Source organism: Diabrotica virgifera, chromosome 4 (assembly GCF_917563875.1).
Source record: "Diabrotica virgifera virgifera chromosome 4, PGI_DIABVI_V3a".
In the NCBI taxonomy this organism is placed as follows: domain Eukaryota; kingdom Metazoa; phylum Arthropoda; class Insecta; order Coleoptera; family Chrysomelidae; genus Diabrotica; species Diabrotica virgifera.
The window spans coordinates 43,619,142-43,874,411 of NC_065446.1; the positions used below are offsets into that span (position 1 = coordinate 43,619,142).

Below are 255,270 nucleotides of genomic sequence, written 5' to 3' on the forward strand. Positions count from 1 at the left end.
TATGTATACAGATCCATTTCTTCTTCCTAATCATTAATTATTACTGATGAAAATAACTATGTATTATTATAAAATGGAGAAACATTCGTTTATTGAAAGCTTTGCATGTTGGAACATGTAACGTAAGAAGTTTATACCAATAAGGCAAACTGGATAACGCTGGGTCGGAAATGTGCAGAATAAATATTAACAAACTAATAGAAAAAATTAAATAAAAATGTATAGCCTACATTCTCTGAAGAGCCTCTAACAAGAGGTGAAATCGTCGATAGGGGTTGCGCTCTCTGAACTAGTAAAAATTAATACAGTTTTGGCTTCGCATTGCAACTGAATAGAAATGGTATACATTTTTATTTTATATTAGTATTACTCCTATAGAGTAACGAGGTCCATTTTCCGTTGGAACTTTACCAAGCTGTAGAAGGGATTGTGAATTGCAACTTTTTAGAATCCCCTCTGGTCTTCACTGCAACATCCACCTGGCTTGCAATTTTTAGAAGCCATGGAGGTGTCACCAGGAAAATGGTGCAATAAGTTTTTCAATTAAATATCGTTTAAAAATATTTTACAAATATTTTTATTAGGTTGAAAACCTTTGATTTTCATTTAACAGATGCCGCTACGCACCTACTACCTTCACGTCAGTTGCAATGTGGGACTAATAAATGTCGAAAATTTTACTTGGAGTAGAAAAAGCAGCCTATGCATTCTCTAAAGAGCCTCTAACAAGAGGTGAAATCGTCGATAAGAGTGCTGGTTGCGCTCTCTGAACTAAGTAAAAATTAAGATAGTTTTGGCTTCGCATTGCAACTGAATAAAAATGGTATACATTTTTATTTTATATTAGTATTACTCCTATAGAGTAACGAGGTCCATTTTCTGTTGGAACTTTACCAAGCTGTAGACTGGGTTGTGAATTGCAACTTTTTAGAATTCCCTCTTGTTTTCACTGCAGCATCCACCTGGCTTGCAATTTTTAGAAGCCCTGGAGGTGTCACCAGGAAAATGGCCCAATAAATTTTTCAATTAAAATATGTTTTAAAAATATTTTACAAACATTTTTATTAGGTTGAAAAACTTACTTTCACTAAGCAGATGACGCTACGCACCTAATACCTTCACGTCAGTTGCAATGTGGGACTAATAAATGTCGAAAAATTTTACTTGGAGTAGAAAAAGCAGCATATGCATTCTTTAAAGAGCCTCTAACAAGAGGTGAAATCGTCGACAAAAGTTCTGGTTGCGCTCTCTGAATTAAGTAAAAATTATAGTCCAGAGAAATAAGATTTTTCTCGTGACACATCCCCCTCCAGGCCGAAACTAAATTTTTTGAGTAGTATGGACATCTATATTAATACCCTTTATGTTTCCTGCAGCCGATTTTGATGATATACATAGTTATAAACAAATGAAGATAAAAACGGTAAATTTTTGCGTTTTTCGTCTATAACCAAAAAGTTAAGTATTTTAAACAAATTTGACAGTAAGAAACTCATAAATCGTCTAAAAAATTTCAGTATGGCGTTAGCTGAATATGTCTATCCTTATTGATTGCTTAGAAAATTGCAAAGTAAATTATAAATTTTGAGTTTTTATAAATATTCATAACTTATGTAAAAATTAACTTATAACCTTCTTATTACACGAATTGCTGAGACTTCTGGTGCTTAAATTATATTTTGAATTTCAAAGCAATTGGTCAAATAGTTTAAAAGTTATTTAATTTGTTTATCCCAAATTCATTTTTTTTTGCAACACTGTAAGTCAGAAAATTATGAGGTTACAGTAAGACTTCTGACAGTTTATGGAGAAGAACATTTATACTATTGACTTAATTTAAAAAAATGACAAAAAGTAATTTTAAACAGTGTAAAATTATTTTGCAAAATCACGTCGATTTTTTGCTTACTTATAAACAATTAGAATAACTTTTTAACCGTTACCCGTAGGAAAATTATTTTTTCATGTTTGGAAAGACTGAATTTTTATACACATTTAGAAAGAAAAATAATTGTTCTACGACAATTAGGGACGAAGTTAGCCCCCTTTTTTAATTCACATGTTTTTGCAAAATAATTTTGCAGTATTTAGAATTATTTTTTGTCATTTTTTTTAATTAAATTGATAGTATAAATCTTCCTCTTGCATAAACTATCTAAAGTATTAGTGTAACTTCATCATTTTCTGACTTATAGCGTTGCAAAAAAAATTAATTTGGAATAAACAAATTAAATACCTTTTTCGTACTTCCGGGCCTAAAGTGACAACTTCACTCCCTTGTGACAGGTACTAAAGTGTCACATTTAATCCCTCCGGGATTAAATATTGACGAAACTCCCGGAACGATTAAATCACAAACAAACGAATTTAAGGGATATTTTATTGAAAAATATAATTAATTAGAATGGTAATTAACGTTAATATTCAAATTAATATTGTGACAGTTCGTCATATTGACCAGTCTTTCCTGGGTTAATGCAGCAGGTAACTGACGAGTAACAGATAGGTCCTTTTCATATTGAACTGGTGTTTGTTTCGAAGATCCTGCGGAAACAGGAAGCGAGAATGAGGACTGTGGCATAACTATAGTGGACGAATCGGCGACTTGACCAAATATTTTATCTGAAATTTTTTGTTTATTTTTAATAGACGATTCAATATATCCCTCGGCCACGTTGGAGGATTTCCATCCTCCATGTCTCTTCAGCACGTCTATTGTTGCTCCCGAATCAGCTAACAAAGACGCAGATGTGCGTCTAAAACAATGTCCCGTATAAGACGTCGCATTTTCTAATTTCAAGAAAGCTGCTATTTGCCGTGGAATTGTACCAAACATGTTTTTTCCTACTACTCGCGTAGTACATTCTTTGTTGATGTATTGAACAAAAAATTTTGAATGAGTTGTCCCTGTCTTTCGCAATGCCACATATTTCCGAAATATCGCCACAAAACTGATGGCACTGTTTTCTGAATTTTTGATCACAAAATTTCGGTCAATTTTATTTTTGGTGTTTCTAATCGCAATTAGGAAGGAATCGCCCAAATCTCTCACATCGTCGATTTCTAAATCAAGCAACTCTTTTCCACGACAAGCTCCCGCAACGCCCAAAATAAGTGCAACCTACAAAAAAATTGATTTCTTAAAATTTCTGAATATAAACAAATTTCCAAATTTACCTTAAGCATTAAATATTTATCATCCGGAGCCTCCCGTAAGAACTGATCTACCTGCTCAGACGTGAGAATTCTTGACTTCTTTGGCTTAAATCCCTCATTTCTTCTCTTCAAAAAAGCTAATAATTTTGGAAATTTACTTATATCAATATCTTCTCTAATGTTAATAACCGATTTCAGCATTGAGTAATGTGCCCAGAGAGTTGAGGCACAAACCGCTTTTGATTTATCATCGAAGTAGACTAACAGCGCATTTTCAGTAGGTTGTCTCACATTTTTTAAGCGGCACCACTTTTTAAAAGCATCGTACTGCTGCTCGTATAGTTTTCTAGATTTCGGTGGTAACAATTCTTCACCTACTTCGGCTGCTCTTTTATCAATATCAGATACACCTTCTTCACTCATGATACCAATAATTATCAATAACAATGTTTCTTTACAATGACACTAGTAATGACAATGTTTCTAAATTATAACTGTCACAACGCAATGTTACTATGGTAACTTATTTTAAAGACAGTTTATTAAATGAGTTGAAGAGAGAAAAAACTGATTGAAATTATTGAAATAATTAATAAAATCATACCGGAAGTACGAAAAGTATCGTATATACCTTGCGACTGAAGTACCTACATTTAATCCTTCAGGTAAATTATGGCCCTCCCTGCGGTCGGGCCATAAACTTTACCTTCAGGATTAAATGTACTACTTCAGTCCCGCGGTATATAATGTACTATTAAACTATTTGACCAATTGCTTTGAAATTTAGGGTATGATTTAAGCACTAGAAGTCTCAGCATTCCGTGTGATAAGAACGTTCTAAGGTAATTTTTACATAAGTTATGAATATTTATAAAAACTCAAAATATATGTTTATAAACTCAAACTTTATGAATCGAATATAAACAAAAACTGCCTTTATCTTTTCAAAATTTATGATTTATTTTGCAATTTTCTAAGCAACCAATAAGGATGACATATTCAGCGAACGCCATATTGAAGTTTTTTATACGATTTATAAGTTTCTCACTCTCAAATTTGTTTAAAATACTTCACTTTTTGGTTATAGACGAAAAAAGCGAAAATTTACCGTTTTTTGATCTTCATTTGTTTATAACTATGTATATCATCAAAATCGGCTGCAGAAAACATATAGGTTATTAACCCTTAAACGCCCAACCTTTTTTAGGTTCCATGTACGCCCAAGGGTGGGTAAAAAATGTCCACCTCGAAAATAGCTAATATATTTATTGAGAGTTGTTGGAAATGGATTAAACTTAAGATTCTTATGCTGAATAAATACAGCATCTTCTAAAATATTAATATAAACAATTTACAAACCTCACAACAAATTACAATGTACATCAAAATTAACATACCAGTAAAAGCCAGAAATTCAGATTTGTCGATTTTCTCCAGATTCTTCATTTCAACCTCCTCATTAGCGGATAATTATGTAGATTATGTAATTATACGTCGATAGTTATATGGATTATCTTCCTACCAACGAGAAATTATACAGAAACCTTTAGTAACAAGTTTTACCAAGGGTGTACTTTTTATGCCCACCCATATTTAACTCAAGATATTACTTCTATTTTCAAAAATATCGGTTGATCCAAATTAACATTCGATAAAGGGCTGTCTTTTTAACAATAAATATTTTTTAAAAAATTTTTAAACACTTAATAAATATGTTACAAGGGAATACGCATTAGGTGGACATTTTTTACCCACCCTTGGGCGTTTAAGGGTTAATATAGATGTCCATACTACTCAAAAAATTTGGTTTCGACCTGGAGGGGGTTGTGTTACCAACAGGGTATTTTTTTCCTTATTTCTCTGAACTATTAAGATAGTTTTGGCTTCGCATTGCAACTGAATAAAAATGGTATACATTTTTATTTTATATTAACGAGGTCCATTTTCCGTTGGAACTTTACCAAGCTGTAGACGGGGTTGTGAATTGCAACTCTTTAGAATTCCCTCTTGTCTTCACTGTAGCAACCATCTGGCTTGCAATTTTTGTAAGACATGGAGGTGTCAACAGGAAAATAGTCCAATAAGTTTTTCAATTAAATATCTTTTAAAAATATTTACCTAACAAAAATTTTACAAATATTTTACAAATATTTTTATTGAATTGAAAAACTTTGACTTTTAAAAAAATAAAAATTTGCATTGGGGATCTAACCCGCGTGTATTAATGTGGTTAGGTTTGAAATCCAAGCACTTCAGCATTTATCCACTTAGACACACCTGTCATGTGGAAAGATAGACCAACTGAAGGTTTTTAAACTTTTTGACAGTTCTGAATTTAATAAAACAATTAGTTTAGTTTTTGTAGAATTAAAATATTAAAATACAACAAAACATAGAGTAAGAAAACAATATATTACATGAAGATTGGTATAAATTTTGTTGGTAATTAAATTCTGTAAATTACCTACTAGTAGGTACCTAGTACCTACATTTCACATTTTACAATTACGAAACATTTAAAATTACGTACCTGTTGCTTTTAAAAACTATTTAAAAAGTCACTACAATTATAAACTTGCTTTTGTCTCTGTCCTCACAACAATAAAAACCAATATACACAATATTTGTTTACCTATATCCGACATATTGAACAATTATTGACAGGTTATTGTAATTACCCAATCAGAGCACGTATAACGTTTCATCTGCGCCCAGGACCACGACTTTTGATCAATTCCCGCACATATACATTTAGGTACTCCCAAACGCACCTAAAGAAGTATAACTTTAATAAATATATGGAAGAATATATTTAGAAATTGAATTAATGATGTCATGCTATTATATGTGTAATGTATAGTAGCATGACATCATTAATTATTCAATTTTCAGTTCAAAGGCTCGAATGCTACGGTATAGGGTACGTATAGTAACAATTCTACCTTCTACTCCAAACCATTGACCAGCGATTTGACGCATATAAGTAAAACGAACTCACAGAGCCAGGAGTCTAAGGCCCGGCGCAAATTGAACCTAAGCGAGACACAACCTGCGCCGGTGGGACAGGTGACCCGTGCAGTTATTTTTCTAGCGCACCGCATATTGAATACAAGCCAACCCGACCGTTGTCTGTCGCCGTAACGAATAGAGACGAGGAAAATCAGTGCAAACGTGTAACGGTTACTTTTGATAACGGTTCTCTGTGGTACTGAGTACAAATACTGATTACAAAATACTGATGTATCTGATCCTTGTACTGAATTGATTAGGCAACTTTAAATCCGTATTTCCGTACTTGTAACGTTTTAAATACCTAACATCTCCCTAGTACTCGTAGCGGCATGACTTTCGAAAACATCGAATTTGGTCATAATAGGGCGCATAAAAAGATATCTTATACTGAATATTTTATTTCTGGACACAATATAAATGTATTTAAAATAATATCAGAATTGTTCAATGATCCCTCCCTTAAATTTTTAATTTTATATCTTCAATGTATTTAAAATATTAGTAATATCTCCAATTATGATTTTAACTGTGTAATAATGTAATTAATTACTACCAACTACTACACCAACAACTCATTATTTGCATGAGTGCATTTTTCTATAGTCAAAACTGCTTACCTATTATATTTATAAATATCTCGTCTATATATTTTGTTTTTAAGCATAAACAAAAATGTAGATACCTAATATTATGATGACAAATTTTATTTGAGGATAATGCAAAAGAAACTTGGTCCATAATAAACGATCTTCGAAATAAAACTCACACAGCTCAAACATTTTCCCTTCCAGACCCAGAAAATCTAAATGAATACTTTGTTAATGTGAGTAAAAATATAACATCAACTATTGTGTCACAACAAGATCCCATTTCCTATCTCCCTAATTCAAGAAAGGTTTCGAATTCATTCTTTATAAGACCGATTGGTAAATCTGAACTGATCCAAACAATCAAGAGTATCAAAAGCAAATCTTCCTGTAGTACCGATGGACTATCCATAAAAATTTTCTCAAATCTCCCAGACAATGTGTTGAGAGTCCTCATCTCTCTAATAGATGATTCTTTTGAGAAAGGTAGATTTCCAGAGTGCCTAAAGACGGCCATCATTATTCCTCTTCATAAGGGTGGTGAAAAATCTATTGCCTGCAATTATAGACCTATTGCATTACTACCGGTACTCTCCAAAATTATTGAAAGACTCATAAAAGCCCGACTTATGTCCTTTCTCGTTGATAACAAGATTTTATCACGAAATCAGTTCGGATTTTTAAATAATAAATGTACCACCGATGCCATGTTTTCTGTACTACATGAGGTTTATCAAGCATTAAACAATAATCTCCACACTGCCACTGTTTTTTGTGATTATGCCAAAGCTTTTGATTGTGTAAATCACGACATTTTGATAAAAAAACTAGATTTCTATGGAATTCGAGGTATTTCTTTGAACTGGTTTCAATCTTACTTGGAAAATAGGAAACAACTGGTTAGAGCAAATGATACAGACTCTAGTCTCAGAAATGTTGTATGTGGGGTACCACAAGGTTCAGTATTGGGCCCTCTAATTTTCCTTATCTTTATTAATGACATCACTAGTTTAAAAATCGATGGAAAAGTTTTTCTTTTTGCTGACGATACCAGTATCACTTGGAGCAACTCAAATATCGCAACTCTTCATGCTACTATAACTTCTGATCTACTCACAATAAAATCCTGGTCAGATTCTAATTTACTCTCTTTTAACGTAAATAAAACAGTCGCATTACCCTATAAAGGAACTCTTCAACCCTTACCTCTTCATAACAGCCAGATCACTATCGTTGATTCTGTAAAGTTTCTTGGTATTTTTTTAGATAGCAACCTTAAATGGTCCCTTCATATCGATGTGTTAAGCAAGAAACTATCCTCAGCTTGCTTTGCAATAAGATCTGTCTCGAAGGAAATGGATTTAGCCTCTTCCAAAATAACATACTTTTCATTGTTCGAGTCCCATCTTCGATATGGTCTGCCTTTTTGGGGTTTTGGTACAGCTGCCCAATCCGATGTTATTTTTAAATTGCAAAAAAGAGCAATCAGATATCTGTTTGGCCTCAGAAGAACAACACATTGCAGAAGCTACTTTAAAGATCACAGAATTCTAACATTACCTTCTTTATATATTTTAGAAACTGTTTGCTTAATTCGTAAACATCTACATGTCTTTCCAGAAAGACCTAGACATGACTATTCCACCAGAAATTCTACTTTTGACATCTATTTACCGATCCCGTCCAGTGAGTTAGTAAAGGAATCTATATTATATTCTGCAAAAAAACTATAAAATCATCTCCCTCTACAACTTAAATCTGCAACATCTTTCCCCAAGTTCCGTAAAATGACAAAAGCCTATTTATCTGAAAGACCATATTATTCAATAGCAAAGTTTCTTAATCAATAACTAAGAAATTACAGTATTCTTATGTATAAGTAGAATCTTAATCTATATTTGAGTGTCATATGCAGCAGCATAACTTATTAAATCACTTATTAAATTTATTTAGGTATATTACGCAATTTGCAATTTTTTTTTAAAATTTTGCAATAGATTGTTAGTGATTTTTATTTGACTTTATTATGTTTTATTTATATTTGACGATTTGTATAATTTTAGTAAATTGTATTTGTTATTGTTTTTATTTATGATTCTTGTAAGCTTTGTCTATAAAATTGTTAAATTTTTCATGACAATAAAGCATATTTCTATTCTATTCTATTCTATTCTATTCTATAATGCGATATTCACAGATATCCTTAACGGTTTTTAAATAATGAATTATTTTTCAATTATAATGTTGTGTAGATTTAAGAAATGAATAATACAAAATTTTTATACCTATATAAAGGGGATTACGCCATCATTTGTGACATTGTATTTTTGGGCCTGGATCCCGCGTACCAAAAAAAGTGATTAATAGCAAGCTGAAAATTTGTTACCTAATAGCTTAACGGTGTCTCGTCAGACAAACTTTGATGTATAGGAACACTGGAACAGATGAAGTTTTAATTGTGGGACAGGTTAAAAATTTGGAACGTCATACTACGAAAACGTCCCATGTATTTTGTCAGACAGAACTTCCAATTGATTTGTTACCCTTTCATTAAACTCTCATTCAAAAATCAGACTGGTATTTATCACCAATTGTGCATTTTAATAATATGTAAGTCTGACACGTAGAACATGTCAAATGATAGAAATTATGACAGGTGATAAATAGCAGTCTAATTTTTGCATGAGAGTTTAATGAAAGGGTAAGAAATCACTACACAAGAAAACTGTACGCCGATGACAAACATTCCCAAGCTAGACCTGCGAACGCATGAATTGATAGTAGGATGCGCAGAACGGTCTACGCAGTCCGCCGGTGCAGGTTGTGTCTCGCTTAGGTTCAATTTGCGCCGGGCCTAAAGCGCCTATCTTGACGCCCTGTGATAGGCCTCGGTTGACCAGTTGGTCTTCTTCGTGTGCCATTACTTTCGTTTTTCCACACACTCGCATAACTGTCATTGCCGTACAATTAACACGACGGCCAATTACGCCGCGATACGACAAACCCATATCTGTATAGGCAATAATTCTACCCCTGTCAAAATCGCTAAAATGGTGGTAATTTTGGTGGCTTCGAACTCAAGGCATATTCTTGTACTGAATACAATTATACTGAGGAATAATAACTAAAAACTTCTGTACCCGGTTTTCATAAATTATTGGTCTTTTCACAAAAAAATTTAAACAAAAAACTTGGTTTTTACAGAAACTATAAAAGATAAAACATTGATATTGTTATCATAGCATGCTTTAAATAATATAGTCATTGTGCTGCCAAAAAATTAAGTTCAAAAAATTATTCCTTGTGGGTGTAATACTTCTAATATCACTGAGTATAATAAAAAGCTCAAGCAAGCCAATTTCGGCAAACGATTTAAAAAATGTAGTATAATGTATTATTTTATCAGGCTAAATCGAATATTCTTACGCAAAATATTGGTTTTAGAAAAACAGCGTTTCTTTACTTTTTTGTGGAAAATTAGTAATTTAGTTTAGAACCGGAATTAGGAAATTCTTTGAAGAGAGTAAATTATAGCCCCTAAACAACCAGTCGCAATAAATTACTCAGAGGAGCTGATTATAAGACAGCCTTATCGTTTCCAAATACCAGCTTTTCCGCAAAGGAAAGAGGAACGGTTTTGAATAAAATGGCGAAAAAACGAAGTGATTTTATATTTAACGATATACAAAGGATACTTTATTTATTAAAAGGTTTTAAGAACGTAGGCAATATTTGAATAATTATCTGAGTAACCAGTAGTTAATTCAATAGGAAACTTGTATATTTTTGTTTAATTTAATAATGTTCAGTTTCGTCTAAAAATAAGATTTCCAAAATTTCACGCCTCAAAAACTCATACTGATTCCAACTTAGCAATACAAATTTAAAATCTTCTGTCTATTTAACCTTCGGATGACCAAGGGGATAAATTTTGACCCCAGTGCATGTTTATATTTAATAAATTCACAAATATTTTCAACTTTAAACTCATTATTTTTTTATTTGATTTTAATATCATTCCAGATACCCTCATATTATGTAATAAAAAAAATTCCCTATATTTTACGAAAAAAAAAATATTTTCTGAATTTGGGGTCAAAGACGAACTCCCTTGGCCTTCCATTTTCCAATTTTATATTAAGTAAATACCGTCTATTATGTGGAATTGTATGCAAGAAACATTTCAATACCTGAAAAAATATTGTTTGTTAAACCTGTGGCGACGTAATAGACGGAGAGCTAGAGCCGAAAAATCATCGTCATAAGTAATATGAGTTTTTCCTGTGAAATGTGTCCATTGTATATTGACAATTTTGTCCCCTTTCAGGCTGACACCTCAGTGGATACAGGAAGTAGCAATAAGGGATGAATGGGGAAAGTTAGTGCAGTCATTAAAGGTTTTCACCTCCTATTTTGTTAAACCTCCATCGATTTGCATGAAAATTGGTGATTAGTTAGAGCATACCTCAAGAAATAAAACTGATTTGGTGCCAACTTGCACTTTTACCCTGGTGGTGAGTACCACCCCTTCCCGCGGGTGAAAACAGTTTTTTTTTTAAATAACCCCACAAATCGATAGAGGGACAAATTTAAGTAAAATTTGTTATATCATGTTATTAAAATAAATCAATATTTTTGAGTTATTAAAGATCAAAGATTTGTCTATTTAAGAGCATATGCGTGAAGTTACGGATGATAAAAAGAATATATTAATTAATTGTATGTTAGTAAAATATTACTTTTATATTATTTCGATATTTAATTGAATTTCTTCTATCAATATAAACTGAATATATCCAGAAACTGGGGGTGTCCAATAATGGGTACATTTGACATATTCGAATACACTTTTGCTAAATTTATAATATCGAAATAATATAAAAATAATATTTTAGTAACCTACATCTAAATAAAGAAGGCCGTTTTACCACCCATGGCAGACAAGTAAAGTTTATGATAGCTTCATAGAAATACGTCAATCAGAATTTCACATATTTTCATTATAAATGTAACTGCCAAGCCGCACACCAAAGAAACATGAAACGAAAAACATGAAACATGAAACGTGAAACATGTTTCATGAAAATAAAACACTGCTAAACAAATCTCAAAGTCCGCCTACCAATGAAACGAGTGTGATTCATGCTCATGGTATATTTTTATTTTCGGAGAGTTTCATAAATGGCCGGACGTATATTTGTTTAGCAGTGTTTTATTTCCATGAAACGTAATTTACGTTTCATGTTTCTTTGATGTGCGGCCTGGCCCTACTATTAGCTATTAGCTCTTACAGTAAATCTCTAGTGTTAGGGCAAAAGGACTTAAGTCCATTTTTGGCCAAAATGAGTTATCTACACATTTGGTTGTAAATTGTGAAGCAGTTTGTTTTGATAAAAAAGAATTAAGTCTATCTTAAAATATAAGGTTTTTATTAAGACTGGTTCAAAGAACATAAGTTACATCAGACTATTTTTGTTTGAGCAAACGAACATATCTAACTTAATTCCTTTGTTTTGTCCGATATAAACGACTTATGAAACTTAAGTCCTCTGTATCAATAGTCCACGCGTAGGTGCCGCTGTAAGTGTTTATGACATAAATCTTACTGATCGTGCTAAAACACTCACTTGTTGATTGATAAACGCTAAAAGTTTTCTTCTTCTTCTTCTGTTTCTTTGTATAAGAGAAAGTACTGGACTTACAATTTAACTGTACATAATTGTGCTTCACGAGCAGCTTCCTGTTATATCTGGCATAAATCAATTGCTCACCATGGTGCAAATGAGATTGTTTCTTGTCTTTTCAAAGAAATAATGAACATGCCACCTGAAGTCACTAAAATAACCTTTTACTCAGATACGTGTGCAGGGCAGAATAAAAATTTCCACGTAGCTACCATGTTCACATGTTCATGTCAGTTATGCAAATGAAAAGCTCAATAAATGAGATCAACCATAAATTTATGATCTCTGAGCATTTACACATGGAATGCGATGTCGACTATTCCCTTATTGAAAAACAGAAAAAAAATCGGGAATGAAAATTGCTCATCCTTATGATTGGGCTACTCTCATTAGATGCACAAACAAAAAACGTCCATTTAAGGTCATTGAATTAACTTTAGATGACTTCTACGATTTTGCTGCTTTATTAAGGACAACGTTTGTAAAGAAGCAAAAACATGTTGATGGAGAGTTGTTCAAATTGCAGAAATGTCGTTGGCTGCAATACAGAAAAAAATATGCTACATACAATATTTTATAAGAGTTCTCTGGAAGAGTCAGAAAATTCTAAGGAAATTCATTTTACTAGAAGAGGTCGACAAAGTGCAATAGAACTCAAGAAAAAGTATGATGGGTTAATACCTATCACTCTTGAAAAACAGCAACATCTTCTAGATCTCTTACCGCTTGTACCAGAAGTATACAATTTTTTTTATCAAGAACTGCCAACTACAAGTATGAACGATAAGGACCCAGATTTAGAGGAGTTTGTTTCTGATGACGAATTACTTCATCATAGTTATATTATAATATAAAAACTAAATATTACTGTTATTAAAATGTAAACTTGTATATTTAATATGATTAAAATATCAGTTCAAAAAATCTTAAGTATTTTATTCTCTGATCCAAAGGACTTAAGTCACATCAAACTTTATTATTTTACAATATTTCATATTAATATACTGTTATTAAAATGTAAACTTGTGTATTTAATATAATTAAAATATCTGGTCAAAAAAACTTAGTATTTTATTCTCTGATCCAAAGGACTTCAGATCAAACTTTATTATTTTACAATATTTCATATTAAACTATATTATGTATTGTAAATAAGCTGTTTTTGACCCATATGTGCTGACAAAATATTTAATTAGGATAAAAATAGATTTAGCATGTTTCATCAAATCTTTAAAAATTATTTCTGCAATATACCATTTACTGACTGTCCTTTTACCCTGACGCTAGAGAAATAAAAGTATTAAAAGTAAAGTCGAGTGATATGACTTAACACAGATTTTTTGCTTCCTTTTTGCTTCGAAGATCTATTTACTTAAAAAATATCACTTATTATCTTATTTAAGCGATTAAATACAACAATGCATTCCTTAGCATATTCCTTTGTAAAGAAAAACTAATTTCTGAATAAATATAATTATTTTATATCTATGTAATAGATATGCTTGCGGTAACTTTCATTTCTGTATAGTTAAAATATACAATAGGTTTAACAAGGTGCTTTTAAAGTGTTCTAAAACGATGGAGTTTTGTATGCATTATGAACCAAAACCGTCTGTTAAAAGCAGTAAGTTGCTTTATTTTGATATTATTATTGATATATTATATTATAATATTGATATTGATATACAGATATTATAATATAATATATATTATATTGTCGGTTATGTAATGTCCTGCGACGTTGTCCGATGCCCCAGCATTATCAGTTCCCTCGGTTGTTCCAGTCCTCATCAGATAATCCTCTTCCGTTCATAGACCTCTGTATACCACCAATCTAAGGTTTTTCGGTCTTTCTCTTTTTCGTTTTTCTTTGGGAATCCATCGCATTGCCTTTTTAGAGAGTCTTTCCTCGCTCATCCTTTGAACGTGCCCGTATCGAAATAATTGTTTCTCCTCTATGCAGTCACTAATTGTTTTTGTTACACCCATTATCTCTCTTATTATTTCATTTCGAATCCTCTCCAACTTTGATATTCTATTTGAGCGTTCATCTCCGTAGTTTTCTCTTTTAATGCTCTTTAATCCTTCGCGTTTTAGAACCCTACATTAATGTGCTTTTTATCAACATATTATGAATTGTTTTTTTCGTTGTTTTCCTATTGGTAGGGGAGCAAAGTATGCTAAATGTGCAGTCACTCGAGCGTTATGGGGACCTATTGGGTTGTGAAGAGTAGGTCCTAAAACCAAAAAAAAGTTAAGTAAAGTTTTCCATTTTAGTGGGCACTTGCCATTTTTTAATTTAATTGTCCATTTCCAACAATCGTTTTTTCCGATTATAATGCCATCTGTGCATAATTCGAAAAAATGTTTCGAATAAAAGTTACTTATTTTTTCGTATGAAATCCAAATCTGCAATAAAAAATGGGGGCTCCTATTTAAGATTTTAAAGTAACCCCACACCCCACCCTCGTGGGGGTCGTGTTTGGTACCATTCGATAGATTTTTTCAAAAATATTAAATAAGTGTATTTGACAGTTTTTCGATCTGATATTCATTTCACTAAATATCGCGAGATTCGTATTTAAAATATTAAATTTACCCCCACCCCTCTCCGTGGGAAGTCGTGTTTGGTATCATTCGATAGATTTTTAAAAAATATTGAGCACATATTTTTTAGTTTTTTGATCAGTCATTCATTTCGCGAAATATTCGCTTATTTCTTGTGAAATTTTGGGACTCACCCATTTCCTTACGCCCGGCTCAAATCGTCAGATTTTTGAAATATACACTCTTTTGCATGTACTTAACTTACCTTATCTTAATCTGACAATTTCGAGTTTTTTTAAGGATAGATTTTTTTTTCGGGCCCCCCTTAACGAACTCCCCTGCATTAAGAGCCAATATATGGTAGAGGTACATCTGCAGGCCACCAGGTTTTCCCCATACGATAATCTGACGCGCTCGAGTAACTGCAAAAATCCCCGCTTGGGCTCCCCTACCATATATTTTAACTCCACAATATTCCATTTAACGATTAAATTATTCTTCTGGCTTCATTTAGTCTATTTGTAATGTCATCATCATCTGTTTCTTCTTTGTTAAACAGTACTTCTAAGTAATTATAATTTCCGGATATTTTAATTATTTCATTATTCGCCATGATCAATTCGGTTCTTTCTTCACCAATAAATAAATATTGTATTTTGTCCATATTCATTTGTATGCCCCATTTTCCATATATTTCTTCTTTAGTTTGCGCGCCATATATTCCAAGTCCTCCTTATCATTTGCGCAAATTACTTGGTCGTCTGCGAACTGAAAGTTATATAAACAAGTAGGTACATATCTTCGTCAATAATTTGTATACCCATTTCGTTGCATTTTCTTCTCCATTGCGTCAGCGATTTTACGTAAATGCAAAAACCCTGGCGTAAACCTTTGTTCACCTTGAACATTTCTGATCCATCTTTAGGGCAGATGTCATATTCTTGTATGTATTTTGAACAGCTGTTATAAGTGTGTGATTAGTGTGATTGATATTGGTGCTTTGAAGTACTTCCCATTGTTCACTTATCGGGATATTGCCGTAGGTCTTTATTACACATTAATCTATATCACATTATTCTTCCTCTTCCTTTTCTTGTTCGATCAAATACCTTAGTATCCTTCCGTATAACCTGCTTATTGAATTTTTTACGGAAATACCTCTATAATTATTACATTGAAACTTATTTCCCTTTTTGAATATCGATGTAATATAAGCGATTCGCCATTTTTTAAATACATTTTCTATTCTCAATGAGATTTGACAAATCTATAAATATTTTTTTGTTTTATTTACACTCTAATAATATATTTATTTAGTTGTGGGTTAGATAGCCAAGGGGGACAGGCGGTCGATCTCACGTCGCTTCACTACGAGGTATGTGAGTTCAAACATTGGCCCTGTGAACGAAAACAAAAAAGGCTAACACAGCAGTTTAAAATCCTAATATTAATCTCAGGCTTAGACTGAATTTCGCTTGTGTCTGATCGGTCCATGGGGAGCAGTACGACAAGGAGTAAGGGCTTGCGGCGCGGTGATACTCCTCCACTGATCCCTACGGGAAGGGCGATACTCCGATATATGGAGTAATATTTTTCTAAATTAGAGTAAATTAGTTTCTACCTAAGTAAAAATCTAAGATAAGCAACAAAATTATTATTATATCAGTTTAGTTCTATACTTTGAACATTTTACAATAAAAACGTCGAATTTTTCTACTTCTTCGGGTGTCATATACAGCATTATAAGTGTTTAAATACCGAATTTAGACCGTGAGATATTATACAGAAGTTCAGCCACGATTTTCTAAGTCCTGCCTTTTGCAATACTGGAAGGGTAGACGAAGTACTTGTAATCTGTGGAAACATTCACAAATTTCCTGTGAAATTTTCCTGTAAAAATTAGATTTTCCCAAAAAATAAAAATAGCGTTTTGCCTAGTCTGCCATATCCGTAGAATGACAGGATACTATCGATTTTATGAAGAAAATTTTTTGGGCAGGAGGGTTGCAAACGGGCTAACGGACTATAGAGGGTGTCCAGAAACTCTACCGACAAACGAAGACAGGAGATTCCTCAGATAATTTTAAGACAATTTAACCCAATTCACCTAGTCCGAAAATGCTTCCTAAGGGAACTAGAGCTCTTTGAAGATGGCGTCATGTAATTAGTTTTTCTTAAATACCTCCAGAACGCTTCTATTTAGAAAAACTAAAATTGGTATGCGTATTTACTTTCCAGAGATGAATCGATTCCATTCATTGCGAATTTCTATTACCAGTCATAGGCGTCCGTTTTGGGTAGGGCAACGGATATTTTATCGCCTAACTTTTTTGTCTTTAATTTTTAAGCATTTTTGACTCTGAATTATTAAATTGTAAGGTATCATAATACTAAAAGTCAGTCTTACTTTAAGTCGATAGGATACACCGTTTTCTAGAAAAATTGATTTGAAAATATTTCGTTCTTTGAATTTAAAAAAAAGATTAAAAAAAACTATTTAGAAAGATGCAAACTGGTACATTTATTTATATTCCAGAGATTAATCGATTTCATTAATGGCAAATTTCTAGTACCGGTCATAGGCGTCCGTGTTGGGTAGGTCAACAGTTATTTTATAGCATAACTTTATTGACTTTAATTTTTAAGTATTTTTGACACTAGATTATTCAATTATAAAATATTCGAGTACTAAAAGTTACTCTTGCTTTAAGTTGGTAAAAATATCGTTTTTTAAAATTTTGTTTAACTTTTTTTTTCAAATTCCCAAAACTAAAAACTTTCAAATCGATTTTTCTAGAAAACGATGTATCCTACCGACTTAAAGTAAGAGTAACTTTTATTTTCCTGTCATGGAAACCAAGATCGTCATCATGCTAACCAATTATGCTGAAAGATTGGTTTTGACAACCTTGTCAAAGAATTAATGTGTGTATGTATTTTCATATTAATTAAATTATTTGATTAAGATTTGGTCATTTTTTAAAAACTCGTAGAAAAAATATTGTTCCTAACGCTTGCAGAAAGTCTCTTTTCCGCACTCGACAGCTTGCCGAACTCCCGATTCGCGTCGTTCGGCAAACTTCAGTCGCGTGCGGAAAAGTGTGACTTTCTGCACTTGTTAGGAATAGCTATTTGTATAACAAGGGAGGAAAGTGCTACTTTTCCTCCCGAGAATGAAGTTTACTGCCCGACGCGTAGCGGAGGGTAGTTATCATTCAAGGGAGGAAAAGGCACTTTACTCCCATGTTATACATATGGTTTTTCCACCTTCCTCAAATAACAAGTCATTTTTTCATTTTTACTTAATTTATTTATGTAACTTACCAACAAAATTTATTAGAACTAAAACTAACAAGTAGGTACAATATAACTGTCAACTGTCAAATATAAGTCAAATTATTAATGTAAACATTGTTAAATCAGAATAACAATTTACTGTTTTTTACCATTGTGAAAAATATTTAAATAAACGTTAAAATGTATAGATATTTACGTAATAGAAAATAGATATTGTACAGGGCGTCAATAAGTTATATTTCCTGAATGAAATACCATGACGTCACTTTCACTTTTTCCTCCCCTAGGGAGGAAAATTACGACTTTGCTCCCTACAATCAGGTCCGAAAAAGTATACTTTCGGTAGAGGTAGGTGGAAAAATAACTATTGCGGTTACTCTGCCACGTTGTAAACGGTTTTAGATTAGTGTTTTTTAAGCATACTCGACATGGCATGACTCATAAAATTGTGGTGATATGAATATGTTTGTATAACAACCTGCAATAATTTTTATTTTATTTTATAATTAAAAATTTTATTTTATATACGAAATAACTATGCAACCATCCTGCCTCTTTGTAAATAAATTTATTTTAACATTCTTGAGATATGTGCAAAATGGCATGACTCAGAAAATCGTGTAAATTTCCACGAATTTTCTTACACATTTTTTAACTATGTATTGTAAAAAAGGTGGAACTAAACATCCTGCCATTTTGAATAATGTCTACTTAAATTATTTATTTTAAAATAAAATTTATTTTATGACTCAAAAAATCATGGAATCAGGGTGAAAATTTTCCACAGGATTTTCCAAGGGACAAGTGCAGTAAAACATTAGGAGACGTCATGCCAACACTTTTTTGGTTGATTTTGAAATAATTATGCTTAATTTATTAAGTTGGCAGGATTATGAAAATTTAATTATTTTCATTACATGTTTATATATCTATATACGCCCTTAGTTATTTTGCAACCCTTCTGCACAAAAAAATTTCTTCATAAAATAGATAGTTTCCTGTCATTCTATGGATATGGCAGGACTCACAAATTCATCGCAACTCCCCATTTTATTCCTCATGGAAAATCTAATTTTCACAAAAAAATGTCACAGGAAACCCGTGGATTTTTCCACAAATTGTAAGTACCTTTTCTAACCTTCCAGTATTGCAAAGGGCAGGACTTAGAAAATCGTGGTTGAACTTCTGTTAATATCTCATCGTTTAATTCTCTTTTATGGTCCTAAAATGATCAGAACACCTTTTTCTTTGCGTGCCTAAGTATAGTAGTGGCATTTATAATTACTTATAGTCGGAGAAATAAAGCACTGAACCTCCGAAAAAAAAAAACGATAAGACGGATCTTAATAATTCTTTTTGCATTCGATTCATGAATGCACCAGGAAACTTTGTGGCCCTAAGCCATGATATAATATTGAAAAACTGCATATTACAAAAAATGCATTCTTAAAGTGCATCTCAAACAGACAATAAAAAAATTCAGAACTTGTCAATTATCGGCGGAAATGAGTTCAATTTTGTTACTCGGGAAGTTTTTGGGGTCGCTGAAAACGAATATGATGTCGTAAGTGATCTCCAGAGTACCTGATGCCCAGGGTATCTACTGTTTACTTCGTCTTGTGGAGTTTTCGGCAAAAAAATTATTAAAAATTAGTCAAAAATCATTACTTGTGGGTTTTTTGGTGTCGCTAACGACGAATATGACATCGGAAGTGATCTCCGAAATACCTGGTGCTCAGAGTACCTACTGTTTACCTCGTCTTCTGGAGTTCTCAGCAAATTCATTAAAAAATTAGTCAAAAATCGTTACTCGGGGAGTTTAGGGGTCGCTAACGACGAATATAGCATAGGAAGTGGTGTCCGGAGTACCTGGTGCCCAGGGTACCTACTGTTTACCTCGTCTTGTAGAGTTTTCGGCAAAAAAAATATTAAAAAATTAGTCAAAAATCATTACTTGGGGTTTTTTTGGGGTCGCTAATAACCAATATGACATCGGAAGTGATCTCCGAAATACCTGGTGCTCAGAGTACCTACTGTTTACCTCGTCTTCTGGAGTTCTCAGCAAATTCATTAAAAAATTAGTCAAAAATCGTTACTCGGGGAGTTTAGGGGTCGCTAACGACGAATATAGCAGAGGAAGTGGTGTCCGGAGTACCTGGTGCCCAGGGTACCTACTGTTTACCTCGTCTTGTAGAGTTTTCGGCAAAAAAATTATTAAAAAATTAGTCAAAAATCATTACTTAGGGTTTTTTGGGGTCGCTAATGACCAATATGACATCGGAAGTGATCTCCGAAATACCTAGTGCTCAGAGTACCTACTGTTTACCTCGTCTTCTGGAGTTCTCAGCAAATTCACTAAAAAATTAGTCAAAAATTATTACTCGGGGGGTTTTGGGGTCGCTAATGACGAATATAGCATCGGAAGTAATGTCCGGAGTACCTGATGCCCAGGGTTCCTACTGTTTACCTCGTCTTGTAGAGTTTTCGGCAAAAAAAAAATATTAAAAAATTAGTCAAAAATTATTACCTGGGGGTTTTTTGGAGTCGCTAACGACGAATATGACATCGGAAGTCATCTCCGAAATACCTAGTGCTCAGGGTACCTGCTGCGTTTACCTCGTCTTCTGGAGTTCTCAGAAAATTCATTAAAAAATTAGTCAAAAATCATTACTTATGGGGTTTTGGCGTCGCTGACGACGAATATGACATCGGAAGTGATCTCCGGAATACCTGGTGCCCAGGATACCTAATGTTTACCTCGCCTTGAGGAGTTTTCGGCAAAAAAAAATATTAAAAAATTAATAAAAAATCATTACTAAGGGGTTTTTTGGGGTCGCTAACGACGAATATGACATCGGAAGTGATTTCCAAAATACGTGGTACCCAGGGTACCTCCGGTTTACCTCGTCTTCTAAAGCTTTCAGCAAATTCATTAAAAAATTAGTCAATCATCATCATTCACGGAGTTTTGGGGTCGCTGACGACGAATATGACATCGGAATTGATCTCCGGAATACCTACTGTTTATCTCGTGACTAATGATTTTTGACATTTTTAATGAATTGGCCGAAACTCCAGAAGACGAGGACGAGGTAAACAGTAGGTACCCTGAGCACCAAATACTCTGGAGATCACTTCCGGTGTCATATTCGTCGTCAGATGCCCCAAAACCCCCAGTAATGAATTTTGATTAATTTTTTAATGAATTTGTCCAAAACTGCAGAAAACGAGGTAAATAGTAGGTACTCTGGGTAGCAGGTTCCCCGTAGATCACTCCTGATGTCATATTCGTCGTTAGCGACTCCAAAAATTCCCCGATTAATGATTTTTAACTAATTTTTTAATAAATTTTTTGTCGAGAACTCCTCAAGAAGAGATAAACAGTAGGTACCCTGAGCACCAGGTACTCTGGAGATGACTTCCGATGTTACATTTTTCGTTAGCGACTCCAAAAACCTTTTGACTAATTTTTCAACAAAAACATTTCGTTTATATTCGCAAAAGTGTGTGTGTTATTGCGTTGCCGCTCCTGCAACACACAGATCAGATTTATCGATGGATTCTTATGTAGTTTTTTCTTCTGAATCCAAATCTGAAAACGGCATTTCGATATTTCTAAAAGTTTTCGAGATAATCGACCTCAAAATCTAAAATGTGACGTCACAATCCTTTTATTTTCTGCCGACACACTACACGTCCAGCTGAAATCGTTGCTATTAAGTAGGCTTGTTTCTTTAATTTCGATTTGTTAAGCAAAGCATACATTATTTACATTTGAGTTTGACACTTCGTGAATGTCAAACTAAATTTTAAATTAAGTAGGTATTAATAAAACATCAATGACATTTTTTGATAGAGAATTTAATTATTATATAAAACAAATAAGATGTTCAAAAATAAAATTTGAGTATATTTTAAAAGCAATAATTTATTAACAGCTTTAAAAAGGTTTATACGAGTATACATACGGCCTCCCCTTTATGATAAATGGACTGTTCCATTTGCTATGAAATTAAAATAAAGTCGTTCGCTAAACTCGACACAACTGGCTAGTGATTTTATTAGGTAATTTTTTTGTTTTTCGTGAATTTTGTCAAAATTCGCAAAATTACTAATCACTTTGTAATTATTAACTAATAAGTAACCATATTTTTTGCCAAATTGGCAAAATTATTGGCTAAAATCACTAGCCAGTAGTGTCTGAGATTAGCGAACCGACAGTATATGAAATAATATTGTTTGATATAAAAAACTATGGTCTGATATGTGCAATTACATCCTTCTAACGGAAAAAAAATTGAAGATTTTTCTCAAATTATGGATGCCAACAACATTTTCATTTATAACTCTTTTATTTTTAATTTGACGAAGAAAAGTTGTTCCTCATAAAAAGCTCTACATGTTCTAAGATTTATGATGCAACCATCATATATAAAATTTTATCAATTTTATACGAGGTATATAAAAAATATGGATTTCGATCAAGAGTAAACTACCTTTATAGTTCATAAAATTTAAATTAGAATGATATAATTGTACATTAAAACATAATTATTAATTCTAAACTACTTTTCATAATAGCAATTTTCAATATTATGAATTAAAATACGTAAAGAAACAAAGTTTTCGTTATGATAATTCTCGCATTTTCACCTGGTTTTTTATTGAATTTGTCAAAAACTTCACAAGACGAGTCAAACAGTATGGCACCAGGTACTCCGAAGATCGCTTACGACATAATATTTGTTTTCAGCGAGCCCAAAAACATCCGAGTAACAAAATTGAACTCATTTTCGCCGATAATTGACGAGTTCTGAATTTTTTTTAATGGCTGTTTGAGATGCCCTATATGAATGCATTTTTCATGCAGTTTTTCAATATTATCTCATGGCTAGGGGTCACAAAGTTTCCTGGCGCATTCACGAATCGAATGCAAAAAGAATTATTAAGATCCGTCTTGTCGTTTTCTTTTTTTTCGGAGGTAAGGCTGATTTTAGTGCTTTGTTGCTTCGCCTAACACCAGATATTTGTATTTCTTTGTTATGCTGGGGCCACAGTAATGTCTAATAACGTTAATTAACGCATATTTGCATTACAGAGATGGCTAATAATGCGATAATTACCTGCATTTGACGCTAGTGTGGCCCCAGCATTAGGAATATGTTCTACCTGGTCCGTGGAAGGAGACAAACTAATCGAGATATAATATATAATGCATGACATGAATAATATGTCGAAATTGGAAAAATGTAGATTGGAAAAACAATTGTCGAAAAATTAACATGGGAATAAAAAATTTCATATAAGTACAGAATACAAGAAGTACAAAAACGTCTACAAATGACCTGACCAAACCACTTGACTCTTGGGGCTGGCAACGTTGGGTCTGACTGTTAAAGCGCGGTAGGCTTGTCGCACGACAAAAAGAGTCATTCTGGCAGATAGGCTGACGGATTGGTCGGGTGGTCTTGCTATTCCAACATCCTGATGCTCAGATTAGGCTATAAAATTAAATGATCTATTTATAAACAAATGACGTGTTAACTATCAGAATTTAGGTCTTGGAACTGTATATTTTAAAATGTTGCACTTTTTGTACTCCCAATTATGAAATTAAAAAATACGGCTGATACACATTATGTTGAGGCAAAATGTAAGTAAAATAATAATTTTTGAAATAATAATAAGTTTTGTCAGATAGTTTGGTCGGGTCGTGTGTAGAGTTGACCCCGACAAGAGTGGTCGGGGAATTCTGTCGTGTCAGGAGGTTAGGTCAGTTCGCATGTACACGTTTTTAAGGAACGCACAACACTAAAAAAAATTAAACGAATAACAATCTCTTTTCTCATTATTATTTTGCTTTTTTCTCTTATCATTCATCACTTGTATTTGTCATAACTTAGGTAGCTAATCGTTTAGTTTGTATTTGTTTTGTAATACTTGGTAAATTAAATATTACATGCTTAAGTAATTTTACTTTTCTCTCTTTTTAGTACATGGTCCAACCACATTCGAAGAGGCAATAGAAAAAACTTCTTTTGGAAAATTTAATATTTTGCTTATAATAGCAACAATATGTGGAATATTTGCTCCAATATTTGAAACTACTACGATGTCTTATATTTTTGCACCCGCACAATGTGATTTAAATCTATCCTTACAAGATAAAGGTTATCTTAATTGCATAGCTTTCGCAGGTGAATTAAAACCAACGAACTGTCAATATTGATGGAATGGGCATGAATATGAATCGAATTTAATGCGGCCAGGATGAGATAGCGTAGTCAGGAAAGGAAGGAAGATAAACGTCATCATTCGTAAACAAAAAAAGTGATAGTGGTAGTCAGGGTTGCTAGATTAGGGTATTTTCCCACAATTTTGAAGTAATTTGAAAGCGTCTAGGGAAATTTTTCTAAGCAGAAATGGTAGGGGATTTTGGGGGGGGGGGGGGGGCAATTCATGATAAATTAAATTTGCGAATATACATAGAAATATATATTGTACTCTCATAGAATCGAAGACAATAAGGCCTATGAATTATTTCCAGTGCCCTCTGTTGATAAGTAGTATAATTTTGGTTTACTGTTCTCTACATTTGACTACTAATTTATTAAAATGCGTCACAAATTTAAATTTGGGGGATTTGAGCTTCAATTTGAGGGAATTTCAGTTTCTAAGTGGAGGATTTATAAAATCACATCTGGCAACTCTGGTGGTAGTTTTAGAAAATTTTCCCTGACATTCTCTGTCTGTCTCTCTTGTATGTTGGCCGCAATCTCGCTTTACTGTTTGAATGGGACCGGGTCATTCCATCAGTATTGACAGTTCGTTGATTAAAACACAATTTTAATATATAAAATTATAATTAGAATACACAATTTACATATACGGAGTTCAACATGGATTATGCCGCATTATCACACCTTATTACCATCTATTCCTATCCTGGAAGTCCTCTTCCTTAAAATCTCGACGTTCCATGGCTTTTCTTACATTTTTGGTCTTCCTCTTTTCCTCTTATCTGCGGGTTTCTATACTTAACTAATTTTTTTGGCCAACGCTGCTCATCCCTCTGAAGCACGTGACCAAATCACTTCAAGCTCTTCCGCTCTATTCTGTCCACTGCAGTGTCTTGGGAGTACATTACTCTTCGGATTTCCTCGTTATGCACTCTTTCCTATATCGAAACTCCATCACTTCGGCGCAAGTAGTCCATTTCTACTGCGTTTATTCTTCTTTTGGACTCTGCTGATAACGACCATACCTCACTCCCATACAACAGAACTGACTTCACGAAGGCATTTCCTATTCAAAGTTATGTTTCTTTCCTATTCAAAATCAAATCAAAACAAAATACCTAATATGCTCAAGAAAAAACCCAGTTAATATGATAAGCTTAAATATTGGTGAATATAAATTTGAAAATGTAGAACATTTTAAATATCTTGGAGTCTCAGTTAATGGAACTAATGATAGAAGTATCAAAATTAATGAAAGAATCCAGGCAGGAAACAGAACCTACTGGAAATACAGTAGTTTTCTCAAAGATAAGAAGCTTACTCAGAATACAAAACTGAAAATTTACAAAGCAGCAATTATACCAGTAATCACATATGGTGCTGAAGTAATGTGTCTGACACAGAAAGAGGAGGAAAGATTGAGGATCCTAGAAAGGAAAATAATCCGGAGAATAGCAGGACCACTAAGCTTAGGTAATAATGAATTTAGAAAACTCGTGAACCACGAAGTAAGAGAACTTCTGAAAGGAGAAGACATCGTCAGATTTATCAAGGCACAGAGACTCAGATGGATGGGACATATAGAAAGGAGGAATTCAGAAGCCGTTATCAAAAAAATTTACAAACGGAGACCTGTATCAGGCAGACCACGAGGAAGACCCAAAACTAGATGGGAGAACCAGATAGTGGAGGACCTTAAGAAGATGAGAGTCGGAGAATGGGTAACCGGAAGCAAAAAGAGGAACGAATGGAGGAAAATTGTAGAAGAAGCCAAGTCACACAACCAATTGTAAAACGAAAATGTTAATGTGAATGATTATCTACTTTTCTGCTTTGCTCCATTCTTATTCGAATTTCTGTTTTTCCCAGACTTTTTCTAATTACTATCGCTAACAGGGATAAACTAACCCACCTGCTTTACAGTAGTATCGTCTTTTATTCATATTTCAAAGTTAGCATCGGAGTTCACGACAAGATCAGATCAGATTCGACTTGGAATTTATGTTAACTCGTCTATATGTATATGCAGCATACAATAAAAGGGATTTAACCGTTAATGTCACAATAGTCCAGAAAGCCACTGCGCATCCGCTAGGAAAAATATTCTGATTCGGATTTTTTGCACAATCTTAGTCAAAAAGGACTCCTTTTAACAAATTTGCATGTTGCCAGGACCAAAAGGTGGTCAAAAATTTTTTAAACGTTTTTTTTTTTTGTTTTTTTCCTAAAATTATTTTTTTGCATGGATAAAAGTTTTTTTAGGTTTTTTGGATCATTTCAAACAGAAAAGATCTTGAGTGACTTTTCTCTAAAAATGATAGGTTTTGACATATAAGCGATTAAAAATTGAAAAATTGCGAAATCGGCCATTTTTAACCCTCAAAAACTATGTGAAAAACTGAAAATTTGAATATTGCCAAAGTAGGTATTCTTTAAACATCGATTAATGAAATCCCGAAGAGTGTTTTGCAATACAATATTCAAAACTCCTTTGTTTTTTAATTGCTAATCAAGCGTGCGCGACACTATTTTTCACCGACAGTATGGTGCAAATGAAAGGAATAAATTCGTTATTTTGTAAACCGGCGACTTTAAAGAAAAATCCCGAAACAGGTCGTTTTTTATTTTTAAGTTATGATATTGTGGCATATATGGGATACTAGTGACGTCATCCATCTGGGCGTGATGACGTAATCGATTATTTTTTTAAATGAGAATAGGGGCCGTGTGCTAGCTCATTTGAAAGGTTCTTCAATTCTCTATTCAGTAATATAAACATTTACATAATTCAACGTAGAATGAAGTAAACACTTCTGTTGTATGTAGGTATATTATAAATTTATTAAAAATTTTTTTTAAAATTCATCCACAAGGGAGTGGTTGTACAAAACGTTTTCGGTCAAACTGACCATCCTCAGTGTAAACCTGGAAATAAGTGAACCACTTAGATAGAAATGCAAAAGGGTGAAATTTTGACAGTTAAAAAAAGAAAATGTGGTTACTTACGTCCAGTGTACAAGTAATTGAAACTAGCCACTTGAATAGGTGTAAAACCTCAAAATAACATTATTGCTACATTATGAGCTGTATAGTAATCGACAATAAGTCGATGTATTAAGATTAAAAATGTATCACATGTGGATGTATGTCATCCTTGCTCGGAATTAGCACAAGGTTGTGATCAGGTGAGAGGTTAACAACCAACTGATTAGACAGATTGGTGCCTGAAAATTCATGACAAGATGTCAAAGAAGATAGGTGGATTTCTCAAATGTCAACCGAAAAATTTTTGACAATGTGCATTAATATTTAACTTAATTATTCAATTGTGAATATGCAACTATTAAATTTGTTTGATATGAATTCTAAATTGTAAATAAAGGTTAATAAGCTATAATAATATATTCATTAGTGCACCGTAAACAAAAGCAAAATTCTACTCATATGCTGTGACGTCATAGACTGTTTGTCTACTGTATAGGACTGATAATAATTATATTAATTTGAGCAAAGTTATAATGAATGAATATTATTGAAAATTATATAGAAAATTTTTAAAATTTTTTATCAAAATATGATATTTTAATAGAGTAGCAGCTGTAGAATTGGAAGAAATGCCAATAGGGAATGGTCGGTTGAATTCCCTATTGGCATTTCTTCCAATTCTACAGCTGCTACTCTATTAAAATATCATATTTTGATAAAAAATTTTAAAAATTTTCTATATAATTTTCAATAATATTCATTCATTATAACTTTGCTCAAATTAATATAATTATTATCAGTCCTATACAGTAGACAAACAGTCTATGACGTCACAGCATATGAGTAGAATTTTGCTTTTGTTTACGGTGCACTAATGAATATATTATTATAGCTTATTAACCTTTATTTACAATTTAGAATTCATATCAAACAAATTTAATAGTTGCATATTCACAATTGAATAATTAAGTTAAATATTAATGCACATTGTCAAAAATTTTTCGGTTGACATTTGAGAAATCCACCTATCTTCTTTGACATCTTGTCATGAATTTTCAGGCACCAATCTGTCTAATCAGTTGGTTGTTAACCTCTCACCTGATCACAACCTTGTGCTAATTCCGAGCAAGGATGACATACATCCACATGTGATACATTTTTAATCTTAATACATCGACTTATTGTCGATTACTATACAGCTCATAATGTAGCAATAATGTTATTTTGAGGTTTTACACCTATTCAAGTGGCTAGTTTCAATTACTTGTACACTGGACGTAAGTAACCACATTTTCTTTTTTTAACTGTCAAAATTTCACCCTTTTGCATTTCTATCTAAGTGGTTCACTTATTTCCAGGTTTACACTGAGGATGGTCAGTTTGACCGAAAACGTTTTGTACAACCACTCCCTTGTGGATGAATTTTAAAAAAATTTTTTAATAAATTTATAATATACCTATATACAACAGAAGTGTTTACTTCATTCTACGTTGTCTTAACAAAGGTATACAGCCAACTACAGGGTTTACCCTTTTAAAGTTTTATTTACATAATTGTTTATACAGGGTGTCCAAAAATGTTTTATTAAATTAAATTATTTGACCAAAAAGAAGTAGAAGGACAGCCTGTATAAATAATTATGTAAATGTTTACATTACTGGATAGAGAATTAGAGAACCCTTCAAATGAGCTACCACACGACCCCTATTCTTATTTAAAAAAATCATTACGTCATCACGCCCAGACGGATGACGTCACTAGTATATCATATATGCCACAATGTCATAACTTAAAAATAAAAATCGACTTGTTTCGGGATTTTTCCTTAAAGTCGCCGGTTTACGAAATAACGAATTTATTCCTTTCATTTGCACCATACTGTCGGTGGAAAATAGTGTCGCGCACGCTTGATTAGCAATTAAAAAACAAAGGAGTTTTGAATATTGTATTGCAAAAAACTCTTCGGAATTTCAGCAATCGATGTTTAAAGAATATCTACCTTCCTTGGCAACATTCAAATTTTCAGTTTTTGACATAGTTTTTGAGGGTTAAAAATGGCCGATTTCGCAATTTTTCAATTTTTAATCGCTTATATGTCAAAAACTATCATTTTTAGAGAAAAGTCACTAAAGACCTTTTCTGTTTGGAATGATCCAAAAAACCTAAAAAAAACTTTTTTCCATGCAAACAATTTAATTTTAGGAAAAAAACAAAAAAAAAACGTTTAAAAAATTTTTGACCACTTTTTGGTCCTGGCAACATGCAAATTTGTTAAAAGGAGTCCTTTTTAAGTAAGATTTTGCAAAAAATCCGAATCAGAATATTTTTCCTAGCGGATGCGCAGTGGCTTTCTGGACTACAAAGACAGAATATCAGAATACCTGGTCGAATATTCAATTTATGTACATACATAAATAACATTACAACATGGTTTTTTGCATCACTTCACATAACTTAAATTATCGTACTTACGAGTATATTTTAGGAGTATATAATATAAGTACATGGAATCAATCCAATCAATCTACATATATAGTAACTTACGATCCATGCAGCCTCTGTCCTGTAGTCATTTTTTTTGTCTGTAACAGCTTTTTGATCTGGTTTTCTACAAAATGTGTTTATACAAAATAGGTTTTACTCCTTGTGAGTACGTTGGTAACAATTTTCCTCTTTCGTTAGTAATTACGAGACCATTAGATTCCTCTATTATGTAGCTATAGCTATGGTGTTGGTGTTCTGCTTTCCTAATTTAGCCTTAGGCTAGCACTAAATAGTACGGTATGCGGCAAATTAAACAGTACCGAAATGCGTATGACTCAAACTTGAATGTGTCATCTTGTGTATAATTACTTTTTATATAAATATACAAAACTAAAACCAAGAACTACAGTGCTAGTCAAAAGTCCGTACCCCCCCCTCGTATCTTTTGAACGGTAATACCTATAATAGTGAAATTTGGAGGAAGGAAATAAACTGACGCAAGCTTCTTAACTAGTCATGACAGGTGACGTAATTATGACAGATGACTTTACAGCGCCACTGTGGCCAATAATTTTAAATGGGACCTTATGGCAAGTGATACCTCGTTTGAAAGGTGTTGAAAATACCTATTCAGTCATACTAATTTTGTTTGAGCTTAAGCTAATTTTGATGAATAAATGAAATAAATATAAAATTGTAGTTTCGCATTTAATTAATAAAAATTCAAAATTCCGCATATGATTACTTGTCAAAAACGTTGACGTTGACGTAAAAGCTACTAGAGAATTGAAAAACGTCAACTTTCTTGACAAAAAAAACCATAGGCGGACATTTGAATTTTTATTAATTAAATGCGAAACTACAATATTATATTTATTTAATGTATCCACGAAAATCAAAATCAACTAAATCCCAAAAAAATTAGTATGACTGAATAGGTATTTTAAATACCTTTCAAACGAGGTATCACTTGCCATAAGGTCCCATTTAAAATAATTGGTCACAGTGGCTCTGTAACGTCATCTGTCACTATTACGTCACCTATCATGACTAGTTAAGAAGGTTACGTCCGTTTATTTCCTCCCTCCAAATTTCACTATTACAGGTATCACCGTTCAAAAGATACGAGGGGGGGTACGGACTTTTGACTAGCACTGTATAATTCTTTAATCAAGCCCAAATTTTTATATGAATTTAACTAATTTTCTCTTTTGATTAGGAATGATTTCAACATCATTTGTATGGGGTTTTCTTTTGGATACATTTGGTAGGAGAAAATTTATGATATATGGATATTTTTTGGATGCAATTGTTGTTTTTCTAAGTTCCTGTTCACAAAGTATTGAAATGTTGATGCTTAGCAAGTTTCTTGGGGGTGTTATGTAAGTTTTTAATTACAAATTCTATGTTGTACTAAAATAAACTGTGAAACGTTTGTCTATCTCTCAAAATTGAAAAAAAAAAATTGAATAATACGTTGTAAAATAAAAAAAAGATAAAACTAGTGGAACTATTCCGATACATCTAAAGGTGGGAAACTATCAATATGATGTAAATTTATAGGTTTTTATTGATTATTTCCCAACTCTACTAGTTTCATTCGTAACGCTTTCATCCGTTTCATCTGTAATGCCGTAATACAGCATGCATTCCAGATGTTAGAATGGAAAAACAGATTTGAATGTAGATGGTGAAAGGCTGAACCACCTACGATTTGCAGATGACATAGTTCGAATAACCGATGACTTAAAGGAAGCGCACGCAATGCTGCAAGAACTACAACGAGTTTTCCAAAATAGGGGAGTGCAATTAGAACGAAAATATGCATTGGTTCGGAATAATTCAAACAAGCTTATATTTTTCTAAAACTTTTTTTGTTAGGTTATATACATGTTAAAGTAAAAAGTTCTATTCACAGATTTGGCCGCTAATTGTTTATTAATTGTTTAAACAATAACAATTTTTTGTATAATTAATTTTAAAAATGTCGTTGAATTCATCATTTTACTTTGATCAAATATATTTGTATTTTGTTTTTGGTTATGCTGAATCCGAATATGGCATTATAATTTGAAAATTCTTATACAGAAGCTCTTATACAGTATGTTTGCGTAGATAGGAACCACATGGAAAACTTTTTTATTATCAATTATTGTAACTATTTTATCATCAATTTTACGAAAAAAGTTATTCTTCTAAAATGCTGTCTTCTTCTTAACGTGCCCTATCAAGTCCCCTTGACGTTGGCGATTAACATGGCGAAACTGTATCTGTCTCGAGCTATTCTAAATAGGTGTTCTGCTTTCTTTATTCCTGTCCACTCCCGGATATTCTTCAACCAAGAGGCCTGCTTTCTACCAATTCCTCTGCGTCCTTCGATTTTACCCATCATAATAAGTTGAAGAATATTATACCGGTCTCCCCTTACTACGTGTCCAAAATAGGCCATCTTTCTATATTTGATGTATCAAGCAGCTCGCGGGTAGCATTTGCTCTCTTAAGGACTGCCACATTTGTCAGCATAGCCGTCCATGGTATTTTTAGAATACGTCTGTGCAGCCACATTTCAAAAATGCTGTACTTGGACTAAAATCTAAGATATAACCATCAGATATCAAAATTTTTCAGTTTTATACGAGGTATGTAAAAAATATGAATTTTTCTTAAGAGTTAAGTGCCTTTATTATTTACAATATTTTAATTAAACGAATGTAATTGAACACTGAAACATATTTTTTTATTCCAAACAACTTTTCTTAATAACAATTTTCGATATTGTGAATTATAAAGGTACTTTACTCTTGAGTGAAATTCATATTTTTTGACATACCACTTATAAGATTAATAAAATTTTATATTTGATGGTTGAATCTTAGATCATATATGATGCAGAGTATTTTATAAAGAATAACTTTTTTTCGTAAGACAGATAATAAAAAAGCTATCAATAGGTTCCAAGTTACGCTGACATACTGTAAAAGAGCTAAAAAAGTTTTTTTGTTGAATATTTATTATTGTTGAAGCTTATTATTAAATGAATTTTAGGTAAGTTTTACAGAAAAAAGTTTTGATCACTTTGTATAAACATTTTTTTAGCTAGTAATTTTCGGCTTTTGTATTACATTATGGTTATCTTTCTTAATTTTCTGAAAAATAGATAGTGTATTTCATTTCTAAAGTAAAATAATTTAGTGAATTTTAAGGACTACATCCAAAGCTTTAAAAAACACCTATAAAATTGTGATAAACCTGTTCAAACTTGAGTAATACCGTCTTAAAGTGGTGTTAATTCTGTAAAACTATGAAATTTTCAAAAATTACATTTTTTGAGACGTCGTATAATTTGAATTAAATTTTTGAGATTTTTTTTAAATAAAACGTCGTTTAGTAAGTTGTTTGAAAGGTAAGTTGTGCAAAATTAAGAGTTACATAAGAACAATTGTATTAGTTACACATTTTTAAATAATTTTTAAACAAAATTCATGTAAGTCTCATTTTCAGCCCACACCGTACTTATGCCCATACATTTTATTTCTTTTTATTATAACCATAAGATAGCTTAGTTATTCTTCTTTTATGTCCAATTTCTAAAATTTCATTTAATCGATCACTTAAAGAATTACATTAAAATAACTCAACCGTGCACTTCGCCATATGCTAATTTACAGTGCGCCAGTGTTTCTGAGAAGGGTGACTTTAGCGTTATAAATAAAAAATGATGGAAGCTACAGATTTAATTTTAGAAAAATCTGTATATAAGGCTGTTTTTTGTAAAATTTTCTGAAGTTTTCAATAGTCAAGTCAGTTTTTTTCTTAAATTTATATTTTCGGAGTTATTTAAAAAAACATCTAATTTCGCAGTTCATTTGTTTATTAAAAAAGGAAGCACCCACTTCTCGAGTAGAACTTTTTGCTATATTGTTTATTAAACATTTTTTAATGAAATTACAAAAAGTTCTATCTTTTTTGATTTTTTCCGAAATGAAAATCTATATGCACTCCCCTAAAAAGTAGGGTTGGAAATAAACTTTGGGAAACTAAAATGATGACCAATTTAGTACTTAGCGGACCATTGAAACTAGAAAACTGGCATATTGAAAGAGTTGACAAATACATATATCTGGGCCACAAAATACAAATAGGTAGAGAAAACCAAACATGCGAATGTTGTAGAAGAATAGCTTAGGATGGGCAGCGTATGGCAAACTGCTCAGAACACGTGTTCAAGGAAAATATCCCAATAAAGCTAATAGAGGAGTGCAATTAGAACGAAAACATGCATTGTTTCGGAAAAATTCAAACAAGCTTATATTTTTCTAAAACTTTTTTTGTTAGTTTATATACTTGTTAAAATAAAAAGTTCTACTCGCGGATTTGGCCGCTAATTGTTTATTAATTGTTTAAACAATAACAATTGTTTTGTATAAATAATTTTAAAAATATCGTTAAATTTATCATTTTACATTGATCAAATATGTTTCTATTTTGTTTTTGATTATGCTGAATCCGAATATGGTATTGCAATTTGAAAATTCTTATACATAAGCTCTTATGTATGTCTGCGTAGCTAGGAACCACATGGAAAACTTTTTTATTTTCAGTTTTAGAAAAAAAAAGTTATTCTTTATAAAATGCTCTGGATAGTCAAAAATCTAAAACTCAACCATCAGATATCAAATTTTATCAACTGTATACGAGTTATGTCAAAAATATGAATTTCGTTTAAAGTAGCTTTACATTCCAGAATATCAAAAAATGATATTATGAAAAGTTGTTTGAAATTAAAAACTATGTCTAATATACAATTACATCATACTAATCAAAAAAATAATTTTCAATTTTTTCTCAAATTACGGATACTCATCATCATTTTATTACAATTATGATAACTATTTTATTATCACGTTTACGAAAAAAAGTTATTCTTCATAAAATGCTCTCCGTGGTCTAAAATCTAAGATACAATCATCAGATATCAAACTTTTTTAAATTTATACGAGCTATGTAAAAAATATTAATTTTTCTTAAGAGTTAAGTGCCTTTATTATTCACAATATTTTAATTAGAAGAATGTAATTGAACACTAAAACAAATTTTTTAATTCCGAACAACTTTTCTTAATAACAATTTTCGATATTGTGAAATATAAAGGTACTTTGCTCTTGAGTGAAATTCATATTTTTTGACATACCTCGTATAAAATTAATTAAATTTTATATTTGATGATTGCATCATAGATTATATACGATGCAGAGTATTTTATAAAGAATAACTTTTTTTCGTAAAACTGATAATAAAAAAGTTATCAATAGGTTCCAAGTTAGGCAGACATATTGTATGAGCTAAAAAAAAATGTTTTTGCTGAACATTTATTATTGTTGAAGCTTATTATTAAATGTATTTTAGGTAAGTTTTACAGAAAAATGTTTTGATCACTTTGTATAAACATTTTTTTAGTTGGTAATTTTCGGTTTTTGTATTACATATTTGTTATCTTTCTTAATTTTCTCAAAAAGAAATAGTTTGTTTCAATTCTAAAGCAAAATAATTCAGTGTATTTTAAAGATTGCATCCCAATCCTTAAAAAAGCACTTATAAAACTGTAATAGATCTGTTAAAATTTTAGTAATACCGTCTTAAAATGGTGGTAGGGTAAGGTGGGGTAATACCGGACAGCGGGGTAATACCGGACTGCGTTGTTTGTGCACGTATCGGCATATTATTGAATTTCGCGCTCATCACAGGCTGACCGTTAGACATCTGAATCTCAGTTCTCAGTTTAGTCGCTGCCACGTGCTTGCAAAGAGAGTTATCACAAAAATTACAAAATTTAGTGTGTGATTATATGAATTAACTGATTTTAAAGGTGAGTATTGACCATTTCTATTATAAGAAATTGATGAGATTACGTGCAAAGTCATAGCTTACGCAGTGTATTTTACGTATCTTTAAGTAGTTTTATTCATTACTTCCTCTAATAATTACTACCGAACATATGCATAAATATGTCATTTAGGGGTAATGCCGGACACTGTGTCCGGCATTACCCCAGCTCCGGTTTGAACTATTTATTGTATTGGGAGATAGGTACATGCAAATACCTGCTGTTGTTTTATTATGATGGAATATTGGAAAGTGGATATAAATATAGTTAATAGGTAATAATTCATAATTACCTACATTTATAATTATTTGTCAACATTTTTTATAAATTTTTGTAGTTTTTGTTTCCCATTACAATTAAAACAAAATCTAATATAGTTTATGACATGTATGTGACATTTACATATTAATTCTTTGTAGACCTGAAGAAGATCCCATTCGTGATCAAAACATTGGCAATAAAAATAACTCAACAAACATACCTACAGTATTTATATCCAGTTTCTGCGATTCCATCATAATATTTATTATTGGATACAAAACAGTAAACACTGTTATTTTAATTTACAGATGCCGCGGAATTATAAAAGAGTCACCGAAAAAGCTTCGTGGAGAGAGGAGGAGTTGCAAGGAGCACTCCGTGCTATACAGAATGGTATGTCGTTAAGAAAAGCTGCAATAAAATTTTCAATTCCAAAATCTACGTTACACGAACGACTTAAAAATGGCACTGCCCCTTCTGGACCTTCCTTGGGCCGAAAGCCAGTTTTTTCAGTTGAAGCCAAAAATGCACTTGCTGTTCAAATTAAGAAGCTGGCAAAAGTTTTTTATGGAATAACTCCCCAGGAAGTACGAAGATGTGCTTTTGGATTTGCACAATCAAACAACATCCGAGTCCCCTTTAATCAAGAAAGAAAAATGGCTGGTAAAGACTGGGAAAGGGGCTTCATATCTCGTCACAATATTACGTTAAGGAAACCAGAAGCAACCAGCATTAACAGAATTACAGCTTTTAGTCGCAATGAAGTTACCATTTTTTTTAACAATTTATCCAGACTTATGGAAAAATATGCATTTTCACCCAATAAAATTTATAATTGCGATGAAACTGGGGTCACTACTGTACAACGCCCACCAAAAATATATGCAGAAAAAGGTCAGAAGCGTGTTGGATTTGTTACAAGCTGGGAAAGGGGGAAAACAACCACAGCGATGTGTGCCGTCAACGCTACAGGAACCTATATACCTCCCATGTTTATATTTGCACGCCAAAGAATGGCGTCCCATCTTCAACGAAACGGTCCCCCAGGTGCCCTTTACACATGCACAAAAAATGGGTGGATTACAGAGGACATATTTCTTACTTGGTTACAACATTTTCAAGCATTTGTAAAAGCATCCAAAGAAGATCCAGTTCTTTTAATCATGGACAATCATAGCACTCACTGCACGTTACAAGCATATAATTTTTGTAGAGATAACGGTATTGCTGTTCTGACAATCCCTCCACATTCATCACATCGCCTTCAGCCACTCGATGTGAGCTTTTACTTTCCTCTAAAGACCGCATTCAACTCTGAATGTTCCAAATATTTGATCAGCCATCCAGGGGAGAAAATCACGCCTAGTGAGATTGCTGAATTATTTAATTTAGCATTTAGTAGAGTGGCAACCCCGGAAAAGGCTATCAAGGGATTTAAAGAGACAGGTATTTTCCCCTACAACCCTGACGTATTCACAGATGAAGATTTTGCTCCTGCAGAAACCCTTCAATCCACTGTTTCTGATGCACTTCAAGAACCTACCCAAGCAGAAAAACTACTCAAAACAAATGAGACTACCCCTGAAAAAAATAGTAGTGTGAATGAGACAGAATTAAAAAATGTTTCCTTTGCCGAGATAATTCCTCTACCATCTTGTTCTCACGAAAATGTTGTAAAGAGACAAAATAAGGCAAACAAGCAACACTCTATTGTATTTACGTCAACACCGCTAAAAGAAGAGCTAGAAAAAAAAGAAGAGAAAAAAAAATAAAAAGACAACAATCAAATCAGATAAGGCTAAAAGAAATGTATTTGTGACACAGGAGGGGTCTACATTAAGACAAAAATCAAAGCGAACAAAAATGGCCTTAAACTATAAAATATGTGAAGAAGGAGAAAGTGAGATAGATGATGATGACGATGTTAGGGACAAGAACATTACCGAAGACATTTGCATTTTGTGTGGAGAATTTGGCAAGAACAGTGAACTTTGGCTAAGATGTGTGTATTGTGGTCATTGGGCACACAAGGCATGTTCTAACTCTCCCAAAGACAAAAAATTTATTTGCGACTTTTGTTTGTAAAAGGTGTCCGTCATTACCCCAACATAGAGGGTAATACCGGACAGTGACAACTTTTTTTATATGTATATTTTTAATTTTGTATTGTAATTTTAAAAAGTTTTTTTAATCAAAATTTGTAGACTAACATGTGTTCTTCATTTTTGCTTAGGTTTAAAATTTTAATGTCGTCTAATAATAAAATAAATTCTAATTATCTTTAAGTGTACGCCATTACCCCACCTTACCCTAATTCTGTAACACTACGAAGATTTCAAAAATTACATTTTTTGAAACGTCATATCGATTGAATTAAATTTTTAGATTTTTTTGAATGAAACTTCATTTAGTAAGATACTTGAAAGGTAAGTTGTGCAAAATTGAGAGTTTTGTAGGAAGAATTGTATTAGTTACACATTTTTAAATCATTTTTAATCAAAATTCATGTAGGGCTCATTTTCCGCCCACATCGTACTTATGCCCATACATTTGATTTCTTTTTATAATAACCATAAGATAACTTAATTATTCTTCTTTCATGTTCAATTTGTAAAATTTTATTTGATTCATTAGTTAAAGAATTACATTAAAATAACTCAACCGTGCACTTCGTCGTACGCTAGTTTACAGTGCGCCAATGTTTGTGAGAAGGGTGACTTTAGCGTTATAAATAAAAAATTATAGAAGATACAGATTTCATTTTAAAAAATTATTTATATAAGGTTTTTGTTGTAAATTTTCTGAATTTTTCAATGATCAAGTCAGTTTTTTTTCTAAAATTTATATTTTCTGAGTTATTTAAAAAACATCTAATTTCGTAGTTCAATTGTTTAATAAAAAATGAAGCACCCACTTCTCGAGTAAAACTTTTTGATATGTTTATTAAACATTTCTTTTTCAAAGGATTTCAAAAACGAGGTGCTGAGAAGAATGGGAACCGAAAGAGAACTCCTAAATATTGTAAAAACAGAAAAACTAGTTATCTAGAATATATTTACAGAGAAGAAAGACACTTTTTACGCCTCATAATGGAAGGGAAAGTGAAAGGAAGAAGAGGTCAAGGAAGAAGAAAATGCTCCTAGCTGAAGAACGTAAGAGACTGGACAGGCATGGATACACATTTGATACTAAAAACTGCTCAAGATAGAGAGAAATTTGCTGTAGTTATAGTCAACTTTCAGTAATAAAGAAGACAGCTTTTTAAGAAGATTATGTTTTCCGTCTTTTGCGATATTTTGCCGGTTTTTAGTGCACTTATCACTGTACATGTTGTTCATTAATTTTGTTTTAGTATTAACGGGCCTTTTGCTGCGATGACTACTTATTTGGGTGAATTCCACTCAGCTCAATACAGGTCTAAAATACAATTGGTCAAAGGAGCACTAGTGTCCGTGGGCCAACTAGTATTACCATTATTAGCATGGGGAATTGTGCCGTTACCGGTTGACTGGTCACTTTTTAATGGACTAATTCGTAAGTTACTAAATTTGAATTTATTTATTATTATCCTTTCGACACTTCAGCCAACGTATTGGCCGACCGAGCAAAAATTCCTTACCTGCTAGACTTTGCCGTTACACATTACAATACATTACAAAATAGAGCCCAGTCTTGATTTTAGTCCAGAGAAATAAGGATTTTCTCAGGGCACTCAAAGATCCAGCTAGCTGACTACTTTTTAGTTATTGTAGACCTATTGGAAGAAAACCTACCTGTTTCCTGCCTAGAGTTCGCGCCCGTTTTTAATTCTTAACAATTTTGTGCAAAAATCGCGATTTTTCGGTTTTTTGCACCCCAATCAAAAGCTAAAGAGTTGACATAAAACTACAAAGTTTAATTTTTTAACGTTGAAAAATCATCAAAATGCCGATTTTTTAAAGTTAAAAAGCTAATTTGTGTCTTCGCAAATTGCAAAATAAATGAAAATCGATATTTGTTAATAACTTTTACTAAATTTAACTTAGAATTTTAGGAACAATATTTTTGTATATTCTAAAAGCTGGTATTTTAAGACGAATTCTCAAATAAACTAATTTAGCCTGCTTTCATTTGGGACAAAGTTAGCCATGTGTATTTTAATTCACAGCTAATTTGTTTATAATAATTAAGGAATTTCATTGATGCCATTTTAAAGAATGGGATTTCTATTTTTTGATAAAAAATATGCACAAACATTGTATCTACACAGCAACCTCTAGGATTTTTCAAAAATGTAGTTCAAACGCTTACTAGGGGGAACCTACGAATCCACCGAGTTAAAACACCGAAAAAGCAATTTCAAACTAATACAATCGTCTGTATCTCCGGATCAACTCAATGGATTTTGATCTTTCTTTTTTTAATTTGTATGTAATTTCTACGTAGATTACAAAATATGCAATTTGTTTATAAATTTACTAACTAATAATCAGTCTAATTTGTTTAAACAATCCTTGAAAAAATATTTTTTACAAAAACTACTTTTTTAATCATAGTATCATTATGATCACAGAAAAAGTTAAAGTACACTTTAATAAATAAATTATTTTTATTAGATAATTATTTATTGAAAATAATTTATTTATTAAAGTATACCTTAACTGTTTCTATGATTAATAATGATAGTATGATTAAAAACACAGATTTTTGGGAAAATATTTTTTTTTTAAAAATTGTTTAAACCAATTAGACTGTTTATTAATTAATAAATGTCAAATTGCAAATAGACAAATTGCATATTTGTAATGTACAGAAAAATTATATACAATTTAAAAAAAAAAAGATCAAAATGTATTCAGTAGATCCCGAGATATAGAAAATGATATTAGTTTTAAGTTGCCTCTTTTAGTTTTTGAACTCATGCATTTGTCGGCTCCCAGCTCCCCCTTCACTTACTACGACTAGTGACCAATCGAACTACATTTTTAAAAATTCGTGTAGAATACCAACTTTTTGAATATGTAAAATTATTTTTTCTACGGACAATATTTTTAAAGTTATTCTAAATGTTTATAAACTACAAAATTTTAAAAATTTGGCATTAGGATTTTTGACTATATTAGATATTTTTTTTATCTTTTTTTAGTACATTTTGATAGAATCACTTTTCTACTTTCATTTGGCATACGAATAATTTCCTATCTTCATTATTTTTTGTCTTATGTTATTGCAAAATAAAGGTCTCTGGGATAAACAAATAGAATAACGTTTAAACTAATTACTGGATCGGCTTAAAATTTTTAGAGTTTATCTAGTACCCCAATATCCATCTTTGGGTGAAACACTAAAGTTCTAAAGTAGTTTTATTAAGATTTATTAACAATCAACGATTTTCACTTATTTTGCAGTTTGCGTAGCAACAAATTAACTTTTTAACTTTCAAAATTCGGCATTTTAAAGATTTTTCAATGTTCTAAAAAATTAAATTTTGTAGTTTTATATCAACTGTTTAGCTTTTGAATAGGGTGCAATAAAACGAAGAAATCGCGATTTTTGCACTAAATTGTTAAACATTGAAAAACGGACGCGAACTCTAGGCAGGAAACAGGTAGGTTTTCTTCCTATAGGTTTACAATAACTAAAAAAGTAGTCAGCTACCTGGATCTTTGAGTGTCCCGAACATGGTCTATTTCTTGCTTATTTCCCTGGAGTATTTAAGTTCAGATCAGATTGCAATAATCATAACACTAAGTACAACTATAATATGGAAGGAACCTGTGGTAAAACTCTGCAGTAAAAGAACTGACTGGGAAAAATTTCAAGCTATTATTAACACTAATATAAACTTAAAACATCGAATTAAAGAACCCCATGAAATAGAAAAAGCAGTGCAACATTTAACAGAAGTAATACAAGTTGCCGCATTGAAATCATCTCCAGATGATAAAAAACTTACCACCCATGAACATAACATTCCTTTACACATTAAAGAAATTTTAAATGAAAAAAGAAGAGCTAGAGCCAAATGGCAGCAGTCAAGGAATCCCCTGGATAAAACACAATTAAATCGGTTGACACATCAACTACGTGCAGCTTTAATCCAGGCCCGTAATGAGACTTTTAAATGTTACATCTCCAACCTATCACCTAATGACCATTCATTATGGCAAGAGACCAAAAAATTCAAGAGCCCAATAGTATCTATTCCACCAATTAGCAAAATCAAACATAGCACAACACCTCGCCCAGGTATTTAGTCTATATACAGAAGTCAGTGCTGAAGACGAAGAAGTATACAAATTTCTCGACGCTCCTTGTCAATCATCGTTACCACTGAAAGCATGTACATCAACAGATATCTGGAAGGCAATAAGTAAAATAAACCCTCATAAGGCTCCAGATTATGACTTATCGGATGTAGTAGGATGGAATTCGGAGCCATATAACCTCATTGACTGCCCTATAATTGCTATGGTAGGGGAGCCCAAGCGGGGATTTTTGCAGTTACTCGAGCGCGTCAGATTATCATATGGGGAGAAACCTGGTATCCTGCAGATGTACCTCTACCATATATTGGCTCTTAACACAGGGGAGTTCGTTAAGGGGGGCCCGAAAAAAAAATCTATTTTTAGAAAAACTCGAAATTGTCAGATTAAGATAAGGTAAGTGAAGTACATGCAAAAAAGTGTATATTTCAAAAATCTGACGATTTGAGCCGGTATGGTGGTACTCCACCCTCAGGAACGTCCTAGGTTAGTGAGGGTGGTTACCTCCTATGATAGGGGTTGATGAAGTAGACAGGATTTGCTCAATACTTATTTATTCACCAACTCTAAATACCACAGTAACTAGTTGGTGTGCTCGAGGTCTAACTATCTAATCAGGTATCTGAATCACGAATGATAATTGATAAAAGAATTATAAAAGAATGATCCGCGATGTTATTTTGTATCTATAAATAAACTAGAAAAGTGTTGATGTTTTTAATGCTGACTCGGCTTGACCGTGAATTAAGAATAATATTGAATAGCCGACAAAGCGTTATTGAAACTAATGCACTTGTTACTTGAGTAATCGGTGTCATCTTATTTATTTAACAAACGTGATGTTTGTTTTGTAAGACATTTAAAAATTAAACGATGAATTAAATTTAAATTAAACGATGAACGGTTCTAAATCTCCGCGAGGATGAATCGGATTTAGTTCTTACCGTAGTGAAAAAAAAAACAAAAAAGGCAATAAAAAACAAAAAAAAACAAAAAAAAACAAAAAAAAACGAAAATTAATATAGTTGTATTTATTAACATAGTAAGTAGGCATAGTAAGTAGGCATTGTCATTTGTAAGCTGTATTTTTTTTATTCTTTATTTTTAAGTGTATACTGGGCAATTTTATACTTATGAACGAATAATAATTTTATATGTAGTTACGTGGCTAAAGGTTCTGAACCAAGGCCAGAATCAAAACAAAAAAACAAAAAAAAAAAATTAAACGAATATGTCTTGCTCTTATTTTGGATGCTGATAATCCTGTACACCGGGCGTAAGAAAATGGATGAGCCCCAAGGTTTCACAAGAAAAAAGCGAATATTTCGCGAAATGAATGACAGATCGAAAAACTAAAAAATATGTGCTCAATATTTTTTAAAAATCTATCGAATGATACCAAACACGACTTCCCACGGAGAGGGGTGGTAGGTAAATTTAATATTTTAAATACGAATCCCGCGTTATTTCGCGAAATGAACATCAGATCGAAAAACTGTAAAATACACTTATTCAATATTTTTGAAAAATCTGTAATCGAATGTCACTAAACACGACCCCCCAGGAGGTGGAGTGGGGGGGGGGGTTACTTTAAAATCTTAAATAGGAGCCACATTTTTTATTGCAGATTTGGATTCCTTACGTAAAAAAAAGTAACTTTTATTCGAAACATTTTTTCGGATTATGGATAAATGGCGTTAAAATCGGAAAAAACGATTGTTGGAAATGGAAAATTAAATTAAAAATGGAAAGTCCCCACTAAAATGGAAAACTTTACTTAACTTTTTTTTGGTTTCAGGACCTACTCTTCACAACCCAGCAGGTCCCCAAAGCGCTCGAGTGACTGCACATTTAGCATACTTTGCTCCCGTACTACTATGCTTATGGGCTAATCCGGCCTGTTATCAGATGTGACTTTTTCATGCATGTCATGTCATGTCATATGATATATTTAACACAATGACAACTAGTAAACTTCAAATACAACTGTGCTATAACCTGTCAACTCTCTTGCTTATTCACGACCCGAAGGGGAGTAATTATGAAAATATTTTTCAAATTTAGAATATTACGTGCAACATTTGTTGTTTGACTTTTCCTATCAGACCAGTAAGGATTTGTGAAAAAACGTCTATTTTTGGATGTGAAAGGTGGCATTCGGATTTTTGCAGATAAAGTTAGGTGACACCTTCAGTAATAATAATTGACTTATGCTCCTTCTCAAATATGCCCGGAACATTAATAAAAAATTAAAATATTTAAAAATTTCGAAAAACGTCGGTTTTTTTCTGCTTTCTTTGCTTATAACTTTAAAACGATTCGTTTTGGAACAAAGTCGTAGAGAAATAAAATAAAGATAATTAAATTTTGTATGATATACGACTAGTCAAAAATGTGTTAACGTATTACCATTTCTGCAATATAGCAATAAATACAAAATAAGTGGGCAAATTACGCCTGTGGTTACCTATTCAATGTTTTTAACCACTTTGGTGGCACTTAGAACCTTAGTAATTCGCTTAGGAAATTCTTTGTAACATACTTAAACCGTGTACTAAATTTCATTAAAATCTACCTAATAGATTTTGCATAATAAATTTGCAATCTAAATGTTTTTAAAAAAGTTCAAAATTTTTTAAAATTTTTCTGAACAAAGAGTAGACCATTACAGAATTAAAATCGGATTATTTAAGGGGCCTCAGCAATGTTTTATTTTGGCTTATAAACAAATAGCTTTGTTTAATAATAAAAAAATTAATTTTTAGCAATGCAAATAATTAAAACCGGTATAATTTGACTTAAACTTTCAAATGCTGTCAGCAGAATTGCTATTTTGTTTTTTAATCAAAATTATTCGCTTTCAAAAATTGCAATTTTTCGAATTTTTGAAAATTCCACTGCGTTTATCTCGAAAACTATGCATCCTACGAAAAAACTTGTAAGAACATTTTTTGCTTAGAATTATCCAGGAAATACAAAAAAATGTTTTATTTTGTGAAAAATCGATGTTATGTAATTCCTCAAGTTCTTTGTTTATAACAATCTTATCGACACCCGGATCAACTGTTACCTAAAAAAATCGTGTTCTACGGGTCAAAAAATACATAAAAATCTTGGGTAAGTCCATCTAAATAAAGGAGCCCATAGCACCCCCTCCTGGCCACAGGACTAATTTGTTTATAAGCCAAAAAATTGTTTATAACTTTAAAACATTGCTGACGCTGCTTAAACAATCCGATTTTAATTCTGTGAAATGCATTATTTAGGTGGAGTGCTTCTTTATATGTAAAAAATTGACACATCTTTGTATGTTTTAGTTTTTTTGTGCAAGATTTTAAAAAATTTTAATTTTTTATAAAAAGTTTAGATTGCAAAATTATTATTCAAAATCTAGTAAGTCAATTTTAATGAAATTTGGTGTACGGTTTTAGCATATTACAAAAATTTTCTAAGCGACTTAGGAAGGTTCCAAGTGTAACCTAAGTGATGGAAAATCATTGAATAAGGACAGGCTTGTTTTGCCCCCTTATTTTATATTTATTGCTATTTTGCAGCAAGGGTGATAAATTAAGACATTTTTAATCAATCGCATCCGATAGAAAATTTAATTATCTTTGTTTTATTTCTATACGACTTTGTTCCAAAATGAATCGTTTTAAAGTTATAAGCAAAGAAAGTAGATAAAAGACGAAATTTTTTGAAATTTTTAAATATTTTATTTTTTTTATTAATGTTCCGGGCATATTTGAGAAGGAGCATATATCAATTATTATTAACGAAGTTATCACCTAACTTTATCCGCAAAAATCTGAATGCCACCTCTCACATCCACCTAAAAACAGATCCTTACTGGTCTATATATGTATATGGTGCTTTAAGATTAATGTGAGGTTACAAATTAAGGGTTTAACTTGTGATTGAACAAAGATGTTGTGATTTTGTTATACTTTTCGATACATCTCATGGCAAGACACCATTTTTTCCATATTGGTTCTTAGATATTTTTTTATCTATATTTTTATTTTAGTTTTCCCGTTTTTAGTTCCTGGATTATTAAAATTTTATTGAAACGCTTATCTTGTAAAGAAGATTTTATAGTTTTTTTGTTAATTTAGACTTAGTAGATTGCCATATTGAGTTAATTTTTTTTTAATCTGTCACAGTATTTTACTAATTTTCTAATATTTGCAAGTTCTAGTTTATTTGATGAAAATAGTTTTATATTTTATAGTTAAATTTTTATATTTCTTTTAGACTTTCATTCTTGGAATTTATACCTGTTTGTTTGCGGACTATTTCCACTTGCCAGTGCTGTGATATTTTGTTTTCTTCCCGAAAGTCCAAAATTTTTAATGACTATTGGAGAAAATGAGAAAGCCATGAAAGTACTTCAAAAAGTTTATAGCATTAATACTGGAAAACGACCAGAAACGTACCCGGTATGTACATTGTATATTTAATACCATCGAAAAAAAGTTAAAAAACTTAATCTATTTAATCACATCTATTATACAGTTTAAATAAACAAATTAACACAAAATAACATACACAAAACAGAATTTGCTATTTCTAGGGTAATAACATCACGCTCAAACAATTTTTTCAACCACATACTTGCTGTGGCCTATAAGATATAGGCCAAGTCGTGACCCGTCAAAATGGCCCGGTCAAAACAGCCCCGTCAAAAAAGCCCCGTCAAAATAACCCTTTTACAAAATAGCCTCGACAAAATAGCCCGTAAACAAAATAGCCCCAACAAAATAGATCGCACACAAAATAGCCCCGGTCAAAACAGCCCCGGCTAAAAGAGCCTCTTAGAAAACACCTCCAATAAAAAGTTTTACCTTTTAACGGAGTACCATTTATTTTACACTATTCTAATTGGGAAATAAGCCTGAATTTAACTTAAAAAAATTATTTTATTAACTTTTCGACTTCGTCTATTTTATTAACACTTCGGACGTCGTTGTCAAAATACAAAATATTAATAAATTAAACAAAAATATTGTTGCTTGGTTTCTTCTAATAATTTCGAAAAATTCTTCTAATAATTTAATTTAATCTGACTCATTAATATCGGCAATTCAGACATACACTATGGTGCAAATAAAAGGAATAAATTTGTTATTTCCTAAACCCGCGACGTTAAGGAAAAATCCTAAAACAGGTCGATTTTTATTTTTAAATTACGATATTTTGTATAATATGTAATACTAGTGACGTGATCCATCTGGGCGTGATGACGTATCGATGATTTTTTAAATGAGAATAGGGGTCGTGTGGTAGCTCATTTGAAAATTTATTTAATTCTCTATTCAGTAATATAAACATGTACATAATTATTTATACAAGGTGTCCAAAAACTTTTTTTAATTCAAATTATTTGACAAAAAAAGAAGAATGTATGTAATTCATTTAATTCAAAATACATTTTACTGCTGTCAGAAATCAGACAAAAACGTTTATATCACAAATAAATACATTTTCGCTTAAATTAAATGTTCAAACTTCCAAGAAGCAGATGGCTTACGGGAGCTGGCTTGAACATTGAATTTAATCGAAATCAGAACACATTCAATCGAAACAGAAGACAGGGTTCGAGTCTCTGAAAAGACCATTTTTATTTAACGTGGTTAAGATAAACATCTGAATGGAGGATAATTACCATAATCAAAAAATGTATTTTTAAGGGATTATTACATGATGAAATCTGAAGGGAACTTTATTGTCGGGACTATTTTGTCGGGGCTATTTTGTGGGAGAGCTATTATTCCGCGGCGATTTTGTCTGCAGGCTATTTTGGCGGAGCTATTTTGTGTGCGGGATATTATGTCGGGACTATTTTGTCGGAGCTATTTCGACGGGGTTATTTTGACGGGGTACCAGGCCAAGTATGTCAATTTTTGAAAACATCTACATAACATAAAAAAAAAATCAGGTGATACAATCCCCCAGAATTTTTAGAATAATCTTTTATGGTAACGATTTCAAGAGTGGATTTTGTAGATGAAATTTTACTGGATACTAAACATAAAATCCAGAAGAGTTATTGCTTGAAAGGCAAATATTGCTAAAACTAAACAGATTAATATCTATCTAATCAGCTCTAAACATCCATCTTTGGATACAGGCCTACTCTTCCTTCTTCCATGTCTCTCTATCTTGGACAATTTGCATTCATTTTCAGGTCGTCTGACTATCGCATTTGTGGCCTTCCCCTTTTCCGTTTGTGGTTCCACGATCTCGACTGTATAATTGTCTGTCCATCTTTCATTATTCTACCATAGGCTGCTTACAAACGAACCACTTTTTGAAGTCGAAGTCGGCAGCAAAAAGTCGACCGTTTGTGGTTGTGGTTTGTGGTCTGTCGCTACTTGAAGTCGTCATTTAACAACAACGCAAAACGCATTTCCTTTTCACACGGGCGACAGAAGTTGTAGTGCAGTCGAGAAATTTCCTATGTGAAAAGAAAATGCGTTTTTCATTATTGTTAAATGACAACTTCAAGTACCGACAGACAACCACAAACGCTCGACTCTTTGCTTCCCGAAGTCGGCCAACTTCCATTTAAGCTTTACTACTTGGGTTGAGATGTCTTTCATTTTTGTTTTGTTACGGATCCATTTGTCTCTTGTCCGCTCTGATAGTTTAATGTTCAGCTTTTGTCTTTCCACGGATCTTTCTGTCTTTGCTATTTTGCCATATTTTCCTTGGTAAACGTCCATGTCTGAGAGCCATATATGAGGACAGGTAGTATAAATATTTGATTTAAGACTCTTGTTTTTAGATACTACGGGTATTTTCTGTTCTTTAGAATACAAGAAAGTTTTCCGAATGATGTCCAGGCCAATCTTAATCTTCTCTTTATTTCTGCGGTGTGATTTTCTTTATTTAATCTAGTAATGTGTCCTAGATATTATATTATTATTTTACTTGCTTTATTCTTGTTTGTGTCTCTGTAATTATTAGTTCTTCTTGTTGATTGGTCATGGTTTTTTCTTTACTGTAATTCATCTTTAGTCCTATCTTTGTCGATTCTCTATCATCTAGTTCTTCCATCATTCTTTGTAATTCTTCACTTTTTTCGGGTATTTACTACAATATCATAAACATACCTACTGTAAATGATTCAAATATTAACCATTTATCCCAGTGCTATAACTCAAGCCATCCCAGTGCAGTTGTTTGTATCAAATGCCTTTTCAAAATGAATAAATGTCATGTATAGGGGAATATTATGATTTCGCGTTTTCGATTAATATCTTTATTGTTAAAAGGTGGTCACTTCCACTAAAGCTCTTTCTAAATCCGGCTTGTTCTCTCGCCTAGTATTCATCTACAGTAAACTCTCTCTTAACGGACACCTCTCTTCGCCGGACACCTCCTCTATAGGGCCATTTTTAAAACAAAAATCAGTCGGCGATATATTGACCTGTATCCTTTAACTCACTTAGACGGACACTCTCAACAACGGACGCTGACAGTAAATGAAGTTAATGCGGACAGTAAATGAAAAAAATTTAAAAATATTTTGAAGTGATTACTTCTTATTTTAAATATTTTGCAATATAAATGTGTATAACACATTTATTATTTCAAATCAATAAAATGTCTACGACGTGATATATTAGATACTGTTCGACACTAAGTAATAAAAATTTAATGTGTGTGTCCGCCGATAAAAAAAATGCGATACCAGGAACTTATTAAATTATTGTTTTGACTTTAACAAGGATTTAAGAATTTTAACCGAAATGTATGTTTAAGCCATTTCAATATATGTACATAGGTGTATTTTAATGGGTGTTTTTCCAATGTAAATAATATGGGGTCCGCCCAAAAACAAGTATTAAGTTTGAAATAAAATGTCGATTAGGGTGCTGCATTAGAACTAGAAATAATTGTTTTCGATTGATTTTGTAAAGTGCGGTCTAAAAATATTCCTGTTTCTGGTAAAATTATTCAAGAAAATGTATTAGAAGTTGCAAGGGAACTAAGCGTTGATGTGAAAGCTTCTGGTGGATGGCTCGAGAAAGTAAGCGACACCATATATTTACTTCAAATCTGTGTGAAGCAGCTGAGGTAGATTTATTAGTGGTTTCTAACTGAAAGGAAACACTGCTCACTTTATAGAGAGTATACTCTCTGCGAGACATTTTTGACGCAGATGAGACGGGATTATTTTTTAGAGTCTACAGCATTAGCCAAGTAAACTTATACTCTGAAAGGAGAAAATGTCCTGGCTCCGAAACATAAGGCAATGGACAGAGATTAACGACATTCAATATCTGATACACATTGCAAGAAATAGAGAGTGAATGGAAAATGTGATCGCTAACATCCATTAGTGGATTTGCTTTTGAAAAAGAAGAAGAAGAAAGGAGAAAGGTGCACTGAAGGTAAGGCTTCTAAAGATAGGATCACAATTATATTTTGCACCAATATGATGGGGAACAAAGAAAGACCATTGGTAACAGGGAACACTAAAAGTCCACGTTGGTTCAAGGTTTCACACGCAGAAAAATTACCTATCGAATGGTACAGCAATAAGAAGTCGTGGATGACAAATGACAAGGGAAATCATGACAGACTGGCCGAATAAATTTGATAGAAGAATGCAGAGAGAAAATCGAGAAGTTCGTGCTATGTCTCATCCACAACCTGTGTTATGTAATGTTCAACTAATATTTCTATTTATATGTATATACAGACATACATGATATGTACATTGTACATGTACATACACTTATTTAAAAAAAATTAAATTAACATATTTTTTTTTCTTCGACGGACACCTTTAAACGGACACTTTATGAGGAACGACCACTGTCCGTTCAAGGGAGGATTCACTGTTATTTAGTTGTTAATTTGTTTATCAACCGCAAGTTCCTCAAACGGTACATCCTCAAAGTTAAAAATTCAAAACATCCTGATGTCTAAATTACTTAACATAATAATAGGATTATAAGTTATAACATAATGTGTATCAAATAACGATAATATTGCAAAGACAGCTCGTAGGTTGCACAGAATAATATGAAGATAATTTTTTTTCTCTGTTATTTATTAACCTTTAACTACACGCGCTGGCGTACTTTGTACGCCAGATATAAGAATTCTACTGCAAATATATTTAAAAATTTAATTTTTGACCTTGTTTATCTCTCTAACCTATCACTGTAATGTGCTTTACAATTTGGTTTTAGTTTCGTTATAATCGGCTTTCTGGGAAGATCGTAATTTACAGTTTTTTATTTGTTGTTTCCGGTGGCGGACAATATACGCCACGATTATATTAATATAAGTAGTAATATAATTACATATTTCAATTGTTTTTTAGTCATTATGGCACAAAATGTATTTTTCTTTATAAACAAAGCTTTTGCTCCTGCAAAAAATCACATTTCAAAAAATTTTTTATTAATAATTTTATTTATCATGGAATCCAGTTATTCCATGATTCCAGTTATAAATCCCAATTGGCTTACTGAGAAGAAACTCCAAGTATTTACTGATGTAGAATAAGGTTTATAACAAACAACTAAGTGTATTTTTTCAAAACAAATAAACAAATCCGCTGTTTTTAAGTGTATTTTCTTGTGGCGTATAAAGTACGCCACGCGTGTAGTTATGTTATAACTTGATGCGCAGGTAGTTAAAGGTTAATAACAAAGTCGGAACGTGGTTTAAGCTATCACGAGTAGTGGCAATCGATATAGCGTATAAAAATGCTAAGAAAAAGACTAAAAGCTGGCTGTAGATAGAGCATTATTCCGACTTTTCAGCGAATAAACAAATAGTTTGTTATTAATAAGATAAAAACATATTTTGAGTAATCGCGACTAGTCGCATTCGATTCAGCGATTAAAAATACACCAGAGAAGACCTTAACACTATCAATTTATTTACAGGGCTTCTAATAATTCCTGAAAAATTCCTAATTTTACCATAATTTGTTAATAGTCAAGACCACTTCCATTGAATTCAGCGACCCAAAAAACCTATAATACCACCATTAGATCAAGGCGAGCTAGAATTTCCCATGGGACCCCCTATGTTGCGACTATACTATATTTACTTTACTCTATTATGGTGACTACATTTTAAAATGATTATTATGTATCTTAGCCTACTTTGATGTACATTTGAAATTTTTTATTTGCAGGTAAAAGAATTATTACAAGAGACTGATGAATCGCACAAAAATAGATCTATAAAATATGCCATGACCGAAGAATTTTCAAATTTATTTCCCCTTTTTAAAGCTCCTTATTTTTCTAAATTTGCACTGCTCTGTACAGTGCAATTTATGGTAGTTCAAAGGTAAGTTTTGAATCTATTCGAGGACACGACTGCATATGCAGACAGTAATTTCCCTTTTAAGTGTCTGCATATGCAGTCGTCTCTGTGGATGGGTTAAGTAGGCGTATTTATATTATATATTGCTTATACAGGGTGTCCCAGACTAATTTAGCCACGCTATATCTCTTAAACGAATAAATATTTTCGAATAAGACAAAATGTGGTTTATTCTACTTGTAATACACTTTAATATGGCGTAGAAAAAAATCATCCCCTAAATATTCATCCCTTAGTTACAACCCCTAAGTCTAATTTTTTTAATAGCACCCTGTATATTTTTTTATAGTTTTGAATGTAATCTTCTATCGTCTATTCAACACATGTTTTGAAAATAAAATCGGTTCGTAAATAACCAAGAAAATATCAGTTTAGTTTTGTTAATTATGTGTCACAGACTAATTTATCCAGGTTATATTTTTTAAACGAATAGAGATTTTCGAATGGGACAAAAACTGATCTATTACATTTGTAATATACTTTAATATGGCGCAGAAAAAAAGTATCCACTAAATATTCATCCCTTAGTTAGAACCCCTAACTTTATTTTTTAAATAGCACCCTGTAAGTTAGGGATGAATATTTAGGGGATGATTTTTTTCTACGCCATATGAAAGTGTATTACAAAAATGGAATAGATCAGTTTTTGTCCCGTTCGAAAATCTCTATTCGTTTAAGAAATATAGCCTTGATAAATTAGTCTGGAACACACAATTAACAAAAATAAACTACTGATAGTTTCTTGGTTATTTACGAACCGATTTTATTTTCAAAAAATGTGTTGAATAGACGATAAAACACCACATCCAAAACTATAAAAAAATATACAGGGTGCTGTTAAAAAAATTAAAGTTAGGGGTTGTAACTAAGGGATGAATATTTAGGGGATGATTTTTTTGTACGCCGTATTAAAGTGTATTACAAGTAGAATATATCACTTTTTGGCCCATTCAAAAATCTCTATTCGTTTAAGAGGTATAGCGTGGCTAAATTAGTCTGGGACACCCTGTATATATGTTTTAGGTTAGTTAGTTTTTCATATACCTAAGAAAGATAAAAGAATATACAAATTTCATGAAATAATCATCTTATCCGATGAAGTAATTGGTACATCTACCGATTGGTGCTTTATCTCTTGCTATTTTGACCACACGTGTCTCCCCCATTCTGCTCATGTGGGGTTATTTTATTCTTTTTTTCCTATTTAGTGTCCATTTTGCTTTTACACTGTACGTTAGATTTTCTTCTAATGTCTTCACTCCTCTTCTGCCTCCTTCTTTCTCCTTCTTCTTCCTCCTTCTGCCGTTTCCAGTAGTCTTTGTGTTGTGGCTGTAGTGATCCACTCAACAAAACTCCGCCTGCAGTGTTAATCGGGGGAGAAACTATTAACAACATCAGATATGCAGACGACACCGCGATCATGGCTGAAAATATCGAAGATCTTCATTTCCTTATTGATCGAGTCACTAGAGAATGCTCCAATAACGGACTTAACATAAATGCAACAAAGACAAAGTTACTTGTGGTTAGTAAACAAGACGTCGGCCCTATGCAACTAATTGTCAGTGATGAATCAATAACAAAAGTTAACCATTTCAACCAAATAACATAAGATTCGCTGATGACACCGTTATAATGGCAGATACCCTGGAATCACTACAAGAATTGCTAAATAGAATTAACGATTATTGCATTCGATACGGACTAAAAATAAACAAGAAAAAAACTAAATTTATGATTGTCTCAAAAACAGAACATGGAAATGAAAGGTTAATGATAGAGCAAACCCAAATAGAAAAAGTTAAGACATACAAATATCTGGGAACCTGGGTTGATGACAAAAATGACCAAAGCAAAGAAATTAAAGTCCGAATTGAAACTGCAAGGCAAGCATTTATAAAAATGAAGACACTGCTTACAAACAAAGACCTTCAGTTGCCTCTCAGATTGAGGGCTCTAAGATGCTACATATTTTCTATATTGCTATACGGAATGGAAGCTTGGACATTGAAGAGACAACACATAAGAAGAATAGAAGCGTTCGAAATGTGGTTTTACAGAAGAATATTGAAAATTCAGTGGGTTCAAAGGATTACCAATGTTGAAGTGCTACGACGTTTAAATAAGGAGTTAGAAATTATGAAAAGTATAAAAACTAGAAAACTGGAATATTTGGGTCACATTACCAGAGGAGAAAAATATGAGTTGCTGAGAATTATTATGCAAGGAAGGATCCAAGGAAGAAGAGGCATAGGAAGAAGACGCATCTCCTGGCTGAGGAACCTTAGAGAATGGTTTAACTGTAGTTCATTACAACTATTCAGAGCAGCAGCCAACAAAGTGACCATAGCCATTATGATATCCAACCTCCGATAGGAGAGGGAACTTTAAGAAGAAGAAACCATTTCAAATACCTAGGATGTTGGATAAACGAGACACTAAATCCGGATGAAGAAATTAAAACTCGTATAGAAATTGCAAGAAGAGCATTTATGAAACTTAGATCTATTCTGAGCAACTCTTAGCTGAACTTACAACTAAGAATCAAGTTCCTAAAATGTTATGTGTATCCTGTATTACTATATGGATGTGAAACCTGGATCATGATAATCATGAAGGTTAACATGATGAACAAATTAGAAGCCTTTGAGATGTGGTCGTATCGTAGAATGCTCAGAATATCTTGGGTTCAACGCATTTCAAACAGAGAAGTCTTAAACAGAGTAGGTCAAGGCGAAGGTGACTTAATGAAGATGATAAAAAAGAGAAAACTTGAATATCTGGGGCATATAATGAGAGGTAGCAGATACAGGATGCTGCAGTTAATACTCAATGGAAAGATCGACGGAAAAAGAGGAATTGGTCGAAAGAAATATTCATGGCTCCGAAACCTTCGTCAATGGACTGGCTTATCAGCAGATCAATTGTTACATGCCGCACAAGATCGAGAACGATATCGGCAAATTGTTATGGAAGCTACCCACGCCTAAAAATTTGGGCACGGTACTTAAAGAAGAAGAAGTGTTGTTGAGTGGATCGAGTAGCTTGACAGAACTATTAACTATTGCCGGTCCCAAGTCAGTAGGTTAACATCCTACTTCGTGCAGTCACTGAAGGTTTTCACCTCCGATTTCGTTGAACCTCCATCGATTTTCATGAAAATTGGTGAGTAATTAGAGGATACCTCAAGGAACAAAGGTGACATGATGCCAACTTGCGCTTCTACCCTGGGGGTGGATGTCCCCCCTTCTCGGGGGTGAAAATTATTTTATTAAAAATAATACCATAAGCCGATAGAGGGACAAATTATAAGCAAAATTTGTTATATAAAGTTATTAAAATAAATCAACACTTTTTGAGTTATTAAAGACCAAAGATTTTATTTTTTCGTAAAAAAATGCATGTTTTAAATCGGTTTTTCACGTATTAATCAAAAACTATCAGCTTTTACAAAAAAGTTGTTATTACTGAAATTGAAGATAATAAAAAAATTAATACATTCCATAGATAAAGAACTAAACTAATGTTGGTTCAAAATGAGTTATTGGCAATTGAATGTGTATTTTTTTCGACGTGTACTCAAATCTAAGTATCCAAGCTTAAATAACGGGAAAACGATGCAATGTATAAAATATTCCTGCTAAACATGTGTCAAAGTACTTCGGAATACCTATCAAATGAGCTTCAGAACAAGGTAATAGCGTCAAAATTAAGTAAGTTGTAATGAAAATTAAAGAACTGTTTTGAAAAAAACAGTATAAAAAAATTAAAATTTATTGTAATCCTTACAAGAACTTCTTTATATTAGCATTAGTAATAATTTAGATTATTTCATTCATAGGAGATTCTTTTTTTTTTTTTTTTATTTAAATTAACGTGCATGTGACATCTATGGTCATTAGCACAAGTTGAAGTTTACATGGTAATATTATGAATTACAAATTATAAATATATAGTTAACATTATAACATAAGTAAAGAAAGATCAGTTAGCAATAATTATATTTTGTTTAACAGTTGATTCTTCTCGAGGAATTTGATAACCTTGTTGATTTGGTCTGTGCTGTTGAGGACATCTTTGAAGTTAGGACTAATACCAAGCTGTTGGCGTTCTTTGGCATAAAAAGGACAGTCACTAAGTATATGTCTGATCCGGAGAGTAGTATTGCAGTGTTGACATTTTGGTAGTGGAGATGATGTCATCAAATAGCCATGTGTTAGACGGGTATGTCCTATACGCAGTCTTCGTATGATTGCCATGTTTTTCCGAGATAAACTAGGGCAGGTAAATAAGTTCACTGAGGGCTTAATTTCATGCAGCGCTGAAGTAATTTTATTCCAGTGAGTTTGCCAGGTGGATAGAGTGTGCTTCTTCAGTCTGGCCTTTAGATCATTGCAGATTTGTACATTAAGTATGGTATCCATCGATGATGCAGCTTTTTTGGCAAGGCAATCGGCTTTTTCGTTACCACTAATGCCAACATGGGATGGTACCCATAATAAAGTGACTTTTGTATTTTGATTTATAAGAAGCTGATAAATGTCATGAATATCTTGGACAAGAGGATGGTTGGTGGTTATAGTATTGATGGAGTGTATAGATGAAAGTGAATCAGTACATATGGCTATGTGTGTGTTTGGGTATTTTTGAGCATGTTTGAAAGCACCCAAGATAGCTAGCAGTTCGCCAGTGTGAATACTACACCAAGGAGAAATTTTACAGTGTTCGATAGGCTGTCGAAGAGTAGTTAGAGAATATCCAGCTCCACTTTCAGATTTTGACGCGTCAGTGTAAAGAACTATGTTATATTTACTTTTGTTTATGAGTTCTAGGAAGAGATTTCTTAATGTGTTAACACTGACATCTTCCTTGTTAAATTTGGTGAGGGACAAATCATGCTGAGGTAGTAGGTTGGTCCAATAGGGATTATTGGAGAATGGTAGAGTTCTGGTCTCAGACAAATTTATATCTTTTAATAACGGCTGTAGAAGATCAGGAAAAGAATGTATAATTAAGTTACAAGGAGCATTGTTATGAGGTTGATGTAATGATGTAATTAAAGGATACACTGGATTGGAGGGATTGGAAGAAATTGCAGCAGCATAGGTGGAAAGCAGGTATTCCCGTCTAAGCCATAGGGGAGGCTCATTAGCTTCACAGTAAATACTTTCTGCCGGACTGGAACGAAATGCTCCGAGACATAAGCGGATAGCCGTTGTGTGCACTGTATTTAGTGAATTTAGGTTTGACTTAGATGCAGACATATAGATGAAACATCCATAGTCAAGCTTGGAGCGGATTAGTGATCTGTAAACTTTTAGTAACGTAGTTTCATCCGCACCCCAATGATAATGTGATAGTGTTTTAATTATATTTAACCTTTTAAGGCACGCTCCTTTAGTTTCCTGAATGTGTTGTTTCCAGGTTAATCTTGAATCAAATATCAGCCCTAATATTTTGCAATTGTCAACGACCGGTAATTTAAAGTTATTGACGGTGATTTCAGGGTTAAAAGAATTTATTCTTCTACTAAATTTAATAACTTTGGACTTAGAATGGGAGAGAGTAAGTCCTAGGGAAGCAACTTTGATTTGTAGATCATTTACTGCTGATTGCAGAATTTTACTAGTGGTAGCGTTGGATTTACCCTGGCAGTACATTATTAGGTCATCGGCATATAATGAGCATTTGATAGGTGGAGGGATATTGTGACATAACTGGCTAATCGCAAGAATGAATAAAGATGTGCTTAAAACTGAACCTTGAGGAACTCCGTCATATTGGATATGTGGAGAAGAAAGGAAGTTATTGGCAGAAATCCTGAATGTTCTAGATGTTAGAAAGTTTTTTATAAAAGCGTATATGTTGCCAGTGAGGTTACATTGAAAAAGTTTGTCAAGAATTGCGTTTCTTGAGATGGTGTCAAATGCGCCTTCTATGTCGAAGATTGTAGCTATCAGATCTTGTTTACTATTAATCGCGTTAGATATATGGGTTTGAAGTAGTGCAAGGTTATCTCTTGTGGAGCGCTGTCTTTGGTAGCCAGATTGTTCCTGTGGAATGATCTTGTATTTTTCAAAATACCATAGCAGTCGTTTGTTGATCATTTTTTCCATTAATTTGCACATAGTGCATGTAAGGGAGATAGGTCTGTATGATTGTGGAAAACTAGTTGGCTGATTTGGCTTCAGTATAGGTATTACAATAGACTTGCTCCATTGGGATGGAAATTTATGTGAGCTCCAGATTAGATTATATAAAGTTAGGAGTTTTTTAAGAGCATAATTAGACAAGTGCTTTAGAAATGCATAAGGAATATCATCGGGCCCAGCTGCAGTGTTTCTGCTATTAGCTAAAGCAGATATAAGCTCATGGATAGTGAAAGGAGAATTAAGGGGTCTGCTATGTTCAGAAGATATCAGGTTATTTCTGTGTGGATTTATTTCACGAAGAGACATATTAATATGATTAGTTTTGTTTCTGAATTTATCTTCGAAATGTTTAGCAAAAATGTTAGGAATAAGTTCATGTGAAGTGATCTCTATACCATTTGAAATTAAACGAGTAATTTTATTATTAGTTTTGTGACCTTGAATTTGTCGTATTTTTTTCCAAATTTGGCTAGGATTGGAATTTTCATTAATGGAAGATACATAATCCTGCCAGGATGATTTTTTGCTTTTTTTACTATGTGTTTGGCTTTGGTTTTAAATTTTTTGTAATTTATTAAATTTTCAAGGCTTCTGTTTTTTTGGTACTTGTTTAGAGCTTTTTTGGATAGACGAATTGCCTCTTCACAAGAAGAGTTCCACCAAGGAACTGCCTTATGATTTGAAGAGAATGTTGTTTTGCCGATGTGAATCTTAGCAGCCGTGAGAATTGTCTCTGATATTGACGTTAATAAGTAGTCAACATCATTGGTTAACGGATGTTCATTTGCGAGCAAAAGAGTATCAACAGATTTTGAATATTCTGACCAGTTAGCTTTGTTTAAGCGCCAATAACTTTTGGAAGATGCAGCTCTACTACAGTTGTTGGAAATTATTATAGGATAATGATTGCTGTCAAAGAGATCATCGGCTGTTTGCCAGGATAGAAAAGGTGCTGATTTAGGGTCACTAATACTAAGGTCAATAGCAGAGAATGATCCAGAGAATGATCCTGTGTTAAGAAGACATGAGTTTGTGCAGTTAAGGATATTTTCAACTATTTTTCCACGACCAAATGTAGATTTAGAACCCCACATACTGTTATGTGCGTTAAAGTCTCCTGTGAGTATAAACGGCTGTGGTAGCTGGAATATAAGGTCTAGGAGCTCTGCCTCTTTTAAATGATGGTTTGGGGGAATATATATGGAGCAGATAGTAAGCTTATTAGGGCAAAATGTAGTTATGGCGATTGCCTCAAGATTCGTTGTTAAAGGAAGCATTGTTGAGTAGATTTCACTGGAAGCAAAAATTGATGCACCTCCACTAGCTCTGATGCAGTTCGTCCTAATGAAGTGGTATCCTTCAAAGGATTTAGGGTGAGGGATATTATTTGTAGTAAAATTAGTCTCTTGTAGACAAATAAAATCTGGATGGTAAATTGATGTAAGATATTGTATGTGTTCAAGGCGCGGATAATATCCGTCGCAATTCCATTGTAAAATAGTGAAAAGATATTTTTTATTTTTAGAAAAGATCGGTATCATTGGTGTTGGAGGTACATGAATTATTGGATGAAAGGCTTGCAACTTCGTCAGCGTCCACGGGATTTAATGTGATCTTTAGCTTTTTTGATAATCTTGTAATTCGATTTTTAAGCGATCTATCAGATACAGTTTGATATATTTGCGTAAGGTCTTCTAAAAGAGACTTAATGTTGGTGGTAAAGTTATGAGCTTCTTTGAGAGGATCACTGCTACCAAAGGAATTTTCCAGGAAGGCAATAAGCTGTAATGCTGTTAAAGAAAATCTCTCTGGATTAGCACTAATTAATTGTTCAATAGTTGATTGAGCAGAGGGAGTAATTTTACCAAGTTCTTTGTCATCAGTTTTTAATTTCTTTTTAGGAGCTGTTTTAGGAGTTGCAAAGGCTGTGGTAGATTGATCATTTATAGGGTTTAAGTCTGGGGGGTTATTAGTAACCGATAAAGTGGGTGATTCGAGACTTGTATCGGTAGAATAAGTTCTTTTGATGCAAGGATTTGAAGGTATGGACACTGACATTAGGGACTGTTCATTTGGAATTATTAAGTCGTTATTAGTTTTATTGATTTCTTCTTTTGAGGAGGAGGAAGGAGGAGACATATTAGAAGGAGGTTCAAATGGGATTAGGCTAGAAGTTGTATTTAGAGAAAGATTGGTAGATATTTCTTGAGGGTTAGGACAGGAGTCTGCAGTGTGTCCAGCTTGTTTACATAAAAAACATTCAAGTTTATCCGAAGTGATAAAGATTCTATTATTGGTATTTTCATGCGATATTAAAATTGAGGTATTTAATTCAAAGTTTTCTTTATCCGGTATAATATAGATAGAGCGTCGAAAACTGAAAATGTGGGCGTATTCGTCCTCAGGTGAGCCGCATCGGATAAAAGAGATAGGAGAAGCAAGTTGTAATTGAAGTTCGTCTTTAAGTGCTTGCTCTATGAATGAATTCGGGATCGAAGGGCTCACGTTGGACAGTAGTAGCCTCTTTGCAGGTGTAATAAGTCTGCGAATAGATACTGTTTGATTTCTAACAGTAATGGTCTGATAATTTTGCAGAAGATTATCCACTATGGATAAGGAAGAAAGATATATGCATATACGCTGGTTAGAAATTCGTGAAGCAAAGGTTATTTCTTTAGGGGTAACAATTTCGCCGATTGCCTTGATGTAATCAAATAGCACGGCGTCAGGAAGAGCGTTCATAACAATGGCGAAACTTCTACTGGGACATGATATTGCTGTTGTAGGTTTTTTTGGTGTGATTTTTGTTACTGCAGCGAAGCTGTGTTGTACTGTTTGTGATGATGTTTGTGATGATGTTTGAGATGATGTTGATGCCATAATTTGATTTTAATATTCTGGATGCCAGAATATTAAATATGTATGGCCAGTAAGAACTGGCCTAATTTTTTGGTTGTCGATATTTGCTGTTAATTAAAAATCGCCTTACCAGTATTTTGTTGGTAAACACAGCACATTAACTAACTAGTTTTTATATGAAACACTATTAGCAGAGACGATAAGCGAGGAGTACTTTACTCGTTGGCCTCTGAAATGGGAATGATAGGAGATTCTGACCAATAGAAAGCTACAGAAATCTGAATTAAATCGATAATTTTTGATAATCTCCCGTCGTTAAGTATATTACGTCAGATGCCCTTCGTTACTACGAAAAAATACATTCAGTGACATTAATGACAATTAATATTTTAAAAATTATAAAAGTGATGACTTTCAATCGTCAAATATATATATAAAAACTGTGTGTTTAATGGTACTTACATAAATAAATTACAATAAAATTTTGGTTTTGAACAGTTTTATTCATGAAATAATCGCAACAAATTGCACTCGACCTCTGAAATTAATATAGAATTTTTGCTCTCGTGACACTTTGACATAATTTCACTCGCCTTCGGCTCGTGAAATTAAAACTGTCAAAGTATCACTCGGGAAAAATTCAATAATTTCAGAGTTCTTGTGCAATTACTACTGATAATTTTGACCGGTTTAGAATGCATATTTTTGAAAAAGAGATATGATTTTTTTAATTTAAATTTTTAAAATTATTTTAATTCTCATATTCTTTTGATAATACTCCAAAAATACTCAATATACGTAAAAAATTATATTTAACCAAATTTTAGTTATTTCTGTGCCAAATATTTTACCAGTTTTACTATTTCTATAGGGTAAAAATAACTGAGATAGAATCGTTTAAATCTTAAATTTTGCTGTGGGAACCATGAAACCGGGGCCATTTAACCTTTTATTTAAAAAAAAATAAGGGGTTTAAAAGATTAGGTTCAACGTGCCTAAATTGCACTTGGAGTTAACTTTCAAACAGTTTTTAGATGAACTTGATATCGTTAACACGAACGGAGTCATTAAAAAAAATAACATTTTTTTGGACAAATTTTTAAAAGATAAATAATGAAACAATTTTGGAGCATAAATTTTAACGCTATCAACATGTTCGGGGGCTCATTTGATAGATATTTTTAAGTACTTTGACAAATGTTTAATAAGTTTATGTTATAAAATGCATCAATGTCCCGTTATTTCAGCTTGAATACTTGAGAGTTTTTTACTCGCCGAAAAAAATATACATTCAATTACCTTTAACTCACTTTTAGTTAATATTAAAAGGTTCTCCTAGTAAGAGGTTTATTTCATTTTTTATTAGCTTCAATTTTGATAATAATAACTTTTTTGTAAAAACTTACACTTTTTGAGTTATTGATGAAAAATTGGTTAAAAACATGCATTTTTCTCAAGAAAAATTAAAATTTTTGATCTTTAATAACTTATAAAGTTTTGATTAATTTTAATAACTTTATATAACAAATTTTGCTTGAAATTTGTCCCTCTATCGAATTAGCGGGTTATTTTTAATAAAATAATTTTCATCCCCGAGAAAGGGTGGCATCCACCCCCAGGGTAAATGCGCAAGTTTGCACCATGTCACCTTTGTTGCTTGAGATATCCTCTAACCACTCACCAATTTTCATGCAAATCGATGGAGGTTCAACGAAATCGGAGGTAATAGCTCATATCCACCTACAGTGACTCCACTAACTGATGGACTTTAAAACCATACACATACAGCTCGTAGAAACAAAATAATGCCTCGGAACAGGAATGAAATAATTCTTCTTAGGTTCCTACGCGTTGCGGATGTTGGTGAACAGCATGGCTATCCTATCTTTACTTGCAGCTATTCGGAATATTCCGGTTGTAGACGTATTGAACGACTTTCTAGGTAGTCCAGGGTAATAAGGTTTTTTCCATGACACTCGAGCAGCCAGGGTACTGAAGCGTTTTTTCGACAGGTAATACCTCTAAGAGCAAATTGTAACTATTTCCTGCGTAGGATCTGGCGGCCATTTTTATTTATAAACAATTAAGTGTCAAAAAATGGCATTTTTCCCTTTTTTTTCAAATCAATGGAAAACAGTGAAACTTGTGGTTTTTTTAGAACAAATATCTTTGAAATTATGGAAAAAGCTTTAAAATGACATATTACAAAGTTTGATATGCTCATTTATTGTTAATATAATTGCGAAAAAAGGTCGGAATTGCAAAAAAAATTAATTTCGCAATATCTATTGTAAAAATTAGTGTACAGCTTTGAAATTTTTGTCATATAAGGGATCTTTGGTGCTTAATATGTGATAAAAATTTCAAAGCGATTCATTCAATTGTTTAAATTTTATTCAAATTGTTTATCCCAGAGAGCATTTTTTTTACAATAACATAAGTCAGAAAAAAATGACGTTAGAACCATTCCAGAGGTGTCAAATGAAAGAGCGTGAGCTATATTTTCAACTTGATTTAAAAAAGGTGAATAAAAAATGCATTTATTAGTAATAAATAATTATGCAAAAGTATCGTAAATCTTTCCTTATAAACTTTTTATTTTGTTATATAAGAAATTATATATATTTATTACAATTTTTTATCAATTATGATATAAATAACATTACTTGGTAGTTGTGCACTTAAAACAGGGTAAAATAGTTAATTTTTTTGTAAAAAGTTATTCAAAAAGTTTATAAGGAAAGATTTACGATACTTTTGCACAATTATTTATTACTAATAAATGCATTTTTTATTCGCTTTTTTTAAACCAAGTTAAAAATATAGTTCATGCTCTTCCATTTGACACCTGTGGAATGGTTCTAACGTCATTTTTTTCTGACTTATGTTAGTTCAAAAAAAATGCTCACTGAGATAAACAATTCGAATAAAATTTAAACAATTAAATGAATCGCTTTTAAATTTTTATCAATTATTAAGCACCAAAGAACCCTCATTTGACAAAAATTTCAAACCTGTACACTAATTTTTACAGCAGTTATTGCGAAAATAATTTTTTTTGCAATTCCGACCTTTTTTCGCAATTATATTAACAATAAATGAGTATATCAAACTTTGTAATATGTCATTTTAAAGCTTTTTCCATAATCTCAAAGATATTTGTACTAAAAAAATCATAAGTTTCACTGTTTTCCACTGATTTGAAAAAAAAGGAAAAAATGCCATTTTTTGACAGTTAATTGTTTATAAATAAAAATGGCCGCCAGATCCTACGCAGGAAATAGTTACAATTTGTTCCTATAGGTATTACTTGTCGAAAAAACGCTTCAGTACCCTGGCTGCTCGAGTGTCACGAACAGGGTATATTTTTGTCTTATTACCCTGGCCTAAGGGTAAAAACATGCCGAAGATACATGGATCAGCGCGGTGTATATACCTGCGCCGGCCCAACCGTTGGCCATCGGCGTGACGAATACAGACGGGCAAAATCAGTGCGGACATGTACAGTTATGACTTTTGATACCGGTTCTAAGTGGTACTGAGTACAAATACTGATCACAAAATACTGATGTATCTGATCCTTGTACTGAATTGAGTAGGCAACTTAAAATCGGTATTTCCGTACTTGTAACTAGTAACGTTTTAAATAGTTATTTTCCTAACTAGTGCGGAAAGTGATACTTTCACGCACGAGACTGCCGTTGACACGAACGACGCGATAGCGGAGTTCGGACAAGCAGTCGAGTGCGGGGAAGACACTTTCCGCATGAGTTAGGAACAATATTTTTTCTAGGGCCGTACGTTTGGAAAAAGCCACAAAAAATAGAGTTATATCAATTTTTATTTGGATGTGAAAATACACAAATTAATTATTTGACAGGTTGTCAAAACCAAACTTTCAATATAATGGGTTACCACGACGACGATATTGGTTTCCATGACGACGATTCAAAACCATTTTAATTGTCTATTGATCTGACTTTTAAATGTTATGTCAAAATAATTTTATTTCATCGAATTATCAGTAGTAATTGCACAAGAGCTCTAAAATTATTGAATTTTTCCCGAGTGTCACTTTGGCAGTTTTAATTTCACGAGCCAAAGGCGAGTGAAATTATGTCAAAGTGTCACGAGGGCAAAAATTCTGTATTAATTTTAGAGTTCGAGTGCAATTATTTGTTGCGATGATTTCATGAATAAAACTGTTCAAAACCAAAATTTTATTGTAATTTATATATGTAAGTACCAATTAGTGAAATTAAACACACAGTTGTTATAAATATGTATTTGACGGTTGAAAGTCATCACTTTTATAATTTCTAAAACATTTGTCATTAATGTCACTGAATGTATTTTTTCGTAGCAACGAAGGGCATCTGACGTAATATGCTTAACGACGGGAGATTATCAAAAATTATCACCTTAATTTGCATGTCTGTAGCTTTCTATTAGTCAGAATCTCCTATGAATGAAATAATCGCGCTAATTTCATTAAGACATGAACACAATAAGATAAATTTGAAATACATTAGTAAATAATATCTAAATATTAGTTTATTGCATGTATTATAATATATTTATTATAATGCCATATTACAAGGTATTTTACATTCCCGCACGCCGTGCGGGAAAATTTACTTTCACGCACGCCGGGCGGGAAAGTGCAAATTTCGAAAACGAAATGCGTGTGTGAAAGTGGAGCTTTTAGCACGACCGTAGAAAAAATATCTTACACGTCCCTAGTAGTCGTAGCGGTATGACTTTCGAAAACATCGAATTTGATCATAATCGAGTGCATAAAAAGATACTTTACACTGAGTATTTTATTTCTGCACATAATACCTACATATTTAAAATAATCTCTTCCCTACTGCTCGGTCGTAACTCATATTCCTCAATTTACTGCTCGGATTACAATCATTTACAATTACTGCAGGTCATAATTCATAATTCCTCCGCTACTGATCGGTCATAAAAAATAACACTATCTGCATATTTATTTTTTAATTTTTAAGCATAAACAAAAATGATGTAATAAACAAAAATGTAGTATGCCGACAAGTTGAATTTGAGGGTAATACGATATTTTTATCGATCACGGTTTTAAGTAACATTAATCATTTTTCACTTTATTTTTCTAATAATGTAATTTTGTAAAGGTATAACTTTGATTATTAATTTCGTATCGCCGCTTATTTAGTCTACCAAAAGTTATCAGAATTTAATGACAAAGACAACGCAGTTTTCACTCGGGGTGTTGACTATGCTAATACTTTTATTTATCATAATAAATTGTACTTAGGTACCATCCGTATTCATTTCAGCTACTTCCATCTCGCAAACAAAACACGTAAAACTAAACATCTGGCGATGAGTCATGCGTCCCACGGCCCAAGAACACTGTATGCCGATGACAAACGTTCCCAAGCGAAACCTTCGAACGCATGAACTGATAGTAGGATGCGCAATACTGTCTACGCGGTTTACCGACGCAGGTTGTGTCTCGCTTAGGTTCAATTTGCGCCAGGCTTAATATTAGTCACACGATCCACCCATGAAATATTTAAGATGCGCCTGTAACACCAGATATCGAAGGCCTCGAGCTTTCAGAAGCTTCAGAAAGAGTCCAAGCCTCTACTCCGTGTAATAATATAGAAAATACATAGCGTCTACTGATAGGCCTAGATCACCCGTACCACAAAAAGTTTAATAATAGCAAGCTGAAAATTTGTTAATAACTTAACGGTGTCTAGTCGGACAACCTTTGATGTATGAGAACACGGAAACAGGGGAAGTTTAAATTGTTGGACGTGATTTTAATTGTGGAAGGTGTCATTTTGACAAGTTTATGATTGTAGAAACTAGCAGGTTGTTTAAGTTTGTTCAATAGCAAACTTTACATAATATGTGACAGAGGTTCGACAACAAATAAAAATGCTAAATCCTCAGAAAGCCCCTGGCTATGATTTGATAACAGGAGAATTACTTCAGAAGCTACCGAGAAAAGCAGTGGTGTTATTAACAGTAATATACAACAGCATATTACGTCTTCGCTACTTTCCCATACAATGGAAATTAGCTCAAATTACTATGATTCCGAAACCTGGTAAACCCACAATACAAGCAAATTCATATCGCCCTATAAACCTACTCCCAATAATGTCGAAAGTATTAGAACGGCTACTGTGAGGTACATAAAATCGAGCAAGTTGTCCCCATAAACGAAATTATACCACAACACCAATTCGGATTTAGACGTGAACACTCAACCATCTAACAATGCCACAGAATAGTAAATATAATTAAAACAACTCTTGAAGAGAAAAAGTTTTACGCTGGAGTGTTTCTCGATATACAACAGGCATTTGATAGGGTATGGCATCAAGGTCTCCTCTATAAACTGAAATTACAACTAACAGCCCAACTATACTTTATTCTAAATTCGTATCTTACTGACCGATACTTCCAAGTCAAAATTGAAGATAACTACTCAAATTACCACATCATCCAATCTGACGTACCACAGGGTAGCGTTCTCGGCCCATTTCTGTATCTGATATTTACAGCCGACGCGCGACGTTCCAACCAGAAATGATACCTTCTTAGCTACTTTTGCCAATGATGCGGGAATCTTAGCAGTGGATATCGACCCTAATGTAGCATCACAAAAAGTACAAAATCATTTATACCAATTACAAAACTGGCTCAAGCGATGGAAAATAAATGTTAATGCCAGCAAATCAGTACAGATTACTTTTACAACCAGGAAATCTGCATGTCCTCAAGTTTGTATAAATAATACTCCGATTCCCATCAAACCAGTTGTCAAATACTTGGGATTGCATCTGGATGAAAAACTCATCTGAAAAACGCACATTAAAACTAAACGTAAACAATTAGATCTTAAAATAAAAAAAAAACAAGAGGTCTCAGTTATCTCTTGAAAATAAGCTGCTTCTGTATAAATATATACTTATACCAGTTTGGTCATACGGAATAGTGAATAGAACTATGGGGCTGCAGTAAACCTTCAAATAGGAAGATACTCCAAACATTCCAGTCCAAAAGTATGATAAGTAAAGCTCCATGGTACGTATCCAACCAGGCACTTCACAATGATCTGGACATCTCACTAATCAAGGACTTAATAAAGAATCATTCAATAAAATATGAAAATATTATTTTTTGTATTGTTATTGTTATGTATATCTTTTTCGTGAATCTATGTTAAGCTTTGTCCATAAAATTGTATAAATTTCAATGACAATAAAGCATATTTCTATTCTATTCTAAAAAAAAATCGCACCACTGACCACACCAACAAATTGATAAATAATTTATTCACCCAACCACTTTCTGAAAGAAGACTGAAGAGGATATGGCCAGACGATCTACCACAATAATGCTTAGAGAACCGTCACTGGACGGTACCTAACTCATGTTAATTGACTTACATGCCATTTACTTATTACTTTGTATAGAGTAGATTGTAAAAATGCAGTGTATCAAAAAAAAACATAATATTATATGAAAAAATGTTTGTCCGACAGAGATGTTGGGCATTTTAATAAGTCCGAGACGTAGGATATGTCAAATGACAGGAATTATGTTGATGGTAGATAGCAGTCTGATTTTTGCATGAGAGTTTAATGAAAGGGTAACAAATCAATTGGAAGTTCTGTCCGACAAAATACATGGGACGTTTTCGTAGTTTGACGTTTGAAACCTGTAATCTCTTCCACAATTAAAACTTACCCTGTTCCAGTATTCCCGTACATTAAAGTTTGTCCAGCTAGACACCGTTAAGCTATTAACAAATTCTCAGCTTGCTACTAATAAACTATTTTTTTGGTACGCGGGATCCAGGCCTATGATAGAGATTTTGATACCAAGTCCCAAACGTATATATATATGGTCGGTTTAGAACGTCTTGCGGCGTTGTCCGATTCCCAAATTCCATTCCTTCCTATTTTGCCACAGGTCATCCCTGAGGTCTCGCGCGCTAATCGCTTTCCGGATGTCGGTGGTCCAATTAACTTTCGGTCTCCCTCGCTTCCGATGTTCAGGAGGTTGCCATTCCAGACATTGTTTTGGAAGTCTCTCGTCATTCATTCTGTTTACGTGTCCATACCAAATCAGTTGTCTTCTCTCTATATCTCTCTATACCCAAACGTGACTTTTGAAAAAAATTGCACCTTTACAAACGGTGATATTTTTAATGCATTGTTTTTTTTTAAGGTCGTAAGGACTTCTTCCATCTGGTCATTAAATCGTGCTCTGGGCCTGTCCCTTTTCCTTCTTCCATCCGATCTTCCATTTAGTGTTTCGATGGCTCCATTTCGTTCATTCTCTCTCAGTGGCCTAGCCACCGCTGCCTGTTTATTTTGATGGACCTACCACTAAAAACAGTAAAGCTCAAAATTACAGCGTCTACACCAAAATCCGTTTTCCTACATGCATTTACAAATATGTACGAGGATTTTACCTTTAAAACAGCCTCCCCCGTATACAGTTATATCAATATATTCTCAACTTACTCTTTTTAGTATGAACGTGTTAAGGTTATGGAGTCCCCAGTTGTTTCAAGCTATAGAAGATTATAAAGTTGATAATAATGGAACCACTGCAGATCTATGTTCCATGATGGATACTCTTAAACCTAAAATCGCTAGTAGTTGTACAACGGTTCGTATATTTCTTTATACAGTTGGGTCCGCGAGTCTTTACCCGTGCGTCATCATTTAAAGCATACGAAATAAGTCGGAAATTTACTAAACGCAACAGCAAGTGACAGAAATTGGGCATTATTCCTATCACGGGTTATAGTATAAAATTTGACGTTATCAAATAAAAATATAATGTCAAATGTAAGTTTTGCTTAAAATGTTGGTGCATAATTACAGCTACATTTGAAGTAGCTTAATAAATTCTTTTATTGTCATTGATTAATAAATAAATAAACAATTTATAAAAAATTCGATAACATATTTTCGTTTTGTTATTTTATTCACTTTGGCGGAACATCAAACACAAGCATTCCTTAAATGTGTCAACTATGAGGTAATTTATACGTTGTCAAAATTTATCGTAAAATAACAAAAACTTATCATAAAATTTCTAACTCCAATACAAAGTTAGTTGTGAAAACGACTGTCTGTATCCTATAAAAAACTTCAAAATGCAAAAATTCGACAAAATAACAGCAAAAAATTCAACAAACTGACAGCCACAAAAGTAAACAAACCAAAACGTCAGAAATTGTAGGTACTTAAATATGTAAAAACATCCCCAATCGTCTTTCTTTGTACCTATCTCTTTTCAATGCACTGATTCTAGATCGTTCATAATAATAACATCGGCAGCTGGTTTGTCATTACTTTCATGCGTGGAAGAGAATGATCTAGATAAAGAGTATGTATGTGTTTTATCTCGCCAGGTATTAATGACGCACGGGTAAAGACTCGCGGACTCAACTGTACAATATATCAATCAGACTCTATATAAATATAACAATTGTTAAAAAATCGAACAATCGGGCAGAGTATTTTATAGTAGGTATTTTATGCCACAAAAAAAATAACTTAACACGTTTACCGCTAGGGCGATCATCTGCACCTAACACATCTGCAATTTTTAATTATTTAATAACTAAGGCAAAATTTGGTTACAAAAACAATATAGTTCGTCCGGTATAACTTTTCCCATGCGTCACGATTCATTTTCAAACAAATTAAGTCAAAACATAAAGTGAAACGAACGTCAATGTGTATATACATTTTGTATACTGTATACTATATTTTATACTACACACATCGGCGTACGTTTCACTTTATGTTTTGACCTAATTTGTTTGAAAATGAATCGTGACGCATGGGAAAAGTTATAGCGGACGAACAATATGTATAATTCCGTCCCAAACACTTTTTTTGTGCGTCATTAATTTTGACGTCATATAGGATCTTAAGAATGTCGCGAATCATTACATGACATTTTAGTTAAATCTGATACTGACAGTTGTCAGAATATTTATATAAACATCAATATTTATACAAATATTTGCCAGAATATTAATATTTCAAATAGTTTAATGTAAGATTAAATAAATATAATATCAAATTTCACTATATACAATGCTGGAATATACCAATGACATAAAATATTTATATTTACGTAGTCGACAAATTTATATTCCAGAAATTATACTCGTAATTGTCATTTTACCATATGATCGATTATTTTTGTGTCAAATTATCTTACTCGCCTCATTGATTGGTTATCTATTTAGAATATTGTAAGCGCCAACCAATTGTACATCTATAAGTATAAATTCGTTTTTAATTTGCAAATACCCGTCAAGGAATACATAATTTTCTAAGTTCAATGTATAATAATCACAGAGGTACGTTTTTCTGTCGCTTCCAACTGTAATGCGTTAGAGAGAATTCGATATAATCTATGACGCACTGAAAAGAGGGTTTGGGACGGAGATACATATACAGGGTGAGTGGGGAGGAACGCGACAAACTTTAAGACTGTATAATATACGTAAAAATAATCAAAAATAACTCATATCTTGTTATTCGATTTTCATTAATTGTTTCAATCGTCAATTTTTATTAAAAACTGACGATTTATTTATTGCTCTAAAACCGGTTGAGGTGTCCAAATAAAATTTGGTGAGTTTTAAGACATAGTTATTGTGCATGCTTCGACATACCAGTAAGAATTTTATATTTACCATTGGCGCGCGTACAGGTAATAGTTTGAAATTTTTTAAAGATAAAAATGGTACGCCACTGAAATATTTCAAAATAAAAATCTTTTCTGAAATCCTCGTTCAATTTGTGATAAAAAAATTATTTTCCCTTTTTTTCCACGCGACGCTTACTTTTCATGCAAAAAATAAAACATCTTAACGCTTACAAAGTTTTCGACGAGGTTTCTATATGAATGTCTAGAAAGTTTGTCAGAAAAAGATGGTTTGTCAGAAAAAATAGATGGTTTGTCAGAAATTGAACAGCGAATTCAAAAATAATTTTTAGTTTGAAATATCTCAGTGGCGTACTATTTTTTTTTCCTTAAAAATTTCAGACCCATATCCGTACGCGCGCCAATGGTAAATTTAAAATTCTTAATTGTGTGTCAAAATATGCGCAATGTTTTAAAACCCACCAAATTTTATTTGCATACCTCAACCGGGTTTAGATCAATTAATAAATCGTCAGTTTGTAAGAAAAATTTTAACAATCCATATCTCGGAAACAAATGAAAATCGAATAACAACATATGAGTTATTTTTGTTTATTTTTACGTATATTATACAGCCTTAAAGTTTGGCGCGTTCCTCCTTAGTCACCCTGTATACAGGCTTTAAATTGGGCCTAAGAAATCAGTCCACCTCGATATTTGGCATTAGTTTTAGATTTAATTCTGAAACAGGTTTTTAATTTTTATTTTTATATTGCTAATTTATATTTTAATATATGCTATATTTTAATATTGCACATCCGAGCGTGATGAAAAAATCTATCGATGATTTGTTTAAATCGGAAATGGGGGTCGTATAATAGCTCATTTGAAAGGGTTTTCAATTCTCTATTCAGTAATATAAACATTATTATCATTCTTTATACAGGGTGACCAAAAAATTATTTTTGAATTAAATTAACTGACGCAAGAAAGATTATCATATGGGAAATGTACCTCTAACATATATTGGCTCTTAATACAGGGGAGTTCGTTGGGGGTCCGAAAAAAAAATCTATCCTTAGATAAACTCGAAATCGTCAGACTAAGATAAGGTATGTTATATAAGTACATGCAAAAGAGTGTATATTTAAAAAATCTGACGATTTGAGCGGGGCGTAAGGAAATAGGTGAGTCACAAAATTTCACAAAAGAAAAGCGAATATTTCGCGAAATAAACGTCAGATCGAAAAACTAAAAAATACGTGTTAAATATTTTTCAAAAATCCTATCGAACGATACCAAACACGACCCCCACGGTGAGGGGTGGGCGTAAATTTAAAATTTTAAATACGAATCTCACGATGTTTCGCGAAATGAACATCAGATAGAAAAACTGCAAAATAAACGTATTCAATATTTTTGTAGGGTTACTTTAAAAATTTTAATATGAACCCCCAATTTTTATTGCAGATTTGGATTGCTTACGTAAAAATAAGGAACTTTATTCGAAACATTTTTTCGAATTTTGGATACATGGCGCTATAATAAGAAAAAACAATTGTTGGAAATGGAAAATTAAATTAAAAATGAAAAGTCCCCACTTAAATGGATAACTTTACTGAAGTATTTTTGGTTTTAGAACCTACTCTTCACAATCCAATAGGTCATCATAAAGCTCGAGTGACTGCAAATTTTGCATACTTTCCTCCCCTACTATGTATAATTTATTTGACTCAAAATACATTCTACTGCTTTTAGAAAATAGAAAAAAAATGTTTATTTCATGTTAATGTAAATTAAACCACAAACAGCCTCCCACCTACATCTTGGCAGTTTGAACATTTATTTTAAGCGAAAAGCAAAGTTTATTTGCCAAATAAACATTTTTTCTGTGTTCTGATAGCAATAGAATGTATTTTGAGTTAAATAAATTACATGTAATTTTTATTCTTACGTCAATTAATTTAATTAAAAAATTTATTTTAGTCCACTCCGCATAAATATTGATAAATGTTTATATTACTGAATATATAATTGAACACCCTTTTAAATGAGCTACCACATGACCCCTATATATACCAAAAAATTGAAATTTAAAAATAAAAAGCATTTCCTTAAAATCTCATAACTAGGTACTGCCAAATATCGAGATGGACTGTTTTCTTTAACCCACCCTGTACATACGTATTTATATAAACTGTTTTTATTTCAGAATGTAGGAAACCCAGGAGTTTATATAAATTCAATTATCGTATCGACCTCAGCCATAGCGGGATATTTTGTCACAATAAGTGTTATTAATCTTTTGGGAAAGAAACCAGTTATAGGTAAAGATAATCAAAATTTATCAAGAACTGTTTGTCCTTTTGTCTATTTATTGTACGCTATTTTTTGTATAATTGGATGTGAATGTTTATGACATTCCTGGATAAGCTGGATAGCCTTCTATTTTTTGACCAAATACCACTGAAGTTGCTTTGAGATCGAAAGTACCTGGGTAAGATTTAATAAAATAACTGTACTCGATATCTGCTTTTTATTTGTATTATTATTATTATATCGGTTATTTATCGCGTTCTTCGCCTTCCGGTTGCCAGTTTCCAGCTTCGTCCGTCATTGCATTCGTCAGGGTGAAGGTTCCTTTCCAACGTTGCCCTCTGAATGCCGCCTAGCCATGATTGTTTCGGCCTTCCTCTCTTCCTTCTTTCCCTTGGCGTCCATTTTAGAATTTATTTTGGCAGTTTGTCGTCGTCCATTCTTTCTACATGGCCATACCAGGTCAGTTGTCTCCTTTGAATTTCGTCTATGATGGTTGACTTGACTCCCATTATATTTCTGATTTGGTCATTTTGTATTCTTTCAAGCCTTGATTTTCTAGCCCATCTTTTCCAGAAGTCCATTTCCAATGCAAGTAGGCGTCGTTCCAGGAATTTAGTAAGTTGCCATGTTTCGCATCCATGGAGCACTATACTTTTAAAGATGGAGTTAAAGATAAGATGTTTTCTTTGATTAGATAGTTCTTTTGACCATAGCATCGGGTTTAGGCATCCAATTACCCTTTTACCCCAGGCTGTGGGTGAAAAAACGTGATATAATTCAGGAATTTTTGAAACCTATCAGGTGTTGTAAAGGACGATGCCAGGAATAACTTATACTAAAATGTAACCAAAAATTTTGTGCGGTTCTTTATTTATGACGATTTTCATTTGTTAAATTTACAATTTTTAAAGATTTTTAATTTTGCAGCCTAGGCTATTTATTTTAGAGAAAAACTTTTAAATAGAAAATTGTTGTAAATTAAAAACCTACAATTTGAGCTATCGCAAGTTTAATTTCGTTAATACGTTATTGCAAAACAGCCTGCCAAAGCTCCAAAATGGCCGTTTTTTGCAATTGCCTTATTTACTGTAAAAATAACTTTTATGTATTTCTTAAGGCTTTAAAATGAACATCTTTCAATACTAAACATAAAAAAAATTTGTAGTGCCCGATTGGTTAACTTGTTGTTAGGATATTATAATTTGTTTATCCCAAGAGGTCAAATGTCCAAGGCTATAACTTTTAAAAAGAAATCGTACAGAGTTAATCCAGGATCCACTCTCCTTTTAAAGACTTATATTTTCATATTCTGACATAAATATATGCGTATAACATTTTTAAACCTACTATTTTGCGTTTGAAAATCAGGGGGCAAATTTCGTTATAAACATTTAGAACTGAAGCCGACCCTGTACATTCTATGAGTTTTTAACTTGCAGGTTATTGTTGCTGAAAACAAAATAAAGATTTAAAACTAAATAAAAATTTTCTACGACCAACTGAAGTCGAGATAATTGTTTTCGTTTTCTTAAATCGTAGTGACTTTATTTATAACAATTAAGAAATTATTTCACAGTCATTGACTAAAGAAAGACTTATATTATCTTGAAATAGAAATTATTTTAACCGAAAATTAAATTTAATTAATAAAAATGATTTTTAAAGTGTAATGGAGATTTATTTTTCGTTACGACTATGATTTATTGTGTCGGTTGCCCTTAGCAACGACTAGCAACTTATAATACATTATATCACGGTTTTTGCTCTAAATTTTAAAGCACCGCTTGGATTGACATGAAATTTGGCAAACACATAGATAACATGTTAAAGAATAAAAACTGATATTGGGCCTGTGTGTGCTTTTGTCCTGGGGGTGAGTTTCCCCCCTTATGAAGGGTGAAAAAATATATGTTCAAAATAAGTTCGGAAATGGATAAAACATCTAATTCTAAGCACTTTTCGTTCTATAGCATTTTTCACCAAGTTAATACCTTTCAAGTTATTTTCGAGTAAATACCTTAATTTTTCAACAACAAAAAAAAACACGTTTTTAGGCGGTTTTTGACAAATAACTCAAAAAATAAGTGTTTTATTGAAAAAATGGGTTTTAACAATAATATAGAAAATTAAAATTTGAAAAAAATTATATATGCATGAAATCTCTAGACCCAGTATAAACAAAGTTCTAGCTAATAAAAAATAGATTCATATCCGTCAAATTTCAAAGTGAATTATTTCAACGTAGAATAATCAAAAAATCGTGCACTTTTTGGAGAAAAATCATTTTTGAAAGTATTTAAAAAAATATGTATATCTGTTTTTAAAAAATGTTTATAGCATCAAAAGTAAGCAAGTTACTCTGAAAATAAAGTTGATCTCTTTTTTTTTGTCAAAAAACTCGAAAGTCAACCCCCAATTAGCATCTTAAATAAAATTAATCATTACCGCTTCACAAATTACTTTGCTCATGTATTATTCATATGATCTGTAAGTATCATCGGTTCAAAGGGCTTATTTAAAAAAATGGTTTTAAAGTTAATCTGTTTTAATTTTTAATTAAAAAAAAAATGTTTTTTTCTAAATAACTTAAAATTTATTAATGTGACCAAAAATCACAAAGAGTACAAAAAATTAGATTTTTTCTGTTACGAATATTTTGGATTTTTTGCTTTTTTTTGGAAGGCAAAAATTTGTTAAGATATGGCTGTTCTAAATTTGCATACACTCGTGATTATTGACTAGTTCAAGTCCTTTAACTACTGCCCCTTCAAAAATAAGCACTTTGAACCGATGAAACTTACAGACATAAACGACACATACACGAGTAACACAACATTGAAGTAAAATTGATTAATTTCATTTTTGATGGTAATTAGGGGGTGACTTTCCCGAGTTTTTTGACAAAAAAGAGAGATCAACTTTATTTTCAGAGTAACTTACTTACTTTTGATGCTATAAACTTTTTTTAAAACAGATATTCCTACATATTTTTAAACACTTTAAAAAGTTGCATGATTCGGTTATTTCACGTTGAAATAATTCACTTTGAAAGACGGATATGAACCTCTTTTTCATTAGCTAGAACTTTGTTTTTACTTGGTCTAGAGATTTCACGCCTACATCGTTTTTTTTCAATTTTTAATTTGCTATATTTTTTTAACACTACTTTTTTCAATAAAATACTTACTTTTTGAGTTATTTGTCAAAAACCGCCTAAAAACGTGTCTTCTTTGTTGTTGAAAAATGAAGGTATTTACTCGAAAATAACTCGAAAGGTATTAACTTGGTGAAAAAATTTTATACAACAAAAGGTGCTTAGAATTAGACGTTTTATCCATTTCCGAACTTATTTTGAACATATATTTTTTCACCCCTTATAAGGGGTGAAACTCACCGCTAGGACAAAAGCACACAGAGGCTCAATATTATTTTTATTCTTTAACATATTATTTATGTGTTTGCCAAATTTCATGTCAATCTAAGCGGTGCCTTTAAAAGTTAAAGCGAAAACCGTGATTCAATGTATTATAAGTTGCTAGCCGACAGAATAAATCACAGTCGAAACGCAAAATAAATCTCCACTACATTTTAAAAATTAATTTTAATAATTAAATGTAACTTTCGGTCAAAATAATTTTTATTTTAAGATAATATCAGTCTTTCTTTAGTCAATGACTGTGAAATAATTTTTAATTGTTATAAATAAAGTCACTACGATTTAAGAAAACAAAAACAATTATCTCGGCTTCAATTGGCCGTAGAATATTTTTATTTGATTTTGAATCTTTATTTTGGCTTCAGCAACAATAATCTGCAAGTTAGAAACTCATAGCATGTACAGGGGCGGCTTCAGTTCTAAATGATTATAACGAAATGTGCCCCCTTATTTTCAAACCCGAAATAAGAGGTTGAAAAATGTTATACGCATTTATTTACATCAGAATATGAAAATATAAGTCTTTAGAAGGAGAGTGGATCTTGGAATAACTCTGTATGATTTTTTTTTTCAAAAAGTTATAGCCTTGGACATTTGACCTCTTGGGATAAACAAATTATAATATCTAAGCAACAAGTTCACAAATCGGGCACTACAAATTTTTTTTATGTTAAGTATTGAAAGATCTTCATTTTAAAGCCTTAAAAAATATATAAAAAATATTTTTACAATAAATAACGCAATTGCAAAAAACGGCCATTTTGGACCTTTCGCAGACTGTTTTGCAATAACGTATTAACGAAATTAAACTTTCAATATCTCAAATTGTAGGTTTTTTAATTTACTACAATTTTCTATTTAAAACTTTTTCTCTAAAATGAATATCCCAAGCTGCAAAATTAAAAATCTTTAAAAATTGCAAATTTAACAAATGAAAATCGTCATAAAAAACCGCACAAAATTTTTGGTTACATTTTAGTATAAGTTATTCCTGGCATCGTCCTTTACAACACCTGATAGGTTTCAAAAATTCCTGAATTATATCCTGAAATCGACCTATTTTTCACCCACAGCTTGGACTATTTTTCCTTTCACGATCCTTTGCTCTATCTCTTTTTCGGTGCGCCCACTCTTGTTGATTATTGTTTCCAAATATACATTTTCTCACAGTTCTTAATTGTTTCTTGTTCGTTAACTATTAGATCTTCTACTTCAGTCCCGATGAATAAGTATTGCGTTTTGTTTCTATTTACAGAAACTTTTTATTTATTTATTATTTTATTTTTACTTTTTATTTATTTATTTATTATTTGTAAAACTCTTAAAAGCCTGGAAGATACTCAAATGTATCCGAGGCTTTGAGTCACTTAAGAGCGTAGGCGCAAAATTTCGGGCCAATGCTTTTTAAATGGATTAATTTTTTCGAATCCTGAGAAAACTAATAAGTATTTTTGAAAAAATTATACGCAGAATGAAAGACTACCTTATTGCCGAGGGACGAAAGTCCCTGAAAACTTCTGTAATGTTTATTTTAATAAGTTACAGGGGTGAAAAAGAAGAGAAAATTGAGTGTGATTTTTAATTCCAAATATCTTATCCAAAATATATATATTATACAGGGTGTAACAAAAATACAGGTCATAAATTAAATCACATATTCTGGGACCAAAAATAGTTCCATTGAACCTAACTTACCTTAGTACAAATGTGCACGTAAAAAAGTTATAGCCCCTTGAAGTTACAAAATAAAAATTTAGTTTTTCCAATACATTGCAAACTATTAGAGATTTTTTATTAAAAATGGACGTGTGGCATTCTTATGGCAGGAACATCTTAAAAATATACAGGGTGTCCCGAAAAGATTGGTCATAAATTATACCACAGATTTTGGGGTCAAAAATAGGTTGATTGAACCTCACCACACAAAAAAAGTTACAGCCCTTTGAAGTTACAAAATGAAAATCATTTTTTTTTTCATATATCAAAAACTCTTAGAGATTTTTCATTGAAAATGGACATGCATTCTTATGGCAGCAGAATCTTAAATAAAAATTAAAGTAAAATTTGCGTACCCCATAAAAATTTTATGGGGGTTTTGTTCCCTTAAACCCCCCCCCCCCCAAACTTTTGTGTACGTTCCAATTTAATTATTATTGTTGCACCATTAGTTAAACACACTGTTTTTACAACATTTTTGCCTCTTGGGACTTTTTCGATAAGCCAGTGTTTATCGAGATATTTTGAATAATTATCGAATCCACCACATATTTGTATATGGTTAAGTACGATTATAGAGACCTGGTAATAATATGAAAATTTATTTATAATTCACATTTTTAGGAATATTTTGAAAAAGAAGCCACATCTCGATAAAAGGTGACTTATCAAAAAAAGACTAAGAGGCAAAAAAGTTTTAAAAACACTATGTTTAACTAATGGTACCACAATAATAGGTTAATTGGAACGTACACAACCATTGGGGGGGTTTAAAGGAACAAAACTCCCATAAAAATTTTATGTAAATATATTAAAAAAGAAGCCGCATCTCGATAAAAACTCGCTTATCGAAAAAATATTAAGAGGCAAAAAAGTTTTAAAAACGTTGTGTTTAACTAATGGTATCACAATAATGAATTCATTGGAACGTACACAAAAGTTTGGGGGGTTGAAGGGATCAAAACCCCCATAAAATTTTTATGGGGTGGACAAATCTCACTATAATATTGTTTTAAGATGATCCTGCCATAAGAATGATACATGTCTATTTTCAATAAAAAATCTTTAGTAGTTTTCGATATATTGAAAAAAATCGATTTTCATTTTGTAATTTCAAAGGGCTATAACTTTTTTTATGAGCACATTTGTACTAAGGTAAGTTAGGTTCAATCGAACTATTTTTGACTCCAGAATGTGTGGTATCATTTACGACCAATCTTTTCGGGACACCCTGTATAAAAGTGAAATTTGTGCACCTCATCAAAAATTTTATGGGGGTTTTGTTCCCTTAAACCTCCCCAAATATTTTTGTACGTTCCAGTTAAATTATGGCTGTGGTATCATTAGTTAAACAAAATATTTTTAAAACTTTTTTGTCTATTTGTAATTTTTCGATAAGTCAATTTTTATCGAAATATTTTGAACATTTGTAAAACCAAACACAAATTTTTACATGGTAAGTGAGGTTATGGAGACCTGGTAATAATATGAAAATTTATTGTGAATTTATATTTTTTAGGTATATTTGGAAATATTTTAATATCTCGATAAAAAATCGTTTATCGAAAAAATAGTGGGAGGCAAGAAAGTTTTAAAAACATTGTGTTTAACTAATGGTACCACAAAAATAATTTAATTAGAACGTACACAAATATTTGGGGCGTTTAAGGGAACAAAACCCCCATAAAATTTGCATGTAAACATACCAAAAAGAAGCCGCATCTCGGTAAAAACTGGCTCATCTAAAAAATAATAAGAGTCAAAATAGTTTTAAAAACATGTGTTTAACTAACGGTACCACAGTAATAATTTAATTAGAACGTACACAAAAGTTTGGGGGGATTTAAGGGAACCAAACCACTATAAAATTTTTATGGGGTGTACAAATTTCACTGTTATTATTTTTTGAGACGTCCCTACCAGAATAATATCACATGTTTATTTTCAATAAAAGATCTCTAATAGTTTTTGATATATTGGAAAAAATCGATTTTCATTTTGTAACTTCAAAGGGCTGTAACTTTTTTTATGTGCACATTTGTACTAAGGTAAGTTAGTTGTAATCGAAATATTATTGGTCCCAGAATATGTGACTAAACTTATGACTTGCATTTTTGTTACACCCAGTATAGGGGGTTTAAAACGGCCTATGCCGCATCTCCACACCTAACCGCCATCTATTCCTGTCCTGGACATCCTTTTCCACCAAATTTCGATGTTTTATGGCTTTTTTTATATTGTCATTTCAGGATAGCCTTGGTCTTCCCATCATAGTCAAACATGGGGGTTTCCCCTTTAATAATTGTTTTGCTCAACGCTGTTCATCCATCCGAAGCACGTGACGAAACCGCTTCAAGCTCTTCCGCTCTATTCTGTCCAGTGCAGTGTCTTGGACGTGCATTCGTCTTCGGATTTCCTTTTTACGCGATCTCTCCTGTCTCTAAATTCCAGCACTTCAGCGCAAGTAGTCCATTTCTACTGCGTGGATCCGTCATCTGTACTCTGCTGTTAACGTCCATACCTCACTCCCATACATCAGAACTGACTCCACGAATGCCTTTCCTATTCGAAATTTTATTTCTTTTGTGATATTTTTATTCCACTAAATGAAACATAAGTACCCCTTTACTTTTCGGCTTTGCTCTATTCTTGTTCGAATTTCTGTTTTTCCCAGACCTTCTCTAGTTACTATAGCCTCCAGGTATTTACACTCATCCATCTGCTTTACGGTAGTATCTTTTTTTATCAAGATTTCAAAATTAGCATCGGCGTACATGACCAGATATTCTGTTTTAGTGACATTAACATTTAAGCCCCATTTACTGTATGCTGCGTATAGACGAGTTAACATAAATTCGAAGAATGAGTCTTGAGAGAGTATAGCCTGATGAATATTAAGGATTCTAAGAGAATCCCGTTAAAGATAAAAGAGAAGAGCATAATTATACAGGGTGTGCCAAACCTCAGGTTTTCTTTGATTACGGCTAAACTATGAGATATACAAAAAAATGTTTGTAACAAAACTAATGTGTGTCAAAGAGATCTATAATTTAAAATTATTTTAAATTATACAGGGTGAGTCAGAACGACGGTATGAACTAAAGTTTTATTTTTTTAAACGGAACACCCTGTATATTAAATCATTTTTGAATATACTATTTAAAAATATGAAAAATTTGTATAAGGTCTTATAGGCCTAAAGTTAACAATTTTCGAAATATTTACATTTTTATTGAGAACAATGCTAATATTTATAGGGTTGTGGATTATGTTTCCAAGGAAATAAAAATTTAAGTAATAGGTCAAAGTTTTTAAAATATAGTGTTATTTTTAAATAATTTAATATTTCTTACTTTTAGCTATAAAATATACAGTGTGATCACTATTTGCAAATACAAAATTTTCTCATTTTTTTTAATGGGACACCCTGTATATTAGTTTTGCGTTTTGTAGTAAATATTACAACCTTTCTTTTGGTATGAGGTTGTATGTACCTAGCATGTTTCGTTTTGTAGATATTTAAAAAAAACTATAGATTTTACGTTTTTGCGGATTTTTTATTTAAAAATTTTTTTGCAAAACAAATAATTATAATCTGGTTTTAGAAACATACACTAAAATATAAAGCATGAAAATAAAAACGTAATTTAAGATTGAAATAAATCGTATGCTAGTACAATTCAATTGAATTTAACAACTTAAATTATTTTACAAAAAATATTTTACTATATTAATTAATGCATAAATTAGTTACTAAATTAAATAAACAACCAAATTGTAAATCAACCGTAGTAATTTTTCTACCGCAGCAACTTTCCTGTACCAAATTAATTGTTAGTTATGTTGTATTTACAAGTAAGATCAGTTAATAACTTTTTAATTTACCCTACATCTTGAGAACGTATAAAGTATGCTTTGAAACAAATGAACGTTATGGAAGTATATTAAGAAGTAAATAGTATCTATGTACCTACTCGTGTCACAAAAGCTGGTAATAATTTCTAATGGTTTCGCCCAAAACAAATGTCATATCCAAAAATTTTTCGGTTAAAAAATTTAAATTTAAAATATAAAAAATTGTTACAAAAATTTCAACTACAAAAGTATTACCAGCTATTGTGACACCAGTAAATACTATTTATATTAATAAATAATTTGGCTGATGCATTTAACATTCATTTGCTTCAAAGCATACTTTATAATAATTTGTATATTCTCAAGATGTATGTAAGTAAATTTAAAAGGTAAATTAAAAGTTTAACTAAATACAATTTAACTAACAATTAATTTGGTACAGGAAAGTTGCTGTGGTAGAAAAATTACTACGGTTGATTTAAAATTTGGTTGTTTATTTAATTTAGTAACTAATTTATGCATTCATTAATATGGTAAAATATTTTTTGTAAAATAATTTAAAGTTATTAAATTCAATTGAATTGTACTAGCATACGATTTATTTTAATAAAAAACCATACAGAAGTAAAAACTTCTTTTGTATATTGGTATAAAAAGTTTTATTAAAAAACATAAAAGTCCTCCAAAAGGATTTGCAAAACGTTTTCAATCTGAATCAGATCATCCTCAGTGCGTTCTGCTTCGTAAAAGAAACTAGCAACTTTTTGACAAAGGTTACATCGATATTAATGGTTTACATAATAATTAAGTGATATTTGTAGCGACTCCAAGTCGATGTTACAAGATGAAATGTGCTAGGAGTGCTCAAAGGGCAACATGGTTCCCTGCTCGTTAATAACTTGTGGTTCTTGCCAGTTCAATGGACACAGACCAACTGGCTTCCATTGAACTGGCAAGAACCACAAGTTCTTAACGAGCAGGAAACCATGTTGCCCTTTGAGCACTCCTAGCACATTTCATCTTGTAACATCGACTTGGAGTCGCTATATCACTTAATTATTATGTAAACCACTAATATCGATGTAACCTTTGTCAAAAAGTTGCTAGTTTCTTTTACGAAGCAGAACGCACTGAGGATGATCTGATTCAGATTGAAAACGTTTTGCAAATCCTTTTGGAGGACTTTTATGTTTTTTAATAAAACTTTTTATACCAATATACAAAAGAAGTTTTTACTTCTGTATGGTTTTTTAACTATGGTATACAGCCAGCTACGGGGACTTTCCCATTGATTTTGTTTTAATTTATTTTAATCTTTAATTACGTTTCTCTTTTCATATTTTATATTTTAGTGTATGTTTCTAAAACCAGATTATAATTATTTTTTTTTGCACAAAAATTTTTAAATAATAAATCCGCAAAAACGTAAAATCTATAGTTTTTTTAAAATATCTACAAAACGAAACATGCTAGGTACATACAACCTTATACCAAAAAAAAAGTTGTAATATTTACTACAAAATGCAGAATTAATATACAGGGTGTCCCATTTAAAAAAAATGAGAAAATTTTGTATTTGCAAATAGTGATCACACTGTATATTTTATGTCTAAAAGTAAAAAATATTAAATTATTTAAAAATAACACTATATTTTAAAAACTTTGACATATCACTTAAATTTTTATTTCCTTGGAAACATAATCCACAGCCCTATAAATATTACCATTTTTCTCAATAAAAATGTAAATATTTCTAAAACTATTAACTTTAGGCCTATAAGACCTTATACAAATTTTTCATATATTTAAATAATATATTCAAAAATGATTTAATATACAGGGTGTTCCATTTAAAAAAATAAAACTTTAGTTCATACCGTCGTTCTGACTCACCCTGTGTAATGAAAAATAATTTTAAATTATAGATATCTTTGATACACATTAGTTTTGTTATAAACATTTTTTGTATATCTCATAGTTTAGCCATAATCAAAGAAAACCAGCGGTTTGGCGCACCCTGTATGTCTACTGATGAGGGACAAAAAAGTCCCGAAACTGGTTTAGACTCTTTCTGCTCTCTCTCTGATTGATGCAGCTAAATTGAAAATGTTTATACATTATTAATTTCTTTACTCTTTTTTCAGTACGTAGGAAATCTTCTCGTTGGAACTTTTACCAAGCTGAGCAAATGTGACGTGAATTACAAATTTTAAAATTCACTCTTCTGATAGCAGGTCCGGATTTAAGGGGGGCAGGCTGGGCAGCTGCCCGGGGCCCTCAGTGGCCCTCACATTTCGCGGGCCCCCACAAGGTCCCAAACTTAAAAACAATAAGCATATTATTTACATAGCATATTTCATGGAAGGTTTTACTCATGTTAAAAGATTTCTCATATGTTTGCCAAATCACGGTCATAAAGCAGAAGATATATTTCATTCTCTAATGATATTGTTGCAAGAGCATGATATAAATTTGAAAAACTGCAGGGGACAGTCCTACGACAACGCGTCAGTTATGAGTGGAAAATACAATGGCGTTAAGGCTAAAATTAGATAACATAATATTTTGGTGTTGTGGATTCCGTGTGCCGCTCACTCTCTAAATTTAGTTGCAAAAGCTGCAGCTGAGTGTTCTCCTGCTGTCATAGCATTCTTTGATTTTTTGGAAGGACTATATATGAACTATATGTATGTATTTTTCACTTCCTCTACATACAACTTGTTTCTTCTTTCTTCTTCAGGTGCCATCTCCGCTACGGAGGTTGGCAATCGTCATAGCTATTTTAATTTTTGAGGCAGTAGCTCTAAATAGTTGTTTCGAGCTGCATCCAAACCACTCTCTCAGGTTCTTCAACCATGAAATTCGTCTTCTTCCGATGCTTCTTCTGCCATCTATTTTTCCCTGCATTATGAGTCATAGGATGCCATACTTCTCGCCCCGCATCACATATCCGAGATACTGTAGCTTCTTTTCTTTAATTGTAAGTTCAACTTCCTTTTCTTTACCTATTCTTCTCAGTACTTCATTGTTTGTGGTCCACATTTCAAAGGCGTTAAGTCGTCTCATTGTCTCTACATTTAACGTCCATGATTCCACTCCATAGTATAGAACACTGTAGACGTAACATTTTGTTAGGCGTACTTTAAGAGCTAATGTTAAATCTTTGCTACATAGGACCTTTTTCATTTTTATAAAATTAGAACGTGCTTTTTCGATTCTGACTTTTATTTCTGCAGTGTAGTCATTATTTTCTGTTATAGGGTAAGGTGGGGTAATGGCGTACACTTAAAGATAATTAGAATTTATTTTATTATTAGACGACATTAAAATTTTAAACCTAAGCAAAAATGAAGAACACATGTTAGTCTACAAATTTTGATTAAAAAAACTTTTTAAAATTACAATACAAAATTAAAAATATACATATAAAAAAAGTTGTCACTGTCCGGTATTACCCTCTATGTTGGGGTAATGACGGACACCTTTTACAAACAAAAGTCGCAAATAAATTTTTTGTCTTTGGGAGAGTTAGAACATGCCTTGTGTGCCCAATGACCACAATACACACATCTTAGCCAAAGTTCACTGTTCTTGCCAAATTCTCCACACAAAATGCAAATGTCTTCGGTAATGTTCTTGTCCCTAACATCGTCATCATCATCTATCTCACTTTCTCCTTCTTCACATATTTTATAGTTTAAGGCCATTTTTGTTCGCTTTGATTTTTGTCTTAATGTAGACCCCTCCTGTGTCACAAATACATTTCTTTTAGCCTTATCTGATTTGATTGTTGTCTTTTTATTTTTTTTTCTCTTCTTTTTTTTCTAGCTCTTCTTTTAGCGGTGTTGACGTAAATACAATAGAGTGTTGCTTGTTTGCCTTATTTTGTCTCTTTACAACATTTTCGTGAGAACAAGATGGTAGAGGAATTATCTCGGCAAAGGAAACATTTTTTAATTCTGTCTCATTCACACTACTATTTTTTTCAGGGGTAGTCTCATTTGTTTTGAGTAGTTTTTCTGCTTGGGTAGGTTCTTGAAGTGCATCAGAAACAGTGGATTGAAGGGTTTCTGCAGGAGCAAAATCTTCATCTGTGAATACGTCAGGGTTGTAGGGGAAAATACCTGTCTCTTTAAATCCCTTGATAGCCTTTTCCGGGGTTGCCACTCTACTAAATGCTAAATTAAATAATTCAGCAATCTCACTAGGCGTGATTTTCTCCCCTGGATGGCTGATCAAATATTTGGAACATTCAGAGTTGAATGCGGTCTTTAGAGGAAAGTAAAAGCTCACATCGAGTGGCTGAAGGCGATGTGATGAATGTGGAGGGATTGTCAGAACAGCAATACCGTTATCTCTACAAAAATTATATGCTTGTAACGTGCAGTGAGTGCTATGATTGTCCATGATTAAAAGAACTGGATCTTCTTTGGATGCTTTTACAAATGCTTGAAAATGTTGTAACCAAGTAAGAAATATGTCCTCTGTAATCCACCCATTTTTTGTGCATGTGTAAAGGGCACCTGGGGGACCGTTTCGTTGAAGATGGGACGCCATTCTTTGGCGTGCAAATATAAACATGGGAGGTATATAGGTTCCTGTAGCGTTGACGGCACACATCGCTGTGGTTGTTTTCCCCCTTTCCCAGCTTGTAACAAATCCAACACGCTTCTGACCTTTTTCTGCATATATTTTTGGTGGGCGTTGTACAGTAGTGACCCCAGTTTCATCGCAATTATAAATTTTATTGGGTGAAAATGCATATTTTTCCATAAGTCTGGATAAATTGTTAAAAAAAATGGTAACTTCATTGCGACTAAAAGCTGTAATTCTGTTAATGCTGGTTGCTTCTGGTTTCCTTAACGTAATATTGTGACGAGATATGAAGCCCCTTTCCCAGTCTTTACCAGCCATTTTTCTTTCTTGATTAAAGGGGACTCGGATGTTGTTTGATTGTGCAAATCCAAAAGCACATCTTCGTACTTCCTGGGGAGTTATTCCATAAAAAACTTTTGCCAGCTTCTTAATTTGAACAGCAAGTGCATTTTTGGCTTCAACTGAAAAAACTGGCTTTCGGCCCAAGGAAGGTCCAGAAGGGGCAGTGCCATTTTTAAGTCGTTCGTGTAACGTAGATTTTGGAATTGAAAATTTTATTGCAGCTTTTCTTAACGACATACCATTCTGTATAGCACGGAGTGCTCCTTGCAACTCCTCCTCTCTCCACGAAGCTTTTTCGGTGACTCTTTTATAATTCCGCGGCATCTGTAAATTAAAATAACAGTGTTTACTGTTTTGTATCCAATAATAAATATTATGATGGAATCGCAGAAACTGGATATAAATACTGTAGGTATGTTTGTTGAGTTATTTTTATTGCCAATGTTTTGATCACGAATGGGATCTTCTTCAGGTCTACAAAGAATTAATATGTAAATGTCACATACATGTCATAAACTATATTAGATTTTGTTTTAATTGTAATGGGAAACAAAAACTACAAAAATTTATAAAAAATGTTGACAAATAATTATAAATGTAGGTAATTATGAATTATTACCTATTAACTATATTTATATCCACTTTCCAATATTCCATCATAATAAAACAACAGCAGGTATTTGCATGTACCTATCTCCCAATACAATAAATAGTTCAAACCGGAGCTGGGGTAATGCCGGACACAGTGTCCGGCATTACCCCTAAATGACATATTTATGCATATGTTCGGTAGTAATTATTAGAGGAAGTAATGAATAAAACTACTTAAAGATACGTAAAATACACTGCGTAAGCTATGACTTTGCACGTAATCTCATCAATTTCTTATAATAGAAATGGTCAATACTCACCTTTAAAATCAGTTAATTCATATAATCACACACTAAATTTTGTAATTTTTGTGATAACTCTCTTTGCAAGCACGTGGCAGCGACTAAACTGAGAACTGAGATTCAGATGTCTAACGGTCAGCCTGTGATGAGCGCGAAATTCAATAATATGCCGATACGTGCACAAACAACGCAGTCCGGTATTACCCCGCTGTCCGGTATTACCCCACCTTACCCTAAGTGTTCCTAGGTAAGTGTACTTTTTTACTCTTTCGATCTGCTGGCCCTCTACTATCAAGATTTCGTTAGTATTATGGTTGTTTTTACTAATTTTTATAAACTTCGTCTTTTTGATATTGAGAAAGAGTCCGTACTCCCTACTACACCTTACTATTTTACTCATGAGCAGTTGCAGGTCTTGTAAAGTTTAACTGCAAGTCTTGTAACTTGTTTACAACTTATTAATCGAATGTTTAAAAGCTAAGTCTTTAAGTGAGAGCAACGCCGACCGTGGCAGAAATATTATTGTTCATAAAAGAGTAAATACTACTAGATGGTGATCTAGAAGGGATGCCGCAGAAGCACTAGTTAATGGTTATAATCAGATTAAAGGAGCGTTATCCAGAATTTCAGAAGACGATGAGCAACAATTTGATACTCATAGCGATGCAAATGGTTTGTATAGTCGGATGTGTTTACTGAAAGCAGGAATCTTTGCAATATTTTGGAATTAAATCTAACAGAGGACAAACAACCATTCTCCAAAATCCAAATACTGACCTTAATTCAGAAGAGCGGCACTTAGATCACTTAAAGAATCTATATTCTTTTAAGGAATATTTCACAGACTGAAATGATAACATTAGAGAAATTTCGGACTCAAAAATTTTATCGCTATTATAGATCACTTCATTTCCTCTGGGATGATTCTTCACTCATTTCCTCTGGGTCAAAAGCTTTCTGAATATGAATCCATTCATTCCAATTTTGGATTTTTACATTATTTGGAAAAATCAACTAATGAAATTGAAGCTCACTCACTGAAGCATACCGACATTTATAGCAATGATTTAGACGAAAACCTAGGTGTCAAACTGTTAGAATTTGTAGAATTTTTCAATTCATTTAAAGAGGAAATTGACTCATCAAATATAAGTAAAGAACTTCAAATGTACCGACTGCTAATAAAAATTTTTGTGAATGATGCTTTACCAAACGTTGTGGTGACACTTTGTTTATATTTAGTTCTGATGCTAACTAACTGCAGTGGAGAGATCATTCTCAAAATTTAAGTTAATTAAAAATCGACTTCGGTCTATGATGGACCAATAGCATTTGAATCATCTCCCTATCTGAACATTAAACACGATGTCTTAAAGCAACTAGACATGTCCGACATATTTATAATAATCAAAGAATTTTCAATTAAAAAATCTCGAAAGCTACCCGGACTTTAACCATATATTCTAGTATGTTTATTTTTAATATTTTACTGTAACAAGATACAGCTCTTGTATTTTTTATTATTTAAAAATATATTTATAAAAGTAGATTAACATTTTTTCTTAGCTTCTAAAAGAGAAAACTCTGTAGTTGGCTGTATACCATAGTTAAAACAACAATTTCTTTAATGGTAGGAGGTAGGGCCCCCACCAATTCTGACCAGGGACCCCCACTGTCTTAATGATAGTCTTGACACCCGCATGGCTTATAATTTTTAAAAGCCTCTGAAGTTGTTACCAGAGAAGGTTCCCACCGTTATTAATCTGGTGATATGTAGAATCATTCTTATTATCGTTTTATATATTTTTAGATTGAACACTTGTTTGTTGTATTAAATATTATCTTTAATATTAATTTAAAAGAAACGTTTTGTTTATTCTAAGGGACTTTTGGCCCTCGGTAATAATGTAATATTTTATTCTGCGTTTAAATTTTTCAAAAATATTTTTTATTTTTTTCAGGATTCAAGAAAAATGAATGTATTTAAAAAGCATTGGCCCAAAATCTTTCCACGCACTTAAATTCATGTTTTTATCCAAATTTATTTTGTTTCTCTAAATGTTTGGATACAGTAAGTGGCGAATAGGAACAAAGAACTCTTTTAAAAGGTGTAGAGCAAAGACAAGAAAACTGTAACCCATCTACATTTTTTCATAGTGACGATTTCTAAAAAGATACGTTAAAACCAAACTTACGATGAACATTTTATAGTTTTGTAGATGTATAATATTTCGCTTAATTTCTTCTACCACAGTTTGCTTTTCGTTAGACTCTTAGTAATTTTGTTTATGTTATTCCAGTTTGTCAATAAAATTTCAGTGTATATTATGTTTGTACAAGTGTTATGGCATAGTAGTTTCACTATTATTTATAACTTATGTATGTTTATATTTTATATAATTTTAGTCTCCTATGCTCTCACATCTGGAATTTGTAGTATGGCACTCTATTTTTCGCAAAGCGTGGAAGTGACAACATTCCTGATTGCGGTTTTTATAGCCCTTGGCAACATAGTATCAAATGTACTACAATCAGTTGTAGTAGATCATTTTCCAACAAATCTAAGGTAAGAATAAACCATAAAGTTCGTGAAAGTATACATAGTGGTATCAGTGCACCGGTAATACAAAATATAGATTTCGAAAAAATGCAAAAACGTGTTAATTTTTATTTGAAAATGTCGATGTTTATTTTAACAATTTGATTTTCATGTAGGAAATTGTTCTTAAAAAAATAAAAATTTTATTTTGAGACTTATTTCCGAAGTGAAAATCTAAACGTCAAAATAAACATACAAAAAATTATTGTGATTAAGTTTCAGTAAAATATTAAATTGTATTAAAATACAACAAGAAAATAGCTTCAGAACTATATTTATAAGAAAATGAGAAAACTGAAACAGGAATTTACAAATAATGGGATGGAAATAAACCCAAAGAAGATATAATACCTTACAACGGAGAATTTATATATAATAATATATAATAATAATAATATATGATACCTTACAACGCTATATTTATAATGAGGCAGATTCAAGAAAAATCGTTAGAATACAACGGAATAATTAAAACGATCGAAAATATCTACCAGAACAACATAATAAAAGTAAAAGTAGATGAAGAACTAACTGATCCAATTGAAGCTGGCAATGAGATAAGACAGGGAGATTCCCTGAGTCCTCTGTTGTTCAACCTGATCATGGACGAAATAATAAAAAAAGTAAGAAAAAAAAGGATACCAAATGGGAGAAAAACAAATTAAAATAATCTGCTATGCAGACAACGCAATACTAATCTCTCAAAGTGAAGATGATTTACAACGTATGCTGCACGAATTTAATATAACCGCTAGAAAATTTAACATGTTAATTTCCCCAAAAAAGAATAAATGCATGGTTATAACAGCAGATCTAATAAGGTGTAAATTAGTGCTGGAGGGTCAAATAATAGAACAAGTCATGGAGTTTAAATATCTAGGAATCACAATATGCAGCTACGAAAAGCTCGAAACAGAAGTGGAAGATCAGGTGAATAAAGCAAACAGAGCCGCAGGTTGCCTGAATGAAACAATGTGGAGCAATAAAAACATCGGAAAAGAAGTGAAAGGCAGAATTTACAAAATAGTCATCAGACCAATAATGACATACGCGGCAGAAACACGACCCGACACAGAGAGGTCAAAAAGATTGCACGAAACAGCAGAGATGAAAACCCTTCGAAAGATCGATGGTGAGACTCTATGCAGCAGAAAACCAAAAACAAAATAAGAGCAACAGCGATGGAACTAATAAGGAGAAGCTGCAGAGTAACAAGAAGAGATAGAATAACTAACATAGAGATTAAGACAAGAATGGGAATAAACTCAGATATAATAGACTACATCGAACAGAAGAGATTAACCTGATACGGACAAGTCAGAAGAGCAGACCAATATCGTTGGATAGATAGAATAACAGAGTGGAGCCCGATAAGAAGAAGGAAGACAGACAGACCCCAAAGATCTTTGAGAGATGAAGTGGACGAACCAATAGAAAAAATAAATCTGCAGGAAGGGGACTGGCAAAAGAGAAAGAACTGGAGAGAACGGTTTCGTGAAGGAATACAGTGAAAACTGTAGAAATCCTTAGTATATACAGGGTGTTTGGCAAAGAATGGGCCATAGGTTAACCGTAAATTCCTGAAGTTAAAATAGGTGGATTTAAGCTAACGTACCTTAGTACGAAAGTTGATAATAATCGAAATACAGGGTGTCAATATTAAACTTTTATTTTACTTATTTTTTGAATATTTCCTGACTACTAAATTATGTTAAACAAACATTTCTATTTACTACCAGAGGCGTACGACGGGGAACGTGAATGGTTGACCCTTCGCAAATTCTACGCCACTGGCGAAATTTCTATTTTAGTACAATTTTTGGATTTTCCAATACTTCCTATGTGAACAATATACTCCTAATTCGTATCGATAAAGCGATTAGTTTTCGAGATATTTGAAGCTAAAAACGAAGGAGCATAATACATTAATCAAAATAACTGTGCGTTTTCATTTTTAACTTTAAATATCTCGAAAACTAATGACTTTATCGTTACTAATGTAGAGTATATTAATTGCATAGAAAGTATTGGAGAATCTAAAAATTGTGCTAACATAGCAGTTACGTCAGTGCCGTAGAATTTGGGAAAAATCAACCCTACACTTTCCCCTGTAGTACGCTTCTGGTATTAACCAGAAACGATTATTTGCATCATTTCGTAGAGTGTACAGTACCTACACTTTCTGCCAAGTATGACACGGATATGTCAAATTGTTTGAAAGTATTATTTTTTTTTAAATAATTTATTCCTTTTTTAACACTTTAAGAACTATTTGTGTCCGGTACTTTATAACTTTTTGACTTTATACCTATGCCTATTACACTCATTTAAACCTCATTCACAGTCTAATTTTCTGTAACAGACCAACTCACCAATATCAACTTACATCCCTTCTTTCATCACTACTTCTTTTCCTTTCTTACACACTAATAACCTTATATCTTTCCTGTCCCATCATTGCTAGTTTTTCATCTCCAGATACTTTGATGTCGGGTCTCTGGATTTCTCAGTCTCCTCATTACTACTTTTCTTATTAAGGTACATTCACATCTAGTAATACATATTTCTGCAGCCAAACTAAATATATATATCATCTTTTATCTATTTTGTTGGATCCTTCCTTAATAAATTAGAAAAGTACAACCCTGTATTTACATATTTATAATTTTCAATTCTATGTAATGATAATTGCCTACCCTAAAGAAAGTATTAATTCTCTTCTGTTTGATTCTATAATTTTTAACTTTTATCCATCATACTTGTTCAGGGTAGATTCATTTTAATTTAAACAAATTTTTTCACTACGTTATTATTTTAAATATTAACATAAAATTTAAATTATTTTGGCTAAAGTAACTATAGTATTTTTACTACAAAAGCGATATTACGTAGGTCAAAATTTTTGACGTAAGAGAACTGTCAAAACATTAGAATGTAACTTGTTTATAATAATAACGGTTTATAATAAACATGGCAATAACGAAAAGTAACATTCTAATGTTTTGACAGTTCTCTTACGTGAAAAATTGTAACCTACGTAATATCGCTTTTGTAGTAAAAATACTATACACATATTATTACATTCTTTCATAGTACGGTGTCAATCTAGTGTTGACATCCTTCAGGGGGCCATTCCGGTCAGTTGTCACCTAAACTCTGCCATGTAAGGTTCTACCTACAATTTCCCAACCAATATGGTTGATGTCATGTGATGCCAGGTGTTAATCTGGAAATATTTTTAACCCGGCACCTGCCACGTGGGGTGCTACCAGCACCCCATAACACATTTTCATCAAATATTTGGTATTTCAAGTTTGATAACCGTGTTGTGCGTCTTAGTAGCTTTATATAATACTAATATACAGTCGGAAAAATGAAAGAATACCCATGAACGATCACATCAATCGCATATTTTGTATTTGCTGTCTTTTCTATAACAAACGTTTGTTATATATAGAAAAAGACAGCAAATACAAAATAAATGATTGATGTGATCGTTCATGGGTATAGGGCTTTTCATTCACAGTCATTTGTTTCGAGCTTCTGTCATGTGTCACATAATATTAATATATCTACGTCATACGTTATTGGTATTTACAATGATACAAACCAGAAACGTATGACGTAGATATAATAATATTATGTGACACATGACAGAAGCTCGAAACAAATGACAATCGATGAAAAGCCCTATTCTTTCATTTTTTGCGTTTGAAGTGGTTACTTAATGTCATTCTGAACCTGTAGCTCTAAAGTCGAATTGGGGTGTCATCATTTGGCAGTTTAAGTTTTAATTTTTTTTTGTGTTTGTGATAAACAGGTCAAATTTACATTTTTTATTGCAATAACTGATTTAATTATTAATATAGACTCTATACTCAATAAATCTTAATTTTTTAGATATTTTAATTCGGTTCATTTATTATGGCTTTGTACTTGCTAATTTGCTTATAACACATTTTTTAATTTTATTTTTCAACTTTTATAATATATTAGTAGCTAATAAGTTAATAAAACATGTTTTTTTATATTATTGTGTTACTCAACACATTATTTTGTTCATGAAACAAGTAGATCACAGACAATTTTTAAGGGGTGCTGTGAGCACCCCACGTGGCAGTTGACGCCTTGCAAAGCCACGTGGCAGGTGCCGGGTTAATATCCCTTAAAATCGGATAATATAATGTAACCCCAACTGTTTAAAATCAATTTAAGGGTTTTTACCCATACATTTTGGTGGCTTAAAGCATATAAACCTGTAAGTACAACTATCTATTCACTTTTTTAACTTTGTCAAAATTTAACCTCACGTTTGTTTTACTTATAGATTTATACTTATTTTAGGTGATATCACTGATGATGGAATATTGATTCCGAAAACGTTTTGTTGTGATACAGCCTTTTTAGGGATTATAAATATACCTTTTACAAGACAAGGTTTTTATTTTTTTGATTTATGGTATACAGCCAATACAGGAATTTTTTCCTTGTGATATTTATAACTTTTTGATATATCCTTATGATACTTGGCAGAAAGTATAAGTACTGTACACCCTAATAAATTATGTTAAATAATCGTTTCTGGTTAATACCAGAAGCGTACGACAGGGGAAAGTGAACGGTTGACCCTTCCAAATTCTACGTCACTGGCGTAACTGCTATTTTAGCATAATTTTTAGATTCCCCAGTACTTTCTATGCAATTAATGTACTCTTCATTCGTAACAATAAAGTCATTAGTTTTCGATATATTTGAAGTTAAAAATGAAAAGGCACAGTTATTTTGATTAATGTATTATGCTCCTTCATTTTTAGCTTCAAATATTTCGAAAATTAATCGTTTTGGGAAGGTTAACCCTTTATGTTCCCCCGTAGTACGCCTCTGGTAGCAGCCAGAAACGTTTGTTTACCATAATTTAGTAGGGTGTACGTGTACACTACCAGCATTACTTACCAAATTTCGTGTTGTTGTTACATGTCTGTCAGGAAATATTCAAAAACAAATAAAATAAAAGTTTAACTTTGACACCCTGTATTTCGGTTATTATTAACTTGCTTACTAAGGTAAGTGAGCTTATATCCACCTATTTTAACTTCAGGAATTTACGGTTAACCTATGGCCCATTCTTTACCAAACACCGTGTATATATAACAATATTTATTTTCTATATTTTTCTTCTTTCATTACAGGGCTTTTACAGTATCTTTAGTAATGGGATTTGCACGAATTGGAGCCCTCACTGGTAACATAGGATTTCCGTTTCTTGTGAGTTTGGGATGTGCACCTCCGTTCTTTGTTGTAGGAGGTATTATGGCAGGTGAGAAATTAACGTTCGTATGGAGCTAATAAAATTATAAATACAATTTTAAATTAAATTATTTTTAATTAATCGGGTGATCCAATCAATTGCCATCCATACCAATGTTTTCAAAATTGAGAATCAACAAACTTTCAAAAGAATTAAAAATTACAATTTTAAAATAATAAAAGTCTTGCTTATACAGTGAGGACGTTTGAGTTGGAATAAATTCATTATCTCGAGAATGTGCAAATTTGAAGAGAAATCCTCAGACAGGTCGATTTTTATTTTTAAATTATGACTTTTTGGCATATATATATATATATATATATATATATATATATATATATATATATATATATATACATCCCGCTATTAAATTGGCATCTTTTCACGTTGCAGTCATTTGGCATCACCTAGAAATGCTATCATTTTCTAGGTATAATCCGTGAATGTTCGCTTAAGCGTCGTTTAAACACAACGACAAGTCACAGCAACTAGTTGTGATGATAAGTTGAAACGCTGTTTAGACGCTGCGATTCAATGCGATACCACCTTCAACCCAACTCCAACTTTGATAAGTTGTGCGATGCACCGTTTACACACAATGATAAGTTGCAACAACTCGATTGACCTTGATAAGTTGTTTGATTTATCGCTGTGTTTAAACGATCCTTTAGTACACTTCTTTAAGCTTGGCACCGTTGTCGGATTTTCAGTAATCCGATTTATTTATATATTTTATTCCTTACACTATAACGACAATTTGACCCCCGTAGGTCAAAAACATTGCTTAAACATCACTTTGGCAACAACAGGATGTTGCCAAGATATACATTTTTACGGAAAAGACAGTACCTAGTTAGATACATAATATCGATCGCTTCACGTTACAAGTCTTCCACTCGCACTCAGGTAAAAACCAGTTGTAGGCTCTTTTGTCTGAACGGGTCCCTGAATGAGTTTAATAATTCACTTTTATTGTGTATTTTGTTTCGTTTAGTTGAAATATCAGATTTTGTTTGTAACGAATTTCATAATAGATATTTAAATTATTTTTTTGTTAACAAAAACAAATTTTAAAGTTTGACATTTGAAAAATTAATTTTATATTGCCATTTTCATGACATGGTCAATGGTTAATTGCATTTATAATAATTTAATGGGTCATTGCGAAACAATATACAGTGCGTCCATAAAGTAACGCATAAATTCATTATTTCACAAACCGGACACTTTCAGGAAAAATACCGAAACAGGTCGATTTTTATTTTTAAATTACAATTTATTGGCATACATATCATACTAGTGACGTCATCCATCTGGGCGTGATGACGTAATCGTTGATTTTTTTAAATAAGAATAAAGGGCATGTAATAGCTCATTTGAAAGGGTATGTAATTCTCTATTCAATAATATAATTGTTAATATAATTATTTATACAGGGTGTCCAAAAAATGTTATTTAAATTAAATTAATTGGTATAAAAAGATGAATGTATGTAATTTGTTTAATTCTAAATATATTTTATTGGTGCCAGCAAACATAAAAATGTTTTATTTAAAACCTAAATATTGATTTTCGCTTAAGCGTAATCTTAAACTTCCAAGAGGCAGGTGGATGGCAGCTCTAACATTTAATTTTCTGACAAAAGTAAAACGAATTTTGAATTAAATAAGTTACATACATTTTTCTTTTTGTCTCAATTAATTTAATTAAAGAATTCTTTTTGGACACCCTGTATATATAATTATGTTATTGTTTGTATTAGTAAATAGAGAATTAAATACCCTTTCAAATGAGCTATCACATGACCCCTATTCTCATTTAAAAAATTCATCGATTACGTTATCAAGCCCAGATGGATGACATCACTAGTATGATATGTAATATGCCAAAAAATTGTAATTTAAAAATAAAAATCGACCTGTTTCGAAAATTTTCCTTAAAGTCGCCGGTTTACGAAATAATGAAATTATGCGTTACTTTATGGAAGCACTGTATGTTACAATGTGTAAATTTTTCAGGAAACGTAAAAATCTTTCCATTAGTAGTTAGAGATTCTGATAGTAATACTATATTTTATATAAGTATTATGGGTTATAAATGCATCTATTAGGTCTGGATCCCGCGTATGAAAAAAAAGTTGATTAATAGCAAGCTGAAAATTTGTTAATAGCTTAAGGGTGTTTAGTCGGATAAACTTTTATATATGGGAACACTGGAACAGGGGCAGTTTTAATTGTGAAACAGGTTGAAAATTTGGAACGGTCACACCACGAAAACGGCACATTTATTTTGTCCGACATAACAGACTTAAACTCTCCGAATAGAGATTAAACTCTCATGCAAAAATTAGACTGCTATTTATCACCTGTCATAATTCCTGTCATTTGACATATTCTACATGCTCTACTCATTAAAAGGCCCATTTGGTGATAAATAGCAGTCTAATTTTTGCATGAGAGTTTAATCTCTGTTCGAAGAGTTTAAGTCTGTTCTGTCGGACAAAATACATGTGCCGTTTTCGTGGTGTGACCGTTTCAAATTTTTAACCTGTTCCAAAATTAAAACTGCCCCTGTTCCAGTGTTCCCATATATCAAAGTTTATCCGACTAGACACCCTTAAGCTATTAACAAATTTTCAGCTTGCTATTAATCAACTTTTTTTTCATACGCGGGATCCAGACCTATATCTGAAAGACCAAAAAAGTTTAAATGTTGCTTATTTTTTTGATATTATGTTTTAAAGTTTGTGGACTTATGTTGTTTTCGAAATGAAACCATAATTGGTAAAGTTTTTTCTTTATTCTCAACAAGAAACAGTCATAATACGGACAACGCACACATCTTATGGAAAATATAATGTCACTCAAATTCAATAAAATTTATACGAATAGATCCGTTTTAATTTACCGATCAAATCTTATCATTGCGCCAACTCTTAATTATGATTAATTACGGCGCAAATTGCAATTAAAGTTTATCGAAATCACATTTTTGGAGTCCATAAAGTGTTAAAAGTGTTAAAGTTACAATCATTATTGCTCCGAGTGCTATTCATAAGAGCTTAAATCCCGCTGGGCCTAAGCGGATTAGTGAAACTAATCCGCTGATTTATGGAGTACCGAAAATCTGGGTAGTTTAAAATATTTTTTCTCTCTCTAACTTATGTACCTACCCATTTGATTTCAGATTTATTTGTATCAATTTCTGCTCTTATTTTTGAAAATAGAGAGTTGGCGCAATGATAAGATTTGATCGGTAAATTAAAACGGATCTATTCGTATAAATTTTATTGAATTTGAGTGACATTATATTTTCCATAAGATGTGTGCGTTGTTTTCGAAATGAAACCATAATTGGTGAAGTTTTTTCTTTATTCTCAACAAGAAACAGTCATAATACGTAGAAATTTATACTAAATTTAAAATCCAGATTCAGTAGAAATAAACAAACCAAGACACGTTAAATGCTACTAGGAGCACTCCCGAATCATAATTATTTACAATGTATTGTTATATTTCTATTTGATATGAAAATTAAATTTTGATGGTTGTAAACAGGATTCAATTTAATATAAAATATTTTCAATTTTCTCAACCACGGGCATATAAATTTAGAACACCCTGTATACAACAAATTGTTATATTTAATTTTAAGAAGTGATTAGACGGAACTCGGGACAGTGCGCTTAAAATAAACAAAGTGAATGACGCGTACCATTATCGTTCTTCTCGGAAGGTCGATCATTAGCCTATGCTAAATAAAACTCAGTGAAATAGATGATAGTTCATTATCGTTTTTCGCGGAAGGTTTCGATCATTAGCCTATGCTAAATAAGACTCATTTGAAAGAGAGAATAGGTCATTAAAATTTGTAAATAGTAGAAAGTGATTTTAGAATGGGAATTAAATATTTTCTTTTGAAATCCATTAAGCATATTTAGAAAGATTAAAAATTGGTTTTTGAGGAATACTGAGAATGAGAGTTGGTGGTGGAAGGTTGATTTGTGAATCTGGAAGGGATATTGAGAAAGTAGGTGAATGAATGACAAAGTGGGATCAGAATGTTTTGAGCTGTCGAGAAGTGAAGTCGAGTAGTAGACGGTAGTGTTCGAGGAGTGAGAAAGCCGGTAGTTCCGTGAGTGTGGAGTATCTATCGTGGAACGAGAAGTAGGCCAGGTCGAGAGTAAAAGAACCTCCTTGAGCCCAGAGTGTCCCGGTAGCTGATAGCAGTTTCGAAAAAGGTAGAACACAGCATCACGACAAAAGCAGGAACGAGAGCTATTCGAGCTAGTTTTTCAAAGGAGAACATCACTGGAAGCCAGGACGAGGTTTGATCGCAGCCAAGGATAGCAGGAAAGGGTTTTGTGTGAGGACATTTTCAGTTCACCAGGAAAAGGTCAGTCTCATTTGTTTGGACATGAATGTATGGGTTTTTCGTATTAAATTCCACATAAAAAATTGAATAACATAATCAATAATATCAGAAAAGCTTCATCAAACTTAAATAGAGTTGTCCCTAATAACTCCTAATAGTTAAATGTTAATAAAAACTTTCAATAGAAAACCAAAAGGAAATAAAATTCCCAGTTGTAAATGTTATGTTTAAGAATAATAAGAAATAGCAAATATTAAGCATTGATTGCCTTTTGAATAAAATAAAAAATATTTTGATTATAATTGTAACCCATATTTGTATTTTTTTTTACTCTTTTCTTTTCTATCCCGATTAGGAACCATTAAGAAATATTCAGAAGCCACGAAAGTAAGTAATTAATTTATAATTCGCCCTGAGATTGAAAACATATTGATATGTGATCTGGTTAATTAATTAGATTAGTATTAATACATTGATTAAATTAAGTGACATATAAGAATATTATCTCATATCAATAATCAAGATCACATCAGTATATACATTGTAAATTCCAAGTCATGATTTCCAAAGTTTACACATTGTAAATTATGATTCGGGAGTGCTCCTAGTATCATTTAACGTGTCTTGGTTTGTTTATTTCTACTGCATCTTTACTGTTTCTGTTAACTAATCTAAACGTAGAGATATTTTTTGAGATTCTTTAACTCTTTCAATGCTGGGGTTTGTCACATCCCACCTGTCTGTTAGTGGCAAAAAAGTTCACCTGTCGGATGCCGGGTTAAAACATGACAAATTAGATGTGGAATGAAAGCTTATAACCCAAAGATGGTACTAAAGGTGAGAAATTTGGCCTCCGACTTCAGGATAAAGAGTTGCAACCCGAAGTATTGTTCTAAATTCGCAGAAATAGTACAAACTATGTATTACTCGACGCGCCTTAGAAAGACGAGAACAAATATTTATGCCTGTCCGGTTTTATGCCTGTCTGTCCGTCCGTCTGTCAGATATAATCACAGAGGTTGAATGAAAGATTATAACCCATAGATGGTACTAGCGATTAGAAATTTGACGCGCATTAGAAAAATGAGAACAAAGAAATACTTTTTTTAGTTTTACACCACTTCCGGTTAAAATGGTGTACCCGGAAGTGACACACATAGTCACAGAAAAATATACTTGATCAATTTACGTGTATTAAGAGGTCGAAACCGAATTTTTTTAATTCTGGTTTTGATGTCATATGCGGTTAAAAAATTGTCTGGAAGTGGAAGAAACCAGTTTAATAGTTGTCCCCTTCGAGTAGCGAAAAATAAACAATACTTTGTAAAAACATTCAACATTGGTTGATATTCCGCTGTTTTCATATTATTTATTGACCTAAGTTTTTGTAAAATGCACTAGTCTTTTTTAAAGATATCATTGGACAATTTACTCACTGTTTTTGGATTTTACAAAATCGCTTGGATTGGCATGAAATTTGACATAAGCATAGCTAACATGTCAAAGAAAAAAGTGATATTGTGCCAGTGTGTGCTTTTTTCTGGGGATGAGTACCACCCCCTTCTCGAGTGTGAAAAAATATAGGTAAAAATATGTCCGTAAGTGGATAAACTAATTAAATTCCTTGTATTTTTTGTTTTTAGATGGTTTTTCGTAAATAAATCAAAAAGTAAGTATTTGATCGAAAAAACTATTCTTAGCAAATATAAAGCTTATAAAACAGTAAAAAAAATTATGTATGTATGAAGTCTGGACACACAATAAAAACAGAGTTGGAGCTGAACAACAGTTGGTTCTTATTCGTCGAATTCCAAATCGACTAGTTCAACGTAAAATATCCAAAAAATAACGCACTTTTCGGGGAAAACTCGCCACAAATTTTTTAAAGTGTTTAAAAAAGTTTTATTTTTGTTATTTAAAAAGTATCTATTCTATCACCATCAGCATCAAAAGTAAGTTACGCTTTAAATAAAATATGTCCCTTTTTTTGCTAAAAGAAATCGTGAAAATCACCACCTAATTAGCATTCCATATGAAATTAATAGTTACCGCCCTAGTTAATTTACTTATATTATACTGTTTATATGATCTATAAGATTTATTGGCAAGAAATACTTATTAAAAAAAATTGGTTTTAAAATAAAAAAATTTTAATTTTGAAAAAAAAATGCCTTGGTTTAAAATAACTTAAACATTAGTGATACTAAATATCTCAAAGAGTAAAAAATGTACATATCACATAAACAATACATAAGTAAATTAGGCGGTGATTTTTACATTTTTTTAACAAAAAAGAGACTTCATTTTGATGCTAACTAACTTTTGATGCTAGAAACGTTTATAAAAATACAAATAAAACTTTTTAGACATTTTATAACAGTTGTAAGTCATGAGTTTTTCCCGAAAAGTGCTTCGTTTTATGGTTATTTCATGTTAAAATATTCGATTTGTATTTTGACGAAGTAGAACCTGCTTTTCATTAAGGTGATACAGTAGCGATCAACAGGTAGCCAAAACGCGTTCCAAGATTGCGGCTGTAATTTTGAATATTTTTTCGAGATATTTGGCACACGTATTCGTAATATAATAAAGAATGGCGGTACAGAGCCGAATTTGAAAAATATATTAATATGTGGAAATTACTCTGTAATTAAATATAATATTAAAAAAACGAGCCTGTACCGCCATTAAGAAGAACAAAAAAATACACTTTCTTCAAATAAACTTTTTATCCGATGCCTAGATTTTGTGTCATTTTGGAACTACTAATGAAATACAAAATTTTAGTAGTTCCAAAATGACACAAAATCTAGGCATCGGATAAAAAAGTTCATTTGAAGAAAGTGTATTTTTTTGTTCTTCTTAATGGCGGTACAGGCTCGTTTTTTAAATATTGTAGTTAATTACAGAGTAATTTCCACATATTCATATATTTTTCAAATTGGGCTCTGTACCGCCATTCTTTATTATATTACGAATACGTGTGCCAAATATCTCGAAAAAATATTCAAAATTACAGCCGCAATCTTGGAACGCGTTTTCGCTATCTGTTGATCGCTACTGTTTCCTCTTAACTACAACTCTACTTTTACAGGGTCTACAGACTTCATACATACACCATTGTTTTCACTTTTTTATACGCTATATTTTTGCTAAGAATATTTTTCGTTAAAATACTTTTTGAGTTTTTTTCTAAAACCGTCTAAAAACGTGACTTTTTTGTTGAAAAACGAACATAATATATTCACTTGCAAATAACTCAAACAGTATGTTAAGAAAAAATCTATAGAACAAAAACTAGCTTAGAATTACTCAGTTTATCCACTTTAGGACTTATTTTGAATGTATGTCTTTTCACATTATAAAAGTGGTTGTACTAACTCCCAAGGCAAAAGCACACGTCGGCACAATATCACTTTTTCTTTGACCTGTCAGCTATGTGCATACCCAATTTCATGTCAATCCAAGCGGTTGTTTAAAATTCGGAGGTTTTGCAATATTTACCGTGAGTGGATGGACTACAGATATATGTATATTAGATAAAAATTATAGTCTCAGCGAATCTTTGAAATATCTCCATTCCTTTGAAATGTTACATTTTTTAAGCCTTGAGGGAGTAGGCGCAAAATTATGACCAATGCTATTTAAATGCATTCAGTTTATTCGAATCCTGAGAAAACTAATAAGAATTTTGGAAAAATTTAAACGCAGAATGAAAGATTACATTATAACCGAGGGCGAAACTCTCTAAAAACTTTTATGTTTATATTGATAAGTGAAAGGGTGAAAAAAAAAGAAAATTTAGTGTGATTTTTTATTTCAAATATTTAATTCAAAAGAAATTTTTGTTTATTCTATTCTTTTTGACATGAGGCTGTATTTGATTTCTCTATGTCATTGTATGCTATTGGTTAGTTCCTATCATTTCAGCCGACGTACGTCACGATTGGATCAATAGGGCCGAACATACATAACTAAGGCCCTTTTGGCATGATGCTGTATTATTTTGAAGTCGATACAGCCTGAATATTTTTTTTTATTTTTTTACGTTCTATGTGATTAAAAAAATTAAGAATCACCGCAATTTTAGCCCACCACCCCCTTCCCCTTTCCCCACATCAAAAAATGTCAATTTTTCGATTTTATTTTTTTTTAAGTTGGTTTGCAATTAAATTATAAATTACAAAATTTTAAGTTGGTTTGCAATTAAATTATAAATTACAAAAAATTCACACGCACAGCTGAGGCTTTTACAAAACATATATTTTTATGGACCCGAAGGTCGAGTGTACATAACCTCAATGTTTTTTGTTTTTTTAATAGGTACGTATAACTTTTTTTGGCGATGGCTGCATGTCTAATTTTTTTGCGTTTTGTGAATTTTATCAAAATCTGTATTTCTGACTTTTTTCAGATTTATTCGTAAGGTGCGCCATCTTCAAAAATCCGGAAAACTGGTTTTTTCGGTAGTTTTTTGGGATTTTCTCCATTTTATATACTTCAAAATAGACTAACTCAAGGTTTTTTATAGGTTACGTATATATAATTTGAAATAACTGAGTTTTTAGGGATATTCAAAAATTGTGTAAAACACCTAAACCCCCCAAAAACTATGTTTTTTCAAATTCTTAAAAGTTTCTTAATTCTTTCGTACCCCATGAAGTTAAATTACAAAGCCATTAAAATATAACTAGAGGTGATTCATACCTACTTACCATCTCAATTGAATGCAATCATCGGCAAAGCCATCTTTTAGTGTCATTGTGTCATCCCCAAAAATCTACCTGGGTCTTAAAATGCAGGTATGCATACTTGTTCCGTTATAACTCTTATCTTTTAAAATTTTGTAGTAAAAGCATTTCTATAGCTATAGTGAGTTTATTGCCCTACCTCTTTATGTGGCTTAATGATTTGGATTGTAAACACAGATAAGAAAGGGTGTGATAGACCAGAGAAATTAGCAAATAAATGGCCTCTTTCGTGACATCCGTTGATACAGGTATCTAAGAACTGCTTATGGCATTAGGGTAAATTTAGTTACAACAGTATCCAATATAAAAATTATGCAAAAAATCAAACGTACTTTTTAACTTATAAACAATATATAAACAATTAAAGATCGCTATTTGATTGTAAATATTAAAGGTGGAGACCGGTATGCTGTATGGAAAGGTGATACAATTTTACTGAAGAGCATAGAAAATTCTTTAAAATGAGTGTTTGGAAAGTTCTTTTTGTTAATTTGTTGCTTAGTTATTGGGAAAATAGCTTCAAAAGTCGATTTTTTGAAAATAATTAATAACTTTTCTAAAAATACACTAAAAGCTTTATTTTCGCGTAAGTAAAGGAACAATATTAGAAGTATTCAGCCGTTAAAATTTCAAGAAGTTTTACCTAATAGTTATTGCAAAATTGAAATTGTTTATCCCAAAAAGCTTCTATCTACAGCGTTATTATGCATAAACTATTAGGTCAACATAAATTCTAAAGACATCAAACCAAAGAGAAAGGTTCAATTTATCAAATTAGATCAAGTCTTGAATAAAAAGTTTATAATAAATATTATAAATAATTATAAAATAATTTTGAAAAAGTAGTGTTATTTTAAGCTTATTCGCGAACTCAAGCGAGGGTACTGCCGCTTATTTTGAACTAGAGGAATTGGGATGAAGATTTAAACAAAACATCCGTTAACCTATATATCAATGTCGATTGAATGCTTGTCTGGTGTGTTCATTTAATGAATGATTTATTTATATTAATTAATTACATCAATAAAAATATTAATTATATCAAAATGCATTATCCCAATTACATCGGCCATTTTCATGCAACTGCACTGCCACCTATAGTCGATTGAGTTCGCGAATAAACAATTAAAATAACAACCGCATTAACATGTGGGAATTAACTAATTTTGATGGGAAATAAGCCACAATTTTACTAAAAAAAATGGTTTTATTTTGACAACGACACCCGATTTGAGCGTCGAAACGTTAATAAAATCAGTTTTTTTAGTAAAATTGTGGCTTATTTCCCATCAAAACTAGTTAATTCCAAAAATGCCACAAGAAAATAGCTTCAGAACAACAACACGTAGGAAGTTAATTTTTTTTATTCGACATGTTGGTATTCTTATAGAAACTGAAACAAAAATTTAATGCCCTACAACCCTTAAAACCCGAGTTAGCCACTTTTTTCAAAAATTCACCGGGGCTTTGTTTATAAATATTAGAAAATTTGAAAAGCAACATTTAAACGAATGAAAGAGCATGTTTATACAAAAAAAAATTAAAACGATTCTTTTAAAAACGAGCCGTCCATGATGCGCCAAAAGTGAAGAGTTTAAAAGTAAAGCGATTCTTACCCTCTTGATTTTATTATCAAAAACTTAATTCACAACTACACATTTATAAAAGGCGCAATACCTCCGGTAAGATTTAGGTACAAAATTAACAAAACCCAAAAAAAAATATATAATACAATATTCCAGTTACCCGTCGTTTGTCACCATTAATCCCTTTATCCTAAAGATAAATAACAGTTTGTCGACGAAAATTCCATTCGATCAAATGTTCGTCGATGAATTGTCCATTCGATGAATTGTGCATTCGACCAACTGTTTGTCGACCAACTGTTGTCGACCAATTTTCCGTCGACGAAGTGTTCTCGACCAGCTTTCCGACACCGGATTTGGGTGTCATTGTATTCTGTTGGTTAATTCCTACCATTTTAGCCACCGTACGTCATGATTGGAAAAATAGCAGCGAATATACGTAACTAAGGCCCTTTCAATATTTTACTGTAATTGATTTTTCTGTGTCATTGTATTCTGTTGACTGATTCCTATCATTTGAGCCGCCGTACGACACGTTTGGACCAATGGGAGTGAAGATACGTAACTAATACCTAACAAGAGGTTTACTCAAACTTCTTTTTTGTACTTATACCACTCGGTAAAAGTACAAAAAAAAGTTTGGGTAAACTTTTGCACAACTGTGTAAATACTAACGAAAAATCTAAAATATTAAAAAAAATTAGTGGAATCCGTTAATCTGTTCTCGAAAAAATTAGCTATGAAAATGAGCATAATTTTCTATATCCCTAACTTTTGACGAGCAGTTTAGCTTAAATGGGGAAAAGCGGTAAGCTTAGACCAAACACCAGTAGGAGGCATTCAATTAATTGAGGAAAAAAATTAAATGGATAACAATATTTATTTCAGTTACACAAAAGGCATTGTCCCGCTAGAATGTTTGAAATCACAATTAATAGTCCTACAAAAAAGACAGGCGTTTAAAAGTGATAAGACCATTGAACAATAAGCCTGTGAGCTACCTTTTAAACACATTCTTAAAAATAATCCATAACACAATTAAAAAAAGGTTTGTTAAGAAATTCTTTTATAGACTTCAGAAATTCAACAACTTCTCCTGATTATGTTTAAAAAACGTACGGAATGCACTAAATGAAAAAAAAAAAGAAAAAGATTTATCATACCGTTATACTATAATATATCCTTACGTTGAATATTTGATGCTTCCCTGTGGAGTATAAAACGGACAGTTGTGTTTTTCCCGTGATCTGCCTTGTTTAGTCTTCTTTGTCGTTTTATTCGTTAAATCCTATCCTCTTAAGTCACAGCGTCAGAAAGCAGTGGGTATATGCAGTGAACGGGAGGCCTATGTCGAACAGTGAACGTTGGGGCCCTTTCGCGTTTATCATATGTAGAGAAGTCGCTTGTCAAAAACTGGACGTATGTAATCGTATTCTATTTGTTAAATACTCTCACATAATATGTCATACCATGTGCGTTAATCCATTTTATTTCTACAATTTTAAAGTGTTATTACATGCCGTCATTTTCATTTGTCTACACCATCGTATTCTGCCAGTTAAATCCCATCGTTTCAGGCGCTGTACGTCACGATTGAACCAATAGGACCGAAGATACATAACTAAGGCCCTTTTGACCTGCTGCTTGTTTGATTTTTCTGTGTCATTGTCTTCTATGATGCCTAAGGCATATTTATGACATGTCTTATTTTTAAAGAAAACAAGTAATTGGACTTCGTAAGTCCAAGGTTTTCACCCAAAGTAATCGAAAGTAGAATTGGAAGTCGATATTTGAATTCTTCGTGTAACTTTGCGTGGATTGATATACAAATTTACTAATTTTGAGTCATTTTTACTAAACTGTTTACACAGAAATAACTCTAAAGATTCAAACCTTTCAATACGCTTCGATTTATGTGTTCGTATACTATTTCTGAGTCTATTGGGACCGTGCAAGTTCGGCAAAACGACACCTGGTTTCTACGCTCTGCAACTTTATTCGCACTTTTAATTATATTGGCCAATTATATTAGTCCTGGTTACTGGATAATTGTCAAGGCCATAATCCAAAAAAATAATAAGAAGAAAAAATAAGATTCAGGTTATGTTATTAAAACGTAAACAATTGTATGTAGTAAATAAAATTAGTTATTAAAATGCAGTACTGCAAGAAAAATACAATTAATTTAATTTGCCTTCATATAATAATTGCATATAATATCAATATTGCAGAGCAACATATAATTTTTCTTCTTCAATGACAGTAGGTATGAAATGTACGTCAATTTGACAATTTCAATGGACAATATGAATTATTTAAGAAAGTTGCAATATTTCTCCGCTATTCGCGCACGATCGTTTCTCGTATCCGTTCCAAGTACTTGCACACCGCGAATAATGGCATTTCCGGTTATAACTTTTTAAGCGGAAATTACGTAAAAACCAAAATTTTACATTTGTTCTCATCTTGCTAAGCCACGTTGAATAATATATCACTTATTCTCTTTCGGCAACTTTAAAATAGTAAATACTTACGGTTGCAACTCTAAAACCGGAACTCCGACGTCAAATTTCTCATCTTTAATAATACCATCCTTAAGTTAAAAGCTTTCATTCGACACCCGATTTGTCATTCTATCTGTATTAATAACGGAGGAGTTGTATTCGCGGATGGACAGACATACGGACAGACAGCCTAGGTAAAATTTTTCATCTTTAATACCATGCTTGAACTATAAGCTATCATTTGGCACCTCATTTGCCATTATACCTGGTATAATGACGGAGGATTTATACTCGCGGTCGGAGGGATCGACGGACAGACAGCCTAGGTCAAATTTTTCACCTTTAGTATCATCCTTGGATTATAAGCTTTCATTTGACACCTCATTTGTCATTCTACCTGGTATATTGACGGAGGAGCTATATTCGCGGTCGGACGGACCGACGGTCAGACAGCGTAAGTCAAATTTCTCACCTTTAGTACCATCCTTGGATTATAAGCTTTCATTTGACACCTCTTTTGTCATTCTACCTGGTATAGTAGAGGAGTTATATTCGCGGTCGGACGGACCGACGGACAGACAGCCCAAGTCAAATTTCTCACCTTTAATACCATCCTTGGATTATAAGCTTTCATTTGACATCTCATTTGTCATTCTACCTGGTATAATGACGGAGGAGCTATATTCGCGATCGGACGGACAAACGGACAGACAGCCTAAGTCAAATTTCTCACTTTTAGTACCATCCTTGGATTATAAGCTTTCTTTTGACACCTCATTTTTCATTCTACCTGGTATAATGACGGAGGAGTTATATTCGCGGTCGGACGGACCGACGTCTCACCTTTAGTACCATACTTCGATTATAAGCTTTCATTTGACATCTCATTTGTCATTCTACCTGGTATAATGACGGAGGAGCTATATTCGGGGTCGGACTGACCGACGCGACGGACAGACAGCCTAAGTCAAATTTCTCACCTTTAGTACCATCTTTGGATTATAAGCTTTCATTTGACACCTCATTTGTCATTCTACCTGGTATATTGACGGAGGAGCTATATTCGCGGTCGGACGGACCGACGGTCAGACAGCGTAAGTCAAATTTCTCACCTTTAGTACCATCCTTGGATTATAAGCTTTCATTTGACACCTCTTTTGTCATTCTACCTGGTATAGTAGAGGAGTTATATTCGCGGTCGGACGGACCGACGGACAGACAGCCCAAGTTAAATTTCTCACCTTTAATACCATCCTTGGATTATAAGCTTTCATTTGACATCTCATTTGTCATTCTACCTGGTATAATGACGGAGGAGCTATATTCGCGGTCGGACGGACAGACGGACAGACAGCCTAAGTCAAATTTCTCACTTTTAGTACCATCCTTGGATTATAAGCTTTCTTTTGACACCTCATTTTTCATTCTACCTGGTATAATGACGGAGAAGTTATATTCGCGGTCGGACGGACCGACGTCTCACCTTTAGTACCATACTTCGATTATAAGCTTTCATTTGACATCTCATTTGTCATTCTACCTGGTATAATGACGGAGGAGCTATATTCGGGGTCGGACTGACCGACGCGACGGACAGACAGCCTAAGTCAAATTTCTCACCTTTAGTACCATCTTTGGTTATAAGCTTTCATTTGACACCTCATTTGTCATTCTACCTGGTATAATGACGGAGGAGTTATATTCGCGGTCGGACGGACCGACAGCCTAAGTCAAATGTCTCACCTTTAGTACCATCCTTGGATTATAAGCTTCTATTTGACACCTCATTTGTCATTCTACCTGGTATAATGACGGAGGAGCTATATTCGCGGTCGGTCGGACCGACGGACAGACAGCCTAAGTCAAATTTCTCACCTTTAGTACCATCCTTGGATTATAAGCTTTCATTTGACACCTCATTTGTCATTCTACCTGGTATAATGACGGAGGAGTTATATTTGCGGTCGGACAGACCGAAGGACAGAAAGTTTAAGTCAAATATCTCACCTTTAGTACCATCCTTGGATTATACGCTTTCATTTGACACCTCATTTGTCATTCTACCTGGTATAATGACGTAAGAGTTATATTCGCGGTCGGACAGACCGACGGACAGATAGTTTAGGTCAAATTTCTCACCTTTAGTACCATCCTTGGATTATAAGCTTTCACATTTTTTCAAAATTGGGTGAAAACAACTTGATGCCAGAATGATTTGTTGATGAAAATAATATATACATTCTCAAATTGCCTATTTTTCGTTGTGGATAATATTGTATTCAACAGTGATGCCAAATTTCTGATGCCAAAATGATTGATAATTAAAGTGGGATATACGTTTTCATGTATATAGCGGCAGCGACAAAACGGTAAAACACTGAACTAAATGTATATAATATTTTCACTGTGCCATCATTTTGAACTCAAACATTTTATGGAATAAACTTATATAAGTCAGTAAGGAATAAACAAAGAAAGCTGATATATTAAAGTAACATCAAGGAATCAAATCTCTAACTACAGAGTTGATTAGACTTCTGCTAACAAGTACAGGAAAAAAGTTATTAAGGTAGTGTAAAGTGGCATCGATATACAGATGCCACTTTGCAAGACGATGCCAAATTGATGGTAAATGCATAATGTATCGATGCCAAATTGATAGTAGGATTTATATATATATATATATATATATATATATATATATATATATATATATATATATATATATATATATTTATATAAATGAAAGGAAATGAAAAGATTTTTTTAAATGAAAGTAGGGGTTGTGTGATAACTTATTTGAAAGGTTATTTAATTCTCTATTCCGTAATATAAACATTAACAAAATTATTTATACAGGGTGTCCAAATAATTTATTTTATTAAATTAATTTACACAAAAAGAAGAATGTAAGCAATTTATTTAATTCAAAATACATTTTTTTACTGCTGTCATAAAAACAGGAAAATTTTAACAAAAAGGGCCGAAACTGAAAGCCACCATTGTAAGAATAAACGCCATATTGATCCTCCGGACGGTTACTCTTTATTTAATCACTATTATAAATATTTAAAAATTTATTTTTAGATGAAGAATGACGCAAGTGTATAAAGGGTTGAAAATGGGGGGATTAAATTAAGATAATGAAATTCGAATCAATAGGGATAAAAATAAAAGCCATCATTGTAGGAATAAACGCCATATCGATGCTCCTGGACGATTACTCCTTATTTTTTAATCCCTATTTTAAATATTTAAAAATCGATTTTTTTGCTCTCCTGAGAAAGTTGGCTTTTTGCAGTTATATCATTCTATATGTGAGCCAAATAAAGGATTTACTTCTTTAAAAAAAGTGACTAATGTTTTGATTCGAGTGCCGGATGTTGATAGAGGTCGATTAACTCCAAGAAATATATTAGCCATTGTTTCTGAAATTAATATTGATGGCTTGTACAAACTCAGTACTGAGAATGGACCACTGGATAGATTATTTTTAAGAAATGAACTCCTTCAAACCGATTCGCAATTCATGTTTAAATCAAATGATATTAGTAGTAAAAGAATACCCTTGTGAACTGCACAAAATAAGTCATCCAAAGGTTCTGGTCAAGGTTTTCTCAGATGCAACTGTACGATAAAAAGTTTGTACGTAAAAAGTTTGTGACGACAATAAATGTTCCTGTAAACAAAGGAACAAACAATGTAATTCAAAGTGTCATGGATCGCTGACATGCAAAAATAAATGAAGAAATTTGGTTCTAAAAATTTTTGTGTTTAAAACTTATTTTTATCTGCATTTTTTAAATAAAATTAGAACTTTCGTTATGTGGTATTTGTATTTTTATTTACATCATTTAGCATCATTTATAGCCATCTTTTTTTATAGCCATCATTTTTAGTAAAGCATTTTTTTTACATTTTTTAAATAAAATTGTAATAAGCTTCGCTTTGTGGTTATTTTTATTGCCCATAACTAGTGTGACCAACTCCACTTCAGTCGAATCCGGGACAAGGCTGAAAAAAATACCTGAAATCCGGGACTTTTCAATGAAAATCGGGCCATTTTTTTCACAAGACGATAATTAAAATACAGAAACGAAAAACAGACCATCGTTTTAGTTTTTGTAGAACTATAATACAACGAGATGAAATGCATGCGTTTTGGATGTGGTAGTAGTATTACACTCTAGAAATTGTCGACTTTTTTCGTCCCACCAATTCAATTTGATGAGAATTCTTAGAAGAGTAACGTATTCAAAATTTCAAAATAGAATTTTACCAAAACTTTGAAAATTCGGATGACCTGGAAGCCTTCTCCGGGACGCCGGGACACGACTTCGTAATTCGGGCCATGTCCCGGATTTTTCGGACTAGTGGTCACACTACCCATAACGCAAAAAATCGTCGTGTTTGTCCGACGGTCTTCGTAGTTGCGCATTGTGGGTCTTCGCATTTTATCCACAACGCGTCTTTGCATGTCTAAAATGCCCGAAACGCAATGTGAGATTTTAAGTAAATTTACAACGCGTTATGGGTATAAATTTCGGTCAATGACCGAATACGGTTATTGAGTACAATTTCTACATACCTAATAGACACTGAAGACGTAGTAAATATATAAAAGCAATATATTTCTACCAACCTTATAACGTTAGTTGCTAATAAATCCCTGTCAAATTATACTCAAATTTTATTTTTAAACATTTTATGTATTTTATATGTATAAGAATTATTAATATAAATTACTAATATACTAATTATATAATATAAAATTATACTCAAATTTTATTTTTAAACATTTTATGTATTTTATATGTATAAGAATTATTAAATTTAATATAAAATAATACTTATATTTCATTAATAATTTAAAATAATACAAAACACTAACTCTATCTGCTAACATATGAATAAAGCATACAGAACCGTTAAAGTAACACTAAATAATTTGTTTAAAATAAAGCTAATAAATAAATAATAAAATTCCTTCTTTCAATTTTAAAAATATTAGTTTAATATAATGGTAGGGGATTCAAGCAGGGATTTTTGCAGTTACTCGAGCGCGTCAGATTATCACATGGGGAGAAACCTTGTACCCTGAAAATGTACCTCTACCATATATTGGCCCTTAATGCAGGGGAGTTGGTTAAGGGGAGGGGGGCCGAAAAGAAAAATCTATCCTTAGAAAAACTCGAAATCGTCAGATTAAGATAAGGTAAGTTAAGTACATGCAAAACCGTGTATATTTCAAAAATCTGACGATTTGAGTCCCAAAGTTTCACAAGAAAAAAGCGAATCTTTCGGGAAACGAATGACAGATCGAAAAACTAAAAAATAAGTACTCAATATTTTTCAAAAATCTATCGAATAATACCAAACACGATTTCCCACGGAGAAGGGTGAGGGGTAAATTTAATATTTTAAATACAATCGCGCGATATTTCGCGAAATGAACATCAGATCGAAAAACTGAAAAATACACTTAGGTATTCAATATTTTTAAAAAATCTATCGAATGGCACCAAACACGACCCCCCATGGAGGTGGGGTGGGGGTTACTTTCGAATCTTAAATGGGAGCCCCCATTTTTTATTACAGATTTGGATTCCTTACTTAAAAATAAGTAACTTTTATTCGAGACATATTTTCGAATTATTGATAGATGGCGCTATAATCTAAAAAAAAATGATTGTTGGAAATGGAAAATTAAATTAAAAATGGACCAGTCCCCACTAAAATGAAAAATTTTACTTAATTTTTTTTTTTGGTTTTAGAACCTTTTCTTCATAACCCAATAGGTCCCCAAAGCGCTCGAGTGACTGCACATTTAGCATACTTTGCTCCCCTACCGTAATTTATTTATGTAACATATAAATAATAAAATTATCAAGATTATACTACCAAACATATTAGGTAATACTTACACATTTTTTGTTTCAGTTGGAAGTCTTTGTTCAATACTATTACCAAAAACAGATAACAAAGCTCTGATATAGGTAAAACAGTTTTCATGAATAACCAACCAATCGTTGAAGAACATAATAAACAGAATTGCTCTCTTAATATATCAAAAGAGAAAAATAGATATTGATATGTACATGGCAAGCTTTACAAGACTTGCAAGTTATATTGGCTTGCAGAAGAAATTGTAGCAGTGTGACGGAAATTTATTATGCATTAAAAAAGGTATTTTAAGATATATTTACCACGTAGTAAACAACTAAACTGTACTGTACAATAAAATATTACCAATTGAATATGTAGCTATATTAATTAGATACCCGTAATTAAAATGTTTATTACGTTCATCATTAATGTGTAATCTGACCATATCGATGGCTAAGAGGACAAAAAATATTGTATGTCCAAAATTGATGTTTTCGCTAAAATCAATTTAAAAGTTTGCGTTATCCGTGACAAACCGTACATACTTTAAAAGTAACTAAATTACAGTTATGTTCGTGTTACACCTTTCTTTTATAACTTATTCAGTTCTATTTCTCTTAGGGTTAAATGTTAATCACATTTAACAAGCTAAAATATCCCCCTGTATGGACATACAATAAATGTGAAGAAAACATGGACACAATATATTATTTCCATACTGCAATTGTGAAAATATCATAAAATCAGCTTTAAAATAGTACTAGTAGTACAAATAAATTTTTTGTTAAGGTCGTAGGCGCCAAATTTCGGAGCAATGCTTTTTAAATGTATTCAGTTTTTTTCGATTCCTGAGAATACCAATAAATATTTTTGAAAAATTTAAACGCACAATGAAAGATTACATTGTCACCGAGGGCCGGAATTCCCTTAGAATAAACAAAAAGTTTCTTTTGAATAAGATATTGGAAATTATAAATCACACTGAAGTTTCTCTGTTTTTTTTTTCACCTCTGTTACCCATTAAATTAAACATTATAGTTGTTTTCGAGGACTTTCGGCCCGGTAATAACGTAGTCCTTCATTGTGCGTTTAAATTTTTTTAAATACTTATTAGTTTTCTCAGGATTCGAAAAAAAATGAATACATTTGAAAAGCATTGGCTCGAAATTTTGCGCCTACGCTCTTAACGGAATAAAGATGCATAGAGTCAAACACAATTAAACCTTAGGCTACCTTTACGCAGACACGTGTAACACATACTATAGGCTGACGAGCCTCCAATAATTTGGACAAATATTGTAACTTTGGACACACAATAAAAGAGTCGTTTGGTTTGAATTTTGTGAACGCACAAGTATTGTATTATTGGACATACAACATTTGTGCTCTAAGTTTATGGTGTTGTTTATGGACAGGTCTTTAATGCTACTTTAGTAACTAGCAAACCGTTCTAAGAGGAGTTACAATATTTGAGCACAATAAAAATTTCATCTCGACTGGCATAGAGCAGGGACTTTCTCGTTTTAAACAAAAATTGACGTACAATATTTGTCCTCTTAGCCATCGATATATCTTAGAGCAAGCACTGAAAGAACTACAGTAAGGCGTATTAGTTAACGGAGCGGCTAAATGTCTAAACAACATTAGTAGTCGAGGAAATGGAAAGGTAGGGAATAGTCCAAGGATCATTTTCTATATCAAGCCGCTGTACGCTAAACCCTTGGGGGTGGTTGCCACCCCATCTCGGGGGCGGGAATTTTTTATTACATTTGAACCATGTAAATCGATGTAAAATGTAATTCTAAGAAAAAATGTTTTTTACATTTTCTTCGTAAAACTAATATTTTTCGAGTTATTCGCGCTTGAATGTAACAGTTTTTCGATGAAAAAATCGACTTTTTTAGAGGGTTTTTTGAGAATACCTCGAAAAATATGCATTTAGTCAAAAAACTGTACATATCAAAATTGTATATTTTAGTAATACAAACCAAATTCTTTTTCTGTAATATCTTTAAGACCAATACAAACCGAGATACGGCATGTTAAAAGTTAGCTTTTTTCGTCAAATGCATAATTTGAAACATTCAAAGTAAAATAACGGAAAAAGTTTGCATTTTTCAAGTATACAGTTAGCCCTTTCAAAAAATAATAATCTTTTTTCAAGTATACAGTTAGCCCTTTCAAAAAATAATAATAAAAAGTTTCTATCCTGAAAATTAAGTGACTTATGATCAAAAAAATGTCGCGACCTGCTTTTCTCTATGAAAAAATCAGAGAAAACAACCCCCTAACTACCCTCCTAATTAAAAATTGGTCTTCACCTTTCTGTAGTTCCTTGTATATTTGTATTATGAATACATCCAAGAAGTTTGACCTATTTAAAAGGCATAATTTTAGAAAAATTGGAGTTTAAAGAAAAATTAATTTTTTGGAATTTCCCATTTTTTACCGTTTACTTCAAAATATCTTCGAAAATACTGGAGATACGAAAAAAATTCTTGACTACTAAATTGTAGCTTTTTTAATAACTAAAATTCTCATGTGCATAGATTTTCATTACAATGAACAGTTAGCGAGACATGGCTGTTTAAAACCTCTATTTACGAGCAAACACTCCCTTATTCGAGCCCTTTAAACCCACCCTAATTAAAAACTAAGGGATCTTACGGAATTTAGTTTTCACAGTCTTATAACTCTTCAAATATCCTATAAAGTCATTTTTGAAAAAACTTTTTATCGTCAAAAATGAAGAAGCTATGTTTATAAAACGAATTTTTTTTTTCGAAAAATTCGGATAGTCCGCTTATGGATAATTTTCAATGTACGAGTATGTATAATACCACAGAACCGGTTCGTATACTAGAAGATGACTAAAGAACTATTTGTATTTTTTATTTGTACATATTTGTAAATTCGTATTTTTGTGTAAATAAATGTTTTTGTAATTCTTTAATTCTTCTTTTTTTTTCTGTATAGATCTATTAAATTATCTACTTATAAAAATTGTGATGGTAATAAGGGTGGTTTTTAAGGGTTGAAATATTATGATATTATATCCTAAAGTATAAAACAATCATTATTTAACCAATCAAAACCAAAGTTTACACATACTAAAATTTACAATGTTTTTATATAATTTTTGATAATAAGGAGTAGTTTACACCCTTAAAAATAATCAACGCCCTTAAGCATGATACAGAATATGAAGTACAGGGTAAGATGATCCTAATCCCAAATTTTTATGTAAATCGATGCAAGCCGAAATTATTCTTTTAGTATAAGTAAAGTTTTTATATATAGCTCCAACAAGGGTGGTTTTAAGGGCTGAAATATTATGATAGTATATCTTAAAGCATAAAACAATCATTATGTAACTAGTAAGAACCAAATGTTGACAATACTAAAGTTTAAAATGTTATTTTATAATTTTTTACAATTAGGGGTAGTTTTCACCCTTAAAAAATCAAAAGCGTACAGCGGCTCAATATAGAAAATGAAGTAGAGGGTGTAATGAGCCTAAACCCAAATTTTTGTACAAATCGATGCTGGACGAAAAAATTGCAAGGTTTTGCCATTTTTTCAGCTTCATTTCCTCGACTATATATATACCGACGACTGGTGACGACGCAGTAATGTTTGCAGATAGCTTAGAGACAGTTTGCAAAGAATAATGTCGCGCATATCAAATTTACGCTGTGTCTAGGTACACGCTAACGTGTACGCAAATAAAAAAGTTAGGTACATGCGAATTAAACTTCATCAAGCCAGTGACGTCATTATTAAGCGTGCGCGGTGACTTTATATTTTGGTACACGCTATTTTGATATTTTTAGTGTTTGTTGTTTGTTTGATAGAAAATATTTTTATTAAGGGAAGGGAAAGGGAAGCAAAACTATTCAGATGTTTCAAACTTAATTGTAATAAAACAATATGCATATAAAAGTATATACTCAGGTTAAGCAAAATAAATATTAGTTAACATGATATATACAAAATACTGCTAAAATAATTTTTATACGTAAGTTAATTATACCAGTTAATTTGGTGTTTATTTTTATTTATACAGGGAGTTGAACTTGTTACGATTTTCATAGAAAATTGGTTATAACTTTGTAAATATCCTGTATAACATAATAAACCTTTATATTTTTGTGATATGGAAGTTAAGAAGATTTCGAACATAAAATAAAATATAGGGTGTTCCATTTAAAAAACATAAGTTTGGTCCGCCAGTATATTATCGAACGCCCTGTAACATTCTAATTAATTTTAGTAATTTTGCAATATGAAGCTCAAAGTTTGCTAAAATTTTTGATACTAACTTTTATTGCTATCTATTACTATAGCGGATCTACTGAGCTTTATCACACTAATCAATCGCCCCGTATATTTTATCTTATTACTTCTGCTACCGTTAATCACGAATTTTTGTCTCTTATCTTTTTCATACTGTTTTAGAATGTTGTTAAACTCATTAAAAGAACTAAATATTTGTCCACACTCCATATAGTTAATTTAAAAAAAACACTAAACAAGTAAAAAATAAGGAAACTCTTTACAAATCAATATTAAAGTGTAAACATAACCCGATTAGACAAATTCTAACCACACTCTGACACTCGCGATACTTACAGATACTTAATACCACAGCATACACGCGGCTCAAATTAGCGTGTACCAAAAAACCCAGTCATAGTACACGCTAAATAATGACGTCACTGACTTGATGACGTTTAAGCGTGTACCTAACTTTTTTATTTGCGTACACGTTAGCGTGTACCTAGACACAGCGTTAAATTTAATACAAGTAGAGAAGATGGACTTAATCTCAATATGAAAAAAATAAATAACGTACTAGCCAGTAAGCTTGAAAGATTAAATACAGGTTTTTGGTTAACCAACAACTAATTGACAGACATACAAACAGAAACAGCCTCTCTATTAAAAATAAAACAACGTAAGTATAGGAAAAGCAAGACCAGCGTCCGATAAAGTTTCTTTTCAGAAGTCACTATTTAATATTGGTGCTAAAATCTCTACCATAAGATGCCATGCATTTTCTAAGTTACCTATTATAAGGAATATAATAACGTAAGCAAACTCTAGGCCTTTGAAATCTGGTGTTACAGATGCATTTTCAAGAGAAGTAAATACATTGCTGGTGTGGGAACGAAAAATCCTTCGAATGATACATGGCCCTTGCAGAGACAGCGTGACAAATGAATGGAGACGCAGATACAATAACTAGTTAGAGTCACGCTTAGGAATACAAAATCTAGACAGATATATAAAGGCCAATAGACTCAGATGGGCAGGGCATGTGATATGCAGTAACAACAACAGCCTTATAAGCAATTTGTTTTGGGAAAGACCAGATGAAAGAAGGTCTGTAGGACGGCCTAGGAAAATGTAGAGAGATGCAGTCAGAGAAAATCTGGAGAAGATGAAAGTACAGAGACAATGGGAAATAGTGGTACAATTTCGAAAAACATGGAAGGCAATAGTAACCGCGGCAAAGACTCGCGAGTTGGAACGCCATTACGCATGGAACGCGTTACACGCGAGAGTGTAACGGATGGTGAAGTCTTACGTAGAATAGGCAAGAAATTCGAAATTATTAAAATAATCAAAGAACGCCAATTAGAATATCTTGGCCATGTTATTAGGAATAAACAGAGATATGGCTTGTTGAAACTCACCCTTCAAGGTATTTGGAAAGAGCGGACCAGGGAGAAAAAGAATATCTTGGCTTCAAAACCTGAGCAATTGGTTCAATACATCTACAGCCGGACTATTCCGAATAGCAGCAAAGATAGGATAGCTATGCTGATCGCTAACATGCGGAAAGGATAGACACTGTAAGAGGAAGAATCAAGTCGATCTAAGATAGGGTGACCAAACGTCCCGTAAAAACGGAATTGTCCCGTTTTTTAACGATTTGTCCCGGGTCCCAAAAAGGGTCTCTGGACGCCTAAATATCACGTATTTACGTTGGGTTGATTTTATTAAATTTCTCTAGTAATATTAGTAATTATTTTTTGTAAATTGTTATAATATATTAAAAAAAAGAAAAAAATATAATAAAAAATATAAAAAAATAATATTAAAAAAAATAAGGGAAAAATATAAAAAAATATTATATACAGCGTGTCCCAAAAGTAGCGGAACGGTCGAATATTTCACGAACTAAACATCGGATCGAAAAACTGAAAAACACGTTTTTAATAATTTGTAAAAATATACCCAATAACACTAAACGCGATCCCTTACTCCACCCCCTGGAGGTGGGGTGGGAGGTAACTTTAAACTCTTAAATAAAAACCCCCAGTTTTATTGCAGATTTGCATTCCTTATGTAAAGGTAAGTAAGTTTTATTTGAGACATTTTTTCGAATTGTGTATAAATGACGCTATAATCGGAAAAAACCATTTATTTTGATACCATAGGTAAATTATAAAAACACTCTAATATCTCGAGAAATACACTTTCAAATGAAAAAACAAAAAACGTGTGTTTAATATTTTCCAACATCCTATCGAGTAACAACAAACCTGATTTTCCACCCCACCCCCTACAGATGGGGTGGGGGTTAACTTTAAAATGTTAAAAAGCAACCTATATTTTTTATTACAGATTTGGATTAATCATGAAAAATGAAGCAATATTTATTTGAAACATTTTTAGAGTTGTTGATAGATGGCGCTATAATTGGAAAAAGACGATTTATTAGCGCCATCTATCAACAATTCTAAAAATTGTTCCAAAAAAATGTTGCTTAATTTTTCACGACGAATCCAAATCTGCAATAAAAAATGAGGGTTGCTCTTTAAGATTTTAGAGTTACCCCCCACCCCACCTCCAGTTTGTGGAGTAGGGGGTCGTGTTAGATGCCACTCGATAGGTTTCTGAAAAATATTAAATACTTTTTTTTTTGTTTTTCATTTGGACTTGTATTTCATGAGATATTAGACCGTTTCTATTATTTACCTATGACACCAGGATAAATGGTTTTTTTCGATAATAGCGCCATCTATCCATAGTTCAAAAAATGTCTCGAGTAAAGGTTGTTTACTTTTACATAAGGAATCCAAAACTGAAATAAAATCTGGGGGTTTCCATTTAAGATTTCAAAGTTACCCCCACCTCACCTCTAGGGGGTGGAGTGGGGGGTCGTATTTTCTGCTGTTCGATAGATTTTTGAAAATTATTAAACAAGTATTTTTCAGTTTCCGATAATATGTTTATTTCGAGAAATATTCGACCGTTCCGCTACTTTTGGGACACCCTATTTGTAAAAAAATATATGAAAAAAATAATAGAAAAAAATAATAATTAAAAAAATATATTATAAAAAAAATATGTAGATGAAAATGAATGACGAACTTGGACAATCCATTGTAAAGCTTTCGAATTAAGTAGAGGGCTAAAGAAGAATGTTGCTGTTTTTGCTGGGGAACTCTGAGAATATCATTAAAAAAAAATAAAAAGAATATATTATAAAAAATTATTAAAAAATATACAGAAAATAGTTATTTGTTAGCAGAATTGTTTATTACAGATTAATATTAGTATTAGTTTTAGGATAAGATACGAAAAAATGACTAATAAAATAAAAAATAGTAAAATTGGCGAATGGATTTAGTGTCCGCAGTCATATAAATAAACCCAAATAAACAACAATAAATTTCTCTCTTTAATTCGTCTTCAATTTCGGATTTGTTTTTATTCTTATTTCTCCATCTCCTGTTACATTGTGGCCCAGTATTGTTCTCATTATTTTTATTTCAAATTTCAGAAGACTACCTTTCTCATTATTTTTAATCGTCGTCGTTTCCACCCCATATGTAACAACAGGTTTTATTAAGGTCTTGTTTAGGTTCATATTTGTTCTCTTACTTAGAGTATTGATTCTCAGCAGATTTCTATTCATTCCATATTTATGTTTTTTGCCTTTTAGAATTCTTTCCTCTGTTCTCTATTTTTCGGTTTTTCCTATTGATACTCCCAATTACCTAAAGGTAGTTTCAAATTTATGGTTCTGTGTTACTAGATATTTCTGAGTTGCTGTACGTATTTTATTTTGTGCTGGTTTATCTCCAGTCCTTTGCTTCCTTATCTAATTTTCCAACTGCTTTTATAAGTATCACCTTCGTCTTCGCTATGATGACTAGATCATCGGCATACACTACTAGTTAAAGTTGATCTCAAATAATGTTTTTGTTTGCGAAGTTTGTCTTCCTTATGATTACTTCCAATATCAGGTTAAATAGTGTCGGGGACATAGAGTCACCTTGTTTCGCGGCTTAGTTTACATCGATATCCTTACAAGTTGTTTCGTTAAAACTGATCCTTGCTGTGGTATTCTTTAAGCTCACTGTTAGCATTATTTCATTTTTTAGGAATTCCAACATTCTCTATATCCTCCATCCTTTCTTTATTCTGCTGCTCTCTTTGTCTTCAAATACGGTTTCTTCTTTTTGGTTTTTTTGTCGTCTTGTTTTAATGCTGGGTGTATTTTCGGTTGCTCTGACTTTTTTGTAACTTTGTTTTATTTTTTGGTTTTTTCTACCTCTTTCAACATCTTCCAGTGAAACCAGTCATTTTTCTTTTTTTTTTCTTGGTTACGTTAACCTTAACCTTGTTTCTCGCTTCTGTTTCGCAGTCTTGATCGTGCGTAAATTGAATAGGATTTATATGTCCCAAGTTAGTTAAAAGACCATGTTTCAATGATTACGTCTCGATGGAGGGCCCTCGGTTAGCTGGAGGGTATCGCCCTAAACCCTTTTTGGAAGTCGGTGTTTATGGGTTAACCCCCTTTTCCCACCCAGGGCATATGAAAATGTAACTTGTCTTTCACAAACAATACAAAAAAATTTCGGTGCCCAAGCCAACCCCTCCCCCCACTCCGAGGAAAATTCTAGGTGCGCTACTGCTCTTTGTGCTCCTTGGATGTGTCCCGTTTTTCAAGTTTATGATTTGGTCACCCTAATCTAAAAGCCATCCATCTATAATTCAGTCAATTTGTACTCTACGAGCTCCCTAGTGAGAAAGTTTTGGGGTAGTTCTGATTTCTTTCATTATATATGTATTTTGGGCTGCTGAATCTGAATATGAGGTTTGCGGACAAAGTTTCTTGACGGAACATTGAAAAAATCGCGAAAAAAGCGAAAGTTTCTGCTTTATTCCGATTTTTTGCTAAAATCTGGGAAATTATTAACTTTTAGTAAATGTTCTGTTAACAGAAATTAAAATACTTAAAATTCTCTACAAATATCACTATTCACTTTATTTTCAGACGTCTAAAGTGCAAGTTGAAAATTGTCAATTTTTAACGGTCTCGGCAAAACCCACTTTTTATATTCCAAAACTTTATTTGTTATTAGAATGCTGTAATTTGATAAATTTCTCCTAGTTTTCTGTACAAATAATAAATGTTATTTTATAATATGAATATGGTATTTCTCTTGTGACAGCTTTCATGAATCCATTCGATCCTAAGAGGCCGGGATGGTCTCTGCTTTTCCCTTAGAGCCACAGAAGATCAGGCACAGATGGACTCACAGTTTCAGTTGGTGTGAACATTTCCTTCGGATATGTTATCTTGATTTCTGATAAACCTTTTAGGTTTTGTCCTTTCAAAATGTATTAGTTGAACAGCTCCCTGACTTCCATAAACCTCAGGCGCGGGTTTAGTTTTTAACCGAGGAATGGACTGCTTATGAGCTACTGCATGTTTTGGTGCAATACAAGAAATGCCACCCATACGTGAAAAGTGTGGTTTAAGTCGAATGGTTTTGTAGCGGTAGTAAGGCCCAGATAATTCGTCTCATCATTCCTTTCAGAGTTGGCCGTTTTCTCTACAAAAACTACGGCTCAAGAAAATAGGTTGATGTAGTTTCCGCTTTGGGGTTTTGTTCATCCTATAGAGAAACTGTTCGCCTGGAAGTGTCAGCATTCGCAGGCGATCCGCAGAAAATTGACCTGCCGTGCTTTACACGGCAGGTTTACGAAAACGCTGATTTTAACGTACATAAAATCGACGGATACCACACTTTCCACGTCATGAGTGACATTTCTTGTATTGCACCAAAACATGCAGTAGCTCCTAACCAATACATTCCTCGGTTAAAAATAAAACCCGCGCCTGAGGTTCATGGAAGTCAGGGAGCTGTTCAACTAATTCTTTTTAAAAGGACAAAACCTCAAAGTTTATCAGAAATCAAGATAACAGATCCAAAGAAAATTTTCACACCAACTGAAACTGTGAGTCCATCTGTGCCTGATTTTCTGTGGCTCTAAGGAAAAAGCAGAGACATTCCCGGCCTCCTGGGATAGAATGGATTCATGTAAGCTGACATACCAAATGAACTAACATTTATTATTTGTATAGAAAACTAGGAGAAATTTATCAACTGACAGCATTCTAATAAAAAATAAAGTTTTGGAATGTAAAAAGTGGGATTGGTCGGACCATTAAAAATTGGCAATTTTCAACTTGCATTTTAGACCAAACGGTTCGTCTGAAAAAAAAAACCAAATACATAGTGATATTTTTAGGGAATTTTAAGTAGGTACTTTAATTTCTGTTAACAGACCATTTACTGAAAGTTAAGTGTTTTCGAGATTTAAGCAAAAAAGCGAGAAAAAACAGAAATTTTATGCTTTTTTCGCTATTTTTTCAATGTTCCGTCATGGAATTTTGTCCGCACACCTCATATTCGGATTCAGCAGCCCAAAATACATAAGAGTGTTTGGTACGTCGATGAACATTTTTTAAGGGATAATAGGGGACGCCATTTGCAACATTTTTTGCTAATAATTTATCGCTCAAACTGTTAAGGTTTCCGAAATAAACTTATTTAAAAATTATCTAGGCGTACTACCTCCCTGTTTTACGAATGGAATAAAAATGTAAAACTACAACACTGACTCTTCGCATACAATTTCCATCAGCTATCGTCATTCTTCGAACGCATAGCAAACAAAAAACAATCTACCTGCTATGCTAACAATCAATCTACCTGCTATGAAAGTGGTTTAACCAGAAACTACTAGAAGAAATCAGAAACTACCCCAAAACTTTCCTAGCCTAAACACAATTTTATTGAATTATTAATCCACATAGATTAATTACTAGGTACATGTCTCTCGTTGATGATTTTTGCGTAAAAATAGTAGTAAATGCAATAGCATCTAACTCGTATGGTAAAAAAATATTATTTTGTACCTAATCTTAAAATATTATTTACAATATTTAATATATTGTTTACTCAACACTTTTAAATAGGTAAAACTTACTAAACTTGACGTTTGATTTCTCAATTTAATACAATCTTACCAGTTAATTTAGATAAAAACTATTTCCTAACATCTACATAAATTTCCTGTAACCATTCAAAACTGACATAAGTAAATATCAAGTCACATAATATTACATTCGCATAATAGATAGATAACTGTTGTTAAATAACCTTCGGTTCCTATCTCTAGTCTGTATTCAACGTTACAACTCATTTGTGTTATGTTCCCTCCACAATGTCACGTGGTCTCCTACTCTACAGCCAGTTTTGTTCTTGAGTAAAATCGATTCGGTCACAATTATTACACTGTGTTTATCTGATTTTCCTTTGTATTTTCCTTAATATTATTCAGCAATGAATACAACTTTGGTATTTATAGCATCAGTCTCGTTTCGGAGCCAGCTAGAAAAGCATCGTCCATTGAAATTGACTTAACCTATAAATTTGAAATATGAATAACGTGGTTAGTTGTTATCAGGAAGATAGTGTGCCCGATTTGAGCGAAGATCTCGAAAATTGGATGTCGCGATTGCCGCACGAACTCCGGCAGACTCCAATTATTTATTTGGCTATTCCAGGTTGGTATTATTGCTTAACGTTTAGTTCTGATTTGTGATATGTCAAATTCAAAAGACAGATTTAAATATAATAGTAGGGGAGCGAAGTATGCTAAATGTACAGTCACTCGAGCGCTTTGGGGACCTATTGGGTTGTGAAGAGTAGGTCCTAAAACCAAAAAAAGTTAAGTAAAGTTTTCCATTTTAGTGGGGACTTTCCATTTTTAATTTAATTTTCCATTTCCAGCAATCGTTTTTTCCGATTATAGCGCCATCTATCCATAATTTGAAAAAATGTTTCGAATAAAAGTTGCTTATTTTTAGGTAAAGAATCCAAATCTGGAATAAAAATTTGGGGTTCCTATTTAAGATTTTAAAGTAACCCCCATCCCACCTCCGTGGGGGGTCGTTTGGTACCATTCGAAAGATTTTTCAAAAATATTGATTAAGTGTATTTTGGAGTTGTTCGATCTAATGTATATTTTGCGAAATATCGCGGGATTTGTATTTAAAATTTTAAATTTAACTCCCACCCCTCTCCGTGGGGGTCATGTTTGCTATCATTCGATAGATTTTTGAAAAATATTGAACACGTATTTTTTAGTTTTTCGATCTAACGTTCATTTTGCGAATTATTCGCTTTTTTTGTGAAATTTTTAACTCGCCCATTTCCTTACGTCCAGCTCAAATCGTCAGATTTTTAAATATACACTGTTTTGCATGTCCTTAACTTACCTTATCTTAATCTGACAATTTCGAGTATTTTTAAGGATAGATTTTTTTTTCGGGCCACCCTTAACGAACTCCCCTGTGGTAAGAGCTAATATATGGTAATATATGGTAGAGGTACATCTGCAGGGCACCAGGTTTCTCCCCATATGATAATATGACGCGCTCGAGTAACTGCAAAAATCCCCGCTTGAGCTCCCCTACCATAAAATACTTACCTACTTCCAGATAATACCTATTTGTTAAATACATGCTATTATTTAAAATAGTTCAAATTAACGATAATTTTTATTAACATGAAGACTGCGAACAACTACAACGTTTTAAATCAATGCACATCAACACGTAAATTATGCTTTTTAAACGCTTTTCTCTATACTAAATTTACAATCAAGATGCAGTAGAAATAAACAAACCAAGACACGTTAAATGCTACTAGGAGCACTCACGATTCATAATTTACAATGTATATACGGTTATGCTCTACTTTTTCTATTTATTTAGATTAATTAGCAAATTCTTAATTTAATTGATTATCCAATTATTTTATTTATTGCCTATGTAAAAACACAACTAAATTCCAATTAAATTTTCCAATCAATTTTATTCTCAGGGCTAATTTAGTATTTGATACAATACCTGTGATGTGTGGCTTCTAGTATTTCTAGTTGCTTACTTCTTCCAGGGTAGAAACAGGGAAATTGAAAACACTCAAAATCTTATAAATGTAATCTATTGTTTTTATCAATTAAGCCGTGTACATATGATTCAAAAAATACTAAAATTTAACTTTGTTGCAACAATCTCTAACTTAATAAATTCAAACTCTAACTCTGATATCTCCTTGTTTTGACAAAAATATTTATTTAATTAATTTCTTATTTACTCATACTAAATTGAATTAATTTTACTTTTCTTCTTTTGAATTGATTTCTCAAATTTGAAATGACTAACTGCGTTAAAAAAATTGTTCAATAAACAAATAAACAAATATGGTTTTGATATAAATAAATTTTCTCCATTCAGAGAAATGATTTGACTAACCTTTTATTCTTCACTCCCTCGTTTTCTGGATTGCGCCGTCCTTGATTCTCTCAACACGTACTCTCTGGTTGTTGCGAAAAAATCCCTCTCGTCAAAACTGCTTCCAAGAAAAACACACAGGACTTGCTCGAATATCTTGTGCACAAACGTATAATAATCAGCTACTCGTTCTAGACAAAACAAAGGAATCTCCCTCGGACCAGGAAAATTAACTCTTCAACCGGTCGACGATTTGGTTTCAACTTGATTCTGCTCGCAAAGGCCGATCACACCACTCTACACTAATTATACACTTTTACAACTCGACTGCCTTCTTCAGATGTCAATTTCACAGTATCTTTATTTTTCTCTTAAATCCATACTCTCACATCCATTATCCCTTCTCCTGATATTTTCCATCCAATAAACAACAACCTCTCTCAAACCATTTATTTCTTAAGAAACCAAATATCCTTCCATATAACTTTCCCAATTTGTCAAATTTCAAATAATATCGTAATTAGTTCTTTACTACTTTCTACTTTTAAAACTAAAAACTAATACAGTTTGTTTACCACATTAAAATACCTTCCCGGAAGAATCTTAAAACCGTCTTTGTTTTCGACCACGATGTCCAACTCTCTAATCACCGCAATGTTTGTTCATTGTCCCGTGCATTTCGTCGAATCACTTATTAGTCGTTTCACTTTTTCCCGAAACACTTGCTTAATAGCAAAATTAAATTCTAAACAATGTTGGTGATATACAGGGTGATGAAAAACTATGATTTTATGGTCGTTGATATAAATTTAATTTTTTTTTAATTTTCTTAAAAAAAATTCCACAACAATACATACATTGTAAATCCCAAATCATGATTTCCAAAGTTTATACATTGTAAATTATGATTCGGGAGTGCTCTTAGTAGCATTTAACGTTAACGTGTCTTGGTTTGTTTATTTCTACTGCATCTTGAATGTAAACTTAGTATAGTTCAATCGTTTGGGTCAAATTTTTAGACGTTAATTTGCACTGCCTTTTCTTCAATGCAAATGAATGAAAATTTGCAGACGTATGCACTCGCGGCAACAATACACAAATAATCAATAAAAAAAATTATGTTTATTAATTGTTTAAATAAAACAAAACGATTTTATTGGAAAATGCTTAAATTCTCTTGTTTTTTACAATGTAGAAACTTGAAACTTTTACAGATCGTAGGTAATTGTATAAACTATACAAGCCGACAAGCCAGTGCTGGCGCGTGACCTTGAGCGAAAATACACAGCGACAAATGCAGAATACGAGAAGGTCAGCCGCCACCTTTCGCTTGTCGATCTGTACATAATTTCACTTTTTACGTTAATTGTTTACGTTATGCTTCATAAATAAACAATAAAGTTTAAAAATGTTTGCCTATTCCGATCACTTTTTATGTTTGTACATCATGTTTTTAAAAATCCTAAGCGTTTGAACGCTCATATCTTTGTTTCTATACTCACGGACAAAAATATTGCATAAGCATGTGGAATGAAATTTTTTGTTCTTTTTTCCTTAGCCATCTGTATCAGAGAAATAGGATTTCTTTTCCGAATGCGATGTTTTTAAAGTGTCATATAAATTCTATAATCGGATTTAAATCTGATCTGGGCTTTCTGCTGGCCAGTATAATTTTTAAATTGGATCTAATCAAGGTAAGTCTTCATTATGCTAACGACATGAAGACGTGCATTAACAGCAATATGGCATCTCCAATATGGCTTTCAAATGGCAATACATGATCTTCTTAAACGTTTTCAATGTACATATTAGCTGGCATTCGCCTAATCACCTCCACGTGTTCGGTATGTCCTTTCAAAGCAATATCGCTCCATAGCACTATACCGCCGCCACCAAAACTAACGCTCTGCATGAGGTTATAACTTACATACTTTTCGCTAACTCTTCTGTAGAGGAAGTTTTGTAAATCTTGCTTCCATATGATGAACGCTATGCCAGATGTAACCTCATACAGAGTGTTAATTTTGGTGGTGGTGGCATAGTGCTATGGAGGGGTATTTCTTGGAAAGGAGATACCGAACTTGTGGAGGTGATTGGGTGAATGACAGCTGATATGTAGATTAAAAACATTTTAGAAGATCATGTTTTGCCATATGCCAGCCATATTGGATAACAAATTCGTGTTAATGCACCATGACGCAGGTCTTCATCTTGGTAGAATAGTGAATACTTACCTTGATGAAATTCAATTTAAAAATTATCTTGGCCGCCATATAGCCCATATCAAACTTAAATGCGAATATACCATTTATATGATACTTTAAAACATCACACTCGGAAAAGAAATCCTATCCCTATGACACTGGCGAGAGCACAAAAAAGTTTTATTTCACACCTTAATTTTAAAATATGCAATAATTTGTCCATGAGTGTATAAACATCGGCGCTTATTCGTGTCAAATTTCAAGACGATACGAAACAAAACTTCAACCAAAACTCGAATTCAAAAAATTAGTTGGGTTTTATCGTAGTATTAGAAAAACCGTCGGTAGAAAATCGTGCTACAACTAACACTAGAATTCGTTTTGGCATATTAACTCAAAATTTGTTACGAACCTTTAATGGATGGAGTGGAAACTAACAGGGTCTACACCGTGAAATAGTAAAGCATTAGAAGAAATAGATGGAAAGACTACGAAAACTATAATAGTGTAAATAATGATTTTGATTAAATGTATCAAATGTTGAAATAAATGCAAAAAATATGTCTATCGCTTACATCCTGTTTTTAAACATGACGATATATTTTAATGTTTGAAAAGTGAAAGAAATAAAAAAGTAAAAAAAAACATGAAAAAAATTTTTTAAGAAACGCTTTTCTTCAGTTGTGAGTGACTAAAATTAAAAATATTATAAAAAAATCAACTAAAAAGCAAAAAATAAAAAAAATCCATACTCGAAGAATTATTCGAAAAAAACTGTTACGACAGATTAAATATACAAAAATCCCATACATTCGTTAAAAAAATTGAAAAAACCTAACACATCCGTTAAAGAAAAGCGTGTATTCAATAATTTATTGTAACAAAAGCATAACAATCATTTATTCTAACTATCGACGACCGGTTTCGCTCTCTATAATATGCAGAGCATCTTCAGGTCAACGGTTACAAGTCACTAAATGCTACAAATAAAAACCAGAGTTAGAACAATGTCTGGTTATAAAATATGCTAAAAAGATCCATAAGATCAAGCCAATATTGAACAATATACATAAAAGGTTATTAAGACAACAGACAAATACATATGCACGTACACAAAACGGCAGCAACAAATGCACTCATGTCTACAAAAACATGTAAATGTATGCAGTCTGAATTATGCAATGATAACGTGTTGTATTGTACCCTCGGAGATCCGTGGAAAAAATTTACACCCAAAATAACAAAATTCAGTTTGGCAACACTGTGTAAATGTTGATAGTAACATATCCTTTTTAAGATAAACACAACTGTAATTTAGTCCAAACAAATTAATATATTTTTTTGCCAACAAAAATGAGATTTTTCAACCAAATAATGTTTCAAATATGATGTGCAAAATAATTTTTAATTGGGTTCTGCTAATGGGCTTGCTCTTTTTGTCATTAAAGTAAAAAAAAAAACTTAAAATTTCACTCATTAAATCAATTTTGTCCGGTTATCGTCTTAATTATTTTAACTGTACTAATATCCGTCGAGTAATTCTGAATGATTAATAGGTTTGTTAAGACATTTTATCTGTAGCGGCTTCTGGAATATCTTAAAAATATCGAATTTCATTGATAAAATGCACATATCCCATCTATCTTCGCTTCGACTTTACTCACATTCCACTACAATGGGCTCCTTATAGACGGAAAATGTTGTAAAGGTCAACAAGTATATTATGGAAAAGTTCTTGAGGGTGACGAGATAAGTGGCGAGAGACAGCCAACAAATCTATGTTTGTTATTTTGTTTGTGAAGTAAATTAAAAGTGAATGTCATAATATATACAATTTTAATATGTACCGGTTTTAAAAAAAATTAAATTTTTTTTAAATAATTAAAAAAAATTCTAAACCTTTACATATTAAAATTTTATATATGACATTCACGTTTAATCTACTTCACAAACAAAATAACAAGCATATATTTGTTTGCTGTCTTTCGTCACTTATCTCACCACACTCAAGAACTTTTCTATATACTTGTTAACCTTTACAACATTTTCCGTTTATTTCACCATATCCCCATTGGTATACTTTGAGCAATTAATCATGTTATTGAATACTCAAGAAGGAGCCCTTTGTAGCGGAATGTAAGTACAACACGTTATCATTGCATACTTACAGACTGCATACATTTACATGTGTTTGTAGACATGAGGGCGTTTTTTGCTGCCGTTATGTGCACGTGCATATGTATTTGTCTGTCTTAATAACCTTTTATGCATATTGCTCAATATTGGCTTGAACTTTAGATCAACATAGTGAAGGGCCATAAGCTGTAGTACTTGGGGCATAAAATGAGAAATCAAGGCAGATTCTAGCTATTCCAATGCATTTTACAAGGTAAAATTGAAGAAAAAAGGCCCCAGGACAAAGAAGAATATCCTGACTTGCTAATCTGAGAGCATTGAATCGAAAGACCTCAACACAACTATTCCGTATAGCAACCAACAAAGTCATCATAGCCAGAATAATCGCCAACGTTCGGAACGAACAGACACCCTAAGAAGAAGAATTAAGATGAAGTATATCGTGCTCTTTATCAAACATCTCTATCTCTGGGCAGCTTTCCGCCAACCATGTTTCTTTCACCCCGTTAATCATCTCCGTTATTGATTTGTGTCTTCTTGAGAAGACACGTCTGTCTAGTTGAGAAGTTTTAAGACGAGTCAGTAGCGCTAAACGAAACACCTATGCCGTGTGTTCTAATATGTGATGATTTTATTGCCAAAACTGGCAGTAGCACATGTGTTGAAACATCTATAGGAAAATTCCAGTGAGAACAACGTAACTAAACAGGTGAAACCCTGGGTGGGTTTCTTCTTCAGAATAACTTATTCCAAATGAACAGTGTCCTCCACAATAACTACGAATAAGATAGATTTGGCAGAGCCCGAATAGCACAACCAAAAACGAACTAGACTATATAATTAACAACAAAAGAGAAATTGTCCAAGATGTGACTGTCCCAAACAACTTATAGACATGTTAGTGGTCTTTGTGTGGTATGCGATAAAATATGTTTAGACAAGTAAAGACATCGATTATTGAGAAAAAGTGAAATACACACATGGGCACTACCCAGTAATATCAAAATATACAAAAAGACCTTGAGACCAAATTAAGTTCAAATACAAGGACATTCCCTTACGAATATATAAATTTTATCAATGAATGCATTATACAAACTATCCGATAAAGTCAAAAGAAACATTAACAAAAAATAAAGAACGAAGAGAAACTCAGCACTGAAACCAAAACCCTATTGAAATATTATAGAAAATTAAAGAGAATATAAACACAAATAAACAAGAAATAAGGAAAATGAGTCAATATGTACACAAATCAGTCAGAGAATATTTGAGGAAATAACGAAAAAATCCAATAAACTATACATGCAAATAAAAGCTTGAAGGTACTTCAAAGAAAATTAAAAACTAATGGCAGATATAACGCTTAGTGAAATCAGACAAGCAACGGATAAGATGAAAAACATTAAATCACCAGGAGATGCTGAACTCTTTATGAAATCCCTCAAGAACGTTGGCGAGATTCTTATCCTTAAAATATAAAAAATTTTAATTTGTTATTACGAAAGTCCGGCTAACTCGGACCGCTTACGAAAAAAGTATTACTACGTTCATTCCGTAACGTTTGTCTCTAACCACACTTTTATATCTTTCTCATAGAACATACTAAAAGACAGCTGCATAATCTACAATGAGGGGCACAATTTGTGGAATAAGTCTTATTTTTAATCACATAGAAAGCAAAAAAAAATAAAAATTTATTTCTAGGAATGGGGTCATTTTTGCTACCTTAACAGGGGATACCCGTTGACACAAGACAACATAATTTTTATAACCTATACTTTTCTGCCTCGTGGCTGCCTCTTGACAATATCCATTTGCGTTTCGCATAAATTAAATGATTAAATTAGATATTTTGATTATTTATTTTAAGCGGAAAGCAATTTTTATTTGTCAAATAACCATCTTTTTTCTTTTGTCCGACAACAGTAACATGTACTTTATATTAATCAAATTACTAAATACTTCTTGTTGTGCCAATTAATTTATTTCAAAAAGTAGTTTTGTGACCATCCTGTATAAATAATTAGCTTAATATTTATATTACTTCATAGACAATTGAACAATATTTGCTTCGATTGCTTCATCACGACCGGATGGATAACGTACTAGTATGATGACAAAAAATCATACATAATTTAAAAATAAAAATCGACTTGTTTCGAGATTTGTCTCATAACTCGCATTCTTGAAAAAATAAATTTTTCTACGGCCGTGCTAAAAGAGCCACTTTCACGCAAGCATTTCTTTTCCGAAAATTGCACTTTCCCGCACGGCGTGCGTGAAAGTAAATTTTCCCGCACAGCGTGCGGGAAAGTAAAATACCTTGTAATATAGCAATACATGCAATAAACTAATATTTAGATATTATTTACTAATTTATTTCAAATTTATCTTATTGTGTTCATGTTTTAATGAAATTAGGGCGATTATTTCATTCATTGGAGATTCTGACCAATAGAAAGCTACAGAAATAAAAATTAAACTGATAATTTTTGATAATATCCCGTCGTCAAGCATACTACGTCAGATGCCCTTCGTTGCTACGAAAAAATACATTCAGTTACATTAATGACAATTAATTTTTTAAAAATTATAAAAGTGATGACTTTCAACCGTCAATATTTATAACAACTGTGTGTTTAATTGTACTAATTTATACTTACATAAATAAATTACAATAAAATTTTGGTTTTGAACAGTTTTATTCATGAAATAATCGCACCAAATTGCACTCAATCTCTAAAATTTTTATCGAATTTTTGTCCTCGTGACACTTTGACATAATTTCACTCCCCTTCGGGTCGTGAAATTAAAACTGTCAAAGTGTCACTCGGGAAAAATTCAATAATTTTAGAGCTCTTGTGCAATTACTACTGAGAATTCGATGAAATAAAATTATTTTGACATAATATTTAAAAGTCAGATCAGTAGACAATTACAATGGTTTTGAATCGTCGTCATGGAAACCAATATCGGTGTCGTGGTAATCCATTATATTGAAAGTTTGGTTTTGACAACCTTGTCAAAGAATTAATTTGTGTATTTTCACTTATAAATAATAAAAATTGATATAACTCTATTTTTTGTGGCTTTTTTCCAAACGTACGGCCCTAGAAAAAATATTGTTCCTAACTCATGCGGAAAGTGTCTTCCCCGCACTCGACTGCTTGCCCGAACTCCGCTATCGCGTCGTTCAGGTCAACTGCAGTCTCGTGCGTGAAAGTATCACTTTCCGCACTAGTTAGGAAAATAAGTATTTATTCCATAATTTTACATCTGACTGTAACAGGGCCACTTTATCCATTAGGCAATATAGGCAGCTGCCTAGGGCGGCACACTATGAGAGGGCGGCAAAAATACTGTATAAAAAATATTTGTATATAAAAATTATCTATCTGGGTTCTGTCATTAAAGAGTATGAAGCTCTTTCAAATTACTTTACCGCAAGGAAGCCAAAAAATTGTGCCTAAATATAACATAAAGAAATAAGAAAAAGAAATTCAATTTGACGAGGGGGCCGATGATGAACTAAACTTTTCAGGTAGTGATGAGATGAAAATCCACACATTCTGTGTTATAATCGACACTTTGATAAGAGACCTGAATAGACGTCTGGAATCATATCGACTTATTTATCAACGTATTCGTGTTATTAACAGATTTACCAAAATTAAGCAATGAAGAAATTATTACAGAAGCTGAAAATCTGATACAAAATAAAGACGGCCAAGATACATCGTTCATAAATGAATGCATTCACTTAAAGTGTCATTTGGATATCACAATAAAATCACCAATTGACATATCTTAATACTTATTTAAAGAAGAGTTAGTGCAGTCAGTGAAGGTGGATATGAGCTATTACCTCCGATGTCGTTGAACTTCCATAGATTTGCATGAACATTGGTGAGTGGTTAGAGGATATCTCAAAGAACAAAGATGACATGGTGTCAACTTGCGCTTTTACCATGGGGGTGGATGCCACCTCTTTTTGGGGCTGAAAATCATTTTATTAAAAATATCCCCAGAACTCGATAGAAGGACAAATTTTAAGCAAAATTTGTTACATAAAGTTATTAAAATAAATCAATACTTTTTGAGTTATTAAAGATTAAAGATTTTAATTTTTCGTGAAAAAATGCATGTTTTTTACCGATTTTTCATAAATAATCCAAAAACTAAAATATTTTACAAAAAAATTATTATTACCAAAATTAAAGCTAATAGGAAACGAAATAAACTCCTTACTGGAAAAACCTTTTAATGTTAACTAAAAGTGAGTTATTATAGGTAACTGAATGTATATTTTTTTCGGCGAGTATTCAAATCTAAGTATTCAAGCTTAAATAACGGAAAATGATGTATTTTATAACAAACCTTATTAAACATTTGTCAAAGTACTTAGAAATATCTATCAAATGAGAGCCCGAACAAGTTGATAGCATTAAAATTTATGCACCAAATATTTTTTTTTAATTTATCTTTTAAATTTTTTTCCAAAAAAGTTATTGTTTTTTTTAAATAACTCCGTTAATTGTTAAGATATATTTAATTTTAAATTAATTTTAATGTCTATTAAATCACATTGAATTTAATCTTTTAAACCCCTTACTTTTTTTAAATAAAAGGTTAAATGGCCCCGGTTACATGGATGTTGCAGCAAAATTTAAACTTTAAACGTTTCTATCTCTGTTATTTTTTACACTACAGAAATAGTAAAAAGGTAAAATATTTGATAAAGAAAAAACTAAAATTTGGTTAAACATATATCACTTTTTACGGATATTGAGTATTTTTGGAGTTATTATCCAAAGAATATGAAAATTACGATAATTTTAAAAGTTCCGATTTTTTTAAATGACATGTTTTTCAAAAATATGCATTCTACACCGGTCAAAATTGTTGAAATCATTACGTATGCTAATATTCTTCTTAGGATTACTATAAATTTTGATTTTTGTGGAAATGGCGTATGTTTTATTTTTCACTTTTTCCTAAAAAGTTCTAAGGTTCTCGTATTTCCATCATAACTTCCTTAATTGTGACACTATTAAATTCTACTGGAGCTCAATTTGATAGGTACTCCGAAGTACTTTTACAAGTGCTTAGCCGGCATATTTTATAAAATGCATCGTTTTCCCGTTATTTAAGCTTTAATACTTAGATTTGAGTACCCGTCAAAAAAATATACATGCAATTACCCATAACTCACTTTAAATTAACATTAGTTTAGTTATTTAAGTGAGGAGTGTGTTCAGCTTTTTATTATCTTCAATTTTGGTAATAATAACTTTTTTGTAAAAGCTTACAGTTTTCGAGTCAAACGCAAAAAAACAGATTTAAAACATGCATTTTTTTACGAAAAAATTAAATCTGTGATCTTTAATAACTCAAAAAGTATTGATTTAAATTAATAACTTTATATAACAAATTTTGCTTAGAATTTGTCTCTCTATCGATTTGTGGTATTATTTTTTTCACCCACACGTAAAGTGGTAGTTTTCACCACCACGTGAAATCGCAAGTTGGCATCATGTTACCTTTGTTCCTTGAGGTATCCTCTAAGTACTCACCAATTTTCATGAAAATCGATGGAGGTTATCCGAAATCGGAGGTGAAAACCTTCAGTGACTGCACTAAGTGGATTGAAAGATATTTTCCCTAATTTTGACATTGCTTTGCACATTTATTGGTGCTTCCCAGTTGCCAACGTATCCGCTGAAAGGTCATTTTCGAAAATGTTAAGAATTAAAAATAATTTCCCATCAAGTATGACTCAAGAACGTGTTAACAATTTGTCGATTTTGTCAAGAACAAAATTTTTTTTTTGAAAAGAAGTCTCTGATGTGATCGAGCTGGAATGACAATTTTTTCTTTTACATATAGGTTTATAAATATCGTAGTTTAAATCCATTTTTAGTGTAGTCTTATTTAAGTAAAAATTTCTGCAATTTTTTTTTCACAAAAATGGTACATGTTTGAAGGGCGGCTACCAGAGAATTGCCTAGGGCGTCAATTGACCTAAACGCGGCCCTGGACTGTAATAGAACAGACACAATTTAACCTTTACTTAATATCAAGATCTGCCTAAATTATATTTTTCTATTGTTAATGACCTTGGTATTTCCTGGTTATTTACGTTTTTTGTTACTGTTTTAACAACATCTAAGAGACGTCCTACTTCCTTTGTTGTGTGTAGCAGTAATTAACCTAGATGATTCATGTTACATATTTAATTGACACTAAAGTACGTTATAATTAATCTATCTATAATATAAATTATTAGAGCTCGTAGGGAAGAAAAAGTTTACTTACCTACTGATCTAAATTTATTTATTGCATAATTTATTTGTTTGTCTCTAGGAAGATGTAAAATATGCAAGCTTAGTCATCGATTTAACTGGTTATTATTTAAGATGCTAAAAATCAATTAAATTGCATACATTAAAAAATTATGCAATGAAGAGGTGGGCACAACAGTTTAAAAAAATAAAATAACCGGACAAAATAACATGTTTTGAAACTGTTTTCTTGGGGCATGCTTATAAAAGACTATTTTATGTAGAATTAAACCACAATAATTAATTGTAGTAATAATTCCATTTTACAACCCACACCAACAGATGCTTATATTACCACTTAGTTCATTGAAATGTTAGATTTAGGGTTGCATTTCTTAGAGGAGTCAATTTTATTTTTTAATGTGTAGGGGGATTCAGTAGAAGCTTGAGTTCAAGTTTTTGAGGTCGCCGCCCTTGTCCCCGACCGCCATCTTGGAAAAAAAGGTGCAAAGGGCATTCGCGCTGTATCTCCTAAACTAGCAACCATACTGAAAATTTAATTAGGCATAAAATGCAGCAAATTAAATTTTCTCCAATTTATTAATTATTATGATTTTAACATTCCTATGCTATTATTAAGCTATTTTCGACCCTTTTTCCGGCCACCTATGAGGTAGAGTCTGGAGGCCAGTTTTTTGTGTGGTATCTCAAATAGGCCTAATCCATGGACAATTTCTAGACAAAATAATATTATTTATTATTATATGTTGAAAAAGATCTATCATAGTTATTATTTTTTCATTTTTTTTTTCGATGGTCTAGGCTGCGAGTTAAGATATGAATCAGTATCCGAGGTGAATTTTTGTAGTATAATGAAAGATAGAGTTGGCGTCATTGTCGGTAATTCATCTACCAATTTATTTTCTTCAATAATTAATGTTGATATTATGTCCACGATGTTGCTGCAACTTTCACCATCACTTTAGAGGCACACTGCTGAACATTTGAGGTCTGCTTTTCGGCAACCACATGCACTTCCAGTTTCCATTGCATCTGCTAAAGATGAATTTCATAAGCTCGGGGGTACTGGAGGCTTGGAAGTTTGGAATGGTATCCAAAATTTTTCATGTTTTTTCCAGCCCCAATTTTCTAGATCACAATGCATACTGCGCCATGACTGAATCTGGTGATACACTCGGAGTCTTTGGAAACGGGCTGCATCTTGTGGTGGAGGAAGTGAGAAGAGATTAAATGCATTTTTTGTCACTGTTTTAGCGAATCGTTTGTATCTCAGGGTTTCTAGAGAATCGTCTTTATTTCCGCCATATAAAGACACGAAAAACGTTCACCGACAACAGTGAGTAAAGATGGCTCGACTTTCCCAGTGACAAATAATTTTCTCTAGAGGTTTCTTACAAATAAAATAACCAGCACTCATGACGCGCTCTAATCACAAAAATATCTAATCACAAAAATATAAATTTTACCCACAAGACTCTCAATAGTATTATCTATAGAACTCAAAATACTTTTCACAATTTTTAATACTACTGCACGTGGCCAAATAGGTAGCACAACTGTAAGAATAAATTCAGTAGAGGGGGACCGACTGCTGTGCCACCTAGGATAAATTATAATAATAAAAGTAATATCAGGCAGATATTCAGTCCGGTACGGAAGAAAAATGACGTAACTGCAAATTTTGTCAATTCCTGTTTATTGCGCAGGTAACTTCTAAAATACTGTGTAAAGATGATACAAAAAGACCGAACTGTAAAAACATGCTGAGCCACTATAGGGTAGTTGCGTCGTTACTGAAATACGCGCTATGTTAGACCTTGTTTCATATGCATAATGACGCAACTGTAGATAGGGTTGAAAATGGGGCGATTAAATTAAGATAATGAAATTCGAACCAATATCGATGAAAATAAAAGCCATCGTTGTCAAAAGACAGACGCCATACCGATGCTCCTGGACGATTACTTTTCATTTAATCCCTATTTTAAATATATTTAAAAATCGTTTTTTTGCTCTTTTGCGGTTGCGTCATTCTTCTTCTGGACAGGCGAATTTGTCATCAAACAACTTCTTGGGCTTTTTCTATATGCTTAGGGTTCTAAGTTTTATAGTGGGGAAAAAGATCAAAAACAGATTAATAATAGCATATCAATGTTAAAATCATAATAAATTGTATAAATAAAAAATATTAAGATAGAAAAGTAACCCTAACGTTTTGTTTTTATTGTATCCCTTTGAGCATTCGATAATGTGGTCAAGTTTGGAGCGCTGTAAAACCTAGCTAAATAAATAGAATTAAACACCTTTGTAGTGAAAATTGTTCGCCAAAAAATACTCTACAAAATTGCTAAAATGTTATTTTATTATAAAATGAACTGAAAAAAAGTTATAACCTCCAAAAAAACTTGTTAAAAAATTTTTACTTATTTTTGTTTATATATTTTTTGTTGGTCACTTGACGATAAAAAGTAGTATGGTATGTTAAACAGTAAATGGTTAAGTTCAATTAGTTACCACTATAAAAAGCCCGGATTAATCGATAATAGTATAAAAGGCCCGGTTTCATGTAAAATTTATTTTAGGCTTTATTATGGGAGTACCGTCTAGTCAGTGTTAATTGCAAAAGACCAACTCTGTCTACCTCGGTGGCTTATCGCTCCGAACAATGGGCCAGATCAGATAAATTTAATAATATTTACGACCGCACTAATTGAACTCAAACCAATTACTGTTGAACAAACCATACAAACAAAATTGAATAAAATTCAATTTGCTAGGGTTTATGTTTTATTAGATTTTCCATAGGGTTGGTAGTTTACGAGATATAGCGCGAAACCCCTTGCACCCCTTTTCCAAGATGGCGGCCGGGGGACAACGGTGGCGACCCCAAAAACGTGAACTTAAGCTTCTACTGATCTCCCTACACATTAAAAAATAAAATTGACTCCTCTAACAAATGCAAAGTATGGCCTAAAAAATGTAACATTTCAATGGACTAACTCAAAATACAACATATTATATTTGTATAGCAAATGTATATCAAAATGGGAAATGTACATGTATATCAAAAAGGGAATCATCAAATGACTATATGACAGCCAAAAACACCTGCTTTAAGGGGAATTCATTTCAGTAAGAAAAAACTTACTAATAGAGATTTAGAAAAATAACTTGAGAATGCAATAATTATTTTGGGAACTGCAAGATCACTAGAGTGGGCATGAATTATACATTATTGAAGTGAATACTTCTTATTTTTAGGTATGGAATTTTGGCGGGTGTAAAATCGTATTGGGCGTACAGTACCGGATTAAAAATCTTGAGGCCCCTAGGCAACTCAGGCTAGGAGGCCCCTAAGAAACTTTTGTCTTTTACCTCCAATACCTCGGATAACCCCTCCATCTCCGAGCGGCATTCCTTTGATATAGTAGTGGACATTTTGTAGATTTAAACTTAAATTTTTGTTTCATTTTGTAAAACGTGTTGCTTGAAGAAATAAAAGAAAGAAATAGTCAAGAAACTATTTATTTATATAATTTTCCCTTAAATTTTGCAATAAAATATTATTTAAATTTTTTTTGTTATAGTTATCGATAAACGAACGATTCATTTTAAAGTATAATAATTTTCTAATAATGAAAAAAAAGAAGGTCATAAAAAAAGTATAGTATTCTCCTCACATGTAATGGCTATTACTCACTCTGATGAATAACGATACACTCGTTTTCGGCTCGTGTCGCAAACTTCATCATCGTGAGTTATACCTATCATTAGGTACATGCTCGTTGAATAATATACTATTCTATTACTTATTACATAATTATGGAGTAAATTTAGTTTGAGTTTTCAACTAATAATTATTATAAAGCAACTTTATTGAGTTTCATAAAAACAAAACGGGTGAAGTCGAGTTCGCTCCGCTTCGTTCAGGTATATTTTAGAAGGGTACGAATTGGCTCCCGCATGAATGCGGGTAGGCTCTCATATAATCGCGGAAACATTAGACATTGTTGCCAAATCGTGTAATATTTATACTGCTTAGGAAATTTACATAGTGATATAGACTTTTTATAGGAAAATTATACTTTTAGACAAATACTTTTAGAGTTTGTTTTAGTTCAACATTAGCATATGTGGCAATTTTAACACAAATTATCGGTGTCAACCGGTATGCGCTCGACCGTTTTGCGCTCTTACCTGAAATCGGCCGGTTTGCGCTCTACACTCTAATACCCGAAAGTTAACTTAGGACCGAAGGGTTAGGTCTTCCTCCTTTCCCATAGATATTTCTAGGAAGGTACCTGTTTCTAACAAAAAGAGAAAATTTGAAAGAAGTGACAACGCTGGGTGATATTTTCGACATGTTTAGGTAAAATAAATTTTGTCTATGGGAGCCAATTTGGACTCTACCTTTTTTAGTTCAGGTAAAATGCTTACCATTGGGAGCGAACTCGACCCCGTCCAACAAAACTACTTAAAATATCTTCAACTTCCAAATTTTCGAGCATATCATTCTCAATAGTCATAATTAAAGGAACTTCTAGTCTATTTTGTGCCACTGTCGAACGGTGACAGTTTTTAATAATTTTCATTTTTGAAAATGGCCGTTGGCCTTTTGCATTTGTAATTATTAGCGTAAGATACATATTACAAGCTACTGACAAATTTCGAAACTTGGAGTCGAATTTGTTTTAATAAATAACCCAAAAAACTATGAAGCAAGAATATAGTTATTTTCCTAACTAGTGCGGAAAGTGATAGTGATAGTGGAAGACACTTTCCGCATGAGTTAGGAACAATATTTTTTCTAGGGCCGTACATTTGAAAAAATGCCACAAAAAATAGAGTTATATCAATTTTTATTTAGAAGTGAAAATACACAAATTAATTCTTTGACAAGATTGTCAAAACCAAACTTACAATATAATGGGTTAAAACGACGACGATATTGGTTTCCATGACGACTATTCAAAACCATTGTAATTGTCTACTGATCTGACTTTTAAATATTATGTCAAAATAATTTTATTTCATCGAATTATCTCGCTAATTTCATTAAAACATGAACACAATAAGGTAAATTTGAAATAAATTAGTAAATAATATCTAAATATTAGTTTGTTGCATGTATTATAATATATTATAATGCCATATTACAAGGTATTTTACTTTCCCGCACGCCGTGCGCGAAAATTTACTTTCACGCACGCCGTGCGCGAAAGTGCAACTTTCGGAAACCAAATGCGTGCGTGAATGAAGATGGGCTATAAAATATTTGAACTGCAGTAGTGCATCTTAAATTTTAGGTTGAATATCATGCACGAATATCATCAGTATAATTTTCATGCAGTTTTGAAACTCCTTTATTTGAGTATTACTCCGTTTTGGAAAAACACACAAAACACCAAATACTGAATTACTGAGTCATACTCTGTCAACTCACGACTCAGCTCAATAATTTATTAGCTTATCCAAAATTGGTAGATCCGTTTCAACCTTTAACTTTTCTCCACCCTGTAAAAAAAAGCAGTTAATTGTGTGAGGTAGGAATTTTTGTGTTGTATGTTTCTTCTTCCGAATATTATGTCAAAGTGATTCTCGGCAGAGCGAATTCAGTGTATCTTTCCTAATTGCTACTTTCTAAATATTTAATGGATGCAGACTTTTACTTGATCAAACTTGTCTTCTATATATATACATAAATTGTTTTATTTCTTATCAAATAAATTAATATAGAGCATTGACATAAAGTTATGAAAAATTAAGGGTTAAAAATATATGGTTCGATATATATTCATTAATCATTAAAAATTTTAGTTGCCGTGGGTCTAACACTAATTTCACTTTTATGTATTCATAAATTAACAAGTAACGTAGGCAGTTGTAATATGAAATAATCAATACTCTTAATTCATAACCCAAGTTAGTAAATCGTTTGGTAGTGGTTTTATATTCTAAAGATTGACCGTAATTACAGCCTTACTTTTAGAATCTACGATAAGATTTTTTTTGATATTTCCAGAGAACTTAAGGTTTAGCATGCAATCGCAATTTTCTTAATTAAGGCTCTCTATCTTTTACGATACGACGTGGTTTTTATTTTTCAACTATATAGTGTATATGTTATAGTCAAAGCCCGAATTTCAGGCACTCCTAGGTTTGACTAGGCAAACCTCAGGTCTGACTGACGGTCTTAGTCAAAGCCCGAAATAAATTACAGTTTCGGCCTTTGACTAGTCAAACCTAGGAGAGACTAAGTTGGTCAGGCAAAGGTCGAAATTTAATTTTATGAAATCGGGGTTTGAATAGTAAAACCCCGATCAGCTATTAAATGTCGTAATTTGTTAGATGAGGTTTAATAAAACGTCATTTTTTAATTTTAATGTTTTGTTTTATTCTTATATTGTCGAAATTAAAATAAAAAAATTAGTGTTTATTCTCACATGTTGATGTTGACGCATTATGGCATTTAGAGTTACACCATACATTAGACCTTTTACACACAATTTTGAAGAGCATTTCTTATTGCAGTAGCATTTTATAAAGTCTTGTCCTCCAAATTTAGAATCTTTTGTACTAATTTTTTTTAGAGAAAGCTTAACGTCTGGAACATCTTCGAAATTAGGAAAATTCTCTTTGCATTCTCTTATTTGATTTCTTGAAAAAATTGTGTTAATTATTCGGTATTTCGTACCAACTTTATATGAACCTTTAATTGTTTTATCGTTTATGATAACCAAAATATTTCGAGCATCTTCTTTGGCTCTATCAAAGCTAAGGATAGGTATTGTTACAGTTTTTCCATTCGAAATTGCAGGAAGTTTTTTTCACTTAATTGTTTCATAGCATTAGGCTGAGCACTATCAAAAGTAAGGATCACCATAGTACTAACGAAGGCCCTGGACCGTCGCGTCGCGTCGTCATTAGTGGAGGAAGAAAATTCTTAAACAATTCAGATTACTTCTTCAGATGTGGTTGGTTATATTTACCAAAAAGAGAGCTCTGACGCATATACGCGCATAATTTGTAATCAGGTCTTTATGCTCAGGCTAATGCTATGAAACAATTAAGTGAAAAAAATTCTTCCAATTTCGATCAGAGAAACTGTAACCATAACTATTTCCAGCTTTGATAGAGCTAAAGGAGATACTCTAAATATTTTGGGTATCATACAAGGTAAAACAGTTGACGGTTTATGTAGAGTTGGTACGAAATACGAAATAATAAACACACTTTATTCAAGAAATCAAATAAGAGAATGCAAAGAGAATTTTCTTAATTTCGAAGATGTTCTAGACGTTAAGCTGTCTCTAAGAGTAATTAGTACAAAAGATCTAAATTTGACATGACTCAAAAACATTGAAAACCACTGGTCTAACATAGTGTGTATCTCTAAATCCCATAATGCCTCAACCTCAACATCAATATGTGAGAATAAGCACTATTTTTTTTATTTTAATTACCACAGTATAAAAATAATAAACATTAATATTAAAAAATGACTTTTTATTAAACCTATTCTAACAAATTACGACATTTTAATAGCTGATCGGGGTTTGACTAGTCAAACCCCGATTTCATAAAATTAAATTTCGACCTTTGCCTGACCAACTTAGTCTCTCCTAGGTTTGACTAGTCAAAGGCCGAAACTGTAATTTATTTCGGGCTTTGACTAAGACCGTCAGTTAGACCTGAGGATTGCCTAGTCAAACCTAGGAGTGCCTGAAATTCGGGCTTTAACTATAACATATATATTTGGAATGTAATAAAGTCATCTGGTTAATATAATAGTATTAATAATATTATTGAAGAGTAGGGAAGGAAAGTATGATAAATGTGCAGTCACTCGAGCGCTTTCGGGACCTATTGGGTTGTGAAGAGTAGGTTCTAAAACCAGAAAAAGTTAAGTAAAGTACTGAACTTACCTTATCTTAATCTGACGATTTCGAGTTTTTCTAAGGATAGATTTTTTTTCGGCCCCCCTTAACGAACTCCCCTGTGTTTAGAGCCAATATATGGTAGAGGTACATCTACAGGGTACCAGGGTTCTCCCCATATGATAATCTGACGCACTCGAGTCACTGCAAAAATCCCCGCTTGGGCTCCCCTTAGGGCAGTGCTTATAGATTTTCACTTCGGAAAGAATCAAACAAGATAGAACTTTTTGTAATTTCATTAAGAAATGTTTAATAAACAACATATCAAAAAGTTCTACTCGAGAAGTGGGTGCTTCATTTTTTATTAAACAAATGAACTACGAAGTTTGATGTTTTTTTAAATGACTCCGAAAGTATAAATTTTAGAACAAAACTGACTTGACCATTGAAAAATTCAGAAAATTTTACAAAAAGAACCTTATATAAAGAATTTTCTAAAATTAAATGTTTATCTTCTATAATTTTTTATTTATAACGCTAAAGTCACCCTTCTCACAAAAATTGGCGCACTGTAAACTAGCGTACGCCGAAGTGCACGGTTAAATTATTTTAATGTAATTCTTTCACTAATGGATCAAATGACATTTTACACATTGAACATAAAAGAAGAATAATTAAGCTATCTTATGGTTATAATAAAAAGAAATAAAATGTATGGGCATAAGTACGGTGGGGGCGGAAAGTGAGCCTTACATGAATTTCGTTTAAAAATGATTTTTCTACGAGCGTGCAATAATGTCTTCTTTTTCCGCACGCGTGTTACTTTTCCGCACGCGTGTTACTTTTCCGCACGCAGTTTTTACTTTTCCGCACGCGTGTTAATTTAGATATGTTAATATGGCCTTAAAGTAATTAGAATACATGCAATATCTAATATTTAGATATTTTTTACTAATTTATTTCAAATATATCTTATTGTGTTCCTGTTTTAATGAAATTAACGCAACAATTCGATGAAATAAAATTATTTTGACATAATATTCGAAAGTCAAATCGGTAGAAAATAACAGTCGTTTTGAATCATCATCATGGAAACCAAGATCGTCGTCATGCTAACTAATTATATTGAAAGTTTGGTTTTGACAACCTTGTCAAAGAATTAATTTGTGTATGTATTTTCGTATCAATTAAATTAATTGATTAAGATTTGGTAATTTTTTAAAGACTCTTAGAAAAAATATTGTTCCTAACTCTTGCAGAAAGTCTCTTTTCCGCACTCGACTGCTTGCCGAACTCCCGCTTCGCGTCGTTCGGCAAACTGCAGTCGCGTGCGGAAAAGAATGACTTTCTGCACTTGTTAGGAAAATAACTATAAAAATGTGTAACTAATACAATTTTTCTTATAAAACCCTCAATTTTGCACAACTTACCTTTCAAGCATCGTACTAAATGATGTTTCATTAAAAAAAATCTCAAAAATTAAATTTAAATGATATGACGTATCAAAATAATTATTTATGAAACAGTTCGTGAAGTATGCTTTTTGCGAACGCACGCGATGTTTAGAGCACGAGCGACAGCGAAGAGAGTGTGACACATCGCGAAGTTCGCAAAAAGGACTTCACGCACAGTTTCATACAATATTTTATCTATTATGAACAAATAAAAAACTGTAACTCTTCGTCACTGGAATTTATTTCTATTCTACAATTTTTAAACTCTGACATTTAAAAATTCTAACTTCTTTCAAACCACAAAACTGTCAAAACTGTTGTCGTAATTTATTGCTCATTATGTCATCACCATGACAACGCGAAATTTAAGAATATTTGATTATATGAAAGTATGTCAAAACCAGTGCGAAAAAGTAAGTACCATTTAAAATACATTGTTACTTCATGCACACTTTAAACAATTCACGCACTGCTATCTATAATGACAGTTTTCACAAACTAAAAACTTATACATAATATTATGACATAGAGTAGATAAAATGTAGTTTTTGAAATCTTCGTAGTTTTATAGAATTACCACCACTTAAAGACGGTATTACTCAAGTTTGAACAGATCTATTACAATTTTGTAAGTGCTTTTTTAAAGCTTAGGTTGTAATCTTTAAAATGCACTAAATTATTTTACTTTAGTATTGAAATAAACTATTTCTTTTTAAGAAAATTAAGAAAGATGACAAAAATGTAATACAAAAACCGAAAAAAACCAAAAATGTTTATACAAAGTGATCAAAACTTTTTCTGTAAAACTTACCTAAAATAGATTTATTAATCAATTTCAACACTAATAAATATTCAGCAAAAAATTTTTTTAGCTCTTATACAGTATGTCTGCGTAACTTTTAACCTATTGATAACTTTTTTATTATCAGTTTTACGAAAAAAGTTATTCCTTATAAAATACTCTGCATCGTATATAATCTAAGATGCAATCATCAAATATCAAATTTAATGAATTTTATACGAGGTATGTCAAAAAATATGAATTTCACTCAGGAGTAAAGTACCGTTACATTTCCCAATATCGAAAATAATTATTAAGAAAAGTTGTTTGTAATTAAAAAATTTGTTTTAGTGTTCAATTAGATCCTTCTAATTAAAATATTGTAAATAATAAAGGCACTTAACTCTTCATTCAGAAAAATTCATATTTTTACATACCTCTTATAAAATTCAAAAAGTTTAATATCTGATGGTTGTATCTTAGATTTTAGATCAGGCAGAGCATTTTATGAAGAATTTTCATTTTATACATACTGTCTAAGAATTTTCAAATTGCAATGCTATATTCTGATTCAGCATAATCAAAAACAAAACAGAAACATATTGGATCAAAGTAAAATGATGAATTCAACGATATCTTTAAAATTATTTATACAAAACAATTGTTATTGTTTAAACAATTAATAAACAATTAGCGGCCAAATCCGCGAGTAGAACTTTTTACTTTAACATGAATATAAACTAACAAAAAAAGTTTTAGAAAAATATAAGCTTATTTGAATTTTTCCGAAACAATGCATGTTTTCGTTCTAATTGCACTCACCTACCTGCCATAAGTACAATTTGTCAAATATAGGAAAGAGTTTGAGAATCTTACAATCGCTATGCGGCGTTATGGCGATTGCGAGATTCTGAAATTCTTTCCTACGTTTGGCAAACTGTAATACAATATTATATTAGGTATATAAAAAAAGGAAAAGGAAAAGTCAAAAAATAAGGTTCCCAAGTACATTTACTTAGGTCATCAAATTAGAATTGGCAGATATAACCAAACATGCGAAATAAAAAAAAGATTAACTCTTGCTTGGGTAGCCTACGGAGTGCTGAGAGACATATTTGGGAGCAATCTACCGATCGTAGGCGTAACCAGTGGGTGGTTTTGGGACTTATAACCCCCCCCTTTTGGATGTACTTTGAGCTATACGCTGAACACGATTATTATTCCATACCCCCCAGAGACCTTCAAGTAGACGTAACCCCCCCCCCTTAGGATCATCCTGGTTACACCTCTGCTACCGATTAGTTTAAAAATACGAATATTTAATCAATGCGTGCTACCAGTAATGACTTATGGAGCAGAGACACTGACTCTAACCAAGGCAACAGCGTCGAAAATAAGGGGTTGCTGAAAGGAAAGAACCATGCTAGGCGTAACCCTACGGGGTAAAATAAGAAATGAAGATCTCAGACAAAGAACCGGTATCACAGATGTTAAAGAACGTGTCACCAAGCTCAAATGAAACTGGACAGGACACGCAGGGCCGCGTTTAGGTCAATTGACGCCCTAGGCAATTCTCTAGTAGCCGCCCTTCAATCATGTACCATTTTTGCGAAAAAAAAATTGCAGAAATTTGCAAAAACACTAAAAATGGATTTAAACTACGATGTATATATACCTATAACAGAAAAATTGTCATTCCAATTCATCACATCAGAGACTTCTTTTCAAAAAAAATTTTTTTTTCTTGACAAAATCGACAAATTGCCCGTTCTTACGTCATACCTGATAAGAAATTATTTTTATGTCCTTCTATACTTTTCAGCGGACACGTTGCCACCTGGGAAGCACAAGTAAATGTGCAAAGCAATGTCAAAATTAGGGAAAATATCTTTCAATCCACTTAGTGCAGTCACTGAAGGTTTTTACCTCCGATATCATGATATTTTCATAAAATATTGGTGAGTAGTTAGAGGATACCTCAAGGAACAAAGGTGACATGATGCCAACTTGCGCTTTTACCGTGGTGGTAAATGCCACCCCTTCTCGAGGATGAATTTTTTTTTAATAATTCCATAAATCGATAGAGAGACAAATTCTAAACAAAATTTGGTATATAAAGTTATTAATATAAATCGATACTTTTTGAGTTATTAAAGATCAAAAATTTTAGTTTTTCGTAAAAAAGATGCATATTTGAAAGCAGTTTTTCAGGTAGAACTCAATAACTATAAGCTTTCACAAAAAAGTTATTATTATCAAAATTGAAGAGAATAAAAAGTTGAATACACTCCTTACTTAAAGAACAAACTAATGTTTATTCAAAGTGAGTTATGGTTAATTGAATGTATATTTTTCAACGGAGTATTTAAGCTTAAATAACGGGAAAAGATGCATTTTATAAAATATACCTACTAAACGCTTGTCAAAGTACTTCGGAGTACCTATTAAATGAGCTCCAGTAGAAGTCAGTATCATCACAATTAAGCAAGTTATGATGAAAATAATACAACACTTTAGAACTTTTAAGGAAAAAGTGAAAAATAAAACATACGCCATTTCCACAAAAAGTAAAATTTATAGTAATCCTTAGAAGAATTATATTAGCCTAATATATTAGCATAAATAATGATTTCAACAATTTTGACTGGTTTAGAACGCATATTAAAAAAAAGATATAATTTTAAAAAATCAGAATTTTTAAAATTATCGTAATTTTCATTTTCTTTTGATAATAACTCCAAAAATACTCAATATACGTAAAAAGTGATATATGTATAACCAACTTTTAGTTTTCTCTGTATCAAATATTTTAACTTTATATAAATATATAAAACTATATGGTATATAACTATAGGGTAAAAAATAATCGAGATAGAAACGTTTAAAGCTTAAATTTTGCTGCGAAAACCATGTAACCGGGGCCATTTAACCTTTTATTTTTAAAAAAGTAAGGGGCTTAAAAGATTAAATTCAACGTGTTTCAATAGTCAATCAAATTAACTTTCAAGTGGTGTTAAGACAAACTTGATATCGTAAAAATTAACATAGTTATTTAAAAAAAAAACAATAGCTTTTTTTGGAAAAATTCTTAAAACATAAATTTTGAAAAATATTTGGTGCATAAATTTTAATCCTATCAACTTGTTCGGGGGCTCATTTGATAGATATTTCTAAGTACTTTGAAAAATTAATGTTTAATAAGGTTATGTTATAAAATGCATAATTTTCCCGTTATTTAAGCTTGAATATTTAGATTTGGGTAATCGCTGAAAAAAAACTATACATTCAATTACTTATAACTCACTTTTAGTTAACATTAAAAGGTCTTTTCAGTAAGGAGTTTATTTCATTTTTTATTAGATTCAATTTTGGTAGTCATAACCTTTTTGTAAAATTTTATAGTTTTTGAGTTATTATGAAAAATCGATTAAAGACATGCATTTTTCTCCCAAAAAATTAAAATATTTGATCTTTAATAACTCAAAAAGTTTTGATTTATTTTAATAACTTTTATGTAACAAATTTTGCTTAGAATTTGCCCCTCTATCGAATTCTGGGGATATTTTTAATAAAATAATTTTCACTCCCGAGAAGGGGTGGCATCCACTCCCAGGGTAAAAGCGCAAGTTGACACCATGTCATCTTTGTTCCTTGAGATATCCTCTAACCACTCACCAATTTTCATGCAAATCGATGGAGGTTCAACGAAATCGGAGGTAATAGCTCATATCCGCCTTCAGTGACTGCATTAACTCTCTTTAAATATTAAGATAGGTATGTCAATTGGTGATTTTATTGTGGTATCCAAATGCATTTCGAATGCATTCATGTATGAATAATGTATCTTGGTCGTCTTTATTTTCTACCGGATTTTCAGCTTCTTTAATTATTTCTTCATGGCTTAATTTTGACAAATCTGTTAATAACACGAAAACGTTGATAAATAAGTCGATTAGATTCCAGACGTATATTCAGGTCTCTTATGAGAGTGTCGATTATAATATAGAATGTGTGGATTTTCATCTCATCACTAGCTGAAAAGTTTAGTTCATCATCGGCCCCCTCGTCAAATTGAATTTTTCTTTTTCTCTTTCTTATTTTTTATATGTTTTATTTGGGCACAATTTTTTGGCTTTCTTGCGGTAAAGTAATTTGAAAGAGTAATTTATTGAATACTCTTTAATGACAGAACCCAGATCCATAATTTTTATATACAAATATTTTTTGTACAGTATTTTTGCCGCCCTCTCATAATGTGCCGCCCTAGGCAACTGCCTATATTGCCTAATGGATAAAGCAGCCCTGAGGACACGTCGCCAGGCTGAAGGATTCAAGGTGGATACGAAAGCTAATGGAATAGAGACCCAGAGAAGATAAACGCAGTAGAGGGAGGCCGGCTACAAGATTGACAGATGATATCAGGCGGATTAGTAAAAACTGGCAACAATCAGCACAAAACCGTGAAGTATGGAAACAATTGGGAGAGAAGTCCAGCAGTGGACGTAAATTGGTTGGATGATGAATTTTTTTTTATTAGAAAAATAAGTCGCATCCACCAAAAGGTTATATTAGCGACGGAATAAAATATAAACAACAAAAATGAACAACTACAGATTGTACAAAATGATTATCGATCTTAGATAACACTGATAAACACACAGTTTGCTGCCGGAAATTTTTTTACTGTTTCTAGGTAATTTGGGTCTGCTGAATCCAAAAATGCCACCAGATTGGCTTCATCAGATCGTTTTCAGAAAATACGACAACAGATCACATTTCTAACATATAGGGTAATTTAACGCAGCACTACGTACATATGTAGTGCTGCTACCTATGAAATAAACCAAATACGAATAAAAAGTAAGATATTTATTGTACAATAATGTACTTACAAAAATAATCATAGCCCAGTCGGGATAGCATTTGACCTTGCATTACGAACTGCCCCAAATTTTATTTTTCTAATCTTTAGGGAGAGTCAATATTAGTATAAATTTAAAATCTCGACTGAATTCCACCGTTGCGTTAGCCGCAATCTTGATTTTAAACGAGAACCGTTTTTGCTTAATATCTCCGTCATTTTCAATTTTTCGACAAAAAGTGTAAAAACTGAAATTAATGAAAATGCGATTTTCTATAATTTCATTTATTATAAAATTTTATTCGTGCGGTCGATATTTTCCGAGTTATAAGGGGAAAATAGTGACAGTTGAAGCATAAATATTTAAATTATTGAATTATCTCGTTTATTATTAGTTTTACAACAAATATCTATCTATACAAAAATGAAGAAAATTAAATTTTGTACAATTTTGATGTCGTCCATTTTTTTGATAAAATCAACATTTAAGGTAGTACGTTTGCGGTATAGGTGCGAGCGTAAGACCTGAGTAATTTTATAGCAATTGGTTTTGTTCAATATTTTTCGACAACTTTTCGACAAAAAGTGTAAGAACTGAAATTGTTACAATTACGATTTACTACAATTTTTCGAGAGAACCAGTGGCGGCTCTACAAGGGGGGAATCATAAAAATCCCCCAACAGGGTCCAAAATTAAAAAAAAAATTGTTGAAATATTAAAATATATTAGCTAACATGAAACTTAAAATACCGACAGAAAAATTCAACCAATAAAACCCGCTAGTTAATAAAATTAAGCGAATTTAATGCATATAAGTTATTATTTATGTGTTTTATATATACAGTGGAACCCCGATAAGTCGGCCCCCGATAACCCGAAAGTCCGGCTAACCCGGACCGATTTTCATCAGATAAACATTTTGATTTTCAGTACATATTTTGTATTTTGACAATGACACCCGTTCTGGGCGTCGAAATGTTAATAAAATTATTTTTTCGATTTAATTGTGGCTTATTTCCCATCAAAATACTTAATTATCAGATAAACATTTCAAGAATAAAAATGTATGTATGTAATATAATATTTGAGAGATAATGTGTATTTGTGTAATTTGAACTATACGATAGTAAACATGACTCATCGCACAAGCCGGCAGAAACAACAGGCACCTGTCTGTAGTATTCCTTTATTTGTTTAATTCAAACTGTGTTAGCATTGTTTAAGAAAGACTATTTAAAAAATTCTTTTTTAATCAATGGTCTTAGTTTTCACTGTTCTTAATACATAATAACAAAACATCGTTCCGAGTGTACAGTATTGTATTGTTCGCTTCCGTTTGCTTAGGTTTGTGTTTGCGTGTTTTTAGTAATTTAGATGTGTAGGTAATGTGCATATTTATATATATATATATATATATATATATATATATATATATATATATATATATATATATATATATATATATATATTTCATGTTATTTCAATTCTAACGGAGTTTATCTGTAAGTATACCATATTTTATTAATTTTTACTATATTCTCCGGCTAACCCGGATTTTCGATAACCCGGATCGACCGCGGTCCCGATTAATCCGAGTTATCGAGGCTCCACTGTACTTAGTTATGTTGATGTTTCATTGGAAGTTTCAAAAATTGTATAAAATATAATTCTATTTATTTTTGTGTATGTATCATTATGTTGTAAAGTTAATAATACATGAGACAATTCAATAATTATGCTTCCCCTCCGCTTCCACTATTTTCCCCCTTAACTCGGAGAATATTGATCGCTTAAAAAAATTGTGCAAAAGAAATTGTAGGAAATTGCAATTCAAACAATTTCTCTCTCACCATTTTTGTCGAAAAGTTGAAAATGGCAGAGATATTAAGCAACAACAGTGCTCATTTAAAATCAATATGGCGGCTAATGCAACCGCGGAATTCAGTAGAGATTTTAAATTTACACTACTATTGATCTCTCCTAAAGGATAGAACTATAAAATTTGGGGCAGCTCGGAAACAAGATTCAATTCAATAATTATGCTCCCCCACCACTTTTTACTATTTTCCCATGTAACTCGGAAAATATCAACCACATGAAAAAAATTGCAAAAAAGAAATTGTAGGAAATTATATTCTGAACAATTTTAGTTGAAAATGGCGGAGATATTGAACAAAAACAATTGCTATAAAATCAATCAGGTCTTACGCTCGCGCCATTACCGCATACGTACTACCTTAAATATTAATTGTAGCAAAAAAAATGAAAGAGATCAAAATTGTGTAGAATTTAATTCTCTCTATTTTTGTATAGAAACAATTTTGTCGTAAAACTAATAATAAACGAGATAATTCAATAACTATGCTCTAACTGTCAATATTTTCCGCCGTAACTCGGAAAATATCGACCGCGCGAAAAAATTGTAATAATAGAAATTATAGAAAATCAAATTTTTATCAATTTTGGTTCATATACTATTTGTCGAAAAGTTGAAAATGGCGTAGATATTGAGCAAAGAGGGTTCTAGTTTAAAATCAAGATGGCGCCTAACGCAACGGCGCAATTCAGTCGAGATTTTAAATTTATACTACTACTGACCCTCCCTAAAGATCAGAAAAATAAAATTTGGGGCAGCTCCTAATGCAAGGTTAGGCCTGTTATTCGTCTAACCCGACTGGACTATCACACATATCTGCCAAAAAAACTTAACTTTTCATCTAACCTAACTGGCAGCTTCGCCTCAAAAATGTGTTATTCGGTGTCACCTAAAAAATTCCTTTTATATGATTTTCTTGCAAAGGCTTTAAAAGGACGGTCCCTTTGAAGACTCCAGCAGTAATCCGCCAACATGTGATAGCCCCATCTCCCTGATACCCCTCTTCCATCGTTTTGATATCTTGGTGAAGATTTTCTGGGAAACGGTCTAAGTGGCTGTGGAGGTAATGAATTTTAATACTCATATGGCAACCGTGTTTGTTAAAATTGTTGAGCATTTATTCAACTCTAATGCCCAATTGGTATACTTCCATATTTGTTGCCATTATGTAGAAGGACACACTTTAAACTTTGTTTGAAACTGTCGATAAAAAGACGCCAATGATCTGGTGTATACTAAAATACACCCATTTTTTTCTAACAGTCCTTTAATATTGTTATAAAAAACCATATCATCTTGCTGAGAAAAAAAGGCAAAATATCTTTTATCTCTATTACGTTAGTATGTAATTTTGGTGTCTGGGCGAAGAACATTCTTTTCTTTTAGTCTGGAGGTAAACAACTCGGAAGAATCCTTTGGAAGGTTCAAATTTCTGATAAGATCGCTTAGCTCTTCCTGAGTAAAGCGCTCAGGACGTGTTGAATCCCCTTCGAAATCACTGTCGTCTTCCTCAAATATATTAGTCTGCAGTTCGTCAAATAACGTTTCGGCATTATCCTCTGGTAACATAGGTAGACTGCTAACTATTGGAATGGATATCTGCTCAAGCTGATGTGGAATTGGTCTTATTGCTGAATCCAGGTTAGGATATGTTCACATATGTCGATTGTTACGATTAATGCCCTTTATATTCACAAGACAGAAATAGCAATCGTCAAAATGATTTTTTGGTTCCCTCCATACCATTGGAAAACCAAATTTAAACATTTTCGTTGTCCTTTCGTCCACTGTCGCAAGTTTTCAATACAAGTTTTGCACACTACATGTTGAGCTCAGGATTTACCTTGATCTCCTAAATAAACACCAAAATAGGTCCTTTTGTTCATTTGCCCATTTGTCTTAGGATGTGTTAAGTTTGTTTATAAACATATTGCAATTTTAGTGGTGGAATATACAGAAATGTAAGTATATTTAAGTATTTGATAAATGTTAATCTCGAAAACTAGAGCTGATACAAAGAAAAGGTTTGTATTTTTGGAATCAGCACAGATGAATTAACTAAAATCAGTTGATTTTTTTTTTCGGCACCAAGACAAATTTTTTTTTGTTGGACTGTGTAATTAACTATATTGTCATAGGAACAGTTTTGACCTAGAACCTCTGGTGGAGGTTGGTCATATTTACTACAACTTATTAAAAAGTGTTCGACTGTTAATCGGACGTTACACTGATCGCATATAGGTGGATTATTATTTGTGAAAAGGTAAGAGTGCGTTAACCTGGTATGTCCTAGACGTAAACGCGCAACCGCAATTTGTTCTCGTCTATTGAGCGACGATGGAATCCACTGAGACACATTATTTTTTTATTTTATTCAGCTTAGAATTATTTTAAGACCACTCATTTTTTGCCACAAACACAACACTCTATTTTTAAAATAAGCTTTTAAGTCACTGGAAACACTCATGCCTATCGGCTCCGAAAAATCACTTAAAATTGCCTCTGGCGCAGTCCTGTCAGCTTCTTCATTTCCTGATGATGAATATTATTACAAGAAATTTTGGTTAATATTGAATCAACGGTCTTTTTTCTATAATATTAAAAAAATAGAAATAGAAAAATAAATGTACAAAATAATATGTAGTAAAATATGTAAACAAAATATTGCATACTAGTCCATTCTTTCACGGTTTTTGCTCTAAATTTTAAAGAACCGCTTGGATTGACATGAAATTTGGCATACTTATAGCTTACATGTCAAAGAAAAAAAGTAATATTGTGCCGATGTGTGCTTTTGCCCTGGGGGTGATTTTCACCCCCTCTTTCGGGTGAAAAAATATATATCCAAAATAAGTCCGGAAATGGGTAAACTGACTAATTTTAAGTAATTTTTGTTCTATAGAGCTTTTTCGCCAAGTCAACACTTTTCGAGTTATTTGCGAGTGAATATGTTCATTTTTCAACAAAATAACCACATTTTTTTTCGGTTTTTCGCAAATAACTCAAAAAGTAAGCATTTTGTCGAAAAAAACGTTCTTAGCAAAAATATAGCCTATAAAAAAGTTAAAAAAAATGGTGTACGCGTTAGGTCTCTGGATCTCGTAGAATCAGAGTTATAGCCAATGAAAAATATATTCATATTCACCAAATTTCAAATAGAATATTTCGACGAGAAATATCCAAAAAATTAAGCACTTTTTGGGGAAAACCCATTACAACTTTTTTAAAGTGTTTAAAAAAGCTTTATTTTTATTTTTACAAAAAGTTTCTAACATTAAATTTAAGCAAGTTACGCTCAAAGTAAAGTTGGTCCCTTTTGTGTTTGCAAAAAAAATCGGGAAGACCACCCCCTAATTAGAACTTAAATGAAATTAATCGTTACCGCTCCACAAATTATTTTACTTATGTTTTGTTTATATGATCTTTAAGTTTCATCGATTCCAAGTGCTTATTTTGGAAAAAAATTGGTTTCAAAATAAAATTTTTAAAAACTAAAATTTTGAAAAATATGCTTTTTTTCAAAATAACTTAAAAATTGTTAGAGATACCAAAAATCTCGAAAAACAAAAATAGTCAGATTTGCTTTTTTGAATATTTTTTTGTTTTTCTGTTAGACAAAAATTGATTAAGATTTGGTGTTTCTAAATTTGCATACATTCGTGATCAGTGACTCGTTCAACCCTTTTTAACTAGAGCCCTTTCAATAATAAGGACTTTGAACCGATGAAACTTACAGATCATATAAACAATATATACATGAGTCAAGAAACTTGTGAAGTCGTAACGATTAAGTTCATTTAAGATACTAATTAGGGGGTGATTTTCTCGATTTTTTTACCAAAACCAGAAAGAACTAACTTTATTTTGAGCGTAACTTGTTTAATTTTGATGCTAGAATTTTTTTTATAAAACAAAAATGAAGATTTTTTTAAACACTTTTAATTAGTTGTACTGAGTTTTCCCCGAAATGTGCTTCATTTTTGGTTATTTCACGTTAAAGTATTCCATTTGGAATTTGACGTATATGAAGTTATTTTTCATTAGCTATAACTCTGCTTCTACTAGGTGTAGAGACGTGATATATATACCATTTTTTTTTTAATTTTTTACAGAGTATATTTTTGCTAAGAATATTTTTTCGAGAAAATACTTACTATTTGAGTTAATTGCGAAAAATTATAATAATTTTATATAAAGCGTGATATAGCGTAATATATTTATATAAAGCGTGGTTATTTTTTTGAAAAAATGAACATATTCACTGCCAAATAACTCGAAAAGTATTGACTTAGTAAAAAAACTCTATAGAACAAAAGTTACTTAAAATTAGCCAGTTTATCCATTTCCTGACTTTCTTTGGACGAATATTTTTTCACCCCCAAGAGGGGGTGAAAACCACCCCAGGGCAAAAGCACATATCGGCACAATATCACTTTTTTTCTTTGACTTGTTAGCTATGTGTATGCTAAATTTCATGTCAATCCAAGCGGTTCTTTAAAATTTAGAGGTTTTGCAATATTTTACCGTTAAAGAACGGACTATACAGAAAAACTCATAAAACATTAACTTAAATGTTCTTCTATGTGGAAGTTGATCCTTTTTGATTTATAAACAAATAAAAGCTGAAATAAAAACTAAAAAAAAAAACTAAAAATCAAGTGTAACTAATATATCCTTTTAGTAAACTAGAAAGTGTATTTTCCTTTTATTTCAGGTTCTCATGACAGTTTTACATCGGCGATTAGATCAGATTCAGAACTGGCCCCAGACGCTGAGGATGCGATAAAGAAATTAAGTTTTTTAGGACCCGTATTAAAAGCGTTTATGGTGAAATGGGCTCGAACGCAAACATATATGGCGAAAGATCAATTAATTAGGGGTATAAGATACTTCGATCTGAGAATCGGAACTAGACAAGGTACACAAGACCTTTATATTGTTCATGGATTGTACTCCGTTACTGTGCAGACCTGCTTAGATGAAATTAGTAGTTTTTTGGATACTCATACACAAGAAGTAAGTCGTATTGTTAGTAACTATAAAATACAAAAACAGGATACTACCTCCGAATTCTATGCTATTGCATGGATTCTAATGAAATTTTGGGAATAGCCTCTACTTATCTCCTTATTCAAAGTCTACCCCATGCCGATGTGCGCTTTTATATTGGGGGTGGTTCTCACCCCTTCTCGGAGGTGGAAATATTTTTGGTCAAAATAACCTAATTCTAAGCAAATACTGTTCTATAATTTTTTTTGAAAACTCAATACTTTTTTAGTATTGGGGGTTGAAAATTTGCCATTTTCATTGAAAAATGTCACTTTTTGGACGCTTTTTTTTAATACCGTAAAAATTATGCATCTAACAAAAAAACTAGTTATAATACAAAAAGAGATGTGGTAAATAGGTGAAAAGAGATTTTTTTTGGTGCATGCTCAAATCGCTGTGTTCAACTTAAAATAAGAGAAAAATGGTCAATTTTAAGGGTATAATGCTACAAATATCTTTTGTAGTGCTTGAAAAAACCTTTGAAATGAGCACTGTTAATACTCAGGGGTAATTTGCAAAATACAAGGAAAAGTTATTTACCAGCCATTTTATTGCTGAAATTGAATCTTATGATTGTATATATTAATAATATAGGTGCTCAAATTCCGCAGATAGTGTGCTACTTTTTTTAAAAACAAAATGGCGTCCGACAATCGTGATTTTTTCAATTTTTGCCCTATAACTCCAAACATTTTAACTCTACACCAAAAGCACCCAAATAAACATTCACCGTAATTAAATTCTGCATAGAGACGTGTCTTTTCTGATTTACTTCGACGAATATTTTCTCCGGTAAATGCAGGTTTTTTCAACAAAATCTTTCATTTTCAACTAAAATTTTAGATAAGTAATTGTTTATCAATAATTAAATAACTTGGTAATATAAAAGCTCCTTTCGTATGAATTATAATTCCAGCAGCCGATGTAAATTAAATGAAGAAATTAGCAACAATTAAAATGTTAATTAAAAATGTACGGTCACTATAATAACCACAATAATTATGATACATAAGAATAACTACGATTCTTGTATAAAAAGACACTGTACCTATCTAATGTACTTTACAGAATTGAAATTGGACTATTTAACCGGCTTTAGGAATATTTTAAAATTATAAACATTTTTTTGGCTTATAAGTAAATAGAATACCTCGGGAAATATTAAATCAAATTAAAACATGAAAACAGTATTAGAAAAAAAGCGACAGGGTGCTTCTTTTAAAAGAAAAAACGTTTAATTGTGATGAGTGGTTCTTAAGAAACAACCGGTTAAATTTGACCGACATTTACACCAAAGATATAAACAATAGGATCCTAATTTTTGAACCATCACCTTTTTGTTTGTGTCCTCTTTCTCCATACCAATTTTCATATCTTTAAAACATTCATAACATATATTATTATAATAAAAACTATCAATACTACGAGTGAAAATTGCAAAAATAGCAAAATTCCAATAAAAAATTAGGTTGGTGAAAATGTAGTCTCAAAGTTGAAAATCGGTATACGTTAAAAATGCATTTTCTCGGCTTCCCATGGAGCAATTTTGTTCATTATTTTTTTGTTCCCAAGTAACTCGGGTAGAGCCATATAACTAACGCATTACTAAATGTCAAACTTGCTTTCGTTTTGTTATAATAGAATAATTTATTTATAAGGAAATAAAACTACATTATTTTTCCAGTTGTAGACTTTTTTTATATAAACTTACTACAAGTCTACCTTTTAACATTAAAAACGCAAATATTCTCATTTGAAAACTTTATAATGGTTTAAACAATCTTTATTTAAAAAAATTAAAAATTTTTGTTATAATAAATAAATTAATTTATTATAACAAAACAAAAGCATTTTTGCCATTTAATAATGCGTAAGTTAGATGGCTTTCCTCGAGTTACTTTAGAACAAAAAAAGAATGAAGAAATTGCTCCATGGGAAGCCGAGAAAATGCATTTATTTAACGAATACCGATTTTGAACTTTGAGATTACATTCTCTCCAACCTAATTTTTATTGAAATTTTGGTATTTTTGGCAATTTTCAATCGTAATATCGATAGTTTTTATTATAATAATATATGTTATGAATATTTTAAAGATATGAAAATTGGTGTGGAGAGAGAGAACAAAAATAAAAAGGTTATATTTCAAAAATTATGATCCTATTTTTTATATCTTTGCCGTAAATGCCGATCAAATTTAACCGGTTGTATCTCAGGAACCACTCATCACAATTAAACGTTATTTCTGTTAAAAGAAGCATCCTGCCGCTTTTTTTTCCAACAACGTTTTTATGTGTTAATTTAATTTAATATTTCCCGAGATATTATATTTGTTTGTAAGCCAAACATTATTTATAATTTTAAAATATGCCTGAGGCCGCTTAAATAGTCCAATTTCGATTCTGTAAAGTACATTAGATAGTGTGTTTTCATACAGTGTGTTTTTATACAAAAATCATAGTCATTCTTATTTATCATAATTATTGTGGTTATTATAGAGACCGTACATTTTTAATTAACAATTTAATTGTTGCTAAACTCTTCATTCAATTTCTATCGGCTTCTGGAATTATAATCTATACGAAAAGAGCTTTTATATTACCAAGTTATTTAATTATTGATAAACAATTACTTATCTAAAATTTTAGTTAAAAATTAAAGATTTTGTTGGATAAACCTGCATTTTCCGGGGAAAATTTTTGTCGAAGTAAATCGGGAAAAACACGATAATTACGGTGAATTTTTATTAAGCGTTTTTGGTGTAAATTTAAAATCTTTGGAGTCATAGAACAAAAATTGAAAAAAGCACGATTGTCGGACGCCATTTTGTTTTTAAAAAAAGTAGCACACTATCTGCGGAATTTGCATACCTATATTATTAATATATAGAGTCATAAGATTCGATTCCAGCAATAAAATTGCTAGTAAATACCTTTTCCCAAAAAATGGCCTATTCTCCAAGAATCTGCCCAGACTATGAATATTTACATTCAAACTAAGCGAGATATGGTGCAAGAAAAATTGATTTTATTTTAAGATAAAATGTGAAATTTATTTAACCCCTCATCAGAATTTAAATGAATAGATTTCATTTACTATACCTTTTATTATAGATGTTCAAAAAGTTGGACAAGTTTAAAATGCATGGTTTTAAAAAAAAAAGATCAAATTATAGAGCGTATTTTGAAATTTTCTTAAAAATCTTCCTTTTTCTCCATGTAACTCGAAAATGATAAAGAGATACAGTAATGAAAGACAAACAGAATTGTTATCTGAAAAACCCTATATTTCTATAATGTATTATTGTTTTCGTATCTCTTATCATTTTCGAGTTACATGGAGAAAAAGCAGATTTTTAGAAAATTTAAAAGTGGAAATGTTTTTTTGTTTATAAGTTATATTATTTATTAATAACAATTTAAGGGATATTTAAAAGTCCCTAAATAAGGGTTACATTATATCACAGAACGTTTTGGGATTAAAAATCCAATCATCAATGTTAAAAAAGCCAGTAGTGTGCATGCCTAAACCACCAAAATGTTTTGGGTAAAAACCCATTCAATGTTGAAAAGCATTATTATATACTACCTATTTTTAATAATATTTTGGGATGTTGCAAATATTTCTGGATATTACCCAGGGCAACACAGGACTCTTTCCACGTGGTTGGAATGTAAAGAGGATTGAAACCTCACATATTGGAGTTGAAAGGCAACTAAAGGGTTCGGTAACTAAATTGGACTTTAAAGAAAAAATACATTTAAACTTTGAAAAATGTATAGAATCGAATAAAAAAAGTTTGGTGCTGTAGGGGTAAACTGCACGCCTAAAATATGTATCATTGAGTAAGTGTTTAATGCCTGGTTGCACCAACAAATCTTAAACTACAGCTTAGCCAAGCTCGGCTTATAGATCTATAGCGATACGCTTCATTTATTATTTTTTTAATTGCTAATTTTAAATATTAACTTTCTTTTCTATACGAAAATAATATAGGTCATTTAAAATTCACATGTGTTTCGTTCCTAAAATACAAAACCAGATTGTATAAAATTAATGTCTTTTTCAGGGAAATACAAATTGCCAGATTTTCCACGCTCTTTATGTCAACTTGAAAGGAGCTTTTAAAACGCCAGATTTAGTAATTTATCGCCTTTTCTAGCCATATTGTAGAACCGCATACATGATGATATAATAGTTTTGTAGTCTCGATCAGTATAGTCACAGTGGGCACCCGGGGCAGTTGATTCACACCTTCGCAAAAATAACAAACCCTTACGAGATATAAACGAAGCACGCTTGTTTACCCAAAATAAATAAATATATTACTGTTCGTTGTTTATACATTTATTTTAATTTAAGTTCATTGATTGCGTTAACCGCCAACGGAACAGATCCATAATTTTTGATTTTTATCTAAGCACGTCTTAACTGAGATGAAGTTTAAGATGCAATCCACGTGGCAGTCTATTGTGGCAAACGGAAAATTGATTTAAGACTCAATAGTGCAACGCGTATGTTTAATAAGCTGAGCTTAAGGCACGTCTTAAAGTTAAGATCTGTTGGGCATAAATTTTGTATTATGTTATTTCTTATTTTATCTAGAAATACCGTTTTAAATATATTTTTTATAATATTTAGTTAATAAGGATTTAGCTCTTCGCACAAAGACGCAATAAAGTATTTACAAAAAATGTCGGCTGTTTTGTATAATAATCTTTTGTTCAGTTTATGGGAGATTAATTAGAAAGAATTTGTGAGATTATAATAGAAGTAAAAAACGTCGTGAAGCTTTTAGGTCTGGATCCCGCGTATGAAAAAAAAGTTGATTAATAGCAAGCTGAAAATTTGTTAATAGCTTAAGGGTATCTAGTCGGATAAACTTTGATATGTGTGAAAACTGTAACAGGGGCAGTTTTAATTGTGGAACAGGTTAAAAATTTGGAACGGTCAGACCACGAAAACGGCACATTTATTTTGTCCGACAGAATAGAATAGACTTAAACTCTCCGAACAGAGATTAAACTCTCATGCAAAAATCAGACTGCTATTTATCATCTGTCATAATTCCTGTCATTTGACATATTCTACATGTTCCACTCATTAAAACGCCCATTTGCTGATAACTAGCAGTTTGATTTTTGCAAGAGAGTTTAATCTCTGTTCGGAGAGTTTAAGTCTGTTCTGTAGGACAAAATACATGTGCCGTTTTTGTGGTCTGACCGTTCCAAATTTTTAACCTGTTCCACAATTAAAACTGCCCCTGTTCCAGTGTTCCTATATATTAAAGTTTATCCGACTAGACACCCTTAAGCTATTAACAAATTTTCAGCTTGCTATTAATCAACTTTTTTTCATACGCGGGATCCAGACCTATTTGGTTTGAAGGGTTAATATAGAATTTCAGCAAATACTTTTTGAGCTTTTTACGGAAGTAAGGAGAATTTTAGCTCTCGTTTACAAGATAATTTTTAATATAAACGGATTATCTATACAGGAAGGAAGTTGTAGGTTTTTGTAGGTTGCATTTTAGGTTTTAATTTAGTTATGTTTAAGAACAAATTACTTATAATATTATGAAAAAAGTATTTTCATAACAAGTTCTGTATGGTCTAGAACCTAAAATTAAGTATTAATTTTGTCTTTCTTGTACGAGGTTTGTCAGGTAATATGAATTTATTTATATAGAGTGGAAAATCTGGAAACGTATAAGTCTCCCTTAATCCGGTCACTCACGATACTGTGGCGTCGTTTAATTTTTTCGAATTCGACTAAAATAGTCCAGAGTAATAAATATTTTCTCGAGACACTGAAAGATCTAGGTAGCTGACTACTTTTTTAGATATTTTAGACCTATAGGAAGAAAACCTACCTCTTTCCTGACTACAGTTCGCGTCCGTCTTTTAATTATTAACAGTTTAGTGCAAAAATCGCGATTTTTTCGATTTTTTGCATTGTATTCAAAAACTAAATAGTTGACATAAAATTACAAAATTTAGTTTTTTATAACATTGAAAAACCTTAAAAATGCCGACTTTTGAAAGCTAAAAAGTTAATTTGTTGCTACGCAAACTGCAAAATAAATGAAAATCGATATTTTTTAATAACTTTTACTAAAACTACCTTAGAACTTTAGTGTTACACCCAAAGTTGGGTATTGGAGTACTTAACAAACCTTCAAAATTTGAGACCGATCCATTAATAAGTTTAAGAGTTATTCTGTTTGTTTATCCCAGAGACCTTTATTTGGCAATTATATAAGACAGAAAATAATGAAGATAGGGTAATTCTGAGTATGCCAAATGAAAGTAGAAGAGTGATAGTATCAAAATGTATTAAAAATATATAAAAAAATAATTAATATAGTCAAAAATCCTAATGCCAAATTTTTGAAATTTTATAGTTTATAAACATTTAGAATAACTTTAAAAATGGTGCCCGTAGAAACAATATTTTTATATATTGGAGAAAATAGTATTTTAACACGAATTTTCAAATACAAAAAATTAGCCTGGGTTCGTTTGGGACAAAGTTAGCCATATGTGTTTTTTAATTCACAGCGAATTTGTTTATAATAATTAAGGAATTTCATTAATGCCATTTTGAATAATGGGATTTGTATGTTTTCTTAAAAAGTTGCACAAATATTGTATCTTCACAGCACCCTCTACGAATTTTCAAAAACGTAGTTCAAACGATTACTAGGGGGAACCTACAAATCCACCGAGTTAAAATTCCGAAAAAGCAATTTCAAACGAATATAATTTTCCGTATCTCCAGATCAACTCAATGGATGTTGATCTTTCTTTTTTAATTCTTATGTAATTTCTACGTACATTACAAATATGCAATTTATTTTTAAATTTATTAATTAATAAACAGGCTAATTTGTTTAAACAATTCTTGAAAAAATATTTTTTTACAAAAATCTTATTTTTTTATCATTAATGATCATAGAAAAAGTTAAAGTACACTTTAATAAATAAATGATTTTTATTAGATAATTATTTATTGAAGATAATTTATTTATTAAAGTATAGGTACCTTAACTTTTTCTATGATTAATAACGATAGTATGATTAAAATCATGGATTTTTGGGAAAAATTATTTTTTCAAAAATTGTTTAAACGAATTAGACTACACAAAAATTACATACAAATTAAAAAAGAACGATCAAAATATATTCAGTAGATCCCGAGATATAGAAAATTATATTTATTAGTTTTAAGTTGCCTTTTTTAGTTTTTGAACTCGTGCATTTGTCGTTCCATTCACTTAAAACGACTAGTCACCAATTGAACTACATTTAAAGAAATTCGTGTAAAATACCAGCTTTTCTGTGTAAAATGATTTTTTCTGCGGACAATATTTTTAAAGTTATTCTAAATGTTAATAAACTAAAAAATTTCATAAATGTAGCATTAGGATTTTTGACTATATTAAATACTTTTTTATCTTTTTTTAGTACATTTTGATAGCATAAGTTTTTTACTTTCATTTGGCATACGCAGAATTGCCCTATCTTCATTATTTTCTGTCTTATCTTATCGCAAAATATAGGTCTATGGGATAAACAATTAGAATAACTCTTAAACTAATTAATGGATCGGTCTCAAATTTTAAGGATTTGTTAAGTACCCCAATACCCAACTTTGGTTGAAACACTAAAGTTCGAAGGTAGTTTTAGTAAAAGTTATTAACAAATAAAAATTTTTACTTATTTTGCAGTTTGCGTAGCAACAAATTAACTTTTTAACTTTCAAAAATAGGCTTTATGAAGGTTTTTTAATATTCTAAAAAATTTAATTTTGTAAGTTTATGTCAACTATTTAGCTTTTGAATGGGGTGCAAAAAATCGAAAAAATCTCGATTTTTGCACTAAATTGTTAATAATTAAAAAACGGACGCGAACTCTAGGCAGGAAACAGGTAGGTTTTCTTCCTATAGGTCTGCAACTACTAAAAAAGTAGTCAGCTACCTGGATCTTTGAGTGTCCCGAACATGGTCTATTTCTAGATTATTACCCTGGAGTATAATTGGCAAAAATTTTGATCGTCTGTGACCGTGTATCCAACGATATCATACAATTTTACCGCAGACATGCTGGCCTCTCTTCTGAAGTACTGCAGAATTATTGATATCATCGACGATTTGTCGAATGACACCGCAGTACAGTGAGTAGCCGGCTTTAAATGGAAAGTTCGAATTATACCAAAACAGATAGTCTAAGATCCGAATATAGGTCGATATTTATTACTACTTGTATAGTACCCATCTACTTGCTGGATGAAACATTTTTTTTTTATTAAATTTCATACATAGGCAAATATTTCTAGCATGGGTTGCCTATTAAAATCGTGTCATAGCTATTCTTAATGGGGGGTCGTATGGGTTGAAATCAATATTTCAAGCACATTTTTTTTAATGTATGGTACAATTATTTTATTTTTAAATTAAAAAGGCACATTCAGTACAATTCATAGATTATTTAAGAAAAAATTCAAAGAAAAATATTGAGAAATAAGCCAACTGTGGCAAATTTTTGAAGAAACCTCAAAATATTATAATGAATTTTGCGGTGGACATCAGAACTCATTATTGGATCATGGTAAACAAAAAATTCAAAAAGATTTTATTAGCTAATGAGTTTTTCGAGGTAATGCTGTCGAGTTTTTTGAGTTTTATCGTCTTTTGACTTTACTCATTTGAAATTACTCAAAACAACGATTTTTTTTGCAAAAAAGGTAAAAATCAACATATTGATTACTGTTAAATAAAAAATAAGTACAAAACAAAAAAGATCTCAAAAGGGTTATCTCAAGAAATGTCTAAAGAAAATATATACAAAATTTCAGATGGGTCGGTCAAGTAGTTTTTGAGTTACAATGTCTAGAACCTTTGAAAAAAGCAATTTTGAGGAAAAGGCGTTTAAAGTATTGTCAACTTTTATTTTCAATTTCTTTTTTGTCTGTCAAATTGTAAAATGATGCACACCGGAATATCTTTTTTAATCGCGAAGTAATTTACAAAAGAAAATGAGAACAGCTGTTGACCGTTGTCCACTACGTTCAAATGTACTAATGTACTGGCGCGAACCTGCTGCAAATCGAGTCGAAGGTAGGACTATTCAACTAGCGTCTAGACAGCATACCAACAAATCAGGCAGATCGGTATCGATTCATACAAATCAGATTTTTCGATCAGATCGAAAAGTATCGACAATCGAATCGTATTTAATACTATTTTCTATTTTTAACTATTTCTTAGAATCACTGTTAGTTCTTAGATCTAACCTAAGCCTCTTTTTCAATAATAATTTTTTATTTATGTATTTACTTGTGTTTATTTATTTATTTCATAAATGATAACATAATTCATTTTTTTAATATACAATGCCTAACTTGTTGCAAAACAACACAAAGCGGTAGTAAGAGAAACTTAATGAAAAAAAGTATTTGAAACCAAAAATGATAGAAAACTAACAACTCAGAATGTTCTATCAAAAAACCAAAGAACAAAACATCAAAGATAAAGACAGTTTTTGTTTATATTCGATTCAGAGTTGTATCAGTTGTAAACTATACACAAGTAGCATTAAAGATAAAAAGAAGATATTAAAAATAAAGAAGGAAGTGTTATTGAAGAAGTAAAATATATTACGTCATGTCAGTTTAAGAGGAATACCTTCAAAAACTAATATTAAAGGAGAAAAAAGTAGATGTGGACCAATACGGAAATAGACGATCCCGCCAGAGATGACATTAATGAAATCACGATGCAACAAAGCACCAGGTAAAGATATAGCAAAGAAGACAAAAAATGTCACAAACTGATACACAAGTAAGGCAATAACAGAGAATGTAACAATTCTAGAGGTAAAGCTCTTCTCAATATGTCCTATAAAGTGCAATCAACTATTATCTGTATAAAAGAAGATGCAATACACAGAATCAAAGAAGTAGTGGAAAAATCATATGATTACAAATAGAGCTTTTCATCGAATCCCATTTGTTTCGAGCTTCCGTCATATGTTGTATAATATTCATATATACTGTTATATTTCTATTTGATATGAAAATTAAATTTTGATAATTATAAACAAAATTCAATTCAATATAAAATATTTTCAATTTTCTCAACCACGGGCATATAAATTTAAAACAACCTGTATACAACAAATTGTTATATGTAATTTTAAGAAGTGATTAGAATAAGCGTACTAAACTCGGAACAATGTGCTTAGAATAAACAAAGTGAATGACGCGTACCATTATCGTTTCTTCGCGGAAGGTCGATCATTAGCCTATGCTAAATAAAACTCAGTGAAATAGATGATAGTTCATTATCGTTTTTCGCGGAAGGTTTCGATCATTAGCCTATGCTAAATAAGACTCATTTGAAAGAGAGAATAGGTCATTAAAATTTGTAAATAGTTAGAAAGTATTTTAGAATGGGAATTAAATATTTTCTTTTGAAATCCATTAAGCATATTTAGAAAGATTAAAAATTGGTTTTGAGGAATATTACGAATGAGAGTTGGTGGTGGAAGATTGATTTGTGAATTTGGAAGGGATATTTAGAAAGTAGGGGAATGAATGACAAAGTGAGAGCAGAATGTTTTGAGCTGTCGAGAAGTGAAGTCGAGTAGGAGACGGTAGTGTTCGAGGAGTGAGAAAGCCGGTGTAGTTCCGTGAGTGTGGAGTATCTATCGTGGAACGAGAAGTAGGCCAGGTCGAGAGTAAAAGAACCTCCTTGAGCCCAGAGTGTCCCGGTAGCTGATAGCAGTTTCGAAAAAGGTAGAACACAGCATCACGACAAAAGCAGGAACGAGAGCTATTCGAGCTAGTTTTTCAAAGGAGAACATCACTGGAAGCCAGGACGAGGTTTGATCGCAGCCAAGGATAGCAGGAAAGGGTTTTGTGTGAGGACATTTTCAGTTCACCAGGAAAAGGTCAGTCTCATTTGTTTGGACATGAATGTATGGGTTTTTCGTATTAAATTCCACATAAAAAATTGAATAACATAATCAATAATATCAGAAAAGCTTCATCAAACTTAAATAGAGTTGTTCCTAATAACTCCTAATAGTTAAATGTTAATAAAAACTTTCAATTGAAAACCAAAAGGAAATAAGATTCCCATTTGTAAATGTTATGTTTAAGAATAATAAGAAATAGCAAATATTAAGCATTGGTTGCCTTTTAAATAAAATAAAAAATATTTTGATTATAATTGTAACCCATATGTGTATTTTTTTTACTCTTTTCTTTTCTATCCCGATTAGGAACCATTAAGAAATATTTAGAAGCCACGGAAGTAAGTAATTAATTTATAATTCGCCCTGAGATTGAAAACATATTGATATGTGATCTGGTTAATTAATTGGATTAGTATTAATACATTGATTAAAGTAAGTAACATATAAGAATATTATCTCATATCAATAATCAAGATCACATCAATACATACATACATATCTGTATAATATTCTTATATACAGATTATACATTAGACAGGAGCTCGAAACAAACGAGAATCGATGAAAAGAAACCAAACCATGAATCAGTCAAATAGGCATATTCACTATTATACTATATAATGTCGTGCTACAAAAGGCAATAAGATGATGATAAGATGAAGAGCCGAACAAACAGTGTCCTCTTCTGGTGATATAGTTATAATAGTGAAGAGGAGAGATATGATGGCCAAATGCTGCAAGAAGTATGTTCCGAAGAACCAATAATTTAACTTAAAATAAATGAACATTATGAAAACAAATGAACATGAAAATAAATGACTAAAAAATAAATGGGAATTGATAAGGATATTCAAAATAAAATAATAAAAATAGGAAGTATGGAATTTCAAACATTTATTATTAAAGATATATGTGTAAATTTGGGGAGTCATTTTAAGTTTTATAAGAGGAACTGTGTCCTTTGCCTTTTCTAGATCATCACATAGTAGAAGTACAGTAAAACCTCTGTTAACCGAAACAGCTGACAGTTTCAATAATCTCGTCAATATAAAATGAATTTTTGCAAAAAAACAATTTGATGTTAATTTGTCAACATTACTTTAATACAACTAAAGAAGGCAATTAAATATAAAACACGTTACGAAATCACCTTATAGTATTTTTTAATAGCAACTTTGACCAAGAAGGATATGCAATTTGATATTATAAGAAGAATACAAAAAACAATATTATTTTTAACCGAAATCCTTGATATTCGCAACGCCCCCCCCCCCCTTTAATTATTTCGGTTAATGGAAGTTTCACTATATTTCCTTATCACATGCTTCTTTTTTCCACCAACTTATTGTGAATAAATAATCCGCTGTATAATACCTGCCTGTATTTCTTGATGATGTACTTCGATATATGTATATCATACTTATTTTATCTCTCTTAAACCAAGTATGTAAACAGTTATCTTAACATTATATACTGTTCTCTCTCAAAAATATGATGCATATTATTCTAATTTCATAAAGAAATTTTGAAAGTTCTTATAATAACTGCCTGATATGTTCATTCAATTTCTATAGTTTTATTGTAATTTTCCTAGAAAACGGTTACTTTTTAAATAAACGTATTTTATTTTCCTTCAAGATGTTTTTTGTAGCATTCTATTTTTTTATGAGAATGCTGTGAATAAGCCAGCATGTGTTTATTTGCATGTATGATGTGTCATTTTGACCATACTTGATTCTGCATCACTAGTTGTACTCATTCAATGTCTACCAAACAATCTGCCCATGTGCCATATGGTATGATTTTTCGAAATCACTCAGACATTTCATTTCTATACACTGCTATAAATTATTATCTTCTAAATCGTTATACCCTCACTAAGTGATTAATATAAAAAAATACAAAGATTGCGCTGGGCAGGTCACAGCCCAGTGGGACGTCAGCCAGTAGGAAGACTAAATACTGAGGATGGACAACTGGAGGAGAGCAGCCAGAGACAGAGATACTTGGAGGTGGATACTAGGGGAGGCCAGGTCCCGACTTGGGCTGTAGCGCCATAGGAGAGAGAGAGAAGTGATTAATATGACTCTATTAACAGTCTTTTTTATGCTAATAAAGTTCTGAGATGAATTTAATTTTTGTTTTACTTTTTATTAAATCCTGTACTAAAATAAATTACTTAAAATAATTACATATTATTACAATAAACATTTAAATCAACTTTCGTACCTTTAGTATAAATAATAAAGATAATAAAAAATAAAATTAATATAATGAAAAACAAATGAAAATTTGATATTTATTTAATATAGTCATAAACACAAAATAAGACTAATTTACAAATGAAAAGATATCATTTTAACTGACACATTCTGCGATGACAATGTTTTAAACGCCATTATGCTCAATTTTGATAATGTGGTCAGTAATATCAAGCCTAATTTTATTTGTTAAAATACAGTTAAATTCATGTTTTCCAAAACAGTTACTAAAATGAAGAATGGAAGAAACTAGGTATACAAATCTGATCTAATAATTGGACTACAATGTACAATAAGAGCCCTAAAATTAATATGGAATCTTCTTGTCATAAAACTGTACTTGGTAGACTTTTTAAAGTATGTTATCATCAAATATGCCCTTGCATTTTTCCTTTCTTCAGTTATTAGTACACAAATCTACTTAGTCTTTTCATTCTACCCCAATCTAAAACTCTACAAGTTTAAAAACATTATGAGATACAAATAGATTAGAAGAGACAACTCAATACCTGTTGGAAGAAATTCCACTGCTTTTATTTAGGCAATACATTTTTACCTAAAATGCATAATCTAATGTGTTGCAACTAATTTAAATAATGTTAGTTCTTCCATTTATTTATGCCACAACTACCATAACTCATAACCCATACCATTAAATTAATTATTAATTAATTTAATTTAGGTTATGTTATTGTTCTCCCGATGACATAAAACTCCGAGCTACTACATTCAATTCGATTGTATCGATCTGAATTTGATATCGATACCGAATCGCCTGATTTGTTGGTATGCTTTCTAGACGCAAGTGGACTATTCAACACTATCTCCCTACCTCCCAACCTTTGACTAGCTTTGGAGCAAGTTCGCGCCAGCGCGGTTGAGTGTAGTGAGAAACAGTCAACAGCTTGCTGTTCTCATTTTCTTTTGTAAATTACATCGCGATTCAACATATTCCCGTATGCATCACTTTACGATTAGATAGACAAAAAAGAAATTGGAAATAAAAGTTGACAATAGTTTAAACATGTTTTTCTCAAAACTTCTTTTTTCAAAACCTGTAGACATTGTAACTCAAAAACTACTTGACCGACCCACCTGGAATTTGGTATATATTTTCTTTAGACATTCCTTGAGGTAACGCTGTCGAGCTCTTTTTTGTTTTGTGCTTATTTTTTGTTTAACAAAAATAAATATATTGATTTTCACCCTTTTTTGCAAAAAAATAAGTTGTTTTGATTCTGAGTGATATCAAAAAGTCAAAAGTCGATAAAACTAAAAAACTCGACAGCGTTACCTCGAGAAACACATAAAATCTAAAAAAATCTTTTTGAATTTTTTGTTTACCTTGATACAATGATGAGTTCTGATGTCCACCGCAAAATTCATTATATTTTGAGGTGTCTTCAAAAATTTTCCACAACTGGCTTATTTTTTAATATTTTTTCCTTGAATTTTGTCTTGAATAATCTATGAATTGTACTGAATATACTTAATTAATTTAAAAATAAAATAATTCTACCATACATTCAAAAAATGTGCTTAAAATAGTGATTTCAACACCTACGGCCCCTCCTTAAGGATAGCTATGACACGATTTTGATAGACAACCCATTCTAGAAATATTTGTCTATGTATGAAATTTAATAAAAAAATGTTTCATCCGGCAAGCAGATGGTACAGATCAATCTATATTCGGATCCCGTACTAAGAGATATACCTATTTTGCAATATAAAGATGTGAAAGATGCTTGTAACATTGCCAAATTTTCCATTTTTCTGATATTATTAGTCATTGTTGTGTTTTAAATACAACACTGTGTATATTGTACTTACATTGAAATCTCCACTTCAATACTAGTTCAACCTTATTAGGCCTGGATCCCGCGTACCAAAAAAAGGTTATTAATAGCAAACTGAAAATTTGTTAATAGCTTAACGGTGTCTAGTCGGACACACTTTGATCTATGGGAATACTGGAACAGGGGAAGTTTTTTTCTAGATGGTTTTTGTCATTACTTTACTCTTAATATTTTATGTTTTAGGTAGTTATTTTGGACTTCCAACATTTTTATGGATTTACTCAAAGTGATCATGATAGACTGATGCAAATGGTTAACAAAACATTTGGTGCTAAACTTTTGCCTTTTACACAACATATGAATTATGTGTCTCTAGAATACATGACAACACAATATCGGTATCAGGTAATAAATAAAAAACTTTAACAGCAAAGTAAAAAACTTGTTGTAATTGGTACTAAGTTTTTAATTAAAAAAATAAATTTAAAATCCAAATGGGTTACAATAGTTGTACAGAACTAACATATTCGGACTTATCAGTCCAGCTTCAGTGAACTTTGGTTGAATTTAAATTGTTGTTTTCATGTTTTAACGGTTTTAACTATAAAGGTCTTCTTGCATTTGATCGAATCGGTTGGCAACGGAAGGTATCGCTGGAGCTCGGAATTAAATGGCGTAGCGCGCATTTATCGTCAAAATTACGCCAGTTCAGTCAATAAGTGTATTTATACAGTGAGCACGTAAAGGTTGGAATAAATTCATTTTTTCATGAATGGGCAATTTTGGAAATGAATCCCGAAACAGGTCAATTTTTATTTTTAAATTATGACTTTTTGGAATATATATCATACTGGTGACGTCACCCATCTGGGCGTGATGACGTCATCGATGATTTTTTTAAATTAGAATATAGGTCGAGTGATAGCTCATTTGAAAGGTAATTCAATTCTCTATCCAGTAATATAAATATTGACATAATTATTTATACAGGGTGTCCAAAAAAAATTTTTTGGATTCAATTTATTGACATAAAAAGAAGAATGTGTGTAATTTGTTTAACTCAAAATATACTTTACTGCTATCAGAAAACAGGAAAAATGTTTATTTGACAAATAAATATTGTTTTTTGCTTAAATTCAATATTAAAGCAGCCACCCACCTGTCTCTTGAGAGTTTGAACATTTAATTTAAGCGACAAGCAATGAATATTTTTCAAATAAACATTTTTTTTTGTTTTCTAAAAGTAGTAAAATGTATTTTGAATTAAATAAATTACATACATTCTTCTTTTTATGTCAATAAATTTAATTAAAAAAATTTTTTGGACACCCTGTATAAACATTTATGTTAATATTTATATTACTGAATAGAGAATGAGCTACCACCCGCCCCCTATTCTCATTTAAAAAAAATCATCGGTGACGTCAATAGTACAATATACATGCCAAAAAGTCGTAATTTAAAAATAAAAATTGACCTATTTCGGGATTTTTTTCCAAAATCGTCCACTCTCGTGAGAATGAATTTATTCCAACCTTTACGTGCTCTCTGTATATTTCATGGAAGATGAATCTTAAAATTAATATTAATTTGTTGTGCGGGGAATGGGAACAACAAAATAAATTTCCATGAAGGAAGCGTAATAAATGGATGCATAAAAATTATGAAAAACGACACATGAAAAGTGAATTTGCAACTTTATTTCCTAATGTAATCGATCATCAAGCTTAAAGGTTACAAATACTTTAGAATGAGTTACGAAAAATATCAAGAACTCTTATCTGTTAGACCTTTACATTTAATTTTACATTTAAAGTAAAATTGTGGCTTATTCCCAGTAATAATAGTAAAGTGTCGATCGGACGGCCAAGTTGGCTGAGGCGCAGTCGATCGACAAGTTTAGTGGTTTTGCGATCGTGGTTACTTTATTATATGTCAAACTAGAGTTGCATTTCATTTACAGTGTGGTTGAAGTACGAAACACAGAAATAATCCCGCATCATCGTATACTCCCACAACCTAACATCCCTTATAATTTGGCGCCCAATGTGGGGCTTGTCGTGCCGAGGCAGTTATGGTCAAAGATCAGCTTGAAGCAATTATTATAGAAGCCATTGAACAGACAGTTGATGACGCAACTGATGCAAAAGATGGAGCTAAAGATAAAGGGATACTACATCAAATAAAATCCTTTGATTTTATTATGTGTTTGGAAATAATGCATACAATTCTGTAATTGGTTGTTACAGTTATAAGAATACTTCAAACACCAGACATAGATATTATATAGAAGAAGTTTCAAACTAGCTCATGTTTTATCATGTCAATTTTATTTTAAAGTAAGTTTATTTGTCGTTTCGATCTCCACTCTTGAAATCACGGTTATTTGAAATTAATAAAAGGCCAACGTCGTAGTATAAAATTCAATAGAATCTACGACTTGGTCTGGAATAAACTGGTGTCTGATCGGCCTATGGAGGAGCGGTACGGCAAGGGATAAGGGCTTGCGGCTTTGTGATACTCCTCCATAGATCCCTACCGAAGGGCGTTGACTGCTAATAACGGTGTATATTGTTATATTTCTATTTGATATGAAAATTAAATTTTGATAATTATAAACAAAATTCAATTTAATATAAAATATTTTCAATTTTCTCAACCACGGGCATATAAATTTAGAACAACCTGTATACAACAAATTGTTATATTTAATTTTAAGAAGTGATTAAACGAAACTCGGGACAATGCGCTTAGAATAAACAAAGTGAATGGCGCGTACCATTATCGTTGTTCGCGGAAGGTTCGATCATTAGCCTATGCTAAATAAAACTCAAGTGAAATCGAGAATAGGTCATTATCGTTGTTCGCGGAAGGTTCGATCATTAGCCTATGCTAAATAAGACTCAGTTGAAGTAGATAATAGGTCATTAAATTTTGTAAATAGTAGAAAGTAATTTTAGAATGGGAATTAACTATTTTTTTTTAAATCCATTAAGCGTATTTAGAAAGATTAAAAATTGGTTTTGAGGAATACTGCGAATGAGAGTTGGTGGTGGAAGGTTGATTTGTGAATCTGGAAGGAATATTTAGAAAGTAGGGGAATGAATGACAAATAGAGATCAGAATGTTTTGAGCTGTCGAGAAGTGAAGTCCAGTAGTAGACGGTAGTGTACGGAGAGTGAGAAAGCCGGTGTAGTTCCGTGAGTGTGGAGATCTATCGTGGAACGAGAGGTAGGCCAGGTTGAGAGTAAAGAACCTCCTTGAGCCAAGAGTGTCCCGGTAGCTGATTGCAGTTTCGAAAAAGGTAGAACACAGCATCACGACAGAAGCAGGAACGAGAGCCATACGAGCTAATCTTCAAAGGAGAACATTACTGAAAGCCAGGACGAGGTTTTGATCGCAGCCAAGGATAGCAGGAAACGGGTCTTGTGTGAAGACATTCTCAGTTCACCAGAAAAAGGTCAGTCTCATTTGTTTGGACATGAATGTATGGGTTTTTCGTATTAAATACCACATTATAAATTGAAGAACATAATCAATAATTTCAGAAAAGCTTCATCAAACTTAAATAGAATTGTTGCTAATAAATCCTAATAGTTAAATGTTAATAAAAACTTTCAATTGGAAACCAAAAGGAAATAAGATTCCCATTTGTAAATATTATGTTTAAGAATAATAAGATCTAGCACATATTAAGCAGTGATTGCCATTTAAATAAAATAAACAATAGATTGATTATAATTGTAACCCATATGTGTGTATTATTTGACTCTTTTCTTTCCTATCCCGATTAGGAACCATTGAGAAATACTTAGAAGCCACGTAAGTAAGTAATTAATTTTATAATTCGCCCTGAGATTGAAAACATATTGATATGTGATCCGGTTAATTAATTAGATTATTATTGATGCATTGATTAAATTAAATGACATATAAGAATATTATCTCATATCAATAATAAAGATCACATCAACTGTCGTCCAACGTGGAAAGCATTGTAAAGTATTTCTAGTGGCAAATTTGAAGGATAGAAAGAGTAAAGCCGGTATTTGAAAATTTATATGCCTGTGGTAAAAAGTGAGATACTTACATTTGATAACATAAAATTTTAGATCTCTTTAGGTACAAATTTTACATAACTGATTTAATATTTTATTTTTACGATATTTACATTTGATATATTTATTGACAATTTATAATATTTGGGTGAGAAAAAGTCGTCTTGGTAACATACTAGTAAAATTTCATATTTGGCGGGGACAGTACTTCTTGAAAACAAATGTCTGTGACAAGAAGCCAAAGCAAAGACAACAAAAAACAAAAAGAACATTCAAATCAAGAGAATAATTCAGACCAAGAAGATATTTTAGACAAGACAATCATGGCATCAGAACAGCAAGAATTATCAGGAATAGATAAATTATTACAAATGATGCAACTCCAGTCACAAAGAATGGAACAGAAAATGGATGAAACACAACAAAAACTGGATGACAATCAAAGAGAAACAAAACAAACAATGGATAAAAATCAGGAGGAAACAAAACTAGCAATGGATAAAGCAAAAAGGACAATGGATAAAAATCAAGAAGAAACATCAAAGAAAATGGATAAAGTGGATCAAAAAATGGATGAAACACAACAAAAAATGGATGAAACACAACAAAAATTGGATCAAAAAATGGATGAAACACAACAAAAAATGAAACAAGCAATAGAAGAGAACAACAAGAAAATGGAGGAACGCATAGGAAAGTATGAAAAGGAAGTAAAAGGATGTTTGACAATTATCAAGAACGATATGGGACAACAAGAGACAGAGATTAAAGAAATCAAAAGCAAAATAAAGGAGATAACGAATTGCCAGAAAAAGAAATGGAAAGTTTGGAAAATAAGTTGGAAAATGCTATTCAAGTAGACAGAGAAGAAGTGGAAAAAAGAATCACAGAAATAGAAAAACAAGTCACCGAAAACAGGACGCAACAGAATGTCGGAGAAAGAAGAGAAATGGTTATACACAGCACAGATGACGTGAAGATAAGGTTTGGCGGGGATGTAAGAAGATTACACCCAGTGCCGTTCATAAATAGCCTGAAAAAGAAAATACAGCACATCGGAAATTTCGAAACAGCAAAAGAAACTATCAGAAACCATCTCAAATATGAAGCAAGCCTATGGTTCGATAGCAAAGAAGAAGAATTCGGCAATTGGCAACAATTTGAACAAAAATTTTTGAATTATTTCTGGGGAAAGGTCCAACAATTGGAAATTAACAAGGAATTGCAAAATGGGAAATACAATGATAGGATGGGTGTATCAGAAAGGACATATGCGTTACAAATTTACAATAATGCAAAACATTTACAATATAATTACTCATCGGAACAATTAGTCGAACTGATTGCAAGACATTTCGAAGAAACGCTGGAAGACCATATCACATTGCAAAACTACAAAGACATAGATAGTTTATGCCAATTCCTACAAATAAGAGAATCACGTCTAAGAGAAAGAAAATCAAGAAGGTCGCGAGAAGATTACAGGCCCCGAGAAACACAAGATTACAGAGATAGAAATCAAAATAGGAGGGACTATACAAGACGAGATTTTAATCCCAGAAGGGAAAACGAAAATAGAGACAACGGAAGAGGAAATTATGAACAAAGAAATAGGCAATGGAATGAGGATAGAAATCGAGAATACCAGAATAGAAACACCACACGCTCAAATCAAGAAAACAGAAATAATGGTAGACAAAATGAACAGGGATATCGAGAAAACCGAAACAGATCCGACAGACCAAGAGAAAATAGAAGAGAAGTAAATAATACCCAGACAGATGAATATGACGGAGATAGACATTATGACGAAAATATAAACAACGATGAGCAACCGGCGTCTTTTCACGACGGCGCTCACTAAAAACCAAAAATCAAACAGGAATCTTTTGTCACCCCAAGGAGTTTATTAAATTGGCAGGAAACAACGAAAAGAAAAATGGAGTTAATTTAAAATTTGTGGATGGATTTATCAACGAGAAACCAATTAAAATTATGATAGACACTGGATCTGAAATAACATTGGTCAACAGAAAACTAATAGAAGAAGTTAACTTAACAAATTTAATTTACAAAATACCTAGGGTAAATTTAGTGGGCGCAAACAAACGGACATTGGCAACTATAAATGAAGGCATACGAGTAATGGTACGACTGGGTAAGAATATGTATGCACTACAATGTGTAATAATGCCAAACATGTCACATGACATGATAGTAGGAGTTGACGAATTGGCAGAAAAACATGTAGTGATAGATTTTAAAAATAATACGATGAAACTAACAGAAGAAAAAGAAAAAGAACAGGACAAGGAACATGAGAAACAAAATACGGACGAATCAGGTAAAGAACAAACAGTGGAAATGAATTTGGCAGCGAAGCAAGGACAAAGAAAAAAAAGGAGAAAAGGTCAGAAAAAGATAAAAGAAAATGAAACCTGTGGCTCCTCAAAAGAAGAGTTGAGCCCAGAAGAAGAAAATTTGAGAGTATCAGAAACAAAGGAAACCTGGGATTCCTCAAAAGAAGAGACGAGCTCAGGAGAAGAAGTAATAAAGCTAAAAAATGAAAGTGAAAAGAATATGATTGAAACAGTGGTATTTGAAGAGGAGGTATATGCAAACGAGGATGCAGAATGCACGGTAAACATGTGTGAAGAATCTGAGAAAAAAGACAGAAAATTGATATGTGGAGAAGGGAAAGAAAAAGAATTGCGGTTGATGTTAAGAAACTACGAAAATTTGATCAATGAGGACAACAGAGTGGCTAAAAAGTACGAACATTCATTTGAGGTGAAAAAATTGGGAAATTTTCGATCAAAGACTTACCCGATTCCATACAAGTATCGACAAGAGGTGAAAGAAGAAATAAATAAAATGTTGGAAGGTCAAATCATCGAAAGATGTGATTCACCGTATGTTAACCCGATTGTGATAGTAAAGAAAAGCAATGGAGAATTGAGATTATGTTTAGATGCCAGGAATATCAACCAGCACACTGTATCACAATATGAATCACCTCTAAACATCGAGGCCATTTTTGGAAGAATCACCGGGTCACACATATTTTCGAAAATTGACTTAAAACACAGTTTTTGGTTGATACCGTCAGCTGAAAAGTGTAGAAACTACACCGCTTTTTCTATTGATGGTATTGTCTACCGATTTAAGGTAGTGCCATTTGGATTGCAGAGTGCTTGTGCTGCACTCGTCCGAGCTCTACATACCATTTTGAATCGCCATGAAGATTTCATAGTTCATTATATCGATGATTTATTAATTTTTTCACAAGATACTCAGAGTCATCTGGAACACATAGCAATAATTCTGGAAGAATTGGACACAGCGGGATTGAAATTAAACATTGAAAAATGTCAATTTTTTTAAAAAGAAGTCATTTATTTGGGTTTTCAATTGGACACCAAAACAGTAAGATTAGCCGAAGACAGAGTCAAGCTCATAGATGAATACCCAAGACCAACGAATTTGAAAACATTGAGAGGTTTTCTTGGCACGATTAATTATTTTAAAAAGCTGATTCCCGATTTGAGCCAAAAGGAAATCCCTCTGATAAAATTGCTTAAAAAAGGAATAAAATGGAATTGGAAAGAAGAACAGGAGGAAGCTTTCGAAACATTAAAACGAGAATTCGCAAAAGGAACGAAAATATACCACCCCATTTACAATTTACCTTTTATACTCCGAACTGATGCGTCCATACAAAAATTTGCAGGAGTTCTGTCTCAAATACAAAACGACCAAGAAGTGCCGATATGTTTTATATCTCGAGTGACTAAAACACATGAGAGAAAATATAGTGTTACAGAATTGGAGTTTGCCAGTGTACTATATTGCGTAAACAAATTGAGGTTTTACTTATTGGGAGCAAAATTCCCAATCGAAACAGACCATGCAGCTTTAGTACATATCATGAAGAATAGATTAGTAAATAATAGAATACATAGAGGAATTCTATTATTACAGGAGTATGATTTTGAGTTCCGATATATAAAAGGAAAAGACAACATAATAGCCGACGCTCTAACACGGGATGAGGACACCGGAAAAAAGGAAACAATTACTCTACAGGTGGGACTAAATAGATTAATACAAGAAGAAGGGATATATTCGTTAAATGAGATAAGGACAAACCAAGAAGACCTAGAGGAAAGAGAGAAAAGAAGAGCGGAAGTAGAAAATAACATATATTTTAAGAGAATAGACGGAAAGGAACTATATTTAGTGACACAGACATTGGCCGAAAAGATAATAAAGAAATTACATGAGGACAATGGGCATATCGGTAGCAGAAAAGTTTGGCTCGTTTTTAGGGAAAATTACATCAGCCGACAGGATTACCGCATTGCAAAGGAAATTACCCAGAAGTGCGATGTATGTCAAAAATATAAGAGTCGAAATTTCAAAAACGAAAATGTTGCCAAAAATATTGAAGCCCGAAACAAACTAGACATTGTAGCAATAGATATGTTAAGCGATCTAATTATGACCACTAAAAGGAACAAACATATTCTGGTAATGGTGGATGTGTTTTCAAAATACGTAAAATTATATAGTTGCCGCACCACAAAGGGGGAAGAAATATTAAGAAAAATCGACAATTTTATAGCCATAGTAGGAACACCAAAAAAGATTCTACTGGACAATGCAACGTATTTCCGAAATGATCGTTTCAAGGGACAACTTCGAGAACGAGGAATAGAGACAAATTTTGTCAGCATCAGGCATCCACAGAGTAATCCGTCGGAACGATTCATACAGGAAGTGACGAAATTTCTTCGCATTGCAACAGATGGTCAACATCGCCACTGGGACAGGAAAATGGCGGAAATAGAAAGGTATCTAAATACAATTCCGAGCACAGTAACAAAAGAGACCCCAGAATACATCATGAAGGCTGTACTGCCGATAAGGCCATGGGAAGACCAAGAGCCAAAAGAATATCAACAGGTGATTGAAACCGTACAGAGAAGATTACGGCGAAGCAACGAAAAATATATCCAAAGACAGGAACAAAATAGAAAAAGAAGACCAGTGACTTTCCAAAAGGGTGAAAAAGTACTCGTGAGGGCATTACGAGTATCAAATCTTCCTGGGGGCATTTGCGCAAAGTTGATGCCTGTTTTCGAAGGCCCGTACATCGTAAATAATGAAAATGGGATAAATAGTTATGAGTTGAGACACAGGAACTCGGAAAAGATCCGAGGAATTTATAATATTCACGATGTATACAAATATCACGAATAAAAGACAGAATTACATGAAGTAGATAGTAAGTTAGGATATAAGACGTAGATTAAAGTAAGGAAATATACAGGGAGTTGGTTTTGCCTCGAGAAAATTTATTTAAAAATGCAGATAAATTTTATCGAATACAAGGCGGGGATTTGTTATATTTCTATTTGATATGAAAATTAAATTTTGATAATTATAAACAAAATTCAATTTAATATAAAATATTTTCAATTTTCTCAACCACGGGCATATAAATTTAGAACAACCTGTATACAACAAATTGTTATATTTAATTTTAAGAAGTGATTAAACGAAACTCGGGACAATGCGCTTAGAATAAACAAAGTGAATGGCGCGTACCATTATCGTTGTTCGCGGAAGGTTCGATCATTAGCCTATGCTAAATAAAACTCAAGTGAAATCGATAATAGGTCATTAAATTTTGTAAATAGTAGAAAGTAATTTTAGAATGGGAATTAACTATTTTTTTTTGAAATCCATTAAGCGTATTTAGAAAGATTAAAAATTGGTTTTGAGGAATACTGCGAATGAGAGTTGGTGGTGGAAGGTTGATTTGTAAATCTGGAAGGGATATTTAGAAAGTAGGGGAATGAATGACAAATAGAGATCAGAATGTTTTGAGCTGTCGAGAAGTGAAGTCCAGTAGTAGACGGTAGTGTACGGAGAGTGAGAAAGCCGGTGTAGTTCCGTGAGTGTGGAGATCTATCGTGGAACGAGAGGTAGGCCAGGTTGAGAGTAAAGAACCTCCTTGAGCCAAGAGTGTCCCGGTAGCTGATTGCAGTTTCGAAAAAGGTAGAACACCGCATCACGACAGAAGCAGGAACGAGAGCCATACGAGCTAATCTTCAAAGGAGAACATTACTGAAAGCCAGGACGAGGTTTTGATCGCAGCCAAGGATAGCAGGAAACGGGTCTTGTGTGAAGACATTCTCAGTTCACCAGAAAAAGGTCAGTCTCATTTGTTTGGACATGAATGTATGGGTTTTTCGTATTAAATACCACATTATAAATTGAAGAACATAATCAGTAATTTCAGAAAAGCTTCATCAAACTTAAATAGAATTGTTGCTAATAAATCCTAATAGTTAAATGTTAATAAAAACTTTCAATTGGAAACCAAAAGGAAATAAGATTCCCATTTGTAAATGTTATGTTTAAGAATAATAAGATCTAGCACATATTAAGCAGTGATTGCCATTTAAATAAAATAAACAATAGATTGATTATAATTGTAACCCATATGTGTGTATTATTTGACTCTTTTCTTTCCTATCCCGATTAGGAACCATTGAGAAATACTTAGAAGCCACGTAAGTAAGTAATTAATTTTATAATTCGCCCTGAGATTGAAAACATATTGATATGTGATCCGGTTAATTAATTAGATTATTATTGATGCATTGATTAAATTAAATGACATATAAGAATATTATCTCATATCAATAATAAAGATCACATCAATATATATTAAGATACCACAAGAAAATAGCTTCAGAACAATAAATCCATTTTAAAAATGTATATATTTCGGTCGAAACTAGTATCCGTGAAAATATTTCATTCCGAGATTTTGGCGTGTTTAGATGTGAATCGATGTGTTCTGTTTCGGTAAAATGCGCGCTGGTTGTTGAATACACGAAAATATTAAGTTGTCAATCGTCGTGGTCCGTTCTGTTGCGGGCTGGTCCGGAGAAGTGTGCGCTTACCTCAAGTCGATGAAAATAGATAGCTTTAGGGAACGTTCACATGATATGCGTTTAATGCGCATATTGGTAATGCGCGTTTACAAATACATACATTTTATTAAGGGTATTCACGTACTAACGCGTGTTAAACCTGAATAAAAGCCTGTATAATTCAGTCAATTTGTACTCTACGAGCTCCCTAGTGGGAAAGTTTTGGGGTAGTTCTGATTTCTATCATTAGATATGTATTTTGGGCTGCTGAATTCGAATATGAGGTTTGCGGACAAAATTTCTTAACGAAACATTAAAAAAATCGCGAAAAAAGCGAAAAATTTCTGCTTTTTTCCACTTTTTTGCTCAAATCTGGAAAACTGTTTACTTTTAGTAAATGGTCTCTAAACATAAATTAAAGTAATTAAAATTCTCTACAAACATCACTATTTACTTTTTTTTTCAGACGAACCGTTCGGTCTAAAGTGCAAGTTGAAAATTGCCAATTTTTAACGGTCTCGGCAAAACCCACTTTTTACATTACAAAACTTTATTTTTTATTAGAATGCTGTCATTTGATAAATTTCTCCTAGTTTTCTGTACAAATAATAAATGTTAGTTCATAATATGAATATGGTATGTCTCTTGTAACAGCTTCCATGAATCCATTCCATCCTAAGAAGCCGGGACGGTCTTTGCTTTTCCCTTAGAGCCACAGAAGATCAGACACAGATGGAGTTACAGTTTCAGTTGGTGTGAACATTCCCTTCGGATATGTTATCTTGATTTCTGATAAACCTTCATGTTTTGTCCTTTCAAAATGTATTAGTTGAACAGCTCCCTGACTTCCATAAACCTCAGGCGCGGGGTTAGTTTTTAACCAAGGAATGGATTGGTTAGGAGCTACTGCATGTTTTGGTACAATACAAGAAATTCCACCCATTACGTGAAAAGTGTGGTATCCGTCGATTTTATGTACGTTAAAATCAGCGTTATCGTACACCTGTTGTGTAAAGCAAGGCTGGTCAATTTTCTTCGGATTGCCTGCGATTGCTGACACTTACAGACAAGCAACGCGCTTGCTTAAAGTCTTGTAGCGGCAGTAAGGCCCAGATAATTCGTCTCACCATTCCTTGAAGGATTGGACATTTTCTCTACAAAAAGTACGGCTCAAGAAAATAGGTTGATGTAGTTTCCTCTTTGGGGTTTTGTTCATCCTATACAGAAGCTGTTTGCCTGGAAGTGTCAGCATTCGCAGGCGATCTGCAGAAAATTTACCTGCCGTGCTTTAGACAACAGGTGTACAATAACGCTGATTTTACCCTACATAAAATCGACGGATACCACACTTTTCACGTCATGGGTGGCATTTCTTGTATTGCACCAAAACATGCAGTAGCTCCTAACCAATCCATTCCTCGGGTAAAAACGAAACCCGTGCCTGAGGTTTATGGAAGTCAGGGAGCTGTTCAACTAATTCATTTTAAAAGGACAAAACATAAAGGTTTATCAGATATCAAGATAACAGACCCGAAGGAAATGTTCACACCAACTGAAACTGTGACTCCATCTGTGCCTGATCTTCTGTGGCTCTAAGGGAAAAGCAGAGACATTCCCGGCCTCTTAAGATGGAATGGATTCATGGAAGCTGTCACAAGAGACATACCAAATGAACTAACATTTATTATTTGTGCAGAAAACTAGGACAAATTTATCAAATGACAGCATTCTAATAAAAAATAAAGTTTTGGAATGTAAAAAGGGGGTTTTGCCGAGACCGTTAAAAATTGGCAACTTTCAACTTGCATTTTAGACCAAACGGTTCGTCTGAAAAAAAAAAAGTAAATAGTGATGTTTGTAGAGAATTTTACGTACTTTGATTTCTGTTAACAGACCATTTACTGGAAGTTAACAGTTTTCGAGATTTAAGCAAAAAAGCGAGAAAAAGTAGAAATTTTACGTTTTTTCGCTATTTTTTCAATGTTCCGTTACGAAATTTTGTCCGCAAACCTCAGATTCGGATTCAGCAGCCCAAAATACATATATAATGGAAGAAACTTGAACTACCCCAAAACTTTCCTAGTCAAAACACAATTTTATTGAATTAGTAGTTGTAATCGAAATCGAAAGATCGACTATTATTGATTAAATATTTACCTACTATTAGACAAATACTATATTAGACATATATTAATATGTAAATGCTTAAAAAGTATTGGGAGTATAATCAATACGTACATCAGATCCATATAAATTTCAAACAGGCTTATGATTCAATTAATCGTCCAATACTATGGAAGGTAATGGTCGAGCTGAGCGTACCCAAAAAAATACCTGCGGTAACGCAAATGTATGTAAGTAACCTTTTGCACAAGTTAGAATAGAGAGAAAATATCAAATGCTTTATTAAAAACTAAATTTATCAAAAATCAAACCAAACATAGCTGCTCGGGGAGCAAATATCGTACTCGCCTTTGCCGATGACATAGATGCAGTGGCACAATCAACATTAGAAGTTAAGAATATTTTCTCGAGTTTTGAAGAAGCTGGCTTAAACATCGGGCTAAAAATAAATGAAGACAAAACAAAATACATGTTCAAAGTAAAAAATACTTCCTATATACAGGGTGTTTCATTTGGAAACGGAAATACTTTAACGGTGAATAGAGGTCACCGAGCCAGTTCTAGATATACTACATTTTTTGCCCTGTCGACTTTTATAACCTAGTCCAGGGCGGATCTGTTTTGAGATGGACGTTGAGAGGTGACTCAAATTTTTTTGCAGAAATTGGTTGAAAATAAATCAAATAATAATATTTGAGTTATCCTCCCTCTCAAAAAGGTCCGGAACATTGTTTAAATAATCAAAATGTCAGAATATGAAGGAAAAATTCGATTTTTTTCTTCGTTTTTTGATTATAACTTTAAAAGTATTCATTTCCGAGAAAAGTTTTACTGGCATAAAAGTTGCGTATTTAAATTTCCTACAATATAAAATTGGTTAAAAATTTAAAAAATAGCCACCCTAGTTGCAAAATAGCAATAATTGCGAAAAAAACCATACAAAAACAAGTATTCGCATTTTACGTTTTTCAACCATTTATGATACACTTAGGACCTTCATATTTTACCCAGAAAAACTTTATGATACAGTAAAACAATACTGTAAATTTCTTTAAGATCGATTTAATAAATTTTGCAAAATAAATTTTGCAATCCAGCTTACGCAAAAAAAATTCATTTTTTCAAAATGTTACAGGACTGAAAATAAAGCAGATAGCAAGTTAAAAAATTTTTTGCTTATAGAAGTGTACTGTACCTTCCATTTGCAATTTTCAAAATTAAAATCGATTAATTACCACGGCGTCAGAAAATTTTTGAAATAAACAATAATTTTTGGTGCTACGCGCAGGACAGCGGTGTTCGATTCACACAAGTTGATTTCCACTAAAATTTATTCCAATCTTTATCTAATATATTATTTTATTACTCCATATTTTGTTGTATTTTAATATTTTAATTCCACAAAAATCAAACTAATTTTATTATTGTTTGTGAAATATTGTTTAAACAATTGCATATGTTTAAAAATAATAAACTTTTATTATTTAAGTTAAAATATATGAACAAAGAAAGTTTTTGCTAATAAAAGTGTTATTTCAAAGGATAGAGTATGTGTTTTTATTTTGCAATAAACAAATTTATTTATTTATATCGAAATGTAATAAAAATTAAAATGTATCAATCATTATCAAAGGTCATTGGAATGCCCAGTCAGAGCAAACTATGCGCTGTCCTGCGCGTAGCACCAATAATTAATGTTTATTTAAAAAAATTCCTGACGCCGTGGTGTTAATCGATTTTAATTTTGAAAAATTGCGAATGAAAGGTACAGTACACTTCTATAAGTAAAAAAATTTTCAACACCTCTATCTGCTTTATTTTCAGTCCTGTAACATTTTGAAAAAATGAATTTTTTTTACGAAAGCTGGATTGCAAAATTTATTTTGCAAAATCTATTGAACCGATCTTAATGAAATTTACTGTATTGTTTTACTGTATTATAAAGTTTTTCAGGGTGAAAAATGAAGGTCCAAAGTGTAGCATAAATGGTTGAAAAACGTAAAATACGAATACTTGTTTTTGTATTTTTTTTTTTCACAATTATTGCTATTTTGCAACAAGGGTGACTATTTTTTAAATTTTTAACCAATTCTATATTGTAGGAAATTTAATTACGCAACTTTTATGTTAGTACAACTTTTCTCGGAAATGAATACTTTTAAAGTTATAATTAAAAAACAAAGAAAAAAATCGAATTTTTCCTTAATTTTTTGATATTTTGATTATTTAAACAATGTTCCGGACCTTTTTGAGAGGGAGGATAACTCAAATATTATTATTTGATTTATTTTCAAGCAATTTCTGCAAAAAAATTTGAGTCACCTCTCAACGTCCAAATGTACTAATATTTTTACAGATGCGCCCTGGTCTAACCGAGTTACAGGCTGTTTTATCGATTTTGCCTATTTCTTTCCTAAGCCATAACTTAAGAATCACCCTGTATATTTTTTTGATATTTGGTACACATATGTCTTATTCAAAACCCAAACGACCGGCATACTAACTATAAGAAAAATCCAGGTCCGGATTAACAAAAAATTATAAAGTAATTGTGACCTTAAAGCAACACCCTGTATATTCAAATTTTGAAAATCTGTTTGCATATTTGAAAAGAGCACAAAAAAGTAAGTTTAATGGTTCGCTTTAATTTTTCGGCCAGACAATTTTATGGCTTTAATTTTGACATTATTTTGAATTTTATAAGAACTCTTGACATTAAAAAGCAGGTATTATTAACTTTTAGTTACAAATTATTAAAGTTAATGAATAAATACTCATTTTAAAAATAATCAATAATTATTTACCACATTGGAACGACCCAATTACTAATGACAAGAAAAATCCAGGTCCGGATTAACAAAAAAATATAAAGTAATTGTGACCTTGAACCAACTTATACTTGAACTGTATATTGAAATTTTGAAAATTTGTCAGCGCATTTTAAAAGAGCATATAAAACTGTGATTAAAGGTTCATTTTAATTTTTTCGCCGTTGATTTAATTACATCAATAATTTTGAAAGTGTATTGAAATTTTAAAAAACTCTGAGATTAAAAACCAGGTATGTATTATTAACTTTTAATAATTTGATGTTAATGAATCAATAGTCAATAGTTATTTTAAAAATACTTAATACTTAATTACTACGCTGGCTTCATGTATTCTCTGGATTTGTAGCTGTATGCACATCATTAAAAATTCGAATTGCAAGAATTTGGATATTTTAATGATTTAGTAAAGAATTAAAAAAACAGCTATATTTAATCAAAAAATATTCGTTTAAATAATTCAACAATTTAACATAAATTAAAAATATTTGAACTATAACAGTTGCTCAAAATGTCCGCCATTTTTTCGATGCATTTCCGTGCTCGTTTTAAAAGATTTCGAATGGATTTTCTAATTACATTGGGATTGTTCTTCATTTTTCTGGCAGCTTCTTGTGACCTTGACAGAATTAATCAATATGATTTCAAAATTGCCGTACCTAATTAAATTATCTGCGCAAAAATTTGACATCCACCTTTTAACGCAGTTTCTTATGCTCTTTTAAAATACGCAAACAAATTTTCAAAATTTCAATATACAGGGTGTTGTTTCAAGGTAACAATTACTTTATATTTGTTTGTTAATCCGGACCTGGATTTTTCTTGTCATTAGTAATTGGGTCGTTCCAATGTGGTAAATAAGTATTGATTATTTTTAAAATTAGTCTTTATTCATTAAATTTAATAATTTAGAACTTACAAGTTAATAATACCTGCTTTTTAATGTCAGAGTTCTTAAAAAATTCAATATAATTTCAAAATTAAAGTCAGAAAATTGTCTGGCCGAAAAATTGAAGCAAACCATTAAACTTACTTTTTTGTGCTCTTTTCAAATATGTAAACATATTTTCAAAATTTGAATATACAGGGTGTTGTTTTAAGGTCACAATTACTTTATAATTTTTTGTTAATCCGGACCTAGATTTTTCTTATGGTTAGTATGTCGGTCGTTTGGGTTCTGAATGAGACATATGTGTACCAAATATCAAAAAAATATACGGGGTGGTTCTAAAGTTATGGCTTAGGAAAGAAATGGGCAAAATCGATAAAACACCCTGTAACTCGGTTATAAAAGTCGGTAGGGCAAAAAATGTAGTATATCTAGAACCGGCTCGGTGACCTCTATTCACCATTAAAGTATTTCCGTTTCCCAATGACACACCCTGTATAAATTTTATTAAAATATTTTCTTAAAAAGGTCCAAGATGGACAAAAACTTTACATCACAGATTAACGAACGTTTTCAGTGTTAGTAGACCATCATCAGGTTAAACAAGAGGTTTCCAACCTGCGGGGCGCGCCCCCTAGGGGACGTCCTGTATCGCGCTGTTACTGTTACCGTTACCTGTATCGCCTGTACAGCATGTACATGTTACAATTGTTTGTTACTATTAGGAAATGGTAACAAAATGTCTGAAAATTAATTTAAAATTGGGGTAAATACTATTAAAAAGCAAATTTTATTATTTTTTTTTTGTACATTTTACATGATATTGTATACTATTTTGCAGCCCATTAAATAAATTATGATATCAGTTAAGTATTTATCAAATTAGATTGTTAAAAAAATTAAGGGGACGTAACAATTTTTTGTTTTTTTAAGGGGGCGCAGGTATAAAAAGGTTGGAAACCACTGGGTTAAACTCTAGATCGTTGTAGTTGAAACTAGCCACAGAAATTGGTCACATGACCTTTAAATAACAAATTTTAAGCATCATATTTGCTTAATCTGGTGCGACAACAAGTCGATTTTAGAAGATTAAAAATTTATCAAATGTGCGACTTCATCTTTTCAAGTTAGTACCGTGCACCGTTGAATACTTGTACTTCTTTTTTAAGACTTGCAGCAGGTTAGTTTTAATGTAAAGCTCATTAAAAAGACACATCGCTTACTTATAAGGTGTCACTGCAAACATATACACAGAGGGGCCAAATTATGGAATAAATTCATTTTCTCTAAAATGGACGATTTTTGAGAAAATACCGAAACAAGTCGATTTTTGTTTTTAAATTACAATTTTTTGTATATATTTCATACTAGTGACGTCATCTATCTGGGCGTGATGACGTAATCGATAATTTTTTTAAATGGGAATAGGGGTTGTGTAGTAGTTCATTTGAAAGGGTGTTCGATTCTCTATTCAATAATATAAACAATAATATCATTATTTATACAGGGTGGCCAAAAAAATTATTTTTGAAATAAATTAATTGAGGCAAAAAGAAGAATGTAGGTATATAATTTATTTAACTCAAAATATATTGTATAGTTCATTGGACTGTTACATTTAGGGTTGCATTTCCTAGAGGAGTCAATTTTATTTTTTTAATGTGTAGGGGGATTCAGTAGAAGCTTAAGTTCAAATTTTTGGGGTCTCTGCCCTTGTCCCCCGGCCGCCATCTTGGAAAAAGGGGTGCAAAGGGCCTTCACGCTGTATCTCCTAAACTAGTAACCATACAGAAAACTTAATTACACATAAAATGTAGCAAATTAAATTTTCTACAATTTTATATCTATTACTTTTTATCGTCTAGTGACCAACAAAAAAAGTTATAAACAAAAATAAGAGAAAATTTTGTAAGAAGTTTCCTTTTGGAAGGTATAACTTTTTTCTCGTTCATTTTACAATAAAATAACATCATAGCGATTTTATAGAGGATTTTTCAACGAACAATTTCCACTATAAAGTTGTTTAATTTTATTTATGTAGGTTTTACAGCGCTCCAAACTTTACCAGATTCTCGAATTCTCATAGGAATTTATTAGTTAATTTATTTATTATAATTGTAACGTTCTTATGCTATTATTAAGCTATTTTTGACCTTTTTCTCGGCCACCTTTGAGGTAGAGTCTGGAGGCGCGTTTTTTGTGTGGTACATATTCCCAATAGGCCTAATCCATGAACAATTTCTAGGCAAAATAATATTATTTATTATTATATGTTAAAAATGCTCTATCATAGATATTCATTCATCTATCATAGATCATTCTTTCATTTTTTTTTTCGATGCTCCAGGCTGCGAGTCATGATCTGAATCAGTATCCGAGATGAATTTTTGTGGTATAACGAGATTAAGAGTTGGCATCATTGTCGGTAATTCATCTACCAATTCATTTTCTTCAATAATTAATGCTGATGTGTCCACGATGTTGCTGCAACTATCACCACCACAATAGAGGTACACTGCTGAACATTTGAGGTCTGCTTTTAGACAACCACATGCGCTTCCAGTTTCCATTGCATCTGCTAAAGACGAATTTCATAAGCTCGGGGGTACTGGAGGCTTGGAAGATTTCATTGGTATCCAAAATTTTTCATGCTTTTGCCAGACCCAATTTTTTGGATCATAATTAGACCAGTAAGGATCTGTGAAAAAACGTATATTTTTGGATGTGAAAGGTGGCATTCGGATTTTTGCAGATAAAATTAGGTGACACCTTCAGTAATAATAATTGACTTATGCTCCTTCTCAAATATGCCCGGAACATTAATAAAGAAATTAAATTATTTAAGTATTTCGAAAAACGTCGATTTTTTTCTACTTTCTTTGCTTATAACTTTAAAACGATTCGTTTTGAACAAAGTCGTAGAGAAAAAAAATAAAGGTAATTGAATTTTGTATGATATAAGACTGGTCAAAAATGTCTTAACGTATTACCTTTTCTAGAATATAGCAATAAATACAAAATAAGGGGGCAAAATACGCCTGTTGTTATTCAATGTTTTTAACCACTTTGGTGTCACTTAGGACCTTAGTAATTCGCTTAGAAAATTTTTTGTAAGATACTTAAACCATGTACCAAATTTCATTAAAATCGACCTAATAGATTTTACACAATAAATTTGCAATCTAAATGTTTTTAAAAAAGTTCAATTATTTTAAAATCTTTCTGAACAAAAAGTAGACCATTTACAAGTTGTCTAATTTTTTTCCATATAAAGAGGTGCTCTACCTATCTAATACACTTTACAGAATTAAAATCGGATTATTTAAGGGGCCTCAGCAATGTTTTAAACTTACAAACAGTTTTTTGGCTTAGAAACAAATAGCTCTGTTTAATAATAAAAAAATTAATTTTTAGCAATGCAGATAATTAAAACCAGTATAATTTGACCTAAACTTTCAAATGCTGTCAGCAGAATTGCTATTTTATTTTTTAATCAAAAGTTATTCGCGTTTAAAAATTGCAATTTTTCGAATTTTTGAAAGTTCCACTGCGTTTATCTCGAAAACTATGCATCCTACGAAAAAACTTGTAACAACATTTTTTGCTTAGACTTACCCAAGAAATACAAAAAAATGTTTTATTTTGCGAAAAATCGACGTTATGTAATTCCTCAAGTTCTTTGTTTATAACAATCTTATCGACACCCGGATCAACTGTTACCTAAAAAAATCGTGTTCCACGGGTCAAAAAATACATAAAAATCTTGGGTAAGTCCATCTAAATAAAGGAGCCCGTAGCACTCCCTCCTGGCCACCGGACTAATTTGTTTATAAGCCAAAAAATTGTTTATAATTTTAGAAGATTGCTGATGCTGCTTAAACAATCCAATTTCAATTCTGTAAAGTGCATTAGATAGGTGGAGTGCTTATTTATATGTAAAAAAATTGACAAATCTTTTTATGATCTAGTTTTTGTTGTGCAAGATTTTAAAATTTTTTTATTTTTTAAAAAAAGTTTAGATTGCAAAATTATTATTCAAAATCTAGTAGGTCAATTTTAATGAAATTTGGTGTGCGGTTTTAGCACATTACAGAAATTTTCTAAGCGAGTTAGGAAGGTTCCAAGTGTAACCTAAGTGATGTAGAATGTAGAGTGATGGAGAATCATTGAATAAGGACAGGCTTGTTTTATCCCCTTATTTTATATTTATTACTATTTTGCAGCAAGGGTGATAAATTAAGACATTTTTAACTAATTGCATCTGATAGAAGATTTAATTATCTTTGTTTTATTCCTATACGACTTTGTTCCAAAATGAATCGTTTTAAAGTTATAAGCAAAAAAATTAGAAAAAAAAAGAAATTTTTTTGAAACATTTAAATATTTTATTTTTTTTATTAATGTTTCGGGCATATTTGAGAAGGAGCATAAATCAATTATTATTAACGAAGTTTTATCCCTAAGATCACCTAACTTTATCCGCAAAAATCTGAATGCCACCGCTCACATCCACCTAAAAACATATCCTTACTGGTCTAAATGTTTACCGAGCCACGACTGAATCTGGTGATATCCTCGGAATCTCTGGAAACAGGCTGCATCTTGTGTTGGAGAAAGTTAGAAGAGATTAAATGCATTTTTTGTCACTGTTTTAGCGAATCTTTTGTATCTCAGGGTTTCCAGACAAGTTTCAGTGAGTAAAGATGCCTCGACGTTCCCACTAACAAATAATTTTCCCCAAAGGTTTCTTACAAATAAAATAACCACCACTCATGATGCGCTCTTACCGAAAACACAAGATGCTTATCTAATCACAAAAATATAAATTTTACCCACAAGACTCTCAATAGTATTATCTATAAAACTCAAAATACTTTTTACAATTTTTAATACGACTGCACATGGCCAAATAGGTAGCACAACTTTAAAAATAAGTTAAGTAGAGGGGGACCGACTGCTGTGCCACCTAGGATAAATTATAATAATAAAATTAATAGCAAGCAGATATCCAGTCCGGTACAGAAGAAAAGTGACGTAACTGCAAATTTTGTCAATTCCTGTTTATTGCGCAATTAACTTCTAAAAGTCTATGTAAAGATGGTGCAAAAATACCGAACTGTAAAAATGTGCTGACCCACTATAGGGTAGTTACGTCGTTACTGAAATACGCGCTATATTAGACCTTGTTTCAGATGCATAATGGCGCAACTGTAGATAGGGTTGAAATGGGGGCGATTAAATTAAGATAATGAAATTCGAACCAATATCGATGAAAATAGCAGCCATCGTTGTCAAAAAACAAACGCCATACCGATGCTCCTGGACGATTACTCTTCATTTAGTCCCTATTTTAAATATTTAAAAATCGTTTTTTTGTCTTCTGAAAAATTTTGCATTTTGCGGTTGCGTCATTCTTCTTCTGGACCGGAGAATTTGTCCTCAAACAACTTCTACGAGCTTTTCTATATAATATGCTTAGGGTTCTTAGTTTTATAGTGGGGGGAAAGGTCAAAAATAGATTAATAATAGCATAGGAATGTTAAAATCGCAATAAATTTTATGAATAAAATAATATTAAGATATAAAAGTAAGCCTAACGTTTTGTTTTAATTGTATCCCTATGAGCATTCGAGAATCTGGTCAAGTTTGAAGCGCTGTAAAACCTAGATAACTGAATAGAATTAAACACCTTTATAGTGGAAATTGTTCGCTGAAAAATCCTCTACAAAATTGCTACAATGTTATTTTATTGTAAAATAAACTGAAAAAAAGTTATAACCTCCAAAAGGAAACTTGTTAAAGAGTGAAATTTAATAAAAAATTTTCTTCTTGGTAAAAGGTATATTAGTTTAAAAAGCCCTAAAGGGCTACAAACATATGAACAAAACGTTTTCGCTGTGTAACAAGAGCATCATCAGTGTTACAAGAACATGGTGAGCCAACCAAAAAAGACAAGGTCAAAGACTTTTAAAACAACAGACAAAAGAGTTGCCTGCCACCACTCATAACATAATGACCTAGTTACCTTTTGACCCACTTACCACGTGTGGGAGTCATATATTGCCCTAGGGCCGTATCCTTAGGAATTTTATCCATCCTTTCGATTTTTCGAAGTATTTATTTATACTAGACTTTTGTCTGTTTTTTTGGAAAGGCTTTCACCTTGTATTTTTTGGTTGGCTCACCATGTTCTTGTAACACTGATGATGCTCTTGTTACAGAGCGAAAACGTTTTGTTGATATGTTTGTAGCCCTTTAGGGCTTTTTAAACTAATATACCTTTTACCAAGAAGAAAATTTTTTATTAAATTTCACTTGTAATTAATGATATACAGCCACCTACAGGAAGTTCTTCCTTGTGGACTTGTTAAAGAATTTTTACTTATTTTTGTAAATATCTTTTTAGTTGGTCAATTGACGATAAAAGTAATAGAAACAAAATTGTAGACAATTTAATTTGCTACATTGTATGTTTTATTAGGTTTTCTGTAGGGTTGGTAGTTTACGATATATAGCGCAAAACACCTTTGCACCCCTTTTACAAGATGGCGGACGGGGGACAAGGGTGGCGACCCTAAAAACTTGAACTTAAGCTTCTACTGATCCTCTCTACACATTAAAAAATAAAATTGACTCCTTTAACAAATGCAAGGTATGGCCTAAAAAATGTAACATTTCAATGGACTACTATTCCTGTCAGAAAATAGAAAAAAAATGTTTATTTGGCAAATTAACATTGCTTTTCGCTTAAATTGCATGTTCAAATTGCCAAGAGGTAGGTGAGAGGCTGTTTTTGATTTAATTTAAGCAAAACGAAATGTTTATTTGTGAAATAAACATGTTTCTCTATTTTTTGACAGCAGTACAATGCATTTTGATTTAAATAAATTACATACATTCGACACGACCACACGACCCCTATTCCCATTTAAAAAAGTTGTCGATTACGTCATCACGCACAGATGGATCACGTCACTAGTATGAAATATAAATATGCCAAACAATTGTGATTTAAAAGTAAAAATCGACCCGTTTCTGGATTTTTCTCCAAACTCGTCCATTTTAGAGAAAATGAATTTATACCATAATTTTGCCCCTCTCTGTAGAGAAAATTTTAATAATTTTTTCATTTTGATTATAAGATGACTTATAAGGTGACTAAGCTCTTATGGTTATTAAAGAATAAAACCATATTATTGTTGTGCCTAATAGTATCATATTTTCTAAATATTTTAAATAAATTACTTATGTTTTAGGTCATATGCGTCTACAGGTCCGATGCATCTCGATTTGGACAGCCTTTATTGTGGCCTTCTCGTACATTCCCAAATCCGTGGCCGAATACAGTCTCCAAGAGATATCTTTTTGAATATTTACACCACGGTCTTAAAAATCGACCTGCGGATACTGCTTATGTTACGCAATGTATTTTAACTCCGCCTGGATGGTTTATTTTTAAACATTTATACTGTAAGTATTTTTCTGAATAAAAAGCCTAAAATATGTATACTATGCATATCATAATCAAAGCTGGACAAGTGTATTTTATCATAAAAGATTTGTAACTTATTATCTTCTTCAAGTGCCATCTCCACGTCGCGGTTCGGCAATCATCATAGCTATTCGGATTTTAGAGACGTACATCCGTACCATTCTCTCAGGCTGCGCAGCCATGATAGTCTGCGTCTCCCTATGCTTCTTTTTCATTGAATGTTTCCCTGCATAATCAAGCAAGTTGTATCTTCCTCCACGTATACCTAATATGTCCGCCACGAGATATTCTAATTTTCTTGTTTTGATGGTATTTAAGATTTCCATTTCTTTATTCATCTTTCTCAGAACCTCTTCGTTTGTGACGTGTTGAGTCCACGATATTTTCATAATTCTTCTGTACACCAAAAGCTGGAATGATTCTAGTTTTTTCATTGATGCCGCATTCAAGGTCCAAGCTTCCATTCCATAAAATATAAAGTCAAGAAAACGTAGCACCTAGCCAACCAAACTCTTAGCTCCAACTTTAAATCTATTGTGCAGAGCACTTTTCTTATTTTTATAAAATTTACTCTAACCTTTTCTATTCTGATTTTGATTTCCTGGAAGTAATCACCTGTGAAGTTTATCATTGTTTCAAGATATGCATGTTGATTTACTTGTTCCACATTGGTTCCGTTTATGAAGATATCCTCGTTATTTCTTTGAGTTTTCGATATTACCATCAATTTTGTCCTTTGTGGCGTTCATTGTTAGACCGTATTCTGGTCCAAACAAAGCTATTTTGGTCATCAGCCTCTGAAGATCCCCAATATTTTTGGCTAAGATGACAGTGTCATCCGCATAACTAATGTTGTTAATGGAAACTCCATTTACCTTTTTTTTAGCTGTTTCACCCACAAGAGGTTTTTTCAAGATCTCTTCCAAGTAGGCATTAAAAGAATTGGCGACAATACGCATCCCAGTTTCACCCCGCGTCTGATTTCAATTTACTCTGGCAAGTTTTCATTAAAACGTACTTTTGCTCGTTGCTTATAGTATAAACTAGATATAATACTGGGGTCGTTGTAGTCTATCTTCTTTGATTTCAGGACATGAATTAGTTGTTGGAGAGCAAGACTAGCATGAGCAGGATTTGGAAAGATTATTTGGATACTTAAAAATACTTAAGGAGCTTCATGTAACGTTTTATATCTTCTTCTTCTTCTTCCTTCTTGTATGTAGGCTTTAAAGCCTGTTTCTTCTTCAATATTAGCCTCCTAAATTGTTTAAGTTATCGCACCATCTTTTTCTTGGTCTGCCAATACTTGTTCGTCCATTTGGTGACTTATCTCGTGCTATTCGTACTATCCTATCCTCTGCCATTCTACTAATATGTTCCTTCCACTCCTGTTTCCGTTTTGTCACCCATCCATTTATGTCTTCTACATTGCATGATCTTCTTATGTTTTCGCTTCTCTCCCTATCCAACAGATTTTTCCCTGATATTCGTCGAAGTATTTTCGTCTCTGTTGTTTCTAGTAGTCGTCTCGTTTTAGATGTGTCAGGTCTTGTGTCCGCCGTGTATATGAATATAGGTCTAATTACTGCTTTATAGATTCTTGCTTCTGTGTCTTGTCTTAGGTGTTTGTTCTTCCAGATTGTGTCATTAAGAGATCCCGCCGCTTTACTTGCTTTTAAGCTTTGTCGCCGTACTTCCTCTTCAACATCTCCGTAACTGGTTATATCTATTCCCAGATATCTAATCCTTGCTTCCTGCTTTATTATTTTCCCATCAATTTCGATTTTACATCGTAGTGGGTATTTAGATGTTGTCGTACATTTGGTTTTTTCTGCAGATATTATTATATTGTATTTCTTGTCTGTTGTATTGAAGATGTGTGTTAATATTTGGAGATTGTCTTCTGTCTCTGCGATTAATGCGGCGTCGTCTGCATAACATAATATTTGGATTTATTTGTTCCCCATTCTGTAACTATGACCTTTACGTACTGCTTTTATTATTTGGTCCAATATTATATTAAAGAAGAGTGGGCTTAACGAGTCACCTTGTCTGACTCCGCTTTGTACTGGTATAAACTGCGTTAGTTTTCCATTTATCTTTGCCTGTATTCTATTATGAAAGTAGATGTTTTCGATGGTTTGTATAATATTGATTGGTATGTTTCTTCGACTTGGATGCGATCGAAAGCCTTTGTCAGGTCTATAAAACATAGATATGCTGGTTTATTGTACTGGCCTTTTCTGTGATTTGTCTCAGTACAAATACGGCGTCTACGCAGGATCTTCTGGATCTGAATCCTTGTAGTTCATCTGAGAAAGTTGTTAGTTTATTGATTTTGTTGGTTAGGACTTTTGTGGTTAGCTTAAGTGCGGTGTTCAGTAGATTTATACCTCTATAATTGTTGGGGTCTTCTCCGTCTCCTTTCTGGAACATTGGTGTCGTTATGGTGTTTCTATATGCGTCTGGTATCTTGCAGTGCAATATTAGTTTTTGTATAAGTTTTGTCATCTCTAGGGTTATAGTTTCTCCTCCGTATTTTAGAAGCTCGTTGGTTATTCCGTCTGGTCCTGGTACTTTCTATTTTTGAGTGAATTTATGGCCCTACTTCCTGAAAACTGATTTCTATTTCGTGTCTTAATTCAGGTAGGTTATTGTTTTGATTATTATTTTCCTTTCCTTTAAACAGTTCCGTCAAGTATCTTTCCCATTCGTTTGCTGGTATGGTATTGTATTCCTTCAATTCTGCCATTTCTTTCCGTTGGTTTCTTATCAATCTCCATGCAGTCGAACCCGCTTATTGGAATAGGCTTCGTGCCAAGCAAAAGTATTCCTATAACTGGTATATTCTAATAACCGATCAACGATGACCAGTAGAAACGTTTTGGGATCTCAAATTTCTATTCTTTAAACCGGAATATTCCTGTAACCGGTATTCTAATAAGCGGGTTCGACTGTATTTGTTTTTGTGTTCCGTAGAAGTCGTTTTCCATCCTTTTTGTAAACTGTTGCCAGAGTTCATTTTTTGTTCTTCTTACCAATTGCTTTGTTTGATTTCGTATTCTTCTATAGGTGTCTCTGGATTCTGAAGTGTTTGATGTTTTATACTTCATGTAGGCCTCTCGCTTCTCTTTACATTTCTCTTTTATTTCTTTTCTGAACCATGCTCTATTGTTGTTGTTTCTTTTGTTCAGTATGACGTTGCGTTGTCCTAGAGCTTCTGTTGCTGCATCTTCAATGTTGTTTTTAATTTTCTCCCAGCTCTCGTTTATATCTTCGATGTCGTCTATTTGTTTCAGTTGTATCTTCAGTGCTAGCCTCCTTTGGTCCATTTCTCTTGTAGAATAATGATATATACTGCTAAAGCCACTTACAAAAAATGATATTTCGTAAATTTTTCGTTGTTTGGTCTGTATAGTGTCACAACTCAAAAAAAATTTAGTAGTGCTAAACGTATAAAAATATTGAAACGTATTAAAATAGTTATAGCCCAGTCGGGATAGCATTAGACCTTGCATTAGGAGCTGCCCCAAATTTTATTTTTCTAATCTTTAGGGAGGGTCAATATTAGTATAAATTTAAAATCTCGAGTGCATTCCGCCTTTGCGTTAGCCGCCATCTTGATTTTAAACGAGAACCGTTTTTGCCTAATATCTCCGCCATTTTCAATTTTTTGACAAAAATTGTACAAACTGAAATTATTGAAAATGCGATTTTCTATAATTTCATACATTATAATTTTTTTCGTGCGGTAGATATTTTCCGAGTTATGAGGGGAAAATAGTGACAGTTGTAGCATAATTATTGAATTATTGAATTATCTCGTTTATTATTAGTTTTTCAAAAAATATATACCTACCTATACAAAAATGAGGAGAATTAAATTTTGTACAGTTTTGATGCCGTACATTTTTTTGATAAAATCAATATTTAAGGTAGTACGTATGTGGTAAAGTTGCGAGCGTAGGACCTGATTGATTTTGTAGCAATTGTTTTTGTTCAATATCTCCGCCATTTTCAACTTTTCGACAAAAAGTGTAAGAACTGAAATTGTTGCAATTACGATTTACTACAATTTTTCGAGAGAACCAGTGGCGGGTCTACAAGGGGGGAAATGGGAAAATTCCCCCCAACAGGGTCCAAAATTAAAAAAAAAATGTTGAAACATCACGATATATTAGCTGACATAAAACTTAAAATATCGACAGACAAATTCAACCAATAGAACCCGCTAGTTAATAAAATTAAGTGAACTTAATGCATATAATGTCTTTTTATGTCTTTTATATATTTAGTTTGGTTGATGTTTCATTGGAAGTTTCAAAAATTGTATAAAATATATTTCTCTTTATTTTTGTTTATGTACAATTATGTCGTAAAGTTAATAATAAATGAGACAATTCAATAATTATGCTTCCCCTCCGCTTCCATTATTTTCCCCCTTAACTCGGAGAATATTGATCGTCTAAAAAAATTGTGCCAAAGAAATTGTAGGAAATTGCATTTCCAACAATTTTCTTTCCCACCATTTATGTTGAAAAGTTGAAAATGGCGGAGATATTAAGCAACAACAGTTCTGATTTAAAATCAATATGGCGGCTAATGCAACCGCGGAATTCAGTCGAGATTTTAAATTTTCACTACTATTGATCTCTCCTAAAGGATAGAATTATAAAATTTGGGGCAGCTCGGAAACAAAATTCAATTCAATAATTATGCTCACCCCACCACTTTTTACTATTTTCCCATGTAACTCGGAAAATATCAACCGCATGAAGAAAATTGTTAAATAGAAATTGTAGGAAATTATATTTTGAACAATTTTAGTTGAAAATGGCGTAGATATTGAACAAAAACAATTGCTATAAAATCAATCCGGTCTTACGCTCGCGCCATTACCGCATACGTACTACCTTAAATGTTAATTTTAGCAAAAAATGAAAGAGACCAAAATTGTGTAGAATTTAATTCTCTTCATTTTTGTATGGACACATATTTGTTGTGGAACTAATAATAAACGAGATAATTCAATAATTCAATAATTATGCTCCAACTCTCACTATTTTCCCCTCATTACTCGGAAAATATCGACCGCACGAAAAAAATTAAAATAAATGGAATTATAGAAAATCGCATTTTCAACAATTTCAGTTTCTACACTTTTTGTCAAAAAATTTAAAATGGCGGAGATATTGAGCAAAAACGGTTCTCGTTTAAAATCAAGATGGCGGCTAATGCAACGGTGGAATTCAGTCGAGATTTTAAATTTATACTAATATTGACTCTCCCTAAATATTAGAATAATAAAATTTGAGGTAGCTCCTAATGCAAGGTTAGGCCTGTTATTCGTCTAACCCGACTGGACTATTATTGTTCTAATTTTAATAGTTTTTTAATTAAACCCGAAAAAATCTAGCACAAATTTTAAACGTCGTTTTCTCGATATTTTGCTGTTTTGATTTACGACACTGTTTGAGCGGAGGTGAAATACAGGGTGCGCCAAACCTCTGGTTTTCTTTGATTACGGCTAAACTATGAGATATACAAAAAAATTTTTATAACAAAACTAATGTGTATCAAAGAGGTCTATAATTTAAAATTATTTTCAATCATACAGGGTGAGTCAGAATGACGGTATGAACCAAAGTTTTATTTTTTAAATGGAACACCCTATATATTAAATCATTTTTGAATATATTATTTAAAAATATGAAAAATTTGTATAAGGTCTTATAGGCCTAAAGTTAATAATTTTCGAAATATTTACATTTTTATTGAGAAAAATGGTAATATTTATAGGGTTGTGGATTATGTTTCCAAGGAAATAAAAATTTAGGTGATAGGTCAAAGTTTTTACAATATAGTATTATTTTTAAATAATTTAATATTTTTTACTTTTAGCCATAAAATATACAGTGTGATCACTATTTGCAAATACAAAATTTTCTCATTTTTTTTAAATGGGACACCCCGTATAGTAGTTTTGCGTTTTGTAGTAAATATTACAACCTTTCTTTTGGTATAAGGTTATTATGTACCTAGCATGTTTCGTTTTGTAGATATTTAAAAAAACTATAGATTTTACGTTTTTGCGGATTTTTTATTTAAAATCTTTTTTGCAAAAAAAATAATTATAATCTGGTTTTAGAAACATACACTAAAATATAAAATATGAAAATAAAAACGTAATTAAAGATTAAAATAAATCGTATGCTAGTACAATTCAATTGAATTTAATAACTTTAAATTATTTTACAAAAAATATTTTACCATATTAATGAATGCATAAATTAGTTACTAAATTAAATAAACAACCAAATTTTAAATCAATCGTAGTAATTCTTCTACCGCAGTAACTTTCCTGCACCAAATTAATTGTCAGTTATATTGTATTTACGAGTAAGATCAGTTAATAACTTTTTAATTTACCTACATCTTAAGAACGTATAAAGTATGCTTTGAAACAAATGAACGTTATGGAAGTATATTAAGAAGTAAATAGTATCTATGTACTTACTCGTGTCACAAAAGCTGGTAATAATTTCTAATGGTTTCGCCCAAAACAAATGTCATATCCAAAAATTTTTCGGTTAAAAAATTTAAATTTAAAATATAAAAAATTGTTACAAAAATTTCAACTACAAAAGTATTACCAGCTTTTGTGACACCAGTAAATACTATTTATATTAGTAAATAATTTGGCTGATACATTTAACATTCAGCTATTTTAAAGCATACTTTATAATAATTTTTATATTCTCAAGATGTATGATGTATGTAAGTAAATTTAAAAGGTAAATTAAAAGTTTAACTAAATACAATTTAACTAGCAATTAATTTGGTACAGGAAAGTTGCTGTAGTAGAAAAATTACTACGGTTGATTTAAAATTTGGTTGTTTATTTAATTTATTAACTAATTTATGCATTCATTAAAATGGTAAAATATTTTTTGTAAAATAATTTAAATTTATTAAATTCAATTGTATTGTACTAGCAATTGTATTTATTTTAATCTTTAATTACGTTTTTATTTTCATATTTTATATGTTAGTGTATGTTTCTAAAACCAGATTATAATTATTTTTTTTTGCAAAAAATTTTTAAATAAAAAATCCGCAAAAACGTAAAATCTATAGTTTTTTTTAAATATCTACAAAACGAAACATGCTAGGTACATACAACCTTATACCAAAAGAAAGGTTGTAATATTTACTACAAAATGAAAAACTAATATACAGGGTGTCCCATTTAAAAAACATGAGAAAATTTTGTATTTGCAAATAGTGATCACACTGTATATTTTATGGCTAAAAGTAAAAAATATTAAATTATTTAAAAATAACACTATATTTTAAAAATTTTGACCTATCACTTAAATTTTTATTTCTTTGGAAACATAATCCACAACCCTATAAATATTACCATTTTTTTCAATAAAAATGTAAATATTTCAAAAATTATTAACTTTAGGCCTATAAGACCTTATACAAATTTTTCATATTTTTAAATAATATATTCAAAAATGATTTAATATACAGGGTGTTCCATTTAAAAAAATACAACTTTAGTTCATACCGTCGTTCTGACTCAACCTGTATAATCAAAAATAATTTTAGAATATAGACCTCTTTGATACACATTAGTTTTGTTATAAACATTTTTTTGTATATCTCATAGTTTAGCCGTAATCAAAGAAAACCAGAGGTTTGGCGCACCCTGTATATTGTATTTTGTGTTTTAGGTTCCCTAAAGAAAACATGTGGAATAAAACTAGAAGAGCCCAGATCGACCTGGATTGAAAATCAAACGCCTGGCGCCAATGGTCTTAATATTATTATAGCTGATTTTATTGAGCTAACGGACTGTAGATATGTAAAAGAGGTTATAAACCTTAATCAAAAGCTTCTTTTAAACAATAAAAAATATTAAGCTTTAATAGACTTTTAATGATTACTTACTTTGACTACCAAACTGACATGTATCGCATTTTTAAAAGCATGCCTATACTAACTGCATGTAAAAATGTAACTACTAAGATGTCAGATCTGTGCAGGTTCTATGACCAAATGTGATTCAAGTGCATGATAATCTGCATCTACAAATTATTATATTGCAGAAGAGAGTTTAAAAACAAGTACAACAAATGATCGTTTTTTGCGTTTGTATGAAAGCAGTCTTAGATAAAGAAAAAAGTTACGACCATTGGCACATTTTTCTTGATAACTGTCATTTTTCTTGATAAAGAAAAGTCAAGATGAAGCAATTTTAGACTCATAAACTGAAAAAAATATCCTTAAAAAACACCAGCCATAAAAGCTTACACATTTTTTCCTCCGCCTCAAAAAATTGATATGAATCTAAACAATCAATAAATAGTTAACAATGCTAAATTAATATGAATAAAATAGAAACACTTGAATCGAGACAATAGAGCAGAGACAATAGAGCACAGCATATATATAATATATTAAAGTTTTATACATAACATAGTCCTTCTAGTCGAAGTAAGCCTCTTGCAAAAGAAGGGAGATAGAATAAACATGAATAATTACCAACCAATTAGTCTTTTACCACATCCATATTGTATACCTAAGAAATAAAGTAAAGCAAGGGAAACAAAATTAATCTGCAGAAATTACAAGAAGAGTAAGAATAACTTGGGTATTACTAGATAGCCTAAGGTTTTTATTATAAAAAAACTCCTAATAGTTTAAAATGAAAGGTTTTTGAACATGTATCAAGATATACAAAACCATAATACGACCGACAGTCGTAGTGTGACAAACGAATGGAGACGCAGACACAACGTGGGGGAGACCGGGGCTAGTTGTCACAGGGGTAAGTTGTCACAATGCCGATTTTTGCCTTATTTGTGAAGTTAAGACGCTGCGCCATCTACATGCGAAAGGTTTTACTCATCATAAATTACACACAAAATATTGCGGAGATCGGCCAATAAATATTTCTCTTATTTATATTAATGTGTTTTGAGGCTTCTCATGTAAAAATTTTAAACTTCAATCATCTCGTGCTGTGAGTAGCGTTACCAGGTGTCCCGATTTGCGCGGGACGTCCCGATTTTCAGGGGTCTGGGGACGCGTACCGATTTGTACCTGATCGGGACACTAAATGTCCCGATTTTCACCCACGAAAACCAATTTCAGGACGACTTGCAGTGAATTTTATAACTATGTTATAAAAACAAGGCACTCCTAAAAGCGGTAAAATCGAATGAAAAATATAATTTTAATAAAAAATAAATAATTTACTTAATCTACGATTTTTTTTGTAATTTCGTCTGATTATTATTATTATATAGGATTAAATACAGATTATAGAAACACCTTGTTGTCCAGTAAATGAACGGGAAATACGGCGATACCGTGTAATTTTCAGGATCAACTCCGAATTGTATGAAAATTTGGACGGCTTGTGCCGTTAGTTGCTTTTACTCGGGGGGTGACATTCACCCCTAGCTGGGGGGGTGAAAAACCGCGCGTTTAAAATAAGTCCGGAGATGCATAAATTGACTAAATTCTAAGCAATTTTAGTTCTATAGAATTTTAACTTAGTTAATACTTTTCGAGTTATTTACGATTGAAAATGTTTATTTTTCGACAAAAAAATCACGTTTTCAGTCGATTTTCACAAATAACTCAAAAAGTAAGTATTTTATCGAAAAAACTATTTTTTAGCAAAAATGTAGCTTAGAAAAAAACAAAGGGAGCTGTGTATTCGTAAAGTATATAGACCCAGCAAAAGCAAATTTGTAGCTAATGAAAAATACGTTTCCATTCGTCAAATTCCAAATCAAATATTTCAACGTGAAATAACCAAGAAATGAAGCACTTTTCGGGAAAAACCAATTAAAACTTTTTTAATCAAGCTTTATTTTATTGTTTTAAAAAAGTTTCTAGCATCAAAACTAAGTGAGTTATGCTCAAAATCAAGTTGACTCTTTTTTTGGTAAAAAAATTGTGAAAATCTCCCTCTACTTAGCACCCCAAATGAAATTAATCGTTACCGCTTTACAAACAATTTACTTTTCCTATGTATTTTTGAAATGATTAAAAGGGCCTGAACGAGTCACTAATCACGAGTGTATGCAAAATATGAACAGCCATATTTGAACCAATTTTTGAAAACCTACCTACTTTTTACTCCTTGAGATTTTTAGTATCCCTAATACTTTTTAAGTAATTTTTGAAAAAAGGGCATTTCAAATATTTTAGAATTTCTTTTTTTACTATAAAACCAATTTTTTTCAAAACTAAGCACTCCCAAAAGGCAAACCTTACAGATCGTTTAAATTATAAACATATAAAGTAAATGGTAAAGCGGTAATGATTAATTTTATTTATGGTGCTAAATAGGGGGAGATTTTCACCATTTTTTTTTACTAAAAAAAGGAGCCAACTTTATTTTGAGCGTAACTCGCTTAGTTTTAATGTTAGAGACTTTTATATAAAACAAAATTAAAGATTTTTTTAAACACTTTTAATATGTTTTGCCCGAAAATTGCTTAATTTTTTGGTTATTTCAAGTTGAAAAATTCGATTTGGAATTTGACGAATAAGAACGTATTTTTGATGGGCTACAACTTTGCTTTTACTGGTTTTATAGACTTTCTGAACATACAATTTTTTTGCTTTTTTAAAAGCTACATTTTTGCTAAGAATATTTTTTCGATAAAATTATTCGAAAAGTATTGACTTAGTTTAAAAATTATATAGAACAAAAGTTTTTTAGAGTTAGTCAGTTGATCCATTTTGAGACTTACCTTAAACGCCCTTTTTTCACCCCCGAGAAGGGGTAACTGTAACTGTCACCCCCCAAGTAAAAGCAACCAACGGTACAAGTTCATCTTTGAAGTAGACAGTAAGTAGAACCTAAAACCCGAGTTAGGGTTGTCCCGATCTACAACCCTAAATCCCGATTTGTTTTTGCTTATGTACCGATTAAAAACAAATCGGACCTGGCAACACTAGCTGTGAGTGAATTTGTGAAGCCAAGGTAAGAAAAATGTATTTTAAAGGATACTGTCAATCTTGCAGAATACATATGTAGGCATATTTTAATATATTTATTCATTTGAATATTTTTTATTTGACAATGACTTACGGAAGGTTATGTGAGGCTAGTTGTCACATATTAAACGGGGCAAGGTGTCACTGTGACAACTTGCCCCGCAGCATTTAAATATGTTGAAATGATTGTAGACCGTATTAAAATCAAATTAGATTGCTAAATAATAGAGGATAAATCATATTTATTTTGTCATTTGTCACATGTATAACTACGTATTTGTGAAAAAGTGATTTAATACCTAAAAGGGTTAAATGGCTGTTCTATAGGTAGGTACCTCCTTGCTTTAGGGAACGGTAGCGTTGCCATTCTGAGACTATAATCCGTGTTACAAATAATATAATTATTGCTCAGACTCTGCTTTTGTTAGCGGCTCGGTAAAACATAATATTTTATAACGTAATAGAAAACTTGTATTGGTGTTAATACCTAATTACTTTTAGATGGTTAGAACATACAAGCGGAAGACCAATCGAGTTACTCCATCTTTGGATGTTTTCTTGAGAGCAGCAGAAGCTGTAAGAAATGAGGAACATGCAAAATCTATTAGGAAAGCTGCACAAGATTTTGGTATATATTATCGGAGTTTAGCAAGGTTTATTAAAAGAACGTCGGAGACCAATAGAACTGTTCAAATGGTATACAAAAAATCTCGACTCGTGTTCTGTGACAGGGAGGAAATCGAACTAGAAAGATATTTGAAAAAAGCTTCTGATATGTACTTTGGTCTAACACCTATTGAAGTAAGAAAACTTGCATATGATTATGGAAAAGCACTAAATAAACCATTACCACAAAAATGGAATGATAACGCAGTGGCAGGCGCCCATTGGTTTTCAACTTTTCTAAAAGAACATCCTACTTTGTTATTGCGGACTCCACAACCCACAAGTCTTTCTAGAGCTACAAGTTTTAATAGAACAAACGTTGCGCTCTTCTTTGAAAACCTGGGAAAGGTGTTTGATAGATACAAGTATAATTCTTTTGACATATATAACATGGACGAAACAGGGATTGTCACGGTACAAACACCAGATCGAATAGTTGCCAGGCGAGGTTTTAGACAAATTGGAAGCTTGACATCTGCTAAAAGAGGTAACACTTACTACATTAGCCGTAGCTGTGTCTGCAACTGGTAATTCTGTGCCACCACTCTTCTAATTCCCACGAGTCCACTTTAAGCAGCAATTTCTCGGAATGGCGCCACCTGGTAGTGTTGGGGGTTCAAATCCCTCGGGATGGATTAATGAGGAGCTCTTCCTAGCGTTTCTCAAACATTTTGTGGCTACTGTAAAATGCACTAGAGAAGCCCGTTCTATTACTGCTATATAATCACGATTCCCACCTTTCTATAGCTGCATTGAATAACGCTAAAGAAAGTGGGATCGTAATGCTCTCATTTCCGCCTCACTGCAGTCACAAATTGCAGCCACTCGATCGAGGTGTATTTGGTCCGTTGAAAAAATTTATAAATTCTGCTTGCACAGCATGGATAAAATCAAACCAGGAAAAACTATTACTATCTATGATATACCTGGTATTGTGGCAACTTCTCTACCTATGGCACTAACTCCGTGTAATATAATGTCGGGATTTAGGATAACTGGTATCTATCCCTTTAACAGGGATATATTCTCAGAACAAGACTTCCTCCCCAGTTACGTTACCGATCGAGAGAACCCAAATGAAACGAAAGTGGGTACATCTGACACCCTAGGAGGGGAAATGAACTAATGTGTACAGGACACGAAGATCGTGGGTTAGATACTATAGAAAACCTAGAGCAAAGCAGTAAGAACATTCAAAATACACCAAATAATTACTTTGCCAACATCCAAGAAAATCAAGATCCGAATGAAAACCTTAGAGGTAAGAATCCAGCGTTTTTAACTAATAATTCCTTTTTTAAAACAGGTAGGTATATCCTCCCTGTTTTGAACTTGAACAAATCAAAAGTTGAAGAATTTTACACGTTTCTATTTTTAGGTCCCTCGGAGATACCTACTACAAAACAAAATACGTCATTTGGAAGCGACACCACCCAAAGGATTTAAAGCAGCGCTGTCTCCAGAAATGGTTCGTCCTTTCCCAAAAGCTGCGAACAGGACCAACCGCATTCAACGCAAGAAACGCAAATCTGCAGTTATAACAGATACTCCAGTCAAGGATGAAATTATGCAGGAAAAAATGTCTAGGCAGAACAAAAAAATATACAAAATATCTCTCTGCTACCCAAAAAAAATGTAAGGCAAAAAAAAGAAGACATTTCATCGGACGAAGACGACTGTATATGCCTTGTTTGCGGAGAACTTTATAGTGCTTCTATTGAAAGTTGGATCCAATGTACAGCATGCAAACAGTGGGCACATACAGACTGTACCAATGGAAATGCATTTTATGTGTGCCACAATTGTGACTCGAATGACGATATGTAATTTTTTCAAAGTTTGTAAGTTCTTCTTTGAATAAAAATGTTTTATTTCCGTTTATTTTATTATTGTAATACTGTGACAATTTGCCCCAGGTACTGTGACAACATGCCCCATCTAGGGGTATGTTGTCACACAAATCATGTCGAAGGTTAAACCATCTTACCATTTTAACCGCTGGTATCTAAAATTTTAGAAAAATATGAATGGATAGCCTACATATCAACTAATTATCTGGAGAAAGTTTTGGTTAAAAAAAAATAAAAAGTGTTTGAGTTACAGAGCCTGAACCAAAAACTGTGACAACTAGCCCCGGTCTCCCCTATTTAAGTCTCTCTTCGGAAAGGAAAATCTAGTGTGATATAAAGACCAACACACTAATATGAGCAGGACATGTGATATGTAATAACGACAATCGCCTTACAAACAATCATCATCATCATCAATCAGCCCTTTGCATCCACTGCTGGATATTGGCCTCCCCTATTTTCCTCCACTGTCTTCTGTCCTGGGCGCTTAGAATCCAATTAGTGGTCATTCTTTTTATATCGTCCGTCCATCGCGTGGGTGGTCTTCCTCTACTTCTTTTATCGGCTCTTGGTCTCCACTCGAGCAACCTCTTTGTTCATCGTCCATCTGTCAGATGGGCCCCATGACTGGCCCAGTTCCATTTAAGTTTAGCCACCTGACATACAACATCTGTGACTCCTGTTCTCCATCGTAGTTCTTCGTTTGTTATTTATGCTCCCGCAGTGACACACCAATCATCCTTACACACAATATGTTTTGGGAAATACCAGACGGAAGAAGGTCTGTAGGACGGTCAAGAAAATGGTGGAAAGTGTAGTCAGAGAAGATCTGGAGAAAATGGGAGTGATATACTGAGAAATAGTATCATAGGACCAACAAACATGGAAGGCAATAGTAAACGAGGCACATACTCACAAAGAGTTGTAGCGCCATTGATGATAACCGTGTATATACAATTCCTGTGTTTTATTTTTGAAGATATTCTTCTTTAGCGGCGAATCGATTGAGGGTAAAATTTGATTGATCCGCGCGCATACGCACACCGACAGTATGGTATTAGTTGTTATACGGGCTCTGATTGGGTGTTGAAATTTTGAAATGATCTGTCGATAATTGTTCAATATGGAGGTTATCGGTAAACAAAAATATTGTATAATATTAGTTTTTATTGATGTGTGGACAGAAATAAAATCGAATTTATAATTATAGAGACTTTTTAAACAGTTTTGAAAAGCCGCAGGTACGTAATTCTAAATGTTTCAGTGGGAAATACCTAATAGTTTCAATACCTATCTATTTGGAAAATGTAAACAAAATAATGTAGTTACCTATTAGTAGGCAATGCTTTAATTTACATAATCTGATTACGAACAAACTTTCTACAAATCTTCATCTCGTATATCGTTTTCTTACTCTATATTTTGTTGTATTTTATTTCGACAAAAATCAAACTAATAATTTTATTAAATTTATGTAAATTTATCGTGTAAACGTTTAGTTTGTGTATATTCCCACATGACGTATACGAGAGTTTGGTGCAGTTTGAAATGGCGTCAACTTTCGTACGGCGCGGTAGACGTGAAGTGGGTTCAAGCCCTAAGCAAGTTACTATTTTTTTATTTTTTTTTTATAGATTTTATGATTGTAAGTATATTATTATATAATTTTTGAAGATAATCTTCTTTTTTGAAAGTGGTAGATAAGAAAGTTAGTTTGATTTTTAAATAAAATAAGTACAAATAACCTTTTAAGTATATTTACTTCATTTAAATTACCTATTATATAATAGAAGAATATCTTCTTACGTGCGTACAAAGTACACACACATTCTTTTTTTTATTGGGATAATTAAGTATATCACATTAAAATAATGACAGAATGGATGATGATGATCATTTCTTCCATTATTTAATTAATGAAGACTATTTGGGCTATTGACTATGTACTATAGAAAGGAACTACAATGTTAACGGGGTTTTATTATTTCATATGGTCAATGAATCTCTATATATGAAAAAACCGTGGAGTGCTACCATTTAAAGGGGTGCGTTTTTGAGAAATGGGTGAATTAGTCTCTAGGCACAGGTTACATTAGGGTGAGTTCTATGCACTTTGGTACAAACACGTCTACATAAAAATTGTTCCTGGTTAAATTTCCTATCTAAATATAACTTTTTAAAGTCAAAGATACTTTTTTTTACAAAAATATATTCAAAAGAAAAAGCACAAAGAAACCCAAAAGAAAGAAATTTTGTTTTTTGTCCCATAACTTTTGTCCACGGGGATATAGGTATAGACATTGCTTCACAGAAAAAAAATGTACAAATTTTCTTTTTAAAATGATGTTTGGTAGAGGTCATTAGGATTTACAGTTTTCGAAATATTATTTTTCAAACTTCGCCACTCACAGCAATTTTGGGCAATTTTCCTTGTTATTTCGCAAATATTGTTCTGTAACTTTTTTCTACGCATCTATGCTTTAGGCATATGCAATGGTACATGTAAGAGGAATAAAAATCAATTATTTTTAAAATGTTCTACTGTATAATGTTGTACGACTTGTTTTAAAGAGGTTATCTTTTTCAAGATTTTATACTTTTAACGAGTTTTTATATTTTTTATGATTATTTTTTAAATTTCCCATTATAACTGTTTTTTTTCTACATTTAGGTAGGTATATATTATATAATAAAAAAGAAAGCTTATTCTGTTTACTTCAAAATAATGTATTATAAAAAATTAAAAAAATATAGGATTATTTTAAATAAGATATGCTTTTTCAAAATGTAATAAGTACTTGCAACGATTTTTGATTTTAGGATTATTTTTTAAATTTCTCATTATAACTTTTTTATGTGATTGTGTGTTATGATTGAATCTTATTTTTTATAGGTAATACTTTGGATCCACTTGACTCGGCCGGGCAAACTTTAAAATATGGATTAATTCCAATATTTACTGTCAAAGCTCCTGCACCACAAGCTTTGCTTGAAAAAATAGCATGTAAATGTACCAAAAGATGTACAAAAACTGCGGTTGTAGGAAGATAGGAATTAGTTGTTCAATATTCTGCAAAGGGTGCATGTGCATGGGTACTAATTGTGGGAACTCTAAGATATCTGAGGTGTCAGAGGAAGATATTGAAGCTAATGCTAACGAAGAGATGGACTTTGATTTTGAAAATTTTTTAAATGTCAAAGTTTAAATAATTTTAACTAAAGTGATGTTTTCTAAGACTAATGTTTATGTATCTAATTTTTGTAAAATAAATAATTTTAAATAATACAGGTAAAAAAATATCAAAGAATCACTCGGTTTCCATTATTTAAATATAGATGATACACCATTTTAAAGAACAGAAAGTAAGCCCTCTTTATTGAGCAATATATAGTATATTCATGTACAAGAAAAAAAAAGTTATAATGAGAAATTTAAAAAATAATCCTAAAATCAAAAATCGTTGCAAGTACTTATTACATTTTGAAAAATAATATCTTATTTAAAAATAAACCTAGAATTTTTTATAATACACCATTTTAAAGTAAACAAAATAAGCTTTTTTATAATATAATATAATATATACCTAAATGTAGAACAAAAAAAGTTATATTGAGAAATTTCAAAAATAATCGTAAAAAATAATATTTTTTTATATTAGGTATTATATAATATAATATACTCTATATAATATAATATGATATAATATATAATGTATTATATAATTGTATTATTTTATGTTTATATTATATTATATAAAAAATCGTTAAAAGTATAAAACCTTGAAAAACCATAATCTCTTTAAAAAAAAGTCGTACAACGTTATAGGGTAGACCAATTTAAAGGTAATTGATTTCTATTTCTATTACGTGTACCATTGTATATACATAAAGTTACGTAGAAAAAAGTTACAAAACAATATTTGCGAAACAACAAGGAAAATTGCCCAAAATTGCTGTGAGTGGCGAATTTTGAAAAATCATATTTCGAAAACTATAAATCTTAATTACCTCCACTAAACAACATTTTAAAGCAGAAACATGTAGGTGTGTTTCCTGTAAAGCAATGTCTATACCTATATCCTCGTGGACAAAAGTTATGGGACAAACAACAAAATTTCTTTCTTTTGGGTTTCTTTGTGCTTTTTCTTTTGAACATATTTTTGTAAAAAAAAGTATCATTGACTTAGTGATATTTAGATAGGAAATTTCACCAGGAACAATTTTTATGTAGGTATGTTTGTACCAAAAGTGCATAGAACTTACCCTAATGTAACCTGTGCCCAGGGACTAATTCACCCATTTCTCAAAAACGCACCCCTTTAAATGGTAGCACTCCGCGGTTTTTTCATATATAGATGTCCATTGACCATATGAAATAATAAAACCCCGTTAACGTTGTAGTTCCTTTTAGCTATCTTATTTTGAATATAATCAATAGCCTAATTACTTTTACTATACAATCTCTCAATATCATAATCATCACGTAGCGCTACAACCCTGGATGGGTCCTGGCTGACTGCACAACTTTTGTCCAATTTGTTTGGTCCTCCATTAACCTAGGGTAAAATGGAATATTTATTTTCCGGAGATCTGCTTGGATGTTATCTCTCCATCGCATTCTGGGTCGTCCGAGTGGTCTTTTGCCTGTAGGAATCTCCTCCCATACCAGTCTTACAAGTTACAAGTGTCTCATTATGAAGTCTGTGTCTCAATAGAATGAGAACAACTCAAAATCCTATTATGAGAATCATGGAAAATGTCAACTTAAGAGATTATGATAAGAGAAATGAAGATCTAAGAAAAAAATCCGAAGTGAAAGATCGTGTCGAAGCTGTAGCAAAATCTAAGTGGGCATTGGCAGGACATACGGCAAGACAGGACGAAAAGATGCGGATAAAGAAACTAATAAAATAACGACCAAGAGAACATACACGAGGCATAGAAAGACCACAAAAGGATAGACTACATTAAAACAAAGGCAGAGAGAAATTGGAACCAGATATCTCAAGTTAGGTGAACATGGAAAACACAAGAAGGGGCCTATCTCCGGAAGAGAACCAGAAGAGTTTGGCAATGAGGACATATTTGTTTGTTATAACAAAAGTGGTAGTGATTAACGCAATAACACGTGATAGACAGTAAATAGTAGACAAAAAGAAATAATCTAGGATTCAGTGCTTAGTATTTACCAAAATTTATCTAATAAATCTACGATATTTATTGGAAATATGCCAAAATTTTAATTAAAAATACGTTGTCTTTGACGTTTCGATTCCTACCTCGTAAGTCGTTCTCCTAATGCACGAAGAATGTGCGTAAATAAAAGCTAAAAATCAATTAGCAAATAGAAGACATAGAAATTCAAGCTATTAAAATTAATACTCCCAATGAAAATGGGGATAAGACTCCCAATAATTTACTTGGGGCTTAAACAAAGAGCCTTAAAATTCCAACTTTCTCTACCTTACTTTTTTAAATATACTAATTACCTGTGGCTTTTGGCCAGGGCCTCGCCCGTAACAAAGCAACCGTTTTAAAATTATAATCCCGAAACAAATTGTCTATTCACATCACTTTATTTATTAATGTCTTTATTTCTTCAGGGAAAAACTCATTAAAGATAACCCACTGCTTAAAAACTAACTTATAATAAATAGTTACAAATCAATATACAGGTTGTATCAAATTTATGTGCCCGCGTTATATTAAAAAAAATAAAAATTTTATTTTATTTTTGATTGACAAAATGAGACACAATAGTATATTATACATTACATACATTAATTATAGAGAACTTTTCGGCGAGAACAGTCTACTTTATACGTCTACTTTTTTTAAGAGCACCAGTCTTTTATTGCACCATCAATGTCTATCGCATCATACACCTCTTGCTCAATAAACAAAATAAGCAAATTAGTTAGTCTTAGAGTACTCATTGTCGATCTTAAATAATTTTTAATCAATTTCAATTTTGAAAAACTTCTCTCACAGCTGGCATTGCTTATAACAACTTTGAAAAATATTCGGAACATTATTAAAATATTTTGCAGAGTATCTTCCAGCTTGGATTTAACAATAAATTTAAATAATTCAAGTGAGTCTGCATTAATCAATTTATTTTCGTTACCTGTAATAGCAACGAAAGTCCGCAGTCGAAGTCTTTCCAGCTTGAAATCCTGCTCGTCAATTCCGTCAGATGCGTAGTCTTTGTAGATTACTTTCAGTGTTGTCTGGATGTAATAATACAGCCGGCGTTACATAAGCAAACTTATCCGTTAAATTCTGTAGCTGTTGAAAACGCTCACTAATTTCTACAATAACTCTAGCTAACGAAGAAAACAGCTTTCGCCTCAACTCATTGTCACAAGACAAGTTAGCATCTCTAGTTCCGTCACCAAAAATATGCTTTCTTGTTATGTGCCTCCTAGGTTTTATGGAAATTCAAAGTTCTTCACACATATTTTCTGCATAACCTACAGCGCCATTTGCCCATTCCTCTCTTTTCTCTGTCAATATCATCTGCAAAGCATTTACTTTCTGAGCGCACAATCTTATGTCAAGTCTCCTTGTTTGTAAATATTTTTGTGCATCGTTCACTTCATGTAGCAGCGGTTGTCACATGCCCAAAAAACAAAGAAAGGATAATGACTGCATCGAAACTAGTAAAGCACCTGCATCTGTCCTAGTGTTTAAGCTTTCACCTGCCTCAGTAAGTTTTTCCAAAGTGACGAGAATGTCTTTGTAATGATGCCATGTCACATGATGCACTCCACCGCGTGTTTTGAACCCTTTTTAAAGGGGGGGGGGGGTATGGTTTGAAATATTTTTTTTTATTATTTCAAATAAAAGTGCATATTTTCAAGAACACACTCTGAAAATTTCAAAGTAATCGGAGTAAAATTACCAGAGATACAGGGTGTTGAATATCCCTACCTTCGACTCGCTTTGCCGCGACTTCGCGCCAGCACGCTTGAGCGTAGTGAGAAACGTTAAACAACTGTTCGCCTTCTCTTTTGTAGATTATTCCTCGATTCAAAAAACATATTCCAATGTGCATCACTTTACGATTTGGCAGACAAATAAGAAGATGAAGATGCAGTTGTCAAAACTTTAAACGCATTTTTCTCAAAACTGCTTTTTCAAATGCGGTGGACATTGTAACTGAAAAACTACTAGGCCGATCTACCTGATATTTTGCACACATTTTCTTTAGACATTTCATGAGGTAACAACGTCGAGATATTTTTCTTTTTTTGCTTATTTTTTGTTCAACAATAATAAATCTGTTGATTTTCACAAAATTTTTACCAAAAATTTAATTTTTTTGATTTCTGAGTGATACCAAAAATTCAAAAATCATTAAAAATAAAAAAACTCGACGTTGTGACCTCGTGAAACTCATAAGCTAATAAAATCTTTTTGAATTTTTTGTTTCGTATGATCGAGTGTCGAGTTCTGATGTCCACCGCAAAATCCATTTTTTTGTGAGCTGCCTGTCAAAATTTGTCACCAATGGATTATTTTTCAATATTTTGGATTGAATTTTTTTCTAGCATATTCTTTGAATTGTACTTACTATGCTTATTTAATTTAAAAATAAAATAATTCTACCATAGCTTCGAAAAAAAATCACAAAAATGTGCTTGATATGTTGATTTCAAACCATACCCCCTCCTTAAGCTTTTGCCACCGAATAACGTATAGGGTAGTAAAATAATTGCCGATGTATGTAATAGAAGTCATTCTCGATGATTGTTAGTCATAAACGGGGAATTCCCACAAGTCAGTATAGACGTTGTTGCCAGTCGCTACGAAAGATCGTTCAAAGAAAAGGAATTCCCCGAATTCGTCACAACACACGTAATGAAAAATTCCGTGCTCCTTTCAATCGGTCCGACTTTGTAGTTGCGATCAAAATATAAAATGATTCAATTATTTATATACAAAATATTTTTATTATTTATTGTTACATTTTGCCGCCCCTGATAAATTTCCGCCCGGGGCGGGCCGCCCCTGTCGCCCCCACTACGCTACGCCACTGTGCAAAATGTTTAAACGAATTAAAAGAGAAGTTGTTAATTTTTAAACATTTTGTTATCAGATTTCGTTAGTTTCATGTTTGCTTAAAAAAGTTGACTGACAAACTTTTTAGTTTATATTTTTAACCAACACAGCAATAAAATACAGTGATGAGCGCGCTAATAACCGGCAAAATAGCTCCAAAGATGAAAAATGTATTAAGTTGTGAGATAAAACGAAATGCAACTAGTAGAGGTGGGATTTTATCGGTATTAACTTTTAATTTACATTAACATTATGGATAATTTCCACCTTTATACCTTTAAACGTCAGCTAGTTAACTTAATTAACGGTCATAATTCTACGTATGACGTTCTTTCAAACCTACATAGTTTTTTCTTCTTCTTCTTTTGTTTATTGGCCTCTACCTGCATGGGTATTTGGTTAGTCCATCGTCTTGGAATAAAGGAAAAATCCCTTATTCACCTACAATTTAGAGTTGATATCGGACAAATACAACAAAGGTAAAAACTTTTGTCGTACAGGGATAACTGCCGACCATTACACAATCTACTTCTACTTCTTCTTCTCGTTATTTAGTTAATTGCCAATTTTGAATTGTCATGGGACAAATACAACAAAGGGAAAAACCTTTCTAGCTTAGGGACAACTACCGATCATTACAAGATTTCCCTGGTGTAAGCTGGACAAATTATCCCGAGGGATATAACCTAATAAAGGAAGAAGAAGAAGAAGATCATTACAATATTGCGTAATGCCTCGGTTAGTTGAAGTGAAGAACCCAGATGATTACAGACTGTTTATACAAAAGATTGTATTGTTATTTTACCCAGATTTGAATTATCTAGTCGTATGTAATTTTTGACATATTAAAATTATTTATTATTTTATCCACTTCATTTCCAATATTTTGCTTTCCTCATAACTACGTATGGCGTTAACATGAAATATTAACATTTTTTTTGATTTCGCATTAAATAAATAGTATATTGTACTACAAGAGAGAAAAAAGACATATTTCTCACGAGCGCAGAAGTTTGTTGGCACGAGTTGAGGTACGAGGCGAGGGCCGCAAATCAAGCGAGGGAGAAATATGTCGTTTTCTCACGTGTTGTACACTGTAATTTTTCTATGGATGCGTTTTTGTCAAGAGTTCAAACTGCAAAATTAAATAATTTAGGTGCGTTTATGTAGATTATATATGCCAAAATTGAAATAAAATACATATTTTACCTACACGTATGTAGGTATTTAATATTCTTAATATTTATATACTTTTATTTATTTAAAATTATAGTTACCAGTTATATTTGAACAGTTTTGATAGAAGATAATTCTTGGTAAGTTTTGATTTGACACATTTTATTTGACAAAAATATTTGTGTTTGTATTGTGCATGTTACCATGAAAACCGCGATTCTACGTATGGAACCCGTGAGAAAAAATATTTCTCACTGCAGTGGCCGACTTTTCTCACATCCTGAGAAATTGTTCGTTTTGAATGTATGTAAGTAGTGAGAGAAGTTGCACATTGTATAGCATCCATAGAAAAAATCAATTGAAAACAATAAAGCAAAATAAAAACAGTTTAATTAGTAGTAATTTTTTATTCTAAAATTAACTTAATTTCTACCATGCTTTTAGAAGTCTCGCATTCACTCATGTCACTACAGAATGGTCCAAGGTTGTTTCAAATCCCACATTTGTGACTTTTTTGCAATAATTAAATATTAAAATTTGAAGTTATTAAGTCATTAACTCTAAATTGTAGATTAAGGGATTTTTCTTATATTCTGACAGGATGAGCTGGCCAAAATACCCATGCCGGTAGAGGCTAATAAACCAAAGAAGAAAAAGATATACATAACCTGATAAAACTGAGTTTGAAGGAACGTCATACGTAATTAGAATTAGAATTAGAATTATGACCGAATTAGAATTATGACCGAAGTTAACTAGCTGACGTTTAAAGGTATAAAGGTGGAAACTATCCATAATGGTAATGTAAATTATAAGTTAATACCGATAAAATCCCACCTCCAGTAGTTTCATTTCTTTTTATCTCGCAACTTAATACATTTTCCATCGAGCTATTTTGCCGGTTATTAGCGCGCTCATCACTGTATAATTCTAGAAGAAGTTTTATGGAAAATTTCAAGTCAAAATATGCAATAGGAAAAAAGTTATGTAACTTTATAGACAGATGAGTGGCACTCCCCAAAAAACGCTTATTCCTCGAGATATTGACCACGGTGTGGTGAATGGCTAACTTTGGTCTTATTTTATGTTTTTGAGGGTGCTTAAAACGAAAATGAGGTTTATTTTAAATTTTAGCAAAAACTTGATTAAAAAGCTAAATTTCAAATTTTGTCAGTCAACGTTTGCAATTCAACTTTGCAATTCAGGAATCTGCACCTATTACTTTAGACAATTCATAACTTTTATTATAATAAGACAGAAAGATTTAAACAGGTATCATTATCTTTAGAAAGGTAAGAAATATATTCTATAAAAATTTTAGAAAAAAAAATAATAAAATGAAACAGAGTTGTAGCGAGTTAAACACAAAAAGTTTTGATTATATTTTTTTTAGGGTAAAATTGCGATTTTGCCAATGTTCCCCCACGTAAAATTCAAAGTAAACCTAATTTTCGTTTTGAACACATCAAAAACTTACAGTATGACAAAAATTAGTCATTCACCACACCGTAGTCATCACACCATACAGTAACTCGAGAAATAAGCACATAACTTTTTTCTTATTGCATATTTTAACTTAAAATTTTCCAGAAGACTTCACCATGAATTATATTTTATTGCTGTGCTGGATAAAATTATAGTATAGTATAGTTGATCCAAAAGATGGCATAACCCAGACATCCAAAGCGAAAGTTATCCTTCAACACCAAATTGTTCTATATGGTCCACACAATGTCCAAAAAAAAGTTACACCATTTTGAGCGTCGGGTTTGGGGGGAGAGGGGGGAGAAATCGGTAAATTCGTAGTTTTTTAAGTTTTTCGCCAATATTTCTAAAACTATGCGGTTTACCATGAACAACCCTCTATACAAAATTGTTCTACATTAAATTTGAAATAAAAAATGCCCTATGCATAATCTTTCTAAAATGAATGGTTCCAAAGTTACGGTGGTAGTATAGTATAATTGGTCCAAAAAAAGGCCTAACCCAGACATCCAAAGTAAAAGTTTTCCTCCATCACCAAAATGTTCTATATGGTCCACATATTGTTCAGTAAAAAGTTACACCACTTTGAGCGTCTGGTTTGGGAGGGAGATGGGAGAGAAGCCGGTAAATTAGTAGTTGTTTTACGTTTATCGTCAATACTTCTAAAACTATGCTTTAGCGTAAACAATGTTATATACAGAAATGTTCTACATGAAATTTAAAACAAAAAATGTTTTATACATAATTGTTATGAAATCAACAGTTCCAGAGTTACGGAGTGTGAAAAGTCGAGGTTTTCGATACTTTTTATATTTTTTGGGCAACATTTATGATATAACTATACCAAAAACCCAGACATCCAAAGTGAAAGTTATCCTCCAACACCAAATTGTTCTATATGGTCCACATAATGTTCAGAAAAAAGTCCATTTTGAGCGTCGGGTTTGGGGGGCGGAGGGGGGGGAGAAATCGGATAATATAAAAAGTATCGAAAACCTCCATTTTTCACCCTCCGTAACACTGGAACCGTTGATTTTATAACAATTATGTATAAAACCTTTTTTGTTTTTAATTTTATGTAAAACATTTTTGTATAGACCATTGTTTACGCTAAAGCATAGTTTTAGAAATATTGACGAAAAACCTAAAAAAACTACTAATTTACCGACTTCTCCCCCATCTCCCCCCAAACCAGACGCTCAAAATGGTGTAACTTTTTAATGAACAATATGTGGACCATATAGAACAATGTGGTGTTGAAGGAAAACTTTTACTTTGGATGTCTGGGTTAGGCCTTTTTTTGGACCAATTATACTATACTACCACCGTAACTTTGAAACCGTTCATTTTAGAAGGGTTATGCATCGGGCCTTTTTTATTTCAAATTTAATGTAGAACAAATTTGTGTAGAGGGTTGTTCATGCTAAACCGCTTAGTTTTAGAAATATTGACGAAAAACTTAAAAAACTACGAATTTGCAGATTTCTCCCCCCTCCCCCCCCCCCCAAACCCGACGCTCAAAATGGTGTGACTTTTTTCTGAACATTATGTGGACCATATAGAACAATTTGGTGTTGAAGGATAACTTTCACTTTGGATGTCTGGGTTTGGGTCTAACTATACCATACTATTATTATAAACTAAAAAGTTTGTCACTCAACTTTTTTAAGTAAACATGAAATTAACGAAATATGACGACAAAACGTTTAAAAATTAACAGCCCCTCCTTTAATTCGTTTAATCATTTTGGACAAAGCTCAATGTTATATAAATACTTCAGTGATGGCACAGTAAAATTTTCAAAAGGAAACATTTACAGCGACCAGAGATACTGAGAGGTAAAGTTGAAAAATCATCAAAATTGATTTTTCGCATTTTTGCATTAAATTTGATTTTCGAACATGTTCCACCAATTCTAGATAAAAATAAACTATATATTCAGATTCAAAAACCCCGAAAACATAAAGAATCACCCAAATTGGTCATTCACAATAAAGTTGATTTTCGTGGTCGATATAACGTAATTTTAGGGGTTGCTGCCGCTCGCCCAAGAATGCAACTAATGAACAAAACGACATATTCTGGTTTAAGATTTTGTTAAAAATATGGAAACTTTTAAATAATAAGGTTAACGAATTAATAATACACTCCCGGTGTCTATAATTATTTTCATATTGAATATATTATACAAATTATGCTTTGTAATTAACATAATGTTATAGGTATTTAATTTTTATATGGATAAAACTAACTATGGTAAATAATTTCTATTGACTAATATTTGAAGAGAGAGTTTTTTCAAATATACAGATGGGTGTAGTAGACTTGGAAACATGTAATAAATTTTACGGGAAAATTTAAAATATATTGCGTTTTGTAATATTATATCAGCTTATATAATAATTTGGAATATAATTAAAAGTTCATTCATCTTTTAGACAAGGCGAAAACGGCGGGTTCGTTGAAAAAATATTCCCATGAGATTTTTTTGCATAATTACATTCGTGAGACCAGAATATGGCTCAAGAAGTCGCCCACGCGAAAAGTGGTCCAAATTTTTTAACCAATTATTTTTTTCACACAAATTACAAAAAATCGATATTTTCGATCAGGACAAATTTTTTTAGGTTTTTTGGAGCATTCTGGATAAAAAAAGGTCTTTTGTAATTTTTCTCTAAAGTTCATCGTTTTCGAGTTATAAGCAATTTAAAATTTGAAAAACGAGGAAATTGCCATTTTTAAGACTTAATAACTCGGTTAAAAATTACTATTATGAAAGTCACAAACTGACTAAATAAAAGTTTAAAGGCCCCCCTACATGATTCTGAAGAAATTTGTGTCATTAATTTATTACTAAGCTGTTATTTTTAATTATTAACAATGAGCGGTAAGATCGCATTGACGCGGCTGTAAATGTGAGTGCGAGTAAAATGCAGCATTGGACTGCTGTAATGGCATCTCTGTCGCACTCACCATTGACGGTCGCCTAATACGTGCATGGCGCTCATTATTATTACTTAAAATCACAGCTTAGTAATCAAATAATGACAACAATTTCTTCAGGATCTTGTAGGGAGGGCTTTAAGCGTTGATTTAGTCACTTTCTGACTTTATTAGTAATAACTTTTAACCGAGTTATTAAGCCTTGAAAATCTCTATTTTTCGTTTTTTTTTTTAATCTTAAATTGCTTATATATAACTCGAAAACGATCAACTTTGGAGAAAAGTTATAGGAGACCTTCTTTGTACAGAATGGTCCAAAAAATCTAAAAAAAAATTGTCTGGGCCGACAAAATTGATTTTTGCAATTTGATTAAAAAAAATTGTTTAAAAACATTTGGACCACTTTTCGCATGAGCGACTTCTTGGAACTTATTCTGGGATGTCTCACGAATGTGATTATGCAAAAAAATCTCATGAGAATATTTTTTCCAACGAACCCCAAGTTTTCGCCTTGTCTATTTATGTTTATATTTTTCATACATACATAATCGATGTTCCTCTTATACCGGAAGGTGTCGAGGTGTCTTGTTTACTCGTTGTTCTCTTCGGACTTATGCCACTTTTTTCTGTCTCTAGTTAATTATTTGGCTTCCAGCCACGATTTTCGTCTATTCTTCAATATTTCCATCACACTTGTATTCCAGGTTTTCCTTGGTCGGCCTCTCCTGTTTTCTCTATCGGCCTCGTTTCCCATTTTTATTTATTTTATATTTTATTCACTTTAATTTCTTTTCGTGAATTTTTTCCTTTAACGTTTTTACTTTTAATTCTCTTTTAATACCTTCGCTACGTCTTTTATCAGTTCTCATAGTTCTCGCGACTTTTTTAAATACCTCATTTACGCGGCTTGCAATCTCTTTTCTTGTTTGTCTTTCAATATACCATATTATGTACTGGTAGGTACTTAATGCTCCATATTTACTGATAGGTACGTAAATTGTTTTTCCACCTACCTCTACCGAAAGTATACTTTTCCGGACCTGATTGTAGGGAGGAAAGTTGTACTTTGCCTCCCTGGGGAGAAAAATATTTTTCCTCCCTAGGGAGGAAAAGTAAAAGTGACGTCATGGTATTTCATTCATGAAATATAACTTATTGACGCCCTGTACAAAATCTATTTTCTATTAGGTAAGTATCTATACATTTTAACGTTTATTTATAAAACATCCTGTATTTTGCAGAATGGTAAAAAACAGTAAATTGTTATTGTGATTTAACAATGTTTACATTAATAATTTGACTTATATTTGACAGTTGACAAATATATTGTACCTACTTGTTAGTTTTAGTTTTAATAAATTTTGTTGGTTAGTTACATAAATAAATTAAGCAAAAATGAAATATTACTTGTTATTAATTTGAGGAAGGTGGAAAAACCAAATATGTATAACATGGGAGTAAAGTGCATTTTCCTCCCTTTAATGATTACTACCCTCCGCTACGCGTCGGGCAGTAAACTTCATTCTCGGGATGAAAAGTAGCACTTTCCTCCCTTGTTATACAAATGGCTATAAAATATTAGCATTTTGGTCATCCTTGTTATTTCGTTTTATTTTAAAAAGTTTTATAGAGGGAATGATATTATGTTCTTGTGGCTGCTTTTATTCCAGTTCCAATTTCATCTTCTTGGGTCCCTTTCTTATGTAAAATTATTATTCCAAGGTTTTTAAATGTCTCTACCTGTTCTATTTTGTTGCTTCGGTTTCAATATTACATTAACTTCTTTGTTTGATATTGATATCACTTTTGTTTTTCCATGTTTATTATTAGGTTGAAATTTTTTTAATTCTGTCTCCCAGATTAATATATTTTCTTCCAGAGCTTTTTCACTCCTTGTGACAATAGCAATATTTGCTGCATACATAGGCTTCGATTTTTATTTTTTGTAGGTATCACAATTTGGAAAGTTAACACACAACAGGAAGTCTGCTTTGGTAAAAATTTAGTTATTTAAAGATTGATTGATTATGGATTAAAATAGATTAAACTATTTACTTAGAAGTTTCTAGTATTCTGTAGAATTCAAATAACAATGGACTTTGTGAAAAACCAAATGGGGGAAAAGCTGAGACAACGGGAATAATTAATAGCACAGCGCTGACAAATATGGAAGGCAATAATAATTTATGAATCCTTAAACGCCCAAAAGTGGGTAACAAATGTCCACCTAATACGATACTGAAATACATTTATTAGGGGTTTCAAATTTTTCAAAAATGATTTATTGTTAAAAAGACGACCCTTTATTGAATATTAATTTGGTTCTACCGATACCGATTTGCAAAGGAAACTAATATTTTGAGTTAATAGACGGAGAGGCAGCGTTGAAAAATCTATTTGAATTTACTAAAGCTAGATTTTTCATAGTTGATTACTGTGAGTGTGTAGAGAAACATACTGCGGTCGGTCAAGCGAAACGTAGAACAGGGGTTACTGAGAGGGTATCAAAGTTTCTTTCCTACGAAGGTAATTATTTCCATTTACTAAGGCTGTGAATCAGTACACACATTCTAAATTAAATATAAATAAAAGTTATTATAGTCGTTCAGCTGTATGACGGGACAGAGCCGGTCGGTCGGCCCCAATAGTCGATTGAGGAAATGAAGCATTTTCGCTCGCAATTTTTTCGTCCATGGATATTTACTTTCTGTATCAGGTCGTGTTTCTCGCAATTTTTTCGTCCATGGATTTACTTGAAATTTTCACAGAAAGTAGGAAATAGTCCAAGGATCATTTTCTATATCATGCCGCTATCATACGCTAAAGCCTTGGGGGTGGTTGCCACCCCATCTCGGGGGTGGGAATTTTGTATTACATTTTATCCATTTAATTCGATGGAAAAAGTGATTCTAAGAAAAAAATGTTTTTTACATTTTCTTCGTAAAACTAATATTTTTCGAATTATTCGCGCTTGAAAATAACAGATTTTCGACGAAAAATTCGACTTTTTTAGAGGGTTTTTTGAGAATACCACGAAAAATGTGCATTTAATCAAAAAAAAACTGTATATATCAAAATTGTCTCTTTTGGTAACACAAACCAAATTCTTTTTCAATAATATCTTTAAGACCAACACAAACCGAGATACGGCATGTTAAAGGTTAGCTTTTTTCGTCAAATGCATAATTTGAAATATTCAAATCCAAATAATGGGAAAAATTTGCATTTTTCGAGGAAACCTTAAATAATCTTTTTTCAAGTATACAATTAGAACTTTCAAAAAAAAATAATAAAAAGTTTCTAGCATGAAAATTAAGCGACTTTAATCAAAAAATATCGGTACCTGCTTTTCTCTACGAAAAAATCAGTGAAAACAACCCCCTAACTACCAATTCAAAATTGGTCTTCGCCTTTCTGTATTTCCTTTTAAATTTATATTATCAATACACCCAAGGAATTTGCCCTAATTAGAATCCCTAATTTTGGAAAAATATTATATCTCACTGTGTACTGATTTTCAGCCTTAGTAAATGGATTTAATTACCTTCGTAGGAAAGCAACTTTGATACCCTCTCAGTAATGAGACCCCTCAAAAATGATTTCATAGGATTTTTAAAGAGCTATAAGACTGTGTAAATTAAATTCCGTAAGATGCCTTAGATTTTAATTGGGGCGGGTTTAAAGGGCTCGAATAAGGGGGTGTTTGCTGGTAAATAGAGGTTTTAAACAGCTATATCTGGCTAACTATTCACTGTAACAAAAACCTATGCACAGGGTAATTTTAGTCATCAAAAAATCTACAATTTAGTAGTATATAATTTTTTTCATATCTTCAGTATTTTCGGAGATATTTTGAAGAAAAAGGTAAAAAATACCAAATTGAAAAAATCAATTTTTATTTAAACTCCAATTTTTCCAAAATTAGGCATCTTAAATAGGTCAAACTCCTTAAGTGTATTGATAATATAAATATAAAAGGAACTACAGAAAGTTGAAGACCAATTTTGAATTAGGAAGGTAGTTAGGGGGTTGTTTTCACTGATTTTTTCGTAGAGAAAAGCAGGTACCGACATTTTTTTGTAAGTCGCTTAATTTTCATGCTAGAAACTTTTATTATTATTTTTTGAAAGGTCTAATTGTATGCTTGAAAAAATATTATTTAAGTTTTCCCCGAAAAATGCAAATTTTTCCCATTATTTGGCTTTGAATATTTCAAATTGTGCATTTGACGAAAAAAGCTAACCTGATGCCGTATCTCGGTTTGTATTGGTCTTAAAGATATTATAGTAAAAGAATTTGGTTTGTGTTACTAAAAGATACAATTTCGATATCCACAGTTTTTTTGATTAAATGCATATTTTTCGAGGTATTCTCAAAAAACCCTCTAAAAAAGTCGATTTTTCGTCGAAAAACTGTTATTTTCAAGCGCAAATAACTCGAAAAATATTAATTTTACGAAGAAAATGTAAAAACATTTTTTTCTTCAAATCACTTTTTCCATCGAATTATATGGATAAAATGTAATAAAAAATTCCCACCCCCGAGATGGGGTGGCAACCACCCCCAAGGCTTTAGCGTGTGATAGCGGCATGATATAGAAAATGATCCTTGGACTATTCCCTACCTTCTGTGAAAATTTCAAGTAAATCCATGCTGGACGAAAAAATTGCGAGCCAAAATGCTTTATTTCCTCAATCAGCTATTGGGGCCGACCGACCGGCTCTGTCCCGTCATACAGCTGACCGACTATAATAACTTTTATTTATATTTAATTTAGAATGTGTGTACTGATTTTCAGCCTTAGTAAATGGATTTAATTACCTTCGTATGAAAGCAACTTTGATACCCTCTTAGTAACCCCTGTTCTACGTTTCGCTTGACCGACCGCAGTATGTTTCTCTACACACTCACAGTCGTTAACTGTGAAAAATCTAGCTTTAGTAAATTCAAAGAGATTTTTCAGCGCTGCCTCTTGGTCTATAATTATGGGTGGGCACAAAATGTCCACCCTTGGTTAAACTTGTTACTAAAGTTTTCTATATAATTTTTCGTTGGCAGGAACATAATTCACCTAATTATTGCCTATAATAATTACATAATCGGATGCTGAAAGGAAGAATGTGGAGAAAATCGACAAATTTGTAACTTTGACTGGTATTTTAATTTTGATGTACATCGTTATTTTTGTTGAAGGTTTGCACATCGTATATATTAATATTTTAGAAATAAATGTTGTGTTTACTAAGCATAATATTCTTAAAAATCCATTTTTAACATTTGTAACAACTCTCAATAAATTTGCAATTTTCGAGGTGGACATTTTTTACCCACCCTTGGGTATACATGGAACCTAATAAAGTTGGGCGTTTAAGGAAAGGTGGCAAAAGCTCACGGACAGTTTTCATTGTCAGAACGTCATTGAAGATAATCATGTAGGTAGATAGAATTCCTGTGTTTTATTTATTTATTGGAATAATTAATTATATCACAATGAAATAATGAGTCTTTAAACGTTTTACCAAGTAAACATTAACGTTTATTATCTTTTATTATACACACCATTTTTAATTAAGGTTTGTTCAGCGTGAAAGTCAAGTTTAGCAACCTCTTGCCTTTCAAGAGCGCTTATTAAAGATACTAATAATTAATAGTAATAATAATTATTATTATTACTAAAATAAATTATCTAAAGAAATTTGTTTATGTTATTTTAATTATTAGGTGCATACCAAATATTTCACATGATGGTGTAAAAGTGAAATGGTTTTTAATAATTGTTTTTAAAATCGGTGATACCTACCACATAATTTGTCAATATTTTCAATGATTAGTTCTACCAATAACATGTTGAACGGATTTAATTTTCAGTGATATTCACATGCGTATTACGAGTACAACCCAACATTGCTGGTTGGTGTATTGTGTATTATTGTTATGAAGCTATTTCCTTGTAGGCCAGGGTAATAAGACAAAAATATACCCTGTTCGTGACACTTCAGCAGCCAGGGTACTGAAGCATTTTTTCAACAGGTAATACCTATAGGAACAAATTATAACTATTTCCTGCGTAGGATCTGGCGGCCATTTTTATTTATAAACAACTAACTGTCAAAAAATAGCATTTTCCCCTTTTTTTTCAAATCAACGGAAAACAGTGAAACTTATGATTTTTTTAGTACAAATATCTGCGATACTATGAAAAATGCTTTATATTGACATATTACAAAGTTTGATATACTCATTTATTGTTAATATAATTGCGAAAAAATATCGGATTTGCAAAAAAAAATATTTTCTCAATAACTGTTGTAAAAATTAGTGTACAGCTTTGAAATTTTTGTCAAATGAGGGTTCTTTGGTGCTTAATATGTGATACGAATTTCAAAGCGATTCATTCAATTGTTTGAATTTTATTCAAATTGTTTATCCCAGAGAGCATTTTTTTGCAAAAACATATGTCAGAAAAAAATGACCTTAGAACCATTCCACAGGTGTCCAATGAAAAATCATGAGTTACATTTTCATCACGGTTTAAAAAAGTGAATAAAAAATGCATTTATTAGTAATAAATATTTATGCAAAAGTATCGTCAATTTTTCTTTATAAACTTTTTGAATAACTTTTTCCAAAAAAAAAATAACTTTTATACCCTGTTTTAAGTGCACAACTAACAAGTAATGTTATCTATATCATAATTGATAAAAAATTGTAATAAATATGTATAATTTCTTATATAACAAAATAAAAAGTTTATAGGAAATATTTACGATACTTTTGCATAATTATTTATTACTAATAAATGCATTTTTTATTCCCTTTTCTTAAACCAAGTTAAAAATATAGCTCATGCTATATTGACACCTGTGGAATGGTTCTCACGTCATTTTCTTCTGACTTATGTAATTCCAAAAAAAATGCTCTCTGGGATAAACAATTTGAATAAAATTTAAACAATTGAATAAATCGCTTTGTAATTTTTATCACATATTAAGCACCAAAGAACGCTTATTTGACAAAAATTTCAAAGCTGTACACTAATTTTTACAACAGTTTTTGCGAAAATATTTTATTTTGCAATTCCGAACTTTTTTCGCAATTATATTAACAATAAAGGAGAATATCAAACTTTGTAATACGTCATTTTAAAGCTTTTTCCATAATCTCGAAGATATTTGTACTAAAAAAACCATAAGTTTCCCTGTTTTCCATTGATTTGAAAAAAAATTGAAAAATGCCTTTTTTGACAGTTAATTGTTTATAAATAAAAATGGCCGCCAGATCCTACGCAGGAAATAGTTCCAATTTGCTCTTATAGGTATTACCTATCGAAAAAACGCTTTAGTGCCCTGGCTGTTCAAGTGTCATGGAAAAAACCTTATTACCCTGGACTATTGGGGCAATTTAGTATTTTAGTTGCGAATACACCACAATTTAAGTTGGAAATTAAATTTATTTGACGTTTCGACTTCCATTTCGGAAATCGTTGTTACAATATACAGTCACATATACTTATCCCTATGCAATCGTTACATATAATACAGGGAGCACGTAAAGGTTGTAATAAATTCATTTTGTCGTGAATAGGCGATTTTGGAAATATATCCCGAGACAGGTCGATTTTTATTTTTAAACTATGATTTTTTGCATATATATTATTCTAGTGACGTCATCCATGTGGTTGGGATGACGTAATCGATGCTTTTTCAAATTAGAAGAGGGGTCATGTGTTAGCTCAGTTCACAGTTTTTTCAATTCTATATTTCAATTTTGCTGTTTTTTGCTAGCAGTAAAATGTATTTTGAATCAAGTAAATTACATAGCTTCTTCTTTTCGTGTCAAATAATTTAGTTAAAAAATTTTTTTTGTACATAAAAAATGTGCGTTTTTTAAATATAAACTTAAATGTACAGAGTGATTCATACAATCTATGGTCTATATTTAAGTAGTATAGTCTATAATCTTTATTTTTAATAAAACGCCCTAAATTCTTACGTTTTTATAAAATAATATCCTTATCTCAAAAAAAGTTTGTTATGTAGAGTCTATTAGATTTGAATAATATAAGGTTAAATTTTGTTATTATTGTTTGCGAAATAATAGTGGTGTAGGGGAGCCCAAATGGGGATTTTTGCAGTAACTCGAGCTCATCAGGTTATCATATGGGGAGAAACCTGGTACCCTGTAGATGTACCTCTACCATATATGGGCTCTAAACACAGGGGGGTTCGTTAAGGAGGGGCCGAAAAAAATATATCCTTAGAAAAACTAGAAATCGTCAGATTATGATAAGGTACCTAAGTTAAGTACATGCAAAGCAGTGTATATTTCAAAAATCTGATGATATGGGCGGGGCGTAAGGAAGTGGGTGAGTCACAAAGTTTCCAAGAAAAAAGCAAATATTTCGCGAAATGAACGATAGATCTTCTTCTTTGGGTGCCTTCTTCTTAGCGAAGGTTGGCGATGACTTCTGCAAAGTCTTCTCTATTTTGGGCTTTTCTTATTAGACTTTGAAAGTCTAATCCTGTCCATTCTTTGATGTTGCGCAGCCAGGTCATTTGTCGTCTACCCGGACCGCGTCTTCCTTCTATTTTCCCTTCCATAATAAGTTGAAGGAAGTTATACCTGTCGTGTCTAAATATGTGTCCAAGATAAGATGTTTTACGTCTCTTGACAATTTCTGTGGGTTCACGTTCTCTACTCATACGCCTTAAAACTTCTTCATTTCTAACGCGGTCGGTCCATGGAATTTTCAGCATACGACGAAATACCCACATCTCAAAGCTCTCTAAACGTCGTAACGAGCTGACTGTTAACGTCCAAGCTTCCACGCCGTGTAACAGTACACAATATACATAACACTTTATCATGCGGTATCGTAGGGACAGATCAAGCTTGCGGGCAGTGAGTAACTGTCACATCTTTAAGAAGGTGTTTCTTGCCTGTTCTATTCTACATTTAATCTCTTGTTCTTGGTCTAAGTTTTCATGTATCCAACGTCCTAGGTACTTAAACTTTTTAACTTGTTCAACGAGACTGTTGTTGACTAGGATGTTTATAACTGGTGTGTGCTTTTTTGAAATTACCACTGTTTTAGCTTTTTTTACATTCACCTTGAGACCATAAAGTTCTCCTTCTCGCACTACTTTGGTTAACAGAATTTGTAGTTCTTCTTCGCTGCCAGCAATCAGTACTGTATCATCGGCGGACCTGATGTTGTTCACAATTTTTCCATTGACTTTTATGCCTTCTTGTGCTTCATCTAGAACTCGTGCAAAAATTTCCTCTGAGTACAAGTTGAATAATAATGGTGATAATATACAACCTTGTCTAACTCCTCTTTGGATGCTTATGGTTTCAGTATCACCCATTTCGGTTCTAACAGAGGCGTTTTGATTCCAGAACGACAGATCTAAAAACTAAAAAATACGTGCTCAATATTTTTGTCAAAGATATATCAAATGATACCCCACGGAGAGGGGTGGGGGGTAAATTTAAAAATTTTAAATACGAATCCCGCGGTATTTCGCGAAATGAACATCAGATCGAAAAACTGAAAAATACACTTTTATTCAATACTAGCTGACCCGGCAGACTTCGTACTGCCTCAATAGATAAAAACAAACTGTTGTATACAATAAACTTAAAATTAACAAAAGGAATTCGTAATTAATAAACAAAAATGCTCGATGTGAATGAGGTTTTATTATTATTTTTAATTAATTACACATGATGTTTGAAATAATAAAGTTTAGTTAGAAGTAACAAAATAAAGTTTGTAGTGCAACAGTTACAATCTTAAATTTGTTTATCTTATAATGAATATAACAGCTTTATTATATCTACATTCAAAACAACCATCTATTTATTATTAGGTTCGGGGAGATTCCAAGTCTATAGGTGTTGATTAAATAAAATTAAATTCAATTAAAATTAAATAAAAAGTAAATGAAGTAAATTAAAATTAAATGAAATTGAATAAACGTAAATAAAAATAAAAAAAACTGAATAAAATTAAATACAAATAAATAAAATCATATTAACTTAAATACAATTAAATAAAGTTAAAAAAGAATTAAATAAAAATAATAAATAAATTAAAAAATAATAATAAAATTAAATAAAAGAAAATATAGTCTAATAACAATAAATAAAATTTAATAAAATGAAATAAAATAAAATAAACAAAAATAAATAAAATACTTAAACTAAATAAAATTAAACAAAATGAATTAAAATTAAATAAAATTTTATAAAATAAACAAAAATAAATAAAATACTTAAACTAAATAAAATTAAACAAAATGAATTAAAATTAAATAAAATTTTATAATTTGCTGCTTGTTCTTTTCGTGTGCTCAGAATTTTTCTCCTGCTTACGGTTCCGTTTAGAGATATTTTTTGAAAATTTCGCAAAATTAAAAAATTCATATTTTGCCCAATTTGAGTCCCAAAGTTAAACTGTGCCACTTCTCTTCTATGAAATTTGTCGCTCGTTCTTCTTCTGTCCTCAGAATATTCCTACGGCTTGAGATATTGTATTTCGGACACCGATTGTGCTAGACAAAAAATTTTAGTACGGTTCTGCTCGGAATCCAGCAAGGAGTCTACCTACTTAATTTCATATTTTTCACGTCATTATTGTGAGAGTTACGGCGTCATGGGCAACCCCCTAATGACATACGGGTATGAAATATAGACAGCAACCTACTCCCAGTACAGTCCAATATACCTGCAAAATTTCATAAAAATCGGTTAAGTCGTTTCGGAGGAGTATGGTAACAAACACGGCGACCGGCGAATTTTTATATAGATGTAAAATATTTAAATGGCTATTAAAAAATAACGGTCTGAGATAAAAAATTGAAAATTTAGGATTGTATGTATCTTTTGCTTCTACATCTCATAAAAATAGTAAAAAACGGTTTTTCCAAAAATTAAAAAAATATATCAGGGGGGGCAACACCCCTTATGACGTACGGGTATGAAACTCCATATTATCCTATTCCCAGACCGCTAGAATATACATGTAAAATTTCATAAAAATCTGTTCAGTCGTTCTCGAGTTATAAATGGTGTAACTAACACAACCTCGACTTTCTTTTATATATATAGATGTAAAATATTTAAATGGCTATTAAAAAATAACGGTCTGAGATAAAAAATTGAAAATTTAGGATTGTATGTATCTTTTGCTTCTACATCTCATAAAAATAGTAAAAAACGGTTTTTCCAAAAATTAAAAAAATATATCAAGGGGGGCAACACCCCTTATGACGTACGGGTATGAAACTCCATATTATCCTATTCCCAGACCGCTAGAATATACATGTAAAATTTCATAAAAATCTGTTCAGTCGTTCTCGAGTTATAAATGGTGTAACTAACACAACATCGACTTTCTTTTATATATATAGATGTAAAATATTTAAATGGCTATTAAAAAATAACGGTCTGAGATAAAAAATTGAAAATTTAGGATTGTATGTATCTTTTGCTTCTACATCTCATAAAAATAGTAAAAAACGGTTTTTCCAAAAATTAAAAAAATATATCAGGGGGGGCAACACCCCTTATGACGTACGGGTATGAAACTCCATATTATCCTATTCCCAGACCGCTAGAATATACATGTAAAATTTCATAAAAATCTGTTCAGTCGTTCTCGAGTTATAAATGGTGTAACTAACACAACCTCGACTTTCTTTTATATATATAGATGTAAAATATTTAAATGGCTATTAAAAAATAACGGTCTGAGATAAAAAATTGAAAATTTAGGATTGTATGTATCTTTTGCTTCTACATCTCATAAAAATAGTAAAAAACGGTTTTTCCAAAAATTAAAAAAATATATCAAGGGGGGCAACACCCCTTATGACGTACGGGTATGAAACTCCATATTATCCTATTCCCAGACCGCTAGAATATACATGTAAAATTTCATAAAAATCTGTTCAGTCGTTCTCGAGTTATAAATGGTGTAACTAACACAACATCGACTTTCTTTTATATATATAGATGTAAAATATTTAAATGGCTATTAAAAAATAACGGTCTGAGATAAAAAATTGAAAATTTAGGATTGTATGTATCTTTTGCTTCTACATCTCATAAAAATAGTAAAAAACGGTTTTTCCAAAAATTAAAAAAATATATCAGGGGGGGCAACACCCCTTATGACGTACGGGTATGAAACTCCATATTATCCTATTCCCAGACCGCTAGAATATACATGTAAAATTTCATAAAAATCTGTTCAGTCGTTCTCGAGTTATAAATGGTGTAACTAACACAACCTCGACTTTCTTTTATATATATAGATGTAAAATATTTAAATGGCTATTAAAAAATAACGGTCTGAGATAAAAAATTGAAAATTTAGGATTGTATGTATCTTTTGCTTCTACATCTCATAAAAATAGTAAAAAACGGTTTTTCCAAAAATTAAAAAAATATATCAAGGGGGGCAACACCCCTTATGACGTACGGGTATGAAACTCCATATTATCCTATTCCCAGACCGCTAGAATATACATGTAAAATTTCATAAAAATCTGTTCAGTCGTTCTCGAGTTATAAATGGTGTAACTAACACAACATCGACTTTCTTTTATATATATAGATGTAAAATATTTAAATGGCTATTAAAAAATAACGGTCTGAGATAAAAAATTGAAAATTTAGGATTGTATGTATCTTTTGCTTCTACATCTCATAAAAATAGTAAAAAACGGTTTTTCCAAAAATTAAAAAAATATATCAGGGGGGGCAACACCCCTTATGACGTACGGGTATGAAACTCCATATTATCCTATTCCCAGACCGCTAGAATATACATGTAAAATTTCATAAAAATCTGTTCAGTCGTTCTCGAGTTATAAATGGTGTAACTAACACAACCTCGACTTTCTTTTATATATATAGATGTAAAATATTTAAATGGCTATTAAAAAATAACGGTCTGAGATAAAAAATTGAAAATTTAGGATTGTATGTATCTTTTGCTTCTACATCTCATAAAAATAGTAAAAAACGGTTTTTCCAAAAATTAAAAAAATATATCAAGGGGGGCAACACCCCTTATGACGTACGGGTATGAAACTCCATATTATCCTATTCCCAGACCGCTAGAATATACATGTAAAATTTCATAAAAATCTGTTCAGTCGTTCTCGAGTTATAAATGGTGTAACTAACACAACATCGACTTTCTTTTATATATATAGATGTAAAATATTTAAATGGCTATTAAAAAATAACGGTCTGAGATAAAAAATTGAAAATTTAGGATTGTATGTATCTTTTGCTTCTACATCTCATAAAAATAGTAAAAAACGGTTTTTCCAAAAATTAAAAAAATATATCAGGGGGGGCAACACCCCTTATGACGTACGGGTATGAAACTCCATATTATCCTATTCCCAGACCGCTAGAATATACATGTAAAATTTCATAAAAATCTGTTCAGTCGTTCTCGAGTTATAAATGGTGTAACTAACACAACCTCGACTTTCTTTTATATATATATAGATGTAAAATATTTAAATGGCTATTAAAAAATAACGGTCTGAGATAAAAAATTGAAAATTTAGGATTGTATGTATCTTTTGCTTCTACATCTCATAAAAATAGTAAAAAACGGTTTTTCCAAAAATTAAAAAAATATATCAAGGGGGGCAACACCCCTTATGACGTACGGGTATGAAACTCCATATTATCCTATTCCCAGACCGCTAGAATATACATGTAAAATTTCATAAAAATCTGTTCAGTCGTTCTCGAGTTATAAATGGTGTAACTAACACAACATCGACTTTCTTTTATATATATAGATGTAAAATATTTAAATGGCTATTAAAAAATAACGGTCTGAGATAAAAAATTGAAAATTTAGGATTGTATGTATCTTTTGCTTCTACATCTCATAAAAATAGTAAAAAACGGTTTTTCCAAAAATTAAAAAAATATATCAGGGGGGGCAACACCCCTTATGACGTACGGGTATGAAACTCCATATTATCCTATTCCCAGACCGCTAGAATATACATGTAAAATTTCATAAAAATCTGTTCAGTCGTTCTCGAGTTATAAATGGTGTAACTAACACAACCTCGACTTTCTTTTATATATATAGATGTAAAATATTTAAATGGCTATTAAAAAATAACGGTCTGAGATAAAAAATTGAAAATTTAGGATTGTATGTATCTTTTGCTTCTACATCTCATAAAAATAGTAAAAAACGGTTTTTCCAAAAATTAAAAAAATATATCAAGGGGGGCAACACCCCTTATGACGTACGGGTATGAAACTCCATATTATCCTATTCCCAGACCGCTAGAATATACATGTAAAATTTCATAAAAATCTGTTCAGTCGTTCTCGAGTTATAAATGGTGTAACTAACACAACATCGACTTTCTTTTATATATATAGATGTAAAATATTTAAATGGCTATTAAAAAATAACGGTCTGAGATAAAAAATTGAAAATTTAGGATTGTATGTATCTTTTGCTTCTACATCTCATAAAAATAGTAAAAAACGGTTTTTCCAAAAATTAAAAAAATATATCAGGGGGGGCAACACCCCTTATGACGTACGGGTATGAAACTCCATATTATCCTATTCCCAGACCGCTAGAATATACATGTAAAATTTCATAAAAATCTGTTCAGTCGTTCTCGAGTTATAAATGGTGTAACTAACACAACCTCGACTTTCTTTTATATATATAGATGTAAAATATTTAAATGGCTATTAAAAAATAACGGTCTGAGATAAAAAATTGAAAATTTAGGATTGTATGTATCTTTTGCTTCTACATCTCATAAAAATAGTAAAAAAACGGTTTTTCCAAAAATTAAAAAAATATATCAAGGGGGGCAACACCCCTTATGACGTACGGGTATGAAACTCCATATTATCCTATTCCCAGACCGCTAGAATATACATGTAAAATTTCATAAAAATCTGTTCAGTCGTTCTCGAGTTATAAATGGTGTAACTAACACAACATCGACTTTCTTTTATATATATAGATGTAAAATATTTAAATGGCTATTAAAAAATAACGGTCTGAGATAAAAAATTGAAAATTTAGGATTGTATGTATCTTTTGCTTCTACATCTCATAAAAATAGTAAAAAACGGTTTTTCCAAAAATTAAAAAAATATATCAGGGGGGGCAACACCCCTTATGACGTACGGGTATGAAACTCCATATTATCCTATTCCCAGACCGCTAGAATATACATGTAAAATTTCATAAAAATCTGTTCAGTCGTTCTCGAGTTATAAATGGTGTAACTAACACAACCTCGACTTTCTTTTATATATATAGATGTAAAATATTTAAATGGCTATTAAAAAATAACGGTCTGAGATAAAAAATTGAAAATTTAGGATTGTATGTATCTTTTGCTTCTACATCTCATAAAAATAGTAAAAAACGGTTTTTCCAAAAATTAAAAAAATATATCAAGGGGGGCAACACCCCTTATGACGTACGGGTATGAAACTCCATATTATCCTATTCCCAGACCGCTAGAATATACATGTAAAATTTCATAAAAATCTGTTCAGTCGTTCTCGAGTTATAAATGGTGTAACTAACACAACATCGACTTTCTTTTATATATATAGATGTAAAATATTTAAATGGCTATTAAAAAATAACGGTCTGAGATAAAAAATTGAAAATTTAGGATTGTATGTATCTTTTGCTTCTACATCTCATAAAAATAGTAAAAAACGGTTTTTCCAAAAATTAAAAAAATATATCAGGGGGGGCAACACCCCTTATGACGTACGGGTATGAAACTCCATATTATCCTATTCCCAGACCGCTAGAATATACATGTAAAATTTCATAAAAATCTGTTCAGTCGTTCTCGAGTTATAAATGGTGTAACTAACACAACCTCGACTTTCTTTTATATATATAGATGTAAAATATTTAAATGGCTATTAAAAAATAACGGTCTGAGATAAAAAATTGAAAATTTAGGATTGTATGTATCTTTTGCTTCTACATCTCATAAAAATAGTAAAAAACGGTTTTTCCAAAAATTAAAAAAATATATCAAGGGGGGCAACACCCCTTATGACGTACGGGTATGAAACTCCATATTATCCTATTCCCAGACCGCTAGAATATACATGTAAAATTTCATAAAAATCTGTTCAGTCGTTCTCGAGTTATAAATGGTGTAACTAACACAACCTCGACTTTCTTTTATATATATAGATGTAAAATATTTAAATGGCTATTAAAAAATAACGGTCTGAGATAAAAAATTGAAAATTTAGGATTGTATGTATCTTTTGCTTCTACATCTCATAAAAATAGTAAAAAACGGTTTTTCCAAAAATTAAAAAAATATATCAAGGGGGGCAACACCCCTTATGACGTACGGGTATGAAACTCCATATTATCCTATTCCCAGACCGCTAGAATATACATGTAAAATTTCATAAAAATCTGTTCAGTCGTTCTCGAGTTATAAATGGTGTAACTAACACAACATCGACTTTCTTTTATATATATAGATGTAAAATATTTAAATGGCTATTAAAAAATAACGGTCTGAGATAAAAAATTGAAAATTTAGGATTGTATGTATCTTTTGCTTCTACATCTCATAAAAATAGTAAAAAACGGTTTTTCCAAAAATTAAAAAAATATATCAGGGGGGGCAACACCCCTTATGACGTACGGGTATGAAACTCCATATTATCCTATTCCCAGACCGCTAGAATATACATGTAAAATTTCATAAAAATCTGTTCAGTCGTTCTCGAGTTATAAATGGTGTAACTAACACAACCTCGACTTTCTTTTATATATATAGATGTAAAATATTTAAATGGCTATTAAAAAATAACGGTCTGAGATAAAAAATTGAAAATTTAGGATTGTATGTATCTTTTGCTTCTACATCTCATAAAAATAGTAAAAAACGGTTTTTCCAAAAATTAAAAAAATATATCAAGGGGGGCAACACCCCTTATGACGTACGGGTATGAAACTCCATATTATCCTATTCCCAGACCGCTAGAATATACATGTAAAATTTCATAAAAATCTGTTCAGTCGTTCTCGAGTTATAAATGGTGTAACTAACACAACATCGACTTTCTTTTATATATATAGATGTAAAATATTTAAATGGCTATTAAAAAATAACGGTCTGAGATAAAAAATTGAAAATTTAGGATTGTATGTATCTTTTGCTTCTACATCTCATAAAAATAGTAAAAAACGGTTTTTCCAAAAATTAAAAAAATATATCAGGGGGGGCAACACCCCTTATGACGTACGGGTATGAAACTCCATATTATCCTATTCCCAGACCGCTAGAATATACATGTAAAATTTCATAAAAATCTGTTCAGTCGTTCTCGAGTTATAAATGGTGTAACTAACACAACCTCGACTTTCTTTTATATATATAGATGTAAAATATTTAAATGGCTATTAAAAAATAACGGTCTGAGATAAAAAATTGAAAATTTAGGATTGTATGTATCTTTTGCTTCTACATCTCATAAAAATAGTAAAAAACGGTTTTTCCAAAAATTAAAAAAATATATCAGGGGGGGCAACACCCCTTATGACGTACGGGTATGAAACTCCATATTATCCTATTCCCAGACCGCTAGAATATACATGTAAAATTTCATAAAAATCTGTTCAGTCGTTCTCGAGTTATAAATGGTGTAACTAACACAACCTCGACTTTCTTTTATATATATAGATGTAAAATATTTAAATGGCTATTAAAAAATAACGGTCTGAGATAAAAAATTGAAAATTTAGGATTGTATGTATCTTTTGCTTCTACATCTCATAAAAATAGTAAAAAACGGTTTTTCCAAAAATTAAAAAAATATATCAAGGGGGGCAACACCCCTTATGACGTACGGGTATGAAACTCCATATTATCCTATTCCCAGACCGCTAGAATATACATGTAAAATTTCATAAAAATCTGTTCAGTCGTTCTCGAGTTATAAATGGTGTAACTAACACAACATCGACTTTCTTTTATATATATAGATGTAAAATATTTAAATGGCTATTAAAAAATAACGGTCTGAGATAAAAAATTGAAAATTTAGGATTGTATGTATCTTTTGCTTCTACATCTCATAAAAATAGTAAAAAACGGTTTTTCCAAAAATTAAAAAAATATATCAGGGGGGGCAACACCCCTTATGACGTACGGGTATGAAACTCCATATTATCCTATTCCCAGACCGCTAGAATATACATGTAAAATTTCATAAAAATCTGTTCAGTCGTTCTCGAGTTATAAATGGTGTAACTAACACAACCTCGACTTTCTTTTATATATATAGATGTTTCAAAAATCTATCGAATGGCACCAAACACGAACCCCACGGAGGTGGCGTTTGGGGTTACCTTAAAATTTTTAATTGGAGCCCCCATTTTTTATTGCAGATTCGGATTCCTTACTTAAAAATAAGTAACTTTTATTTGAAACATTTGTTCGAATTATGGATAAATGACGCTATAATCGGAAAAAACGATTGTTGTAAATGGAAAATTAAATTAAAAATGGAAAGTTCCCACTAAAATGGAAAACCTTACATAACTTTTTGGTTTTAGATTCTACTCTTCACAACCCAATAGTACCCCAAAGCGCTCGAGTGACTGCACATTTAGCATGCTTCCCTCCCCTATTATAGGGAAAATGGCCCAAATAATGCTGTGAGTGGCGAAATTTAAAAAATCATATTTAGAAAACAATAAATCCTAAACAATTCTACCAAATGTCATTTTAAAGAGGTAGGATGGAAGTTTTTATTTTGTAAAAACAATGCCTATACCTAAATCCTCGTGGAAAAAAGATATTGGGAAAAACAAAATTGCTTTCTTTTGTGTTTTTTTATATGCTTTTAAAATATATTTAAAAAAAATTTACTTTAAAAGGTGATATTTCGATAGAAAATTTAATTTGGAATAATTTGTCTATAGATGTGTATGTACGAAAAGTGCTTCACGTCTTTCTCAAAAACGCACTCTTTTAAATGGTAGCACTCCGCGGTTTTTTCATATATAGAGGTCCATTGACCATATGAAACAATAAACCCCCTTGAACGTTGTGGTTCCTTTTAGTCCTCTTATTTTAAACACAACCAAAACTATATGGTTCATATTAGACATTACATATTACAGTTTGTCAAGATCAGGTTGTTAAGAATCGTTTAAAAATATAAAAATATACAGTGTGTTCCATTAAAAATAAAGATGATGGACTATGCTAGACTTACGTGAATCACCCTGTAAATTTGAATTTATGTTTAAAATGCGCATGTTTTATTTTAAAAGTTGAGGTGTTCCATCGTTTTTTATATGTGTGGGTGTTCCTATAGTTCTAAAATAACGACAAAATTTTATTCCATAAGCGGTTTTCTCACTGTAGAATTTCCCTGTAGTATTTATAATAGACTCTACATGGTATAATCAGCTGAGAACGAGTGTGTTAAAGAGCTTTTAAAACTATAAAAATATACACAGTGTTTTTGTCAATGACATTAATAATGTTATTCCATAAGTTGTTTCCACCCTGTATATAATATGCATAGTATAAGTTATTAATATTTTATAAATATGCTTGAAATAAAAATAATGTTCTGATAAAGTAATTAATATTTTAAAAATGTATAAACATTTTCAATTTCTTTGCAACACGAAAATGCAGCAGCTGCATAATACTCTGGTTAAAGATAACTCTAGTTATCTTTAACTAAGGATAACTAAGGTTAGATACTCTGTTAATTAATATTTTATTTGACAAACATACAGTGTAGTTGAATTGTTGTATCATTATACAGGGTGTCCCGAAAAGATTGGTCATAAATTATACCACACATTCTGGGGTCAAAAATAGTTCGATTTAACCTAACTTACCTTAGTACAAATGTGCTCATAAAATAAGTTACAGCCCTTTGAAGTTACAAAATGAAAATCGATTGTTTTCAATATCTCGAAAACTATTAGAGATTTTTTATTGAAAATGGATATGTATCATTCATATGGCAGGAACATCTTAAAACAAAACTATAGTGAAATTTGTCCACCCCATAAAAATTTATGGGGATTTTGTTCCCTTAAACCCCCCCCCCCAAACTTTTGTGTACGTTCCAATTAATTCATTATTGTGGTACTATTAGTTAAACACAACGTTTTTAAAACTTTTTTGCCTCCTAGTATTTTTTCGATAAGCCAGTTTTTATCGAGATGCGGCTTCTTTTTCAATATATTTACGTAAAAATTTTATGGGGGTTTTGTTCCTTTGAACCCCCCAAATGTTTGTGTACGTTCCAATTAAACTATTATTGTGGTACCATTAGTTAAAGACAGTGTTTCTAAGACATTTGCCTCAGTATTTTTATGTCACCTTTTATCGCGATGTAGCTTCTTTTTTAAAATATACCTAAAAATGTAAATTATAAATAAATTTTCAGATTATTAACAGGTCTCTATAATCGTACTTAACCATATACAAATATGTGGTGGATTCGACAAATATTCAAAATATCTCGATAAACACTGACTTATCAAAAAAGTACTAAGAGGCAAAAAAGTTTTAGAAACATTGTGTTTAACTAATGGTGCCACAATAGTAATTCAATTGAAACGTAGACAAAAGTTTGGGTGGGTTTAAGGGAACAAAACCCCAAAAAATTTTTATGGGGTGCACAAATTTCACTTTAATTTTTTTTAAGATGTTGCTGCCATAAAAGTGCCACATGTCCATTTTCAATAAAAAATCTCTTGAGAGTTTTCGATATATGAAAAAAAATCCATTTTCATTTTGTAACTTCAAAGGGTTATAACTTTTTTGTGTGCACTATTGTATATAGGTAAGTGAGGTTCAATCAATCTATTTTTGACCCCAGAATCTGTGGTATAATTTATGACCAATCTTTTCGGGACACCCTGTATTTTGAGTATAAGAAAATGCTCTCTATTTTTTAACTTTAATCAGAAGATAATTATTGGGGTCATAAAATTGGTTTATTTAAAAAAAAAGGCTGACGTTTATTTCTCTTTTCTGAGATAAACAAACCAAAGTGAAAGAAAAAAAGTAAATATTTTGCCGTTAATGAGTAATTTTGTATTTCGCAACTGTTGAGTGTTCACAGCGTGGTGTAGCAGACTATTTTTATACCGATACATTAAAACCTATATTTATAGTTAACTACTTTTCCTTAATCAATTATTTAGCTGTTAAACTTACTTTTAGTCCAGGCTGTATGCTCGCCCCGTTAGGTAAATTATTCCGATTCGGTTTTTTAGTACAATCGTACTCAAAAAGAGGTGTTTATAACAAATCCACAGGCTGCCAAGCGGTATCGGAGTCTGACAATTGTTTAATCCAATTTTTTTAAACAAATTCAAAAAATCCATTTTTTCACTTCGAACAAACTTTTTTTAGATTCCTTGGGTCATTGTATCATTTGATAAAAAAGGTATCTTTTGGTTTTTCTCTGAAATTTATTATTGTCGAGTTAGACGCGATGTATAATTTGAAAAATGCGAAAATTTTCATTTTCAAGTCTTAATAACTCGGTTAAAAGTTATTACATAATATGTAAGTCAGAAAGTGATCAGAAAGTGAACTTAAAGCCCGCTCTACAAGATCATGAAGAAATTTTTGTTATTATTTTATTACAAAGCTCTTCTTTTGAACTATTAACAATGAGCGCTAAGCGCGTATTGAGGCGGCCTCGGTCGACAGCGAGAGAGATTTGATCATTAGGTAAATTATTCCGATTTGTTTTTTGCACAAACTTGTTCAAAAAGAGATCCTTATAACAAATCCACAGAGTGTGAGGCAGCATTACGGTCGGAAAATTGTTTAAGCTATTTTTTTTTTAACAAATTGAAAACCCAATTAGACAAGGCGAAAACGGCGGGTTCGTTAGAAAAAATATTCCCATGAGATTTTTTTTGCATAATCACATTCGTGAGACAACCCAGAATAAGGTTCAAGAAGTCGCCCACGTGAAAAGTGGTCCAATTTTTTTTAACATTTTTTTTTAAATCAAATTGCAAAAATCAATATTTTTTGTCCGCACAAATTTTTGTTCGGTTTTTTGGACCATTCTGGACAAAAAAGATCTCTTGTAATTTTTCTCTAAAGTTGATCGTTTTTGAGTTATAAACAATTTAAAATTGAAAAAAAACAAAAAATGGCGATGTTCAAGGCTTAATAAATTGTTTAAAAGTTATTATTATGAAAGTCATAAAGTGACTAAATTAAATTTTAAAGCTCCCCTACCAGATCCTGAAGAAATTTTTGTCATAATTTTATTACTAAGCTGTTATTTTTACATTATTTTTTATTATTACAGCACGTATTGGGCGGCCGTCTATGGTGAGTGCGAGAGAGATGCCATTCCGGCACACCAATGGGACATCTGGGACATCTTACTCGCACTCACATTTACAGCCGCGTCAATACGCTCTTACGGCTTATTGTTAATAATTAAAAATAACAGCTTAGTCATAAATTAATGACATAAATTTCTTCAGGATCATGTAGGGGGGCTTTAAATTTTTATTTAGTCACTTTCTGACTTTCATAATAATAATTACTTTAACCGAGTTATTAAGTCTTAAAAATGTGTCCATTTTTGCGTTTTTCAAGTTTTAAATTGCTTATAACTCGACAACCATCAACTTTAGAGAAAAATTACAAGAGACCTTTTTTGTCCAGAATGGTGTAAACAACCTAAGAAAAATTGTCCAGACCAAAACTAATATTTTTTGGAATTTGATTAAAAGAAAATTGTTAAAAAAAATTGGACCACTTTTCTCGTGGGCGACTTCTTGAACCTTATTCTGGGGTGTACTACAAATGTGATAATGCAAAAAAATCCCATGGGAATATTTTTTCCAACGAACCCGCCGTTTTCGTTTTGTCTAAATTAGTTGTAAATTAGTAGTGGACGACCATATAATCGAACAGGTACTGGATTGTAGATGCTTGGGTGTGGAAAGAAACAAAACAGCAGGCAACGAAAGCAGCGAGAATAACTGGTTTCCTGAGGGATATCATCTGGCGCAATAAATATTTAAGCACCGAAAACAAAGTCCGCATTTATAAGACATGTGTTAGACCCGTACTGACATACGCAGCTTAGACAAGGGCCGAGACAACAAAGACAAAACAAATAATGAGAACAACAGAGGTGAAAACCCTAAGATCTGTAAGGGGTACGACACTCAGAGATAGAATACGAAACGAAGACACATTGAGAGAGCTAGGCGTTCAAGACGCAGTGAGATGGACAAGAACGCGACGATGCACGTGGAGAGATCACGTAGATCGGATGGATCCTGAAAGTATGGCAAAATGAGCGAAGACACAGAAGCCCAACACCAAGTGACCCATAGGAAGGCCCAAAAAACGATGGTACGAGAGCTGGAGCCCCGGATCGCAGCAGAGACTGTGACAGAAGAAACAGGACATAGTCCTATTAAAAGAAGAAGGAGAAGAAATTGAAAACATTATTTTTTTACTTTGGACAATTTTTTTAGATTCTTTGGGTCATTGTGAGAAAAAAAGTTCTGTTGTGATTTTTCTCTAAAATTTATTGTTTTAATAATAATTAATTTTAAAATTGCTATTTTCAAGGATTAATGACTCAGTTAAAAATTATTATTATAAAAGTCAGAAAGTGACCCAATCACAAATTAAATCCCCTTAGAAGATCCTGACGAAATTTTTGTCATCATTTTATTACAAAACTGTAATTTTTAATTATTAACAATAAGCGCTAAGCACGCATTGAGGCGGAGGTACGCGAGAGAGGTGCATCATTGGAAGGATTGACTCAATATGCGCTCAGCGCTCATTGCTAATAATTAAAAAGGACAGCTTTGTAATAAAATAATGACAAAACTTTCTTCGGGATCTTGTAGGCTTTAAACTTTGATTCGTCAGTTTCTGACTTTCATACTAATAATTTTTAACCGAGTTATTAAGCCTTGAAAACGGTCATTTTCGCGTTTTTCAAATTTTAAATCGCGTGTAATTAGACAGCAATAAATTTTAGAAAAAAATCACCGGAGAAATTGTTTGCTCAAAATGACCCAGGGAATCTAAATAAAATTGTCCGAAATAAAAAAATTTACATTTTGAATTTGTTTAAAAAAAATCTTCGAACAATTTTCCGACCACAGTACCGCCTGGCACCCTGTGGATGTGTTATAAGGGCTCTTTTTGAGTAAGTTTGTACAAAACAAAACGAATCGGAATATTTACCTAACTAGCCCGATCAAAGAACAATCTGACCCCAAAAAAAAATAAAGGAAGGATGAAAATTTGGGAATAGGTAGTTGAAATTGTCTATTATTATATAAGAAAAAGTTTACAATTCTACATCCCCTCCATTTTCCAAAAATAGATAGGAATATCCCCCTCTCGCAGGTGAAAAATATACATTCAAACTAAGTCCGGAATTAGATAAAATAACTAATTCTAAGCAACTTTTGTTCTATAGAGTTTTTTCCCTAGGTCAATACTTTTCGAGTTATTTGCAAGTGAATATGTTCATTTTTAACAGAAAAAAAAAACATGTTTTTGGACGGTTTTTTGGAGATAACACAAAAAGTAAGTATTTCAGCGAAAAAAATATTCTTAGAAAAAATATAGCCTATAAAAACTGAAAAAAATGGTGTATGCTTGAGGTCTGTAGACCCAGTAGAAGCAGAGTTGTAGCTAACGAAAAGTAGGTTCTTATTCATAAAATTCCAAATCGAATATTTCAATGTGAAATAACCCAAAAACGGAGCACTTTTCGGGAAATTTCATTTCAACTTTTTTAAAGTGTTAAAAAAAGGATTATTTCTGTTTTTTTAAAAAATTGTAACATTAAAAGTAAGTGAGTTACGCTCAAAATATTGTTGGTCCCTTTTATTTTCTGGTAAAAAAATCGCGAAAACCACCCCCTAATTAGCATCACAAACAAATTTTATCATTACTACTTCACAGGTTACTTTGCTTATGTATTATTTATATGATCTGCAAGTTTGATCGGTTCAAAGTGCTTATTTTTGAAAAAGCTATAGTTAAAATGGCTTGAACGAGTAACTAATCACGAGTTTAGGCAAATTTTGAACAGCCATAGCATAATCAATTTTAGTATGACAAGAAAACAAAAAAGGAAAAATATTCAGAAAAGCAAAACATACATTTTATTACTCTTTAAGATTTTTGGTATTACTAATAAGTTTTAAGTTGATTTCATGAACAATTCCATTTTTTTTAAATTAAAAGAAATGTTTTATTTTAAACCCAATTTTTTCAAAACTTAGCACTTTGACCAATGAAACTTATAGATAATATAAACACTACATAAGTAAAGTAACTTGTGAAGCGGTTACGATTAATTTTAGTTGGGAAGCTAATTAGGGGATGATTTTCGCGATTTTTGTACCAAAAAATAAAAGGGGCCAACAATATTTTGAGCGTAACTCGCTTATTTTTAATGTTAGAATTTCTTTTTAAAAACAAAAATAAACCTTTTTTAGACACTTTAAAAAAGTTGTAATGAATTTTCCCCGAAAAGTGCTCTGTTTAGAGGAACAAGAACCTACTTTTCATTAGCTACAACTCTGATTATACTGGGTCTGCAGATCTCACGCGTACACCATTTTTTTCAATTTTTTATAAGCTATATTTTTACTAAGAATATTTTTTCGCTAGAGTACTTACTTTTTGAGTTATCTGCGAAAAACCGTCCATAAACATGTTTTTTTTTTGTTAAAAATGAACATATTCACTCTCAAATAACTCGAAAAGTATTGACTTAGTGAAAAAACTCTACAGAAAAAAAGTTGCTTAGAATTAGTCATTTTATTCAATTCCGGGCCTATTTTG

At 31.9% G+C, this 255,270-nt stretch overlaps 4 protein-coding genes across 5 annotated transcripts; 3 read left to right on the forward strand and 1 right to left on the reverse strand.

Annotated features, from left to right (window-relative positions):
* The first annotated feature begins 13,946 nt into the window (after positions 1-13,946).
* On the forward strand, positions 13,947-116,977 carry LOC114325919 (synaptic vesicle glycoprotein 2B). 2 transcript variants are annotated; one of them, XM_028274070.2, is made up of 11 exons: positions 13,947-14,063; positions 24,277-24,480; positions 31,212-31,374; positions 39,490-39,671; positions 46,637-46,821; positions 52,548-52,705; positions 70,299-70,437; positions 74,654-74,768; positions 92,005-92,164; positions 97,387-97,514; positions 116,661-116,977. In XM_028274070.2, the coding sequence occupies exons 1-11, from the start codon at positions 14,018-14,020 to the stop codon at positions 116,714-116,716; spliced, it is 1,536 nt and encodes a 511-aa protein (XP_028129871.1). In that variant the 5' UTR covers positions 13,947-14,017; the 3' UTR covers positions 116,717-116,977. The 2 variants fall into 2 exon arrangements, with proteins under 2 accessions (XP_028129871.1, XP_028129872.1); XM_028274071.2 differs by having other exon boundaries at positions 13,969-14,063; positions 24,277-24,453.
* On the forward strand, positions 35,640-38,422 carry LOC126883496 (tigger transposable element-derived protein 4-like). The gene is made up of 2 exons (XM_050649089.1): positions 35,640-35,858; positions 36,446-38,422. The coding sequence occupies exon 2, from the start codon at positions 36,446-36,448 to the stop codon at positions 37,907-37,909; it is 1,464 nt and encodes a 487-aa protein (XP_050505046.1). The 5' UTR covers positions 35,640-35,858; the 3' UTR covers positions 37,910-38,422.
* Positions 87,053-89,837, reverse strand: LOC126883495 (tigger transposable element-derived protein 4-like). Its single transcript, XM_050649088.1, has 2 exons — positions 89,617-89,837; positions 87,053-89,029 (listed from the first exon to the last, which is right to left on the reverse strand). Exon 2 carries the CDS (start codon positions 89,027-89,029, stop codon positions 87,566-87,568), a length of 1,464 nt encoding a protein of 487 aa, XP_050505045.1. The 5' UTR covers positions 89,617-89,837; the 3' UTR covers positions 87,053-87,565.
* An 11,056-nt stretch (positions 116,978-128,033) lies between the features above and the next one.
* Positions 128,034-210,073, forward strand: LOC114325918 (PI-PLC X domain-containing protein 3). Its single transcript, XM_028274069.2, has 5 exons — positions 128,034-128,484; positions 162,425-162,726; positions 178,042-178,203; positions 201,901-202,114; positions 209,879-210,073. Exons 1-5 carry the CDS (start codon positions 128,358-128,360, stop codon positions 210,064-210,066), a joined length of 993 nt encoding a protein of 330 aa, XP_028129870.1. The 5' UTR covers positions 128,034-128,357; the 3' UTR covers positions 210,067-210,073.
* The last annotated feature ends 45,197 nt before the right edge of the window (positions 210,074-255,270 follow it).

What these genes read in the sequence shown, in the direction of transcription:
- LOC114325919 (XM_028274070.2), top strand. Translation starts at nt 14,018, where the DNA reads ATGGAGTTTTGTATGCATTATGAACCAAAACCGTCTGTTAAAAGCA. An exon ending in CAATTTATGGTAGTTCAAAG is followed by an intron (nt 52,706 to 70,298) that starts GTAAGTTTTGAA and finishes TACTCTTTTTAG; the next exon opens with TATGAACGTGTTAAGGTTAT. An exon ending in GGGAAAGAAACCAGTTATAG is followed by an intron (nt 74,769 to 92,004) that starts GTAAAGATAATC and finishes ATATAATTTTAG; the next exon opens with TCTCCTATGCTCTCACATCT.
- LOC126883496 (XM_050649089.1), top strand. Translation starts at nt 36,446, where the DNA reads ATGCCGCGGAATTATAAAAGAGTCACCGAAAAAGCTTCGTGGAGAGAG.
- LOC126883495 (XM_050649088.1), bottom strand. Translation starts at nt 89,029, where the DNA reads ATGCCGCGGAATTATAAAAGAGTCACCGAAAAAGCTTCGTGGAGAGAG.
- LOC114325918 (XM_028274069.2), top strand. Translation starts at nt 128,358, where the DNA reads ATGAATAACGTGGTTAGTTGTTATCAGGAAGATAGTGTGCCCGATTTG. An exon ending in TATTTATTTGGCTATTCCAG is followed by an intron (nt 128,485 to 162,424) that starts GTTGGTATTATT and finishes CTTTTATTTCAG; the next exon opens with GTTCTCATGACAGTTTTACA. An exon ending in TGGATACTCATACACAAGAA is followed by an intron (nt 162,727 to 178,041) that starts GTAAGTCGTATT and finishes TTTATGTTTTAG; the next exon opens with GTAGTTATTTTGGACTTCCA.